Raw genomic sequence first — 277,738 nt, 5'->3', positions numbered from 1 at the left:
CGGGGACCCGCCGCTGCTTGTTGGTGTCGGAGGAGCTCCCCGGGGGGGGCACGGGCACGGCGAAGAGCGTGACGCTGAGCAGCGTCTCCCGCGGCAGCCGGTTCACCTGGACGGGGAAGCAGATCCTGCAAGAGAGCAGTCGGCGGCTCAACCGTGCCGGGGACAGGTGCTGCCAGCGGCCCCCCCCACCTCGGGATGCCAAAAGAGAGCCCAGCAAGCCCCCCCTGCTGCTGGCACCTGGCACCGGGGGTGCCACGTGCCCCCGGCACGGCACCGAGGCCCCACGTCATGGGCAAGCCCCCCCGGTGTCGGGTACAGCCGGCTGCTTCTGCGCCCTGGGAAGGTGACCGCAGGACAGGGAGGGGTCCCCCGCACACTGACCTCGTCCCGGCTTCTCCCTGGGGGTCCCCGGGGTCGAGGCTCTTCTCCGACGTGCCCGGGGAGCCCGGGGCACCAGCTACATCCTGCCCGTGGGGCGGGCGGGAGGCACGGAGGGGTCGGCACGGCCCCACTCGGCACGGCCCCACTCAGCGCGTGTCCTTCGGGGGCACAGGCGCTTTCTAAAATTATCCCCGTCCCGTCCCCACCTCCCGGGGACACGGCGAATGCCAGGCATGGCGAGGGCTCGGCACGGCCTCCCCGCCTGCTCCCGGGGCTATTTTGGGAGCAGATCCCCTTTCCTGGGTGCAAACAAGCAGCTCCGGGGGCGGCGCGGCTGGCGCCGTGGGGCCAGTGCTATTCCCGGGGATGACACAAGAGCTTCCGAAACCCAAAATACAGCGAGAGGCGCAGAGAGGAGGAGGAGGAGGAGGAAGCAGCGTGGCTGGGGACCACCCGTGCCCACCCTGCGGCCAGGGGGCTGCCTTACTGCTGGTCCCATATGATGAGGTGGAAGAGGTACTTGTAGACGTGGGCCTTCCTGGTGTGCAGCGGGCTGCACAGCTCCTTGCCGCCGTGCGTGATGGAGCAGGAGAGGTAGAAATCTTCGTAGCTGCAAGGGGAGCAGAGGGGCCGTGAGCAGGGGGAGCACTGAGGGTGCTTGGGCTTCACCCACGCCAAGGGGCAAACCCCATAGCAGCGGGGTGGGGAGGAGGAAGGTAATGCCTGGGGGTGCAAGAAGGCTCAGAGCTCTCCCCACCGCCGGCCGTGCTCCAACGCGGCCCCTGCACGAGCGGCTCCCCCTCCTCGCCTTCCCCCGGCCGGGCTTTGGGCAGGGGAGGGGGTGTAAAGCCAGCAGCCCCCACCCCTCCCGTCCCCGTCACCATATGCCACCGCGCATACCGTCACACGGGGGGCTGCCGGGGGGGGCCCTGCCATGTGGCAGGTGCCGAGCGACAATCCGGGGAGGGCTGCGGGGCGCCGGAGGTCAGGGGGATGCCGGCATTTCCCAGGCTACCGGCTTTGTTCGGAGCCAGTCACCAGGGGGAATACATTAAGGACGGGACAAAGGCGAGGGGTCCCCGGCGGGGCGGCTGCTGCCGCCGCCGCTGCCTCGCACGCCCTCCCCGCGGTGGGCTCCCGCCGCCCGCCGGGACCACCGCCGTCCCCCCGCATGGGGCCGGGCACCGCGGCACCTAACAAAGGAGCCTGCCGCGGCTCCGGGGCCATCTGTCACATCGGGGGCGATGCTGCAGCCCCGAGGGTTTGTGGGGTTGGGGTGGGAGAGCACCGCGGAGCCCGCCAGCATCAGCGCCCCCGGTGCGCACCCAGGCTCGCCGTCCTGCCCTTTGGGGAGGTTTGGGGTGGGTTAGCTCTTATGCGGGGTATTTGGGACGTGCTTTTTACAGCAGCCTAGGGGAGGAATGCCCTGCTGATGGGTAACCAACAGGGTGCTGAGCCCCAGGACCCGCAGGCAGGTTTATCTTATCCCCTACCTGGCAGCCCAGGTGATGGGGATGCGGTGGGTGGCGTAGACGGTGAAGGAGAGCGGGCAGGAGAGCAGGCAGGCCTCCTGCACCACGCCGTGCTCCCGGCTCCCCTGCACGGCCGTCTGGAAGTCGGCGTTGAAGGTGTTGCAGTAGAGCCCCACCAGGTCGAGGATGGCGGCCGTCAGGCTCTCCACGATCCTCTCTGCAGGGGAGGCAGCAGGGGGGTGACACGGGGCTGCCCCGCACCGCCGGTCCCTCGGGGATGCTGGGGGGACCCCGGGCACGTCCCCTCCTCTGAGGCACAGCGGGCCAGGGGAGGGATTTCAGGCTTCCCACTTTGCTGGGTTCACGGGGAGGAACAACGGGCACGGCCTCCAGAAACCCTCGTTTCTTAAAAAACGGTTTCAAACGCATTTTTTGGCCGTAATAATCGAGGAGGAGGGGTTTGAGGATTAAAAGCACCAGGAACTTAAGCCCAGAAGGGGAGGAGGAGAATTGAAATACCTCGATTTTCCCTCTTGGCCAGGACATTTGGATCCTGTTGAGGAAAAAAAAAAAAAAAAAAAAAAGAAGAAAGAAACCACGAGAGCAATGTCAGGAGGAGCCCCGCGCGTCGCCGCGGCTGGGAGCAGCTCGCCGAGCCAGCGGCTTTACGTAAGCGGCCGGGGGGAGCTCCGTGGTCCCGGCTCCTCGGCTGCTGCCACGGGCAGGGCAAGCAGCTGCCTGCTCCCAGCTATTGAGGAATTTTCCACGTGGTGCAGTGGGAAGGAGGAAGGAAGGATGATTTTTTTTCCCTTTACGCCCCCCCCGGCCGAGCAGCTCCGCTCCCCCTGCCCTTACCTTCTGGATTTTGGGCTGCATGCGGGAGGGGCAGGGGGGCATCTGGTTGAGGGCGGCCGTGATCTCCTGGGACTCGACGGCGGCCAGGGCGTTGCAGATGGCCATGACCGACTGGATCACCCGCTCCGCCTTCAGCGGGAAGTCTCCCTGCGGGCAGGGGGAGGCTGAGCGGAGCCCCGGGCTCAGAGCCAGGGCAAAGCAGAGCCTCTGCCCTCGGGGAGCCGGCAGCAAGCAGGGAAGGGGATGGGGAGCGGCGCCTGCACCCTCTTGTGCCCAAGAAAAGACCAAGGAGAGGAATAAATGCTGTCCTCAGCCTTCATGGCAGCTCCCCAACCCACCACGCAGCTGCCACCTGCAGGCTTTCCCTCCTTTCCCCTCCTCTGATGCAGACTTTGAGCCCCATCGTGATAATAAAAAAGTCTGCAGCAAATGTCTGCTGCGCTCCCTGGGAATATGGGAGCCCCTTCTTTTGGGGCGATGCTGTCCCCTCGGATATAGGCAGCCCCTTGGGGCACAGGAACGGGATGGGACAGGGTGGATCTGTGCAGGAACAAGTGGCGATGCTCGGAGGAATGGAGAGGTCGGGGCTCCCCGGGGAGGAGAGGCTGCTTGGAGCCTCTACCAGGAAAATCCGGCACCTTGGGCACGTGGGCAAGGGCGCCGGAGCCAGGCTGTGCCAAAGCCAGCCTCCTTCCAGGGAGGGGACGAGAAGGGCAGGGCTGTCTCGGTGCCACCCGGCGCTTCCCCAAGGCACCGCAGCCCCTGAACGCTCACCTCAGCTGCCAGGAAAGCATCCACCTCGTTGTGGAAGGTGTCGAAGAGGAGACTCAGCGCCTGCCTACGGACGCAGAGAGCGGAGCTCAGCCCCAGCGGGGAGGGCACCCGGCGCAGGGCCCGTGCTCGCCCCGTGCCCCCTACCTGCTGATGGTCTGCTTGATGGGCCTCTCCTGCAGGTGGATGTAGTGGTTGAGGGTGGACGGGCTCTGGTCGTCGTTGGCCTGGAGGAGGAGAGAGGCTGAGCGCGGGCTGCGGGTGGGTGCTGCCCCTGCACCGGCACGGGGCCGTGCCGCGAGCCGTGCCACCCCTGCGAGCCCTCCTGCCCCTCTCCCCACCATGGGTCCCCTCTAAGAAGCTTGATACGGGGCTGGGGGCTCGATCCCTGCAGGTTACACCCAGCAGGGAGCTGGCAGGGAGGGGTTTGCCAAACCCTAACCCAGCTGAAGCATCTCCCCGGGGCAGGGTCCCGGTGCAGGCGGGGAGGGCACTCCCCCCCGCGGGCACCCACCGTGCGGGCCAGGTCGCTGCGCACAGCCTTCCTCCTCATCAGCTGCAGGCGGATGTCGATGTCGAACTTCCTGCAGTGCTGGATGTACTCGTGGCTCCCCAGCGCGTGCTTGCTGCAGGGGCACAGACAACGGGCTCAGCACGCGGCCCCGCTCCACCCGCCAGGACCAGGCTGGGGGGAAAAATCCCCCAAAAGCAGCCCCGTGCTAAATCCCTGCGGCCGGGCATGGCTGTGGCTGGGGTTTGGCCGTGCTCTGCTCGCCTGCAAAACGCTTCAATGGGATGCTCGTGCTTAAAAAGCCCGAAGAATAAGTTATTGTTTTTCCTCCTTCCCCTGCATCCTTCAAAAAAGCCGCGGCCGGCCCCGCTGGTGCCAAAAGGAGCGGGCACGGAGGAGCCCGGCAGCAGCAGGGGGAAAGGCTGGCACCGGGGGCTCCTGCAGCATGGCAAAGCCCCCGACCAGAGCCCGCGGGGCTCGCCACACTGCCCCGCTTTCCTTGCCAGCTTCGGAAGAGAATGAGAAGAGAATGAGCCAATTCAGCCCTCGGCGGTGCCGCGGCCAGCCGGGCACGGTGCCGCGATGGGGGCGGCACATCTGCAGGCTCAATGGCAGGATGGAGCCGCAATGGCAGGATGCGGGGGGGGGGGCGCCAGGGGCACCCCCAGGGCTGCTGGGGACGGGGACGCGGAGCCTGATCAGTGCGCGGCTGCTGGTGCTGGGTCCTGCCCTGCTGCAGGAGGGGCGCTGCATGCAGGAAGCCTGGCCCTTGGGCAGCGCCGTGCCCTTATCGCCGCGGGGCCGGCATCCTGCGCACCCCGCCTCGGGCTGCAAACGTCCCCTGGGATGCTCTGCTTTGTCCCCTGGGGTGCTCTGCTCCGTCCCCTGGGGTGCCCTGCCCCGTCCAGCCTTCCCCCCGTGCCTCGCGCATGCCAAGCGGTGGAAAGCAACGGCAGCTCAGGCTGGTTTGGAGAGCTCGAGCGCCCGACCGGCTCCTCACGGAGGGTTTTGGCACTTCCAGCATCTCCTCCGCTGGGGGAAGACGTGGAAAGAAAAGACGGGCGACAAAAGGGCTTTATTTCCCAGGGCTTTCTCAAAGGTCCTTTGAGGGCCCCGGGAGACACGGGAGCTGCTCGCTGGGGACAGGCTGTCCTGCTGCGAGCCCAGGATGCCTCCAGCTGGGTTAACGGGCAGGACAACGCTGCTGCGACCCTTTTCCAAACGGAGAAGTTAGGCAGAAATGAGGGGATTTGCCCCAAATGGCGCAGGAATCCTGCACAGAACCCAGGACGGGCTTGCAGCCCTGACTGGCGGCCTGAGCCAGCTTCCATCCTCGAAAGCCCTGGCTCCCTCTCCAAAAAGCGACGCCGAGGAGCGGGCTGCACAGCGGCGTGGCAAAGCACCGCTCTCTCGGCTGGTGCAAATCCCGTTTTTCCAACGGGGGCTGTTTCTAGTTAAGGCTCATTACGGCAAACAGAAAACAGCTTTTTGCTGACAACGGCAGCATTTGCAGAAGGAAAGAAACCAACGGCTGAAGCCCAGCGGGTACCATGGGGAAAGGGGGGCTCCCTGCAGCCCCCCCAGCAGAGGGACAGACGGACGGACCTGCTGCTGTGCCCAGGGCTGGGTGGCAGCATGCGAGCAACCCCGCTGCATCCATGCAAACACGCGCGCACACGCGTCCTGGGCTCTGCACCCCCCGTGCCGGTGCTGTGCAGGCTTATCCCGTGCCGAGCAATTCCCAGCTGCCCCTTTAGGGCCTGAAACTGGAGCGAGCGGCGGCTGTGGCAAAGCTCCCGCGATTTCGAGCGGCAGGGCCAGGCCGTGGGGCCGCTCTCCAGGCAGGGCTGGAGCTGGCTGGCGGCAGGCAGCCGCCGGGAGGGACGGCGTGTGCCCCTGCGTGCGTGGCTGCCGCTGCCTCCACGCTGCACCTCGCTCAGGACGGAGCTTTGCCCCGGCTATCGGAGCCAGAAACGCAGCCTCGGTGGGAGCAGCAAGCCCCCAGGCAGCCCCGTGCCTGGGCTCCGTGCAGTCCCGGCTTCATTAAGGAAGGGAAACCTGTCCCCTTTCTCCCCGCTTCGCAGAGCGGGACATTTCTGAGGCTTTGAACCGCCCCCAGTCGCCGCTACCCCCCCTGGAAATGGCTTTTTCCAGCTCCTGCAATTTAAAAAACAGGCTGGGGGAAGCTGGGCTGCTGCTGGAGCAGGGCTCTGCCGCCCGGCTCAGTGACACGGCCGTTATTAATGCTCTCCCAAAGAGCTTTTTTGGCAGCTCCCAGACTCGTATCCTGCCCTGGGGAGGGAAGGATGCTCCCAACACGCTGCTTTTGGCGAGAGCACCGCGGTGGCTCGGGAGGCAGGGACGGACCCGGGCCATCCATCACGCCTGTGCCGAGCGAGCGCGGCCGGGCGCGTGAGCGGTGCAGTGCCTGTGTCCCCACCCCCCCCAGCACTCACTTTTGCAAGAATTCCTCCAAGCCGCAGAGCTTGAGCACGAAATCCTCGACGTCGACGGCGTGCAGCTCATCGTGCGTGTAGCACAGCGTCTGGTAGATGAGCAGGTCCACGGTGGACGAGCCTGCGGGGACAGCGAGCAGCGGTGAGCCCCGGCGTCCCCAGGCTGGTGTGACCCCACGTGCGATGGGAGAACCCCCCAAAAATCCCCCCCAGGCATTGCTCGGGGCTGATCCTGCCTCCCAGCCCCCCCGAGGGACACTCACAGTCGCAGGTGAAGGTGAGGGGCTCCCGAAGGCTGTCGCACACCACCGTCACCTTCAGGCTGACGCCGTGCCCCAGGTGCTCGGGGCTGAGGCTGACGGCGCTCCACACGAAGCCGGTCAGGGAATAATCCTTGGTGCTGGGGCCGGACCGCAGCCTGCGGGCAGGGGCAGGCTCAGAGCCGGTGCCTGCCTTCGTGTCCTCCCCCCCCCCCTCAAAACGCCTCCGTCTGGGGGCATTTCGCTGCCTGCCCTCGCCGGAGCACGGAGCCCGACACCCCCAAGCGAGGGCTCGGGGCGCGCCGAGGGGCGCAGGGACGGCTCGGGCACGGCCGCGGTACTCACACGTCCAGCATGTGGCAGAAAGCAGCCACCTCCTCGTCCCGCTCCTCCGACACCTCGAAGAGCTCGTAGCCATTGGCTAAGGAGTGCGGCCGGGGGGCAACCTGCGGGCAGGGCACGAGCCCGTCAGCGGCACCCCGGGGGCTCCCCGCGTTCCCCCTGCACCCCGCCTCGCTCCTCCGGGACCGAGGAGATCAATTGCCTCGTCCTGCCCAGCCAGGGCAGGCCGATCTGAGGATGCTGAGGGATGGGGGGACCGTCCCCGGGCCACCAGGGTGCCGCAGCAGAGCCCTGCCCGCGCCCGGTGCCAGGCTCCCCCTGCGCACGGGGGTCCCCGAGCCTCCGCCGCTCTTCTGCGGCGAACAATGGCCCCACTGTCAGAGCAATTAACCCAGCCAGCAGCTAACGGGAGACAGAGAAAGGCAGAGAACACGGCAGCCACTAAAGACAATTTTAATGCTCTTTTATAATTGGTTTCTGGCAGCGAGAAAGCCGAGGGCGACTTACACCGCCCCCGCCAGCGGTGCCTGGCTGCAGCGCTCGCCCACCGAGGGGGGGGACCAGGAGAGGCTGTGAGAGCAGGACAGGAGCCCGCTGAAGCCCACCTGCAGCCCCCAAACGTTCACGTGCCGGGCTGCTGGGGGCACGGCAGGGCTGGGAGCAAGGCGAGGAGGTTGGGCACAGCAAAGCCACAGGGCACCCACAGCCCCCTCTGCACCCTGCCTTCACCTCCCCATTTCCAGCTCTCCCCAGCGCTTTGCCTCCATCCCTCCCGACCTCAAAAGTGGGGAGCCAAAATCCTCTTACCGGATCGACGGAGATCCTGCGGTTCTTGTTCGGGGCCAGATTCTTCCTGTTGCCGAAGCGGGAGACGTAGGTCCGCGGGGGCACCTGGGGGGGCATGGTCTTGCTCCGCGCCACCGGCTTGCCGCTCGACTCCTTCTCGAAGATGCTCCTGCCTTCCTTCCAGCCCCGGGAGGCTTCCCGCAGCACCTGCGACTCGTAGGTGGACTTGAGGTTGAGGCAGGTGATGGCGTCGTTGATGCCCTCGTAGTCGGCGAGGCCATAGGGGTCCTCCTCGGAGATGCGCCGGGCGAGCAGCTTGCCGTGCGCCCGCTCGTGCGAGAACATGTTGATGTCCCTGGGCTGGGGCGCTTTGGAGGACGGGGGGGACCCCTTCCCCGGGCGCTGGCTGCCCTCGGGGGGGCTCCAGATGGAGTGCCGGGGGGGCAGGGGGGGCGGCGAGAGCTTTTTGGGGGAGCTGCCCCCGCCGTCGGGGGGCGAGGTGCCGTTGAGGGGCTCCCCGAGGAAGTCCCCCTCCGAGCCGTCGAAGATGTACAGGTAGTCCCCGGCCAGCGGAGCCTTCAGCCAGGGCTGGCTGTCCGGCCGGGGGGGCGGCCCGGGAGGGGGCCGGGGTGCCGGGGACCCCTCTGGCACCGCCGGGGGGTCGTAGCTGAGCGTGGGGTCGGAGCCGGAGAGGCCCCGTGCCGCTTTGATGCCGGCGCAGCCGTTGGGCTCGGCGGGGTCGTCCCAGGAGATGAGGGGCCGCTCGCCCCGCTGCTTGGCGCGGCTCTCCTCCTTGTCCTTGTCCTGCCGCAGGCGCGACAGCGCGTCGTACTCCATCTGCAGGGCCTCGGCCAGCGCCAGCTCCTTGCGGCTGATGCCCACCGACTCGAGGGATTTCCAGTGCTCCCCATCGCCACGCGTGGCGGACATCTCTCCGCGCACTGGGACCTCTCCTTCCTCCCGCGCTCAGAGGGCTCAGGAGAAGGGCATGCTGCACCGCCGGCCACCTGGGCGGAGGGGAAAGGCGAGGGTTAACGGCTCTGCAAGCTCATCAAGGGCTGGCCCTAATGAGCCTCAGAGCTTCGTGCACCCAGGGGTCATTCGGAGCCCTACGGAGGGTTGGGGCTGGCAGCGCCCGAGGTCCGGCCCTTCCTCTCCGCGATGAAATAAAGGAAACGTTCACGAGCTCGGCAGAGCGATGGCTTAAAGAAAGCTTTCGCAGCCTCCAGGCAGGCGCGCGGGGCTGCTCGGCCCCCAGCAGCAGCTGCTGGGGCTATTGCTGGATTTCCCCGAGGACAAAATAAGACACCGAGGGAGGGCGGCGGGGCCAGCGCCAGCATCTGGGGCTGACTCAACCTGCAACCCCAGTGCCCTGCGCCGGCATCGCGGGGCCCGGCAAGCTGCCGTCGCGTGCCTCGGGCACGGCTTCGAGCCCCCCCGGTAGTCTCGGGGGCATTGCTGCGTGGAGAAAACCACGGCCCCCGCCAGCAGCACTCTGCAATCAGAAAGGAAAAGTGGAGGGAGAAAAGCAAGGGAGGAAGGAAGGGCGTCTGCGGCCCCTCCTGCCTTGCCTCCCCTGGGGGAGAGGATATTCGAGGGAGAGGATATTCGGTTTGCATCAGCGCAGGCAGCGAGGCAGAGCCCCCCCAGCCTGCCCTCAGGGGGTTACCCAATGCAGAGCCCCCCCAGCCTGCCCCCAGGGGTTACCCAGCTGCTCTCTGCTCACCCCAAAGCCTGCACGGGGCCCTGGACAGCCCGGAGCAGCCACTGCCCACCAGCTCCCATTGCTATTCTCCAGCTCCCACCAGCCCAGGATGCTTCAGAGAATAAATCAGAGCTGAAAGCCTCCCCAGGGGACCCGACAAGTCCCTCCGAGCCCCTCCAAGCCCCCTCTGCCCCAGGGAAGGGCTCAGAGCCGGCTGCTGTCCCTGAGCAGGGATGCTGCGAGCCCCCGGCGTCGCACAGCTTCCAAACCCAGCGATTTTACAGAACTGAGCCGCAAGCAGAGAGGAGGAAAAGCCTGACTCGAAACCACCTTCCTGGCCCCTGACCAAGGCACACAAACCGCGGTGACCGCGGAGCCGCAGAGCCGCCGCTCCCTCCCCGCCGTCCGCGCGCCCGGGACCGCTGCCGGGGCTCGCTCAGCGCCGCCAGGCCAGCCCGGCGCTCTCCAAGGAAGGCTATTTCCCCTCCTCTTCCCTTCCTAGCAAAATAAATACCCAAGTGGATGTTAAACAGAAAAGTGGAGCGAGCCCAAAGCCTCCGGAGACGTTCGGCACTTGAAATCTCTGGAGCTGAGAGTTGGCCGAGTGTTTTCTCGCTCCGGCCAGGGCTCACGAGCATCCACGAGGGGAGGACGCGGGGTGTGAGCTGCGAGCCAGAGCCCTCCTCACCCCGACACCACGCACCCTGCAAGGCTGGGGACAACCCGGTGCCCTGCTTCAAGGTGCGACCACCTCCAGCACCCAGCAGAGCATCCCCGTGGGATGCAGCCCAGGCTGCCGATTGCCCCCACAGCAGCCCCGGAGACCCAACCAGCCCCCCCCGAGCCACGTGGCCCCGAACCAGATGGCTGCTAATCAGCCCAGCCCTGGCTTTGCCTGCTGCAGGCACGCTTTCTCCCCAAAATTACAGTTTTGAAGGAAAGGGCTCGACCCTCTCCGTGCGCGGGTGTCGGTGCCGCAGCCCTGGGTGCCACCGTGCAAGCAAAGGGGGGGCGTTGCCGGCAGCCACGGGCTTTTCCCGGAAAAACAGAAATCCCAAAAGCTGGCAATCCTGGGCTGCTGGAAGCCGAACAAAGCAAACGTGCTTTTAACCCAAAAGCAACAAAATAGACCTGAGTTTTTGTGGCTGACAAAGCTACAAATCCATTCTTGTCTCCAGGAACAGCATCTGCTGGAGTTTGAAGCAGAGAAAGCGGCCCTGAAGCGGCCGGCCCCATCCTGCCTCCGCCACGAGCCGGGCAGCAGGACCGAGGCGATGCAAACCCACACGAAAAACCCCAAAGAGCACCTGCGCCAGGGCCGAGCCTGGCTCCTCTGTGGGGTTTGGTAAGGGGACGTCTGCATTCCCACCGAACGCCCCCTCTGCCCTCCAGCCCGTTATAAAAAGGGCACGGGGCTGAGAGCTGCGGGTTAGGCGCCGTCTGGCAGCTCCAGGGGCAGGCACCGAATTCCGGAGGCGCAGACGAGCGGATTTTTTTTCCCCCTCTTTAAAATATCCCTGCTGCTCATATAGGGGCGATTTTCTGACTTTAAATTTCCTGGCACGTGCGCCGGTCACGTCAGCCTCGGGAGACGCGTTCAGCGAGCGCTCGGCGTCCCACCTTGCACAGAAATGCTTCGAGACACGGAGCGGCTCCTGCTGCCTCAGCACGGCGCTCGGCTGGGGCAGCCCAGCAGGGAAAAGCACTTGTCCACTGCAAACCCGCCGCCCTAAGCCCCGGCTTGTGGCTTAACGTCGTTTTCTTCCTAGTTTCCACCAGCAAAGCCCCAAAAAGGGAGGTTGCAGCCTTGTGGGGAGCCGCACGCGGACACCACATCCCTCGTGCTCCAGCAGGAACCGCGGCGCTGCCACATCAGCGGCTGCCAGCAGCAAATCGGGGGGACACCTCCCCGGCCACGCACGCCCCACGCGCACAAAACCACCCCACCCTCCCGTCTGGGACAGTCCTCGGGTGCTGAGGACCAAGGAGAAAGAAAACCAAGGCGAAACGTTTGCTTTGCCTTGCTCTCATCCACCGGACGGCCCCACGCAGGAAGGATGCGCCCACCCTGTGCCTCCCCACGCACCCTCGGGGCCCCCTCGGGGAGGTGCAGAGAGGTCGGGGGGCTGTTTTCACACCTGCACACCCGGAGACCCCGCAGAGTTTATTTTTCCACCACCAAAAGAACCCGACCCACCCACGGCCGCCCAGCCGGCCAGCAGCGGGTGGAGAAATAGGAACAAACCCTCCCGAAACGCCCGGGGTTTTTCCCCACCGCCTTTTCATTTCTGAGCCGGTTTGCATGGCGCGGCCGGCCGGACCTGCTCAAGTCTGGTGCTGCCGGATGCTTTCACGGAAATACGGGGTCCCCGAGGGCCCCCAGCCCGGCACAACCTCCCCAACCCTCCAGCCAGCTGTGCCCGAGGGTCCCCCCCCACCTCCAAGAGCTGCAGCCCCCAGCCCAAGCCCTGGGGGATGCTTTGGGGTGGCCTTTGGGGTGCACGGCCCCCCGCAGGGCTCTCCTTGCCCCCGCAGCCAGCAGTAGCAGGACAGGGAGGGACAAGGCGCAAAGAGCCGAGCATCAGGGTGGGAAGAGGGTGAGGGGGGACCGGGGTGGGCTGGGGGCGCAGGGGGCACCCGAGGGGTTTGGGGGGAGCTCAGTGTCCCCACGCAGCCGCCCCCCAGCAGCTGAGCAGCACCTGCTTGGCGTGGGGAGGGACGGGGGAAGCCGAGCAGAAAATCGCGCGGCCGGATCCCACGCACGGGGCCGGGAGCCCAGGGCACAGCAGGGGCTCGGTGCTCGCCCCCCGGCTCTGCCCATCCCCTCCTCCCTTCCCCCTCGCAGGCAGCTGCGCTGGGAGCAGATAGAGAGGCCTGGAGCATCTGGGAAGACATCAAACATCTGAGGGCGAGGAAGGAAAGCGACGAGCCCCGGAGGGGCACCCCCCCGGCGGTGGGAGCCGGGGGAAGGAGGTTATGCCTATCAGGGGGAGACAATTCCCACCCATTTATAACCCGGCGGAGGGAGGAGCGGCCGCGAGGAGGATAAAGCCCCCGCGAGGAGGATAAAGCCCCCGGCTTCACCTCGGGGGCTGCGGGTCCATCCATCCTGCCTCTCCTGCTGGACGGGGCCCGGCGGCCGCGTTCCCAGCCACCGGAGCCGGGATGCTCGGGGGTGCCTTGGGGACACGGCTCCTGGCGGCCTCCCCGGCCCCGTGGCACGTCCCCGCTGTGCGCCACAGCACGTCGTGGGGTGACAAAGCTCCCCAAATGTCCTGGAGCCTGCAGCAGCAGGGATGCTCCTATGTCCACAGGCGCAGTGCCCAGCACAGCCTCACAGAGCCCCCCACCAGCTCCAGCACTCCCAGAGCGCGCAGGATTCAGCCCTCCCTGTTCTGGAAGAGACTCTGCTCTCAGTCCTCCTGCTTGCCCCCAAAACAGGGGGAACTGGGGCCTTTGGGGGCCTTGGCACTGGTCTCCCAGCAGTGCAGTGACCGAGGGAGGCTCGTTGGGTCCATCCCCAGGTTGTGTTTTGATAGGGCCAAAGCTCAGGGTTTTCTTCCTGGTTTGGAGCCGGAGCTCCAGAAAGGGAATCTGGTTTTAAAGGTCATTTCAAACCGAAACCGAAACCTCGAGCGTTTCGCTCCTGGAGCCCCACTCAGCACCACCAAAACACCACACCTTAACCCGAAACCCAGCAAAACGAGCACTTGGACTTCTTCACTTGCAGCAAAATCAACACGATTCCCCCCAAACTGATCCCCACAGACACTTTCAAGCACCTCCAATTTTTTACCCCAGGAGCGATCGGTACTGCGGGAGCCGCGGGGCAGGGAGGCGACCGCTGCCCTTCCACCAAACCCCAACAAATCACCAGCAGAGCTATCACCAGCAGAGCTTTCGAGGAAGAAGTCGTCGTCCCTCCGAGACGGAGCCAGCCCCCATCCCACCATCCCACACGCCCCGATGGGGAGCCCCCCACATTCCCCCCGGCATCGAGCATTTTGTGACAGGCAGCGAAGCAGCCCCGTGCCCCGCACGCGGAGCCCAGCAAATGCCTTGCAAACGCCCAGCACCGTTTGCTCCCAACCTGTTCCTCGCAGCTCGAGGAGCTCCTTCCTCCCGAGGCCACTACGCCTCCTATTAATAGGAACCCAGCCCGGTCCAAGCCCTCTGGAGGAGGCAGGATGTGAAGCTGTCCGATGCCAAATGCTCTTCGAGCATTTTTCTACGCATTTCCACCCTCGGGAGGAAATCCTGCCTGGGGAAGATGGGTCAGGCTCGGGACGGGAAAGCCCCCCGACACGGGGCAGCCGAAGGAGGGAGCTGTGCCAAGGAACCCCCCAAAGCCCCTCATGGCACGCGCTGGGGCCAGCGGAGGGGACGCGCAGCAAGGTGTGAGAGCCACACAGGATGCGCGGGAGGTGCTGCACCTCACCCAGCATCTGCAGGGCCAGGAGCAAAGCGAGGGGGACGCGGGGAGGGGCGAGGGTGGGACCTTTCTGCAAAGCCACCCGGCGCCGCTTCCTCTCCGGCGCTCGGTGGCTCCGGCAGCGAGCCGAAACGCCCGCGTCTCGCCCGGCCCCGGGTCACACCTGAGCTCGGGGTTTCTGTCTTACTCAGCCCCGGCTCCTCCGGCGCCCCGTGCCCGAAGCCAGGGCTGGGTTTTCTCAGTGCTCGGCGTCCCCGGGGGATGCTTGTGGTCGGGCTCCCCTGGCGCGGCGGCCGGGGCGCTCGGTTCCTATGCAAATCTCAGCTTCCTCCGCTGCGAGCGCTCAGCACCGCGGGGCTGCCCGCAAGGGGGGTGCGCAGCCCGCACGGGGGGGGCTCGCTGCCCTCCGGCACGGGCCGCTATAACCCCATAGAGCCCAGCGGTGTGAAGCACGGCACCGCAACGCCGCTCCTGCTTCGGCCAGCCCGGCTGCACCAGGGGGGTCCCGCTGGGGTGTGCTGGCAAGCAGCGGCTGCCCCCCGATCCAGGGGCCCGATCCTGCTGCGGGATCACTGCTGCGTGCTCCGTACGGCTGCTCCTGCTGCCCATCCATATGGATCCTGCTGCTACCCCCATCCGTATGGCCGTTCCCACTGCCACCGGGCTCACCCCCATCCAGGAGCTGGGTGCGCGGAGGACACGCAGCAGTTGGGGTGCGCCCCACTCTCTCCGGTCCCCCCCCATCGGGGTGCAGAGGGCACGGCCACCCCCAGCCCAGCCCGCGATGGGAACCGGCTCCTCGTGCGGCTCGGCGAGGCGGATTTGCATCTCGTGGGAGTCAGACAAGACGCAGCCACGCACGCGGGCCGGGCGTGCACGGCTCCTTCCCGGCACCCAAAACGCTCGGGACGGGCGGCGGCTGCTGCAGCTTCTCCCACGCCGTGCAAATTCACGGGGCGCATCCAAGCAACGCGCGCACGCACAGCAGCGGCGCCGCACGCCGCAGCGGGCGGGCAGGGCTGCCTCGTGGCTCGCCCTCCTGCCCGCCTGCCTGTCTCCTGCCCTCGTTTTTTTTAAGGCCGTGCTCCCGAGGCGAGGTGGGGCAGCACCTTGCCGGGGCGGTTAGCCCGGGAGAACCCGAGCACCCCATTTCGGTGCAGATTTCCCTCGCCCCGTGGCGCTCCCCGCTGCGCTTTCCCTCTCGGTGGAGGAGGAAATGATCGATTATTTTTTTTTTTCCGGCTCACACTTGTGCTGGTTTCACCCCGGCCCAGACCCTGCGAACAATCGCGTTCGTGCCTGGCTTTGCAGCCACGAATAGCTGCGGTTGAGTCGACGCATCTCCCTTGCTCAGGGGTAACAGCTCACATATCTGGGGAGTTCACAGCTAAACACGCGCGGGAGCGTTTCCGCAGGGATCCGCGGGGCTGCTGGAGGAGCAGGGAGCCTGCAGCGAGCCCGGCACCCCGAGGAGCAGCACACGGAGCCCACGGCTGCACCGTGCCCTCGGTGGGATGAGCTGACCCTTCCCGGCCGCACACAAGTGCAGGATTGTCCCCACCCCTGTCCCCATCCCTGTCCCCATCCCTGTCCCCGTCCCCGTCCCCATCCCTGTCCCCATCCCCGTCCCCATCCCTGTCCCCATCCCTGTCCCCATCCCTGTCCCCATCCCTGTCCCCATCCCTGTCCCCGGCCCCGTCCCCGTCCCGGTGGGGGGACACTTTGACATCACGGAAAGCCTGGCGCTGGCTCCCCCCCCCCCCAACACTTCTCTCGCTGGCAACTTTGCAACGCTTTGGGGGCTCTTTCACCTCTCCGCAAACGCCCCCCCCTTCCCCTACGACCCCCCCCAAGCACATTTTAAGGCCAGGGCCCCCCCTCCAGCCCCCCCCCCAGCTCGGCTGCGACTCCCCGGGCTGCCAAAATCCCCAGGCTGGGGGCTTTGGGGCAGCACCCGGAGGGGGGGGGGGGGGGGCGCCCTACGGCACCCCGACACCCCCACAGCGCGGGGGGGGGCGAAAATAAACCTAAAAAAAGGGGGGAAAACCCGGAACGAGCCGCAAATCGCACCCAACCGGCCTCCTCCCGCGGACCCCCCCCCCGGTTTCCCTGCCACCTCCCGGTGCTCCCCGTCCCCCAGCTCCCCCCGTTACCTGCTCCGGGCGGTGGCGGCGGCGGGGGGGGGGGTGGGGGGGGGTCCCGGCAGGTGGGGGGGGGGGGGTCCCGGCGGGGGTTGGGGGGGGGGGTCCCGGCTGGCGGCGGCTGCGGGAGGAGGGAGCGCGGCGGCGGCTGCGGACAATGGAGGGGGCGCAGCGCGGTGCGGAGCCATCTCCCGGCCACCCGCAGCATTGCACGGGGCTGCCCCCCCCCCCCCTTAAAAAAAAAAAATAATAATTAATAAAAAATGCAGCCCCGCCAGCCCCAGCAGCGCGCCCGGCTGCTGAGGGTTCCCCCAGGGGGTGTCACCGTGCCAGGGAGCTGGAGAAGGATGCTGCCCCCCCCAAAAAAAAAACAAAATCCACCCCCAAAATGCAGCCCCGCCAGCCCATGGGAGTGTCAGAGATCCAGGGAGCTGGGGAAGGAAGCTGCCCCCTCCAAAAAAAATCCCCCCCGAAATTCAACCCCACCAGCCCCACCAGCGCACCCGGCTGCTGATGGTTCCCCCGGGGCTGTCGGAGCTCCAGGGAGCTGGGGGAGGATGCGGGACACCCTACAGCCCCTAATGGGGTGGGGGATCCTCGGCAAGGTGGGGGGGGGGCTGCTCGCCCCACAGCCACGCTGCAGCTGGTGCTTCGGGTTTGGTGCTGACGTGGGATGGCTCCGGCCTGCGCTTCTTGGGGGTACCCTGGCTAAGGGGGTGGTTTTGGGGTTCACGCAATTCCCAGTGAACCCCACGGCTCCGTCTCCCACCAGGCCCTGGGGGGGAAATCCGACCCTACAGCCCCCCACGGGCTGCAGCCACCCTCCGACAGAAAACGTCCCCACCTCGGGGACAAGCCGGGCTGCCGGAAGAGCGCCGTGCCCTGCTGCTCCCCGTCCCGGCACGGATTGTTCCCCGCTCTCCTGTTTTAGTCTCCTAACCCCTGTGAGGCAGCAGAGGCTTCCCCGGCGCTGCCCCCGCACCGCAGCAGCACCCACGGCCTGTGCGGGGAAAAGGGCGAAGGAGTTTTGGGGGGAGCCGCCGAGCATCGCCCCGTGCCCGATTCCACCCGTGCAGGAGCCGCAGGAAGGACGAGGAGCAGGCCCGAGCCTGGTTTGGGTTATTTCACGTGTTTAATGACCGAGGCGTTAAGCAGCGGTGTGCGGGGGGAGCCCCAGCACCCCGATTCCAGGCAGGTTTTGGTGCTGACGGCACCCACGGGTGGGTGCGAGGGGGCTGCGGGGGTGCTGGGGAGCCTCGCTGCTGGGTCCTGCTCCCAGGGCACGCTTTGTCCTGCCGGGCTCTGCTCGGGCTCCCTGCAGGGGGTCTCAAATGGCGGCAGGATGGGGGTAAAGGGGTGCAGGTAGGGGAGAGGGGGGGCAGCTCCCTTCGGTGCCTGCAGCGGAGCCATCTAGGGGCGGAGGGGGCTGATCGCACAGAGCCCGGATAGCTCAGTCGGTAGAGCATCAGACTTTTAATCTGAGGGTCCAGGGTTCAAGTCCCTGTTCGGGCGGATGCTTCCTTTTTCCCTCTTTCATTAGTTTCTATTTTTCCCTTTTTCTCCTTCCCTCCCTAATATTTTATCTCAAGTTTTTTTCCTCCCCCTCCTGCCTGTTATCCCCCTCCAAAGCCTTCATAAGCCGGTGACGGATGCTGCGTCTCCCCTTCCCGGCAACCCGTCTGAGCCCCTTGGCAGCAAAGAAAAAATTAAAAAATTAGAGAAAAGCGGTGAATGAGGGAGGGAGACGCAGGCGGGGCTGGGGAGGACAAAAAGCTGCACCGCCCGAACAGGGACTTGAACCCTGGACCCTCAGATTAAAAGTCTGATGCTCTACCGACTGAGCTATCCGGGCTCTGAGTTCGCAGGGCCGGCGCCGTCATTATCACCGTGCTGCTCCGCTCCGTGGCTGCACGCAGAGTGCCGGGGGGGCCTGCAGGGGGCTGGGGGGGTCCGTGGGGGGCTCGGAGCGGCCGGGGAGGGGCAAGGCCCGGCGGCGAGCCGGGGAGGGGAGGCTCCGAGTCCCCTCGTGGCGCCTCGCGGGCCTCGCCGTGCTCGCCTCAGCGCGGTCCTCCACGGCGGGAGCGGGGAGGGGGCGCGGCGGGGGTCCCCTCTAGGACACACTTCCGGCGCGCTCTATGGTGCGCCCCCGGCGGGCCGGAAGCGGCCGCGCCGCCATGTTGGCTGCGAGGGGAAGCGGCGGGCGGCCGCGGCGCTAAGATGGAGGCGAGGAGCCCGCGGGGGGTGTAGGGGGAAACCCCCCCCCCCCTCCCTCGCCTGTCCCCCCGCCACCGAGCCGGGCGTCCTGGGGCACATGGGGCTGCTCTAGGGTGAGATGAGCCGCCGGGGGATTGGGATTAAGGTTGGGATTAGGGTTGGGATTGGGACTGGGGGGTCCGGGCCCGGTTCGGGGGCCGCGGCCTCCCTCCGGGCTCCGGCTGCGGGCAGCGGATCCGTGGCCGTGCGGCACCCGCCGGGCGCTGCGCCTCGGGAGGGGGGCGGGGGGTAAATCTCGGGGTTTGTGGGGGAAAATCAGGTTTCTGACCCCAAATCAGAGCTGCCCCTTTGAAGTCTTGTTTCTGTAGCAGCGTTCGTGTCGCTGTGGCGGTGTACAACGTTTGGTGGGTTGCGCTGAGGGCTCTGGATTCACGAGGTGGCCCCGAGCGCTGTGTCGGTGCCACTCAGAAACATCCAGACTTTAAGGATTCTTCCAATTATGCCTTGTGCTGGGCGCTTGGAGTCTGCTGGTGTCTGAGCCCGTGGTTTGCAGTAGCTGATGCTTAAACCACGCGCTCCAGCAGCAAAAGGAGACGTGACAAGTGTTTCTACGCTGGGGCATGTTTGCTGCAGCACCCTTCCTCCTCGCTGGGCTCTCGCAGACCTCGTGGGTGCCTGCAGCCTTGGTTGCTCTGCTGCCAAATTTAACGTTTCAGAGCAGCGTGATGCAGCCCGACCACAAAGTGAAGCTGGCTGGAACTGCCTGTGCCATGTGTCATCTCTCGCGCCACGATTTAACCTTAAACGCTGCCTGCTTTTCCAGGGCGAAACGCCGCCAGGGGCTGTGCGGTGTAACTGTCATGGCAGTGGTGCTGCTAAGAGCCGTGTTAACAAGGAAGTAATTTCAGAGAGGCATTAATAACTCAAAGATCAGGTGTGTAAAGCTTAGCAGTTATTGCACAAGAGGGACTGTAAAAGGAGATCCCTGTTTTCTGGGATGGTCAGTTCCATATGCTGTCTGTGGGTAGCGCAGAGTTGTTGAGGGTTGCAGTGCTCCTAACAGAGGTGAAGAATTTAACCGAGTCCTGGATAGGATCGGGTTGAGGGAAGAACTGTTTTGGAGAATGAACAGCAACTCTCATATTAGAGGTGAAGAATTTGGGTCCTGGATAGGATTGGGTTGAAAGAAGAACTATTTTGGAGAATGAACAGCAAGCAGGATTGAAAGGGCTGTTGAAACCCAGACTGCTGTTCCAGGCTGGATTTACACCTGCCCTGGTATTTGTTCGTGTCATGTCTCCAGCAGCTCCACGTTACCGCGCTGCAAGCACGGCTGGCGCAGCTCCAGCAGGTTGTGCGCGCGCTGCTCCTGCCAGGTGGGTCAGGCCCAAGCGCTGCACCGCTCACAGGGAGGCTGCGTGGTAAACGTGCCGACTGAAAGAGGTCAGAATTTAGGTACTGAGCGCCCGGGCCTTCAGGGACACGCTCTGGGCTTTGTGTGGCAGACAGGCTGGCAGGCGGGCTTCCAAGAGAACACTTACGTGTTTAGCAACTCTTCCAGGAGCGCAGCAAAAACCCCCAGATACTCAGCTTAAGTCAAATGTCAGGCGGCTGGTTCTGCTGAAAATGTGATTAAAATAAGGACTTCTCTCGTTTTTCACTACTGCCAAGGTTACTAGCTTCAGTTTCACTCTTTCTGAAGTGCCTGGCTTAAAAATTAATCTGAGCTTTGTGACAGGGACAGTTAGCACGCTCTGGTTAGCCCTTACCTGGTGAAGAAGCAGCTTTTTTTAATACTCTGACTTGCTTCATCTCTGTGTTTAAGTAGTGATATTGATTTGACGTCCACTTAAGGAAGTAGCCCAGAGAAAAGCCCGATTTAAGATATTAAAATAGAAATAAATGGAAGCAACAGCATGGGCGGCGGGGTGGAACTGCTGCAGGATTCCAGACATCACCAGCAACAACTACTGTCAGCAGCAGCTGATTTAGGGAGCTTCACGCAGCCGCTGGCCAGCATTCCTTTTTAATTGAAACAATCAGTTTTGTTTTCCTCCTACTTAACTGGTTTTGCAATGAAAGAGCATTGCATAACATTTGTACTCGATAAGTGCTAGCATTTATCAAAGGTTGGCTTGTTTTGGCGCCTTACTGGCAGAGCTGGAGGTAGCAGCACACAGCGCGCGACAGATGCAGCATGTCAGCAACAAAGCTCAGGTCAGGAGAAATTCAGAGTTATTACATCTGCTTTATGAGGTCTGGATTTTATTCCAGAACAGTTTCCAAAAAGGAGTTCTTTAAAATTAGCGTTTCAGCTAGATGTTAAAAGTCGCAGCTCTGCCTTTGGTTGCCATAAGTAATGCGTTACAGGGCTTCTCCGTGGTGAAATTGGGTTTTTCTCAGGATACTTTTCCTAGTTAAATGCCAAGTCAACATCCAAACAACGAATCGGAGCACTCAACTAAGAGCAGGACAGCAAAAACTGAAGTCAAGCAGGCTGTAAAGCAAGAAGCCTGTTTAAATCACGTAATCCATGCCCCAGCTCTCGCTCCTCCTGCTGCCACCTCCCAGCCAGCAGCCCCCAGGTAGCCCCCAGCACTGGGACCAGCTCACGGAGGCAAATCCCTCCAAGGTGGCACTGGAGGGGCAGCTCTGATGTTTCCTTGGCTGGCATCTTGCAGCTCTCCCATATGAATGGTGATGCAGTCAGGTGAGAATTACGGCCCGGAGAAAGGCAGAAGCAGCTGGAGCAGAGACAGGCTGAAGATGCGAGCGAGGCCTGGCTTACAGGGAGGAGTTGTGGTGTTCCCTTAGCGAGCCAGCTGAGATAGGTGAGCAGAACTGGCAGACACGAAAGCTCCCAGGGACTCACACTGATAGGGACAAACGTAATTAACTGTGACTCAATTGTCAGATTAGTGCTTGTTTAAAGCCTCCCCTTTGGGGCTTCTCTCTACACGATACCGTACATGAGACTGCAAGTTTGTTTTCCGGAGGAATTTTACAGTGTTTGAAAGCAGGAAGGATGGGGCTGACTGGGGACAGGGCTTTGGAGCAGACTGTAAGAAGTAAGGCGTTAGCGAGACTGCAGGTACACCGAGCAGAACAACGCCTGGTTTATGCTCCTTGCTGCTGCCTCCACTTTGCACAGAAGCTGCAGAGTGCATCAGTCTGGCAGAAAAGACAAAAAAGTGAACCGAATTAGAAACGTGGCTTCAACTGTACAGACACTGAGCGCCAAGAAATGTCCACGCATGCAGAGCTTGCAGCCGCTTCTGGGTCCGTTAGCTACGATCTTTTCTCTCAACCCTGCCTTCTACAAGCACCAAATGTGCCGTGGTTTTATGGAGTTTTGGTCTCTTTCAGGAACTTTTACTCACAAAATAGGCAGGCTGTGCTCATCCCTGTAGTGTGCATGACCATATAAAGCATTTGAATGGAAAAATCGTTGCTTCATGACTACTTTGTGATTCATGGGTTCTTCCAAGTCATCAGGCTGGTCCACAGTGGTTTTGTTACACAGCTCCAAAGCTGCAGAGGGGAGCAACCCTAAGTTCTCTGGTGCTTCATTCAGTTGGCTGCAAATTAATGTGAACTTCCAGCATTGTAGGGTAAGCATTTGGCAAGAAATATGTGGGGGAATACAGTTACTGGGGAAGTTATGTAGGACTGGAGCAAGGGGCTTTGCAGTTCTCTAGGAATTGGCACCATTTCTCTTTCTGGCTAGCCTGAGCACAACATCAGTGAGGTTTTCTGTCCTGGCAGCGCTGGGCAAGGCAACCAGGGGCTGCCTTTGTAAATCTTGTGTGCGTTCGCAGCCTGGACATGTCTCAGGACTTGCATGATAGTTAGCCTAATTAAGAGGAATCTGATGTTACAAGTCAGTGCTGAGAATCTAACCTACTAAAAAATACCCTTTGTAAGGGCTGGAGGCGAGGCGCTAGCTCACCTGCCTCTGAAATAAAAGGAGCACTGAAAAAGTTCAAGTGTTTTTTCTGTCTTAGCTCGCTGCCTTACCCCGGGGTAGCAGAGTCCCCTTCCAGGAAGGCAGGGTGGGGGGAACTCCGCTCTTCTTTGCCTGTCCTTCACACCTCCTGCAGCTGCCCCAGGAGCTGATGCATTTAGCAGCCAGCTGTGGCCAGGAGGGGGGCGAGGGCAGGCTCTGCAGTTGCTCCTAGCACAAGGACTTGCAGGAGCAAAGGCACAGAGGGGACGCGGAGCAGAGAAGTTCAAGGACGGTAAGTTCAGCTGTGGATCCCACAGAGTGCAGCTCAGCTGGTACAGCATAGAGAGGATCCCCTGGGTGGTTTGTGGGGCAGCGTGCGTGGCATTGGTAAGTAGACAGCTTGGAAGAAACTTAAGACAGCAGCGATTTTAGCTTTAAGTCAGTTATTTCTAGTTATACCTAGGTCTGGTTGCTATCAGTGAGATTTACCAAGCTTGAATTTGATACACATTTATCGGGCTTTAAGTATTTAGAGATGCTTGATCTTCAGGAAGGATTTTATCCCCAGTAGTGCTTATTTCAGGAAAAGGTAATGGTATAAGAAATACCAGAAGCCTCTTACAAAGTTAGTATCTGTTTCTTAATTAACGGGGCAGTGGGAGGGATAGGGGTGAACGTTTAACGCCGGCTGTCAGCTCGAATGTGTTTTAAAACCAACTTTTGTCAACTGAAGTATTTCCACTGCCTGCTAGATAAACGTCCAGCTTATTTTGTCTAAATCGAGGATGTTGTTACATTCCTAAGGCATAAGCCTGGTTATTTTGCTAGTGTTCACTTCTGAATGTAGCTGAGCATCCGACTCAGTCTTCCCGAAGCAATGTAGTAAGACTCATTTCCTGTCTCTCAGGAATCCCGTGGCAGCAAACTTAGATATTTCTTTGAAATACATGAAAAATTTTGGCTTCAGATTTTTAAATTAAACTATTACAAGGGTTAAAAGCTGACACCTCTCCCAGACTCCACACAGTAAGCTTTCCCAAGGTTGCAGCTGTGTGGGCAAGCTCAGGAGCCAGGCTTTGCTTTGTAGTTCATCTCCCACTTTACCAGTGTGAGCAAGAGTCAGTTGCAGGACTTCCTTCAGTAGTGCCCGCAAGAAATGCGACTAGATTAATGTCAAAAGGAAGAATTTATTGTAACTTGTTCCAGGGAAACAGAACAGCTTTGCTTTAGCGATAAATCGGTGTGCTGTAGAGCTGAGGCGATGCTGTGTGACAATAAGAGGTCAGGACTTGAGTTCCTTCTCCAGCAGGTTCAGTTTACTCTTTCCCCGTGTGCAGCTAATTAACACTGTCCTTTCTCTTTAAGGATAAAGAAGGTTTTGAACCTACTTTGTGTGGGGCAGATCGTGCTGGATTGTGTTGAGACCATGAGTCATTACAGATCATTCTGCATATGAAGCTGTGCTCTTTGGGTGGATGCTGAAACTGATAGGGCTCGACAAATTCAAATAGCTGCAGGACTTCCCCTTTTGTTCCTTTCCAGGAAAGGATCATTTCACCTGCTCAGCCAGCAGTGCTGTTAAAATTGTTAACTTGTGGCCTGCATCTAGTCATTCTGGATGAAGGCTGCAGCAGCTTTAGCAGGTTTTCATCTCTTAAAAAGCAGGTGGGGAATGTGCTAATCATTGCCATCAGCCCTGGCTGCTCAGGGCTTTGCTCTTCTGTGAAGATTTCCCTTGGGGTTATTGTGACTCAGCTTCTGTTCTCTCCCCCTCTGACTCAAAGATTTCAACATACTAAGCTCGCTAACAGCGTGGCAGAGGCTGGCACTTCCCTTGAGCTGGCAGGTTGAGGTTCCTCACCCAGCCATGCCACTCCTCGAGTGGGACAGAACAGAAGCATCCTCAGTGCTGCAGCAGCCCCAGTCCCTGCAGCTCTGTCCCAGTTCTTGTGCAGCTGTTTTTCACTGAGCAGCTGGATGCAGCCAGGACAGAGCAAAACAGGTCTGTGGTAAGAGCAGGTGAGGGGGTACAGCGACATCAGCTCCATCAGTCGTTTAGGATATGCATGCAGGGCTATTTTTAAAACGCTGATTTCCTGAAACTTCTAAGAAGTGGAAGTGATTAAACTCAAGAGCAGGTTTCTCAGCTTAACTGGTACATGAAACTTCTCGTTTGTAGGTCTGTGCCACAAACAGCTAATCACTGCCACAATGACATCTTCAAGCTCTGCCCAGCATCCAGCAGCTGAGAATGCCTGCAGAATCACTCTTGGACAAGCTAACCAGGTAATTATCTCCCCTACTTATCTTCATTGCTTTCCCCTCACTAAAGCTCCCACTTTTTCCATCAAATTAAAGCTCTTTAATGCCATTTAAGTAAGAAGAATTTAGCCTGATGGAGTAGGGCTTTTATCCTGAAGATTTGTTGCTTTCACTACCAGATCAGGGATTTATGAGTGTTCTAAAGGGAAGAAAAATAGAGAAAGCAGTTAACATGGGCTGTAGAAGAAAGGGCATGATGCATGCTTTCATGCTGGACCTGTACTTAAGAAATTCTCCATCGAGCATTTCTCCTAGTGCTGGACTATGTGACAGTTGTACTGGAGCACCATGATGTGCTATGTTGCCCTTTATTCAGGCAGTAACGCATCCCCACGCCTTTTTTGGAGTTGCTTAGGTAAGTGGCAAACACAGCACTGGTCGTTATTGCCTATTCTTAGAGCAGCCCTGGAACAAAAAGGTAGCTGTAGCTTCAAGCCAAGGCCAACATGCAAGTGCATGGTTTGGGGCTATGGTAGTCTGGCTCTGACCCGGTATGTTGTCAGCCCAAAGAAATATTTGTAGTGTAAACAGTGGCTGGAGAAAGCTGGTCTAAAGCAAGATGTTTCTCCAAGACTGGCATCCCACCTGCTGGAGCCATTTCATTGGAAAAAAGCATCTCTGCAATATGAAAGGAGGGGGCAGGAGCGAAAACGAGCTGAGAGGAAGTTAGAAGATCCTCCCATTTGAGGCTTAATTTAGAAGTTTTGAAACATAGCCAAGTCCTGGGCGGAATTTGTATGTATGAATATTTATTCCAATCACTGCTCAGAAAAGTACATAAATAGGCTCTGATATTATTACCAAAATATTGTCAACACTCAGTTTCCAGACTAACGCTTTCATTTTGGCTGGATTGTAATAAATAAGGACCCCTTTTAAATGGATCAAGCTAACTAGGTTATTTCTTTAATAAGAAAGATATGAAGAGTTATTTCAAAATCTATTTGAGACTGGTCATTAGAGAAATGAATGAATGCAAATACATAATTTCATCTTATTGAAAACTAAGTGCTGATACATGGAATTACTTGTGTGGTGCTCAGCTTTTTCCTAGGGAAGAAGCTGTCTTAGAAAGACTTGTGGCTGGACATGAGTTGCTCTGAGTTTGAAAATGCATCTAACAGTTACAGTAATGAGAAAACAGATAGACCAGATACACTCACAGCAGAAATGAAGCTGTACAATGTTTAAACAGTGGAACAAATGCTTTGCCAATATAACCTCAGATAGCTGAGTGACAAATTACATTTGTGACAAGCAACCAAACCCCTCCTCTCCTTACCTTATGCAGGAAAATGGTACTGCAGCTAAAGCTGGCTGTTGAGGAAATGCAGGGCTGTAAGCAGACTGCTCTCATTAGGCAGGAAAGGTCTTACAGTTGCATTTATAAAGGTAGAAAGGAGGGGTGTGTATGAGGTGCAGGTGAGCCCACCTCACACTGATTGCTGAAGTCCTTTACTAGCAGAAATTACATGCCCCTGAGAGCTTAGGTCTTGTCAAAGTGTAGGGGAAACAGCAACGAACATCATGTGCTGAGGATTGGACTTCCTGTCCAGTGACAGATTGAAATATCTTGCTGTATTAGCGTCTGGGTGACAAAGGAGAACAGAGGAAGAGGTTCAGTGTGGGAAATGTACACATTAGCATACAATATTGTACACAATTACGTAGCATTCGGCTTCCAGGCAGAACAGTGAGGGCTTTCTGACATTTTTTAGGAACACAAGACGTGGATCCAGGGGGTGACACTCTCCTAAGAACTGCTAAAATTCTTGTGGAGTAGATGAAGTAGTGGTGCGGGGGAAGTAGCTATTTAAAACTTGCTGCTGTTTTGCATAGCATCATCTGTCTCCTCTGCTACTCAAAGTTGCTTGGGTGTGTGGGTGAAACCTAAAGAGGTTGTGGTGCAGTTGCATTGTTCCTAGGATTCTTTACATTTCATATAGTAAAGATTTTGGTTGGTGATTGAGGTCCACAGAAAATACACGTTCTGATCCTTGGTGTTAATTAACCATCCTTGCTCCTGAATATATGACTCAGTACGTTTGGTTAGTCACTGCCTAGGCCTCCATACCATGGCTCTGAGTTTCCGATCTTTCCTCACATGATGAATGACATCAAAGTTAATTGGACAATGTGAGCGATTAAAGCCTTTGGAGCAGTCTGCCCAAATTCCTTAGCTTTTTTTTGTCTTGCACTTGAGTCAGAGTGATTGTGCTAATTTTCAGTCCTTCTAACTTCTTTTTTTAAGCATTTGTCCATGCAGATGACTTGCAAAAGAGTACCAGCCCTCAGCAGATTAGCCTAAGGCAAGGGGTGTTTCCCATGACCTCCAATTCATCCCACAGTTGTTATCTCTGTGCTTGGTGTGACAGCCTTAAGCAGGTCTAGCAACTTGGGCTTGTGAGCTGTGGTAGGCATGCATGCCAGGGTGACATGCCTTCTCTCAGGACACTTCTTGTCATTCTAACAAAAATCCCTGCTTTGTGTTTTAGGTGCGACCCAAACTGCCACTTCTGAAGATTCTGCAGGCTGCAGGTGCCCAAGGAGAAACCTTCACGCTGAAAGAGGTGGGCTCAGTTTCTCGGCACTGAAATTGTGCCTGTCCCTGGTCGCTGGGCAGATGGCTCGCTGTGGGGAAAGGCTGGGGCTGGCTCTTGATTCTTCTGTGTTTGGAAGCCCTACCTGCAAAACAGGGATACCATACCCATAGGGCTGCTGTGATTTGATTGATCGTTAATTGTCCTGAGAGCCTTTGAAGGAATTGGGAATGGAGTGTGAAATAAAATCAGAAACCTCTTTAAAGAGAGGAAAGATGGAATAGATAGTCACATATCTGAGAGGGTGTAGGATTCAATTGTCTTTCTGTCTGCTCAGTACATGAAAGCCTTAAAAATTGGATTCTAGTTGATATTTTTCTTTTAAGGTTTCTTTGAAATGGCTTGTCAGCTAAACCTGAGAGACCCTGTGAATTCATTTATTTTAAGATTAAAATGCAATATATGTACAAGATTAAAAAACTGACACCGACTGTGATTTACAAGAGTAGCCTGTCTGCAAAGAATTAAATGCAGTGGTTTTTCATTATGAATGTGTCAAATATTCCTGCGGAGCCCTGTGACTTATTTTAAACACTTATGCATTTAAATAACTTATTTAGCTTCTAAAAAAGTTTTGCAAAAACAAATTGAATGGTTTAAATGGGGGGAGTTGAGTATTAAATGCAGGTTGCTCATATGGATTAACATTTCAACTCCACTAAGTCAGTTTTTCTGCAGTGAATGGCATCCTGTTAGCATAATTTTGGTGACATTTGCTATCATTCAGGTCACTTTGCTGGGTAATGGGGGATGGATCCTTGCCTATATTGTGCTTAACTTTTTTCACTTTTTTTCCCTCTTGTACTGTGGATTCCTCACTGTAACTGGTAGTGTCTGGTAGCTCTCACAGGATGTTTTCTCTCCATGCTTTGTGATACTGATGCTCACATTTTTGCATCTTGCAAGCTGTCTCCTCAGGAATGACACTGTAATAGTGGTCATCCTTTAGTAATGGCTTATACAGCTTTTAGCTGGTGATACCTTCTGCTTCCTCCCCATGCCATTTCATTCTCTTTACTCTGAGCTGTTATATTGTTCCCTCTCCCATTTCAAAGAGTGGACCTTGAATGACTTGCTACCATTCTTTCAGGGTTTTCTGCTCCGTCTGTGTCTTGGCCCTGTCTCTGCAGGGACAGTTCTTTGTAAGGTTGATGTGAACAGCAGCAGGCTCCATCCAGAGCTCTCACTGAGGGAGATGTCCCAGATAAGTGTTATCACCCATGGTGTGGTTTTTTTTTTAGTGTGGGGTAGCGGAATGACTCCTGTTTATCCATCTTCAGCTCAGTTTTCCCTCCTGTCAAGGGTTAATAGTTACAAACCTTATATCAGTGTGGTAAAGCATACCTCTTCCTTAGTTGTGAGGCACTGACGGATGCCAGAAATGCAGAATTAGCAGGTACTGTTTGACTGACACTATGTAAGGAGGCGAGTAGCATAAACTAAAGCAAATTTCCAGGGCCTTTGGTGGTTTGGTTTCAGCTGCAGATGTGGTTAATGGTATGTTCCGTGTCCACAGGTTATGCATCACCTAGGACAGTATATAATGGTGAAGCAGCTGTATGACAAAAGACAGCAACACATGGTGTATTGTGGAGGAGATCAGCTGGGAGAACTGCTGGGACTGGAGAGCTTCTCTGTAAAAGATCCAAGGTAAGAAAAAGCAACTAACATACGTTGTCTGATAGCGATTGCTGAGGCAGGAGACCCTTGATGTCACTGTTCCTGTTTACAGTCACATAAGCCTCCATGAATGTGGAGTGCCCTGCTCAGTGACTTTTGGCTAATTCATTTGGCAAGTTCAAGTTCAGCTCCTTTGTTTTGAAGAGCCAGTTCTGAAAGGGCATAAAGACAGTGAGCTGCTTGAGGTAACATCTTTTCCCCCCTTTTATTTCTGTGTCTTCTCAGACTGTTGGTTTCAGACTCATGCTAAAGGCTGCACCCCTCAGCTAGATTCTGAGCTAGACTTCTCTGTAGCAAGCATTTAGCTAAAGAGTGGCATAAATTGCCCTGCAGATTCCAGCATTTCTTTGCATAATAAACTATCTCGTTCTTTCCTACAGCCCAGTCTATGAAATGTTGAAACGGAACCTGACTTCTGCTGCAATGACAGGTAGGTTTGTCACAGTATGGACAGGTATATTCAATATAGTGTTGATGTAACTTGGGTAAGTAATGATATTCAGAAAAGAGACATGTTTCTGAAGTTGGAACAAACTGCTAATGAAGGCTTTGACAAGACAATCTCTTTGAGTATGTGTCTTTTTTTGTGTGTGCACCATCAGTAGCTGTGGTATGAAATCAGTTAGCTGGTTGAGTAATACAGCTGCCTGTAACCAGTGGACAAACTTCAGAATGGCAGACAGACTAAATATTGCAGATGTACAAATCAACGTGGCTGAAGTATCTCATCCAAATGGTTATTGATTTCTCAGTCTTTTTGCAGTTTCATAGCATTCTGTGACTTCTCTCTTACCTCATTTTATGCTTTCATAGTCTTGAGAGTGAATGTAAAGAGTGCCGGAAACCTAACCTAGTTCTGCAATCCAAAGAGGTCTGGACTTTAATCAAACCCTTGAACCTTTACAGGTTGCTATTAGTTTTTCAGCTCATGAGAGAAATAAATCTATCTACATCAAAAGTCCTTCAGTCATAAGTTAAAATTTGTACTTAACTTAGTGTCAGCTGATGGCTCCCTTGCAGCCAGTTCCCATTGTACAGCTGGTCATCTTCATGTGAAAATAAACATCTCTTGAAACCACAAATGTGCAAATCATGAGTGAACTATACCAGGGAATTTGTGCAGTCTCGTGTCATTTGTCCTGGGGTCTCCAAGCAGATAATATGGGCTTAGTTCTTCCTGAGTGCTTAGTCTGTTTTTGCAGACGGACATAAATACTAGTTCAAATTTAGAAACTGAGAAAACATGGCCCTAAACTGTTCAGTTGTCTGCTTTAAGCCATATATTAGTGCCTCTAAGGTTCCCCTCCTTTCCCTGTTTATACAAAAGAACCTTCCTAAGCAGACTGTTGTCTAAACACTTAGCTACAGATTAACTGTGTGAGTGCAGTTTCCCTTGCTGGTGGTACCCTGGCCTTTTACCTATAGGCAGTGTATGTGGAGAGCAAAGGATCTCAGCAAAACGCTCTCCTCTGCTGCCCTGTTCCCTTCCACTTGGTGTGTGCATGTGGCTGTGCACGTGTGGCTGGGTGTGCATGTGTGGTCCGGTCATGGCGTAACTATTTCTAATTGTGCCAAAGGAAGTACTGTTCCTTTAGTGAGATGGTCATTGAGTCTTACTACCATGTGTGCCTGTGTGTATGTGACTACGAAGCGAAACAGGTTTGGCAGACCAGGCCTTTGACAAATATGTAGGAAGGATGACTCTTGGTATTGGTTTTCCTTTGTTGAAACATCAATCCTTTGTTTTGTATCAATAATTGAAGGTGCTGTAGGGAGTAAAGAGGCCATTCTGTTTCATGTTGTGTAATAGCCACTTGTATTCATTAGCCAAACCAGTGCTTATCAGAACATCACTTTGCAGATTATCCTGCCCACTTCAAGTACGCTTGTAGAAAGAAAAGTGACTGCAGTACATCTTGATAATAAAGATTAAGCTCTTACATAATGCTTTTTATCAGATGGTGTCCTTACATGGCTAACTTTCACTCTTAGTATGAATCACATGAGGAGGTTTTAGGAATACCTACTTCTCTTTAAGGGCATTTTACGGTCAGTTCCTGATATATGTGGGCTTCAAAGAAAGCCTTCCAGTAAGTGGAGTGTATTTTCTTAGTGTTTAAGACTAGTACGTGTCGCTTGTGAATTGTTAGAAGGGCAATTCTTCAGCTCTTCTAATGCCACTGCAGAGACAAAGCAGTGATGGATGAGCCAATTGGCTTCTGCTTTCCTTCAGGTATCAAATAATTAGTGACTACAGAAGCTGTATGTTGAGGGAAGGGAACAAAAGAAAGCTGAACTAATGCATGGAAGGCAAAAAATGTGGGATAGAGCCGTGTCATTTTGTGGTCCTGTGTTTTATCACTTTAAGGTCCACTTTTCTGCGTACGGGGTAGTTTTTCAGTGCTTTCATATCAGTGCCATGATTCGTGATGTGAATCAGATCCTTCATGTCTCCTTGGCACTCTGCAGAGAAATTCTAAACTGAAATGGGAGAAAGCAGGAGCCATCCTTGCATCTTTTGTTTTCTAGCAAATCATCCTATTCAGAGAGTGAATTCCTAAATACAGCTCTTCTAGTACATACAGAGATTCTGTTGATTGTTCTTGCTGTTTAGGTTGGCCTTTTAATTAACTCGTGGGGCCAGCATAGTTGTCTGGATTAAATTGTAGTATGGCTATATATTCAGTTACCCAGGAAAGAGCCTGCTGTGTGTGGGATTCTTAGTCTAGTTATTGTTCTTGATGCCCACACCCTTAAGAAGGATGCCTCTCTAAGCAAGTACTGAAAGCAGTAGTGTTCTCAGGTATTTGTAAGAACCTTACTTTTGCTGTTCACCTTCTTCAGTGTAGATCTGGTCCAGCCTTGAAGTTGAAGTTCCCACCCTCTGTTGCTCTGGGTTTCTGCTTCCATGCAGGCCTTGTGTGTAAAGGACCTAGAGCTCACAACTTGAGGACAGGCCGTAGGAGACAGAATAGTTTTTCACATTGGGAAGAAGGTTCTTACATGCTGTATGGTTCCATCAAGCTGCATTTCTGGGGAGGCGCAGCTGCCGTATTCCATAGGGTATTGCCTCCATATGTGTCTAGCAAACCCTAAGGAATACTAGAGTGATGCCTCTTTAGGAAACGGTCAGCTCTCTAAGAAATAAAGGGCTCTGTTTCCTTAAAGGGTTGCTTAGAGGTCTGCCAAGCCTGGCTCGTTGGTTGCTTGCTGAAGACCCTCTGTGTTGTGAGAATGGTTATTACCAGGGAAGGTTTTTTCTTTTGTTTTACCTGCTATCTAGATGCTGCACAGAATCTCGCAAAGGAACAGAGCGTCGATAAGCCAAGCCAAGACCAGCTGAAGGTAAACCCACTGCCTGGTGGTTTCTTTTGTTGTACAGAGTGCCCCTTCTCTGTACCTGTGCATGGTGGACTGCCAGAACTTTGTGCTGCTTGGCTGCCAGGTCCTCACCTTCCTGAAAGTTCTTGGAGTCCACAGAGCAGGGACAGAGTGACCCTTCTCTGTTCTCATCATAACAGAGTACCAGTCTCTGAGCGCGTTTCTCTGGGGTGTAGCACTTCTAGTCCTCAGTTCCTCCAGCGTGCTCTGTCTTTTCACATCTTTCCCCCTCTCTCTCATCCCCTCTCTGAGTAGGAATTGCCAAATAATTAAAGTTTCTAAAAAGTGTGAATAGGTTTTGTGTTTAATAGGATTGTTTTTGAAGCTTTCAGGCAGAATCTGAAACCTAGGAAAAATCTTTGCGTATTCTAACTTGTCTCAGGTGTATTTTGGGGTTAAGGTAATTGACCTGGGAGGTGTCTGTTCACGTTGAAGGGGGCCAGAGAGTCACGAAGATCGTAGTCTTTCTTCATTTAAGATGGCAGCTTTTGGATTTTTGCCAGTCTTAAGATTTTTCCTGGGTTGCAAATATATTGTTTGTGCTGATTACAGATGCATTAGCCTTCCTAAAGAGTTAACAGTGTGTATAGCTTTTGTTCAGAAACTCCTGTTTCTCTTCATGCCTTTTTGGTGTTGTACTGCAGCTGGTGACTCGGAATGGAAGTGCTACATCCCCTTGTCCCTATAAGCTCTGGTGGACTAACATCTGTTTTTTCCTTCCTTCATGCAGTTTAGCCCCCAAGAAGGTTCTGACACTGTCATCAGAGAAGGTGAAAGCAATACATCTGCTGTGTCTACCTCAGAGCACAAATGTGAGAATTATGGAGGTGAGTGCCAGCTTTTCTGTGGTGACAGTGTGTACAAGCACTTCTCCTTCCCCAGTGTGACACATTGAGCTTTGCATCAGGCAGCTGCTGGAGGAGGGTGTTGGGAGACTAATAAGAACTTGTGAAATGCAATCTTTAAAACTCATCATTTTATGGCAAAGATTGAGAGAACTGCAAACGTCTGTTGAAGGTATTTTATGATAGACTTGTTTTCTAGCTTGGATGTTTGGTCTCATAAACAAACAAACACTGAATAAAATGGCAGGTTAAGCCCCAAAAGCACATCTATCATTAAACAATGCCATCAAAAATCTTACAGACCTTGCTGAAGGGTATTTTAAATGCTGAAATTATACTCGTACCTATTTATCTTCCCAAGGGACTCTCTCCTCTGATTACGTAGAACACAGCCTGAGCTGTCTGCAGTCATTACCTGCAAACCAATCAGGAATCTGAATAACAATGGGATTTTTTTTTCCTACCCTCTTTAAGTATCATACAGCTCCTTCATATTTAGACATTTCCTTTGTTTTAATGTCAGGGGATTTCTTGCTGGTTCACTCAAGGATTTCTGATGTTACAGAAGCAATTTTCCAGTTTTTCCACCTTCTACTCTCAGATTATTCTCATATCAAGGAAACTAATTTGTAAACCTAAATCATCTTTGCAAGTGTGCGTATTTCTGGATAAAATGAGAGCAGTAAATATTTTCTTCGCTGCATGTACAGAGGAGGCAGAAACAGTCCTTATCGGTGTCTTTGAAGCTCTCAGAACTGAGGAGAGATGGATTCAAGGTTATCTTGAAGTTCAGACCTCTGAGTTGAGGATCATAGACTAAACTGCGCAGGCTAAAAAGAAGCAGGGGCTGAAGCAGGGGGCTATGGAGAATAGATTTTTACCTTTCTGCTTCCTATTTTGAACCTGGTTTGGGAATTCAGGAGCTCCCATCATTTGAAATCTGAACCAAATTCAAACCAGTCCTTTCTACATATTAAGCATTCAGGAATTTCCTCTGTGTTGACTTGGATAGAGTTCTGAAAGAAGAGTTCATGTTTGTGTATTAAGCCTTAAAATTAAGGTAATGCTAAAGAGAAACGTGTACAGTTGTAGAGACACTGGGAGCTCTGGGATGCTTCTTTGACCTCTGATGGCTGTGTGGTGACTATTTTGGCAAGTTAGCTTGGATAGATAAACTGGAACAGACGTGCAGCAGATCTGACATCTCAGTACGCTTACACAAACCTCAAAGCTCTTAGCAGTATCTCTGGCTTTCAGATAGAGCAAGGAAGATTTCTCAAATCAGATGGGGCCAAATTTTTCTCTGCTAGTCTCTTAAATGATGTAGGTGTGGCATGACTTAGATTCTACTTGGCTCTTACAGACAAAGACTTAATAGAAAACCTCTCTAAAAGCAAGAAGCCTAAACTGGACCTAGTGTTTGAGGAATGGGATGTAGCTGGTCTTCCATGGTGGTTTTTAGGCAACCTCAGAAGCAATTACAAGTCCAGAAGTAATGGATCAACAGATATTCAGACTAACCAGGTGTGTAGACATTTTAAAGAGGTGAACTGTACTCTCTTCCTCTCCTCTTCTGTTTTCCAAGTAAATAATAAATTCTTGTTCTTTCTCTTCCCTTCCCACATCCCTTCAGGATTTTCAGCCTCTCCTTTCTGTGTTCCTGTCCCAGCCTTTCACATCAGGTGGTTGGTTACCTTTAGCGTTGTTAAATAAACTAGGCAATCTGTTATCCACTGGAGGACCTTCTGAACTCCAGAGCACTGGTTGTATTGCAGGAGCTGCCCCTCTTCTGGGTTCCAAGTTGTTACGCAGTGCAGATGGTGGTAGCATGGTGGCCAGCTGCTGTATGGCCAGCTAGCAAGGGGAACGAGCACAGTGCTGCTGCCAAAAAAGGGGTGGCTTTTTTTGAGAGTAGTGATCTGTCCCTTTTTCTCCTAGGGGTGACTGGAGAAGCTGACCAGGGCTGAGAAGGCTTAGTGAGGAAAAAGGGCGAGGTGTTCACTGGCCGTGGCTGCAGTGCTGGTACTCCTGCTGCTGATACCCTGAGCTCTAAGTGGTCTCTCTCGTTTCTTCTCCACCAGGACATAGACACTGCCATTGTTTCAGATACTACTGATGACTTGTGGTTCCTCAATGAAAGTCCGGCGGATCAGACCAGTGCTGCAGTCAAAGTGGAAACAGCTGACTGCGAGGAAGTGAAAGAAGGTGACACAAAGGTACCTTTCCAAACAGCCACAGTATACATGTTCCACTGGTTGGCCTCGTTTAAGCGATTGCATGGAAAAAAAAATCCTTTTTCACATGAAAATCCTTTGCTTTTCATCTGTCTTCTGGTGTTACATTGACTTGAAAGGAGCTAGATTTGTAATCATCCAGAGTTTAAATTGTGTTTAGGAAAAGCTGTCACCATTCTGTATGTGGTGTGTTAGGTTTCCTTTGTAGTTAGTCTGGGTTTTGGTTTAAATGTGCATTTTCAAGGCACAAAATTAATTTAAAATTTAATTTAAAATTTCTTAAAATTGTAGCACCAACTCTACTAAATTTCTGGCCAGTATCTGAAATCTAATAATTTTAAAAAAGGGGGGGAGGGAGGGGGAGAAAATCTCAGCTTACATTGCGCTAATGTTTCGTATAAGATAGGCCTGTCTGAATCTGCTAGCTGCAGTGGTAGTAACATTAGTCCCAAGAAAAAATTTATCAGATTTATGTTTAAGTGATTGAATTCATGTTTTCTTCCATGGAATTTAGTAGGAACACCCAGGTGTATATGCTTGCATTTGTATGATTATCTGTGTACATCAGAGAGATGAATCGATCACAGGAAAATACAACTGTAAAGCAGTTCAGCAACAGTTATCAACAACGTTTTGGAATAGATACAGTACATAAAATGGTTTTTCATTCACTTCTCTAAATGGATTAATTCTCATGGTGATTATATCGTTATTTTAGTTTTGCTGTACCGTGCCAGGCACATCATAAACACAGATTCTTGCATTAATTCTGACTGCATATCTACTTTTCCCAGGTGACCGAGGATGCATGTTTGCATGACTTTGAGGATTCTCAGTGCTTAAGCGATGACACGGACACAGAAGCTGCCTCTGAGGTAGGCATCCTTTAGGTCAGCATTCCTTGCTTGGAGTATGCTGCAGTCCTAGCTGTAGTTAGAAAAACTCACAGCTCCTGGTCGGGGTAGGAGAAGCTGGTTCTTGTATGGGTTTCAAAGGCCAAGAAAGGCACAAAATCGAACAGAAAGTATTTCTGTAACCTCTGGGAAGGAATGTAGAGAAGTTGGCTTGACCTTATCTGGTTTGCTTTGGACAGGGCTGAGTTAAGTTCTAAATTGGATGGGCATTAAACAGTGGCAGCCCAGGAATGCACACCTGGTCCAAAGACAAAATGCCTCCGCTGGCCACAGAGCAGTCCTGGAACTTAGGTGGTTTTGGTGCTTTTTGGGGCAATGTGAGAGGATTTATATGGATTCTAGCTAGGAGTGTTTTATCACCGAAGTGGCCAAATACAAAGTGATCATACTTGAAAAACTTGTCGGTGCAAATACCTGTGTCAGAATCAGCATTCCACTGAGTGGACATCCAGGTGGCTAGGAAGCTGTCAGTTGCTTCATTGTGGTCTCTGCCATGAGAGAATCCACACCCCACCTCACCCCTTTTTTCTTTCAGACAATTTGTATGGCCAAATCAGGAGGAGAGTCTTTTGAGTCTTTGTTGCAAGTCAGCAAAGGTGTATCATGATACTCTTTGCAGCTGGTGACACCAGCATTTTTTAGCATTATTTTCTGGACTGCGTATGCTCGATGAATTAGGATGTCCCTAGCATTGGGCAGCTGAAATGTAGCTCTGATCTTGGGTAGCTCTTGCACTTGCTTTGTGGGATAATGAAGTACACCAGTATTAGTTGTGCAGATTCATCAGGTGCTAAATGATTAATGAGTCTGGCAGATACATTCCTAACTGATTGCAGGAGCTCTACCCTTGAATTTAGGGTGAGATACTGAAGATTCAATAAGCTGCACAGCTTGAGAACATTGTATTCTTGCAGAGTGGTGGAGGCTGGGAGAAGGGCAGGACAGTGTCAGTGGTTAAGGAGGGGTCTGCATCTATCGAATGCACATGGGCAGTAAAATATTCCTTAGGCTTTCTGAAGTGCTGATAATCAAAGTAGCAGCCATGCGTCTGCAAGCCTCAGTTATAATGACCTCTTTTGTTGAAGCTCCTTTTCTGCTTTTCCTATGCTGAGCAAAAGAATTGTATGCAATAATACATTAACTTGCTGCTGTTTTTGTCTGCCTCAATCGTTCTTCAGGACTGCTGGCAATGCACCAAATGCAAGAAATTTAACTCTCCAGGCAAACGGTACTGTTACCGCTGCTGGGCCTTACGGAAGGACTGGTACTCAGATTGTCCCAAACTGGCTCATTCTCTTTCTCTGTCCAACATCGATGCTATGCAAAACAAAAACGATGATGAAGGGATAGATGTCCCGGACTGCCGAAGGACTATTTCTGCTCCAGTTGGCCAACCTAAAGATGTGTACGTGGTAGAAAACAAATTACGCGTAGATCCCTGCAGCTCTATTGAGTCTTTGGATTTGGCACGAGAATGTGAAAGCAGGGAGGCTCTGTTGCATTTCACTGAACATAAAAAGGAGGAGGAAATACAGTCTTTAGAGAGTATAAAAAAATTACTGAATCCTTGCTTCTTATGCCATCACAGACCACGGGATGGGAATATTGTCCATGGAAGGACTGCTCACCTTGTGGCCTGTTTCAGGTGTGCAAAGATGTTGAAGAAAAAGAGATCACCTTGTCCAGTGTGCAGGAAAGAGATTGAGATGGTGATCAGAATCTTTATGGGATAGTTGTACCAGTTCAGGCATTCTCTACAGAAAGGTAGCACACAGATTTTCTTGCACTCTACACAAACCCTAACTTCAGAGCTCATCAGGCAAACACCAAAGAGAATTAAGATTCCAAACTGACCGCGAACACCAAGGAATCAATCCTCTGCATCAAATGAAGTAGCATCCATTTTTTTTGTCTATTTAAATGAAAACCTGTAGGGAGCAGGCTGTAACCAGCATGTTGGTATCAATGCCCTAGCTTTGAAATTGTCTAAGTCATTTACTATGATTCTCGTTCTGACAACTGGTCCTTGCAGAAAGCTAGTTTTGGAGAGAGTTATGATTTTGGCTGTTGGAGTGTTCTCCAGTCAGTCAAACCCTGTGCAATGTTTTTTAAGGGAGGAGTCTGGAGCTGAGAAATAATATATGCAGAGTGGGTGGGGTGGGAAGGATGGGAGGGAAGGGTAGGTGAAGAGGGTTGTAATTTAGAGAAGCCATTTCTCCAAGGATCAGTTCTCTTGAAGGCGATGAAAAGTGAATATCCATGTGTCTGATAAGATGTTTTTTGTGTTTGTTTTATGTGTGTTTGTTAACTAAGGTCCTTTTGCTTCCAGACTTGAAACGAGCACTCTCAAACACTCAATCTATAGCTATCTCAGGTTACATACCAGTTGGGAGACAAGGAAGATGTTATACTGTGCTGTGTTGTTGGATTATTTTTTTTTCATTTGTATTGATTCTTGTTTCATTTCAGTACAGTTCTATGTCAGCTGTTGTTGCTTTGTTGAAGCCTGTCCAGTGTTAGCTCAGAATCTGGCGTGCCAGCTGGGTTAAATTACAACAGCTCTTTATCACAGCACCATTGCAACTTCCACAGCTGCAGCTTCCGCCATTGCTGCATTTCATCAGGCCAGTCTAGATTAGTCTGGTTTAAATGTGCATTTTCAAGGCACAAAATTAATTTAAAAAATTTAAAATTACTTAAAATTGTAACACCAACTCTGAACCAGGGCCTTTGTGGGGGGGGGGGGGAAGTCCTGCAACACACTGTCTATGGACTGTGCTTGGTGTTAATTTTTTGAATGCTCTCCAATGATTTCCTTTCCCAGTGATTTAATGCTTCAGATCCGTTTCAGCATTTATGTTGTTCTCCGAAGTTATCTATGGTTAGTCTACTGGTTGTTAAAACTCAACTAGAACTTCAAAAAGGGTTACACATTTTTGAGCTATGAGATCATACACTAGAGTGTACTCAGATCCTCCTCAGCCTACTGGCTTCGTGAGGATTTGTGCTCAGAGAATATTCCCCCAAGGAGAGGAGCTGTGTTCTTCGTGTGTGTAGAAGGCAGGTGGATGTAGTCCTGAATCAGGGGTGAATTGTAGGAGTGTAAAGCCTTGGGGCTCCCAGAGAATTTCCTGCAGCCACCTTGGATGTCCTGAGATCCCTGGCTAACCGGGCATCCCTCCTCCATGCTTCTTCCAGCTTTCCCCTCTGTGGATTCTGGACAGGCAGAGGAGTCTGCGGAGTCAGTGGGAGAAGACAGCGCTGGGGGAGTATGCATTAAGCATTATTTCTTTTAGTTTTCTAGGTCATTATTTATTTTAAACATAAGGTTAGCGAATAGTCTTGCCATCCATTTAGTCTGGAGTTCACGATTGTGGGCCAGAGAGGTGAGGGAAGACAGTTCTTGATGTGTTCTCCAGGGCTTTGGAGAGCCTGTATGCGGTAGCAATAGTGCCTTCACCTCTCGCTTACAGTATACCGGTGTTTGAATTCAGTACAGTGTGTAGGATATAGCCCGTTTTGTCATCTTCTGTACAATTCCCTTTCTGATCTAGGGAGTGCTCCACTCCTGCCTCAAGATAAGAAAAAAAAAAAATGGGGGAAAAAAAAAAAAAGATAGTGCTTAGACCTTGGTGCTTCTTTTGGCTCTTTCCCCCTCGTTTTCTACACTCCTTTTGCTGGTCTAGCCCTCGCAGGTCAGGTGTGCACTGAAAGCCCCTGAAACCTGCCTAGCAGAAAGTCCCAGCAATCTCCCATGTCCTAGTTGTTGTTTCTGTGCAAAGATACTGGAGTAGGTGCTATATGCAGTCACTGCCTTATCACTGCCAAAAGTAAGATCGCTTGTATATTTTACATAGTGTTGTGATTATTTCTATACCAGCTATTATTTAGATTGTTATTGTTGGCTGTTATTTACAGTTGTATTGTAAAAGTTGGGGGATAACCTTCTGTTTTGCTGCACTATCTGTACGTACATGCGAGTAGATCCATGTGGGAAAAAATGACTTTTTGCTTCCCTAACTGAAGGGCTCTTAAATTGCAGGTGATGCACTTTAATCATGCTAAGCTCAGTGGTGTTATCTCCTCGAATCACAGAAGGGAGTTCCTGCCAGGTAGTTGCTTCCACTTTCAGGTAGTTGCTTCCCTTTCAGGAGCGTGGGCTCAGGCAGCGTGCATTGTGGCACTTCTGGATACTGTGAATCTCCCCTCACCCCAATTGCTTCTAAAAACAAAACATTTTGCTCAAGGCAGTCTTACTGAATTGGTCAGGTGTGGCTGCACTGAAAAGCATGTAATTTGTGTTGACCAAAAAAATGTAAGGAGAGTTTAGGTTTCTGTAAGGGGTTGAATATCCTTACCAAAACCCTACTGAGATCTGTATGCAGCTTCCATTGTTAAATGAAAATTGCTGTTGCTGTTGTGATAAAATCCAAATCAGCAGGATACGTTTTGGGGTAACGACCTTCTTATCTGTGACTTCTTGTTGAGTATAACCACGGTGTTTACAACATGCATTTGACAAGTTCTTATACTTTTGAACTGAAATAGCAGTCGTAATGTCTCACAATGTTACAGTTGATCTTCCTTTTATAGAAGAATAAGCTATTGCAGCACAAGCACGTTGTGATGAGATGTAACTGTCCACCTTGTGGCTATGCTTTGGGGCGGGGGGGGGGTGGTGAGGGAAAAGGAGGGAAGAAGAACATTTTATTGCTTTAAGTATAAGGCTAAAAAGGTCGTAATTCAGCAAGAGCTGCTCTCTTTATTTTTTTTCTGACACTTTTGAGGAAGTGCAGGCTTGAGGTATGAGTTGAAGAACTAGCTCAAAGCACTTGGTCGTAATATTTACGCCGCAATGCCATGAGATGTCGGCCCGGCAGTGCTGTTGGTTTCCCTTTCTACAGATGTGACAGCTAATGTGGACTCCTGTTCAGAACTGCCTTTTGTTGGAGGAGCTGAGCATCTACCTGAGATGGGTGTGAACGCAAGGTCTCTGACTACAGCATTGCTGTCACATCACTCACCACTCATGGCAGTTTTTCTCTCTCAGTGAGGTTTTACTATGAAGTGCAATACGGCAGAAGTGGTCCTCGGGCGAGCATTAGCAGGCATTGCTGCGTGTCTGTTCGAAGTGTGGAGCACAGCTGTCTTTTGACTGTCAGATTAGGAAGGTCTCTGTTTCACTGCTCCTTTCTCCAGTGACATTGGTTGCTGTTCCTCAGGAACCTGCTGAAGTCTCCCCAGCGTGAGTGTGCCCATAGGCTGGGCTTCATCCACAGATACCTCTGCTTTTCACTCCGAACTTCTGGCACCGTTTAACCCTAGAACCACCAAACTTCTTACTTGGACCTACGTTGAAACAGCATGGGAACCATAAGCCTCACAGCTGTATACTGCCGCTCAGTACGTTATAGTGCTCTTTGTTGCAAAACACTGTACATCATTTGCCTTCATTCTGTTTTGGCAGCCAGAGGTACCCACACCGCATTCACTGCATTCGCTCCTGCAAGTCTTTCCAGTTTAAGTGCCTCTTCGCAGTTCCCAGTGACTATTATTTACTGATGCAGCCGGCATATCAGCCTTTGCTTCATCTGTCTGTTCAAAAATCCGTGTCCATCCTCTGCTGAGATGTATCACGGAGCCAAATTTAGCCTCACCAAAGCTGCTACGTGAATTACAGAGAGCCTTTGGAGCAGCCCCGAGTGCTTGTTTCTTCTGAATGCTGGGTGTTTCATTGAAGACTGTTGCGAACTTTCTGCCTCTGTGCGTAACTTATTTATTACGGTGCATGACTGTGATGGAACCCGTGGTGCTAGCCAGGGTCCTCCCCATCGTTCTGCATCCAGCAGTGATTGTGTGTGCTACTGAGAAGCTGTCCTTAAAAAAAAAAAAAAGTGGCTGTTGACAAATGGAAGTGGCCTGGAAACTGAGCTTCAAAACCCACTGGGGTAGCTTGCAGTTGCCTGCTCACTCTTTGCCTGTTCTGAGCTTCATCTTCCTCTCCTGGAAGAAGAGAAATGTTCTCATTAGAGGCCTTCAGTGGAGGCTGACTGTTTCGGAAGACAGCATGATTAAGTGGTTGAAGAAAGGATGCAGAGCCAGGGCACCGGTCTCCATTCTGGCTTTACTCTTGCCATGGTGCATGAGGTGAGGAAGAAACTCCCTGAATCCTGTGCGTGCTTGCAGGAGGCGCTGCGAGGCTGATATTTCAAGGTCAAGAAGGACATCCACAGGTGATGTGAGGCTGATAAACATTGTGTGCTTGGAACATCTCCAACATCTCCAGAAACAGGTTGCCTCCAGGCAGCAGCTTTCCTGCTCTGGAAATCCTTTGGTTATCTGTCCGAAGTGGCTGGAATTTTCCTTGCTGCTTAGAAAATCAGTGAGACCATGCCTGTAACCGCCTGGTGTTGGCTGGCCAGCAAAATCAGAATGGTCAGCAGCCCCAAGCTGTGTTACACACCTCAGCAACTTGCTTGCACTTGTTTATGATGCATACAGGCAGCTGTTATGATTGCAGTTCTGTGTTTTTGTGCTATTACCCTGGTAATGTGCGTTTGCTGCCCACACACGCACGGACACCCCATGCCTGCCACTCTGAGCAGGTGTTGTAGGAATCCGTAGCTGCTGAACTCTGCAATTAGCTTCAGTCCCTTACTCCTAGAAGACAACTGCCTTTGACGGTCAGTCCACGAAGATACACAAGGTATGAACAAACATGTTTTACCTCTGGCAAAGATAACAAAGACTTGCTCTTCTGGAAGGAATGCTTTCCTGCCCCGTCTCACTAGCACCCTTCCCCTGCGGCCCGCTGTTTCGAGTCTGAACCTGGATCTGAACACCCACCCGCACAGCGACCCAATAACCAGCCTCTGTGTGTTTGCACTATTTAAAAAAAGGCACGTGTCATGGACCTGATTTTGTGTCCACAGCATAAATCTAATTAAATCGATCGCATTCTATGGCAATGTAGGTTTATTTTTTCATTTGTACTGTGTTTCGGGGAAAACTTTAAGTAAAGGCCTGTTACCAGTTACGTAGCCTGTGGTCTTTGTGTGCTTGCCTTCCCTGAGACCTTCCCTCCCTCAGGATGTGTCTGCCTCGCAGCTGAGAGGGGAAGTTACAGTGCAAGTATTTGCATCCGCAGAAGTCAGCGGCAGTGGCAGCATGAGAACAGCCCAGGTTTCGTCTGTGCCAGCCTGAACACCTACTTGCTGTTTTTAACCGGAGCAGTTCCCCAGTCCCATTGCCACCAACACTTGTAGCTGCTCCAGCTTCCCGGAGGGGTGACCACCCCGTCACTTGCTTGTGTTAGTGCCGGGAGGTTGTTCAGCACCTCTCTGACAGTTTTTAAGCTGTTCGCTTTGAGGGTGGGATGGAAGCAGCCCTGGTGAAGGCAGCACGCCCCTGCTGCTCCCCAGCCAGCCAGCTCGCTAGAGGGCACCCGCTGGCTGCTGATGGGGGGAGCAGGCTGCTGCCAGCCTCCTCGCAGCTCTCGCTTCCTCGCCTCTGGGCTGTACGTACCGAACCTTTAAGGCTGGCATAAATAGGTTGCGCTGGGGTTCGGCTTTCCTTGTTCTCCTCTTGGTTTATGGTGCTGGTCGGAGAGCAGCAGGCTGCGCATAATCAGGAGGAAGACAGATGAGCGCGCTCTGCGCTCTGTTGGAAACCAGCACCGTGTACGATGGATCACTAGTTGCTTGCCAAGGAGGAGATGCTGCTGCTGCTCCGTAACAAGCAGCGTCTTGATCGCATTGTGGGAAAACAATAAAAGCCCACCTGTGGCAGCAGGAGAACCGGGGCTGGTTCCCCCATCCCTGACACGAGGCAGAAGGCAGCGCTGGCCGTGTTTGTGCCCCTGCTTGCTCCCTGGCTGCGTTTCTCCGAGCAGCTTCAGGCAGGGCTGGTGTCCAGGTTCACCTGCGAGCAGGCAGCTGGTTTGCACCCAGCAGCCATTTCCAGTTCTGTCCTGCAGAAGCCATAAGAGCAGTAATTAGACTCGCTGGTAACCTCTGCCTACGTTCCAGCCTGCGGGGAAGTTTCTGGCTCTGCCTCTGCAGTGTTTTGTCAGCGTAACCTTTCCTTGCACCCTGCCAACGCAACCACCCGGTCTCGTTGTGCTCCAAAGAGCAGGAGCCGCATGAAGCAGGTCGCAGGGAGCAGAAGGTTAAAACGCTCATCTGCTGAAGCAATTCCCTTCCTGCTGCAGGGTCCCAAACGAAAAAGGTGACGTGGTGCTGCCTTGGGCACTTGGGGCAGCAGAAGCCCCCCCTTGAGAAGGAGCAATCGCTGCTCTGCTTTCTCGTCCTTACAGCACTGGATCCAACTCCCAGCCCACTCCCAGTTTGTGCCAGTAGAGCCGTTAGGACAGGCAGGAGCCCAGCTGGGGAAGCTCAGGGCAGGTACAAGGTGCTGTGCTTAACCAGAATGTGATCCTCGCCTGTGTAGGAGCTGTTTATGGATAAACGCGACAGATTGCTCTGGGTGCCTTTCCCCACGGTGTTTTACTTGTTTGTTTTTCAGCTTCCCCTGACTTCCCACTCCTCCAGCTGTCCCTGCAGTCTCCTTTGGGTTTTTGGTGGAACGCTGAGCACGCCTTGGCATTCCTCTCCACCGCAGCTTTCGGTGAGGAGCTGGGCTCTGCTGGGATCTCCCTCTATATCTGCAGCCAGCCAGATGTTTTCACCGGCCTGCCGTGAGGAAGGAGGCTGCTCCAGAGCATCTGTGTCCATCCTGCTTGCCAGGGGCTCTTCTGTGCTGCTGAGAGCCCCCAGCCTTGCTCTGCCTGTGGGGTGAGCAGCAGCACTGTCACCGCAGAACGCAGCAGGCAAAGCAAATCCTCCCACTTCTAACAGAAAACATTGGAGCAAGGTGGAATTGCTCACCTCCAAATTCAATTTAACAGGGAGGGCTGGGCAGGTGCATGCTGGAAGGAACTGGCCATTCATCTCACGTGGGAAACAGCAGGACTGGCATTTCCTCCTCCTGGCCACCACAAAGTGCAAGGCGGGTCTATGGGGAAGAGATACCATTCTGTATCTTAACAGGAAATAAAAGACCTATTTTTGCTGCAGCGTGCCGAGTAGCCAGGGCTCGGTACTCCAGTCCTGCTCAGCTGCTTGCCTCTGAAATCCCTCTGCTTCACCAGGCCGCTTTATTTCTTATATTTTGTAGGAAAGGGATTATTTGGGGCAGTGGCTGTGACACGGGCTGGTGCAATGGCACTCCCAAACCACCGTAACCGGTTGCAGGGCCATGCTCTTGAGGCTGCTGCTAGGAGCTGGTGGCGCTTATAAAAAAGTGATCCAAACCCCAATGTTTCTGGCATGAGCTGCACCGTCGCCGTCCCAACCACAAGCACAGGCTTGGAGAGCACCTCAAGGTCTATTTGGGGGTCTCCTGCTGGAGTCACTGAAAACTCAGGCAGGGAGGCAGGAGGCGCAAAACCTCACCAGCAAACAGGCTCAGGAGCACAGGTGAGTGCTGGTAGCGCACAGAATCCAGGCTGGTTTTAAAAAGAAAAGCAGCTCTTTCCTTTCTGCTTTCCTTTCCTTTCTCCTTTTCTTTCTTTTCCCCTTTCTGGGGGAGTGTGGTCACGGGGGTCGACAAGCCCCGTGGCTGGTGATACCATCGGAGTGGTGACGATGAGGCCATGAGGAATGGGAACGAGTTAGAGGGAACACAGAAGGGTGATTCAGGAGGAGCCTTGCGGTCTCAAACTGCTTGTTCTCCAGCCGTTAAGACATGGAAGTGGCTAAATATTTGCTGTTACCGGGCAAAGTTGTTAACCGATGAACAGTTAGGGGAAAAGTACTGCTGTAGAGCGAATGGTGTAAGGAGGGAGCCTGTCCTCAGTAAGGCTGTTGAAGTTATTGATCCTTAAAAAAGCCCTGGTGTCCGTGCGGTCATTTTGCCACACCTTTCCTGTCCTTTCCCCTTCCCACAGCTAAAGCCCCGTGAATGTGATGGCTGAAATGGCCACACAACCAGAACCAGCACCACAGTCCCGGCGGGGATTAAAGGAAGCAGCGTGAGCCTGCGAGCTGGGGGGCATGGGGAGAGCCGTGGCTTCGCTGCGCTCTGTCCCCGCTCACCGTGGGGCTCTGCGGGCACCCAGCCGTTCCCTGGGCTCTTCGATCCCCACGTACCTCTTGTTTCTGCAAAGCCAGAGCGGCCTCGCTGTGATTTTCCTTAGTAGCTCCCTTTAACGAGACCACAGTACGTTAGAGAAGAGCAGAGTCTGGCTCTGGGTGGCGTAAAGCTGGGGTGAGATGCGTTTTGGGGTGTTCCCCATGCTCACTGCAGACAGACGTGCCCAAGACGCAGACGTAGAATCCAGCCCAGCCGCCCAGTGTCACATCCCAGTGTCACATCCCAGTGTCACATCGGGGCAGAGCCGGAGGTCCGTGCCCGAGGGCAGATCCCTGATGCCCACCAAGGACTCGCACTTCCCCCGTGCAGCACTGGAGCTGTCCCCATACCGCAGCATCCCCCCGGCGGACCGGCAGTAAATCAGCACAGACGTTTACCGGGGTGATTTAGTGGGATGCTGCAAACGGCACATAAACGTTTGCATATAGCTGTGAGCTTAGGAACAGCTTTACAAGTACCAGGCACTGTTACTGTGTTTGGAAACCGTGTTCCCTTTAAAATCAATAGCACAAAGAAGGATGCAGGAGCAGGCTGGTTTACCTGCTCCAGTCCTCCTCGTATTGCCGTTAGCAGAGGATTGTAACCCGCACTGACACAGCCCTTCCAGCTCCAGCCGTTATTCTCACTCGGTATAAAGCAACGCTTACTTCATCGTGACAGAGCACTTTTACCTCCGACCCTTGCTTGGAGAATTGCATTTTCTGCTCATACCTGGGAATAAAAGACGCCACAGTCAGGCCTTTAGACCATAAACAAGCAAATGAACAACAAAACCACTGCCACAAAAACGGAATTCAGAGAGAACACATTGCTTTGGCTTAAAACACAAACCCATGGACATCGTGCCATCAATCAGCCACGCTACGGAAGGGGACAAGGGGCACGGCCCCTTCATTTTGTAGGCAGCGCAGGCTTTGTGTCCCGGGCTGTTCCTGTTCATCCCGTGCTGCTGTGCTCTGCGCATGGAGTCGGCGACTACATTGCCACCCAGAGTGAGCTTAATGGTGGAAATATTCAGGAAATATTCGCCCATGCCTGGATTCTGCAGGTGCTTGGGAGTCCCCTAGCCCCCAGCAGGTTCTCTGGGTTCTGTCCAGCAGCCGCAAACCCCCCGGTTTGGGTTTGAGCCCCCTCCGGTGCTCCCCACCGAGCGCAGCCCCGCATGGTCCCGGAGGAGGCAGCTCCACCCTGCCTTTGCTGGCAGGGGGATATTTTATTTATCTCCTTGTGATTTTATCTGGATTTAAGGTTCTGTAGGTGCCACTTTTATCTCTCTTCTCCCACCCTTTCCCTTAACCTTGTTTGCGCAATGCTGTGCCCAGATTAAATATTTACTGTTTTCTCCGTACTGGTGAGCCTCCCAGTTCCCTTCCACTCTCAATTAAAGATTTACAAGGTGGGCATCGGCACTTCTGCAGGGCCAACAAGCAGCCCCCCTCGGTAGGTTTTTAAGTGCTTCGTTAGCCGTAGTCCAGCAGAGCTCACATAAATTAGGTCCAAAACACCAGCACGTGCAAACCTGCCCGGCACAGCCCGGGCGGTGGGAGCCGCGTGCTTGCAACCCCCCCCGGGACATCCACGCTTGCAATCTACACACACACCCCCAGCTCCCCAGGTTTGCAGCTTCCCACCTTCCCAGGACCCCCCGGGGGTGGCAGAGCTGCTCTTTTTAAGAAAATTTACGAGACAGAGGACACCAGGCACCAGGGCAGAGCCGGTCCTGGCACGGAGCCCTCCTGCAGCCACGCTTGGACAGGGCAGCGCACCGCAAGGCTGGCAGGAGGGGGGGGTCACTTTCTCCCCACTCTGCTCTAATATTTATAATTAGCCACCTTTTTTAGATCAATATTTTTTGGGAAGGTTGCTGGGGTAATTCACGCTTCGAGCATCTTCCCTCCACGCGAGCAAAGCCTGGACTATTAGGAATAATTAACTTTTTGCTACTTACCTTTAGCGGAGCAATAAATCTTTAATGTTAGCTGGGAAATTTAATAATGGAAATCTAGGCAGTGACCTCAAAACTTACAGACAAGGTTGGCAGGGGGGTGGCAGACGGGGCTGGGCCGTAGGAGCAAAAGTGACAGGAGCACAGCGAGGAGACGCAGGCGCCCGCAGGGACGCGGCGATGCCCGGGATGGGGGCGCAGGATCCACGCCCCTCTGAGCCTGGCACCAGCACCACCAGCACCAGGCACCCGCTTTGCAGAGGAGGAGAAACCACCAGGATTTCCAGGCGAGCTGCTGACACAATCAGCTCCTGGCTCTCCCTCGGCTGCCGATGAGCTCTGAATTTTATTTCCAAGCAGGGAAGGAAGAAGGAGAGCGCTACCCCCCACGCTTCCCCCCGCCACCCTGGGGTTTTTGGGAGGCATCCACGGCTCGGCGCCGCCAGCCTCTCCCCCCAAAGCAGATGTTTCCCCCGCTTGTCAGCAGCCGAGTGGTTGTCAGAGCCCTGCATTATTTATCCGCTCGGTAACATTTGCTGGGATTTAGTGTTTAATAACTGTCACTCCAATATATCTTTTCTTAATCCCCTCAGATCTGTCGCTGTGGCAATTTTAAATATTTATCAGCGCAGTTTGTGTGTTCACTGTTAAGGTTGCAATTTTCTTGTAATTAAAGATTTACAAGACACTGCTCAAGATGTAGAAAGGATTGGTAAAGATCAAAGCCGTTTGGCATTCACGCTGGAAACCAGCGGCTCCCTGAGGTTTTCCATGGGACCCCGATGCCTGAGCGATGGGGCGGCCCCCCCCCAGGCACCCCCGGGCCGTTTTTGCTGTTGTTTTTCCCCATTGCTGCTTGCAAGAGGAGCCCTTTTATTGCAAAACCAAGGGCTTTCACCACGTTTCATCGTGGCTTCCCCCTTCCAAACCCTTTTATTCCTCGATGCCTCATCCAGCGGGGGCAGATGGAGCTGTGGGCACGCGGTGCAGATGCTCCATGAAATCTCCGTGCCCCCCAGGGACTCCCACCCTCCCACTGCCCCTGCTCGCCCCCCAGCATCCCCGCTGGTGCCTGCGTTGGTGCCTGCTCCCCCCGAGCTGGGCTCCGGCTCCTTGGTTCCCATTAATATTCAATTCTCATCAGCGCCAGCCCTGCCTGCCTCGCCCTCCCATTTACCCACACGCAAATCCAAATCGATTTCCCCCTCTCCCCCACCTCGTGAGGGTTTGATGTGGTTCCAGGATGACTCCGCAGCAGTGAGGCACCGGCCGTGCCCTCTCTCCCTGCACGAGCAGGACGCGGGCGGAGGATTGGGCTGCGCTGCCCACGAGGGGTTTTTTGGACACCCACAGCCCACACACAGCTCATGCCAGCAGAGCCCTGCCTCACCAGCACCCGCAGCATCCGTGGTCTGTTGGCATCGTGTGACAAAGCCCTCGTGTCCCCGTCCCCATGTCCCCAAGCCCTTGCTCCTCCAGGGACATCCTGCAGCAGGGGATGAATTCAAGCCACGGCCCCAAGCACCCTGGTGCTGGGAGGGAGCCAAGCTCCCCAAAACGCTGAGCACACGCAGGCTGGGGACAGCTCGCCAAGGCTGCAGGGACCTGAAATTAGGCAAAGCAGCTAATTGCAATGCAGCCCCCCGAGGAGGTCAGCGCTTTTCTGCCCTCAGACTGCTCAAAGCTGACTTCGTGCTGCCTCCGCTGCCCTGCTGCTCTCCATCAGCCTGATTTCCACCTCGATTGCCCACTTGAACGCAGCTGAACCCGTTTACTCAGTGGGCGGCTTGGGCAGAGAGGCTGCAAAAGGCCAAGGGAAAGGATCGAGCTGCAAAATTTCTCCTCCGTGACGGTTGCCTTGGCTGCTTCTGCCTTCCTTTGGTTACTCCTGTGAGTAAAGGCCAGGGAAGTGCTTGTCCCCTGCCACACGTGTGTGCTTGGAAGAAGGGGACCAGGAACCTGTGTGCCACCACAAGTCACCGAGTGGCTCCGTGCCTCTGTTTCCCCACCTGCAGAGCAGCGACGAAGCAGGGAGGGGGAGAAGTGCTGGAGCATTCGGTAGGGAGAGCTGCCTGCCGTGGAGATTGACAGGGAGATTTTCCTGCAGGTTTTTAAAGCAGCACCTGCTTCATCCTAATGGCATCATGCATATGGATAACGCCGCTGACATTTCCCAGGGAGGTTGGGTGTTTTAATTTAAATCATTCTTGAGGAAGTGCTGGAGGAGAGGCCTGCTTTGATTCTCTAACGAACTAATAACGACGTGCCCTTGGTGCTCCTCGGGAGCCTGAAAAGCTGTGGTGTGGGCAGGGATGAGGGCAGGGATAAGGGCAGGGAGGATGCCCAGCAATGGGTACGAAGAGTGGGACAATCCGCAGGTACCAGGGCTGTGCAAAAGAAGGACACAATAATGGAGCCACTCCAAAAACGGGTTTTATTAGGTGCTTAAAATAGAGTCTGGCACGCAATGTTCTCGGTTGGCTTTGTCAGGAGAAGCTCGGTTGCATATGAGAGGCACGATGTTGTTTGCACGGAGAAAGAGGAGGAGGAGGAGGAGGCACGGAGGGCAAAAGAAGCAGAAATGAGGACTTTTACTGCTATCCTCAAAGTGAAGGTAACAGAAGAGGAAAAAAAAAAAAAGAGAGAAATTAAACCTGATGAGCAGCTAAGGCAGAGTGATTTATGGGGAAAAAAATCAGTGCCCAGAGGGAGACCTGACGGGCCAGGCTGGGGAAGCATTTCCCAACCAAGCCTTTCCCATCCCAGATGGAGAGAGGAGAAGGAGGACCAGGAGGTGGTGGAGGCCATCCCCATTTGCCTCTCCCTGCCCCATCAGCCCCCCAGCAGCAGCCAGGAGGGACACTGGGTGCTGGCGGCACTCTCCTGGGCTGGAGACATTTGGGATTCTCTTCACTAGAACATCTCTTCGAGAGCTGCATTTCTGCGTGATGCTTGGAAATGGAGGCCGCTGCCCCCCACTGCTGGTAAAGCTGCTCCAGCAGTTAATTACTTCTATGGTTAAAATAAAAGAAGACGTCTTGTTCTTAATTTGAATTTCTCCGTCTTCCAGCCCTGGACCTTGCCATGACTTTGGGTGGTAGATTAAAGAGCCCTCGAGCTGAGAGCCCCCTGGCTCGTATGCTGCTTTCCACTTGCAAGACTCAGCCTCCAAGCAGAGAAGGATCTCTGAGTCCCAATTATGACCTCTATAAAATTTTGCAAAGCCACAATTCACCTGGAGAAGTTCATTTCTGGCCCGATGCCCCCAGTCAAGAGCTGGAAATTGCAAGAAAAGATGTGGAGGGGGAAATGTGTTGTGGGGCTGGTACCAGAGGCTCGTGTCTCCCTGGAGTCCTCCAGCAGCGGTGAGGTGCTGCCCCAATCTGCTCCAGCTCTGCAGGCCCCACAGGGGCTTTGGCACAGGGGACAAAGGTTTCTGAAGCATCTCATCCAGCACAGCACCCAGGAAAAGCTGCTTGGTGCTTTAATAATAAATATTAGCAACACCGAATAGTGCATGAGGCACCTGTGGTGCTCTCCAGCTGATGTCCAAAATGCCAATCGTAGAGGGAATACAAATGCTTCGAGGGCAGCTCCTGTTTGGGGGGGAGGGATTTTGGTGCCCCCCCTGGGCTGGGGGTGCAGTGGGGTGTCCCAGCTTGACCACACCACGCAGTGCTCCTGGGGTCACTCCGGTTTCAAAGGAAATAAAATCAATTGCACGTATCTTGCGTTTTAATCTCTGGTTTGCAGGCATCGCATTGAGATTGGAGCAGCCGATCCCGGCAGCAGCTGAACCTTCACCCCCGTCCCAGCGTGGCAGCAGCAGCCACGATAACCATGATCAAAGAGGCTTTTTCTCTACACCTACAAAATTACAGCTTGTGAGGGCTCGGTGCTGGCTTTGTTTGGGAGCCGGCGATGTTTCTGCAGGGACTGCGAACAAGATCGTTGTGTGCGGCAGAGGGGCAGACAAGCAGGATTAAATCAGAGATGTGCTTACACCGGGGAAATTTCTCAGGAACCCTTTCCATGGGCTGTAGCTCCAATTTAGCTGAACTGTAGGGAATATATTCTGTTTTAGTCCCCCCACTGTAGAGAAGGCCGAGGAGAGAGGCTATTTCAGGCCCTGAGCCTGCAAGCACCGAGCGCTGCGCACCGGAGCAGCTCCGCTGGCAGGGCTGGGGCTCAGCAGCCGAGCGTTCAAAGCAGACGATGCCTCTAATTCAGCAAAGTATTTAAGCATGCACTTAAGTTTCAGCGTGTGCTTGGGGCCCCTGGAGATCTCGCTGGGCCCTAAACACATGCTGAAGTGCTTTGGTGAATGCCGAACGGGGGCCGGGGAGAGCCGTTACCCTCCGAAATAATTACCCAGCGAAGGCGCCGAAGCCGCATCGTGTGCCTGGCTGAGCGCGGAGCTCATGCAGCGGGGAACCATCTCGCCTTGGCTGGGAGATGAATGAGGACTTCACGCAGCTTTTTCCTCCATCAGGATCTTCTGGTGCCTTCAGAGCCCCCTGCACGCAGCGATCGCACCAGCTGTGCCCAAGGGTGCACCACGTCCGTGCCAAGACGTAACCTCTCGGGGCACCCGCACCCTATGGCCCCCCTTGGCCCCCCAGCTCTCTCTGGGTTGTTTTTTCTTGGGCTTTCCCATGGAAGGACCCACAGGTGAGGTGTTGGCTGGGCTCTGGGTTCACCCCTGCCTCCTGGGCTGCACCAGGGTCTCTCGGGGCTGTGTGTGTTGGCAAAGGCACGTTTTGTGTGGGATTGCAGTTAAACCGACCCCAAATCCTCACTACTAATGTACAGGGACTAGGAGTAAGCCCAAGCAAGAGAACGGCTCGTGGTCTTAACCCACAACAGGAACATCGCTGGCAGGACTGGTGCCCATCGAGTGGGAGGGAAGGGCCCCTGTGAGCCTTGCTGGTTTGCAGTCGCCCCATCCCTCGGTTTGGCACAGGCTGGGGGCTGGAGCTGCCCATTGATCCGTTCCATTTGTAATTTTAATCACTTACCAGAGAAAGAAGCAGCAACAGCATGGGCGAGCAGATCCCACATCCTCACCTCCCACAGGGGTGCTCTCAGACGGGGGCTGGCCTGGCCTGCCCGGGGCCCCCCCCACTTCTGCATCTGAAGCAAAGTTTGCTACTCTGAAGCCTTTCAGATGCACACCAGTGTGCAAAGGATTAATTTTTTTTTTTTTTTAAACAAAAGTAGAAAAGCAAGGACTTCCTCCCCCCTCTTTTTTTTTTTTTTTTTTGGTAATATTATCCACATAAATTTACCAAATAGCCATGAGATTACACTTGCTGGAAATGGGGCTGATTCCTGGCAGAAACCAGCCAGCCCCACAGGGATGCCAGTTAAGCCATACATCACCACTGTCACGCCTGTTTCTTTTGCCCGAGTCACCTCCTTCTCCTCCGTTTTCCTCTGATCAATGGCAGCAAACAAACGACAGGGCTGCAGGAAGGAGCTTGGGATGGGTTTGTGGCTGATTATCTGAGTGCCCCCCCAAAAAAAACCAAGAAACAAACAAAAAAGAACGTATCCCAAAGGGAAAGGCCTTTTTTTTTTTTTTTTTTTTTTTTTTTTGTATTTCCAAAACAGGGACTGTCCAGCGAAGGAGCTGACCCCGCTGGGGTGCCACGGGGTGCCGGGGTGCATGGGGAAGGGGTGATCTGCTGCTCACCCCTATGGCTCTTCAACCACTTGGGGCATTGTCCCCTCGGGGCCGGACCCTGCCGAGAACATCCCAGCTGTCCCAGGATGGGATGTCTGCTGGATCCAGACCCTACACATGGATCCAGACCCTGCAGGAGCTCTGCAAGCCCCGTGGCCAGCTCAGCTCCCGTCCATCTACCACGCTGCTTTGTCTCTTGGTCAAGTCCATGAAATCCCTCCTTGTCTTGTTTACTTTGTTCTGTTTCATGGGTTTTTGTTGTTTTTTTTGGTAAAAAATAGTTTCTCCCTCCCCACCCCAAATCACCCCACGGTCAGCCCCAGCAGCGCGGGGCCTTCAGGAGTCCAGGGGTGCCGCTTGCACCTCCACGGCCAGGAGCTGCCCGCCACGAGGCCCCCGAGCCCAGTGCGGGGCGAGGTGGGGATAAACCACGCGCACGGCCACCGCGTCCCGCGGGAGCTCCCCGGCCCTCCTGGGCTCGTCCCCGAGGCCGCAGCGAGCCACCAGGCCGGCGGCGAGCAGCAGGACGCAGAGCACCAGCAGGGTAAGGAGGCTCTGCCTGTCCCCCAGGGGCCCGTAGCGGCGGGTGGCCTCTTTAGTCCTGGCGTTCACGCAAGCCACCTTGGCCTGCAAGTCTACAAAGGCCACGTGGAGGCAAGCCCAGTACTCCGTGTCCTGGTGGAGCCGCGTGATGTTGTAGGCGTGGGTCCCTGTCGGGATGCGGGCCACGTTGGTCGTGTCCGAGTTGGAGCTGAGCGAGAAGCTGGACCAGGTGAGGTTGGAGGAGACGGTGTTGAGATGCGGCTTCCAGGCTACCAGGATGTGGTAGGCTTGGACGTCCACCACCGCCAGCTCCAGGCTGGCCTCGCTGAGCGGGAAGGAGCTGTTGACCGTCACGCTGACACTCCTGGTGTCCGCCCCGAGCAGGTTGTGAGCCACGCAGGTGTACAGCCCGGCCTCCCGAGCCGAGATCCCGGCAATCTCCAGCGTCCCTTCGGGGTGCACCTTGTAGCGCCCGTCTTCCACGTAGGGGACCAGCTTAACCCCCGAGGGGGTGACCCAGTAGATCTCTGGGTCTGGCTCCGCCAGGGCACGGCAGTGCAAGGAGATGTCATCCCCGTCCGCCGCTTCCAGGCGCGAGGGCAGGCTCCGGGCAGAGATGAGGGGCAGGCAGCGGTCCGTCATCTCCCGGAAGGGGACATCCCGAATGTGCCTCCTCTTGAGGTCGGGGGGCTCGGCGCACAGCGTGGACTGGGGCTCGATGAAGCGGATGCGGTTCTCGGTGCTGTTGACCCAGCGGATGACGCAGTCGCAGCGGATGGGGTTGCCGTGGATGCTGATCTCCTGCAGGTTGGGCAGGGACTCGACCGTCTGCTTATGCAAGGCACTTAGGGCGTTGTTGTTGAGCATGAGGGTTTCCATCTGGGGCAGGTGGTGGAAGGCGCTGGGGTGGATGAAGGACAGCTTGGGGTTGTTGGTCATGTCCAGCTTGGTCAGCTCGGGGAGGTTGATCAAGGCAAACTTGTCTACGGACACCAGCTCCTCCATGTTGTTGAGCCCCAGCTCCTTGAGGTGCAGCATGTTGGTGAAGTCACTTTGCCTGACCCTCTGCAAGGGGTTTTTGTTCAGGTCCAGGAACTTGAGACCAGGAACTTGCTGCAGGGCCTGCTTAGGGACGTTCACGAGCTTGTTGTCATAGAAAGAGAGGCTCTCCAGGCTTCGCAGCCCCTCTAGCGCGTAGTCTGAGATCTCCCTCAGGTTCATCCCGGCCAAAACCAAGCTCCGCAGGTTTGACAAGGGCCTGAAATTCATATCCAAGATAGCATCCACCCTGTTGCCTCCGATCATGAGGATCTCCAGGCTGGGCAGCATCTGGAACCAGCGGCTGTCGACCGTCCTCAGCTGGTTGGAGTTGAGGTGGAGGCGCAGGAGGCTGCCGAGGCCTGCGAAGGCGTGGGGAGCGATCCTGCGGAGCTGGTTGTGGTTCAGGTAGAGCTCCTGCAGGTTGCCCAGCCCGGGGAAGCTGCCGTCGGGCAGCTCAGCCAGCTGGTTCTCCTCCAGATGCAGGCTGAGCAGCTGCGGCATGCTCTTCAGGCCAAAGTCCCAGACATCGGAGAAGCTGTTCTGCGACAGGTCCAACTCGGAGAGGTTTCTGAGATAGCCCACGTCACTCTGCTCCAGCCTGGCGATGTTGTTGCTCTGCAAGAGCAGGGTCTGGGTCCCCTCCGGCAGGTCTTCAGGCACGGCGGAGATGAACAAGTCATTGCAGTCCACGGTGGCGGCCTCCCGGTAGACGGAGCGGGGGGTGTACCAGGGCCGGATCTGGCAGACGCACTGCGGCGGGCATTTCACCTTCCAGGGCACAATGGGGATGGCGGCGGCGGCCACCACGCAGAGCAGGAGCGAGCTGGTTCGGAAGGGTCTCATTTTCGGCTGGTGGGACTGGCTTCTTCCCAGGCAGGAAAGGCTCACGGGGAGCATCCGGAGCAGGGCATGGGGCGACTGCGTGTGGGCACGGCGTCCGCAGGAGAAGGTGCCCCCGGGGGAAGCCCTCGCACCGATCAGCCCCCGCTGCCGGCTGCCCTGCCTGCCTCCCCCCGCCGAGAGCACATAACCCCCCGCTCAGGGCTGGTCTTCTAATCAGAGCTTCGCCTCTTCTTCCTCCCCAAATGGCTCATTTCGGGGCTCTGCTGCGTCTTCCAGGCTGCTCCTCGAGGTCATTCCTGAAAGAGGCCAGACAAGAAGCTGTGTTAGGGGAGACCCTGCACAAGCAGCAATCACTGGAGAGGCAAAGTGCTGTGCGCAGGAGCTCCAGCACCCTCCCCAAGACAGACCAACCTGTCCATTTAATCTTTTACATCCGTAGCGTTGCCTGTCCCCCCCAGCACAAGAGATTCAGGTGTTGGCCCCTGGCTGCTCTGCCCAGGGCTACCAGCAGCCCCCTGGACGTCTCAGCCCCATCTCACCCTATGCTAGCACAGCAGTCAGCACCCCTACCTCTGTGCAAATTTGGACCTTAAGCTTTAAAGAAGCTGATATTGAGGACGCTGGGGGCACAGGGGGCTGATGCTGAGTGGGAAGCCAGGCTTGCCAGAAGGAGCAGTAAGTGAGCACAACAGGGTTGTGGCATCCAGAGCACCACAGCAAAACAAAACATCTCCAGGGACCTTTCTGTGGCCCCTTCTTCCTCTATTGCTTCTTCGTTAGCAGAATTGCTAGGTCATTAGCAGGCAAGGAGCAGCTGGTGGGCTGCGCTGCCAGCAGTGGCCAGCAGCAGAGGGGACAGCGGGATGTCCTGGCACGGGGAAGCCCACCCCGATGCAGCTGCTCTCTGGGCAAGGCTGCCTGGCCCCTGCCTCCCTCCAACCTGCTCTCACCTCTGGACGTCTTCAGCAGAGGAAACCAGAGGGGCAGAAGGAGGGAGAAGCCCCTCAGCAAGCAGCCTCATGCCCTGGAGCAGCCTCTCCTCCAGGAAAAATCACCCCAGCCCTTTGGCTCCTCTTAAAGCCCTAGTGAGACCCAATTTCCCGGGAGCAGGAATCCCGGATCAGGCTCATTAGAGGCTCCTGGCGGAATAGAGAAGCTCCCTAACCCCGTCCACGCTGGGCGCGATCCTGGCATCTCCTGCCGGAGCAGGAGCAGGAGCTGGAGCCGGCCTCATCCCCACCTTTGATTTTCCGATCTGCTGCCGCACTCCTGACCCATGCTGACACAAATCAAACCGAGCCCCAAAGCTTTTCCCTGTCTTAAAAGACTCTCGCACAGCAGGAAAAACATTAAAAAGAAGCCAGAGTGGGAAAAGAAAGTTTCTCTCCCAGCAGCTGTATTTTATCACCCCCCTGTCCTCCCTTAAAGGGCTTCCAAGCAAAGTTTATTCAGCATCGACTCCTCCAAGCCCTGTGCCAGAATTGATCCCGCACACTTCCCTTCTTGCCTGCTGTGAGGGCATTGGCTTTTAAACCATCTCCTGGAGAAACAGCATTAAAGAAGAGGAAGGCCGTATTGATTTCTGCATCCTTCTGATGGACCCTCATCTTTCTTTTTAAGTGCAGAGGCATTTCTGTGGCTGTAAATCTCTCCGGCCATTAAAATATTATAGAATCTTTTCTCCCTAAAAAAAATAATAATATGGAGGAATACTTTTTTATTTCCTTATGGCTGTGAAGAAGAGCCCAGAAAAAAAGCACTTGTTTCAACCTCCATTTCACAGGAAGATTCCCCAGCTCTGCTCTCCGGTGATTTCTGCACAGGCTTCGCCTCCACCGCTGGGTTTTTCACTCGTGCCCAGCATGGATGGGGCTGCAGCACTGCTGGCCGTGGAAAGTCGTGCATGCAGGATGATGCTCCAACAGCCCAAGTGTTTCCGTAAGCAAAAGGATCAGAATTTGCAGAAAAAAATGTAATTTTCTGCTTGGTTCTCCTGGCTCCATCAGAGATGCCACCTGAGCTCTCAAAGGGACCAGCCGTGTGCTCCTGCTCACACACGCCCCAAGGTCCCAACTGCAGCTCTTCATCAGGAAAAAACCCACAACTACAACAGCTAAACTTCTTGGTTTCACTCAAAACACCCAGGGCGCTGAAACACACCGAAAATCTGAGGGAAACCGGAATTTGAGGGTAGCGAATTGACAGTTCAGGTTCGGGATGCGGCTGACGTTGCTGCTTGGACGGAGCTTATTTTTTCCCAGAGGTGTAGAGCCAGGAGTTGAGCACTTGCTGCAGTGCCCCGGTACACTGGGAAAGGGAAAATGTCCCCAGTTTTCTTATTTCCCCCACAGGATCCCAGCCCTCTCCCCACACGGAGGATGCTGCTTGCTTCTGGCCACAGTTTGCCAGCATTTACCCAGTTCCTTGGCCTCCCTAAGACATTTCTGTGCCTGCTGCCTTCAAGGCTCCCCACGAAGGGGGAGAAATGCCCAGGTGCATGGGCTGGGGGGGCAGGAGAGAGCGCTGCTCCACCGGCATGTTAAGCACCAGCAATGCGGTGGTGCTGGGGTACCTCAGCAGCTCAGGAGGTATTTCTGCTCCTCTGCAAGTGAGGAGATGCAATGCAAAGTGCCAGGGCCAGCCAGGCAGTGCCCCAGATGGTACCAAGCACCCTTGGCTCTTCCCTGTAGCCCTCAGAAGCTGCTTTCCATCACGGGCAGAAAGGCTGCGCAGCCGTTTCCAGAAGGCTCACTCTGTCTGTGCAGTCACCTTCTCCTGCTCAGCTCCTCCGTGCAGACAGAGACCCAGATTTTCCTGGCAGTTCTCACAAGAGAAGGTTCAGACCGGGGATCGGCAGCGGGTTCAGTAGCAGAGGCATAATTTCTGCCCAAAATGCTGCCATGGGGTGGTCACAGCACCGTGCTCTCAGCCCCAAGTTTCCCGTCCTGAATTTGTCACAAGCCCATGAGATTGTTTGCAGAGCCACCTGAGAGCCCAAGGAGGCCGTTTCCACCCCAGCCAGATGTGCCCAGGGACAGAGAGGAGGATGCAGAGGAGAAATACGGGTGGAGGGGATGAGAAGGAATGGGGGGAGTGAAAGCAACACATGGATATAAAGAAAAAGAGGGAGGACCAGAGATGAAAAGGAGAAAGCAAGGGACAAGGAGAAAATCAGAGAATGGGAGATGAGGTGGAGAGAGCAGGGGAGAGGGTGCACGGGGCCGGGGATGGGGAGCGCGGCTGCATGAAAAGGCAGCAGAAGCCCAGAGGGGAAAAAAAAAATAGAAAAGCAATGAGAATGAGAATTGATGAGGCACAGTGAAGGGAAGAGTCTTTTCATCAGCAAGTTTGCTGGATGAAGCCAGGAGATAAATCACCAAGTGGAAGGAGCCTTGGTCTCAGTGCTTGCACTGGCTGCCTCTCTCCCTCTGTCATCTGTCTAATAGCCCGGCTTCGGGAGATAAATGGCTGCAGCTGAGCCCGCGCTCGCCTGCCCTTCCCTCTCCCTTAGCAGCAGCAGCGAGAGGGGCCGACGCTTCCCTGGTGTGGCAGTGCTGTGGGGCAGGAGGTGATGGAGAACCACCCCGCCACCCCGAGGGGGCTTCCCCGCCTGCTTCTGGTCTGGGGAAAGCCTGACTGTGTGGCCCAGGCATCTCTCTGCAAGCAGCAGCCGTCCCCTGACGATGTCCCCAAGGGGCAGCAGCTGCCCCCATCCAACCCGTTCCACGCCCTGGCAAGCCGAGATCTCCTGCGGAGCCCTTGTCATTTGGGGGTGACAGTTTTAAGTAAGAGGTGCAGGCGGCAGCTGGACACGGCTCTCGCTCCCGAAGCTTTCCCGCGCCGCTGCGCTCGGGCGGCCGCCGGGTCCCCGCCGGTGGCCCTGCCAGCTCCTGTGCAGGCAGATGAGAAGTGGCAGCCAGATGCTGGGGGGAATCCCCATGTCCCCCCCCCACCCCGCTGCCTTTTGCTCTTTTCAATGGCGTGCTTCCAGTCTGCAGCCAGCCCCTGGGAGGAGATGCCACGGCGGGGAGCCCGAGTGGGATCCGGAGCGATGGGGACACGCTGGGGCATGGCTCCGTTCGGCTTTTGGGGTCTGCAGCCTGAGATGCACCCACCATGGCCTGGGTAGGACCCTCTCTGCACGCTGAGACATCAATAACAGACCAGATGTGCACCCCTCCTGCACGCACGGCCCCGCTGTTCCCCCAGAAAAACGAATCTGGGGGCAGTTTCTCAGCCCCAGCTGCTTGGGGTCAGCATTCCCCTGGTGGCACCCAGCGCAGTTTGTCCCCATGGGCTAAGGGCACGTCTCCCCTGTTTAAATCTTTATATAAAAGCTTCACGGGGTTTATCAGTGATTAAAACCAACAAGAAGTTACAGGGTTCTGTACCAATTACTTATAAAACTTTGAAATAAGGTACCCTGCTGTTATCTGAAACATCCTATATCACTTTTTTATCAGGAAGGAGAAGCTGTATTAAATTCTGCTGGGCTTTGCTGCAACGGCTGGCATTAAGAGGCTGGCTCTGGGGCCACGCTGCCTTCAGAGCTGTCACATCCCCTGCCCAGGGAGCAAGGATTTTGGCACTGCCACACGCACACCACGAGCTGGAGGTGTTCGGGTGCTGTTCATGCATTGAAACCCAGCAGGGAGAAGGGAAGGAGGAGCAGCCAGCAGCTCCATGTCAGCACGATGCAGCTGGGGACCAGGCAGGGGACGTGCACGGCGTTCCCACGTCCAGCACCACTTCGGGGTTTGGGGGATTAAAAAGCATTTTTAAATGCATTTTGAAAAGTGCTGGAGCTGGATCCCCACTGGGGTTGTGTGGCTGTGCAGAGTGCAGGATCAGGCCAGCCTGAGGGTGGATCTAAAAGCACGGGTACAGTATGGTAAATACATCCCAGGGGATCACTAAATCCCACGCATCCTGGATTAGCCACTTCTATAACTCTGATACTAATGGTATCTATTAGATAGCTGTTAATCTTGAATAAATGTTTTTAATGATCCACTGTTTAACATACAATAACTGACATATTAAATCTCAATTAAGCTGCAGAGATCAACTCATTATCTGGGGCTAATGGTGGCATGGATGGTGCAGAGACATAACTCTTTGGGCGTGGGGAAAAGGAAATAAATCCTTCAGGTGTCTCCGAGGCTCTGGAAAGTTTTCCTCGTGCAGGAGCTGCTCGGTGGCACCGAACACCACAGGGGATGGAGCAGGAACGGGGCGATTTGGGGCTGGTGACACCCAGCCGGGCAGTCGGAGGGATGCCCCTGCTGGCATCTCGAGTTGGCTGCAGCTGATACGGGCGCAGAAAAGGGCAAGAATTCCTCTGTGAAATACCTGATGCTTGAGTGAGGAAGCCTGGTGGCCAAATCCACCCAAATCTTCACTTTGTCACGGGAAGCAGCAGTTCCTCCAAATCAGCTATGGCCACGAAGCCCCAGCCAGGGCCATTTCCTTCCCAGACCCCAAGGGCGATGGAGAGCGGTGGCACAGGAGAGACACACGGCACGAGAAGAAAAACTGCACCAAGGGAGAACAGAGCATGGGAGGGCTCAGCACCCTGCCTGGCTGGAGACCTGGCAGAGGACCTGGCTCCCCGGGGGCTCCGATCTGCCCCCGCTGCCCATGGAGAGCTCCCAGGGACGTGGGTGGCTCAACCTGGTGCCGGGGGTAAGGGTTTCTCCGTCCCTATCTCAGCCCTATGCTGGGGCTGTAGCAAAGCACTTCAGGCTTGTTCTCGCCAGGCGCTGAGTCCTTACAAACCTGTTATGCTAGGCAATATCTCCGGAAACCAAACGCCTCCCGTTTCTGCCCTGCCCAATGGGGCCAGGACCGCTCGCATCTCCGAACAAGCGGCTTCAGGCTCTTGGGATGGAAAAGCCGCTGCTCCGTTCAGAGCAAAGATCCCGCCACAGACCTTGGCGAGGAGTTTGCCGCCGCGTCAGAAAATAACCTGATAAATAAATAACCACAATCCGCCGAATCCCCCCCGGTACCGTGGCAACCGAGCCTCCCGCACCGGCCCCAGCATCCCTCATCTGTATGCTTTGTCACGGCCCCGCACCATCCGCCGGGTTAGTGCCATGGCAACGCTGTGGTCTTTAAACACAGGAGTTTGTGCTGCGATCGCAAACAGCATTAGGCAATTTAATTAAGCAGCTGGCAAAGGAAAAACTTTGCCTGTTTGAGGCGTTTTATTAAATTCTGTCGTATTATGCAGCTCCGCATCCTCGCTGTCTGGTTCGAGGGATGGGAGGATGCTCCCGCCCCGTCCTTTCTGCAGCCTCAGCCCCGGCAAAGCAAACAAACAAAATGGGGGGGTGTGGGGTGGTGGCATGGGGGGACGGGTGGGAAAACCCTCGTGGGTCCCTGGAGCCGCTGCCCTCCCCGGCATCAGCAGCAAAGGCACCTGCCGGAGGGGCAAAGCCACGCTCCAGCCCCGAGCTGCAATTTGGGGTTTTCATCCCCCAAAAAAGCATTTACGCAAGGCAGGGAACAGACTCTGAAGCTAGCAATTTGGGGCTGCTGCTCTGCCGACTTTTCTGGGTGTTTCTTTCCTCGGTTAAGCCGTGTTTTGTGCAGGGAGATGCAGGGATGCTGTTTCTGGGCCTTCTCCCACATCTCTCCTGGCAGGGAGGATGATAGCGTTATTTCTGCTTGTCTAGGAGGAAGCCGGGAGATAAAAAAGCTGCTGGGGAGTGTGCAAAGCAAACAGCTCCGCTGGCTGCACCTCGCTATCGCTCTGATCCACCCGGAGCCGGTGGGCAGGAGCAGTGCCCGCTCCTTATCTGGATGCTTCTCCCCCTCGGCTTTGGATGTTTTTTAATGAGGAGGGCTGGGAAATAAGCCTGGGAAATAAGCCTGTTGTTCCTATTCTCTGCTTCCAGGCTCTGGAAGGGTTACAGCAGCTCTGCCCGCCTCCGAAAAGGACTCACAAGTGCCCAAGGCTTCTCTGTCAGCCCCCGAGTGTCCCGCGGGGCCGTGCACAGAGGCACCCACATCTTCCCTCATCTGCGGGAAGCCCCAGGCCCGTTACAGGGGGTAAGCAGCCCACAGCTCTCTCCTTTTGGCTGGGGAGCCCTGGAGCCACCTGGTTTTATCCCTGAGAATCGCTGGGCTGGTCTCCAGGTCTCAGGGTTAACCCGGGCATTTGTAAACGGCCAGCGAAAGCAAAGTGGCAAAGCTGGCTGGTCACTGCTCTGGCCGGCCAGAATAAATTAGAGGCTGGGAAAATGGATTCTCAGCCTAAGATCGTAGCTGGGCTGTACGTTGTTCTGTAAATTTTGAGTCCCTAACAAAAATCCGTGCTGCATTGGACAGCATCTCAGTGCATTTTGGGATGCTTCTCAGATGACTGGCACCATCCCCGGGCTGCAGCAGGCGCTGAACACCGGCTGTGCGCGGCCTCTGCAGTGCAAACCCCTTCCTCCTCCTCGTGTTCACCTTTCAAAAAGTCCAAATCCAGCCCACCCCTGGCAGAGAGGGGATGATAAAGGGAGAGGCAGGGTGGGGAAGGACTGACAGTAGCCCCTTCCACCCCGGCAGGGGAGGCTGCAGCTGACCGCAGGCACCTCCCCTGGCTCTGCTCTGCTGCTTTATTTCTTCCCAGTAATCCCCGCCTGCCATTTGCCCTTTCCAGCTGTTGCTGCACCGTCACTGTTTCCAGCGAGCTATCTCCTGGATCTTCCTCCTGAGTGGCAACAGTTAATTTAGAGCCCTTCACCCTGCAAAAGCCATCGCTGAGCCTCTGAGAGCCTCCCGCAGGGTTTCAAATGCCATTTGGCTTCTTAATCACCCGGAGGCTTAAGAAAATGTTATCTACGATCAACAAAGCTGAGAGCAGAGCGGCGCCCAGCACCTCCCTGCGGGCAGGATGAGGACCCTGGGCTCCCACCCATGGGCCCCGTGGGTCCGGAGCCCGCGTGGGACCCTCACCCTTGGGGAAATGCTCTGGGGAGCCGCTGCTGTGCCCACCCCGTGCCCTTTTTCCACTGCATTTTCACACCAGGACCTTGCTTGCAAGGCTTTACCTCCAGCCTGCCAGGGTTGGAGGACAAAACAATGGTTTTCTTCCCCAACCCGGTGTGCGCAGCAGCGGTGAGCGCCGCGCGGCAGCAGGGAGCTGTGCCGCAGGCAGAGCCTGTGCCTGGCACCGCCGTGCTGCGGCCGGCAGACAAACAGCCCCGGCGCTGTAATGAGCTCCCCCGTTCCTCCTCCCCGCCGTGCTGTTCAATTATTCAAGCGAGCTCCTGAACTGCCTGGAAAACACCTCCAGGTCTTTCCTAATGAGCTCGCCACGGACCCGAAGTCCGAGGCTTGGGAGCAGGGAGAGCCAGGTCCTGCTCCGACACGCAGGCACCGAACAGGAACACGGAGAAGGGGGGATGTGATGGGTCACCGCTGTGCCCCCAAAAGCTGCAGAGTGGCTGGCAGGTCCCTACGGCCCCGGGCTGCCCGCATGGCCCCACAGACATCCCACTCCAGGAGGAGGTGGCTGCTCCGTGCCCTGCTGTGCAGAGCAGTCGGAGCTGCAGCAGTGCAGGCAGCAAAGCCACGAAGCACAGGAGCAGTAACGCCTTTCTCCGTGTGCCCTTCATTTCCCCCTCCAGCCCCTTTCCCTCCTGCCAAGCCCCACGGTGCCCTGGGCAGAGCCTGGCCATGTTTTTAGCCTGGCGTGGGGCAGGAGTGGGGCACAGCGGAGGCAGCCTCTCATCCTGCACGGTGATGTCCCTGTGCCATTAGCAGGGCACCTTTTCTGCTATTTCCTGGCATTTTCTGGTGGCAGGCTCCCGTGACTGACACCACAGCTGCCACACAACTCCCCGGGGCCATGGGAGCACCAGGATGGGAGGAGAGGAAGCAGTTGAGGGGACAGCAGCCGAGGCGTGCATCTTCCTGGGAGGGGGGGACTTGGCCTCGGCCAGGCTGGCCACGAAGCCAAAGCTTTAACGTTTGCTTGGCAGCCCCCGCAAGGGGCTTAAGTCTGCAGTCTGCTGCCTGTCAGTGGCCTTTTGTGCTGGTGCTTTCGGGCTATGGGGGGATGAAAATGAGCATAGAGAGAAAGTGGTGGGGGAGGAGGGAAAAGAAAGGAGACCGAGACATCCCCCGTGGGCTGAGGCACTGCGCGGGCTGCTCCCACTACTCAAATTCCCACCCAGCTTTCATCTTGGGAGGGATTTCCCACACTGCCGAGCTCCTCTACAGCCTGGGAAAAGCCCCAGGAGTCTGAGGGGACACAGGAAAAACAGATAAATCCCTAAAGCAGAAAATCCAGGAGCACTCCAGCTCTTTGCCCCAGCACTGAAGGCAGGGGCAAATGCTCCAGCAGACCCCTCTGCCTCGCTGCTCTCGTTTGGGAGATGTCTTCTGCAGGACCTCAAGGGAGAGCACCCATGGGTGACACCATGGCTTGTCCTAGTCCTGGTTTCAGGGAGGAGGAGAGATGCCTGAGAGTTGACACCACCAAAAACCGAGCAAGACAACCCCAGGCTGGTTTGCAGAGTCCTGGCCTTGAAAGCGGAGCAGACGCGAGTCCCAGACGGCCCGGTCAATTCCAGCTAATAAAAAGGATATTTCACACATCAGGCACTTCGCAGACACGTTAATGAGAGCAAACAAAGGCTCTGCGATGCAGATTAGGGGATGCAGAAGAGCAGCTCCCAGGATGGGCACTGCTGGTCGCAGCCCACCCGGCTGGTTGCCGTGGCCAGCCCGGTCCCGGGGGGTACCCATGGGAGCACCCAAGGGCCCACAGCCAGACCCTGCCCCATGGCAGCTCCGTGAGGCTGAAACAGCAGCGGGGAGGGGCAGGGTTCCCAAACCAGCCCCAAATGGTGGCACTGGAAGCACAGTGCCCTGCAGCGAGGGTGGGAGAAGGGTGCTGTGACCCCAAAAAGCTGCACTGCACAGGACCTATCTTGGCCCTAATTCATCCAGACTCATCCCTTGTCGGTCCATGGGATGGGAAAGGAAAGCAAACCCAGCGCCGTGTAACCCCAGCACGTAACGCAGCAGAGCAGAGGTGAAGCGCAGGATAAGGAGGGAAAATTCCTCCCTGATCCAGCCTGGGATCAGCGAGCGCTCCTCCTGCCCCGCACGGCTGCAGGAATAACCGCGCGGTGCCCAGCAGGGAGCAGAGGGGGCCGGAGCTGGGCAGTCCCAGGTTCAGGGGGATTTGGGGTTTGCATCCAACACGCTCCTCCCTGTCTCAGCCCAGGCACTGGGAAGCAGCAACCCACGAGGCAAAGAGGGCTCAGCATAAAAAAAGATTGGCAAACTACAGCACAAGTGGACTCTGAGCCAGGATCCTGCCTTTGCTTCAGCTCCAGAGACATCCAGAGCTTCAAACTCTGCTAATGCCAGGTAAAAACTGAATCCTGCTACTTCCCCCATGGACTATCCAGAAAGGGAACCATCGCTAGAAGGGTTAATTTCTTTTTTTCCCTTCTTTCCTAAAGGAGAGATTTCATGCCATGCTGAATAAATAAAATAATGTGATATTACAAAAGACTGCAGCACAGTGTATTAGATAGCACAGCACCGTTGCAGGGCGTCTGTCAGCACCAATCACCATGACTGATGACTTATCAAGAATGGACCTGACATTTCCAAATGAGCTGTTTTGATAGAGTTGTCATTCAAAGGGGATCCGAAATAAAATAATAATAATAATAAAAGCACCGGATAGGAACAGGAAGGAAAAATGGGAAACATTTGGTGCCTTCGTCCCACCTATTTAAGGGCTCCCAGCTTGGCAGCGAGACGGGTTGGTGTACAGCACAGGCAGTTCAGCAGGGATGCACGCAGAGTCCATATGGTTGGGGAGAAACCGGCCGCATCCTGCCTCCAGAAGCAAAGCTTTGCTGAAGCACAGCCACAGCCTGAGCTTCTCTTCCAGATCCAGCACACAGCCAGGCTGCGGAGAGACAGGGCGACCCGGCGGGGCAGGGCTGGCATGCTAATTGACGCAGGGGTCGCGCAGCCCTGTCCTTCCCCTCAAAGGGCTTTTAAACCCCTCGGAATTTAGAGATAATTACATATCTACATGTTTTGTGAAAATAGCCAGCTGGGAAAGGCTTCGGCAAGTGTTTATCCCCCTGCCAGGGACTGAAGATGTTGACAGAGCAGCCCAGCCTGACCGCAGCGTGCTCCTCCAGGGCTGCTGCAGCTGCTCGGCATCAATCGGCACACCCGCGGCACGTTGTTACGCCCCCGTTGTGCTTGGGCTGCTCCCAGGGCAGGGGCAGCAGCAAGGGGCAACGCATGGGCAGAGCCTTGCAAAGCAGCCGAGCCCTTGGGATGGAGGGAAACGCACAGCTGCGTCCCCTCCGGGCACTCCAGCAGAGCCTCGCTGCTCGGGGAGCCTTCCCTCTCCTGCAGGATGGGGGGCTTGGAAATGCAGCCCCCCCAGGGCCAGAGGCAGCTGAGCACAGGGCAGGGCTGCGATCATGCTCCCAGCGAGCCCCTTTGCCCTACAGCGAGCAGGAGCAGGGCTGTGGGTGCAACCCCCCCAGCGTGGGAGCATCCCCAAGGTGGGCACATCTGCAGCCAGAGCCCCCCCTGTTCTTGCATGGCTGGGAGATCCATGGGGGAAGAAACAGCCCGAGATCAAATCATCACCATCGTCAGGACTGAGAAAATACTGTTTTCCAAAAAAAGAGCCACAGAAAATCCCCCTCGCCTGACTGACTCCGGAGATATTCATCCATTCGAGACACGGAAGCACAGAGAGGGGCTGTTTTTGGAGGAACTTTCAGATGGGCCATTACGGGTTTAAAAGGACTGTAAAACAAATAAGCCTGCTGCTGGATACAGGCATGTGTGTGCATCCGTACGTGTGGTAAGGGAAGAGAGAAATTCAAAAGCAATTTTCAAGGAAAAACCTACTTGGGAATGACACGCCGAGTTCTTCCTCATACTGCAGAGCAAATAAAAGGACTTTGCCTTTCCAGTGCCCTCCTCTGGGGCAGGGAGGAGAGGGACGAGCTCCCCCTCACACCACCCAGGTGTTGGGGCCAGGCTCCCCCAAGGCTGCACACGCAGATTTACAGCCCGAGGCTCTCAGAAATGAAACCACCGCAGGGAAACGCTCCCAGAACTGCACAGGACAGGCTCACCGCTCCCCACAGCCACTCTGCCACCGAGATCCTCCCACCAGCTGCGAAATATCTGCCACGAGCCCCTCAGGGCTGGGAGTTAATGAGCTCAGAGCCCGACTTTCACATCTCCGACTTCGCAGCAAAGCGTCACCGCTCAGCACCCCCCACCGCCACCCAGCACCTGCCCAATTAAGCTCTTGGCTCCTGGGTGGCTCTGACGGGGTCTTCCTGGCCCCGATGAGCCCCCGTCATTAGCTGATTACCGCCCACAGCAGTGGTGTCACCTCTCCCCAAGCTGCCACTCATCACCTCGGTGGCAGCGGGAGCTCTGCCGATGACCCCGAGATGCGCAATGCCGATTCGGTCAAATTTGGGAAGGTTTTTGTGACCCTCCGTGGCTGAGCAGGGCTGGGCTGCTCCGGCTGGGGGCACGCTCACGGGAACAATGGGGTCGGATACCGGGGTCTGAGGGGGTGAGGGGGCAGCCTGCGGGTTGCAGACCCTGCGGTGCGTGCAAACACGGGGCGGGTGGTGGGTGGTGGGGGGCAGAGGGGATGCACGGTGCCGGGGATGCAGGAGGGAAAAGCAGGGAAAGTGGTGTCAAGGATACAGCCGGTGCCAGGCTTTGGGCCTTCCAGGAGAGATTTTAATTGTTTTTGGCTTCGGACAAGTCGGACTTTGACCTCAATTATGCAGGCAGCTAACTGAATCAGTGACTGAGCCCAAGGTGTCTGCAAGGCACGGTGCTTCTGACCCCAGGCGACGGCCATGGAGCGCGCTGGGGGCAGCGTCGCTGCTGGCTTTTCCCGAAAGAGCCTGAAGAAATGGGAAAGCATAAATCTGGTGGCAGGAGAGGCAGGGTCAGCAGGCCACTGCACGGAGCTGGCAGCTTGGCAAGGGTGCTCGTGGTTTAAGCCCCAGCATGACGCTGCTGGCAGCACGCTGGGTGCTGCAGGAGGCTGACGAGCAGGACGTGATTTCACTTGAAGCGGCCCAGAGAGCCATCGCGTGCTTGCCGCAAGTTCCTCGCCACCCCTCCACCCCAAACTGGAGATGGCGTTTTTCCCTGAGACATTTGGTTACGTAGCTGTCACTTAATCTTCATCTCACTAACACGATCTATTTCTCCTCTTCCCCTCCCTCCTGCCCCCAGCTCGCTGCTGCGGGTTTTAATAGGGAAAGGCTCCGGGGCTGCAGCATGCCGCAGGGGAGCCAAGGCCCGGCATAGGGCTCGAGGGCACGCTGAGCCTCAACCTCTCAGCCTTTTTATGAGCTTTGAAACCAGCTTTCTGTTTCATACAGAGGGCACAGGAAGTCTGTTTTCCCTTTAAAGCAAAGCCAGTAAAACTGATGCTCAGGCCGTATTCAGGTTTGGGCGATTACTTCTTGCAGGCAGCTCCTTCCCCCTGCAGCCCCAGCTGGTGCTATTAAAGAGCTGCCCCCAGAAGAGGCTCAGCCTCCGTCAGGATGAAGGAGCCCTCTCCTCGGTGCTTGAGCTAAAATTTGCAGCCCCTTGGGGCCGGGAGCGGGGCAAGCTGCGTGTGGCAGAGCCGCCGCCAGCTTGGGAGCGCTTTGCCCTGCGCTGATCAGGAGATGCACAGAAGATGCAGAGCGGGAGGGGGCCGGGTTTCTCGGAGCTGAGCGATGCGACACGCAAACAGACACAGCTCCCGAGGCTGCTGCAGCCTGGAGACAATTTGGGTGCCTGCTTTGCATCGAGGATGGAGGTGAGGGGAGCGCGGCTGCGTGCGCAGGTCAGCAGAAAGTAGCGGGGGAGTTTTGCAAAGTTCACCAAACTCGGTGATATTTCTCATCCAGACCCCACCGGGCATCACGCGACTTCCAGCCGAAGCTACACCACAAGCTCACTTGGTATTCAAGACCCAGCCACCTCCTTCTTCAATCTAAATTAAGTATTAAAGTGAAAGGCAATTCAGTGAGACGCCGAATTCATTAGGAAGCATGGCTAGATCTGAAAGGTGCTGTGGATGATAACACGGCGGGGATGTGGGGACAGGAGGGGGGGCCCAGACAGAGATGTACAAGCAGCAGTGAGTTAAAATCAGAAGGGGGAAAAATCAGTGCGTTATTTCAAATGAAGATTAAACGACAGCCCCCCGCTTCAAAGGGCAAGCGGGAGAGGCTAACAGGCTGTGACAAACCAGAATGCACGGACACAGGCAGCCAATTCCCTTTAAATAAAACTTTTATTGGCCATGATGTCTGAAAACAAGCAGCACACAATAAAAATTAATGTTTTCCCCTGCCTCCCCGGCACTCCCCAGCCCGGGAGGGCCTCGGCGGCTGGGCCCCCCTCGCCGTGTCCCCGCTGCAGTGGGGGGAGCGGTGGGGCCGTGGGAGGAGGAGCGAGACGGAATCACTTAGCCTTCATTAGGCCAAATTAAAATCAGAACTGAGATGACAATTACAATTTGTGACCGGCTAATTGTTCGCCTCAGAAGCTGATCATTGTGCAGATTGGGGAAATTAATTGTTGGCGATCCCAGGTGGGCCGGCGTCGAACCCTGCCGAAGACGCGGTGCCGCTGCAGGCGCTGCCGCCTGCTCGCCAGCCAGGAGCCACATCCTGCCCCAACGGGGGTCTCAAACCAGGCTGTGGACCCCCAGGGGTCTGCAGACCCCCAAAACCGTCTCTGTATTCTGACAGCCCACCCTGAGCAGCTGCAGGATTGCTCACTCCTGGTTTCAGCGCATGGTGTGGAGCGGAGCACCCATGGGACCTGCCACCTCTGCAGTGGGAGCACCCAAGCACCCACTGTCCTTGCCCCCCCAGGTGGCACGGTGGCTTTGCCCACAGATGTCCCTTCCAGCCACCAGGTGCCTTCCAATAGGACTGGGAGCGCTGTAGCTGGGGCCGAGCGCCGTGTCAGCCCAGCTCCCATCCGTCAAGCCCGCCCCTTCAGAGCATCCTGCTCGAATTTATTTTCTCTCTTCTTTATCCCCAGGGTGCTTGGGTGCAGGGTGCTGCGAACGCTCGCGTATAATTATAGCTCCAATGGGGCTGCCAGAGAGGGGGAAGGTGCCAGATTTCAGCGGAAACGGAGACCTCCAGCTTCTGCCTTCTTCCACCCTCGGGCTTGCTGGCAGGCTCCCCGGGCACTGCGCTGCCTGCGTGGGCGCCGGCTCCCCGCGGAGCCCGGGCTGGCATCGGCCCCGCAGCCTGGGGAGCTCGGGCTGGGCACAGAGAGGGCTCTCCCACTGGCAAGCCCCCCTTGCAATCTGCAGCGGGGTCCTTTGCAACCTGCTGCAGGCACCACGCTGGCAGAGGGGCTGCTTTTCCCTCTCCTCCTCCGTTTCCTTCTCCTCCTTTTCCCTCTCCTCCTCCTTCTCCCTCTCCTCCTCCTTCTCCTTCTCCTCTCTTGCAATACTTAAAGCATCCCTCATGGACCGCAGCTCCTCTCCATGGACACAGGGTCCCAGCCCAGCCCGGGGGGCCGTTTGCCCACGTATATCTGAGGCTCAAGCAGCTCCCGAAGCCCCGGCAGCCTGGGGGAGCTGGCGGCACGGAGCGGGGAGCGCTGCGGCAGCGGCTGCCAGCGCCTGCCAGCAGCCGGGCACGGGGCTGCGCTAGCTCCTGGGGCTGTACACGCCTGTTGAGCTGCGACAACATGACAGCAAGAGTAGCTCATAATACACACAAGTGTGTGTTTGTGCCTTGCAGCGGTGTGCGCGCCGGAGAGACAGGTGCATGCCAGGAAATTATGATATACATTTCCGTGACACACCGTTTCCCTCTGTTGTAAGCCGCAGATACAGAAGACCCCACAGATTGTTAGGGATGGAGGAAACAAGGGCTGCCCGCCGGGAGGAACGGGCTCGTTAACAATTTGGGACAAGATTTTCAAAGGGCTCATCTCCCGTGAGCCCGGCTGACTGATACAGACAGCTCTGAAGCTCTGGACAGTGAGTCTTTGTGAAAAATCAAGCCAGTTCTGCACAGGAGCTGGGAGTGAAGAGGGATGCTCACATCTCTTCCATTTATTTCTGCATCCCTCTAATCAAATAAACAAGTGGCATGCCTAGAGCTGCAGCATGCAGGGAAAGGCTGCCTGAGCCTTCCTCTCCAAAGGCATTGAAGTCCCAAGAAAGTGCCCATCGCTCCGTGGCGCTCCCGGCTACTCGGACACCCCGGGGTCCCCAACACACCGGGCACCTGCACCAGGGCTTTGCCCCCATCCAGCAGGCATCTTGTCCCTAAAACCTAGAGGCAGCTGCCCAGGGTGACCCTGTCCTGGTGAGCAGGGCTGCAGATGCTGCCTGTGGTGCATCAGCCCCAGTGACTTTCCCCAGCTGACTGGCATGGAACCAGAAGGAGCACGAGGGGCACGGACAGTGGGGCTGGCACGTATGCAGAGCACCTCACCCCATAAACCTCCCCCCTTCCTACCTGCACCAAGGCCAAGGGCAGCATGCTGCAGAGAGGGGATGCTCGGGGCAATGTCAAGGGCTTTTGAGCTCTGCCCCCCAAGTGGCACGAAGCAAACTGGTGGGGAAGCAAACCCAAGCTTTGGGCTCTGACGGGGACAGAGAGGAGGGCAGCCTCCTGGGGAGGACACATCCCTGTCTTTGTGTTGGCCAAAAAATAACAGGTCCCTGGAATAAGGTGTCACCTCCCAGTTAAAGCACTGGGAAAGCAGCTCTCGGCAGCTGGGGCGCCGGGGCCAAGCGCTGCCCGCCGCCCCATCTCCCACCTGGGCTTGCTTTGGGCAGAAATGCTCTCACTGCAGTGTTTTGATGCCAGTCCCTTCAGAGGGATGAATCGAGGCTCTTTAAATTTTCTTCAGAAGGGATGGGTGGGTGGGGAGGAACAGGTTATTAAACAAAGCTTAAAAAAAAAAAAATAAATAAAAGGAAAGAATTCCTGAGTGTAATTAAAATCTAAACCGTGATGGGATGTCTGCTGTTATTTCTCTAGAGATGCCTGTTGTTGGAAACAATATTTCTTCAGCTAAGCAGCATTGCTGCAGGCAGGGAGTGCTGCCCAGGCAGTGCTGAGAGCAGAGGCAGGGACGGGAGGCCAGGGACCTGGCTCTGTCCCTGTGGTACCAGCCCCCCCCCAGCAAGGCTCACAGGGCTAGCAGAGCCCCCAGCAGCATGGGCTCCCCGGGACACTTGTTTTTGGGGTCTTCCAGCCTCCTCCCAGTGCTGGATCTGCAATGGGGCTGCTCAAACCCCCAGACAGGAGGTGGTCGTGGATGCACGGCGAGCAGCATCACTGTCCCATAAGTACTCGGGCATCTCAGCCGACACTGAACTGCCCCCTGCGAGCTTGCTCCTTGTTGTTTCCATCTTATTTGTGCCTCTGCTGGTGGATTAAGCTGCTCTTGCAGGAGGGAAGGGAGCCTGGAGGTCCCCAAGGGGCAGCCCCAAGGGCTTGTAGGGGCACAGACAGGGTTTAGTGCCCACAAGCAGGCTGCCTGGTGGGGAGGTGGCAACCCCTTGGGGTCACATCACACATGCACCATGGGGCCAGAGCAGCTGGGGTTGGAGCCCAGCCCTGCTCCGCTCGGTTTTCAGCAGGAGAAAGGTCAGGATGGCAACGCGACTGCTTATAAGTGCCGTGAAATCAGGTTAATTTCTAATTACGGGAAAGTCTCTCCCTGGTATCAAGCTGCCATGTCCTGGCCTCTATGGCCGTGGGGCTGTGGAAATGCTGGGGTTCTGCAGCAGCTCCTGGGGGCCCCCGGACCCCGCAGAGTAGCCCTGGAGGTGCTCTAAGGACACGAGGCCCTCCCCAGCCCACCCCCGCAGGCTGGCAGAGGCTCCCCTGAGAAAAACAAAGCAAAAGCTGCTATGGGCTGGGGGCAACCCGGAAAACGATGGGAGCAACCCCCTGCCTCGGTGCTGCAGTAGCTTTTCACCGACCCTAGAAGCCTACGAGTATCCCTGGGATTTTATCTGCACACACAGATTTCTGCGCAGGGTGAACCATTTTGGCTAGTAATTGCAAAGCTGACGTTTTGGCAGCATTTTAGGACATGGCAGCCACAAAGAGCACGCTGGTGGCGTTACAGGTGGGACGTGAAGCTGCTCCCAGCCCTGCCGGCAGCTTTGTGCCCAGCCTCTGCTCACCCTCCAGATCCCACACGCAACACAGGCAGCAGCACCCCTCCAGGAAAGGGAGCCGAGCAGGGCTGTGGCTCTGAAGGAATTACGCAGAGCTGTTTAGAGCCACACTCTCACCAGCCCAAAAACCGCCTGAAAGCCCTGCATTGATCTCAGGACCCAGGTACGGATTCAGCTGCCAGAAATTGGCCCCAGGTGAGGGCAAGAAGACTTTCCGAATCTCCAAAAAAGCCTCCAAGCGTTTGTCAAGGCAAACGCTGGCCAGCCCCGGGTCCAAGACGTGCTTTCAGGCAGACAGGGCCGGGCAGCCCTGCTGGAGGCGTTGCTGCTCCCTCTCCATCCCAACAAACTGCTCAGAGATGTCATGAGCAGCTAGGAAGTGCCTAAGCCACCCCAACAGACCCGAGTGAAGGATTGCTTTCGGTATTAAATAGGGATTAAAAAAAAAGAGAGCATCGATTTTTTCTCTCTGGGCTGAGTTTCACCAAGGGAAACCTTGGATGTCCTGCCAGCACGGCTGGAAATCCTAAGCAGGAGTCACACCCCAGAGCCCCAACAAACCCCATGTGCATGGGCCCCCTCTTGTTTCCCTGCTTTCTGCTGCCTCTGGCTCCTGCAAGAGCCGCTCCTCTCCAAGCCCCATGTGCCCGTACCCTCCTGGCCTCCTCTCAGCCTCCCCAGGGATAAAGGAAGCTGGGATTTGGGCCCCTGCCTCGTACAAAGGGTGGGCAGGGGGCTCCTGTCCCTGCTGCTCCCCACGAAGCAGTGCCCAAGTGGGGCAGCACCGGGGCAGCCCCCCCAGCCCGACCCCGGCTGCGGCACCGCACGGGATGCGCCCGCTCTTCGGGGCCGAGGGGAGGGAAGCCAACCTCCGACAGCCCCCCCAAAAAAAAGCTGTAGATTACTGCAAATGCCAATAAGTCATTAGGAATCCCAAGAAAAATGTGTGGTTGCCATAGCAACTGCCATGCACGGCGTTCGGGGGATGCTTCGCCCCTTCCGAGGGCACAGAGCAGCGCGGGGTGGGGTGGAGGCAAAGCCCCGCACGGTGCCTGGAGAAGCCACGGGAAGGGTTTGGGGAGGTGGTGGCGTCCCTCTGGGATTTGGGGGTGCTGAGCCCCGCCTGGGGAGCCACCAGCAGAGACCACAGGGACACTTTCTAAGGGATGGGGACCAATGAGTCCCCCACGAACCACAGGACTCATTCTGCTACCGGAGGGGACACAGGAGGGAAGAGCACGGGGATCCGAGGAGCATCCCAGTGGTTCCTTCCCTCATGTCCCCATGCTGACTGCAAAGACCCCGATTTCCAGGGCTGCCCCACACCCCCATGCTTGGGCAGGCACTGGGTGACCGCGGGGACAGGCCGTGCCCTGGTGGTGATGCTCTCCCACCCGTGCAGAGCTGCTGGACCATTCATCCAGCCTGGCGCAGCATGGTGCCCAGCGGTGCCCAGCCTCCCGCACTGCTCCTTTTCCATTGCTCATTTTGACAAATGCTTTAGAAAAACTAATTCCCCGTTCTGCTTCTCCCCCCCCCTTTGTCTTTCCTGCCCCCTCCCTCACCCACAGCAACCCACCAGGTGCCCAGAACCACCCCTGTCCCCCTGGGTGCCGCCGGTGCGCCCACAGCAGCCAAACCCCGCTCCCGTCCCCCCCACGCCACACGTGCCGTGACAGCAAGCTGTCACCCAGCACTACAAGGCTCCCTGCCATCTCCATGCCACCGTATCAAGCCGTGAGATTGAGCTGAAGTGTTGGCTGTTGGCAGAGCAGGGGAAGTTGCTGCTCTCAAAATCCTCCCTAGGAAATGCAGCCCTCGGTGGCCCCACGCTGGGTCCCCCCCAACGCCGGCGGCGTGCCGCAGCTGCACATGGCTGGCGGAAATGTCACCCACTTTATCTTTAATTCACAAACACCGCCTCCCCCCTGGGATCTTGCTTCTTTTCCTTTTCCTTTTTTTTTTTTTTCCCCTTTTGGTTTATTCACAGGATCAGACCTCTTCCGAGCGTGCATTAGTGGCTCATCGCCTCTTCGTCATCCCTGCCTGCTGCGGAGGTGGGGGAGCCGCACCGAGGGGCAACCCTGGGGCAGCCGGGGGATTTTTAGGGGGATCAGTGCCTGGCTGAAGCAGGAGGGGGCTGAGGGGCTGCCTGGCCCCCAGCACAGCAGGGTGACACCCTGTCACCCCTCTGTCACCTGCTGTCACCCCTTTGCAGGGGGTGCAGGACTCAGCCCGGGGAAGGCAGGAGCTGCTTGGAGCCTCTCCGTTGCCTCCGGCTGCAAACTTCTCCCCGCTCCCCGCTGGGGTTTTTAAAACTCATTTAGCTCCCTAATTCCATTATTTACAGGCACTGCCCGAGGAGACCGTCTGCACCAAGGACACCGGGAAAAATGAAGATGGCCCCGAGCCCCGGGCAGGGTGGCTGGAGCGGCACCAGCCCCGCGCTGCGTCAGCCCCTGGTGGGGTGGGAGAGGGACACGGCTCCGTGGGGAGCAGCAGAGCCGCTCCGTGATGCCGAGCATCCGCCCCCCTTTTCCCTTCCATGCACACCAGCAATTTTCCTGGAGGGAAACGACTCTGTCTGCACGCTGCTCCCGCTCTCCGTCTCCATTCAGCACCCATAAAAATGGAAAATCAAGCGAAATGCGATCTCAGGCTCCCCTGCAGCTTGGCGCGAGCTGAGCGAACAGCACTGCGGAGCCCCTGGGCTCTCCCCGGCCCCCCCGGCCCCCCGTGCTGCAGAGCGGCAGCAGTCGTGCTGCTGCCAGCCCTGAGCAGAGATTTGGGCACGACAAGCGATGGCTCTCGGATGTAAACAGCCCCGCTTGTGTGGCTTCCATTGAAACCCGAGCACAGCAGTGAGAACACAGCGTGGCCAAGCCGGGGACGGGCGAAGCAGCAAGGAGGGAGCCAACAAAATGCTAAAAAGCCCTAAAGATATCTGGAGTGTGGCTGGCCCTGCTTGACAGCTTGATGGAAAGGCAAGAAAAGAGAGGGGAATTCAGCAGGACACGGGGCAGCCCAGGGACAGGCACCAGGACAGCTTGGTGGGACAGCTCTCACATCCCACAGCATCCTGATGGAGCCAGCCCTGCTCATCAGCCCTTCGAATGCTCGACAAAGGGTCGGATCCTGCACGGTAATGCACGCGCGCCGCACAAACCCAGCCCTTCCAGAGCCCGACTGCCCAGCCTGGAGCAGCGGCAGCACGTAGGAGGAAGGAAAAGTGACTCAGAAATAGGAGCCGGTGAAAATTTTCCATGTCTCTAAAAGCACTTGCTGAAAAATGCAGCTTCGGATCAACTGCAGCGATTTGCAAATTCGGATCAGACGCTGCAAAGCCTCCCAGAGCAATGTGTCTGAAGGCCGAGCGGACTTCTGAAGTCAAGTCAGCGGCTTTGATTAGGCATTTCCAAACTATGTTTTGAACAGCTGAACCATTGAATTAAATTTAATTATCATGCTATGAAAGAGTGACGGACACCTAATTAAAATGCTTATTCCAGCATGAAACGAAGCGGTTCATTTTTTGGTAACATTTCACCACTAGAAAAACAAACAAGGCAACAAACAAACATTTCTTGTTCTATTTTCAGGTGACTAGATGTTAGCTTTTTTTTCCCCCAGTTTTTCCAGCCCGTTGCTCTCTGGCCACGCAGGCCAGCTGGGACACGGGGAGAGGAGGTTCCCTGCGTTTTCTTCCCCCAAAACCAGAGGTGGAGTTAGCTCCGTCTGCCTCGGGGAAAGGCTGGTTGAAATGCAAAACCCCCTTTATGCTGATTACAAACTCCTGGCTGATGAAGGCTTTTAAATTCAAAGCAAGCATTAGGAAGTCTGGAAGAGGCACAGCGGCTTGTCTTCGTGCAAAGCAATTTTCCCAGCTTGAACCTGCAAACGGGCTCAGCTCCGCTTTGGTCACCAGGACGGACAAAGGGAGGCAGGCTCCGACCTCACACGCCAGGTTTGGTCCCAGAGCGGTTGTTTTATGGCTGGTTGTAAACGCCACAAAATACGGTTTTCTAATAGAGCCTGGGATAGGCTTTTAAATCCAACGGGTGGCTCTGGAGCCTGGAGGGGTCAGAAGATATCAGAGCATTTATAAGCTGCTGGAGGGGGAGGCTGGCATTAATTCTGAGTGGAGCTGGTGAATAATTTATCACAAGTAATTTATTGACTAAGTTTGTCTCTTTTGCCTGTCTGGGTGAAAAGCACCCTGGTGCAGAGAGCCAGCACAAGACTTAGGCACCACTTAAGTCCCAATTAAGCCCTTTGTGAATTGTCTGGGAACGGATCCCAATTTTCCCATATTTATTTGTTATTCAGAATTACACGCCAAGCAGAGCCGACACATAATTCCTGCTCTGCCTCGTGTTTGCAAACAGCTCGCGGGGAGCCCCCGCCATGCGGACGTGAGCCATTTCGGGGGGCACTGGGGGCACTCGGGCCCCAACCCTCCCCGCCTGGGGCAGGGGCATTGGTGGGACCCCATACCCCATGCCAAGGGGACCCCATGCCCCCCCCTGCCAGGCAGTAAATGGGGATAGGTCTGGGGGCTGCCACCCCCTGCCAAGTCCCTGCTGCTCCCAGGGCGATTTCTGGCATTTTCTGCCTTCCTAAACCCACCCCTAGGAACAGCCTTTTACAAACCCACTTTAAATGTATTTATCACAAAATCTCTGCCGTCAACCGCTGCCAAACCTGCGCATTTATTTCACCGTCTGTGAGCTGGCTGCTGTCCTGGGATGGGGTCAGTCGAGAATGAGGGGAAGGGCCTGGAAAGGACATGCTTGGGGACATGTACAAGAGCCCCACAGGATGCAGAAGGTGGCCAGGGCATGGCCAGGGGTCACCTGGAAAAGCTCTGCTTGCAAAGCTGAGTGCATCAACAAACGAAGCCTAAACTCAACCCCAAACCCAAAAAGGCCATCTCCCTTTTTAAGAGCAAGTTCTAAACTCATCTAATTTTAATGTTTTTCCATTCCCAATGCATTCCCAGCAAGCAGGAGGGAGCACTCCTGCTGCAATCCTCCTCCTCGAGGCTCTGGCAGCCAGGGCTGGGCTGAGAGCTGCAGCTCGCGCTGCAGAGCACAGGCGAAGGCATTTCCCCGGGAACAAACATCCCATTTCCAGGAGGAGAAGCCGAGGCTCGGGTGCTTCCCCATCGTGCTGAGCTGAGGAAGAGAAGCCACCGGGTGCCTCACACCTCTCCATGCCTCCTGGCAAAAAGGGGTGGTGGTGAGCTCCTGCTTGCAAGGACCCCGCGGGGACCCTGGTCCATCCTTTCTGCCCTTTAGGAAATCTGCCTTGTGTAGATGGGAATTTTGTCTTTTAGGACAAGCTCCCCAGAAGAGAAGAGGCATTAGTGAGCAGGGTCAGCCCCGAAGGTGTTTTAGGAGTTGCGTTCAGATGCTGGGAATAAAGAATGGGAGAGAGCCCTGTGCTGGCCCTCCCTGCACTAGGAGAGGTTCTGATGGTGACAGCTCACCTTCCAGGTGCCCACCTGCACTCAGCTCGGGACCTTCCCAGCCCAGCCCAGCCCTGAACAGAGCCAGAAATTCAGCATCCCATCCCCAAACAGCGGCGATGCCTGCGGCGAGGAGCGAGGACGAACCATCTGCTGCTGGGAGCCAGCACGGCTCTGCAAAGCAGACGGGGCCGTGGTGGGATGGAGCTGCCGATGCTCTGCCCCGTGGCGGGCACCGGTGTCTTTGTGGCCCCTGCCGAGGCTCAGGGGGGCTCCCCGGCCCCCCGCCAGGTGATGCTGCAGCCCGACACAGGGCGCTGCTGGGGGGAGATTTCCCAGCCCGAAGGCCTAACGAGGTGGAATGGGTTTGGTGGGATCCTGCCAAACTCCCCCCATTTCCCTGCCCCAAAAGGATTTTGCGTGCTCTTTGATGGGTGTTGCCGCAGCTCTGCCCCAGCTGCTGGTGCTGAGCTCCTTGCTTTACACTGCAGGAGTTAAAAAAGATCCCACACAGCCGAAGGGGTTTAAAACGGCCAAGGAGCAGGGCCTTGTCACTGGATTTGGCCCCGTCCTGCTCTGCATGGCCATTTATGCCAGCACCCAGTGGGTGCCAAGCCCCTGCTTCCCATAGGGGACCTGGTGCAGCAGCACCCAGCTCTGCACCAGGGAAAGGGACTCAGCGGTGCTGGGAAGAGCTGTGTGCACTGCAAAGGGGCTGAATCACAGGGACCAGGGTCCCCTGCCAGGACAGGAGCTGGTGACGGTGTCCCATGTCCCAGACCTGACCACTGGTGACCGATGGGCACCCACGAGAGAAGTCCCACGGCAGGGGCAGGCAGCTTGCCAGGAAACTTGCACCGACCCCGCAGCTACACAGGGCTGGGGCTTTTAGGGGCAGAAATAAAAGAAGAAACGTTCGTTTCCCAGCCTTGCCACGAGCTTTGGCTGCATGCAGGCTGCAGGAACAGGGTTGCTCAGCCACAGAACAACAGCAGGGGCTGGGTCCTGGCTCAGCACCGGGGCAGGATGAGACGGGCAGGGTCAGCGCGCAGCCACGGGGCTGACCACGGTGCAGGGGTCCCGGCACGCAGCCCCGGGGAGCCCTGACCCCCACCGCTCCCCGCGGAGCACAGAGCAGCAGCGGCTGCAGGAAGGGTTAGGAAGGGTTGAGGTAAACATGAAAACAGCACAGGGATCATTAAAATGGCACCATCGGCTTCTCCCGCGCGGCCGAGCTGGCAGAGCAGCCCCAAGCCCTCTCAGCTCCCCCAGGGGCCATCCCCGTGGCTCGGGGGCCGGACGCCCCCCCAAGCCAGCACCCGCTTCCCCTGGGTCAGGGGGCTGCAGCCCCCAGGGTGCGGCCAGCAGCTGATCCCCTGCTCTCCTGCCCCGCCAGCAGCAGGGAGGCGATGGGCAGCGGCTCCGTCTGCTCGGTCCAGGGCTGTGCCCCCCAGCCCCGAGCCCCCCCCCCCGCCCATCGGGCGCAGACCCACTGCCCAGGGGTCACAGCAGCTGCCCCCCCGATTTGCTTTCCCATCACTTTTTGCCTCTCCACCCCTGGGCAAGCTGCCCTGCCCCTTGGGTGGGTTGTGCCGGGCACCGGGGGGGGGGGTGGTAAAACTGGGTTGGGAAGGATGGGGGAGACCAAAGGATGAGGCTGGTTCATTTGGTACGGCCTTTTCTCTGCACCTAAATTTGCTCCTTTAAGGTTTTCTACAGGGCTTGGGCACAGAGGGGTTAATGCGTTGGAAGCGCTGCTCCCGGCTGGATCGCATCCTGCCAGCATCCCCGTGCAGGGCTGGATTTCGGTCTCAGCGGCACCAGCACAGCCCCACTGCATGGCCGCGGGGCTCAGCACGGTCACCCCGCGTCCCCTTCGGTGCCCAGGTGAGGATCAGCCCGATCCCGGGGGAGTTTCCAAGGCAGGACGGGGAATCCAGCTCCCGCCATCGGTGCCGAGGGAAATCTCCTTTCCCTGGCCCTCCTGATGTGCCCCTTGTCCCCCTCCTGACCAGGCACCCGCAAGGCACAGATGCTGCAATCATTCCCTATTTTCACCCGCTTTTCCTTCTTTTATTTTTAAGTGCACCATTCACCATCTATGACAAGGATTAAAGAGAAAGCAAAGCTCTGGAAGGAAGGGAATAAAAAAAAAAACAACAAACAGCAAAGCAGCCAGCACTGGGTGCCAAAGCCCCCATCATAGGAGCCCCCCCAGATCCATGACCACCCGAAAACGCCGGTAACGGGGCCAGAGCCCCACTTACCCTTGGGCTCTCCTCCCGTCCCCCAGCGCCGTGAGCATCCGTCTGCCTGCTCCCCGCTGCGGCCGCCCGCTCATCTGGCTCCCGCGAGCCCCCGCCAGCAGACAAAGGGCTGGAGCCGCGCTGGACCCGTCGAAGCGGGGTCCTTGTCCTCGTCCCGTGGGGACGGGGCCCAGGGCCAGCAGGCCACCCCCTGCCACGCTCGCCCTCAGCTCCCGGCCCGGAGGCAGCGGGGAGAAGCAGCCATCCTCCCCTCGCACGGCTCCGCTGCGGCCGCACGCACACCGCTCCCCGCTGCTGCCTCCTCCTCCTCCTTCTCCTCCTCCTCCCTTCTTCTCCCCTCCCTTTCTCCGTCCTCCTCCTCCTCCTCCTCACTCGAGTCTTGTCTCCACGGCGTGCCACCCACCTGAGCCAGCTTCTGCCAGCCCCGCGCTTAACTCCTGCGGCTCTGGCAGGCACCGCGCCACCGGCCACCACCCGCGGGCACCAAGGTGACGTGGGGACGGCCACCCCTGGCACCCCCCCAGGGTGATGGTCCCCAGGCCCCGCGACATGGGGTCACTGTGGGGTGTTTCACCCACAGAACTGCCTGGCAATGTGCTGGGAAGGGGGTGGACTCGTGGCCCCAATCCCCCCCTGCACCCAAAGGGTTTTTTTCTCCTTCCAGAGCCATCTGGCTGCTGACATCGACCCCGTCCCCAGGCTGCCCACGGTGACACCGCGGATGCCCCGTGGGGTTTGCGGCAGAGGAATAAGGCCCTAGGGGAAGAATGGCAGATTTACCACACCCCAAGGACCCTTATAGGGCAGGATTGCAACCAAGCCAAACTTTCCCCTTCTTTAACCCACTTTAATCCAGTCTTAATTTTGATAGAATTGCGAAGTCATATTTCTGGTGGTAAACAACTGCAGGAGCCTGATGGCCAGGTCCGAGAGACCGACTGCAGTCAGCCAGGGGGAACCGGGCTCCTGCAGATCCAGGCACAGACGCGTGCTCCAACCGAGGGATGGGAACCCACCCGGTGCTGAGACAACCCCAGCTGCTGCTGTTTGCTTGCCAGCAGTCGCTCCCCCCAAAATGTTTTTCCCAACTGATGTCAGAGCCCTGCAGACGCTTCGTGCCCCCAGGGTGACAGTGGCCGTTCGATCTCCTTCTCGTGTGTATATTCGTTCGCCTTCGGCGGTGGGCTGGACCACGGGGCTGGAGAACAGCCGCGCGCACAAGCGCCAGCGCCGGCGAGGGAGAAGAGGCGAGATCGGAGTGACCTGATTTAATTGGCAGGACTTCAATCCCATCAACTGCCTGCCCATGTGCCCAAACCAAATGGGTGATGTTCTGGCATGTTGGCCCCCGTTCAGCAAAGCATTTAAGCTGATAGTTAATGGGAGCACACGCTTAATGTCAGCCGCACTTAAACGCTTCGCAGCATGGGCCGAGAGTCCAAGCTGCAACGTCCCCTCACGGCCTTTTAAATAACGAGGGGTGACACAGGAGGCCGAATCCAAACACGGGGGCAGGCAAGGCCGTGCCTCTTGATTCTGCAAAAACCCCGTAAGCACCCTATGAAGCACTCCAGGTGTTCGTGTCTCCTCTATCAGCGGGGGGAGAGCTCCTCTCCTGCCACGCTGTGTGCCCCTCGGTGCTCAGGGACCCACGGGTCCCACACCGCAGGGACAGCTCCTCGTGCCAGGCCAGTGCAAAGGGTTCGGTGCATCCTCATGGACGTAGGATGCAGATGGGTTGCTGTGAGCAGGAAGGAAGAGCTTACCCTGTCCTTTCCGTGGTGCGGGAGGTGCCCCAAGGCCACGCCGCGCTCCTGCAGGGAGCAGCCGGCCTCTCGGAGGGCTCTCCAGGCGCAGGCTCTCACTCGGTACTTGATGGTGGCTCTTGACCCGTCTGCCCCAGGGCTTAATCTCCTGGCTCGGCCACGTGGCGCTGATGGAGAGGCTCGCTTCAGCTGCAGGGAGAGGGAGACATTTGCTGCCCTATCCCCGTGGCACTGAGTGGAAGCTCCTGCCCTCAGTGGGGTCCCTCCGCAGCACCCCGAGGTCCCCAGGGACAGCAGAGGCCGGTGTCAGCGCACCCCGTGCCCCAAAACATGGGCCTGGGGGAGGTTGGGCAGCAGCAGCTCCCCCCCAGCAGCATCGATCAGAGCAGCTGATGCTGCAGAGACCTTGCTCGGGGCTGGACTGACGAGCGAATGCCATAGAAACAGCTGAACCCAAATGAACCGCGCAGGGCTTTAATCCAAGGCTGTGTGGAAGCCTGCACAGCACCGTGAGGCCCAGGTTATTTAATCACCTCTCGTCACAACTCCGGGGGGGGGCGGTCCAAGGGCTGCCTGGCCTTAGCAGTAATTGAGTTTCTCCTCCTCTGCTGCAGGTTCCCTGCACGGCCCCAGGCAGGTCACTTAATTATGACCCCCTCCCCATTTGCGGGATTGGGACACCAATGCCACCTCGCTCCCGGTGACGTGGGGCACTCACTGCCTCGCAGAGGGCAGCGATGCTGACCCACCGCGGCAGCACGCCCCATACGCTTTGGGTGCAGGAGAAGCATTTTTAGGACTAGGTTTCCAGGTGAGCTGCCTGCACTGCCAGCGAGGCAAGGGGATGGAAGCAGGCGCCTGCCCTGCTCCAGACGCAGCCGGGGAGGGAGAAGCCGCCCCGGGTGGCCTCGAGCCCTCTCTGTCTAACACCTTGCTGCTAAACACGCTCTTCCCGTGCGCCGAGGCAGCCTGCTGCGGAAGATGACTAATGCGTGTCACTCTCGAGATGCTATCTTCAGGCGGATGAGTACAGCCTGATCCAGGTTTTAATTGTGTGGGATTTTAGCCGAGATGGCACTAATTTATTTTCTCTGCTGCTTCAGCAGTTCTCCTGCCTCTCCTGCACTTGAAGTCACCTGGAACGTATTCCCCCGGTGCAAGGGGTTAAAACTTTTCATGCTGGAGCAGCAGCCTGCAGTCTCGATGATTTTTTAAAAACCTGTAGCCAGTTACACGTGCAGGGTTGTAAGGAGCCGCACGTCCCCTTCTTATCCCTTAAGACACAACATTAGCTCCTTGGGGAGGAGCACTAAGGCGATCTTGCAGAGCAGCAGCGGATTTGGAGGGCTAAGCTTGAGCAAGCCATCCTCAAGCACGCCTTAGCAGCAACAGATCTGGAAAAGAGAGGACGCCACTGCCTCTGCCTCCCCTCCCGATCAGCTCGGGCTTGCCAAGCCTCATCCATGGAGGACGCTCCTTGCAAAGGCTCTGTGCAGGTGCTCGGCACGGCTCCTTGCTGAGGGATCTGGGGCTCAAAGCACAGAGCAATGTTTACCCACACCTCCCGTTCCAGCAAGGGGTAATGATGACCCCGAAACCCCATGAAACCTTTGCACCAGGCACATTTCTGCTCCACCCACACCTTCAGCAGCTAACATCAGGCCCCCAGGCTTTAATTTTACATCCAGAGGGCACGGAAAGCACATGAGGCTGGCCTCACAGCATGAAGAACAGCCAAAAGAAAGCAAGACGCACCACGACTGCTCTGGGGCCGCAGCTGCCAGCGCCACCCTGGACAGTGGCAGCCAGCATGAAGCTCCTGGGAGGTTTCCTCCATCCTCAGGTCCCAGCCTGCTCCTGCAAGCCCATGGCAGTTGGCTACAGACAGGATCAGCCCCCAGCAGTGGTTTCTCCCCTTTCTTCCTCCCAGGTATCTCCAAGCCAAGCCTGACTTCGCTGCATCCCATCAGGGACGGAGCTGCTGGGCAAGAAATGCCAACAGCCCCCGGAGCATGGCCTCAGGGTTACTCGTGCGTGGCAGCAGGTGGTGGTGTCACGGTTATTGCTGCTCTTTAATGATTTAAGGGCATAGCAGCAGCTCCCTCGGGCAGCAGGATGGACTCATAAACCCTGCAGGTGCTTAGAGGAGCTGCCCGTGGCCCTGTCTCTGGAGCCAAAGGACCTACACCCCTTCCCTCCCGCATCTCCCCTGTGCAGAATAAACCAACTCACCTCCCTGCAGCAGGGTGAGTTACGGCAGGGCTATCGCTGGTGCAGGACTGAGCCGTAACTCACACAGGCTCTGCTGCTCCTGAGTTACAGCATCGCTGGTGCCCGTGGCAGGGCGGCTGTACGTTACCCTTGGCACCCAGGGTGCTCCCGTGAGGGACCAGCGACCCTCCTTCCCTTGGCAGCAACGCCCAGAAAAGCAGCTGGGTAAAACACAAACTGGTTAGCACAGCCCAAACCAGAGGCAGGTGTCCTGGGGAGGCTTTGTATCGTCTGAAGTGGCCACAAACTGATACCAGGCATTTTCAGGGTTATCAGCAAATCCTCACTTCCAGGCACTATTAAAATGCTATTGTTATATTCATATTTTTTGCACATTTTTATTCTGTCTTCCAGCACTCTTTTGGGGGATAATTTCCAAATCCCTCAAGATCAGCCGAGGCTCGGCGAGGCTAAGGGCTGGATCGATAAAGACTGAGCATCCACCTCTGAGCCCCCATTGATTTCAGTTTCAAAAAACATTCGGAGCTCTGGGTCTATAGAGCCCAGCCAAGGTCACGGCAGAAGTCTGTAACGGCGAAGGGAATTCTACTCGGGACTCCTTCCCGAGTCAGAGGTGAGCATCCCGAATTGTGGGGCTCTCCTTCTCCCTGCCTGAGCAGCTCATAAAGGGTGCTCAGGCCCAGCACCACCTCCAGGGATGAATCCCAAGCCCCGTCTCACCGTGCAGCAGCAGGCAGGGACGCGCCGTGCCCGGCCAGCCGTGCAGGGACCCCGCTCGCACCATTTGGGACCAAAGCCACGGCCCCAGTGTGCCACCTCTGAGCTCTTGCTGTGCTGCCACGGCTCCTGGCAGGGAGGCGAGCGGGGTGGGGAGGGAAAATGTTCTTCTGGTTACTTTATTTCTCTGCTTTGGGGCTGGTTTACAGCTGCTATTAAAGCTGCCGATAAATCAAGGGCGCTGCTATAAAGCGCAGGAACAACCGGAGTTAGAGCCCAGAGGAGAGCGGCTCCCTCTGCCAGCCCCAGAAACGCAGGAGGAGCAGCTCGGTTTATCTTCCCCCCTCCCAGCCGTCTTTATCGCCGCCCTGGGAAGCGAGTTACAGGGGTGAGGCGAACCTGATGGAGTCCCCCATTATATGAACACGCTGGCAAGGTGTGCTGAATAATGTGGCCGTCTTTTACGGAACGAGCTTTGCATTGCAGAAATTTTATATCACTCTCTCTTCCTCTCCTCCTTGCTGTCTTCGCCCCCACCCGCTCTCAAATTTACAGGCAGGAGATTGGTCTGGGGGGAAATAAACTTCCTAAAGAGCACAGCGTTTGCTGATAAAGAAAGGGAAAAAAACGGTGAAGAAAATGATTATGATGCCTCATGTGTTACGCGCTGCTTTAAGAGTCAAATTTGTTTCTTTTACTGCCAGACAAAAATGTAATTAAAAGGCTGCAGCGTCAGCCAGTTGCAAGGGAACTTGTTGCATTTGTTAGCGCTGACTATTAACACCTTTTGTGTCTGGGTCTTCCAGTCTCTGAGGACCAGTTAGCTCCTCCACCGACTCCTTGCAGACACATAAGCAGCCTTGCGAGGCAGCAGGGATGCGCCCGGGCGAAAGGCACTGCCTGGGCTTCGGCACTGCCTTCCCTCCTGCCTTCTGGGCTGAAAAATAAGCTGCGTGGTTGCATTTTGCTTTCTCGACATTGCACGGGGGTATAAAGGGGGTTTCCGTGGGGGGGCTGCCTGCCCCTTCCCCACCCCCGAGCTCCCACCCCACGCGCGCTGGGGCTGTGAACCCCTTGGGGAGCTGCAGGGGCATCAGCCAAACCCCACGCAGATTGAAGCTCGGCGCTGAGCACGAGGGGCGAGAAATGCACACGGGCACCCCAGGATCCTGCTGGGACCCCCCGCCCCGGGTGCGTTTTGATGCTCTGCCGCTCGAGGAAAATCTCAGCGCGAGCAGCGAGTGGCGTTCGCTGGCATATTTGTATTTGTCAGCGTTTCCATGACGATGCGAGCCACCTTCTCTCCCTTGTGCGCTGCAGGCACACACGCGAGCTCACACGTGTGCACACACAGCCGGGCAGCGCACACACGCGTGCGCTCACCTACGTGCTCAAGTGCACTCACGCTCACACGTGCATGCTCAGAGTTTCCTCCCTTTGCCTCCCCTTTCCATTCGAAGGCAGGTTTCCAGGCCTGCAGGCTGTGCTTGCTTCTCCCAAACAACAACAACAGGCGGGCTGCTCTTAGTGCCTGCCCCAACGGCAGAACACCGATCGGAATAAAACCACAGAGCCGAGAGCTGCGGTTACGAGATGTTGCTTTTATTTGGTTCTCTGTTGTCACACCGGGAGCACACGCGCTCTCTGTCGCTGTTTTTCTGCTCAACACGGGGGCTGTGACCGTCTCAGGTCACCAGAGAATGGCTCAAATATTTAAAAAAAAATAAATCCCTTTTTCTCCAGTGCAGTTTCCTGCAAAGGAATGTATTTTTGGGGGATGGTTCTGTCCAATGTTGGCAGCCAGGACTGCAGCCCTGTGGGGGCAGGCAGTGCGCAGTGGGACGTGGATATTTAACTCCTGGGATTTGCTGCTGTAAGAGCTACGGGAGGAGAGCGCAGCGGGGCAGAGGGATGCGGGAGGTTTGGGGCGAGCTGAGGGCACAGACGCACAGTCCAGTGCATCCACGGGCTTGATATGGATTCAAATCTCCTGCACATCACGGCTCCTTGGGTACCATCACCATGCCATCTGGGTTGGGCAGCCCGGCTCTCGCTTTGCTCTGGAGCTCAGCCCCAAGCAGAATGGGACCAGCTTTCCTCCTCGCTTTGCTGGGCACCACGTGCCTGGAGCAGTCTGGTGGCACTGACACGGGTCCCTCAGCAGCATTCCCAGCTGGTTCCCAGCCCCCTGACCCCCCCCCCCCCCCCAGCCAGCTCCTGCAGGGCTTCGTGCCGGGGGTGGCCGAGAGCCCCACGCAGGATGTGTCCCCCCCACCCCGCCTGGTCTGCGGCAGAGCCACGAGCCGCGCACGGGGCTTGTTTCCCTTCTTATTTTTTTTAATTGGAATCTCTGCTGAATCTGCTAATTAAGTTCTTTGCCTGCAACTAATATTGTGCTGCTAATTCCTCCCCAGAACGATTCCTCCAGCAGTCGCAGAGGTTATGTTCACTGGCATTCTTCCACGGCTCCTCTAGAAAAAAAGAAGAGCCCTTTCCAATCACCGCGGATGAATCATCTGCCAGCAGGGCGAGGGAGAAGTGGGCAGGTGGGAGCCCTGCCTGCCCCGGTGCTGAGCCCTCGCAGGATGAGGCCACCCTCTCCTGCCACTGCAAGCAGCCAAAAGCCACCCCTTTGCCCCCCATCCGCAGTGCAGCAGACAGCACAGACCTTTTCCCCCAGCTCGAGGACTGCAGCAGTGCATGTGGGGACTCCAAGCCAAGTTTAAGCCTCATCTGCTTTGCAACAGTGCACCGGGTCCCTGTTGGAGAGGCAGGATTTGGCCCCCGGGCCCCCGTCATCGCGGTGCAGCTGGGGCTCGGCTCCCTGCACCGGCGGCCGCCCGCTCTCCTCCCCGAGGCACCGGGCTGTGATCCGATCCAAAAGGCTGCTTGCTCAAACGCAGCATGAAAATTCAAGAGCCCTTTGATATTTTTCCTCTCTCCCTGTTTCTTCTGCTTTCTATTTTTATAAATAATACCTGGTCTCGCACTGAACAGAATACCAAGCGTGCAATTAAATCCCCAAGTGCCAGCGCTGCCTTTGAGGAGGGCTTTGAGGCGGCTGTACCTGGGGGCTGTGATGCTTTGGCAAAGCCACAACCAGAGCCCTCAGGGGGACGTGACCACGCTTTGGTGCCTCCAGAGCCTGAGCACAGCCCCCGACAGCCTCGCTGGAGACAGGATTGGACCCACGCTCCACCTCCGAGCTGCATCCTGGCTCTCCCGGGACCGGGGCTCCCCCCAGCTCTTTGATCTCAAGTGCCATTACTGCGGGCTGTGCGGCGTGGGAGCAGCAGCTCTCCCTGCCTGCCGTGCTCTGGCTTGACGCCGCGCTGCTGGAAGGCGAAACCCATCAGAATTAACCGGAGCGAGCAGGGAGAATAATGCATGTCCTGCATGTACAAAGAGGGGGGAGAGAAACGCAGCCTCCCTTTTTGGTGCTGTAAAACGTATCGATGCTGCTTCGATGTGTCTGAAGGTGCTGGTACCTGCCCACGTCGAGCAGAACGAGCCCTTTGCCCCTGCTCTCCTCCCAGCTCCTGACGACGGAGGCAGCTGGAAGGAGCACGGGGCGCTGGTGATGGTCTCAGGAGCCTCAGAGCCAGCCCAGGCTGCCCCAGTGCCATCAGGGCCGGCACGGCAGGGAACACAGAGCCCGGTGTGACCCAGGACAGCGGCGTACGACGGTGAATCGGGTGGCACTGCAGCCCTGCGAAGCAGCTGGCAGCTGGGGGAGATGCTACCTGCTGGGTCTCCAGCCAAAGACGCGCTCGCAGGCGGCTCAGGAGGAGGAGGGCTGCGGGGTTGCCATGGCAATCAAGCGTCTACAAATTCACTGATTATTTATCTTCGGTTTTGTTTTGGTTGAGTGAAAGCAAGTCCTGCTTCTGGGCGAAGGGCTGCCGGTGGGCTGAGGGCGCAAACAGAGTGCTTGTGGGAGCCCAGCCCATTGCCCAGTAATGCAGTGCACATCATGGAAAAGACACAAACCCAAGGACAGCTCTATAAATCACCTGCTCAGCCCCCGAAAGGAGGCCTTTATCAATGAGAAGAGCTCACAAGCACGGACACTAACAAAAAAGACTGAGTCTTGGTAGTTATGCTTGCTGTTTGCCTCTCAGATACTGTGCAGCTCCAAATCTCCCACAGATCTGCAAATATCAGGCACCACGAGGCCACGCGGTTAAATTTGGCACGTGCAATGCAGGTGGGAGCCTCTTTAATTAGTTGCCTAATTTTGTTGTCTGGATAGACTTGGATCGGGCCCTAGATTTGCCTATGGGGACTGAATTGCTGCTGGATGGCTGTCTGCTAGGAACGCCTTCCAAAGCAATTCCCAAAATTTGAGGGAGTTTATCGAATAACGCTCGGATTTATGGCATTTCCTGATGCCTTCCCCGCTCCCTTGCTGGAGCACCAGGGCACCCCACAGCCCCGGAGCTGTACCCAGCTGCACGTGCCCAGCTCCCAGGGCTTGCAGAAAGCAAAGACGCCTGATGGGGAGCCCGAGCTATTTCCAGATGCCTTTCTACAAATCTTCTATCACTCAGGCTACGGAAAACAAGGGGACCACGGGGAGGTTTGTAGCTGGTTGGAGCTGGGAACTTCTCCGCAAGGTGTAGAGCAGGACAAATGGCACATGGAGCGGGGAGGGACCCGAGCGTTTAGCAGCCTCTGTAACCCGCTGCCAGCTCCCAGCCTGCTCCCCTTCAGAAGAGACGTCTCAGTAATTGCTCCTAAATCTAATAACCGATTCTTTTTGATGCCTTCAGTGTCACCGTTATGTAAATCCCCCTGTGACGATGCTGTATATTTTATGGATGGTGTGTTTGCCGATGTTCCTGAATGTGTGTGCAGCTAAAGAAATGCCTTTGATTGCTGGATCAAAAAAAAATCACAAGATACGTAAGGACAATACAAGCAAAGAAAAACTCAAGGAAATCAGGAGCCTGCGGTTAGATTGATTTGATTTGATCTTGCCAATAGAGGTCAGTATGAAGTATTAAGGTTCCTGAAAGTGTACAAAGAGATCCCATTACTCAAGGAGCAGACGGACTATTTTCGGGCACGAGAGGAAATGACGGGAAGGAGCGAGCCAGGAGAGGTGGCAGAGCCCCGGGTGCTCAGCAGGAGCTGTCGTACTCCCACGTGGCAATGTCCTGGGCACAAACTCCGGGCTGGGCAGTGCAGGATGCTGAGCAGGGCTGTGCTCCCAGCAGCTCTGCAGCTCCTGCAAGGCTCCCCAACCCCCTCATCAGCCCCAAAGCACCTGGGGGCAAGAGGGAGAGGGGAGCTGGGGTTTGGATGTGGCTGGCTACTGGGAAAAGAGGAGAAGAGACTGGATGCAACCCCCTTCTGCTTATCTCCAAAGGGCTTCGCTGCCCTTCTGCTATTGCTTTGAGCAGCTTTTTGCTTTCCTGGGTATTCCTGCTCCAGATGGTGACCTGCTCAGCTATTTCAGGCCTTGACCACCCTTTCCCTGCTCCCGGCTAGCAGCCTCTGCTCCAATCCAAGCAGCTGCGCGGGGAGCCTGCGTGCACGAGGCGCTGGGGCGGGGGGAGGCAGCCGGAGGGGCACCTTGGTTTATTTTCCGCTGGTGCGGCTCTGACAGTGAAGCCTCTGTATAAGTGCAATGCAGAGGAATAAATTAGGCTGACACAGCTTCCCCCAGAGCAGCAACCCCGTCCCTTCTCCACGCATGCCCTGAGATGGCCAAGAAGCATCTGCAGGCTCGGGGTGAGCTCTGGAGCAGAGGGTCCCAGCTGGAGCTTCCTCTGGCACCACTGCAGAGGGCATCTGGGGCGCCCCTCTGGGTCACCCACAGGTGGGGGGACGAACAGGGACCTTCCCACACTAGTTACAGCCATGAGATGCTGCTGGAGGAGCCTTAGAGGAAGCACACCTTGTCTGAGAGCTGGGTCTCCCTTTTCCTTCCAGCCATGGGGTCTGTGTTTCGCACAAAGCGCAGCTCCCCAAGCCGCCACGCAGCAGCGCCAGGGCTCCCCCGGCTTAAAAGATGCAGGGGGAGTGTGGGGTCTGGCTAAGCAAGTGGAAGATGGGAAGAAGCTTTAGGAAGGACTCCTTGGGAGGGAAGAGATGTTTTCCAAGAAATGCCACCCCCGTGCGGGGAGGACAATGACAAATGAGGTGAATTTGGAGGCTGCAGAGAAAATTGGCAGAGCACTGAAGATTTGCTGCCAGGTTTGGGGGAGCTTTAAATGGCATTTAATTAGCTGCATTCAGGTGGTCACAATACTGTTGAGGCACAGTGGCAGCAACAAGACAGTACTGCGGTTCCTGGCATTTGTTAATTAAAGCCACTCCTGACAGAGACTAACGACTTTTTAATGAATCTGTTGTCTTAATGTCTTATTAAGTTTTGACTTTCCCTTTCTATCCCCTCCGAGATCCTCTGCCAATCTCCCCACGCTGGCATCCACGTGAAGGCACCGAGGCTTTGCCGGGAGGCGAGGACTGCTGCCTCCTTTCTGCGCAGGGCCAGATTCTGCCGAAGGAACAGAGAGATGGCACGGCTCCTGCCTGCAGCCCCGGCCTCCTGGAGCAGGGATGCGCCGGGATCACAGCAGAAAAACGCTGGCTGAGAGGGGATGGAGCTACCGCAGCCCCTGCCCAGTGAGGTGCTGCTGCCCTGCAGGGTGAAGGTGAGGGGTAATGCTGGAGCAAAGCATCTTCTCCCAGCACCTGGGAGCAAGAAGGAGTCAGAGCAGGGGAAGCACAACCAAAAGAATCCATTTTTCCATGGGATAAAAAGCAGAAGATGTCCCCCTACAATGGGTGGCTGCCCTTCGGAGCTGCACTGTAAGAGCACATGTGCTGCTACAGCCCCGCTGCAGGGTGCCCTGGGGATATTACATTTGGGGGGAGAGGTTGGTCTTACTTGTGTGGTTTGGACTCATGCACAGCCTTGGACAGAGGACTGGGGGGGACAAAGGTGGCCCCAGGGTCCCAGAGATCTGTGCTGTAGACAGGAGCCACCTCTCCTCGTTATACCGGTCCTGCTCTCCAAGAGATCGGTAGGTAATTAAGCCCCTAATTCTCCTTAACTTGCTCCACACGTATACACAAAGACATGGCCCTGCAGAGGGGGATCCACAGGGATATTTAGCATAAGTTTGAGTGCCAGGGTCACAGCCCAGCCGGATCACACCACACGCAGCAGTGTGCACAAACACATTTGTACAGCTCCGGCTGCAAGTGCAACAGGCGTGCAGGAGCACACCTCCACACCGATGCCCTCTGCCACGGTGCGTGCATGTGCACACACATCATCCCTGCAGACTCAGGCCTGGGACGCAATCCAGTTCAGTGCAGCAGAATTTTTAGCTCTGACACACTGTGCAAGTGTTGCCAGCGAGCAGAAAAGCCACTAAGCCCAGGTATCTGTCAGCCAGCCAGCAGGTTCAATACATCAGGCTTTAGCCCTCAGCAGAGCACCGCAGAGCACTTGGCATTTAATCCTCCTCTTCCGAGCCTCTGCTAAAGGACATGCTCACCTGGCCATGCCCAGACACCCCCACACAGCTTCATGTCCAAGCAGACACCCCTGCCCACCAGCACGCACGTTGGGGGACGAGGTGCACGCATCCCCTGCCCACAGCTGCGCCTCAGTGCCACCCAGCTCGTGCCACCCGCTGTGACATGCACACGGCATTGATCACGCGTGTTTTGCAACCTGGATGGATGCAGATGCTGCCTGGGATGTGTCTGGGTGCTCAGGGACACGCGTGGGCTCCCCCAGCCAGCCTGGGTACAAGGATCTGCACAAAGGAGCACCCTCGCCCTGCACAAAGATGGGCACGTCCCTTAGGTCCCACGCTGTCCCGCAGAAATGCAGGCAGTGCTCTGTCCTCAGTCCCAGCTCTCTATCCCCAAACTTGGCCAAGAGCTGAAGCAAAAGCACCGATGGGAGCACGACGGCATGGGAAGGGTGATGCTGCCATCCCTATGGCAATGGGGCGCAGGGAACCTGTTACTGGCCACCCATGCCAGCCACGGGAAAACTCATTAACGGGGTCTTTATCTCTTGGAGCCACCTTGGCCGCACTACCAGCATTGCCAAGGGGTTTGGATCACAGCACGGGGCACCCCCGGGCTGGAGCAATGCATCCTGCTCTGCCTGCCTGCAGCTCCTCTGTCCACGAAGACCTTGGGGACACCACAGTGTCCCCCACCCCAGTGCCCCCTCTCCCCCTCCATCCCTCACCCCTTCTCTGACATCCCCCCCGTGCAGGGCATTTCCAGCACTGTGGAGCCCCCCCAGAAAGAAGGAGCTAACCTTAACAGCTACTTGCTGGATTACTGCTCTGCATGTCCCAAGACCTCGCTGCTTCACGGCCAGCAGCTCTCCATGGATGCCACTGTCCCAGTTAGGAGGGAAATGTTTAAAGGAGTGGACTGGGGGGAGACAGAAAATGCACAGAGGACATGGACCAAAGCTATGCTTAGGGAATAAAAAGTGCTCTGAAAATAGGGTGTGTGCATGGGGAGCAAGGGCTTCTACTAATCCAAGTTCCAGGACATAGGTGGAAATGTTTCCTTAGGTAAAGGAAAAACAAATATCTCAGTTAAGGCATTCGGCTGGATTCAGCAGATCTTGACTCAGCTTCTGGCTCTGCCACCAATTTCGTGACGTGCCTTTGGACAAGGCTCTGCTGGAACCAGGTATTGAACAGGTTTCCCCAAAAGCCGAGTGCAAAATATAGCAGGATCCTAATTGTGATCATTTGTCAGGCATCACTCTAGCTAAACAGAATCCCAGATGCTCTGGGTAGGAGCCCACGTCCTGCCGAACGCGAGACTGACGCTCCTCTGACAGTTCCCCGGTGTTGACATCCGTAAGAATAGCAGCAGGCAGAACCCGCTTCAAAGGGAGCACAAAACCACAAAAATAGATCCCATTTCTCCATCTATATTTAACACTGTGTTCTCCTTGGAATGGACTCAGGCTACGGCAATTAACTAATGATGAGGATGATTAAGGATTGCTCTCGCGCTTTACATTTATAGCATCTCTCCCACTTCTTTTCTGAATAATAATTCCTTTCCTTTGCAACTGCAGCAGAGCATTCCCAGGAAACCAAGAGGTAAAAGGCAAGGTGAATTAGAAAGGTGACCCAGTAAATGGATCGGGGAAAGGAATAAATCTGATGTTTACCTGTCCCCAAAGCAGGACGAGGACATCCGTCCCTTCCAGGATTTTCTCTCAGGTGAGGGCGAACGGCTCCAGCACCGGCTGTGCAAGCACAGAAGTGACTCCAGCTCAAATATGAGACCACTGGGGCTGCTGCAGGGATGCAGGCAGGCCCTGTCCTTAGGAAAAGCCAGGACCTATTGGCTTTACACAATCTCTTTTTAGGTACTGGGAGAAAGTGCTGGTTTACCATGCAAAAATGCCATTTTATTGCAGTAAGGGTGGCATGGAAGAAAAAAGGGGTAAAATAAAAAGGAGAAAAATAAAATACAGCAAAAATAAATGTAGATGTGAGATAAATAAGAGGAAGAAATCAGTCTAGATATCAGAGACACGCTTCTGTGACCCTGTTTGAGGGCAGGGGGTGAGCAGCCACGGCCCACGGAGCAGCTGGGAGCACGCGAGTGCCCGCCACGTGCGGGACCTGCTGTTCTGCTGCCACCCCAGCCTCTTCAGCATCGCTTCAGCACTGAGAAATATTGTTCCTCTTCCTGAGAGTGAAAACAAACACAGCATGGAGAAAAAAAAAAATCAACTGAAATAATTACAGGTTGCAACGAATCAATCGGAGCTGTGTAAATAGCCTGCAGGCAGGCGTAGGACACGATGTTCGGCGCTGAACGCGCTCGGTGCTCGCTCTCCTCCCCGGACACCTCGGCAGCTGCCACAGCTCCGACCGAGGGCTGAGCTCCGGCGAGATGAGCACTGCAAACTCTCCCCGAAAGCAAACATTGACACCTGCCGTCGCTGGAAGCTGAGGCCCTCGGTTTAGGTTTTATCCCGGAGGAGCCGGGGAGGGCTGGAGGGAGAGGTTCGATGTTTGCTGCTGTGCAAAGCTGGGAGCAGATGGGGGGCTCTGGGCGCAGGTTTGGAGCTGCCTGAGGGAGCCCGGGGCACTGAAGGATGTCCTGCCATGCGTTCATAAGGCTCTCGTAGCACAGACTGCCTTTAGGTATTCAGGCAGCTAATTCTTGGAGACGCGCTGCTGGAAATGAGAGGGCAAAACCATCGTAGTAGTGAAAATTTTATGGCTTGCAAGCCTCATAACAAAGCATTTGGAAGTAACAAGACAGGAACAATTTTCTAGGATGTTTCTCCTGCATCCAGATACCCTGATGAAAATCAGTGCTGTGCTTCAGCCTGCTTTCAGCCACTGCTGCACGGAGAGGAGCCTCACCACGGGTCATCCATGGCCTGGTCCCTGCTAAACATCCTGCCAGGTGCCCCTGAAGCACGTAGGGCTTACCCATTCCATCTCACCCTGCCTTTCACAGGACCCTGCCACCTCCTGCAGCTCCTGGCCTGGCTGGAGAGCCAACCCCAAAGGTTGTGGGGTCGCAGCTCCTCCCTGAGCACTGTGCCACTGGCAGGACCGAGGTGCCCCTCTGGGAAATTTGGGCACGTGCCTGCCCAGCACCTATGAGGTCCCGTGGGCATTGGGACCCCCCTGTCATGGCCCTGCAGGTCCCCTGCATGCATGCCCCATTTGCAGCAATGGGACCTCCGAGCATCACGCCGTGTCCCCAACACTCTGCAGCTGATCTATGGCCACCAGAGGCTCATTCCTGCTGATTGATCTCCATGGCTCCTGTGCATGCTTAACTAGATGCTAATTTAATGCTGTGGTCAACGGGCAGTGCATGAGGATTAATGCCAGCTAATTCCACGGAGCACTGCTTGCGAGGAGACAGCCCCGCATGTGCCATGTTGCTCTGGGCTGAGCTGGAAACCATGCCATACCCTTCTGCTCCTCCCCATGCTGCAGTTCCAGGGAGATGTTCCAGCTCCACCGTGAACCAAAAGTGCAGGAATTTCATGGCTGGTTGTGCTGGAGCACGGCTTGGGTGGCTGCCGTGTCCTCTTAGGGCTTGGAAGTCCTGGGCACCATAAAGCATTTGTTAGGGCAGCACTAGAACTGAGCTAATGCCTTGCAGAAAATATTTTTTTCTGGACAAATCTTGGCTTGAATCTTGCTTGTGAACAGCTTCTGTGTTCCCTAGCCAGATCTTTTAGAAATCAATCGTGGGATAACTCCTGCACCAGCTGCTCAGGCGGTGGCTAATGCAGGAGCAGCAGACGGTGGATTTTCAGTGTGCATTGCTTGGGTGAGCCTTGGGCCACTTGTCTCCCCCATGACTCTGCTCCCCAGGGGGATGGTTCTCTGAACGCTTGTGGTACTGAGCTCTGAAGGAACTTTCTGGAAAATTTCTCCAAAAGTTGCATTGAGTTTGGCTGTTTGCTTGAACGCACGTGCCAAGAAATTCATTAGTAAACTATTAATGGAAAAGAACACAACGTCTGAGTGCCCGTCAACGAGCTCACAAAGGAGATGCTTGGCAGCTGGCTGCTTTCATCAAGACTGGCGTCTTTTGTTACACCTGAGAAGCGTTGGAAATTCAAAACACCCAGCACCTGCGTGAGAGCAGCTCTGCAATAAAAGCTCCGAAAGGAGGGGCTGCTCCCCCTTCATGCCCCTGGTGCTGGTGGTGTGTCAGGGTGGCACATCCATCCTGAGTGTGCCCTGGGTGCTGGGAAAGCCTCAGTGCCCGTGGTTTTTAGGATATGTGGTTGTAGCTGGAGCACCTTTGGGCTCCTTGCTCTCACCCTGGCTTCCAGCATCTGCAGGAGGCTGAGGGCAGGAGGTGCACCGGTGGTCCTGATGACCCTGCGCTGTTCTCTGGGTGTCTGTGGTAAGGTAAGGAGCTAAACCCTTTGGGTGGGAGGTGCAGGAGCAGTGCCCTTGCCCACGTGTAGGCAGGAGCGTGTGTTTTGGGGAGGAGCAGCTCCCCCAGCTCATCTGGCTGGAGGTTGGCTCATGGGGGCTTTCTAGGGAGGGGGCACCAGCCACCTGTGGCTTAACCTGGTGAACCTCCCCAGATGGAAGGAGCTGGCTGGTAGCCTTCAGTGTCTGACTTTAAAAGACACCTCTGGAAAAAGCAAGCAGCAGGTTGCCATCTTGGTGGCTAAAAATGGCCAGTAAATCTCTGCCTGGCTGGCAAGGCGTTAGCACAGCGGGGCTTTGTTGTGCTCGCAGCAGGTAGCCCTGACCCCCTTAGCTCTCTGATAACCTGGTTAGAGCTGCTGGCTGGGTGGGATGCCCTTGGTGGGAAGAACGGGTGATGGACAAAGCCCCTTGGTGCCTGGAGGTGCAAGCAGCCCTGCAGGGAGCACCGCAGAGTGCCAGGGGGCCCGCGAGTGTTACTGAAGGCTTTAGAGATGATATTCCACGCTTGGATCCCTTTGCAGTGTGAGGTGTCAGCTGCGTTGTCTGAGTTCATGCTATATAAATATCTATGGCTCCTAATGTAGAGGTTTGTCACGCATAATGACGTGACGCTAACGTGATGTGGCCTATAGGTGAGGTGCTGCGCTGAAGAAAAGCGGCTAATGTCCTGCTCCGCTCCTGTGGGAAGTGCATTAGGGATGCTTCGTGTGTAGCTGGAGGGATGGGGGACTTGGGGTGGAAGAGTGATTTCTTCCCCACCGTACTTGAAGATATGGGAAGGGAAGCTCACGATGTTGGGTTGGCCTTTCTGATGGCTCTGAGAGGGGACTTGGGGTGAAATCCCCCCCCGGGAGCACCCTTGCTGTAGACCAGGGTGGAAGCAGGGGTGAGCACCCCAATCCTGGCAGTGGGGGCAACCTCCTGGTGCTGCCTGGGGGCTTCTAGGCTCCCATCCCCACAGCAGCTCTGGGCCACCACCGCATTGGGATGGGTGCGCATGGAGGGGTCTCCTGGACAGAGCTGTTCCCCTTTGAGCATATGGAGCTCTGGGGGGCAGGATGAACCACCAGCCCCTCTGGGACATCCCCAGCTCTCCTCCTTCATACAGCACATCCCCCAGCATCAGCACTCACAAGCCTGACCCAGACTTTGGGGTGACCTCTGGGCAGTGATGTCCCCCATGGGAACGCAGCAGGATGAGCCCCGGCGCACGCTGACACGCCAGCACCGAGGGGCGTCACCGTCACCCTGCCGGGGGGTGCAGTCCCTCTCCCACGCAGCCCCCCTTGCACACCGCTTGTAACCTGCTAATAATATCCCCGTGCCTACTTGTCAACCACACAACTTTTTTTCGCCCTCCTCTATTGTTCCGCATATTTCAGCTGCTCGAGGCTTTGAAGCAGTCTCCCAGCCTCGCTGATAATATCACCATTGTTCTCCTCACCTACTGCCGCTCCTCTGAGTCATTCTGCTGTCTTGCAGGGCAAGCACAAAGGTCTCGGAGATATCAGATGCAGCTCAGCCAATATCTGGCTGTTTGGTTGGGTTTTGCATCTGCGATTCATCTTCGGGGAAGTTTAAGGGGCTGGGGGAAGGGAGGAAGACTAATAGGATTAATCCTCTGAATTCATTATGCAAAAACTTGGCGCCCTGCCAGCCTTTCTCCCGAACAAATGGTCAATGCTTTTCTTTAATAGCATTAAGCAAAATTACAAATCACAACGTTGGTTAATCAATCTCAATAGGCTGCTCTGCATGAAGTTTTTTTTAACTCTCTCGTGGAAAAGGCTGTAGCGGCTGATGCTCCTCTCTCTCTTCCCCAGTTTCTGGCAGGAGCTGTTGCTTGCTAGAAATCCTGGTTATTTTTGTCTTCTAAAGTCCTGGCCCAGATGGACACAGGCCTGCTTGCAAACAATAAATAAATAAAAGGAGCTCTGTGCTCATCTTAGCACTAAACCTTGTGCAAGCAGTGACCTGGGCTCGGTCCAGCCCTGTTTGAGTCCTTGGGTGGGAGCTGAAGTCCCTGGTGCCACCCAAGACTGATGTGCACTAGCAGACCTACTGCCCAAATAAATAAAAAATTACTTGAGAGATGTAGAATACCCATTCACTGGATGGGCCAGGTTCTTCCCTTGATTATTGCTCATGGTTTGGGTACCTGGAGCTGGGCTTGGCTTGCTGCTATGCCTGGTGCTGTAGAAGAGCAGCCCCCTACAGCAGGCACGAGTAGGGGCAGATGTATTCCTGTTACACTTGAAAACAGTTTGGAGCCAAAGCAAGGCACGTTTTGGTCTTGTTTTTATTTCATTATTGCTTAAGTGAGCATATGTATATATGTATTAATAGACAGCGATGGTTTGCATACAGTGTATGGGTATATAACAAAAATGCTAACACTTGATTATATACATCATATGTATAGCTATATATTGCGCACTCCTGGTTTGCAGAGCGGATACTCAATGGGTTTGCTCACCTGTGGGTTTGCAGTGTGCCCTTCAAGGTGGTTTGCTTTAAGCCAGGCTGTGGAGTGGGTGCTGCTGAGCACCCAGCAAGCACCCATGTGCATGGGTAGGTGAGCACAGTGTGCTGTTGTGCTGGGGCTGAGCACAGCCTGGTGCCTGCAGTAGCTGCCCTTCCTTCAAGTTACATGGAAAAGGTGGTTAAGCTCCAGCTGGGGTAAAATAGCAGAAAAGATGACAAGCACAAGCTGGCAGAGAGAAGAAATGGCTTTGCAACAAGGCACCAGCGCCGAGTGGATGCTCTTGGGTGGCACGGTCTGGGTGAGTGCAGGGAGCCAGAAATGTCACAGGAACAGGCAGTGAAGAGGGCAGAAACCCCAAAAGATCGGGGGTGCTAACCTAGCCCTGAGGAAGCTTTTTAGGGTGAGCCTTGGCTGGACTGAAAGCCTTGAGGGAAGGAGCTCTGAAGCAGCCTTGCATTGCTGGCTGCCTGCAGGAGGCACTTAGTAAGAGGCAGGCTTGCTTCAAAGAAATGCCCATTTACCACCTACTTCATGTTCTCATAAGAACAACTGAAATACGCCTCTTAGGTCCAAAGTGCTAATTATGCTTAAGGTCACTTTTAGCTTATTTATGGTATTTCTGGCCCTGGTATGAATATTCACATCAATATACATAGATGAGCGTACCGAGCTGGCATATAACCATCCCCAGGCCTGGGGTTTTAAGGACATTTCTGACACCTTTATAATGCACAGAAGAAACAATTTCAGTAATGTATGTGGTGCTGGAGCAGCAAGGGCAAGCCAGCCCACCTGGGTTAGACCTACCCGGGATGCAAGAAGCCATGCCATCTGCTTTGCTGCACTGAGTGTGCGTGAGGCTGCTGGAGAAGCTGCCTCCAGCCTGGAGAGGGGCATACCCCCAGCAGAGCTGGGGCTTGGAGGGCTTGCAGATGGCTAGGAACTTGTGTGGGGTCGGTCTGGTGCAGCGAAGCCCAAAGCCTGGCACACAGCGGGGAAGTGCTGGGGATGCTGCGAGGGTCCAGCCACCGGTGCAGAGCTGGCAGGCTGAGCGGTTCCCGTTAGCAAAGGAGAAGAGAAATCCAGCACTGAGCTCCCCTTGGTGCACCAGCCTCCTCCTCACCTAATCTAAAATTAACTTCACTCTTCAGCTGCATTTAAGCAAAACCAGTTGCCATGGCCACGCTGGGGCTCCTAGATATAGCAAACGAGGTAATCAGTTAAAATGAATAGCCACAGAGCTGATGCTTGCTGTAGGTTACATGTGAAGTTCATTCACTTGTTAAACCTAATGGACTGTATTGCCTATGAATTGGAAATGTAAATTCTCTCTCTTTCGGTGGCTGGAGTTTGAATCAGGCTGGGAAAGCTGAAGGAAAATGTCAAATTAAAAGAGCTAGTGCTGTGGATAATGTGAGCCCGTAGTGGATCAGAGGGGATTTCTGTGTAGGTTCAAGCCTTAGGTTTGCTGCAAGGCATATAACTGAAAGCTGAGCCCCCCTTGCTGCTTCTGAGAGGGACACTGATATTTATAGCACCTTATTAATGCTTGCTTTGCTGGTGCTTATTAGCTCTGCTATCCTGTTCTGAATAAAATCAGCTAGCCGGCCCTGACGAAGGTTTGCACAGCTTCAGAGGAGGCAGGAAAATAGCTCTGTTTCTATAGCACAGCCTGCAAACCCCCAGGAATCTCGAGGCTCGAGGCACAAGGCGATGCAATAAATCATCTCTAACAGGCAGCTGTCTGCTCGTCACCTCTCTGCAGCCAAACCTGGGTGAGCTGTGTTGGGGGGCAGAGCTGTGTCAGAGGGCAAAGGGGGGTGACAAGGCTGCTGGCAAAGAAACTGGATGGTTGCTATATTCGTAAGCCATAGGAAGATCAGTGCTTGGGAGTGGTCCAGAGCTCCATTTCATGTCTCATACGAAATTTGGCGAGAGTTCTGCTCCAGAAGCCGTGGGGAAGGCTCTGCCTCTAAGGATGCGGGGAGCTGGGACCCTTGGCACAGCCCTCGGGGGTCACAGCCCCTTGCTGAGTCTAGGGCAAGGGCTGGGGTGGCCTCTGTGGTCACCCTGCTCGTGCTGCTGCCCAGGGCTGTTGGGGACTTGGTGCTGTAACCAGGGGGATTTGGCTGAAGCAAGCAGTGCTTGCGATCAAACCTCCTGCAGTGCGAGTCTCAGTGCTCAAAGCCAGTGCTGCTCGGCTCCCCTGATGGTGGGGGGGCTGCAGGATCAGATGAGGATAACCAGGTCTCAGCACCTTGCAAAGCCCTGAGAGCAGCAAGGGTGGATGGGCAGCACCACTGCTGGATTCAGTGGGATCCATCTCCCCGAGTAGCTCAAGCTCAGCACAGCTCCTCTGCTCACTCTTCTACATGAAAGAGAAGCGCCCCATATCTATCTTGCAGTCTGTGCTTAATGTACCATAAACCAGCCTTGACCCTGCTCCACACAGGCTGATCCCGGGGATTTTTGGAGCTTCCCCCTGGAATCACCGCGTGCGCAGGGGGTTCCCTCCGGGGAGGCTGCGAGCCCGCAGGCAGGCACAACATCCTCCAACAGCTCCCACCGCGTCTCCTCCGTCACGGGGGTGGCTGACTCATCTCCTGCCTCCCTCGCCTTGCCGGGTGCCTCTCGGTGCTTTGTGGCTTGTGGCGGTGGAGGAAACCACCCAGGGGCAGCCTGGCTTTGGGGAGGTCTGGAGCTGCGCTGTGCGGTGTCACCCCGAGCCAAGGTGTCCACCCTCACGTCAGTGGTGGCATTTCCAGTGCTGGTGTCGTACTTACAAAGTTAATCTCTCACTAATTCAGCCTCAACCAAAGGGAATGGGTATTTTTGTCTGCTTAGGGCCTGTAACAATTGGCAAATTTTGCTCTCCTGCCAGCCTGGGACTTGTGATGGGCACATAACATAACATTAGCCCTTTTTTATTACCTTGAATCATAACTGTAACAGACCCGGCAGTGGTTTTGTGCAGGATGTCCATATCTGCGTCCATATGGATAATTACAGACCCATATGGACATCATGGACTGGTTCATCACCTGACATAAATCAGAGCAGCCCCGTTCTCTTACAGTTAGGCTGATTTACATCAAGCCAGAATTCACCCCTAAATAAGCCTGTGACGTTGAGTAATAGGCCTCATTGCAAATCTAAGAGAAATTAGCTTTGCTGTGACATATGGCACAACCTTCAGGTCCTAATTGTGCTGGCTCATGCATTCATAATACTACCAATTATTTATACGACGAGGCAGGATAGTGTGTTTATCAGTAATTTTCCTTTGCCGACAGTTTACGATCAGCCAAGTGGCACCCATTGGAATACTCCAGGCAATTAGACACTCTGATGTGCGCGGTGTCATCAGACGTGTCGCTTAATAAACAAAGAAAAGATTTTTATGTGTTCGAAGGGGGCCCTGCTAGAGCTGCCAGGTCAAAAATACATCCTCCATGTTGTGACCGTAATTGCAGGAGGGTGTGCGGTTTGTCACTTCTATGCCTTTGTCTGCACACAGATAGGGAGGCACATTAACCACGGCCACAAAGCTCTCGGCTGCCTGGAAGCCTCCGATTTGTCTTGTGGTCCGCAGGTCAGGATTTGCAGTGGCAGCTGAAGCTGTTGATCAGTCGAGCTCTGTTTCCCCTGCCGAGGAAATGAATCCGGTGTCAGGCACCGAGCCTTGCCCACAGCCGGTGCTGAAGTCCTGTGCTGCGTGTACCAGGTCCGCCCTGCACAAACGGAGGTGCCCCTGGCCTCTCGGAGGTGCCTGCTGTCCTCATCAAGGAAAATCCAGTTGTTCTTTCCCTGTGCTGAGATTCTGACCATCCGGGCAGCCGGGGGTTTCCCTGTGTGCCTCCGAGTTTAGGGTAATGGTCTCTGATGCAGCCGGGGTCTCACCTGGTGCCTCGCAGGGAGATAAAGGGGTTTTATTTATAGACTTCCCTGTCTCCTGCGATCTGGGGAGAAGAAAGCACTGCTGACTGCCATCGCTTCTTCTGCTGAATCTCATGCATTCATCTGTCAGGGTAAATGTGCATCTCCTGGTTCGGGTGAGCTGGCTGGCGTCCCCGCACGGGGGTGTTCGTGCTCACCTCCCTGCCACCTAGGCAGAACGAGCGCGGTGAAACACCAGCCCGTGTTATCTTGGTGTACTCGGGGTCCTCGCTTATCTCTCGTTCCCTGTAATTTCCCTGGTGAGGTGTCAGCTCCCTCCTGTTAGTGCTAATCAGCTGTTTCCGGCTGTCCCAGCAAATTTATCAGATAACGAGGGCTGATAGGGGAAGGCGGGGTGGGAAATGAGCACATGTGGGGCTGGGGAAGATGTTGTAATCCTGAGCCAAGGAGAGCCCCGGCTTCTGCCATGTGGACACTGTGTGACCTCTGTGTTCTCAGTCCTCTGGTGACAAAGGTGACTTTGTGCTAAAGTGCCACCGACTGCCATGGGAAAGCACTGCTCCGAGCACGGCCGGAGGGTGCCGGGGACCAGCTCTGCAGCAGCCAGCTGTTAGATGAGTCCCTGCTGCTGTCCCTGCACCAGCACCCACCCTCTGGGTCCTTCTTGTCTTGAGGGCTGGGCTCGGACCCCTCTCGAGTCCTCCTGCCTCGTGCAGCCGCCTTTCCAGCTGGTGCTGGGAGTGCTGGAGGTCTTCAGCCTGGTGACAGAGGGAGTCTTAGGACTGGGAGAGGGGAGTCTAACTGGGCTCAGGGTGCCTGTGCCAACTGGTAGCACCTGGTTTCAGCCTGAATAATGCAAGATGTGCTGTTTGACACCACCTCTTGAAACCACTGGTTGCCACTGCAGTGCCAGTTTCAAGGAGAGAGGCGCTGCCTGGTTCAGGCAGGACTCGTCCTGGCAGCTCGTGTGCTCACAGGGGAGGTCAAACGCCCCTCTTCAGCCCCACGTGTGCTTTGGCAAACGTCCCCTTGGACGGTCGCACTGCTTCGGCAAGTGGAAGTGACAGCAGTAAAATGATGGCTGCGTGCAGCTGGGCCACACTTCGCTGCTCAGATGTCTGCGCCCATCAGAGCTCTCCCCAGTGCTTAAACGCCGAAGTGATGCTGGGTGGCAAAACCCAAACGCTTTGCACAGAGGAGTTCAATGGTTGTCTTCTGTTCAGCATAACGTTTGGAGGGCAAGGCAGGCTCCTTTTTGTACTGGAGAAGTATGTTTGAATTTTAAGGGAGAAACAGCAAAAATAAACAGTTTCAGCTCTGTTTTTATGTAAGTGATTGGGATCCAAAATCATTAATACAAGGCTGAAAGGAAGTTTTGTTTGTCTTCAGCACTGTGGCCCTGGGTGAATTGGGTCACAAGGGGTTTCCAGTGAAGCCCCTCGTTGTGCTGGGTTGTGTCTGGCGTGGGTTGGTGCTGAGTGCTGGGTTTGGTCCCTCCGACCCAGCCTTCGCTGCCTCCTCCTCCTCGCTCCTGGCACTGCGGGGAGTCGGTGCTGTCTCTCGAGGAGTCCCAGCTCCTGTCCTCTCCCACACAAGGCTTCTGTGAGAATTAATTACTGCCTGCGAGACATTTCAGAGGCAGGGTAAAGCCTTCAGTATTTCCATCCTTCTGAGTAGGACTGGGACCAGCCCGGGTTCCTGTCGATGCGCTGCACCCACCACAGGCTTCCTCTGCACCCATCTCGCTCCCGAGGACTCTGCCTTCCCTGGGCACAGCTCCTGCCTGTGCAGGGCTGATCCATTCCCAAGCCAGAACCTGCCGGTGGAAATTGAATGGTTCCTGACCTCGTTCTAGGGAGCTCCTCCAGCCTGGAGCGGGGTCAGGCAGCTCCGGTGTTCAGCTTCCCAGGTGTGCCAGGCCGGGGGGGGGATTAAACCCATGACCTGGGCAGCAGGTAAAAAACAGGTAAAAGCAGGTAAAAAAGCAGTGTCCTCCACCATCCTGCAACAGCAAGAACTCATCCAGCTTCTATAAAGCCAGTCTACAGTTTGAACTTCCAGGCTGTGTTAATAAAGAAAAAATTTCAAATATTTTTCTACTATTTTAGTGTAGGGTTTTATGGCTGTGGCACTGAAGCTTAGCAGCTCGCTCAGATCAGCTTCCCCTTCTCCGAGGGGCTTTGTGCTCGCAGGCGTTTGTAACCCAGGGCAGATGCTCGACCTCGTTGTGGCTCAGCCCCTGTAAGTGCTTCTGGCAGTGCTGTGCATCCCCCTGCGGACTGGCCTTGACAGAACAGTTCTCAATTTGCTGTCGTTACTCTGCTCTCCTTTTGTAGCCCACTCTGTGTCTATGCATGCTATATATGTATTTTTTTTCCTGTGAAAAAACTCATTGCAAAGTTTGTAGGGAGCGGATGGGTTACTGAGAGGGGATCAGAGCTGTGCCCGTGTATCATGGTGAGCCAGAACAAGGAGCCAGCAGACACAGCAGGAGCGAGTGCCGTTTCCCCAGGCTCCTCTCCTCCATCAGCAGCCCCTCGGCTAATCAATGGGGCTGGGCACTGAAAAGAATTTTAATTAAAGAACGGATTTACTGAAAAGAGGGGCCGGGAGGGATGTGTGGAAGCTGTTTGTTACACGAGGGGCCTCTTTTCCTGCGCAGGATAGATAACATTTAAAACATCAGCACCAGGTTCAGCGGGGTGGCACTGGCAATAGGCAGCTCTGAGCCCTTTCTGCGTGTGCTAATGGTGAAATAGCCGGGGGACAGCTTTCATCAATGGGCTGGGGAGAGAGGGCAGAGCCCCCTGCGTGCAGCCGGAGCCTGGCTGTGCTGCTGTCACAGCCCTGGGGCTGGCTGACCCTGCAGGGAGTTGGTCACAAACCCCCCGCCCCACAGCCAGCCCTGGGAAGGGGCTGGGGGCTTCAGCTCTGCCTCTGCCCCAGGCTGCTGGGGGCTGTCGGCTCTTCCCAACAGATTTAGGTGCAAGATTAATTTCAGCTTAGCCTAAAACCTTGAGGTGCTGGCGGTTGGTTAGCTCTGGCCAAGGCAAAGGGGTGCCAACAGGAGCATCCTGCCCCCGTCCCAGCCTGTGGCAGCTCCCTGGCTCCTGCCTCCCTTTCCCTGCTTTGTCGAGGCTCACGGGGACGAGCGCCTTGTTTCAAAATATCGATGCTGCAGGTCATTAGGGTCACTTGTAATTAAAGGGCGGCCTGCTAACTGGCTGCCTGAGGGGCACTGAGAGCAGATCTCCTAAATCCAGCCTCAGCTCCCTGCTGCCTTTAAGCCCCATCAAATGCTGCCTATCAGGGGACACTTAAGGAAACCTTTTAGTCAATATTGCCTTGGGAAATTGGCTAGTTGAGAGCCTTAATGCCTTATCATCCACAGTGTGTGGCACAGGCCAGCGCGGACCGGGAGGCAGAGAAATCCTCAAACTTTCATCTTCTGGATGAGCAGTGGGGAGGATGAAAACCCCAAGCTGTGCTGCTGGGTGGAGAAGTAAGTGACTTCTCCCTGGGGGAGAGCAGCACGGTTCTGAGGGCTGCTGCTCTCCACAACGTGCTCTGCTCTCCGGGTGAGAAGTGGATTGGCGATAGTGAGGAGCTTTGTGGCTGAAGTTAGGATGGAAAGGAGGTGTTTGGGGGTGAAGGACAGCCCTGCGGGTCAGCACCTCCATGCTGCATGCTTGTGTATCGTGAGGTTTACTGCGTGCTTGATGTCCGTGGGCACGCGTTCCTGCTGAGTGGCTGGGACTTGATGTATGGAGCACTGCCTCAAACCCAAATCGTCAAGAGCTGATGGGCTGCTGTGCTCTGTCTAGCACATCAGTCTTCCTTATGGTATTTTTAGTCCTTGTTTGCTTTCAGAATCTCCTCCCTCCAGCCTCCCCATGAGCAGGTCTGCTCTCCAGCCTGCATTCAGCCAAACTGGTGCTTGGCCAAAAATATGGGGCCAAAAAAGCCCCCAGCTGGCAGGATCAGTGCTCAGAGGGACCATCCAGGGGATGCACTGCTCTTCTGGGGAAGGAGGGAGGCAATGGATATTCCCCTGGAGGCTGCCTCAGCCCTTGGTGGGATTCCTGTCCTTAGCTGTTGATATTCAGAGCCATGCCGTGCACAAACAAGGGAGAACAAGTCAGCTCCTAATTTTCTATAGGGCTTTTATCTGCCTGTCGTTCTCAACTGCCTTGGTCTTCTGTATTCTTGTTTTTCCCTATCCCTCCCCCTTTGGTCTCTTTTCTCTTTTCTGTGTCTCTCCTTCTCTTTTCTTCACTTTGCTGCATCACACTAATTAATTCTACTAATTAGCTTGTGTTTGCTCTAACAGCAGATGAATATGCAATGCTAGGAGTGTTAAATATTAGACACTGTGCTGTCATTTAAATCTCAAAGACACCAGAAGTTGCCAATGTCGATAGGTGTGTGTGTGCGTGCAAAATAAGCAAAGGTGTGTGTCAGTGCTGGGTGTGCAGCTGTGCGAGAAAACACTTTCAGTGGCATTGCAGGACCTGCAGCGATGGTGTGATCTGTGTCAGGGTTGGCAGCGTGTTGTGGGTGCCCTCTGGGCAGTACAAGTGAGCTCACCGCACGTGGGAGCCCGTAAAGTGCGTGTGTTTTATAAATACCACTGGGTACGTGCCCAAGGCTTGTGCGAGTTACCTGTCCATGGGCTTGGCTGTGTGCGCGTGGTCACCAAAGGTCCTGAGGGATGTGAAGGGTGTATGGGTGGTTGCTACATCTAAAAACCAGAAACATGGCAAAAGTCAGCGTGGGCATCTCTACAATTTGATCAAAATACCTAGGCTGGATGCATGTACTTAGGAACAAAAGGTCCTTTAAACCACAGGGTTTGTTTCCTGATTCAGTGCAAGAATTCAGCCTTAATTTTCATTAAAAACTGCCTCAAATCGTTTTATATATGGGATTGAGCATAAACTAACTGCATTATTATAAATAATGAGGCAGCTAGTTATGTATGTGTGTTCTGTACAACTTGCTCAGCATCTTTGCCGTTGACATGGGAATAAAGTCTGCGCTCCTGCATGAATAGTGATGCCTGCTCACCGGGTCTGTGTCCCCCAGCCCCATGCAGCTCCTGCACCAGCTGCTGAGGCAGACATGAACACCCTGTGCAGGACCACTGGTTGTGAGGGCTGAACAATTTATCAGCAGGCAGGAGCTGGTGCGAATCAGCATCCCCCATCAGCTGCAGTCTGGCACGGATCTGGCCCTGGTTGTCCCCAGCCTGAGATGTGCCCACGGGTGCTCCCCTGACCCGTGCAATGCCCGCGGCGTTTGCTCCGTGCTCAGCACCTTCTTCATGCTGCAGGAGCATGAACTGCTTTGATATTTCCTTCTGCTGTTTGCTCTGTGTAACATTTTTCTTCCTTTCGGTAAAGAAACCTGTGCAAACAGGCCCCGTGCCCCCTAAGCAAAGTGAGAACTGCCACCATGTAAACCTCGTAGCAGTGTCCCAGCCACGGGGCCGATTCCTTTACCTGTAGTGTGCTCACTGAGGGCTGCCACTGCACGCAGGTGTCCATGGGGACATTTCTCTGCACCCAGGGCAAGCTGTCCTCGGCATCCTCGTTGGTCCTAAACCCAATTATTTCTCTAACTGTGGAAACCCAATTATCTGCCTGGCTGCTGGGGTCAGGAGAAGAGGCAGTTAGGGCGATGAAACTTCCATTACCACATCCCCCAGGATGAGCTGTATTTTCCCCCATTATGTCACACTGTCAGAACCCATTGCCTGGGTAGGCATGTGGCCTGATCGTCCCAAATGATCCCTGCAGGATCGGGGCTGATTAACGCTTGGTGAACCGGAGGGCAAGGGTAGAGTGTGCTTGGGGTAAGTTCCTCAGTGGGGCCATCCACCTGAGAGCATCCCTCCTAGGGCTGTGGTACCCAGGGGAGGGGGAACCAGCACAGCTTTCCCTGCTGATGGCGAGGGCAAGGAGCAGGCTTTTGGGGAGCAGCCTGGGCAAAACCTTTCGCCAGCTGCTGCTCAGGGATGCTGCAGCATGCGTGGCTGGGGCAGTGGGGAGCTGTGCGCTGAAATTCTTGCTGATCTGTGGTTTATACACTGGATAAATGCCTGGAAATGTCCTCCTAAATCACCTCCCTGCACAAACCATCTGAGCAGCCCTATGTCATCCGCGGCACTGGGTCCCCCAGGGGCCTCACTTCTGGCTGGTGCAAAGTGGCACCAGTGCGATGAAGGCAAAGCAGGGGTGGGGAGAATCAGTCCCACCTCGTCCCTGCCTTATGTGTAGAGAGCAAACAGTGAAATTCAGCAAAGAGAATTAATTTAAGCTTAGCAGAGGGAGGTTATTTACATTCACCCGCCTGCTGTCTGCTACCCACTGTCCTGATCAAAACTAAGCGTGGAGCGGCCTCTTGGGGAGCGTGTTCAAGACAAGATCACATCTGTCCCCTACATTTCTTCCCAGTCTCTCGCCAGACTTTCTCCAGATGGCTTCCCCGGAGGGAGGGGGAGCCCATCTTTCCAATTAAGGACCAGATGACTTTGCAGCACTGCTGGAAATTGCTGGGGCTTCCTTGCCTCTGAGAAGCGAGCCCTGAAGCCGTCCTGCAGATGCGGAGTCTGCCCTGAACCCCGGGTGCTTTGCAGGGGTCTTGTATGGCCGTGCTCACCGGTAATGGATGCAGGGAGAAGGGAGAGATGGTGTGGTGTTTTCAGCAGAGATTTGGAGAGGTTAGGGGTGCAGGAAAGGATTTCTGCACCACCAGGTGAAGAGCAGGGTAAAGCAGAGCGCAAAGGAAGACCTGGGGCAGGCCGAATGTATAAAATCCCTGGGGTGACTGCAAGGTTTGGGGCTTGTTTTTTTTCACCTCCCACACTGCTTTCATCAACAGCCTGAAGAATGAAAAGCCAGAACTGATTGACACCTGAAAAATGAAATGTTTTATCTGGAAATTCAAACTTTATTATTTTGTTTGTTGTTGTGATGAAGAACAAATTATATTTTTCCCAAGGAGGGAAAATTCCCTGAAAATTTTCCTTGAGTTTAAAGCAGAGATGGAAGGTTTTAGACAAGCCTTATGGGGGAGTCTCCAGTGAGGTTTCAAGGGAAGCAAGGCAATTTAAAATTAAATCCGAACTGAGACAGCAGAGAGAACTGAGTGCGAGTGATGCGCCCAGCTTCTTGTGTCTGCACGGGGACGTGAGGGAAGAGGAGGCTGCACGCAGGGTGCTGCCTTCTCGGCTCTCTATCCTCTCGGTGCAGCTGGCTGAGAGGAGCTGTGTCACATCCAGGTCCTGTTACCTTCCCCCTCCTGCTCAGGCTGCGAGCTTCCCTCTAGGAAAAACGCTTGTGCCACCTGACATGCGAAATGTGAAAGCTTTCGGAGACATTTGTGAGCGTGGGGAGAAATGTGCTTGGTGGCAAAGAGCATCCTTGGCCCCAGGTGGGTTAGTCTCTTTCCCCTGAAGTCGCTGGGCTGGCTGTGATTTACCCAAGCCAGGATGTGCCCAAGTTCATCACTTCCCAGCTTTGATGGCTACTGGAAAACAAACAGAGCTGTTAACTGCAAATGCTGCTTGGCTCTCGCAGCCATCTCAGCATGGCTGGGGGGTCCTTGGTCCCAGCAGCTGAACGCCTCATCTCTGGTTAGACCAGGATTTATCCAGATCCCGCTTTTCTGAGCTGCAATCTCTGGTCAAAAGCCATCAAAAATAATCAGAAAGCTGGAGATTAGCACGGAGGGGGAAGAGGAGCGAGCCAACAGAACGACCCCAGAGCATCACATCAGCTGCCAGGGACGGCTCCTGCGGCACTGACATGGGGCTGTCAGGTGCTGTCAGTGTAATTATGGAAAATTGCTGCAGGATAAACATCACTGTGTTTGGAAGAGTAATTGTGCGGCAGCCTCGGGTTCCTTTCGGCATGTCAGGTAGGCACCAATTTTAGCTCCTCACACCTTGACAAGCTGAGCGAGCACGTTCTGCCCTGCCATCTCCGCCTCGTCTCCCGTGACAGCGAGCGAGTGCTTCCTTCTGGCTCATCCTCCCCCTGGGTGACCATAAGGCACCATCCCAGGCAGCATGAACATCCTGAAGGGAGACGAGCTTTCCTTTTCCTGCAGGAAAAGAGCACATTGCTGTGCACGGGACGAGAAGCCCGGAGTGTGAGCCAGAGCTGCCTTGGCTTTGGCAGGAAAATGAAATCCAGCCACGTTTTCATAATTTTCACTTTCATTTCTATCCGTTATTGGTGGTAATTGTGATAAATAAAGAGCCTATTTATACGATTGTAAACAACTCGCTGCTGCTTTGAGGAAAAATCTGGCTAAGGCGCTGGCCTGGGCTGCTGTAGACCATGGCTCAATGTATTGAGATGTTCCTCGTGCAACCAGGACAGCTCTAACATCCAATCCTCCCCATCTGACAGTGCCATCTGTAAAGAAGAAACAAATAGGACTGGAGGAAATGCCACATAAAATGAGAATGGGGTGAGAATAAAAACCACCAAGTGTAAATCAAAAGCAAAACCATAAATAGAGTGTCACTGGCAGGCTCCGCGCACTGCTGGGTGAGGACCTGGACCAATTTCTGATGAAGAATGGGAGAAACCCAGTTAATTCGTCACTGTAGGTGGTGCAGGTGCCTGTGTCGCTGCTGGGGTTTGCTTTGCAGTGCAGCCAGGTGTGGGGTAGGTGTGAGCCTTTGTTCCTGAGCCACCACAAATACGGGCGTGCCTGTGTGCACAGTCCTGGTGTTCGTGTCCATAAATCCTTGTGTGAGTACACATGAAGATCTCCGGTTTGGGCACGTTCTCATGCCTAGCCTCACGGATGGCCCTGTGAATGCCTGTGGCTATTTGGCTGCAGCGTGGGCTCTTTGCATGGACTTTGGGGTGTGGATCCGAATGATTTTGGGTGGGCTCTTGTGACCAGCCTGGGAGGAATCGCAGCTCGGGGGGGTGCCCTCTGCCCCGTGCCTGCAGGGGAATGGGCACAGGGAAGACTTGAAAGAGCAATTATCCTGAGCTGATGGGTATTTGTGTTGGTGTGCAGGAAGATGGATGGGGAGCCAAGCCATCCGGTACCATAGGTAGATAATTACACGGTAGATAGATGTGCCACAGAAGTGTGATTGATAGCTGGCTAGAGAGATGTGGAAATGGAGAAATGGGTACGAGGAGACAGAAGGAGACTTCCTTTGAACAGAGCACTCTCATCTCTGTAACTCATGAAAAGAAAAACACTGAAGTCAACACACACCCACATGTGTACGTAGTTGGCAAATTTTGTAAAAGCCTGCAAAAGCACCTGAATAACTTTACAAGTAACAACTTTGTTTGCCTTGGTGTTTAGCACTGAGGAAGAAAACAGGAACTGTGAAGCCTGCATCCTTGTGCAGCAGTTCACAAGGCAATGGGGCCAAGCCTGAGGCTTTGGCTTAAAGCAGCATGGTTTGGGGGTTGGATATTTGTTGTTCTTACTGAGGTTCATCCAGGGAAAAGCTCTGGATCCTTCCGTGAGCACCAGCCCCATCTCGGCACACATCCTGCTGGAGGAACCGTCTGGGAGAGCAGGGAGGCTCATCCCGGGGACCCGTCTGTCAGGGAAGCCCTGTTATGTGCGCTATCGACAGAGATTAATTTGTTGTTAAAGAGGTCTCTGGTTCCATTAAGGAAAACACTAAGTTTCCTAACAGATTTGCTGACCTGGCTCAGGCTGTTTTCCTGTCAGTCAAACTAATGCACCCTGGCACTTCCCAAGTTAATTTGCTGCTTAGGTTAGCCAGCCCTACAGCTCTGACACCGTATAAATCATGTATGCAAACATTGGTTTATAAGAAACATGTATTAGTAACACCACAAGATACCTGCACGCTCTCTTCAGTCCAGAGATCCCAAATGTGATGAGAAGCTCAGCAAAAAGCAGGTTGAGAAATCCCGTGTCAGATCTGCCCCCCTCTGCATCACTTTCCAGGTAAACGTTTACACTCCCTGTGCACCTTTAGGGTCCTCTTGATAAATTCTTTTATTCCTTCATCTGCCTCTTATAAGGTTGTCTAAACATCTAGACCCTGAGCTATAGCAGAAAAAGGAGGTGCCCACAGAATATCTGTTGGGAGCAATTAGTACAGATGAGTTTAGGCTCAATTTTTGGCAGAACAATAAAAAAAAAAGATCAAAAGGAAATTTTTCCTCTGCTGCAGAAAAAGCAGATATAACGTCTGTAAACTGGGGAGGGAGAGTTATTTTGGTATTCGGATAACTCAGCTTTTTATGGAGCTGTAATTGGTGGAGCCGTGGGCTGGCAGGGCAGGGGGCTGGCGTGGCCGTGCAGGAGCCGAGCTGCTGCCTGGGTTTGCACGTTGCCTGTAGCAGAGTTTTACAGCTGGTCCGGTGGCTGTATGGCCATGCCATCATTTCTGCAGGGAGAAAAATCTTACTTCTGTGTGCGCTTCTTGCTATCAAAAAAGAAATCTCTGGAGCGTTGTAAGAGAACTTCAGCAAAACTCTTTGCTCCCTCCTTCACGCTGCTTTCACACGCGATCTACATCAGAGCCTCCCAGAACTATTTGGAGCTCCACTGACCTAAGAACTGTTCCCAGCCCAAGCAGGGATCTCCAGAGACCTGCTGCTCCTTCCTGAAAGCCAGACAAATCCGCCTCTGAGGGCAGCGTGGGGAAGGCCCCTTGTGAGCAGAGACCGGGGTGCCCCTGCTGGGCACCAAGGGGTCCCAGCTCAGTCCCCATGCCCCTCCAGGGGACAGGGGGCACGTCCAGGAGCAGAAAGCTCCTCGCCGTCCCCAGCAGCTCCACTGCTGGCCCTGAACCCTGCGGTCCGGGTGCTGGTCTTGTACCTGAGCTGTGGGCCGAGCCCTTCCCAGGGCAGCCTCAATGTAAAAGGTTCAGTAAATGTATGTACGTGGGCACGTGTAATGTGATTGAGATTTAAAATGAATAATAGCCTCCAAAACACAGAATATATATTAGTTGCTATTAAGGGTGAGCATGTATATATATGTTATGTTGGAAGAGGAAAAATAAAATTGTATGCTACCTTGTGAAGGACCTCGTGGCTTCCCTCCCAGCCGGCCCTTTCTGTGCTCAGCCCAGGTCACCGCGGTGCATCCCTGGGAGTGGGACCCCTGCGGGAGGTGAAGCCTGGGCACGGGAATGGGGCAAAAACGGAGACAGCACAAATTCCTTCCCTGTGGCTCCACCTGAGCACCACCACCTCCTGCTGCGGGTCAGAGAAGGTGGGCAGGGAGCAGGACGAGCTCTCCCCACAGACAGCAGCGGGGGTCACAGGGGAAGGTGGCACTTGGTGACCCCAGCACCGTGCCCAAACCTTTCTCCCTGGGGTGTGAGTCTCTGGGCTGGCTGAGCCGTCTGCCCTCCCACCCCATCCATTACGCCCCCACGGCGATGCCGTGCAGACACCGGCACCAATTTACTTGATAAATTCTGCTGCTTGTTATTTGAGGGATCGGACAGGCCTCGCACTTTCGGGAGATTAATTTTTGATTTATTGTTGGCTACAATGATTTATTCTGATCCTTCCCCAGGGAAAGGACAGGGCTGTAAATATTTTAAATGCCGCTAGCTGGTGACAAGAAGCATTGCTGGATGGTAACAGGGTGGATGGGGGATTGAAATCATAGCAGCCTTTCTACTAAATTACTTAGAGGAAACTCCAAACGTCTGCTTTGAACGGAGGCAGAGGAAGAGGGAAAGAAGCCCACCACATGCTAAATTGTTATCTTATTAACTGAGACAACGTTCTCGGCTTTCTCCATTTGCCCTCAGAGCTGCCGCTGCTGATTGGGATGAATTGAATGTCAAAGCGTGCCCCGGCCTTGCTGAGAGCACGCGGTGCTCCCTGGTGAGGCGGGGAGGCAAGGACTAGGAACTGCATTTCAAAACACCGCACAACCAAACGGCAAAGCCCGGGGCAAGGGCCTGGTGGAGGCATTTTGCTTCCATCTGGGCTCTCAAGGTGCTTCTCAGCAGGGTGAGCATCACACCCGTCTCACAGAGGGTGATGGGAGGCTGAAAAGGGCAATTTGGGAGGGCCCTCGGTGCACCAGCAGCAGAACTTGGAGTGCTCCTTGGGCCTCCTCAGGTAGGGGCCAGGCCCATCGCTCCTCAGGAGTCCCCAAGGGGCTTGTTTTTTATTTCTACCACCAGGGCAGTTGTCTGGAGCCAAGGAAATGCCCCAAAACTTACTTGTCTGACCTGAGCTGGACTTCTCTCTGACTCCAGCTGGTGTGGTAGGAGCATGAGTGAGCCCAGGGTGGTCTCATGGGAAGGTGAGAGCCTGTGGTGGTCCCAGCTCCATCCCTCGGTGGTGCTTTCCTGGTGCTGTGTCAGCAATGTGAGGAACTGGACCAAAGAGAAGGTAAATGTAGGTCTTGTGGGAGAGGAAGACCACAGGGTGTCTCCTTCTAGGTTATGCAAAATATGCAATTTGGTTTCTTTTTTCAAAGATAGGTTTCGTTATGCCCTTCTCCAAAAGTCTGAGAGAAGTTACGTGTTGCGCTCTCAGCATCACACAAACCCTCCCGCAACCTGCAGAGGTGTGTGGCCCAAACAGGGAGCAGCTGGGGGCATCTGGAAGTGGGACAGCACCCCTTGCAGTGCCCGATGGACTTCCCCTGGGCTAGCCCTTCTCTGCCCAAATCACCGAAGCTGCGTGCTCAGATCCAGCAGCCCTGTCTGTTTGCAGAGTGCTAATCAGGCGCCGCTGCTCGGAGCCCAGCTGTGCTCTGTGCCTTCCCCATAAACCTAACGGCGCGTGAAGAGGAAGCGTGCACGGCGCGAGCAGGGCTTGGGGGTAACCTTCTGTTCCCATGCCCTCGGTTCACTCCGCTGCTGCTTCCTTTGCTTGCTTTCCATCCGTGCTTTGAGCCCCTCAGCCCTCGAGCAGCACAGGAGGCTTTGCCCGAGCACCTTTTCCCCTGGTGTATTTGCTCTGTGCTGCCGTTGGCTGGATGAGCAGCACCAGGACGTGCCTTCTGCTCCCAGGCTTCGGGAGCAAAAACCACCCCACGCCTCCAGCCGGGTTGTTCCCAGGTTCCCTTTGCTGCTACCTGCCAGCAGGAGGCTGCTGGCGACTGCTGTGCAATGCTTGCACCTATCCAGGTGACAACCGGTGACACCCACGCTGCACCTTGCCTGCTCACACATCTCCCCTGAGCAGCCAGCGTGGTGCTTGGGGTGGGCAGGGACCCTATAACGCCTACAACGCATCCTCCGAGTGAGAGGGATGTGGTGCCCAGCACCCTGCTCCCCTCCCAAGGAGCCTGGGGAGGGAAAGGGTGCTGAGCCCCCCGGTCCTGGTGGCAGAGCAGCCATGCAGGGGGCAGCTCGAAGCAGGGCTCTGTGCCAGGAGCCCTAGCACTCCCGCCCTCCCTCCCTCCCCTGCTCTTTTCTGCTGGAACAGCAAATAAAATCCTTTCCTCCTGCTGCTAAATTGGAAAGAAAGAGAGGAGGGGGGAAAAAACACAACAAAACACACACCCCCAACTTAACAATAAATATCTTGGAGGAAAAAAAATAACTGGAGCATTGAAGATAAAAGAACGGCTGTTAAATGAAAATGTTGAGGCAGAAAGGCATTAGACAGCACTAGTAATTGTTAATTTGTACTCGGATTTAGTACGAAAGGGCTTTTATTACTTCAAATATGCATTTATTCTGGTTTTCCATTTGGAGCAGTAACACACAGATGAGCTTTCAAACCCCCAAGGTATTGGGTAAAATAAAAAATAAAAAATAAATCCTTTAATGGGTTTTCAAGTCTCTAGTCCCAGCAACCATTTTTTTTTCCCCTGCTCCTGTTTAGAGCAATACAATGTGCAATTGCAGAAGCACAATGGGTGCGCCGTTAATTGGCTGCACTCACCAGGGGAGAGAAGGCATCGCCGCCAGGCGTGGGGAGCACCCCAGGACATCGCTGGGTGATGGGGCAGGGTCCCATCTGATGCTCCCAGGCTTCCTATGGGGACAGCAGGGACATGGGAGAGCCGAGCTCGGTGGTTGCAGTGGCCACAAATTAGGGGAAAGCCTCTGCCCCGTGAGCTCATGCTATAAATACCAAAATCATCCAAAAGCACAGGTTATTTCTGCTATATCACAAGTGGGGATTGTGGGTGTGAGGACAAGCAGCAATTCATGCCCCTGGTGGATCCCAAACCCCACATCCCTGCCGGTGTGACCTCAGGACCCTTGTTCCCCATCCACCAGGTTATTTGGGGTTCCTACCACCCGGCGGGTCACCCAGCCCCAGGCAGCCCCTGCTGCAGCCAAGGCATCTGGAGCGCGAGGAGAGGCGGCATTAGGAAAGTTTCCTGTGACACATAGTTGGCTTTGTGTCTTTTCTTTTTTTTTCCCGAAGAGAAATATTCTGGTTTAAATGGGAATCGATTCAGGGAAGTCTGACAGACGAATACTATAAACAAGATCAAATGAATTTATGACTGTTGTCCCTTGTAGCTTGATAATCAATGAACTGTCGCATGAAAGATGCTGGAGTAGCAAAGCGCTGGGACTGTATTGTCATCCGAGCCCCAGGGCTGAAATCTTCAGACCTAATCCAGCACCGACGTGCTCCTTAGCAAGGCTCTGGGAGCTGGGTCGGCTCAGAGCTGGGCTGGAGCCACGCAGATGATCTCCCATCAGAAATACCCAATGTGGCCCCAGGGCTGACGCCCCGAGGGGCACACAGGGCATTAAGTTGCAGCCCCAAGCTGGAAAATCATTTAGTTTACTGCCATCACCTGAAGCTGGCTAAAGAGTGGCACGATCTGCCCTTTCGCTCCTATCCAAAATCAGTGAGATTTATGCTCATACTGGAAAGTGGATGCTGGAATCTATGAGCAGCTATTTTGCTGTGATACCTGTTTACACGTTGCATCTTTTGCCAGCTACCGGTGTTGTTTAACACAGGCGTTCTCCACCTCCGGGGCTGGGTAGCAGCTCCCCTCAGGACCCTCGTGCTGGGGCATCATTGACCTGCCCTGGTTTGGTGCCTGCTGTCCGCGTGGCTCGGCCACCCGAGGTGCCTGCGTGCCACGGCCACCCGAGGTGCCTGCGTGCCACCTCGGTAATGACCTGTGTGTGTCCTGCAGCTTTACGATGTTATTGTCTCTCAGAAACTCAGTTTTCTTGAAAGTGTGTGGCAGAGGCTCCCAGCGGGGGGGTTTTACTGCCTGAATCGCCGTGTTGGGACAGCCTCATCTCGCTGCACTCTCTGCTCCATTAACAAGTAATCACTCTCTCTCCAGCCCAGTTTCAGGTTGCCTTTGCTTCACATCTTGTTTTCTTCAGCTCAGAGTGAGCTTTGCACTGTGCCGTGCGGTGCCAGAAATCATGAAGAAAGGGAATAAAAACCAACCCAAAGCCCTCCAGACGAGGTGGAAAAGCAGCCCTTGGCCTGAAGCGCTCAGGCTGGGCTGGTGCAGGATGCGGTCACACGTGGGCACCGCCGTCACCGTGCTGGGACAGCCCAGACCTGCAGGACCCCTGGTTTGTGCAGCATCCCTGCCCCACAGAGGTGGCACATGCTGCAGAGCCTGGCTTTGGTGGGGTTTTACCTTTTCATTCCCATTCATGACCACAGTGCTCGATATCCACAGACTGGGTACCAGCTAATACCTGCCCAGGTGCTCAGGCAGCCAGACCCTTGCCTCCGGGCCTTGCAAACCCAGCAGTTAAGCCCAACCTTGGGTGCTCTGCACCTCAGATGAGGGAGACCAGGAGCAGCAGGGCTGCAGAAGCCCCCAGGTTGGACCACCCCTCCTGGACCCTCTGGGCTAGCACGAGCATCCTTCCCTGTGCGAGCATCCTTTCCCGTGTGCAGCCACAATAAACATGTCAGATGCACTAAGCCTGCAAGGATCGATTCCCTTCATAGGATCAACAAAGCAATTTGCTGTCTCGGTCTTGTTCTGTTGTGAATAATAAGCAGACATAGAAGCCTGGCCTGTGTAACACCTTGTGCACTTGAAATTTGGAAACCATCAGGGACTGCATAAGTCATTAAAGGCAGGGAGCGGAAAAACACAGAGGGGGAAGGGAGGGAGGGGAATTTCAGCCACTGATCGTCAGCATTGTCTTGTCATGCCTAATCCTTTAAGGGCTCTTCAGGTTCTCAAGTGCTGCAGACAAACAGAGGTGTGAAAGTGCCTCTTAGGAGGAGAAAGAGGGCAGCGCTGGCTGTGCCCCGCCGGGGCACTGAGGAGGTTTGGGCTGCTCCAACGTTCATTCATCCCCTTGGGATATGTGGAGCCTCTCTCCTTAGAGGCTTCCTATTTTAATTTGTCCTCCTGTTGCCCCTCAGGAGGAACAGGCTGATATTTTCTGAGCTTTGAGGAGTGACGTGCAGTGGCACAGAGCTGCAGTCAGCGTACATGCAGCCTCACAGCGCAGGGGGTGCTGAGCAGCTGGGCCACACGGGGAAGGACTTCTCCCTCCCCATAGCTTTGTGGGACAAGGACCAGCTCCCCCAGCATGGCTTGTGCCAGATGGATCCTGCCCTGAGGCAGCAGGACAGGTCTTTTGGGGCCCCCTCCATAACCATCGTGCTCCATCCCATCTGTGGCAGCACGGTGCTTAGCCCTGGCCATCTCCCCACGCTTTCTCTCCATGCACAACCTGCCTCCTGGCTGCTGAGAAGTGTGTTATTCCCCTCCGGACCTACCATCGTCCTGCTGGACCCACTAGCACAGCTCATGCTGGTGAGCCCAGTGACGAAAATGCAACAGCTTCAGCAGCAAGGCACGCAGCAGGCACTGGTGCGCCCACACCCAGGCATGAAGAAGACACACGGCTCATGCCTGGGGGAGCTGATCAGATGCAAAACCAGTCACTGTCACCGCAAGATCCCACGATTAACCCCAAACTCAGAGAAGGGATACAAGGAAGGACTTGCGCACTTATCAAAACACGCACGTTCCCAGGGCCAGCCCTGTGAGTCCTGCCTGAAAGCCACACGCGACGCACTCAGCTCTCTTTGACAGAGGTATTTTGTCCCTTTTGCTCCCTAGAGTGTTCTCAGCATACCAACATCAGTCCATTAACATTGAACCCAACCCTCCTTCCCCTTAGCAACAGCATCAATATTTATGATGTGTAGCTAATGCAGTCTACTTATATGATTTCTAGGATTTCAGGTGGGAATTCTTTGTACAAAAGACCTCTATTACCTCTCAGTATAGGATGCTGCTGTTCACCTGCAAAACAAGCATTATGGATCTGTGACCTTCCTTTTACAAGCTATTCCATGCTAAAGAGACCTAGCCTGCAGCTGCTTCTCCATCACTGATAATCTAATTGGGAATATAGGTACGAGAAACCCACCCAACACTAATTGCTCTGCTTAGGCAAGTTTCTGTAAGTGTCTGAAAAGGATCAAGCCTATTGATTAATTAACCAATAACCTATATACGGGCTTTGGTGCAAGCTCTGCAGCTGTGTGCTCATGTCACTCTGCTGCCTCCAGCCACACAAAATGGTGAGCAGGTTGAGTGCTCCGTTGGTTTGTGAGCCTCTTGCCTGGAGGGCTGAAGATGCTGCTTGAAAGAGAGTGATGCGCCTGTAACAGGGCATGGTGAGGAGCTCAGGGGTAGACCAGTAGGGAAGGAGAGAGACTGATGTTGTGGATAAAAGTCTGTTCTTCAGCTATTGAGTAGGGCAAATGTTATAGGGCTGATGACTTGAAGGTGTTAACAAATTCACCAGGCTCTCAAACACTGTGAATAGCCCATGAAGCACCCAAGAGGAGAGTGGTGTCACCCATGCTTGGTGAGAGCAGTTCTCAAGCGTGGGGTGCAGGACACACCGATGTGGAGGGATGAACTGGATCACAAGGGTGTAAGCACACGTGGAGAGACCCAATATACATCCCGGGCTCTTCTCTCCACCCCCCAAGCTGACCCCGAGGCATGGGGTACAGCTGTGGTTTCATGTGCTCTGCTGCTCTTCAGCGAGGACTTCAATTTTTAAAGAGGGTGACCCTGAAAGGGCATTCGTGCTTTTGGCAGCAAAGCCTTTCTGCAGCGGAATCTGTTTCAGCTCACTGCCTGGTTAGGGAGGGCTGCAGAAATTTTGTGGGTTTTTGGTTGTTTGTTTTCATATAAAAAGGATATTCAGCAGGAGGGGTGTTTTCAAGTCAAGCAGAAACACTGCTGAGTGTTGATCGAGTCCCATGAGCAATAGTTTTGTTTAGATATGGCCATATAAAGAAGGAAGCCAAATACTTTGTGTGAGCCTGAATAATTACCATGCCTCCCTCGCTCTTCCCTTCCTTGTTTTTCCTGGCATTAAGTCCCTGAGCAACTTCAATGTGGGCCTTACCCTATTGTCCGTTGCTTCTGCTGTCTTCTCTGTACCTTTTAATCCATCTGTGGTTTATGCAGAGTTTCCCACTAATCCCAGAACAAGGTTGCTTTACGACCGCCGTGTGCCAAACAGTATATCCAGCTGGACACTTCTCCTCTAAAGGCACATCTACTGGAAGGCGCTGGGGACAAGGCAGTGGTTATCTGAGTGATGGCCTAAATGATGAGAAATCCTTTAAGGCTCCCCCCCAGGACTTGATGTTTCCACCAGGGCACATCCTTCAGGCTTGAAACTTCTCACTGCTCCAGCAGAACTGCTGCCCTTTTCTATCTAGGGCATCTAGCAGCCAAAGCCCAGGCTGCTCGTTGTTAAAAAACAGTTGACTGATGATTATGCTGCCTCTCTTTTAATTAAAAGCATGGCATTTATAAATCAAAAATATCCACACCGGGATTTTTCCTGCCCTGGTATTTTAAATAATAATTGTTAATTATTAATTATTCATGATTAATGAATGTTTTGCACATCTAAATGTCTTCCTTCCAGACAACACTGTAAAATAGTTTCTTGTAATCACGAGAAATCTGCTGGGCTGGTGATAGCAGTAAAAGTTCTGGGCCGTCTGGGGCTGTGGTGGAAATGCAGGAGATCTTGATTAATATATAGCCAAACTTGCCCCTAGGAAGTGTTCCTTTGGTTACAGAATCACAGAATTGTAGGGGTTGGAAGGGACCTCGAGAGATTATCGGGTCCAACCCCCCTGCCAAAGCAGGTTCCTTACAGCAGGTTTTTTTTTTATTATTTTTTTTTGGTTGTGGGTTTGCTCTTTGAATGTGCTGGGTTATGCAAAGGAAACTGCAGAAGAGTGGTCTGGGGACAGGCACTGATGCCTGATGGTCCCCCTGGCTCTAGGACCACGCTGTCTTTGTCAGCTCATCAGTTCCTCCCAGGTCACCTCTTCCTTGAAGGATTCACAGCCAAGTTTCAACTTTGCCAAATGTTTGTGCAAGCTCAGTATAAAACCGTGGCCTGGTTTCACTAGGACTGGCTCGGGACATTTACCTCTGTGTCACCGCAGTGCCTGGGACAAACTGGCTGAGATGGGGCACGGTGCTGCCTGCTGCAGCGATGGGATGTGCTTCCAGCCCAAGAGTGGGCGAGGGAGAGATTGTTGGGGGTTATGGGCATCCTAAAGGCAGTGATTTCCTTCCCCGTGGCTTGCTTTCTGCAGGATTTCTCACCTACGTTTTTGCTTGAGTGACTGCAAGATGTTTCAGCTGCTCTGTTTGCTCCTTGCTCCCATCCAGCAGGCGTGCTGGCAGCAGAAATTGGTGTTTTGCTGCAATCTAGTGGCGTAGTGCATTGAACATGTTCATGGGATTCAGTTCTGGCTGAGGAGAGGTTCCCACGCAGGTTTTCCCAGGCTCTGACAGGTACAGCCTGACTTCTGCAGGAGTAAAGAGATATTTGTGTACGTGTGCTCTGGGCCAACAATTCCTACATCAGATGAGAGAAAACAAAAGCAATTATATTATTCTTCATGCTAAGCAATGGAGAACATGGATACGGCATGAAATAGTTGTAGAAAGGTGTTTCAGGAAGTATGATCTTTTAAATTTGCCATCGGGAGAGTGCTGGAAATCATCTTAGGCTTTATGGCAGAGCAACATGACTGACCTCTTGCCTAAAGAGCAGTGGGCTCATATTGGAAATCAAGGAGATGTAAGCTCAGGCAAGCAGGCCTAGACTTTTCCAGCTGAGCAAACTCCTAACCTGCTGGCAATAAATGAGTAAAGGGAAGAATTCAGTGCTCCTCAAGTCTGTAAACTGCTTATGGGGTGTGACGCTACTGAGCTGGGGGCAATGCCACCCTGCCTGGCCCCAGAAGGTCAAGTTCTAGGGGCAAGAGAGGGAAGGATGCTGGGCTCTTGTGTCTGTGATCTTGAAATCTGTCTGGAAAGAGCAGGATCAGAGCAAAGCTTTGTTCACATAGAGCTGCTTAATATTTCATAGCGAGCCGGTGTTAGACACAGAAGTCCCTGGGAACGCCTGGAGCTGTGCACCAGAGACAACTCAGTGGCCTGGTGGCTGCCTACCTGCCTGTCTGCAGCAGGCTTTGCTCTCAGCGGTGCCGGCAGTAGTGTGATCCTCGCCAGGCTGTGAGCACCCCTGGGTGCCCCAGCAGGCTCCCTGCAGCCAGCGTCCCACCGAGTGGCTCCCCGTCAGGTCAGGAGCTGCGAGCCCGGGGCTGCAAACTCTGCAGATCCTTATGTGCACAGTCGTAAGGACCTTTTGTTGTGGAACTAAAGGTAGAATGAAACCTTTTCCTGGAAATAAGGCTAGAGCACGCCTGGCTGACACCACGTAAATCCCTCCATGGGGTGCAGAGCACTTCCCCAGCTGGCACCCAGTTTAGCCCAGAAGCCTCCTTTCCCTGCTCCAGGGCTTCCTGCATGTAAAGTCTTGGAAATTAAATCGTCCTTCCCAACAGGCAGCTGTGGTTCTTTGTTATCAGTTTGAGTACTGGAGGCCCTACAGGAGAGAATTAAAGATTGACCACAGAAGTACACCTGCTCAGTGCATGAGGTGTTGGAGAGCACCAGCGAGGCGCTGGAGGCTGCCTGAGCGAGGAGGACGGGCACAGGTGGAGGCTGCTCCTGCAGAGCCCAGAAAACAGCAAAAACCAAACCCAGCCGGTCCCTGCACCGCTCCAAGGAGAGCAATCGGCTGAAATGCTCCGGGGGATCGGGGTGACACGGGGGCCTAGCAAAGGGGGAAGATTGCTTGGCCACAGCTCCCTGCAGCAACAGGCCTAGCTCGGGTTTGCTGGTTCTCCCCTTTACTGGGGCCATAAAACTTGCCCTGCTTTCTTTTCCATAAAACTTGTCCTGCTTTCTCTTCCGTCTCTTCTGTGCCTGCCTTGTGCACACAGAAAGCTTCAATCCAGCACCAAGAAACTCATCTTTTCTGACGAGTAGGGAATTCTGCAGGGAATGGGGGAGCTCCTGTCCCAGTTTGCTGCGGACCCTTCCCAGTGCGCCCACAACAGGGGATCTGCAAGAGGCTCTGGGGCAGGACTTAGGGCTGCCCTACACCCCTGTGTTCTGCTGCGGGGCTTTGTGTATGCTGAATGCAACCGTCCTGGAGAGGAAAGAAAACGCCGGTCTGCCGGCAGCAGCAGATGGCAGCAGCGCACAGCGAACCGCAGAGCCGGGCTGGGCTCAGCACCGCCCGGGGGCAGGCGCTGAGCATCGCCCACCAGCACCAGGGGGGTTGGAAGCAACAGGTTGGGGGGTTGCATCCTGCTGCAGTTGCAGAGGTTTGGCGTTGCTGGAAGGTGAGGGCTGAGGTCTCTGAAACCGGGTGCTCGGAGCAGAAGGATCCCTTCCCCTCTTAAACGGTCGAGTCCAAAGTCTGTGCTGCATTGAAAGGGCCCGCATGTTTGCTCTGGCTTAGCAAATAAAAGGAATGGGAGTATTGAAATTGTAGCCTAGATTTTAAATCCTCTGCGCCAATGCTGGAAAAAAAAAAATTGCAGGTGCATTAACGAGGCAAGGCACCACTGCCAGTGCTGGTGTAGCTACTGACAGGAAGGGCTTTGTGTCCTGTGCTTGCAACTGGGGAAGCACAGGCTGGCTGCAACCATGATTTATGTCCTAGGGGCAAGAGGGGCTGCTGTTCCATTAAAACAAAGTGCCTGGGACATGCATCCATCACCAGCCTTTCCTGAAGGGCTTGGGTGTCACAGTAGGGCACACACAAATCCATCTTTCCAAGTGCAAATGCTTTAAGGCTGATCAATATTCTCTTCAGAGAGATTGGTTGGAGGAGAGGAACTCATCTAATTTCTCTACATTCCCCTTTCCCTGGTTAACCCTGTTAATTTGATTGCAGTGGATCTCCAGGGAGAAGGCAAAGAGAGGAACCCACCAGGAGCTCCAGAGCGAAGGCAAATACCCAGAGTGGATCTGGCAAGGATCAGAGCCAAGGAGGGAGCACACCACTGCTGCGTCAGAGCCTGCCACGGCTGGGATCTGCCCTGCAGGAAGATCTGGCTCAATAACTGCTGTACATATGTCTCTCTCTGTTGGTAAGGGATGTCCTCCTAGTTCAACCAAATGCTTGCTGGGAAACACCAAGAACCTGGGCCTAGGGTCGTGCTAATTTTAATTGTTAGCTGTCACAAATGTCTTGTGTGTGCAGGATGCAATCTCTTTACATCAGGAAAAAAAAGCTTTTCATCAGAGCTCAGCTCACCTTTTCTTCCAGTGCACCTCCCTGAGGTAGCTACAAAGAGTGAACAAACTTTGGTTCGTACCCCAAAGAATTATTTGCATGATGGAGGCAGGCAGTGCTTTCCTCCTGCTAGGATTCTTCACAAATTCTCTGCAAAGAGACTTCCAAAACCAAGGAGGAATACCTCAGTCCCTTCACAGCAGGCTGCTTTGCAACCAACACCATTAACGGGATGGGACACTTGTAAGAACAAGGCAAAGAGGTAAATTTTGGATGGCTCGGAGCAGCTCCTATGAAGCCCAGCATGCCCTCGAACCCCTCTGGAGCTAGCAGCAATCAGCGTCTTGGAGAAGCACTCAACACAGCTTAAAAGGCAACTCCTGAAGAATGACTTCACAAATTCCTGCCCTAAATATAGCTGTACAATGGGATCCTGGCAGAAATGGCAAAGTGTGGTGATATCTAATGTTTCCAGCGGTGCTCAGCAGCTCCTAAGGGAGGTAAGCCTGCATCTAAGTGACCTTAATAGTGAAAGGGCCTTAAAAGCCCACTTGTGTTGCACTTTGCTGCTGATCCCTCCTTCCTTTGCCGTGTGGTTTGGCTTTGCCTCTGTTTCCTGGCAGCTGGGGCTGGGTGCTTGGAGCTCTGCTCTGCACTGGCTTAGTTATTTTTAATTAATTTATCTTCCTTAATTTATATCAGCTGGGCCGCTGCTCTCCTGCAGCACCTGCTCTCTGGGTCTGGTTTTGTATGATTGTGTCCACTACCCGATAGTAAAACTGCAGCCTGCAGCTCGTTGCCCAGCCCCCAGAGGAAGGCCCTTTCCTCTGGAGGTCCTGTAGGACGCACACACAACTTAGCAGGTGATTTCTTCACTGATGTTCATGGGATAGCAACGTGTGTAAACGCAAGTGTGTCTTTTGGGCAAAGCTTTTCATGACAAACCCCATAAAGGGCTCAAAGACATGATGCGCGGCAGCATGTTCAAGGCATGTTGTCTAGAAGACAAGCTAAATCAGCGAGGAGGAGAGTGGTGCTCTGGACTGAAGCTCCCCAACCTCATCAGGACATTTGTAATGAAATCCCGTAATGGGGATGGCGAGGGAAGTGGCAGGTCCCACTGTGAGCCTTTCCTAGACGGGGGGAGGTTTTAATTAAGCTGACGTTTCTGATGAGCAGCTCACCGAAGAGATGGCAGGGCTGCGATGCTGACAGCAGCCTGGCACCCGGCGGGGGCACGCCGCCTTGCAGGCAGCCCCCAGCTGCAGCCGTGCCCCCAGCCAAGCTGCGGGACTTCTGCACCCGCCGTGGGGCAGGGAGGGAGCCGCGCACCTGGGTAACCCCCCGCTCTCGGAAGGACTCGATTTTTCTCCCGAAAAGGCTCCGGAGCCCGGCACCCCCCTTTCCAGTCCCCCCATGCGCTTGGGGTGCCCGGGAGGGCAGAGCCGGAGCCGGGGAGGTGCAGGTGCTAATTAACGGCGCCGCTAAGAAATCCCTCCCCTTCTCCTCCCTCTCTCCCTGCCTCCTCCTCCTCCTCCTCCTCCTCCTCGGGGGCGCGCTCGGCCGCCCGGGAGCGCGCAGTGCGGCGCGGCCGCGCCCGGGAGCGCGCAGTGCGGCGCGGCGAGCCCCGGCTGCGGCGAGCCCCGGCGCTCCCGGAGCAGGTAAGGGGGGCCCCGGGGGGGTGCTGGGCACGGGCACCCCCAGGGCACGGCCAGGGCTGGGGGGGGGGGGGATCCTCTGCCCCACACCCACATCACAGGTTTGGGTCCCCCCATTTTTTTTCCCCGTTTCCCAGAAATGGGCCAGAGCCGCATGCGGGGGGAGCTGGGTGCTGGGCTCGGGTGTGTGATGGGATTTTTGCTTTTGGGTCATGATATGGTGTATGTGTGTGCTAAAACCCTGATGGGTCGGCCCGGGGAGACAGGATGCCGGCAGGGGAATGCAGCTGGGGTATGGACCTTGGTGTGACGGGGCAAGTTTCGGCCCCAAAATCTCCTGGGGGATGCTGCGCCCTGCTCCTTCCCGCTGCGTTTGGGGCCGCATTCGTGTCCTCCTTCTGAAACCCCCCTGTGCTGGTAAAACGCATCCCCGGCCTCACCATGAGGCCTCCGTGGCAGCACCTGGGCTGCGCTGCTGCTGCTGCATGAGATGGAGCCGGCCCCGCGGGGCGCAGCGCTGGGGATGCTCCGGGGCCGCATGCTCGGGCTGCGCCTGCAGAAGGGCTCGCTGCTATCGATCAGGCTCCTGGAGGTGGGGAAAGTGCTGAATCATTTGTACTCCGGCTGTGCTGGCGGTTCAGCTGCTCCCAGTCCTCGGGAAATGCTCAGAGACGACCTGCAGAGGCCGAAGAAAAGTCTGCCGGGAGTGTGTGGCTGAGGTGGGAGCACCCTGGGCCCGAAGGAGGCACCGGCCGGTGGGGTGGCATCTCCTAAGGTGGCCTCGGCTGCTCCTCGGATGATGGGGCACGGGGAGGATGCACGCCTGCACCTCGCTGAGGCCTCTGCTTGCGGTCGGGGCGTGCGCTACGTGGGCTATGGGGGGATCGAGGGAGGGTTTCTCCAGAAAATCCCCTTCCTCCTAAAGCTGGGCAAGGCCACGTGAGGCTCGCCGCTTGGGTCGGTTTTTCTTTTTCCTTTCGAATGCTGTCTTTGAGATTGTTTTCAAGGTCGGAGCTCTGGAATCGCATGTGGGTTACCGGGCATTTCTGCAATTCAGCCAGAGATGTTTCTGGCTGCTTTTTGGGAGGCCATATAAAAGGCCAGGGGGATGCACATATTGCAGAAAACCTGGAATATTGAAACCCAGCCCCGATGCCTGACTGTCTTAAGATGGATGCTGTGGCAATTTCAGTGTTTCTGGGGTGCCCCTGTCAGATGCTCAGGACAAAAGCAAGAATCCAGTGACTTTTATTGAGATGCCGACTCCTTTATTGTTGACCATGTTTCTGTAAAATGTCCACCCTTTGGCAGGCAGCTACACTGATTGTCAGCGTGAGTGCTTTGTTTCCAGAAAAGTTCTTTGCGTGGCCTACCCTGAAAGATAACTGCCCAAATTCAGCATCACATTCTTTCTATTTAGGCCAGGCCATTGCTGACTTTCCTTTTTTTTTGTGTAGCTGTAATATGAGTGCAACATAAATAATGCATGGAGGTCTCGTCAGCTGACGAAGATGGGCTCAAGTTGTGAAATTTGAAAATGGACTTTGTTTGCAGGGGTTGAGGTCTAGGGACTGGCTTTGTCTCACTTGAGCTCAAGCCGTGTGATAGTGCTGGTTATCGGGACAACAGAGCTCCAAAATCACCCCTCGAGTCCCATCGGAGATTACCGGAGGCTGCGATGTTCCCTCGGTTTTGTTGCCTTGGCTGTGGCTAGGGATCTGATTTAAACCAAGTCAGTCAATCCAATCATTTCGTCTCACAGCTAATGATTAAATGGAAAATATCCCAGGCTCTCAAATGGTATTAATTCATAATGAATTATTTGCCTAGCTGTGATCTAATTGTCTTCGTGTTTGTGGGTCTTGTGTATAATCGATGCTCCCGCTGGCAAAGTGCCACTGCTGAGGCTTTCTGCAGTGCACAGGCATCAGGAATGGTCGGGTAGCTTTAACTAGAATAGCAAGAAATGAGGCCTAATCCTTCGTATCTGTGCTCCTGACAGCTGTCTGTGGGGATGCTACTCCACGGAGCCCCTGCGTGCAGGTCTTGGTGTGGTTGTACCCCCTAAATGAAGGAGGGCTGGGAATCCTGTGGGTGAGCCTCCAGGCGCAGCCCGTGCAGGATGGCTGGGGAAGGTGCTGAGCCCAGGTGTGAGCAGTAACGTGCTGGGGACTGAGCCTGACTGTAAACCAAGAGCTGCACGTGGAGGGGATTGGGAGAGAAGGAAGAATGCACGTAGACAAGAAGCAAAAAGGCCTTTGCTGCTGCAGAGCTCGTATGCTGATGGGGAATGGTAAAGAGATGATAAAAAGGAGCTGAAATTTCCACTGAAGCAATCCTTGCTTCCAGTGCTCTGGTTTTGGCCTGGCCAGGTGACCTTGTGTCCTTGGGACAAGGCTTGCTGAGTGAATTATTCATGTCCGCCAAGTACCTTGAATCCTTTCCTGCCATCTCTTTAACCCCACTTAGCGGAAATGTGATGATTATGGGGTGTCCCTAACAAGAGATTGAGACTTGTAGGCAGAGCGAAGGCTTGCACGAGTTCTGCAGAGCTGCAGAGGGCTGTGGCTCCATCTCCTTTTGGTGTGCTCTGGCAAGCAGGAGCCCACAAGTGCAGGGTTCGCACTTCGGGTTGTTAGAGGTGCCTGGGGAAATTAAGCAGCCGGATCCCCGGGACACTTCTGCGGTTCTGATGTGAAGCTGTGAGACTCCAGCAGGAGCTGCTGAAGCTTCCCTCTCGGCACAGTTAGTGTGTGTGTGTTGACTTTTATGGGGTTTTAATGTAGTTGTCTCTGCAGCGTCAGGCTATCAAATCTCATCAGCACTTAACCTCGTACGTAGATAAACCTGAACGGCGAGGCAGAGCTCCTCCAGCTGTACTGTTATGGGGCTTCAGAGAGATGGGAAATTGCCTGGTTTCTGTGTGGATGCAGAGGGCGGCTTGTGCAAGTGAAATACGAATGCAGCTACATCACGAGGATTTAAATCCATTACAGTTGTTTACAATTAATTTATCTGAGTCATATATAGAAAATTGGTTTTCATTTGAATAGAAGCAGAACCTGGAAGGCGGCTTCTAAAAATTCAAGAGGGAAACTTTAACTCTGGTGCTTCCCCTTAGAATCTTTTTACTTCCTTGGGTTTAGTTTGCCCTTATCAAAACATTCCCTTGTGTCTTAAAACTGAACAGGCAGCCCCAACCCAGCGCTGTATCCAGGTACAGTTTCTGAAAGGCTTTAGCAAAGCTTGTCAGAGAGGTCTAGCTTGTCTCCCTGCCCCATGGGTAGCTCCTTTCAGAACCCATTTTCTTTATTTCAAATGTTGTTGGATGACTTCTGCTCTCTTTATGACCTGCTTCAGCAGAGGGAAAAACTTCTATTTATTTATTTGTTTTGCCTTTGCTATCCAGGATAGTTGTTACATAATTCTAAAGACCCAGCTCAGAATGAACATGCTTGAAGTTGTTGTTATGCTAAATAATCCCCCCCCCCCCCCCCCCTTTTTTTTAAAGCCAGAACTGAAAGAAACCTTGCTGTGTTGTTATGGATTAAAACAGAGGAGGATTTAGACCTCAGCCCTGCTTATGAGGATCACAATTCCTAGTCAATGAGATAGGAGACGAAGGATTAACAACCGAACAAATAGAGATGGTTTTGCATGGCTAAACCAGGTACAAGTTCCCAAGGATGAAATGCAGGGACAAGTCTTTGCCTTGCCTCTTTTCCTCTCCTCAGTTTGCAGTCCTGGGGACCTCGTCCCATCCTCTTGCAGCAGCTGCTAAGGGGGTCCTTTTGTCCTCACTGCTCCCTAGAAATGCAGCTTACAGAGCCCAGCCCAAGGGCACAGGAGAGCAAAGCACCGTGCCCTGACTGCAGGCAAAGCAGGACAAGGAGCAGGACCTAGGCCTCAGGGAGGGATCGGAGGCTTTGCTACAAAAAGCAGCACCTGGAGGACCTTTGATAGCATTGCTCTGCCTCTGCTACTCACTTAAGTCTAATCTGAGGGCTGCCTACTTCTAGGGCTGCCAGAGAAGTATCCATGATGTAAAGAGGTTGCTTTGTAAAGTCGACGTTCAGTCTAGTGTGGCACCAAGCACCTTAAGTCTCGGTGACTCCAGCAGCACCTGGGAGGCTTTGCCAGGTTCATACGTGAAGGCCCATGCGGGCTGGGATGGACTCGCCTCCTGCAGCACTGCTCTTCTTTGTCACAGGCAACAAATAATCTCGTGTTCAAAGCCTGACGTAGGTATAGTTGATATTTACCTAGCATCAGCTGTCCTAGATGCTGCTCTGCCACCTTTGGAAGCAGCACTGATCCTTACAGAGAGCATAACCCAGAGCCTCGATGCAAGCTGCTCCATCCTGGAGGTTCATTTGAATTCCTGGCAGGTTTTCTCCCGCTTCATGCCTCCTTGACAGGAGATTTTGCAGGCTTCCAGCATGGGGAGTGATGGGTTCCTACAGACTTTCTAAGTCACAGCAAGCGTGATACTGTCTCCCTGTCAGCCTGCATATTCTGTTCCTCCTGAAATGCCCTGGCATGGATGGGCAGGGCTGGCAGTTGCAGTGTGAGCTGTGAGGTGGATAGGATTCTCCTTCAATCTGACATAAAATGCAGCAAAGCCCCCTTCCTGCTATGAAATATTTACTTTTCCTAATTATTCCAATGATCTTGAGTATCTCTAAGTTAAAAACAGAATGCAGGGCCTCAAAAAATGGGGAAACTACCAAACAAAGGGTTAGCGCCTTAATGTTTTTCCTCCGTATTTTATAGTTTGTCCTTACGGAGGAAAAGCAGCTTTGGCATTGTGGGCATTACTAAGAGCAGTGCTCTTGACCAAGCATCCAAGCCCTCCTTTTAATTTGCTTGGTGTCCTGATGCTGTCTGTGTTCACTGGGTGCACAAGTAGGATGCACACTCTCTGCTCTTAAAGATTTTTAAGAAAAGATGTTAAGATGTAAGTATTTCCACTTCCCATGTAAATATTTGTTGGACATGCACAAACCCACACATGATGGTATGAGCCTGAGAGAGTATCCCAGCCCCTCATTTCAACAAGGAACGATGTTTAAAGAATGATTTACTCAGGGAATTAGTGAGAAGTGAACGCAAAAGACCTGACCGGAGCTTTTCCCAGAGGAAACAATTCAAGACAACAAATCACTTGATGATAAGTGAATAAATGTTCTGTTATAAGAAATTCAAGTTAAGTCAGCAAAGCAACCTCTGGACAAGAATCCCATGAATGTGGCTACAAGACAACTTTCCCAGCTGAACCACGGGGGTTTGATTTCACGGCGTCACCCGGTCGAGCATTTAGTCCAAGGTCCCAAAGAGCCCTTAGTGCCCGGAACTCAGTCCCACCTGGAGGGAGGGTGCTGGGATTGCAGGCAGGGGGCTCGGGGTGGTTTCGGACCCCTTTGAGTGCTGGGGGTCTGAAGGCTCAGAGCCTCAGGACCTCCGGACTGGCCGCAGCAGTGCGGGGCCGCCGCTCTCCAGGGTGCTGAGCTCTGTGCTGGGAGCTCGCTGCTGCTCCGTCTGCACCCTCCGTGAGAGGGAGGGAGAGGGGATAACAGGCATGGGTTGAAACAAGTGCTGGTAAATGGGTGTAGGGGTGGGGGGAATGCCCCCTCCCTCTCAAGCATGCTGTTGCAGAAGAGGTTAGCTGGAGAGGCCGGGTGCCTCCCCTCTTGTTGGATGGGTGTTTTCAAGACCTGTATAGAAATGTTAAGGTTGGAGAAGCCCTCCAAGATCAGCTGGTCCAACCATCCCCTACCACCACTGTCACCCACTAACCCATGTCCCCAAGCACCACGTCCAACCTTTCCTTGAACACCCCCAGGGGCGGTGACTCCACCACCTCCCTGGGCAACCCCTTCCAGTGCCTGACTGCTCTTTCTGAGAAGAAATGTCTCCTCATTTCCAACCTGAACCTCCCCTGGTACAACTCAAGGCCATTCCCTTTAGTCCTATCACTAGTATGGGCAAAGAGCTGAGCAGCCTGGCCTGACCTTATAGCTGGTCCTGCTCTCAGCAGATGGTTGGGCTAGATGACCTGCTGTGGTCCCTTCCAAACAGAATTGTGTTGTGATCCTGCTGCCTTAAGGGTTTCCACCAGCAGGAACCAAACCAAAGGCCTCCCTTTCTGAGTCACTTTGAGCGTGAGCACCTTTTCTCATGTACATAGATGTACAGTTATGAGCATGGCAGTCAAGTAGCTTTTATTGGATATTCATACAGCCTGGGGGTGGGATGGGTGAAGGGTGGGAAATAAATTACATTGCTCCCTTTTCACCCAACAAGCTGAAAAAGTGAAGACCAGCCCTGACTCTTGAGTTGCCCCTGGAAGCTTTGTGTAGTCTGCTCGATGAATGAGGAGCTGCCCGTGCTCTGGTATGTGAGTGGTGAAAAATGTCATTCTTCATAAAGAAATTTGGCTGATTACTACTTGGAGACAGCCTGCATCTTGTTCCACAGGCTCTTAACAGTTCCTCAGTAGGGTATGGTACCACGAGCCGCCTTGCATTTAATTACACAGCCCTGTTTGTGATAGCTGGGAGAGTTACTAACAGGCCGAACAGCACGGCGTGGCTCTGCAGTTGATAAAGACACATCTGTATGCTGAGCTGTGCCCTTATTGAGTTAAGGGCACAGAAAAAGCTCTCTTTCTTGCTGTCACTTAAATGGTGTCAGGATTCGTGAAATCTTGCTTTCAGATTCCCAGCAGACCCAGCAACAAAGCCTGCTTGTTGCAAGCTCATTGGCTTCTGTGCGAGTCCCTGTGACGTGCTCACAGATGTGTGCAAGCCAGTGGGAGGGAGGGGGATGAGAGAACCGAGGCTTTGTAGCCGTGCACGTGTGGCAGCATGCACGGGACCCCTGAAGCTCCTCTCAGGCCAGCCCTGCCTTCATGATGCTTCTGGCATGCCCCAGACCGTGTTTGGGCACTGTCCTTTGGAGCAGTCTTCCGTAGTCGAATTGCAAGTCCTGCAGCATGTCTGGGGACTGAAGTCGTGGCTTGTTCTCACTTCTCCCACTGCAAATTCATGATGGTGTGGCCAGGTGGGATTTGATGCCCTCTGCAGTGAAGCTATTCAGATGAACATGCACTGAGAACAACATCCGGAAATATGTGTCAAATCAACCTACTTAATAAACTGATAATCTTATTTTCTCCTTCCGCTGCATCTAGTGAATATGGATTTTATATTAAAATATCTAAGGCTGAACTTTCTGTCAAAACTAAGTGGTTCCTTCCATGTGCTCAGGAAAACTAAACTTAGTTAATTCACGCATGAACTGATATAAAAATACAGGGGCTGCTCTTATTATGAGACAACATCTGTGCGGTAAAAGAGCCCTTCAAAGTCCTGTTGCACGTCACAGTCTGACATCTCCCATTGGCAGGTCTGGTGTCCAGATGCCAAGGCCCACAGAGTTTTGTTCCCCAGCTATATCAGCAGCTGCGTCCGCGGCTATGTGTTTTGGCTGACCTCTTCTGAATTCTGACCACGGTGGCAGCTGTGAGGCTAATCTGGCAGGAGCTCAGTACAGCAGGCTTCTCTCTAATGTCACATTTCGGGTACCGCTGTTTCCTCATCTGCCTCACCACTCTATACTTTCTCTCCAAGACCAAACTTCCTACACAGCTTTGGTTTTTGAACGGAGGTGGGACTAGTTCCCGTGAGTGCTAGAGGAGCTGGGGAGCCTTTGCTTTCTTTCTGGCAGATTTTTACTCAGGAGATCTCTACGTTTGCTCAGCTGGCATGTTTTTTTTTCTTCCTCCTAGCTTGGCTTGCAAGACAAACAAATGTGAATTACATTTATGTCCATAAAATGGCCATGATCGCACTAATATGGTTAAAAGACATCTTTATCACAATTAGGAGAGGAGTTAGGGACCTGTGTAATAACAAATAATTCTCTGATTGCGGAACTTAGATCAAGTGGCTGCAGGAAGAGTTTATTTGAATTCAGCACAGGGACTGGGCTCATTGCTTCTGGGGAGGGCTGGCACCTCTCTGGGAATGTGTAAGTGGGGAATTAATGTAGTCTCAGCTCTCTCCTTGGCATCCAGTTGTTCCCAAGCACCTCCTACCTTGGGAATTAACTCGCTGCCATAGACGCTTCTCCAAAATCATGTTTGTAATGGCAGTTACATAACACACAATAGCACGGTCCTTTTGTGGGAATCAAGCTTGCTGTAACCCACGAGGTAGGGTTTGGGTGGGGAGGGAGAAGGACGGGAGTCCTCGGTTGAAGGGACCAGTCAAAGCAGGAGAGCCTGAGAGTGAATTTTAAATAAATGTATTGCCTCTTAGACTGAGCAAACATATAATTAACAATAAGATAACAGGGCGGTTCTACAAGGCAGCTAATTGCATTTTCAAATGTCAGCTTGTCAGCTCTTATTTAGTCTTCATTCAATCTGGCCTTTGCCAGAGCGGTGTCTGGTTTTAAATGGCATTTCCCTCTCCTCGCGCTGCTGAAGGACCTTCTTCCTCGTTCTCAGGAGCCTCTAGTAGGCCAGCTCCTGCTTTGCTACACCTTAGACGTGATTTTGTTTGCTGGAATTTGATATTAACGTGTTGAGTTATGTTACAAAATAATCTTTGTGGGGTCGGAAAAACCACCACCGCAACCAACAGGAGAGTCCTGCATGGTATCTGGGCTCTTGGGAATATTGTGGTCGTCTGTTGTACATGCACCGCTGTTGTCCCCAGGATGGAGCAGGGGGCTGGTGGCCTTCCTCCTGCTGCAGGTGACGTGCTGCCACGGCGAGGCTGTCCTGCAGCAGGAGGAAGGAGCCACCGCCGAGCAGAATTGCTAGCCTGGGGGGGAGCGAATGGAGCGAGCTCCAGCCTGGGGAGCGGGGTGGTGCTGAGCTGCGAGCACCACTTACGGCCCCTTCTCAGCGCTGTGCTGGAGCTCGCTGGGCCCAGGAAGGCAGCGAGGGAGCCGCTGAGGCCTGCGCTTTGTGAGGTCGGCTTCTGTCCGCTGATGTCAAGGTGGGTGTCAGGGATGCCTTGGGGGGGAAAGAAATTCATGGGGCTTCCTCCGCTTGCTGAAAGCACTGCTGATGTGTGGCTGTGTTCCCCCACCAGTCCTCCGAGTGACAGCGTGGCCTCCTAAAAATACATCTGGTTAAGGTAAAAGGAGGGTAACGATGTGTGACCCTGCAGAAAGGGGATGTTCCACGGAACAACAAAGAGGGGGTGACAGCCTTCTCTCTTCTCAGCCCTTTTGTTTTCCTGAAACTGCCCCTTAAGTGATGTGCTGTGAGCTGAGGAGGTGAGGTGGGAGTCCAGCCCCTGTGCTGGCACCTTACAGGCCTCGGTGCAGCTTTCACAGCAGGGGCTTTGTGCAGGATCCGCTCTGGGCTGGTGGGCAAGGAACTGAAGATATTTTTGTAGTTACTGCGGCCTAGCGGCCGTGGTGCAGAGAATGGCCTGTCACCAGCTGCTTGGTGCAGTCCCGAGGACAAATCTCGGGGCGACTGACACGCGGCGTGCTCTGCTGCAGTCAGCTGCTCCCTGCCGCAGGTCCCTGCGGGCCTGGAGGTGCCGTGCCACAAGTGGGCCACGTCTGCGTGCTGGCGTGCTCGTGTGGGACAGGGCAGACCAGGGGGTACACGGGGTGGGCTTCTAGGGCCTTCCCACTGCACGGTGCCCCTTGGCTGTGCAGAGGTCGCTGCCTTTTAATGGAGACGTATTTTGAGCCACTTTGCCGAAGCATTGCTGTGTACTGGGGTTGAAGCAGCCAGGCAGGAGCCCTATGGAGAAAACGTCCTCAAACAGGAGGAGTTAATGAGGGGGAAAAGAGAAACTCCTGGTTTATCCTTTGTCGAAGCATTGCTGTGTACTGGGGTGAACTGGCCAGGCAGGAGCCCTATGGAGAAAACGTCCTCAAACAGGAGGAGTTAATGAGGAGGAAAAGAGAAACTCCCAGTTTTCCCCATACAACTTTATCCTGTGGTTGCAGGGTCTATTGTGGGTGTGAGGGTTTGCGGGCAGCCAGACCCAGCAAATGGGGAGAAGTCTGAAGTGTGCCTGTGGGCAAGGAGCAGGGGGGTGTCCAAGCTCCACGCTGCCCCCAGGGAGGGCGAGGAGCTGGCTCCCACTCCCTCAGCAGCCCCCCTGTGCCACTGGGAGCTTTGCTGCATCCTGTTGACGGAGGGAAGACACAAACGCTCAATATGAGTGTTAAGTATGCTTCAGCTTTAATGGATAGCTCAATTGTCTTTTATCGTGTACAGAATAATTAGCTCATACATATTGCAAAAGCCAAGCTCCTTATTGGTAAGCGTCATCTACTGCCCTATCTGTTAGTTCCGCATTCTTCTATCCGCTAGTTCCCATTTCTAATCTAACTATAACTCCCAGGGCAGTATGCCCTCTACTATCATTGTTTCTAATTGCCTGGGATTTCTCACAAGAGTTCCCAGACAAGCCTTGCGTACGTGTCTTTGCTCTTGTTTCTCTAGACCAGCTGGGTGCGGTAATCCGCCATTTCCTTATCTTGCAGCTGCATGATATCAATGTGATTACGCGCAGCGAGCCAGTCCCCAACAATTCCCCCGTTTTTATTTTGAACCAAAAGCTTTCTATAGATTTTTCTATCAATCACCGCACACACTGCAATAAGCAAGGTACAATAAGCAACAGGGTCAAAAATCTCATGCAGAACTACGATTGTAAAGTAGTGTGCCTACTAGAATCTACATCAGTCAACAAGCCACTAAGCGCTAGGAATGTTGCTTCGCAGCGATACTGCTTCTTACTCGCACAGCACAATCACACAATCACACAATCATGCAGAGAGGCCTCTTGCACTTCTCATTCATACCACAAGACAATATCACTTAAAATAATTTGTGTGCAGCTTCAGGAGGTCCTTGTCTGCTCCCGTGGTGAGCGGCTGAGAGTGGAGACCCCTCCGAGGAAAAATGCTCGGGGTGCACCTAGGGGCGTCCGTTCCACAGTCGATCCCACAGCCGAGCAGAGCGGCTCCTGGCGCAAGGAAGGATGCTATTATAGTTTGTATAATGACAGCAAAGAGATGCATTGCAATAAGGAGCACGTGTGGCATTGACCCCTTTGTTTTTTTTTTTTTTTTTATAAAGTCTGATGCTCTACCGACTGAGCTATCCGGGCAATTACACCTTACACATGCTATTACTGTTGCTAGAAAAACCCTACTAGTTAACTGCTCGAGCCTTTTTATTAGGCAACTAAATACTACTCGCGCCGCTACTATAATTAGGACAATTATTAGCAGTAAGCGTAGCCCTTCTTTTATCAGACCCAATATCCAACCCCCCATATTCCCAAACCAATTTGCAAACAGTTCATCAAGCCAATTATCTTGGACCACTATCTTCTTGGTGTGGTCTCTCAGCCATTTCAGTTGCTCGTGGATTGACTCGCCATGGTCCGAGAGATTAAAACAGCACATTCCTTCGAGCTCTTCACACCCGTGGCCCTGTGCCAGCAGTAGAAAATCAATCGCCGCTCTGTTCTGTAATACAGCGTGTCGCAGGCTGTCCAGGTCCTGGGCCATTTCTGTGAGTATCTGCGTAGTCACATTTAATGTTTTCACCACTGTACTTCAAATCTACATTTTACAAAGTGACCAGCAAGTGTGCCACATTAACTGACCAACCTCTGAGATTTTACCTTTCATACCAGTGTCTTCTTGGGCTCTTTTAATTAAACACGTTTCTCATTCAAGTGAATTGAAATGCTTCAGTTGGTTTTATTCTCAGGAGCCTCATAAAAACAAAGATATTGCACCCTCTTTGTTCAGTTATTCAATGTTTGTCTCTTTCACAGCAAATAATTACTTCATTGAAGTTAAAACTTCCAAACATAACCTACTAATAGTCTCCAATTTCAGCTCAGATCACTCGTTGAAAATACTCTGCTAAATACAGATAACTTACAATAACTTTAACAGTTAATTGTCCATAACAAACACCATGGTTTTTCTCCAGACCAATGCTCAAATTTTAAGACCACCCTTTAATATTTCTTTGTACAGGTGAAAAACAGTCTTCAATTTTCTAGTCTTGTTTTAAATATAAAAGTTGGAAGGGACATTCAAGTTTCAAGTCTCCACCCTTTTTTTTTTTTTTCTCTCAACTGTCCAGTGCAGGAAAAAATTCTCACAAAATTTCACAGACCTAAAATGTGCAAGCTAGTTTCTCTCCCCTCCTTTTTTTTTTTCAAATGTCACATTTGCTTGTTTTACAGCCCAACAAGCTAGTTTCCCTAGACTAGCCATAGCATGAGCCACAGCCACTCCAGGCACAAGTGCCGCTGAAAAGAACCTTTCAGCAGGACCCCAGAGTTCGACCTGGTCATCGCAGTCACTCCCCAAAGTTTTTGAGACTGCGTCTCGTCCGTCGTTTCCATTGTTGAGTAATGTTTCGCAATTCTTGACTGTGTAGGTCAGGGGCAAACAAAGTCAAGCGTCCCAAATAGCATGGCCCACCGTGTGCATTTGCTGGAATCCCCTGCCAGGCTCGATCTCCACAGATCAGGAATATACCAGGTGGTAAGGCCTTAGCAGTTTGCCTTGGCCATGTGCTTGACTCGTTCCCGTATGCCCCCATGGTGGTGTTGGTGGTGTCGTTGTACCCGCAATAGCTGCTATTAGCTTCGAACCCCCTTGTGTGAGAGGTCACATTCTGTCTCAATCCCATTGTCAACATCGCCATTCCTCCCGTCGATCCAAACGCTCTCGATCCTCGTGATTGATTATGTAGTGGGGGAACATTTTCAGTCAAGTGTGGCAAAGGCACCAATTGAGCCAATCGAGTTCCCTTCGGTATATGTAGCGGAGGGAACATGGCTGATACCATGATTTGTATCTCCCCAGTAAAGTCCTTATCAATAAGTCCTGTTAACACTAAAGCCCCATTTAATGTCGCCGATGACCTTCCAATCAGAAGTGCTCCAACAGGCTCATTATTAATTTTTACAGGTCCCATAACGCCTGTTTTCACCCCAACAGGCTTATTGTCCATCAAAGTCACATTTACTGCGGTTGCCAAGTCCAATCCCCAGGCTCCCTCTGGTGGCTGGTTGGAGGTGAAAGGATTCGTCTCGGTTGGAGTCTCCGCAGCTGCCGCCGCTGTTGAGGGAAAAGCCGCTTGGCGGTTCCCGCTGGTCTTCCCGTTTCCCTGGGTCTTCCGCCGGCAAGCGGTTTCATTATGCGTATTAGATCGGCAAGAGGGACACCACACATTAGCCGTCCCACATTGCCTCTTCATATGACCCGCGATGTCACACCGATAGCAGCGTAGTGCAGGTCTTCTCGACGAGTGAGGTCCTTTTCCACTTTGCAGGGGGGCAAGGGCGGCGAATACCTGCGACTGACTAGCCTGCAGTCCCTGAGTAATCCTTTCCCCTACCCCCAAAAGCTCATGCAGCGTGACCCCGTATAATGGATCTCCGGGCTGACGTTGCACCGCAACTTCCTCCTGACAAGCTGATTGCCAATGGGCATTAAACAGCAGGATCTGATGCTGCGTCAGTATTAGTTTCATGATATTACGAATGTCGCCGGGGAGCAACACGTTAGTGGACCACAGATAGTCTAACATCTGTTTCGTTGGCTCCCCACGTATTCCTGACTCATTTACCGTGGCACGCAATTGGGTCAGTATTTTCCAGTCCAGATTTGTCATAGTAACAGTTATCTGGCCCTGGGCGTCTGGTGGAGAATACACCACGGGGAAGGCGCCTACAAGCTCTGTCGCTGCCCCCACATCACCTTCACGTAACGCCTCCCCTGCTATTTTCGCCCAGAGTCCTGCTCTCTCCGACCCCCCTGATTCAAGTCGCATATCTTTCAAAAATGGATTCTTATGTCTCCCCTCGCCTGCCGCCTCTCCCTCGGGAGTTTCCAGGGGTAGAGGAGGCGCACTGGGTTGTGCTCCCTCCTCCCCTCCCCCGGGGGCCGGGGGTAGAGGAGGCGCACTGGGTTGTGCTCCCTCCTCCCCTCCCCCGGGGGCTTTCATAGTGAATTGCCGGACTGATGGAGGGAGGGGGTACGGATTGGTCTCTTCATCTGCCCTCATCGTTTTGCGCAGCCGTTGTGTCGCAGCGGCTGCCACTTTCTGCTCTACCCGATATATCGTTAAAGCGTTCGTAACAGCCCGCCATGGTTTTGCCAGCTTCTTAGCCGTCTTATTCTCATTAATCATTTCCTCAAACAATATATCACCAAACTTACGCCACTCATCCTCCTCAAACAATGTGTCAGGGTTAACAAAGCAGCCCTTCGCCACCCCATAGGCCACTAACCCCTGTAATTCTTTATGACAATCTATATCTGGCGTCTTACGCTTTTCTAAAAAGCACTTAAGTAAATCAGTTGCCGCCTGTTTCTCCATGCTTACTCACGGTGCCGTTGCCCCCGTGCAAAGCGTGTCTTACGCTTTTCTAAAAAGCACTTAAGTAAATTAATTGCCGCTTGTTTCTCCATGCTTACTCACGGTGCCATTGCCCCCGTGCAAAGCTTCCAGTCGCGGCGTTCCGGCGGGACCCGCTATGGGTTCGTCCCGGGCGCTCTTCCCAAGTCGCCTTCTGCTCGCCCCAATCTTATGTTCCGCGGATTCCAGGTTACGTAGTCAGAACCGGCTTTCCCCTTATACTCCGTCGCCTAATTCCAGCTTACTCGTTCAGGGTTCTCGTCCAGCAAGGCCTGTTCGGGCGCCATTTGTTGACGGAGGGAAGACACAAACGCTCAATATGAGTGTTAAGTATGCTTCAGCTTTAATGGATAGCTCAATTGTCTTTTATCGTGTACAGAATAATTAGCTCATACATATTGCAAAAGCCAAGCTCCTTATTGGTAAGCGTCATCTACTGCCCTATCTGTTAGTTCCGCATTCTTCTATCCGCTAGTTCCCATTTCTAATCTAACTATAACTCCCAGGGCAGTATGCCCTCTACTATCATTGTTTCTAATTGCCTGGGATTTCTCACAAGAGTTCCCAGACAAGCCTTGCGTACGTGTCTTTGCTCTTGTTTCTCTAGACCAGCTGGGTGCGGTAATCCGCCATTTCCTTATCTTGCAGCTGCATGATATCAATGTGATTACGCGCAGCGAGCCAGTCCCCAACAGCATCCCACAGGGGAAGCGCTCCGGGCAGCCACGCAGCAGGTTGCTGTCGCAGGAGGGTGTTTAACCCGCGCTGACCAGCGGGCGCGTATCATGGGCAGGGATTAGCGTCATCCCCGTGTTTGAGACAGACAGCACATACACAGCGTCAGCTCCAGCCACCCGCGGCCGCCACACAGGGCGAGCAGCAGCGTGTCACTTCCACTTAGCGCAGCCTGGGACAGCGTCCTCGCAGCTGACCAGCCCTTCGTGCCCACGCCGCCCCCCCCTCCCCGTGCTGGGCTCAGCCTGTGATAAGCAGGGAAATGGCACTAATGAACTTTTCAGTGTCTAATCCCTGACATGCTTAGGCAGGGGTGGCGTGACTTGACTTAAGGGAGGCTTTGGACTGCTCGTGGTGGCAGAGAGCATCAGTGGAGCTAATGCTACCTAGCGGAGGCTTGGAGGCTGAGAAGTGCTTGTCGTAGCTGTGTGCAGTCACGTCGGGTGTATGCGCCGCGCTCCCTCTGCTGCAACAGGCAGAGGTGCTTGACAGAGGGAATTCCCAGGAGAAAATCAAGCTGGTCTCTGGTGTGCTGGAAACCCTCAGAGCTGCCAGTCCCCAAAACCAGGGCACAGCGTCACTGGGTGGTTGTGCCCCTTTGCAACCTCCTGGCCATCCCCAGCAGCGATGCCCCACACTAGGTGCAGGGGGAGGCTTTGCCTTCATGCTGCCTGCTGCTGGAGCAATGGGGTATCTGGGTGAGCAGCCCAGGGCAGTGCACTTGTAGCCATCTGGGGACGCGAGGTCCCAAATTGCCCCATTCCCCAGCCCTGGCAGGCTAAGGTCATCTTTTCCATTCTGGCATGGTGGGGATGAGCTGGGTGCCAATTCCCAGCCACTATCCATGTTGCAGAGACTGGCCTATGTTTCTCCTCATGTCAAGAAACGTGGCGGCTCTCTAAAAGTACTAGATTAGCACAAAACATTTAGTTTGTGGCTGCTGAGTACATTAAAATACTGCCCTTGCCCGGCTCAAGCCAACGTATGTCAACTGATTTACAGCAAATCCTGGTTCTCAATCAGAATCTCTTGCAAAATGAAGCAGCACGGGGAAGCAGCAGGGATGTGGTGCGTGCACAGCCACGGGAGCTGCGTGCCAGGGAGCAGAGAAGTGCAGTGAGAGCACGGCCTGACGCTGCCTATTGTCCCGCAGAGCGGGGTCCGCAGAGCTGCGCTGGCGATGCTCCCTGCTATTGATTCCGAGCAGATGTTGAGATGTGGGAAGGCAGATGGAGCCCCACGGCGCAATTACCTCCCACAATGGGGTGGGCAGCGTTGGCCAGATGTCATATGGGGACGGGGTGGCGGTTCGGGGCCGGCCGGGCTGGCTCTGGCCACGGGATGCTGTGAGCCTTTGCTCGCGAGCTTGCTGCAGAGGGGGATTTGTCTTTAGAATAAACACAGTTCAGGTCTCAGGCAAACTGAATCTGACACCTGAGTAAAATCCTAATTGTCCCGGTGCCGAGGGACCCAGCGCAGCTCAGAGCAATGTGTGCCGTCGTCTTTCTATTTCTGAATCGCAATCTGTGACAAATCCAGAGTCATCTTCAACATCGGGCTCTAGAGGGCAAAAGAAAGGCTTTTGGAGTTTGGCTGCCATCAGCATGTGCTCGTGCCTAATTATAGCCTGGCGCTGGCAGCTGTGGCTCCATCCCACCACTGCTGGCTGCAGCAGCGCAGCCCCGAGTCCACCCGGTACGAGAGCACGGGCCCTGTCCTGCTGCTCAGCCCACGTCCTCAGCACCCCAACGCAGATCTGGGCTGTGGCCAAAGCCCCGTTCTCAAGCGCCTTTTGGGTGCAAAGCACCCGCTGGTCCTGCCTTGTAGCTGGGAGTGCTGCACGGAGCCAGGGGTGCAGGCAGGATGCGGCCAGAGCTGGCACGTGAGGAGTTTCTAAGCTAGAAAAGATCACTGAAATGAGAGCATAGCTGCCTCCGGGACCCCAGGAGCTGAGTAGCCATGGCTCACAAGCAGGCTGAAGATGTGTTAAACTGTTAATTGGGACTTTTGGAGGGTTTTTAGAATATAGCCTGAAGTATTAATGAGGCAGATGAAAGGCGTTTTCTTCCTGGAGAGGAGCTGGGGCAGGAGAGGAGACGATTTGCCTTCGGTTATGGGTAAGATGAGATTCCTGGGTTTCCTTCTGTGCTCCCACCCCTTCCTCGTGCCTCCTGCTCTCTCTGTATCATGGCACTCTGTGAGGAGCCCCATAAGGAGGGACAGCAGGCAGGAAAGCATTACCGAGAAACTGCACCAAGTACAAGTACTAGAAAATAACAACCGCTTTGTCTTTGCGGTTTCCTTCACAACAAAGACAGGAGAGATATCTGGTTAATTTATTCTGGTCAGAAACTTTGCAGGATCCCCACACTTGACCTGTGTGACTGCGGGAGGTTTGCACGGCTAAGCAAGCAGAAGGCAGTGCTCTGTTAGCTCCTGTGTGCTGCCATTTCAGGGAACAAGAAACGCATCTTGTTTGATAAACAGCTTTATGCTAAGCTAGAATCGTTTCCCAGCTGCCATCCTGGGCATGTTCAGTGCCTGATAAAGCACCAAGTGAGGTCTGTGCAAGGAGTTGAGGATTTTCCCTGCCCTCGCTGCTGACTTGTGGGCATTCACCCCATGAATGCAAACCGCCAGCCCCTCTCCGGCAGCTAATTATCCCTGAAAGGTGACGGCTTCTAAAAGCCTCTTTGGGCTCCTCTGGGGGGAAGGAGGAACCAGCTACAGTGGACTCTCCTTGCTCAGAACAAGCCTGTAAGCAATCAATGGGATTTCATGGATCCTGAAAAGAGAGCATGGCTCGTCTTCCCTGGGGAGCCTCTGTTTGTCCTCATTATTCCCTATCTCCCAGGCCTGCAGCTAGCGCTGGCCGCAACTTAAAGAAATAGAGATATTGGGCCGAGCTAATCCCCAGTGGCTTCAGTCATCAAGCAGGGATGAATTTTTGCTGGCAACGCGCCCTGCTTCTGACCACCCACCACTATATGCTGAGGCCATCGCCTCCTGCCAGGCTCGGTGTCCCTTCCAGGGCGCCTCCTGACGTGCTTCTTGCGTGCCCATCGCCAGCAACAGCCTCTGCTGTGATGGGAAACCTTCAGCAATTTGTCTCGTGTGAGTGTGCTGCTGTAAAGGTCAGGATCAGGGATTATCAGCCAAGATTTGGGGTCAGGGAAGTGTCCTGGGAGCATCGCTAGGCAATGCCACATGGACACTGCAGCCTGCGGCAGCCGCAGCCCCATCAGGAGGAGCAGACGGAGCCAACCCTGCTCCCAAACGAGGTGGGCACACTGGCAAGGCCAGACCTCGTAATTCTCGGTACTGGGCAGGCACGGGGACTGAGTGTGCCTGAACAACCACAGCAGCCATGGAAATGTTGCTGATGTCCTCAGCAGGCTGCTCTGGTCACCGTTTCTGCAGCGTAGCCCCACGCCGTGTTCATTTTCTTTGGTATCCTGATGGGTCAGCTCGGGACCTGCCTCAGGCATCTTTGCAGATTAAAAGAAATTCAGCTCTTAAACTCGGATTTTACTTATGCCTCTTCAGTGTTTACCCCACGAGAGGCTGGATCATGTTTTAATTTCACCAGACAGCAGGAAAGCATTGCCTGGGTACTGAGGAAAGCAGAGACAGAAGTACTAATCGGATGGCAGGAATGGAGTTTAGGGTTTCAAATCCAGAGGCCCCGTCCCGCTCTCATTGTTCCATTGCACTTCCCCCTTATCCTTCTCGTTTCCAGCCCCCCTCTAATTTTCTCGTGGTTTGAAAGCTGTTTGGGATCGCCGGCTTCCCCTTGGGCATTGCCCGATCTGAATAATCCGGATCAGCAGGGCTGGCCGTGTAATTAACCCGGCAGCGACTCTGGCTTAATGAGAACCGCAGGCAGCGGAGTCGGACCGAGATCGGTTTCGTGGTGCCTACGATGCCCTTTGATGGGGGAGGAAGGATTCGGGGGTTTATTTGGGCTGAACTTCATTGGGTTTGTGATTAAATTAGCTGTCACAAGTAACACTGATCAGCTGCCTGAGGCTTACAGTTATCGGAACTGTAACTGTCTCTAAAGGGGAAGTTTTAGAGCACTGTTTTTTTTTTGGGGGGGGGAGGATTGTGCCCTCTTGTTTGCGGAGATAAGAACGCACCCCTTGGCATATGGCATCCAGCGAGCAGTAATAACAAGTGCTGGGAGAGGGGAGCCGGAAAGCTGTGGAGATATTGCTGTGTTTGCTCCAAAATATCAGGTTCTTGGTACATCCGAGCTGGGAGGAAGATTCAGGTTCTTGGTACATCCGAGCTGGGAGGAAGATGCGCCCTTGGAGGGCACCTTCGGGCTCCGGGAAGCAAAACCAAAGCGTTTTCTTAAAAAATGTCACCCGAGCTCCCCCGGGGCTTTGACCCCTTAGCACCGCCGCCTCTGGAGGACGGCCAGCACCGCAAAGACTTTTCTGCTCGCACCCGTTTAATCAGGAAAATGGAAATAGTGTTTTAATAAGATGGTAATGAAGTTGTGGATCAGATTGGTCAATTCCTCATCTGAAGCTACAAAGGGGAGCTTTGTTGTTGTTGTTTTTTTTCCTGGGGTTTATCGCTTCTGTTCTTGCCTGATTAGTCGTAATCTTCTGCTGCCCTTCATGGGGAAACCCCCTTTTTTATTCCCTGCAAAAGTCTATACTTAAGTTTGTGTGCAGTCCCCCAGGGAAATCAGGCCACCTATATTTCATTTAGTGACTTCAAACAATTAACCTAACAAAGATTCCTCTCCCCCCCCTCTCCTTCCCCCATCTGTTTCCTAATTACCAGAGGAACTGGGATGCATATGCGGGCTGTGCTCATTTTTTAATTAAATCACCTCTCTTCGACGTTTTGTGGCCGGCTCTTTAAAAGCTGTGACTTGCTACTGGGAAAACAGCGAAACGCAGGATGCGCCGCGAGGGCGAAGGAGCCTGAAAAGGATCTGAGGTGCAGATTTGGGGGATTTTTTCATGTCAGGGCTGGATTGAAGAACTTCAGCCCTTCTCTTGTCTCGGACCGGAGAAATGGATGGGAATTTTGACCTGACGGCTCAAAGCGAGTTTTCAGTGTTTTCCACCCACAGCTGGTGGAAGCGTGGGCCCGGGAAGCGTTTCTGGGGAGGGGGGAGCGATCTGCCAGCTCTCCATTCAGAAAGGAAAATCCCACGTGTCCCCGTGTCCTGGTACAGGCTGTCCTGCGGAGTCAAAGGCCCCTCTCGGTGACGGTGCATCTGCGCTGGTGTTACTGGGGGGAGCACAACGGTGCTGCAGTGGGGGTCTCACGGGGGTTGATGCCCCCCCGGTGCAGGGTCTTGCTCCCTGCCCTCCTCCCTGCCTGCCTACCCCATGCCTTTTTGCTTGCCCTCTGTTTTACCTTGGCTTGCCCCCCACCATGTCCTGAGTCCCTCTGTGCCGTGGGGAATGTGATGAGGAAAAACCATTCATGTCTGGCTGCTCAGCACCCGCTGCTGGTGCTTGGGGTGCACGGAGCTGAGCTTGGCCCCTTCCCCGAGTCGCCCCCCTCGCAGCCCGGGTACCGCTGCGCCCCAGCTGACCCCATCCTGGGGGAAAAAGCTTCTCCCTTGGCAGCCAGAGTCTGGCTGGCAGCAAAGCATTTAACCGCGAGAGGTGCCATTAATTATACGCAGGGCAAGGCTGGTGCGGGCTGCGCCGAATCCTGCTGGGAGGTAATTACCAGCTCCCGGGCTCCGAATGCCTTTGGTGCGCGATGCTGCACGAGTTAAGCACGCAGCTGCTGCGGCTGCACACCGGGTCTCGGGCTTGAGCCTCGCAAGGCTCAGAGAAATTCCTCGCCAGCAGTGCCAGCGGCGCAGTAAGTGATTCAGCAGGGAGCGAAGCGGGTCTGCTCCGTTTGCTTATGCTCGCGGGGCGTTGTGCCGTGGTCTTGTGGTGTGCAGAACGGGTCTGGCACGGCCACTGGGGTGGGTGTAATGGGGCACTGAGGTGGGACACCTAGCACCGGGCGCACAGACTCAAGGGTACTTCGTGTTCGGGGGCAGGAAGGATTCGCAAGAGCTGTTTGGAGCCTGGCTCTGCAGCGCGCTTTGCGCTTTCTGCACTGCGAGGGTTTCAGAGCTCCAAGTGAGTTTTTGTTGTTTGTAGCCGCAGCTGGGAGAAGGCCAGAAAAGCCGGTGCTGTCCATGGGTTGGGATGGAGTGTGTGTGCTCCGAATGTGCGCCAGCTCCTCCTCGGCTCTTCGTTTGACCTGGACCAGTTTGAGCTTTTGAGCCTTCATCTTGTGCTTTGCAGCAAAGAACATTCTTGGCAGCACCTGTGAGGTCTGCGTTTCGGGGATGTCAGCACTGTGGCTGCAGGGCAGGGGGGGCTTCACCGAAATCGCTCTCTGGCACTTCAAGGTGGGTAGCAGCGGAGCTGGGGCTGAGCATCCCGGGAGCTGGCCAAATGAGCACGTTGGATGCTGAGGCTCCCCGGGACTCTCCTCGCCCTTCCGTACCTTTACTGGCGCCATTTGCACGCCTGTAAAATGAGAAGCTGCCGCTGGTAAGGGGGGCAAAAAAGCTGAAATGCTGGTGAAATGCTTTAAAATCTCTGGCTTGGAAGTCTCCGTCCGTGGGCTCTCCGGCACCCGCGGGAGCTCTGCTCTCTGCCTTGCCGGCCGTGCAATGCGTGAGGCTGTCACATCGCTCCCAGCGGGGCTGGAACAAAAGGAAGCTGCATCTGGGAACAAACCCCCCCCGTCCCGGCGGTGCTGGCGCCCAGGACACGGGGACAGGCCCTGGCTGGCACTCGAGCCCCCTCCCTGCTGGCGTGGGGGTGACAGGGGACAGAGTGGGCAGTGTCCTGCGCCGCAGCTCCTGCGTTATTCATGAGGGAAATCCAGCAAGAGCAGGGAGGAGAGAGTCGGGGTTATTAATAACTGCTATTGTGCCTTCTGCTGCTCGCCAGCCGGCGGGGCTGGGGATAACACAGCCCTGTGTCAGGCAGGGGCACGGGGGGGACAAGGGGAGGATGCTCTGCAGCAGTGCAGGAGGTGCTGGCACCCTGGCACATGGCTGTGAGGGCTGGAGGAGCCTGAGCACCCTCACCTGAGCTCTGGAGGGGAAAACCAGGTCTTAAATGGGAGAGGCACCGGTAGGCAGCTCCCTCCCTGCCCTCGGAGCCGCTTGTAAGGAGGTGGGGTGGAGATGGCACCCTGGCAAATCCTCAGGCACCGAGACAAAAGGCGTTTGCAGTAGGACGGGCAGGAAAGTCTGCTCATGCCTCCTGCTTGAGGGCCCCCCCGGGGCACGAGGCGAGTCACCAGGGCTGGGCATCTGCAGGGCTGGGCGTCTGCAGCTCCGTGGTGCACCCGTCCTGCTGCAGCACCCGACTCCCGCGTGCAGCCCCTGCTCCTCCGACCGCCTTTCGCCCTGTTGGGATGCTGCAGGGGTGAGCTAACTGGGTTTTCACCTGTCATCACAGTGTGTCCTCTGACCTTCTGGCTTTCCCTTCCTTTCCAAGCCACGCAGGGCTGATGTGTGCGTCGAACGCCTTCGCTCCTGCTCTCGGCGCCGCTCGTCACCGGGGCGCTGACGCTGGGCCTGGATGGAGACAGCCCGATCCTCTGCGGGGGGAGGCTGTGCAGAGAGCAGCGCTCATTGGAAGTGCGCGTTGGATTTGATTAGGATGTTTCTCTTTTAATCCAGAGAGCTACAGAGCAAGGTATAAAAGCGTTACCCTGGCTGCTTGGGTCATTAACAAGCTTTTTTTTTTTTTTTTTGCAAAAGGAGGTGGTGGAGCTGCAGCAGCCCAGGTGTAAGCTTAGTGCAGTCAGGTCCGTCCCGCTCCTTCGCACGCTGCTGTGGTTTCGTTTGGGTCCCGCTGTGCAGACGTGGGAAGGGGTCGTTCCACAGGACCCGTGGGTGCCCCCCACCCACCCAGGGTGCGGGCGCTGAGCCGTGGGAGCAGAGCACTGCATCCCGAGGCGATGGTAGGAGGCGTTGAGGCACCCTGCAGCCTCCGGGGGTGAGTCAGGAGAGAACTCCTCGGGGAGGTGATTAGCGTCCTCCCCACTAACTGTGCTGGGCCTTTTCATTATCTTTTAATGGCAGGCTTTGTCGGCTCGGCTGTGCCCAACCCCTCCTTGCAGAGGGACGTTCAGGCTCTAGCAGCCCTCAGAAAGCTCCGTGCACCTCACAGAGTGTCTTTGGAGGAATGCAGGAGGCGTGCACTCGCTGGTGACCTGGAAATCTGCCTCTCTGCTCTCTTCCCCCCTGCCAGGTGATCTTGGGAGCTGGGGTGTCCAAGGAGGATGCAGTTGCATCTTGCTTGTCCCTTCCTGGCATGCAGATGCATCCTTTCCTCCTCCCTGAGCTGCTCCAGGTCTCCACGCAGCCCCCAGGTGAGACGGTTTGGGTGCAGCTGCAGCCGGGTTGCTCAGGAGGAGCCGTGTTGAGTTACATGCATCAGACTTAGCTGCCTGTGGCTGTAACTTGGTCTGATTAAAACGGGAAACCTCTTGAACGATTCACAGGGAAACCCATCCAAATACCCCAGTAACAGCAGCCGCGTTGGTTGCTGGCTTGTTTTCGGAGCAAATTCCATGGAAATCTGTTGGGGGGAGCGTCCTTCCTGGTCCCAGAAGTGGCTGCAGGTCGGTCTGCCCAGCATGTAGCCCAGGTGTGGGACAAACCCACCTCCCTCCCGCCTGCGAGGCGTCTGATATAGGGAACGCAGAAAAGGAAAGCTCTGGGTAAGCTCAATTTGGCTGCGTCTTGGGTTTCCTCTCCCCTTGCCCTGGCATCTTTCTTTCCATACCACGACCGCACAGCCCCAGAGCGGAAAGGCAGCTCCCAGTTATAACCCCAGGCTCACGCAGAGCCGCGGCAATGGAGAGGCAGGAGCCACTGGCCACCATGGGCTATCTAGTGGCCGACTGGAGAGGAATGGGCGAGAAGGGCAGAACACACGGTGACCTCCCCAGGCCCCAGCAGCACCCAGCAGCGCGCTGTTGGCAGCCCAAATGGGAGGGGAGCAGGGGTGAACAGAGGGTGGTGGGAGATGCTTGCACCGCTGCGACTCGGAGGGTGGCAAATACGTTTCCCCGTATCTCTCGCTGTAGGGAGAATTTGCATGAAAGTGCATAGAAAAGAATTAGTATAAAATGGCTGAACTGTGGCTGTGGGGTGTGTGCTGGGTTCCCAGGAGGTGCGGTGGGACCTGTGGGGGGGGCTGGCTCGAAGCAAACCCTCTGCCTGCTCCAGAGGGATGGGGGGAAGAGGTGCAAACTTGCACTTGAGAACCGACATCCCAAGAAAAGGCTCCTTTCCTTTTTTAATTTGAAATTAACAGCTTTTTGCCAAATGGAGCAGAGAAGAAGGTCCTCTGCCCGGCTGCTCCCCAGCAGGGCTGGGGGGAAAGGACCGTGGGGGGGGGCTGCTGTAGCTCTCACTAATTTCTCATGAATAATTTTTGAGGTGGGGACCAAATTCCCCCCCTTTTTTGCTCCCGCAGGCGGCTGTGCGCATGAGCGCGGGTTGCCATGGGCACGCACAAGTGCTGCGCTCCCGCAGGGTGCTGGCGAGCGGCTGGGGGGCTCAGAGTGCTGCTGGGGGGGCTGGTGGTGACCCCGGCCCCCTGCCCCGAACCATCCCGCTCCGATCCCGCTGCACGACGGAGTGCGGAGCCCCGAGTGTGTTTAGGGCTGCCTGGGCGCGTTTGGGCAGGGTTTGTTCCTCCTGCATGGGAACCCTCGTTTGTTAAAGAATCAGAGCTCACACCTCTCTCGTGTTTCGCAAGGCGTGAAGCTTCCGATGGTGGAAATGTGTTAGTTGGGGTGGCTGCCTTGATTTAATGCCACGGAGACGTGCTGCTGCCTGTGTGCTCACGGAGATGCTCGCAGCACAGCCCTGGTGCCAACCCCGGGGTGTCTTTGTGCCCCTGGTTCCTCCACCCCGGGTTCGTTTTTCTGCTTGAACTGACCGTGGTGGCAGTCTTTGCGTTTGGTCCCACCTGCTGCATGGTGGAGGGGACAAAGCGTGTGCTAATCTCGCAGAAAACGCTGCGGGCAGGAGAGGCGAGAGCCCCCCACTGCCCCTTGGAGCCCCCAATTCCTGCCCTCGCAGCAGGCTGCGGCGTTCAGCCGGCTCGTTCGCAGCTTTCCCAACAAAAAGATGCGAAGAAAAGCAAGGGTTACAGCTGCCTGCAGGTTTGCCCAGCTCTGAGCGCAGGCTGGGAGGCAGACATTATGGGAATTGTATGCATGCCTGAGCGGGAGGGAGGCTCTGACTGCTCGGCATCCACTTGTCACATGGTGCCTGTTTGGATGCCAGATGACGGATCCTGAGCTTGCTACCCAGAATAGATGCTTGTTCTTAAGCTAATTGCCCCCTTTCAGCGATTCTCAAAGAACCGAGTGCCAAACTTTCTCTGCTCTGAAAATTCCTGGAAAATGCCTGACACTTTCCATTATGCGTCGGAAAGAATGCTTTTAAAAAAGCTCACTGGCAAAATAAACAGCTGTTTGTGATCGTAAGATCATAAAAAGGAGTGTTTTATGAGCAGTGGAAAAAATATTCTGGCTCTGCTGAGCTGCCTCAGTGGGCTCGGTTCTGGCAGATTTGGGTGATTTACGGAGTTCCTTTGGATGTGCTGGCCAAGTGAGCAAGGATTGGGATCGGCCACCTCCTCCTGCAGCCAGGTGAGCAATGCTCCAAGTGGGACGAGAGCACCTGGAAAACCCCGTTGCTGCCCTCATGGATCCAGGCAAAAATCCCATCTGGTCCCGCATGGGACCGAGCTGAAGCTCGTTAACAGAAGCCCCTTGGCGCTGTCTGGTGGGGATGGTGTTGCTTCACCACTTTGTAGTACCAAGCACGGGCTTGTCTGCAAATGACCGTGAAAATCCCATCCTTAAATTAAAGCGTAGCTCTGGAGCTAGCAGTCTGGTTGAATTGGATACGAAGATGCAGCCGGGGAATACAGGATCAGCCCAGGAGTGATCCGACTTGTGGCTAGCTCTCCCTTTGTTCGTGCTGGTTTTAAAATCAAGCTGCTCATGCAATAACTGCATTGCCTTGAAGTTCGGCTTGTTAGGAGTGAAACTAGCAGCAAGACCAGAAGGCAAAAATGAACTCTCGTATCCCTTGTTACAGCTTGAAAACAATCGAAGCTGGCTTTCCCCCTCCGTTCTTTGAGGGGGTTTAATAAATGAGCTGTGAAAATATCTCTGGGGAGAGATGATTTTTTAATGTGGCTATCTTTTAAGCATATGCTTGCCTTATCAAGGTCTGTAACAAAGTCTTAGAGCGGGGAAATGCCTGAACGGGCTGAGCTCTTCAGTGCCCTTAATTCCCAGGGGAGCTGAGCACGGTGGCATGGAGAAACCAGCTTCAGCCTTGGGGTCCCACGGGCGGCTGGATGGGCGCACACTCTGCTGCTGGCTTGGCAGGGCAAGCAGGAGCTGCAGACCAGGGAAAGCTGTGGGCTGCACAAGACAGAAAAATGGGAAACTTGGAATCAGTGATTTGTGGTTTTCCCTCTTTTATGGTGATCCAGGTCCACGTGGTTCTCTGCGCGCATTTTTGGTCAAGAAGCTCTTTTTTTTTTTCTACTTTTAAAATCAAATGTTTAGTGTGCAGCTTTCCTTTGGATTCGTGGCTCCTTCAGCGTGAGGATAACCTCACCTGGAAAACTTCAGCAGGGTTTGTGCTGGAAGAAAAGAGCACGACTCCTTCCAAAGCCACGTGAAAAACGTCTACTATTTTCCGTATTGCTTCAGCCAGCACAGGACATGCTCTGCATTTCTAGATGAACTTCTGTCCAAGAGAAGTCAAGGAAGGAGCCTGGGAATGGCTTTAGAAAAGCCCTGGCCGAGCGCGGGCTCCCCCCGAGCCGTGTCGGGGCTGGGGCGTGCGGCAGCCGCCAGCTGGAGCCCGACCAGGGCCACGCACGGGGACGGCGGCGCCGGGACGCAGCCGCGGCTCCAGGCTGCCCCGAGCTGCCCCGTGCTGGTGGTCTCGGGTGCTCCCCGATGGCTTCTCCGTCCCTGGGTGCTGCCAGGGGGGAAAGAGGAATGGGGAATTACTAGAAAACCAGAGCCACGCTTCAGTTCATGCTTTGGCTTGCAGAACTCAAGAAAACTGCTGATTTAGCCCTTGGTTCCCAATCCCTCCTAATTAGTCCTTGTTTCTTGTCAGCTGCGGTGTTTTAATGGCTTTTAGGGCGATATTTCACACTTAACACTTGCAGCAGTTCATCTCCACAGTGCAGAGCTTGGCAGGATGAATTTGAGATGAGACAGTGGAAGAACTGAATATTCAAGCCGTCCTTTCCTTTGTTTTCCGTTTGTCTTTAAATTCCACTGTTTATCCAGCGAACTTTTCCCCCCGCTTACGCTTCTTGTCAGGGAGAGGTTCGCGTTTGCCAGGGTCCGTAGGACATGTGTTTCCTATCTCCCAGCCTGTGGGATGTCGGAAATGTTTTGCAGCCCAGAGGAGGAAGATAAGGCTCCTTGGCTCGTGCGTCCCCTGGTTGAAGCCGACCTCCCGGCTAAGTGCTGCTTGCAGTCTCGGGAGTGAGCTTGCACAGATCGCAAAGCAATGGTCAGCCTTGCAGCTGTGTTGATGGTTTTTTCTCTTCTGTTACTTATCCATCACTTATTGCTGGCACCTACGCTGTCTGGGTGCCCATCCACACCTTCCCAGGGCACAAACCAGTTGCTTTTGCTTCTCATTCCCAGGTGCCAGCAGTGGCACTGTCTGGGTGCAGGCGTCACCCGGCCACTGGTGACAGCAGGGTGGCGTGGGAGGGCAGCGCGCCCTGCGCAGCCTGGGCAGAGGCTCCCAGGAAGGGTGCTGAGCACGGTGCTGGCTGTGCCCCGCTGCCTCTGCACTCATTTGGCCTCTTAAAATAACCAGCAAGCGCCGGCCCTGTCCCTCAGTGTGCATAACCAACCCTTTTATTTTTTTTTTTTCCAGCACAGGGAACAAATAATCTGCATCCTGTACTCAGTCCTGAAGGTTAAAAGCTGTTTTTGTGCCAACTTCATTATGTGGAAGCCAGATGCTTCTACCAATTAACTTATTGCCATGTTGGAGGGGGCTCCAAAGGCAGATGGAGCGGCTGTGCTGGCAATATTAATGACCGCCTTGCGAAGGGTGAGAATTTCAGACGGAGTAATGTAAAAATGTGCTAGGGAACGTGCAAAGGCAAGTTCCCCGCGGCGCTGCTGCGGAATACCAGGGGATGGTGTTTCCCTGCTAGCTCTGAGCACAGGCTGCTGCTCGGGGTAATAAATAAAGCCCGATTTCACAGCATCGGTGCTGCACAGCACTGTCTGTCGCTCAGGGCTGTCGGGGTTGCAGGTGCGCGGGCAGGCGGTGGGGATGAGGCCAAGGCAATGGTACGGGAGGGTGGGAGACACGTCGACCACTGGCTTTGCACTGCCAGCTGCTGCGGCTGGGGAAAAAATGGTTAAAAATATTGTCGTGGGGGAGCGGGAGGGAAGAGGAGTCAAGGAACTTGTAAGAAACGAGCATCTCTGGCAAAGATGTCCCATGTGGGATTCGAAGTGGGCCAAAAGGGTTTATTAGAAGCGCCCAGATGGGGCGGTGAGGTGGTGTTCCTCGGATAGTTGGCTGACACTGGGGGTTTGTGATATTTGGCTTGTAATTCTTGGAAAATCTCTACAAGACACACTTTATGCCAAGAGAATAGTCCAATAAAAGGTATTTTTTTTGTTGGATTTCACAACTGTGAGCTCGACTACAATGCAGAGTGACTGGTTAAGGGAGCGCAGATGAGAGCTGATGACTCCCTTCCTCTGACTCCCCACCTGTAATTAGGATCTCGGTGTGCACAGGGCAAGGAAAACGGGTTACCCAGCATTTCGAAAGGAAACTCCAGTGCCACCGAGAGAGGCAGGCTCGGTCCTTCAAGCAAGCTTCCAGATAACTGTATTTACATTTTTATGTAAGGTTTTGAAGAACTGCTGTATCTTTCTGGGTCCCCTCCCATTTCCCTGAACTGCTCCGTGTCGTTGTGCTGTCTGAAGTCTGTGTGTCAGAGCTCAGGGATGAAATGCCAGATTTGCTGCTGCTTTGCTCCGTCACCGCCGTTTAAATGCCTGGGGTTTGAAATGAAATGTCAAAGGCATTTTGCATGACACGGAAACCAGACGTGCTCCACGGCTGTGTCTGGGAAGGGCAGAGCAGCTCCGTTACCTACACGGGCTCTTATGGGGAGCTGGGATCTGGGCTGAGACCCAGCACGGATGGCTCGTGGCCACAGCCGGGTCTCCAGCCCTCCTGGGGGATGGATGGGGGACGCGGTGCCTGCACACCACAGCTGGCTGTAAGGTGATGCCACGGCTCCAGGGCCCTCAGCCGGGCTTGGGGAAAGAGCCGGTGTCTGTAAATACAGCTCACTTACAGGATTAATCGCCGGCAGGTGTGTTCCCGTCTTGTCGGTGACACCTGCGTGCGATCCGGTTACGGGGCTCGGAGATGGAGGCAGGGGATGGCGTGGAGGTGGGTCGGGGCGGGTGGGAGGTCTGCTTGCGGGTCTGGTGATTTCCAGGCTGACCCTCCCGAACCCCGAGAAGCATGGGCTCTGTGTCCTGCAGGCTTGGAACAAAATCATCCCACGTTTCCTGAACTGTGACTGCCCTGGTTCCTGAATCGTGCCCAAGCGACTGCCCTGGTGATGCTCTGGGGACAGCAAAAGGGATCGTCTTGGGGTCAGAAAGCAGGGAAAGGAGAGCACAGGAATTTTCTGTTTGGAATAGGATAATCCAGAAGGGTGGGGGAGTCTCTAAAGGAGGAATAATGCTGGAGTTGCCCAGGAAATTCAGATCTTTAGTAGCAGAAGAACAGCCACTAAGAAAAATTAATAATAAGTCATAGACTCACAAGCTTTTTTAAGGACAGAGATAAATAAAGTGCTTACTCAAGAAATGCCTTGACTAAAATTAAAGCTTTGGTACTTGAGTCCTTCCTCACCCTTGAGTACTGTAATTTCCAGCAGGAAACGTGCAGCGCTTGACAAACGCCCCCTCGGAGCGCATCCTGCAGCCACCATCACGAACGGGTCCAAAAGCCCCATTCCCAGCCTGGCCCCACTGCTTGCAGGGCCTCAGGGCTGAATGCGAATTCTGCTGTGGTGTAGGGCCAGAAAGCTTAGAGACCCCTAGGGTGGGTACGTCTGCCTTTCACCTCCGAAATCCAGATTTGCTTCCCTTCTGCTTGTGCTGCTCGGGACTCAGCCAGGCACTGGGGTCCCTGGGCTGGGACTGGAGGATGGTGGAAGGGCCGATGGCTTCTTCCCAGGCTCTTCAGTGATGACAAGTGGCCAGGGCTTCGGTAACGTGAGATGTAAACACCGATTCTCCAATTCATTTAGCTACCAAAGGGGTTTCCTGGTGCAGGAGCCTTTTAACCCCTAAGGCATCCACATGATGCCAATCAGGCCATTTTGCTTCATTAACCTTTTTCCTCTGTGTAAAGAGAAAACCCTTCTTGGGGTGTCGGGGCGTGCGTGTTTGTGACAAGTTGCATCACGTCACTTACACCATGTGCTGGGGCACACGGGCAGCTCCTGTGGCACATCCCGATGTGGCTTTGGGGACATGAGTCATCATTTATTTATGCCTTGGGGGATGCTGTGGGCTCTGGGATACCCTTTGACATGGGCAGGGCAGCTCTCCGAGCTTGTGGGAGCCTGCAGGACCCCTCTCCACCCAGGATCTCGATGTGACTAAATGCACCTTTGGGTGTCTGGAGCAAAGCCCCAGGTCCCTGTGCGCCTCCTTGGGGCCAGACCCTGCAGAGGGAAGCCAGGCATCATCATGGGAGAGCCAGCAGGGGAAAGGCAGCTTTTCCCAAGCACTTGCTATTTATAGCTCTTGCTCTGCGTGATTAGCAGTTGGCTAATCACTAGGGGACAGATGCTGCAGTCCCTCGGATGGGTGGCCGAGGGACACAGCAGGGCAAGCATTAACCGCGTGCCCCCCGATGCTCCGCCACACCGAGCAGCGTGGGATGGACGGCCGTGGAAAGGAGCTTTGCTGTGCGGGGGGGATTGGTGCCTGCTGCTCTCAGGCCCCTCCTTGGGCTGCTGGGGGATTTGGCAGGGCCATCGCTGGGGCTGGGTTTGCACAGGGTGCTGCTCCGTTTGGACGAGGTGCCCCAGGTTCACTCCCCCAGGCACAACCCCACAGCCAGGCTGGGGCTTGGTGGCCGTGGGTCCTGCTTTGGGTCAGCAGCAGTGACCGAGGAGCTCCTGGACCAGCCTCTGGACAGCAGGGACAGCAGGCTCTGTGCAGCATGGAAATGGGCTACCTGCATGAGTGTCATAGGTGTCATGTGCCCTAAAGCTGCTCCTGGTGAAACTTGCCTGCCTGAATATTTTTTCCTTTTCCGTTCACATTTTTCATGCTAACTCACTTCCTTGTCCCTCTCCTTAAACAAAGCAATATCAAAGTTAAGCAAACCATGCATATTTCCTAGTAAATTGTAATAGGATGACTCATAAATATACCTCCCTTCCACCCCCCGAAGTAACAATAATTGCTATTTCATCTTAGCTGTGCCCTGCCCCACCTGCCTGAAGTGTCGCATCGCACCCCGCAGGCTGGCAGCCCGAGATGCAGCCCATGCAGAAATGAGCTCTGGAGCCCATTTGCTTCCTGCCCAGGATAACTTCCAGGACTTGGTTTTCTCCTTTTGCTAGCGAAAGGATCAGCTGCTGCCCTGCACAGTGCTTGTGAGTGCTGGGCAGGCTGCTGAAGGCCACGTTGTCCTCCTCAGAGAGTTTCAGGCTTCCACTTCTCTTTTTCCAAACTCTCAGTGACCGTTCTGCAAAGGTAGAACACTATTTTCTGATTAAACTTAGTACTCTGGTGATCTTGGCTCATTTCCCACTCGTGCCATAGCTCTTGTGTGACCTTGGGGTAACACTTAACCTCTCTGGACGAGAGTGCCTCTGTGTAATAGGACTGCAGTATTTCCTTACGGTACCAGAAGGACAGGATGATAAATTAGTTCACATTATGTAGTGCTGAGATACAACTGTGATAGATCCTCTCCCTGGCGTTATCTGCGCTTTCAGCAGCACTACACGGCTCTACCAGGGAGTGAATTACCTCCTGAAAGCATAACCGTGGTCCTCACCCAAAAGCTGCAAGACACAGCCCCAGCTCTGAATAGCAGCAAGTGCAATTATTCCTTTTCTCCTGTGATTTTAAAATGTTTCTAATTATTTCTGAAATGGGAGCCTGGGTGCGGCTGGTCCTGACTCCGGAGGGCTGCAGGAGGAAGGTGGGGTGAGCGCTGGCTGCCTGGTAGGAACTGAGCCGAGCCGAGTACAAATCCCCTTACCGCCAGCATTGGCTTTAAAGTTCAGGGGATTGACGGATTTGTTCCCACTTCCCACGTCCTGCCCTATGCAGAGCCGGAGGGATGCTGCCGCGTCTCCTGCTGGCATTTGCTGGTGGGTGACTTTCGGAAGCCGTCGTCGTTTCTGGTGCTATCACTACGCTTTCTGTCAATGCCTGTTTGTTTGCTCGATTCCTTGAAAATGCATACTGCCTGCGGGGCACGAGACGGAGAAGTCACCCACGTGTGGTGCAGGAGAGTTACAGGGAGTGGAAGGAAAATGCAGCACGTGGCAAAAATCCCACGGAGCAGTGAGACAAGAAGCCAGTAGTTGAAAGAAATGGCCTGTGGACGTGTTCCTTAAAGATGTGGCAGGAAAGTCATAGGAGAAGGATGCGGACGGTTATCCCAAACCACTCGGGCTGGAGCATTCAGGGAGGATTGGCGGCGATGCTGCAGGAGGCGCCTGCCTCGTGCACCAAAACCCTGTAGCCCCAGGTCTTGTGCTGAAAAATTTCCTTTTTTTTTTTTTTTCCAGGGAATGGGAGCAAAGATCTGCATGGGGACTCCTTTGGGGCTGCGGTGGGCACAGAGTGTCAATAATCTTAGACCAGAACCCCTCTCCCGTGACAAACCTGACTTCCCACCTTGCCTGTGAGCAGAGGGCACCAGGGTCTGAAGCATGGGGCAGGTGGTTACGGGGATTTTTGGACAGGGAGAAGACGCTTCACAGTTAGGGAATCAAATGTGTGTATTCCCTCTAAATCAGTGTTTTTCATTATCTGAAACTAAAAGGGTTTTCTCTTTGTGGAAACATTGCGCTATTCAATCAGTTTTAATTAAGCGACTGCAATGCATTAAATGGTGCTGTAGGAATCTTCTTGGGACCACTAGCTGCTCGAGTTTTACTGCTCCTCTTACAACCGTAAATAAGGATAAATGCCTAATTGCTACTGAGAGTGTCCTGCTGGACCTAATGAGCTGATTACAAACAATCCTTCATTGAGGAATTATTTAATTGTATCTGACTCCAGCCAGAGACTCCCCCTGCCACCGCCAGCCATGCCCGTGTCTGCTCGGTCTGCCTGTGAGAGGCCAGGTTTGGGGTCGAGTTGCAGGATTGGGGCCAAGGAGGAGGAATTTGTTTCAATGGCCACTCCGAGAGGCCTCATTTCATTACTCCAGCCCTTTCCCGGGGTTATTTGTACCCAGGGGAAGTCCATGAGCTCTGCCCTCCAGACGAGGGCAAAGGCCAGTGCCGAAGCAGAGCTGGGGCTCCCCAAGCGGTGCTGGGCGTCGGGTGCACTGCAGCCAGCAGGGACGTGGTCCTGGGAATTCTTCGAAGAGCCAGGTTTTGGCCAGAGTGGGATCGGAGCCCTCAAGTCAAAGGGAGAGGCAGCATGTGCTGGTGTCCAGGGGGAAATTGTTCCCTGGGGGATCATCCATAGTTCTGCTGCTGGAGCAGAGCTCTTAAAAGATGGAGAAGGACCTAAAAGTGTTTTAACAGCTGATTTTTTTCCCCCTTTCACTGCGGATTTTGAGTGGCTTACAAACAAAGTGCTTGGAAATGTTTTGTATTTTAATTATGGGTATGTGAGCGTTGTCTTTGCATCAGGAGACACTTGAGAGCATGAAGCTCACAGCCGAATACGCGCAGGGCAATGACGTGCTTGGATATGTTTTGTATTTTAATTATGGATACGTGAGCATTGTCTTTGCATCAGGAGAAACTCGAGAGTGTGAAACCTGCAGCCGAACACATCAGGGCAATGACCTGTAACGTGGGCCAGGCAGTGTTTCAGCACCATCCAATTCACCAGCACGGCCGCTGGGATGAGCACGGCGCTTCCTCCTGGGGGGTGCTGTGGCCATCAGCACCTCTCTGCTCAGGGTGTCCCAGGGGCTTGTCCCTGCTGGTGGGGACGTTGGGTTGGGTTTTGCCAAGAGGAGCAGGCTTCAGTTTAAAGGTCCTGTCCTGGGGTCAGTTATGCTTTTGTGCAGTGAAAGCTGATGTACTTACACAGGCGTCTGGTTTGTCTGGGAAGAGGTCTGGAGCAATACTGGGGATGTATTTCTCAACCCAGTCTAACAGCTTGTGAGAACCGGCGTTGCAGCAAGTCATCAGGGAAATGGAAAGCACCAGGCCAGAATGCTTCTGAACTCTGGAGGAGTATTTGGGGGAAAAGGCATCCAAGTTTGTCTCGCTGCTGCCTGGCGCTAGAGGAAAGTGGAACAGGGACCTGGCTTTTGTTGGTGCTCGGCTACAGCCTCAGTGCTGGATGAGAGCTGCGTTTAAGAAGCTAAATTCCTGTCTGATGGAATGACAGTCTTACAATGGTCTGTGTGAAATTTCAGGCTGAACACCACAGGTCCAGATTTCGGATGGGTTTTGGGTCCAGCCAGCTCAAAGCCTTTTGGAGCAGCCCCAGCCCCAACCCACCCAGTTCTGGGGCTGCGGCCACCCCCAGAGACAGCAGTAGGCACAAGGCTGAGGAGCTTGCAGAGCTCCTCTGGCAGGAATCAATTCTTTCCTACACTGTGCAACGGGGCCAGGAGCAGCTAGTACTGAACACCATGTCTGGAAGAAGAGATGTTCATCTTCCTTCCCCCTTTGCATGGGAGCCAGAGCCTCACACTCCACGAACTTCCAGCCTGGGCTCCCATGTTGATGTCTCCCAGCACCAGATGCTCCCAGCACCACCAGTACCCCCAGAAGCACACTGGTTCATGCCCCGTCCCGCTGTGCTGGGGCGGTCCCATCACGTCCCATCCCGTTGCGGAGCAGCCCCGACAATGGGGGCTGTGTTCGGCAGCACCGCCCGGCCCCGGCAGCCCACCTACACGCGCAAGCACGGCAGCAAATTTCGTGCTGCGTGGCGAGTCGCACCCACAGCTGCCCCGGAACAAAGGGGAGCCCAGCTCTCGCTGCTCCAAAGGCGGGGATGCGCTTTGTGCGTGCCTCGTTGTGGGTTTTATTATTTGTTCGTGTTCCTTCGGGTAGCGGCACCCCGGCGGTGCTGCTCAGCGTGGACACACGGTCGCTTGTGCCGTACAGCCTGTCCTCCCTGGAGGTGTCCGGGCCCTTCCCACGTTGTCCTGCCCACGTCCTTCGGTCCTGAGCAGCTGGGTCCCTGCTGTTCCCATCCACTCAAACTGCAGCACTGCGAATTTCTCTTCTGATACGCACAGAGCTTGTATTTCCAGTCCTAGTGCAGTGATGATGGGTAGGATGTGTGGTTTTGTACCAGCTGGGTGCACAGATCCCTGCTTTGTGTCCTCTATAGGATCGGGGTTGGACCTCAGTCCTTTCTGCATTGCCATTTAATGCAAAATCACCCCCCCACACACGTATGGAGATATCTCCTAAGCCTCTGTGCCAGGACCCCTGTCCTTCATCTCACAGACATTTCCTTCATGTTGGCCAATGCACAGTGTCAAAGCAGGTACTGAAATGCCTGCTGCCTTGCACCTTCCCTCCCGTGCTGTATCTGTGAATGAAGCAGGTTTTAAAGCATTTTGTGATCTTGTGAAGCACCACTATGCGAGCAGAGTAGGGACACGAGGAATCTCAGTCTTGCTAAATCTCTGTTTGCAGTATTGGCTGGGTTAGTTTATAAGTCAAACTTTCGCTTAGTAACAGAAAGGCATAAAACCAGCTTATCCATTACTCAGTTTAAGCTGTAACTGGAGAAATGAACCGCTCTAAATAATGAAGACTACAGATCAAAATGATGTCTTCCCTTAGACAGAAAGCTAAAGAAGTAATTTGAAAAGCTTTGTTCAGCATGACCTGGTCCCTGAGGACTGTGAAAGTCCTGGACATGACTTTAATTACTGGCCCAGTCCTATAATTATTTTGTCCTTCAACTACTTTTATTGCAACAGCTGGATTGGAAAATCCTTTGAATGAGCAAAAAAGATCAAAGCAACACTCCCCCTCCCGGCCCCTTCGCAACCTGTGGTCTGTAATCTGGTGTAACTGGGACGCAGCGGGCTGGCGACTTCGTTTGGGCTTCAGCCCAGGAGCAGGGACACAGATGGCCCGGGCCCATCTGAGCAGGGCAGCGAGGAGGCTCTGCCTCAGACCCATCCTTGAAACGCAGGCGTCTCTGCAGGGTCAGGAACGCCGCATGGGAAACCTTGGAAGCTGAGCAGCTTGCTGTCTTAATGCTTTGAAAATCCTGGCCTGTGTGTGTGGCCTGCAGAGGGGTAGGAAGGATGCTCACAGTTCTCCCCCATCCCTTCCAATCCAATAAATGTGATGGCTTTCAGACGCTCGCTGTGGTTACAGGGCGCGACGCAGGAACAGCATCTCCCTTAGGGAGAGCGAAACCCAGGGTGAATGGAGAAACAACACAGCACTGCCAGTCCCCCGTAAGGGTAACAGGGAAAGTGGCCTTAAAAGTTGTCTCGCACTGGGTTTGATGCTGTCTGGGGTTCAGGAGAGCTGCGAGAGCCATGTGTCGGGGCCCTTTATTTGCCGTGACATCTGCTCCTCGCCGGCTCCCCCAGCAGCTTTCCCTGCGGTACCCAGAGCCCGGCGCTCACCAGGTTTTGTCTGTCGTGCTGGGCCCCCCTCCCCTCTGCTCCTGCTCCGGTCGGGGCTCGGGAACAGCTGAAGGGGCAGCAGCATCCCGAGCTGTGTCGGGTTATTTATATTGCATGAAGACGGGCTCCTCGTGCTTGCCAAATGGCCTCTGCACACCGCTCCGCTGCCTGGTGACACGGCGCAAGGCTGCGCGCGGAGACGGGGAGGAGCAGCGAGGAGCCAGGCTGGGGATTTTCCACTGCTTGCTGCCCTGGCACTATTTCTGTCCTTAGCCGAGAGAGCTGTCTGCACGTCTGCTGCCCGGCATTTATAGCTCTATTACGGACAGGGCTGTAACTCAGCCGCGATGCAAGCTCTGTGCTACGGTAGCCTTTCTAAGGGGATTTTTATTGTACGGATAGGGTGATTTATCCTCCTTTCCGCTGTCTTTTAATCTGCAGTGACTCTATGGGTTTATCAACAGCGAAATAAAAATGAATGGGCGCGAAGACCCCAAGTGATGTGCTGCCCATCCCCAGGAGTTGGGATGGCTGCTTCGGGGAGTCCTTGGAGCACAGGGGCTAGAATGAGAACCCAGGGAGAGGAGTGGACGGAGTGTGGCTCAAAACGGGTTTATTTTGGTCAGGGGAGGTCCTGCCGTGCCCCAAACCTGCAGGCACTGGGCCAGCTGTGGGATGCTACACGCGAGGGTGAAGGCATCATCTCAGTGCCCGACCCCAGGCAGCCTCCTGCCCCTTAGTGCCGCCGCCAGCCCAGCTGGAAAACTGAGCAAAAGCAGCAGGCTCGCTCACAAAGAGAGGCTGCATCTGGGCTCTGCTCTCCTTGGCCCAAAAATATCCCCGTAGCGTTGCAGTGCGCGGCGTTGTATCGGGAAGGGGAACAGCAGGGCTGTGGTTGTTCGCTGTCAGCCGTGCAGGAGCACGTTTCAGGCCCTCGTTGGTGCTGGGTCTGTGTGGCATTGCTTTCTTCAGCAAAATCCAACTCGTCATTTTAACCCAGAATAAAAGCTGGGTTTTGCTCTTTGCTGGGTGTTTCTTGTGCGTAAAATACAGTTACAAAATACAATACAATGAATTTTTTAATCCGCAAATCATCCTTTTTCTTTTCTTCTGTGGGAACTGGTCGGTGGTTTTTTCCCTTGCTCTGGGGAACTTCCCTTCAGTCCCTGGGGAGAGCTAAAAGGCTAAAAAGGGTGAGCCGCATAAGTCTGACTTCGTCCATGGAACAAAGCAGGGCTTGGGAGGACAGGGACCACGGGCTGGTACCTGAGTCACCAGAGCCTGGGAAGTATTCCTGGCACCATTAGCAGCCCCGTCCCTCTGCACAAATGCGTTTGGATCACAAGCACTCTCTCCCCGCAGCTGCCAAAGGGAGGAAGGCAGGAAATGGGGCCGTAAAAGCGCGGTGACCTCTGCTCTGTGTGTTTTGCAGCTGAGGACCCGAGCAGCCCTCCTGCACGTGCCAGCGGCCAGCTCGCCTTGGGGGACGCAGCTGAGGTCGTGGCCTTGTCCCGACGTCCAAGATGGTCTTGCACAGACCCCACCTCACCTGCGCAGGGATAGCCTTCGCCCTGTACCTCCACCACCTCGTCAGCGCCATCGAAGTCCCTCTGGATTGTAAGTTACATTTTACCCCTCTAATAACTTCTGCTTGAATGGGAGACGAGGCAGAGCCGAGAAGTGCATGGAGCAGGCAGCTTTTTTGCTCCAGCCTAAGGTTTTTTTTCTGTTGTTTGTTTTGGGGTGTTTTTCCTTTTAAACCACGTGCCCTGCAGAAAGTCACCCTGGTCACTGTCAGCTGCAGTCAGTCTGTCTCAACAGCTGAGCAAAGGACCTGCAGCCACCCACCGAAATGGGACGGAGCAGCAGGGCCACGCTGGGGAGCAAACCAGGCCCTGGCAAGCCTTTAGCCCCTTGGCTTAAATGGAGCATCCCAGGATTTTTCTCTCTCTCTGTTGGGACTTTTTGGTTAATTATGCAAGAGGAGTTATGTTTTATTCAGAAGCACAAGAGTTGGGGGATATGGAGCGAAGAGGAAGGGGGTCAAGGGATGCTGTTTCTGCTGAATGAGCATCTTCAGGCCAGCACACGGGAAATGGATGACTTGTTTGGATGCGCCTGGGACAAGCGTCTGTACTGAGAGTGTGTTGCTAAGTCATGGCTCAGAGGCTCCGGTCCAGCTACTCTTCTGGAAACCAGTTTCATAATTTCTTTGTGTCCCAGCTTCCTCCTGTAGAGGCAGTTAATAATAATCAGGCTGTAGCTGCGGGGAATCTATTCTGACAGCGCAATGTACAGAAATCCTCCAGCGAGCAGTGCATTAGTAGAAAAAGCACAGCTTTCTGCTGAAGTGCCGGGGTTGTTCTTGATGGCAGAAATTTCTCCCGTGTGGGTTGCTGCCTGCAGAGCCCTGAGGGTGCCGGCCGTACCCGGGGTACCTCCGCTGGGCAGCAAAAGGCGAAGAAAAATCTTCAGGCAGTGGCTTTTGGCTGAAATTTGGAAATAAGTGAAGAGAAGGAATAGGAAAGCTCAGGTTTGCAGAGGGGAATTGATACTTGCGGAACTTAAAAGCGTGAGGTGGGAGTCACAGTGCAATTACTTGTCTGTGCACGACTTGAGTCCGAGTTCCTGCTCTGCTCCGTTCCAGATGGTTGTGGAAGAACAAATCTGGTCCTGGGGTCACTGGGACAGAAACACGGCACTCTTGTTCCCAGCAATGGGAATTTATGTGGTGCACACAGCCCGGCGGTTCCTTCCAGGCCTGGCTTTGTTCACATCTATAACATTTCAGAAGTGAAGGCAGCCGGCGTGGAAGTAGGGGCCAGTGCCATTGGCCAAAACTGAAGGCATTTGCAAACAGCACTATTCTGATGTTTCTTGTGCTTCCTATCAGAAATGGAGTAATTTTGATATTTGCTTGTAATGTGACCTTAGAAAAGTAAGAAAAATGCTGACAGCTGGTGGAGAACTGCTCAAGGCAGCCTTGCTCTCCAGCTCACCATTTCCCTGGCCACCTCCTCCCTGCTGCCCAGCACCCTCGCCTCCAGCACTTAATGAGCCTCCTCCTGCCATCCCTTGCATGGCAGATACTGGTAAATACACAGCCCAAAAACTGCAGAGACTCTGTGGAGCTCCATGGAGATGGCTGTCTTTTTAAGCTTCCCTAGGTGCTTTTCCCCTGCCCCACCCCTAACAAGGTTTATTCTTAGGATAAATAAAACCTTGCCTGCTGCTGTCCCAGATATATATACGTGCCTATTTTACTGGACTTTACAGGCACCTTCTCCAAGTTCGACCATCACCTAAAAAGCCAGCTCAGGGTTTATCAGCTTCTGATTTGGGGGGGTGAAATGGGGAAATCGGGGTCAGCCTGGCCATAGGGTAGGGGGTGACATATCCAACTCCTGCGGCTGACCCGCTGGACCATGGGGACACCAATTCCCCAGGTGAGCCCACCCAGTGCCTTGTGCCCTCTGCTCAACCCTGCGAAAAAAACAGAGGCTACCCAGGCAGTTAGCAGCTAACAGGATGCTCGGCAGCAGCTTCTCCCATATAACACTAAGTAGGTAGATCAGAACATGCTGGAACTGTAAAGTGAATTGCGCATAATACTTGCAGAGCCTCCAATAACAGTATTCTGTTTATGTGTGTGCATAATATGTCTATACAGGTTTGTTCTTCAATTAACCTTTTTTCTTCTTTTTCATTACGCTTGCACTTTGGAAATAACAGCAAATATTCAGAGTGAATGTAAGTGCTGCCCTCGCCTTCTGTCTGTGCATTTTAGTCTCCTCTGCATGTCTGGAATGGCACGAGGGGTCGGGGCTGGTGACGGCTGTGGCTTGGTGCGAGGTGTGCCTGGGGCATTGCCTGCTCCTGTGCGGGGCTGGTGACAGTGCGGAGGGCAGAGGGGACAAGTAGCACGCACCCCACACGTGCTCCTGGTGGCTTCTTCAGGTGTTGGAGGGCTCTGAACCACAAATTTCATATCTGGCCTGGGGAAGACACCCAGATCTGCTGCAGGACAGCAGGAAGAGGCTTCTCCCTCTCTGCACGACCTTCCTCACCGCTGTCATTTGCTTTGCAGTGCCTCAGCCCCCCACGATCACCAAGCAGTCCGTGAAGGACTACATCGTGGACCCACGGGACAACATCTTCATTGAATGTGAAGCCAAAGGGAACCCCGTTCCCACGTAAGTGCCTCTGTGCTGGGGCCCTGAAGTTTGTTAGCACTGGCCCTGGAGCAGCTGAGGCTCCCGGCAGGTCCACGTTGGCCACGTTGTCCCCAAAGCCAGCAGAGCTGTGCCACTGGCACCGGTTGGCACAGGTAAAGCTCTCAGCAGCCATGTACCAACCTCTCCCCTCTCCTCCCAGCTTTTCCTGGACGCGGAACGGGAAGTTCTTCAACGTGGCCAAGGACCCCAAAGTGTCCATGCGGCGGCGGTCGGGGACGTTGGTCATCGATTTCCACAGCGGGGGGCGGCCGGAGGACTACGAGGGCGAGTACCAGTGCTTCGCCCGCAATGACTTCGGCACCGCGCTCTCCAGCAAAATCCACCTCCAGGTGTCCAGTGAGTAGGGGGGCATGGGGCTGGTCAGAGGAAAGCAAGGGCTGCTTTGTAGGGGATACGTGGACAACACCTGGTGCTCAAACATCTCAGCCTGCTGCATCCGTTACCTGCATCGGGATGCATCCAGCCACAGGGCAGAGATAAAACCCAAGGGATTAGGGCTGTAGCCAACAGCAAATGCTTGGTATAGGTTTAAGGGAAGCTTGCAGGCACAGAAATGAAGTTTGCATCGAGGTTGTTCAATTGAAACCAGGCCAGGCCCGGCGGGATGGAGGAGGGAAGGGATCTGCAAGGCGGCCGCCCTGCCCTCCTCACGTGGTGTCTGTGCTTCCCGTGGCAGAGTCTCCCCTGTGGCCCAAGGAGAAGGTGGATGTGATCGAGGTCGATGAAGGTGCTCCGCTGAGCCTGCAGTGCAACCCGCCGCCCGGCCTGCCCTCTCCCGTCATCTTCTGGATGAGCAGCTGTGAGTCGGGGAAGCCCCTGCCCAGCCCGACCCTCCGCTCCCCTCTATCACCCACCTGCAGGGTTCATTTACCCTAATTATATTTAGAGTCATTATTGCTAGCTCAGACCTTGGTGGCACCCACACGTGGCTTGGGTCGGGGGTTTGCTTTTTGCCTTCACGGGGTCACTCACCCACAGGAGGCTCTGACTTGTCCGAACTCCCCCCGTGCAGCCATGGAGCCCATCCACCAGGACAAGCGCGTCTCCCAGGGCCAGAACGGCGACCTCTACTTCTCCAACGTCATGCTGCAGGACGCCCAGACCGACTACAGCTGCAACGCCCGCTTCCACTTCACCCACACCATCCAGCAGAAAAACCCCTACACCCTCAAGGTGAAAACCAGTAAGTGTCACGGTGATCGCTGCGGGTGGGTCTTCCCCAGCCTCCCTCGGGAAGGGTTCTCCTTTCAGGCACCCTGCTTCAGTCCTTGACATCCCGGAGACCTACCAGGCAGAAGAGTGGCATCCTTCCCTTTTGTTCAGGATGGTAGAAGTTGGGATGAGGACTGGCAGGACCCGGGCTGCTGCCCTGTGGTGAGGGGGAGCTGGTTTCCTCCCAGTGCCCCGGGGAGATGCTCGGTGCAGGTCCACGCAACTGTGATGAACTGGAAAGCACTGCAGTGCAGATGGGGCATTCCCCCATCCTTAGGGAGAAGTACAATGCCAAGTGATCTTTCCCTAGTTTGAAACGTTTGAAGCACAAACCATAGCCTTTGTTTGCTCCAGGTTTAGATTTATGGGGAACCCCCAGCTGTGCTGGTGCTGCACGGGGGGGCCAAGTGTGTGTCCATTGCCTGACCAACGAGCCTCACACAAGGCTCAGGACTTAGCGGCTGTCCAGGAGCTGATGCTCAGCTCTGGGACATTGCAACAGGAGGGCTGGAGCCTTTGGGCCTGAGTGGGTACACACGGGATGTGCTCAGGATGGCCAGAAATGCTCAGGATGTGCTCAGGATGGCCAGCGATGCTCAGTGAGGAGTATCTCTGGGGGGCAGGTGGAGCAGGCACAAGGCTCCCCCTGACCCCTCCATGGGCAGGGGGCCCTGGTAGCCTCCCCTCCAGCAGGGAGGCTGCTCGGGAGGAGGCCGGTTCCTGATGCCAGGGCATTTTCCACCAGGCAGGGGGCCACCAGCTGAGCGCTGCAGGGCACAAAGCTCTTGCAATGGTGCTTCCATGGCGTGCACGGCACCGGCACAACCTCGGCTGTGAGCGGTGTGAGAGCTGGCTCTGGTGTGGGGATCACTCCTGAGCCCCAGCTCTAAGAGCTCAACCAGATCTCACAGCAGCTGAGGCTGGAGGTAACGCTGTTAAAGCCTCCTGAGAGCAGGGAGCGAAGCACGACGTGAGACACAGACAGGGCCGGGAGCGTTTGGCACTTCTGTCGTAACACCCTGCCCTCTGTGCAAAGCACAAGTGGAGAATCAGCAATATAAACGCTGTAAGCAGGCACTTTGCTGGTGGCGAGGAGTGTGCGCATGTAATTCACTCTGAATATTATTTGTCTGTTTGCAGAGCTGGCCAAATAATGCCAACGTTTACCTCCTGCTGAAGGACTGAGTCCTGAGTTAGCAGGAGCTGCAGAAATTCTGGCAAACAGAGATCCGTGCTCACTGGGGCCTCCAAGGCTTTTAGCCTGGCGTATTGGTTTAGCTCTAGAAAAATATAAGGGAGAAATGCTGGGGGATTTCTGTGCAGGCAGCTACAAGCAGCTACACCCTGATGCCTCCACAGCATCTGCTCCCAGGCTGGGTGGCACTGGGCCCTCTCTGTAAGCTTTCCTTTGGAAATTTCTGTTGCATTATCAGATGCAGATGCTACGTCAGTCCCCCTTGTAAGCTAAAGAACCGAGGCTCCAATTTTTTGTCTATTATAATATAAAAAATCTTTATATGCCCAGCGTTCAGAGGCAACGCGTTTGTCTCAAGCTGTTCGGTGGTCTCTGCTTTAAGCCATGAGCATCAGCTGTCTTAGAAAAGTCACAGGCTGCTGGAAAACGATTGCATGTGCTTGCTATCTATCTTCTTGATGCAAGGAGAGATAAGCACAAGGACTGGGGCGAGTGACACGTCTGTGCCTATTTTCCTGTGGAGCATTTTTCTGGTGGCTCGGAGCTTGGGTGGCTGCTGGGCTCCTTCGCTCTCCCATGCAGGAGCCTGCAGGTCGGGTGGGCTGGCAGTGGCTGGCAGTAAATGAGAGCAGCGTGCTATTGAGGGCTGATGGTTTCACATGGAACACAATCTACTGTAATTGTCTGGTAATTAAAAGGGATTTTGTAGTAGATTATGTTTTTAAAGCCTAATTGTTATTTTTTTTTCTATTTGTTCATCTTCTCCGTGCCTTTCTGCACCATTACGCTGCTGCCTAGCTGTGTCCAGTCTGCTCTGTGCTGGAATAAAGTAGCAGGAATACACTTACCTCCCTGAGAGAAAAATCATTTTCTTCTCAAAATTGAACTGTTTTTTTTTCGAAGACACAGATGTTGTTATACCAAGAGAAAAACACTTTGAGGAAATGTTTGTGATACGATTAGGTGGTGTTTTTCATGTATTTAACTGTCTCTCCGTTTCTTAGGAGGAAAACAATCTTCTTTTCCTCTCCCGTGTCGCTGTGTTATGTTGCTGTTTGTCTCCTAAGGCAGCCGTGCTCCGAGTGCCTCTCTATTGCTTCTGCTGCTGCCTGCCCTGTCCCCAGGGCCATGGCCCTGGTCCCCGTGTCACCTTGCCCCGTGCCCCTGCGCACCGCCGCACGCTCCGTGCCACTCGGTATGCTCACGCTCTTTTGTTTATTGCAGAGAAACCCCATAACGAAACGTCCTTACGAAATCACACTGACATGTACAGTGGTGAGTCTACACCGGCTTCTGGAGCCCCTCACGTGTTAACCCCCCTGTGCCTAACCCGACTCACCCCGTGCTAACCGAGCGTTGGGCTGGCTGCGAGCAGCATCCCCGTGCCTCCCGTGTGCGCGCCCCCGCTGGATGCGTGTGGTCCCTTCTGTCGTCCGTCACCCAAACTTTGCAAAAACCAACGCGAGGAAGCGAGCCGAACAACCCAACGGTGACCAAATCCCCTCCAAGTTTTGGCATCTTGAAATGATCGAGGTTTAAGCTAATTAACTGGATACGCAGAGCTCAGCTCGGGAGGTATTTGGGTTAATTTGGATCTGGCACAAGTGGAAATGTCTGGGGGTGAGCGAGTCCAGCGGCTCGGCCTCAGGAAAGGCTCCTGAATTAAAGATAAGACCCACGATCCCTCTTTTCGCTGTGTTCAGAACAAGCATCTATTGCACTTGTAGCCAAACACGGGCACTGGCTGGGAGTTAAAAAAAGCAGTAGTTGGCTTTCTCAGTGCTTTGTGTCTTTGCGGTGTGGTTACACGTGTTGAGCAGGGAGGTTCCCTTTGGAGACTGCTTTTGTGTGGCTCCCTGGGGCATGATCCTGTCCCTGAAGATAGATGGGAAGTGATGGGACAACCCAGGCGAGGTGGGCAAGCAGCCCGGGCTGGTTTCACTGCCCGGGGAAGCAGAATGGGGAGATGGGGCTGAGCATGATGCTGGGAGCGCAGCCACCACTAGGCACTGCTGGGGATCCCGCTATGCCCCCGTCTCGTCCCCTTCCTTCTGTTTTCCGCCCCGGAGCCCCAGGTTTCTTCATGCCCCTGCTCTGTGCCAGGCCGGAGAGCCGGGCTGGGGGGGCTTCGGTGCCGTGGGAGCGTAACTATGAGTTCAAGCGGTGCTGAGCAGCGATTTGCCTCCTGGCTTTTGTCTCTGCTAGAAACACATGCTTGGTTTGGGAACAGGGACCAGGATCTTGCTGCCTACCAAAGGCTGGGGCGAGGGGGATCTGACCCTGAGCCAGATCTGAGGTTCTCCTGCGCGTGTTGCCAAGTGACGCAGCCACGGGGGATTTCTCTCCCCCCACAAATACTCCTCTGAGAGGCAGAGATGGCTGAAAGGCAACAAAGGGAAAACGTTTCTGGCTGGAAATGGGGCTTGGGTCTGAGTGGGAGGCTTATCTGAGGGGTCTGAGCATGCTGGGGACCCAGGGACAGCTTGCAGCAGCACCTGGACGAGGTGGGGGCGGCGAACGGGCTGGGCATGGGCTGAAAGAGTTCGCAGAAACGGCTGCGAAAGGGGCTTGCAGGCAAAACAAGCTTCAATGGGAAGTGCACAAATTGAATCACGTTTAATAGAGGCCCATGGGAGGAGACGTCTCCCTGGTAGGCGCACGGTGGCGAGAGCCGTAAATACAGCTTGCGCCTCCCCGAGCGACGGGAGCAGCGCGGGCGGTGTTTGTGCTTCGAAGGGAACGCACGACTCCGTGTCTGCAGCCCTCGTGGGCTCGTGCTGGTCGGGGTCCCTCAGTCTCCCGCTGCACGTGTGTGCTCAGGGAAAAGGGAAGGTGGCAGTCAGGTGGCCAGGTATGAAATACAGACCTTATCTGCACAGGCTCATAGATTTCTACTGATTTCTCTTTGTAGCCGCCTGGAATAAACTGCCTGCTCCTGGCGCTGGCTGGGCTGTTTGCACTTAACGTCCCCTGGAATGTTTTATGGGTCTGGTGGATTCAAATCCCCAACCCAAGCCCTCTCAATGACCTGTGCAAAAGTGAGCTGCAAACCAGAAACGTCTTAATAATTCATGAACTGGTGAAAAAATTGTGATCCTCGGCCCTTTTTCTTGTTGATAACTCCATGTTTCTGCCTGCAACGATCCCTCTGGGTGCTGAAACCCACCGCAGCATGGCAAGGAACCTTAGGGGGAAGGGCAGCGGGGGACAGAAACCTCTGTCCCCCCGGTATTTAGGAATCTGGGAGGTTTTGGGGTAGCTGAAGGCTTTGCAGAGCGGGATGCAGGCAAGCTGGGAGGCATCGTCCCCTCCCCTGGAACCTGCCCCAGAGCTGTCATGCCCCTCAGGGACATGGGTGGGTGAGTGCAGGGGGTGGGTGATGTCCTGGACAGCACCCATGGGACCAGGCTGATGGTGGGGACGTGGCTGAGCCCCCTCACCCCACAGCTCAGAGTGGGAGCAGTTGTTTCTCCCCTGCAAAGAGGAATTACCCCGGCAAACTGTCTGCAGCTCTGAAAGAAAGAAAAAAGGATCTCCGAGGATTAATTGAGAATTTTATTAGCAGGAGTTCATCACCTTTTTAAATAATGGAAGTGAAAGTCTTTTGTTCTTCCTTTTGGCAAACCCATGGGATGTTTGCAAGCTGGCTGGCTGTGCAGGAGGCGAGCAGATGGGATGTGTCTGGGTGCGCACATTCCTGTTATCGCCTCTAAGTGGGAACGATCTGCAAGTTGATGTGCAATTTTTAAGTGCTGTCAGGTCGGGACTTTGGGGAGGGGCACTTGGTTCCTCGGGGCGAGATGCGGCTGGTTTTGAGATGTTTTGTTTGCAGCTGAACGGGTCCAGTTTCATAGAGGTGGGGGCAACAGCAGCAATCTATCGGGAGCAGAGCCTGTTTTTGAGCACAAATAAACAGCCGTGGGATTTATTCTTCTGTTCCATCCAAGCAGAGGAGTGAGACGTTGCTATTTGTCTGACAGCTTCCAGCTGTAGCTGCTGTGAGCTCAGAGCTGGTACCTCTGCCCGAGATAATTTCTGGCCATGTCCTATTAGAAATAGCAAAACCTTTATCTGTAGTCCTCTGCTAAGGCAAAAGCTTCTCAGCTACGCAGTGTTGCTGTTAGGTTTATTAAACAAGTGGATAGCATACTAATTTATCTCCCTTATTTATAATGTTCATCATTAATATATGGCTCGTAAAATTTGGCTTGCACTGCTGCTTATCTCTTCCAGTTATGCCCTGGGCTCCCGAGCAAACAGGTTCATCGCAGTGAGGTACCCAGCCTGTCCAAACAGGCTGCAGATTGCTGGCGAATAAAAGCCAATATTGACTTATAAAATGGTACATCCCCTCTCCTGATCACATAGAAGAGAGAAGTTCACGGGTCTGGTCAGAGCTGTTGATAAATGCTGATTAGAAATCTCGCCCCTGCCTCTGCCACCGATCCGCAGGGCTCTGGCGGGGGCAAGCGGCTCTTAGCCGGGGAAATGAACACCTCCAGAAGCAGGCGAGCACAGAGCAGCACGCCTGCCCGGTGACCTGTCCCTTAGAGACGTGCCTGTCCTGGTAATCCAGTAACCAAATAATTAATTAACCCTCTGATGAGCCCATCCCGGCCACTAACTGTCGGTGTGTGGGAGCGACGTGATGCGTGAGTGTGGCCATGCCCCGGTGGGTGCGGAGCCATTTCAAAGGCATGGTTTGATTCCTGCTTGGTTTGTTTCTTCCATTTCCTTCGAGGGGCCTGGCCACAAACTTTTCCCGATTGAACTCCATAAATCGTCTCTGCCCTCTCTCTCCTTTTTCTTCCCAGCCCTTTCCCTGTGCCAGAGCCCAGGCAGAGACTTCCCAAATAGCTGGGGGCTTCCCGGTGCGGGTGAGGGAACAGCCAGGCTGCCACCGGCTCATTTGGCTAATGAAGCTTTTGGGGCCAGCAGAAAAGGGCTAGGTCTGTGCCCCAAGAGCTTGCTCCTACCCCAGGGTGGGCTTTCCCCCTGAATTGCTTCACTATTTGCAGTGGTCCCGTGCCAAACCTGCCTGTCCTGCCCCATTTCCTAATCTCATAACTTCTGTCTCCGCTACTGCTGCTTTCAAACCCATCTCATCCTGTGTTGCCCTCACTGATCTAGTTTAATAATTCCAATTATTAATGGGATTTATTCCATTAATATATTTTTCTCTCTCTCACAAAGAGACCCCCACGGTGTGTATCTGTAGGGAGTTGTCTCGTCTCTTCCCCCGGTTGTCTCCTGTTAAACTTTCCTGTCCAGTCCTCAAATTTGTCCTTCTGGTCTTCTGCCATCCTCCAGCTCCATTTCCAGACGGCTCGGTCCTTCCACCCAGCAGCTCCCAGTACCAGTGGGAACCTGGGGGTGCTGCCAGAGCCCCCGGCACTGCTGGGATCCTCCGTGTTGGGGACATCTCTGTGGCAAAGTGGCGCAGCTGCCCAATACACCCTTCTCGTGCCCATTTCTCATCGCTGTCCTCCACTGAGTGTTCTGTCCATCGGCATTTCCACCTCTCATCCGACTCCAGCCCACGTCTCTGTGCTGGAGGCAGGGGCGGGCAGGATGGGTGCTGCCCCACGCGGACCAGGCTCTCCTGGTGCACCATCCCCGCTCCCTCTGCCCATCCTCTCCTTCCTCTTTCACCTCTCTGTCTGCCCAGCATCCTCTCTACACCCAGTCTTTTTCCTTTAGAAATGACTTTAAGCTCTTCTCTAGTTTCCAGGTATGTTTTGGGGTGAGGTCTGTGTGCCAGGCTTGGCCAGGAACTTGCCAGCTTCCCCAAAAAGCGCCGTGTATCGCTGGCCCTGTCTTATTGCTGCAGAGAAGGAGAATTTAAAAGCACCGTGGTTTTGTTTTTTTGTTTTTCTTTCCTGCTGATTTCAGCCCGAGGGGTTACGGAAACGACGCCCAGCTTCATGTACCCGTACGGGACCTCGAGCAGCCAGATGGTGCTCAGGGGGGTGGACCTCCTGCTGGAGTGCATCGCTTCAGGAGTGTACGTACCGGGCACGGGAGCGGGCGGGCGCCAGCAGCCCCAGTGCTCTTACAGCTCAAATGCTGAGTCGCTGGTGGAAACACCTTTGGCTACGAGAAGGGAGCATTCCCTTCCGTTTCTGTTAACTGCTGTTAGCGACGCTCCCATAACCTACAGAAGGGATAAGAGCATGCAAGGAGACAGCTGAGTTTTGCAGTACTGTTCGGAGAAGGAAGTATCTCTGGATACTTGCTGTGCAAGGATAGTTTCCCACCGATTTGTCCTGACAGCTATTTGCAGATCTCTTAGGTGCTCCTTACCTTGCTGTATAAACTGCAGGTGAGGACACTGGGGGTCCATGGGCCTGCAGAAGTGTCCTGGGCACGGAGTGGGACTTTGGCCATGCTCCCATGGTGTGCTGCACCATGCTGCTGCGCACCTTCCAGCGTCCCCAGGCACGAGGGGGGACACGAACCCTGCTCCTCACCAGCTCAGGTCGAGTTTTAGGGGCTGTAGTAGGAAGGAGGGTGGCCCAGCAGTCCTCCCTGGGTTTGAGAGGTTCCACGTGCAGGATCATCTCTTGCTTTCTTAGGAAGGTTTTTCTCATCTTGCAAGTGCATTTATCTCCTTCCCTCTCCTTAGACCAGCACCAGACATCATGTGGTACAAGAAAGGAGGTGAGCTCCCCGCAGGCAAGACCAAGCTGGAGAACTTCAACAAGGCTCTTCGGATCTCCAACGTCTCGGAGGAAGACTCCGGGGAGTATTTCTGCTTGGCCTCGAACAAGATGGGAAGCATCCGCCACACGATCTCGGTGAGAGTGAAGGGTACGTCGCCTTTACCTTGCCATCTTCTTCACTTTCACGGCCAGAAATTGAGGGGGGAAAGTGTGGTCTGGGGGCTTCCCATGTGGGCTGTGCTGCATCCAGCCCGATCAGCATCTCCAACCCGCCCTACGGGCAGTGGGAGCTGTGGGCTCTGCTCCCCAGTTGCATTTGTTTATAGAAGACGGAATGGTTTGGGTTGGAACCTCTGATGGACATCTGGTCCAATTTACTACGTGTGTAACCGGTACGTTTTTGTGTTTTAAAGCTGCTCCATACTGGCTGGACGAGCCCCAAAACCTCATTTTGGCCCCTGGCGAGGATGGCAGGCTGGTTTGCCGAGCCAACGGGAACCCCAAGCCCGCGATACAGTGGTTGGTGAACGGGGAGCCCATAGAAGGTGAGCCGGGGGGGGGGGGGGGGGTCTGCACCTCCTCTGCAGAAATGGAGCTGAGCATGAGCCAGAGCTGCCATCAGGGTGCCAGGCACCCGCCGGGTGCTGTGCGGGGTCCAGGCATTGCAGCACACAAGCCACCTGCTTGGCTGGGGCAGGGCCAGCCGAACCCCGTCTGGAGGCTGGGAACACCGTGTGCCACCATCTCCCTTTATCTGGGCTGAGAGGGAAAGACACATCATAAAACACAGGGTCTTGTGAATTTTAATTTGAGCTTTGATTTAATGTGTCCTCTCCGTCTCTCCCGTTTTGAAGCTTCTCCGCCCAACCCAAGCCGTGAGGTGGCTGGAGACACCATCGTATTTCGAGACACCCAGATCGGCAGCAGCGCCGTGTACCAGTGCAACGCTTCCAACGAGCACGGCTACCTCCTGGCCAACGCCTTCGTCAGCGTCCTGGGTAGGTGCCCGCGGGGACAGGGCAGCCCCGTGCAGCTGCTCCGCGCCTGGCTGGGGAAGGAAAACCCCAGAACTGGCCATCAGGACCCTGCAGGGTGTCAGGGCATGAAATGCTCCCCTGCAGAACGGTGGCTCCTGCTTCTGTTAGTAAGGAAGATAACACCCCGTACTCAAGTTTTCCTTGGATGTTTTCCCTGTTTGCTTTCCTTTCTTGTTAGCTGCTCTGAGATTAATGTACACTTACACACGACCTCTGCAGCTGGGTTTGGGATTGAAAGTCCACTGCCATATACCCGCAAAGCCAGGCAAAGGGTGAGCAAGCGCTGCTGGAGCTGAGGTGTAAGCTGTTCTGTGGGTGAAGCTGGAAAGGGGAAGAGAAATAGGAGCGAATGGAGCAGCTCTGTTGAGTCTTGAAAGCCTCAATAAGGACCAGTGAACAAAAAAATAGAGATGGGTGACAGGACTGGGAAGCGCAGGGCCTGGTTTGTGCTCTCGTTCAGTAGCTGGGTCTCTGGTGCTTGCAGACGTGCCACCACGGATACTGGCCCCTCGCAACCAGCTGATCAAAGTCATCCAGTACAACAGGACCCGGCTGGACTGCCCCTTCTTCGGCTCCCCCATCCCCACCCTGCGCTGGTAAGCACGGCAGCGCTTCCCCTGCCGGCTGGGAGGGCTGGCCGGGGCGGTGTCCTGCTCTTTCTTCCCTTACGAGAGTTCTTTGTACGGCTGTGAGGTTTAAGAATGGCCAGGGGAACACGCTGGACGGAGGGAACTACAAAGCGCACGAGAACGGGAGCCTGGAGATGAACATGGCTCGGAAGGAGGACCAGGGCATCTACACCTGCGTCGCCACCAACATCCTGGGCAAAGCGGAGGCTCAGGTTCGCCTGGAAGTCAAAGGTGGGAGCTCAGGAGCAAAATGCGCTCTTGGATCCTCTGAAACTTGCTGCAGAAATGAACGTTTAAGTAAAGGGAGGTTGACGGTGCGCTCCGACAGTCTGCACTACGACATTTGGAGCTGGGATACAGAAATGGGTAGAGATCCCTTCTTTATGGGGAAAACAAAGTTATGGGTACACTGAAGCTCTAGAAGGGCTTGGTGTGGATATCAAACTGTGAGATGCCATGAGCATTGCAAAAAGAAACACAAAGAGTGCATCAAGAATAACTGCTGGCAATAAACCATTTTCAGAATCAGGTTTCTGTTGGGTTTTCCCTGTTCAGCAAAGCTGTTTGCTGAGTCAGAAAAGTGGGTATTTGTTAAAGGGTCAGCATGAATTAATGGTTTGTTAAATGAGTTTATTTGCAAGCATTTGTAGCAGAGATGGTTTAGCGAGCTGACGTGCACGTTTGTCTTTTCCAAGAGACACCGCTGTCAAGCTTTGATCGAGCTCCTGAGCTGAGACCCCGCAGCTCAGCCCCTGACATTTCCTCTGTGACTTTTTGCAGACCCCACCAGGATTGTGCGAGGCCCCGAGGACCAGGTGGTGAAGAGGGGCTCCATGCCTCGCCTCCACTGCCGCGTCAAGCACGACCCGACGCTGAAGCTCACGGTCACCTGGCTGAAAGACGATGCACCCCTCTACATTGGAAACAGGTTTGTGTTTACCATTTCTGTGTTGTCTCTCCAAAATCGCTGGGATTTTTACTCCCCGCTGCAAACTGCTTCAGGAGTCACCGGGGATAATAAGGAGAAACGTTGAGTTCCACCTAGGCAACATCTGCTGCTCTTGATGCTTTCAGCGTTATTAGCTCCTTCCAACAGAGGCTGCCTAGCAGTTAAAATTGACTTGCCAGTAAATCAAGGCATTGATCTGAGGTTTTATTTACAGATATTTTAGAACACCTTGATAAAATGTATGGGTTAATAACGAGCTACTTCAAAATGAATGTTTATCAGCTGTGAGAGGTACGGTTGTAATTTCCTTTCCATAGCCTGATCTGCTTCTCATGGAATGAGATCTGATCACGGGACACAGGCCTGGCTTCCTAAAGGTGTGATTCTCCCAGATATATACCCAGAGCAGATTCACTGATTCCTTAGGAAATGAGGTTTCCAAGAATAACTCAATGCATCCTTAGCTGATAAAATCTTCAGACTAGCGAGGTGCTCCTGTTCTCTTTGGGCTGTTTTGTGTGTTTTATCGGAGAACAGTTAGGCTTCAATCCTGCTGCCTAAAGCTCTTAGGAACCGTTGTGTTATTGCTTTCAACCCTTTAAGGATGAAGAAAGAAGACGACGGTCTGACAATATATGGCGTGGCGGAAAAGGACCAAGGCGATTACACCTGCGTAGCCAGCACGGAGCTGGACAAGGATTCAGCTAAAGCCTACCTCACTGTCCTAGGTAAAGGTGTTCTGGCAGCGTGCTGACACACAGCTAGGTGCTGTACTTGCCCTGCAATAGATTGACTTCAAGGTCAGGCTGAAAGGGGGATCTGTGGGCGCAGAGCTGTCCTCTAACGCAGGGGTGGTGCTCAGGGAGCTGCTGGCAGAGCAGTTGTTCACTTGCTGCAGGACTCAGCAAGGACACGCAACCTGACCTCAGACTCACTCAAACAATGCCACCGGATTTGAACGGAAGGGAACTTGCATTTGAGAGAGGAAAAAAAAAACCAAACTTATTATGTGCAGCTAAAAATACCCAGGTGGTAGTGGAAGCTCTGAGAGAGCAGCCCTACATTTGGGAGCGAACGTAACCGAGTCTGAGCGTGCTGAGAACCGTGTGACACCCAGCAGGTGAGTGAAGCAGCATAAGGAGCAACAAACTGAAACCCATTCCCATACTCATTTACGACAGATCTTCTCCAAAAACCACCCAGATTTATCAGCTCCTGCTCTTGGCCACCTCCACTCTTGTGCAGGGTCTCCATTCATCTCAGCACCCCACCCCACCAGCAATACTGGCATAGACCCACCGTGCCCTACAAAGGCAGGAGTGTGACATAAATCCCATATGCCTAATAATTTGACTGGGCTTATTTCCCTTCCTCACCCCCTAATAGCTAATTAACTCTGTACCGGGCTGATGCTTCCCCTTTGCAGTGTACTAGAAATATGGAGAAAGGTGTGCAGAGTGCTGGGGGTCTCTGGGGGCAGGATTTGCTTACTCTGGTCCCCAGGGAGGTTTGGATCCTCCTGAAGTCTGACTGTGTGTGTGACTTTGTATTTATCAGGTGCTCCTTTCACCACCCAAGCTTAATGACTAAACTAACCCTGTTAACAACCAATGTCTTACCTTGCAGCAGTCCCTGCTAACCGCTTGAGAGACTTACCTAAAGGTAATCGTCACTAATTCATTTGGTTTATTTTATTTCATAAGTTGATTTTTGTTTTGCCTTGTCAATAACTCCAGCAGAAAAGCTAGGCGTAGCAGGTGACCAAGCTGTGAGCTGATGCTTCCAAGTCCTGCCCAAGTTGTCCTTGAAATCCCATCCAGATGGGCACGGGTAGGAAGGACACATCCCTTCGTGTCCCACAGTGCCAATTCTTGAGTGCACAAATCACCTTACCCATAGCTGGAAACGGTGAGCCCTGAGGGTAGAGAAAAGAAATCATGTTGAATTTCCTAACTTTTACCTGGAAAAGGTGTTGCTGTTATTGCATCAGCTGGATCTGTAGGAGCACTGGTTTGTGACAGGATAAAGACACCAGAATTGTGCCCAGGGCATTTTCTAACCAAGTATGTATTTTCAGTTAGGTTTGGTGTCCTTTCCACTCTGTTTGTTTGCAATTATTTTCAGAACAGTGGCATGTAGCTTGTTGTAAGATATCCCCTTGCTAAGCCACCCTCGTGCTTGCAGCATCAGACAATGTCAGTGCCTACGGGTCGGGTTTCAAGATGAGGTGCAATCAGGACGTGAGCACGTTTGTATTAAAAAAATAAAAATAAAAGTGCACTAGCTTACCAAAAGCAGAAGGACGTGAAACATGTCCTCCTGCGGGTCTGGGCTAGCACGGCCAGGGCTTCCCTGCCCCAAAGGAGCAATAGGAACGGGGGCTCCCGGGACCACCCAGCCTCACCCATCTCCTCGCTGGGCCCGCAGAGCGCCCCGACCGGCCGCGGGACCTGGAGCTGACGGACCTGGCCGAGAGGAGCGTGCGGCTGACGTGGATTCCCGGCGATGACAACAACAGCCCCATCACAGGTCAGCGGCCGTGCTCTCCCGTCTCTTGGGAGAGGGGTGGATGGAGGGAGGCGTCCTTGTGAGCCGCGCGGGGCACCCCGCCGCCGGGCTGACCCCTCCGTCCTCTCCCCCAGACTACATCGTGCAGTTCGAGGAGGACCGCTTCCAGCCCGGCACCTGGCACAACCACTCCAGGTACCCCGGCAGCGTCAACTCGGCCGTCCTGAGCCTCTCCCCGTACGTCAACTACCAGTTTCGGGTGATTGCCGTGAACGACGTGGGCAGCAGCCTGCCCAGCGTGCCCTCTGAGCGATACCAGACCAACGGGGCGCGTGAGTACCAGCCACCCCATCCCAGCAGCTGGCCACCAGCATCCCCACCTAGGGTGTGCTGGAGATGGTTTATTGTGATTTGGACAATGCCAGACTTGGCCCTCGTGGGGTGGGAACCCAGCTCCTCGAACATGAAGGGCTGACAAAGGGAATGAGCTGCGCCATGCAGCCGTGTGCCGGGCTGTGATTTTTTAAACCACATCCCCGAACCTCGGAGTGGTGCTGTGCAAAGCAGCAGAGCCTGAACAGAAAGATTCCTGCGGTGGTTGTTCCGGGAGAACCTGTTGAAGGCAGGCCATTTGTAAAGAAATCTTTCTAAAGAAAATCTTTCTTCCTTTCTGGCCACAGGAAGCTCAGAAGTCTCTTGGAAAATTAGACTTCCAAGTGTAAAGTGGCCCCAAGCAAGAGATTTTGTTCCAAAGCTGCTAATTCACTGTCCACTGCTAGAGCTGGGCAGGGGCCCAGATCAATGCTCAAGTAAAGTGTGCTCCGGTCCACGACGAGACTCGGCTCTGCAGTGTGTGCCCGGTGCCCTGTGCTTTGTAGAAAACTTGGGAAAATTCAGGGGAGGAATTCACGGGAAGCTCAGGAGTTTTGCTGCATTTCTTGGCCATTGCAGACACGCTTCTGCAACATCTACTGGCACCTAGTGTTGGGCTGTGACATTGCTCTGCTTGTCTCATTTCAAAAGTGTCAGGCTCGGCTCCCAGGGATGCTTCACAATGGGTCTTTTTTAAAGATTTAGGGCAACATTTTTTTTGGGAAAAAAAAAAGGGTTCCTAAATAAATGGCCTGGTTTTCAAGAGTGCAGAGAATCTCATGTTCCATTAACCTGAATGGGAAGTTAAAACTCCTTGAAAAAGCAGGCCATTAGCTGCTGTTCCAGAAGTAATTTGGGCTTGCGCAGTAACTGGGTTTTAACCACACAAACGGTCATTTTTCAGCATTATAAACTGATATTTTTTCTCCCTAATGTGAATATCAGGTCCTGAAATTAACCCAACAGGAGTTCAAGGAGCAGGGACCCAAAAAAACAACATGGAGATAACCTGGACGGTGAGTTTTTCTTTGACTGCAATCCAGATGCTCACATGTAGGGGACTCAGGATTTCTAGCACGTGCGATGTACCGCACAGAATACCCTAACCCTAATGATCATAAAGGAAATAAAAAGCAGAAGATACGCCTATGAGAGAGGCTATTGCTAGTGCCTGCAAGAAGACTTGTGATAAAAAAATAATTTGCAACAATGGAAGACAAAGGAAAGATGCGGGACCACAGATAGAAGTTGGGGAGGATGCTCAGGAGCCTGATATACATGGGGCTTACAGAGCAGCTCCTGCTTTTCTCCATCGACCAGCAGGTGTCATCCAGGAATAAGCCAAAGTGTGCAGGGAGGCTACGAACTGCAGTGGGAGCATGGGCTGGGAAATAACGCATGGGGGTATGGTTTGGGGTTCTGCCTAGGGTCTGCAGGCAAGGAGTTGGTCCGACTCTCTTTGGGAACAAAATATAGACCCTCCTCGAGGCTTGCTGGTGGAGCATGAACTAAGAAGCAGCTGCTGAGCACAACCTTTTGGAGCTCCATAGCAGAGAAATGCAGTTGCTCTTTCCCCCCCTCACTTTCTCTTTCTGTTTTGCTCCGTTAAGCCCCTGAACGCAACCCAGGCGTACGGGCCCAACCTCAGGTACATCGTGAGATGGAGGCGCAGGGACCCGCGCGGGAGCTGGTACAACGAGACAGTGAAGACCCCGAGGCACGTGGTCTGGAACACCCCCATCTACGTCCCCTACGAGATCAAAGTGCAGGCAGAGAACGACTTCGGCAGAGCACCAGAGCCTGACACCGTCATCGGCTACTCGGGGGAAGATTGTGAGTATTTTCTCAGCCGCAGCCCGTAAGTGTTTCCAAAGAGCAGGATCCCATCCAAGGGCAGGGGTGGGCACCCACGCCCCAGCTGTGTTCACAGCACTGCTTGATTTGGCACAAAAATCCAGCCCCAGGCATTGGGAGAAAGAGGTTTGGGTCTGTTCCGGGCTGTCTGCAGGTACCTGCAGGACCCAAACCACTCAGCCTCTCCCTCTGTAAGACCCAGATAATACCTCCAGTCTAGAAGGTGGTAAAATTTCCTTAAGAACAACTCTGTCTGTCTTCCAATGAACTGCATTAAATTTCTTGTCCCCGCCATCTGCAAAGCACCAAGTCCATCTTGGATGAGAGGTGCTACCACTGGCTGAGATGGTGTTGGTTCATCCTGGACTGGCTTTTTGTGCCTCTGACGAAGCCCCAGCTAAGCCACAGCTTGGGCTCCTGTTTGCAGCACACCACTGGCTCAGCTTGTCTTCCTTTAAAACTCTCCACGTGGTCGTGCACAACAGTGGCTGGCTTGTTTAATTCTCTTTCCCTTTCTTTTTGGACTGCTGTTGTCACCCTCTGCCTGTAGCATCCAGCACTCCGACCTATGATCCTTATCCCGCCAGGAACATGTGGTTTGCTGCCAACAACCTCATTTTTAAAGAGATATAAATGAGTTCCTCTCAGTGCCACAAATCAGCAGGGGTCCCTGGCCAAGTGACTTTGGGATTACCAAGAAGTAAGGCAGATAAGCCAGCAAGCCATCCGTGACTCTAGGCTTGAAGTCAAGGGGACGCAAAAAGAGTGCAGCACTTGTAAGAAACTCTGTGTTCCTGGTGCTGAGATAGCACCCAGCACGTCCTCACGCTGGGCATCTCCTCGAGGAGATGGGGAAAGTGGAAGAAAGGATGGGCAGAAAGGGTGGGAGACAGGGCAGGAGCCTGGGGCTGAGTGCCTGGGGCTGAGCACCAGGGGCTGAGCACCAAAACTGAGTGGTGCCCAGCTGAGAGCTCGCTATTGGAGAAGCTCCACCATGACCTGACTGCACGGCTGTCCCCGCGTTGCTCCTTGTGCACTACAAGGTGGTTTTTTTGTGGTTTCAGATGAAACCTTGTGCAATGAGCTTGAGGTTTGGGGGAGGACCTGTAAGAGCCTGTACATGTGTGCTTTATGTAGAGGCAAACCAGGGAGACCGAACTCACATCTCCCACCCAGAAGTGCACAGGTGTGCTCCTGCCCATGTCCCAAAGGGTGGGACGTGTAGAAAAAAAACAGCAGAAGTAGCTCTATCATGTCTGAATTGCTTCACAAATAATGGCAGATTTCTACATGCAAGCAGGTGATCTGAAAAGGAGGTTAAAAAAAAAAAAAAAAGCTTATGTCAGATAAAAGTGTGGGGCCGGAGGTGAGTGGTGGTGTGCTGCGGGCATGTGCGCGGTCATGGGGCTGCTCAGCCTAAAGGAGGGCAGCCAAGAAGCCCAGAGTTGGCCTGCCTTTGCTGCTTCAGGAAATCCTCCAAAACCGAATGTAAGGAGGGAGAAAACGGCCACGATTTCTCCCGGCGATGAAATGCCTGGAGCAGACGAGGGGTGCCAGCAGATGGCAGAGGCGGCGTGCGCGGGCGCTGCTCACCGGGTTGGCAGCGGGGCGCGGGGAGCGCCGTGTGCTGACCGCGCTCTGCTTTGTCCCCGACCGCCCAGATCCCAAGGCTGCGCCTACGGATGTTAGGATAAGAGTTTTAAACAGCACTGCCATTGCCCTGACGTGGACCCGCGTGCACCTGGACACCATCCAGGGACAGCTTAAGGAGTACAGAGTGAGCAAAAGCAAATCTCTCCGGCGCGGACTATTAACACGGCTAACCTGCTCACCGGCCCAGGTGGCCCCCTTGGTGGAGCCGTCTGCAGTGGGGATGACAGAAAACTTTGCTCTGGCCACCCTGACCCTTTTTGGGGTGCAGGCCAGGCGCTGAGCCCCCTCTGGGGTGGCACCAGAGACGAAGAGCCTTGGGATGCTCTGTGCTGTGTCTAGGTGGGGTGGGGACATCTTCCTTGGCTCCCCAAGACCCTGGGGTGCCTTTGAGCACCAAGGGGCCGACTCTGCGGTGGCTCTGCCCGTGCAGAGAGGCATCCCCTGGCCCCACAGCTGCTCAGAAGCGCAGGCTGCCTGGCTCTGGGGGGAAATGACCTTGGAGAGGTACAGACGGGCTGCATTTTGTGTCATCCCCAAAGTCCCTACATCATCTTCTAATGGACGCCAAGCCCTGCAAAGTCTAAACCCAGTACTCCGCACTAACTGGCAACTAAAGGCAGCATGGATCCTGGTTTTTTACTTCTAATGTTGAGATTTACTGATCCTGGTTTTTTACTTCTAATGTTGAGATTTACTGCTAAGGTAAATTACGGAGGATAGACCCTGTTCAAAACAAGCAAAAGTCTGGACCGAGCCCTTCTAGCAGGGTTTATAACTCCACCAAAGGCGTGTGTCCCGCAGGCATTTATAACATTTCAAATCCAATCATTCACTGAGCGTAAAGGAAGCTCTCTGGGTGCCGCTTTCATTTTTTTCTGCCTCTGCTCTGTTATCCTGGTCGATTTTCCGAACGAATCTTATTTCTGCGTGAAATAAAGATTTACAGTCGGGGCTCCGCATCGGAGGCTCTCCGAGTTCAGACTTTCCATTGTGGCCGGACGTGTCGCACCTCGCCTAACCCACAGCCACTAATCCGGGTAGGAAGGGGGAGCACTCGGTGCCCAGCACTGAGAGCTGGATGCCAGGGGCAGCTCTTGGCAGTTTGAGCTTTGCTGCGTTCACCTTGCACCCCTCACCAAGCTCCTACCCCTGGTGCCTCAGCCTCCTCCTCGGGTACCTGCCTGAGGGGCGAGGAGCTTCTTTAATCGCTTCTCATTGAAAAGACAAAGTTTTGCTGTGCTTTGTTAATGAAAAAGAACTTAAAACGGGAAAAGCTTCACTTGCCATGCATGTTTCTTGAAGGCCTATTTCTGGAGAGACAGTAGTTTGCTGAAGAACCTGTGGGTCTCCAAAAAACGGCAGTATGTGAGTTTTCCTGGAGACCGAAACCGGGGCATAGTGTCCCGGCTGTTTCCTTACAGCAACTACAAGCTTGAGATGGTTGTAACCAACGGCAGAGGAGATGGGCCTCGCAGCGAAGTTAAGGAGTTCCCCACCCCAGAAGGAGGTACGTCCTCGCCGCCTCGCTGCGGCTCCCGGCACCTCGTGCAGGGGCTGGGACGGCTTCGGGCAGCTCAGCCCAGCTCTGCAGGGTTGACCAGGAGCCGTGCAGGGCCGTGATGCTGCTGGGGAGAAGCTCCAGGGGTGGATTTTAGCTGAAGGTGGGCAGCAGCAGCAGGACAGCAGCACTGTCACAGCGCACTGCTGCGTGCCCTCGTCCCCGCGGGGCAGGTGACATCTCTGCGGCTACCCCTGGAGCCAACTCCCGGCACCGTCCCATTGATCGTCCCCCACTTCGGATACTTTTAGCACACCAGGGACCAGGCTGAACAAGAGAAGGGCTTGCACAGGCCCCGCAGAGGCACAGCACTGCGCCCTTGGCTGGCTGCGTCACCTCCAAGTGTCCCCGCAGCTCTGTGAAATGGGAACGGAGGAGTTCCTCTTGCTCAGTAAAAGGCGGAGAAATCTTTGCAAGACCTCCGTGGTTTTGTTCTGGAAGTCTGTCCCTAGTGCTCCTATCAGGCTTTTAAAGCAGGAACACCTCCTTCTTCTGTTTGAAGAGCCTGTGTCAAGGATGAATTTGAGATTTTAATTTTCTTGCTGTCACAGGAGCTATTTATAGACACGCCGATAACTTTTTGTCAGAGCTGCACTTTCAGTGGCTGCCAATGAATCTTTCTTTAGCACAGATGTTTTTGGCACAGCACAGTACAAAAGTGCAGCAGGAGGAAACAGGAGAGGCTGGAAGCAAATCCTGTCTCAACTAACACAAATACTGCGGGGTCGTCTTTCTCTTCCTCCTCTTCCTGATGCACCAGAACAGCATCTCTCTCAGCCCTCTCTCTTTCTTCCGTAATGTTTTCTTGGATGCTGTCACCATTTTTGGGTGATTTTCCTTGACCAGATACAATTCAGCTTGTTAAAAAGCAAGGCCTCTGTTCCAGCCCAGCAGTTTGGTGATCGGGTGCGTCTTGGTTTAGCTCCCCTCCTGCGTGCTAGAGGTGTGTGGCACCATGGGGTGGCACTGAACAATCACAGCAGGTTATACTCTGGTCATAAACTATTGGTTTTCTTTTTCCTACACCACTAAGCTATTTTATTGGCTATATACTGATGCTTAGGGGATTGATATCCTGCAAAATTTGCATTAAAAAATAATCATTGATGTCTTAGATCAGTAAGCCAAGTTCTTCCCCCAGTTAGACGCTGCAGTTAGGGGTAAACCAGGAGAATCCTTTAATTTCAGAAGGTATAATGCTTCCCTGCCTTTACTAGCTTTGAATAAGCAGCCATAAAAGCAGACGTTCCTCAGGGTAAGGACCACTGTATACACCAGATCCCTGTTGCAGGTCCCCAGACACTAATAACACAAAGATGCCCTGCAGTAAGAGAAGTTTTTGTACCATTCCAACAGAGAATTAGAGGGGAGGTAAACGCGGTGCATGCCGAGCTGCTCAGGTCCCTGCACACGCTGCTGAACCCCCTGGCTGGTGCATGGTTCCTGGCACAGGTTCTTGTTCAATGGGTATCTGATCTTTGGTGCGTGTGTTTTTGAGTGTCTTGGGTGTTATCAGTCAGCCTGCGATGTGTACAGTATTGTAAGGTATGTTATCTTGTGTTTTTTTCTTCTTTCCCTCTCCTCCCTGGTCTCGTCCTCCTCCCAAGTGCCCAGCTCCCCCAGGTATTTAAGAATCCGACAGCCAAATCTGGAAAGCATCAATCTGGAGTGGGATCACCCAGAGCATCCCAATGGAGTCCTCACAGGATACAACCTTAGATATCAAGCCTGTACGTGCCACATCTTATCTTCTTAGTGATAACAGCTAAGTCATTCAGTGTTTTCCTTGCTGCTGGGTTACCTCCGTGCCTAACACAGAAAGCTCTCTGTAAGGAGACTTCCATCACCAAACGACACCACTGGTGTTGGAGGGGGTCCTGGAGCAGTGCTGCGCATCTGCAGCTTGCAGCTGACCCCAAAGAGCTGTGGGCGCTCGGCACTTCTCGAGCCTCAGGCACAGAAGGAGGGAAATCAGTCTGAGCTCAGGTTTAGAAAGCCCTATGAGCACCGTCCGAGTGTTTTGTGCTCAAACCCAAGCTCCTGGCTCCATAAGCGATGCTGCCCGGAGCACAGCGCGTTCTGCGCCATGCTGGGGGGAGGACAGCTTTCTGTCTGAGACCTTGGCACTCGTGCTAGGGCTTTCCTTGGCCACGCACACCACCCTGAGTGTCAGCGGCAGCAGGTCCCCCAGCCCCATGCCCAGACAAGGCGTACCCAGCACCAGATCCAGGTCTCGGAGCCCTTGTGGCCCCGGGCTCCCTGCAGGTCCTGCCCTGGGGGCCAGGTGACATAGCACAGCGTACCTCCGAACCCAAGCTGAAGCCGCCACCACCTGCCTTTCCTCCCCAGTTAACGGATCCAAAACGGGCAGGACCCTGGTAGAGAACTTCTCTCCCAATCAGACAAGGTTCACCCTGCAGAGGACGGACCCCATCTCGCGCTACCGATTCTTCCTGCGCGCCCGGACCCAGGTGGGGGACGGAGAAACCATCGTGGAGGAGTCGCCAGCCCTGCTGAACGAAGGTATGTGCAGAGCCCCAGCTGCTGGCCTCGCTGCGGGGCTGGGGGTGTGACGTGCACGTGTCAGCCAAAATGGGCAGGTCGGGGAATCGGGAGGTCCCCAGAGCGAGCAGTGCGAGATAACGATGGGTGCACATCTGCTACCTCCTGCAGAGGTGGGCAGATGACTGGCCATGTGCACTCTTGCTAAATCACCCTAAGGCTGTCCCTTCAGAGCTCTGCAGGAGCAGTACGGACAGCCAGGCACCACCTCTGCAGCCTCAGTAAGAGCCGGACATGGGGCAGATGATTTCTTTGGTGCTGCAACTGCATCCTCCGGGCTGCCCCGTCACCCCGCAGCCAGCAAATGACCTGACCCAAAGCAGAGCCCCAGCTCCCTAATGAGATAAAATGCCCGTTGTGAGGCATTCATCAAACTAAGTGAAAGTTCAGGAGCCCTGAGGGAACTCGGGGAGACAAAAGCTGGCTCTTTCCTTTCTTTAGCATTTGCTAAAAGACCTATGATTTAGTTAGCGCAATGATTTAATGGGGTTTTTGTCTCCTTTCCTCCATCTCCCCCGCCCCAACTAATGGCTCTGAGTAGGAAAAGTAATTCCTACTGATGGCCCAGAGGAAATGAAATGCTTCCTGGCATGTCTTAGGTGGGTTCCAGCAGCACTAATTGCTGTGACGGGATCGGAGATGGGGCTGCACAAAGAAAACATCAGCTAGGTTGCACCTTGGCAAACACAAGAGGGGGAATATCAGTGCTTAAAAAAAGGGGCTTTGCTGAATGAACTGCTCGGAGCACAGGGATGGGACTGAAGCCGTCAGTGCCGACAGCGGTTCTGGTTATTTCACATGTGTTTTTACTGGGTTTGCTTTTACATGCGGGTAACGGTGCCTGTTAGGGCACTGCTGACAAACAGCCATAACCACCAGCTATTGTGTATTGCTTAACTGGTTTGTATCAGCAAACAGCAGGTGAGGACAACGTCCACGTACCAAGGTAAGGGGCTCTGCCCGCCGGGCTCTGCAGCGGCCCCAGGCACCGCTGGGGCGCAGCAGAAGGATGAAGCGCTGGCGCTTACGCAGAGCGAAAAGTGGATATGTCAAATCCCCAAGCAAAGTTACAGAAATACAGCATTTGACCTCAAAACATTGCAGCCCTGAGGTACAACACAGCATAGGCGAGTTGTGTTAATGACAGGTCATACAAGCACAATTAGCAGCTCTAAATGAGTTCGATATGGAGGTACCCGCTGCAAAGCTACGCGAAAGGGGAATCTGGAATTGGAAAAAAAAAAAAAGGAGATTAGGAAAATTAAACCCATTAACATTCAGGGGTTATTTTCTGCTTGCCAGACTCATTCACCTAAGAAGTCTGAATAAAACCCAGCTCTCTGCTGCCCTGTGTCAAGGGCTCACACCCACACAACGCAGGCTAAGACCTGATGTTAGAGTCCCACCAGAAAACCGAAGGCAAAATTCGGTGTCAAAACCGGTCCTTGCTGGGATTAGGTGTAAGCACCTGCTTAAGTGCTTTGCTTAATCAACACCGCTGGCATCTCTGCAGCTGAGCCAGTGTGTGGTTAACCTCCAGCTCCAAGGGATCGTCCCTGCTCTCTGCCCCGTGCAAGCAGGAGGGCGATGGGTTGGAGCTAATGCATTTATATCCTCTCTCTCTCGAGTCTCTGGTGACTGTGTGCAAGTGGTCCCCAGTCTCCCGTTGGTGTGTGCTGGTTGTTTTATATATTCCTTTGTTTTCTCTTCCCTTCTCTTCTATGCTGTCCTCGTATTCCCCTCTCTATCCTTGGCACTGCACCCTGAAGCCACGCCAACCCCAGGTACCGTACCAGCGGAGGAGGTAACAGGCATGGGGCAAGGCTCACTCCACGCTCGCTCGCGTGTGCTGGCAATTAAGCATGCACTCCGTTAACCCTTTCAATGGGAAGGTGAAGCACCAGGGGCCTGAACTGGGCATGTGGAATGCGGGCAGGTGAAATGGAGCACGGCAGGAAGAGGGGACCAGCGGCAGGCTGCAGGGCTGGGTCTGCAGGGATCAAAATATCTCTGAGCAGCCTTAACAGCCTCCGAGATGCCTAATGACAGCCAAACAGCACAGCTGCCACGGGCTGTGCAAGCAGAAATGAGAGTCAAGTTGCACTGTTAATGAGGATTTTCGCTCCAGGTCTACACCAGCCCTCTCCCTTTGTAAGCCTCAGCATCACCGCCCTGTGAAACACCCAAAAACCTTTCCCAGCGGTGCCCAGTGAAACACCCCAAAGCCTTTCCAAACCTCTCCCTTTTAGGGCTGCCAGGGCTCTAACACAGGACAATCCTTTTGCTTCCAAGCCCATTGAAAGGGTTAAGGACAACGTTTGTGCCCCAGCTGTGCATGTCTGCATGCGAGGCTATTGCTGGCTTTGCCCTCTATATTGCACATTTCTCCAGCAGCACTGAAGCACACAGAAACCTTCTCATGACGGGGGGGCAGGGTATCCACCTGCTTCAAGGAAACCTGAATCCCCAATTAATCCAGCCTCCAATTATCCAGGTCAACAGTGCAAAGCCTTAGCATAACTTGGTGCCCAGAGGACGCCCACCTCCTCCAAGAGCTGCAGCCACGACTTTCCCCCCCCCCCCGATGCGGCGTTCCCACAGGGGTTACAGCCCTGTAACCCAGAGCTCGAGGGGCAGCAGCAGCGCTAGGGGATGTGTCCAGCCACAGCTCACCCCTAGTGCTGCAGAAAAGCTTTTGGTCTCTCTTTCTGGACCCTCTGCCCTGCACCAAGGGTGCTGGAAGAGGTCGTGCTTTGCCCTTGCTGGCTGCAGCCCCAGGGCACGAGGACCAGCCCAGAGCAGGCACTGCCGAGGTGCAGGACCTGCTCTGTGCACCTCTAGGTTGTGCTTCCCTACCTCCTAGACGTTTCTCCTCCTTTTATTTTGTTGCAGTGACATCTCTACTCAACGTTATTTTGCTTTTTATTTTCCCTTTCTGAACAGCTGCCAACCTTTTCCTTACTGTATTTCTCTTCCTTAAACTATAAATATTAGGGGGTAACAGATTGGTCTGCTTTGGCTGTCGGGAAACCGAAAACAAGCGAAACCTTTGGGAACCCCTGAGGGCTGGTTTACTGCTGCAGCCATACCTCAGCCAGGGTTTAGCCCATCCACAAGAATCCAGATTTTCTTTGTGGATCAGGATCAGCTTCTGAAGTCGTTTTCTACTTTCGGCAGATATTGCTGAACTTTGAAAGCACGGCGTGATCTCTTTATCCTTCCAGCATCGTATCGATTCAGGAGTAAGTTCTTAACCTACTGGAAGCTTGATGGATGAGTTGCCATTCAAAGGATAAGTTCATTAAATTCTGTAAGAATAGGGGCTATTCCTCTATTTTTCCTTTCTGCTAGGAGAAATGGCAAAGAGCAAAGAGACGCAAGCACTGGAAGGAGGCTGAAAAGCAGTAAGCGGAGCAGTAGGTCTTTACGCACTAACTCTCAGCATTCACAGCCTTCTGGCTGCGATACACTTCTTCGAGAGGAATCGAGGCAGTGTAAGCTGCAGCAAGACACAGAACAAATCCTCATCCTGATACCGAGCCGATGTCGTTTCGGGTTAGGGCACATCCTGGGCAGCCAGCGCAGGCAGGTTGCGGGAGCTGCTTCCGCGATTGAAGCGGTGTTTGTCCTGGGAGGCTGTTCCTCTTCCAAACCAGTACGGGTTTCGAGTGAAATGCCGTTTGACCTTTCTCTAAAGATTCATCTCCGCTCAGTGACCTAGATTTTGTAGATTTTACACATTCACAGTGAAAGTTGTCTTAAACTGCAGTAAAGCGCTATTTGCCATCGGCTGTTGGCACTGAAAAATGGCCTTTTTTTTTTTTTCCAGGGGAAACCTTACATACGTGGGGTCGTAGCTGTTCTGTAGGCATGTGAGAAACTGGAGCAACTTGATGAAATCAAAGTGAAGGGCAGAGGCTTTACCTTAGGAAGCCTTTACATTTCCTAAGCTAGAGCTGGATGGAGGGAAAGTTGCTTTGGGGAACAGGTGACGTGCAAAGGGCTCTCATTCACACAACGAATGAAACAAACAAAAACTGGATCCCAAACTACCCTTGTGTATGTCCTTTTGTCAGGGTCGTAAACAGCATTGGTCTTAGACTTTCAAAACATTGATTTGTTTGTTCCCTTCTTGTCGCTCCACAGCTAGGAAGCGGAGGAGAAAGGCTCAATTGTTCATTTTGGAAATGGGCAGCAGCAGCGATACAGAGAACTGCTGACCCCTCTCTTTTAGATGTCATTCAATCGCTTCTTTCTGTTCTTGAATTTCTTATAGCTGTCAGATTTGGAGCGTTTTTTTTTTCTTTTTGATAAAGACTTTAACAATCTCCTTCTGTTGCTAGAAACTGGGAGAGGGAGAAGGGAAAAAAAAAGTCCAAAAATGTGTTTGGCTAATCATCTAAATTCATGAAAAATTAATCAAATTTCTCCAAGCCTAATTATTTTGTAGACACACCCAAGGGAAAGCTGTTACTGCAGCCTAACAACACATTAAAAGCATCTTTAAATAATTAAAGAGCAGTATGGCTGTGCGTTGGTTTTTGTATTTTGCAAAAACACGCGACTGCTCAGTGATACCCCGCACCACTTGGAGCAGGGCTCAAGCCCCTCTCAGAGCATGCTCCCTCCCTCTCCCATGCCTCAAATTTTCGCTTTTACAATTCTTATTCGCAGATTTCTTCAATCTGAGCATCCCCCAGTTTTTGCACAGGGCTCGGGCTCCTTTTTACCAGCCCGTTCCCAACCCGAGGAGCCAGGGCACAGCAAGGAGAAGGAGCCTCTCGAGCAGCCCTCCTGCTGCAAGCATCTCCCTCATTACTCAGCCTATTAATTGCTACAGCCAGACTGCTGCATCCCGTGCCCATTACGAGAGCGTCTCCTCCCCACCGTGCCCCTCGGTCTCCTCCACCAGAGAGGCTAATGTATCTTGCAGACAGAAAAAGCAATCTGCGCCTTGCAAAGCCGCGGCCGATTTATGAGCTAAGCGGTGGTTTGTGTGTTCCAGGAAGAGGGGCTCAGCTGTTGCGGGAGCCAGAGAACGGACGTTGCTCCTGCTGGCTTTTTCTCTGGCTTTTCTGGGCGTGCTGGGGCTGTTTGAAGCCTCCTTCCTTAGACGCTCCAGTTTTCAGGGTGCTGCTCTGCCCTGCAATTTGAAAAGTGGCCGCCCCTCGTCTGCAGCACCTCCTGCTTTCAAGCAGCGGGGAGATTTTCTTCCCCCAGCCCTCGGGTGAAGGCCGGGTGCGTGGTCCTGCATCTACACACGAGGCAAACGCTGCCAAAGTCCCCGAGCGAACCCGCGAGTGGGGAATGCAGAGAGAGAAATTCGGCTGCTCTGCAAAGCTCAGAACTGCTGCAGCCAGTGAAGTGTTACAGCTGCGTTTTTAGGAGGCTGTGCGTGGTTTCGGGATGGGGATGATCTTCTAACACCGAGCACTTGGTTCGAGCAGGTCTGGAGCTGCCAGCCAGAAGCATCCTTAATGAGCCCTGCCCTGGTCGCAGCGCTGGGGCCCCTGCCCCTCGCTGTCTGGGGGGAGCTCTGATCTTCTGTCGGAGACCGGCTTTGCCTTCCCCCAGACCGAACTGAGCTCTCATTAGGGGATGGATTTCAAAGGCCAGTAAATGCCCCTTATCTTCTCTCCCCCAAATCTACCAGCTGAGCTTTTTCTTCCGCATACATTTTGTATTCAAACACAAATGAGGCTGCAGCTGTGGTTCCCGGGGCAGATGAGGACCAAATCTCCCAGCCCAGCGGGAGCCCCGCTGCCCAGGCTGGCCTCATCCTGCCCGGTGCTGTCCACAGGCAGGCTCTCCTCCTGCCCCTCGCTGACCTCCTGCTTTCTGGAGTCAAAGCTCCCACCTTGTACCCGTTCCCGGTCCTGCCAGGCTCATTCCTATCCCGGTGCCGACGCACGCAGCCGATCTCACGGGGACTTGCTGGGGGTGAGCCCGCGTTACCCTGATGCGATGCGATAGCCCCGCTCATGGGCAGTGTTTCCAGGAGAGCTCGTGCTCTGCTGGAGCAGCGTGGGCAAATCCCTCCTGGCACCACCATTGGCCAGGGTTGGGATGCCCGGATCAGGCAATCACAGGAGGGCTGCTGGCACTGTGGCACCCAGGAGAGCTCCGTGCAGCGGGATACATCCCGCAGGCAGCGTGGCTCTGCTCAAAAGGCAGGATGATGCGCCCCTCTGCAAGGGATATCTTACCCCAGATCATCTCTGCCCGTCTAGGGGAGCGTTAACAAGGGCTCTCGCCTTCTGCTAAAGCCTCTGCGGCAGCGCCAGGCGATGCCCGCAGTCTGCTGGGGTGCTGCACGGGAGCGGCGTGGCGCAGTGACGTGCACCAGGGCTGGGAGCTGGCTTTTGGAGCAGCTTTTCCTGCAGCTCCTGCCCTTCAGCAAGTTGCTCGGTGCCTTCGTGGGTCGTCTTCTCCTTAGCTGTGAATTGAGGATTCACAGAGGAGCTGCATTAGCTAATAAGGTTGTGGTACTATTAGCTAATAATACCACAGCCCCACTGTGCAGGGTTATCGTGGGCATTGCAAGCCCAAGCTGAGGACGTGCAGCGCGATCGCGCTCACGGTAACCCCACTAATCACTTAACCTCCTGAAAAATGCCATGAATCAGCAGACGGCTGGTCCTGCCTCTCAGCCCAAGAACGGCATTTGCAATGTAAGCCTCAGGACACAGGAAAGCGAAGGCTTGGTAAAAACTGGGTGAGCGAAAGCAATGCAGACCAGTACCCCCCCATCCTCCCCCCACTGCCACGGCTCAGCCAGGTCAGGGCCGGCTTTGTGACGCCACGTGCACCCCTGAGGACAAAGTCGTGCAATTCTCCCACCCAGCCTGGCTCCCATCACCGTCCCTGCCGTCTGTCGCGGGTGGGTCGGCTCCGTCGCACAAGGCCGGGGTGGGAGGGAGGTGGCTGCTCCATCCCGCTGCTGCTCCATCGGGCGCTGTGCTGCTGCATGAGGCTCTGCGAGGCGCCGTCGGTCGGTCCCTGTGGCGGCGAGGTGCTGGGCACGCCGCGGGGTCGTGCTGGCCATGCCCTGGGGACGTGCCGGTAACCGTGGTTTTATTGCAGCTGCGCGCAGTAGGGAGCTGGACGGCCTCAACTGCTGCGCTCCTCTGCCCTGGGACTGCTGGAAGGGCTCAGATTTTGAGGGGGACCACCCTGGGGCCTTAGCTCTGGCCTTTCTGAACGGTCTCTGGTGTATTTGTAGCCTTGAAGGGATGCTCGCTCCCATGCAAGCTGAGCTGGGACTGGCTTGGTGATAAAGCAAGCCCAGGCTTTGCTCTGGGACACTTTTTAAAGCACTTTCCTAGAGCTATTCTCATTTGGGTGATATTTGCAATAGCCATTTTCATTTGCCTGATGGGGATTTGTAATCCCTTGATCTACAGAAGAGTAAGTAAATACAATTTAATGCAAGCACCACAGGATTTCATTTACCTTCGGCAGTTTAAGCAGCTCTCCAGATGCATTTTCTGCTGGCAGCTTTTCAGGCAGTAGGGCAAATAGTCTTTACAGAGCAATGCCCTTTCATATCTGAGGGCATTCAGCAATAGTTTCCAGTGCCCCTTCCACCAGCCATGAGACCAGTGCTGTTGCTAGCTCCTGTTTCCCATTCGTGACAGCCAGCTACAGCCCCTGCATCAGCCACGGGCTCTGATCCTGCTCACAGCAAGAATTGCAGCCCTGAGCCAAGCCGAAGCCGCAAAGCCGAACAGGCACCTTATGGCCTCCTCCAGCCGGCTCAAGCCCGTGCACCCTCCTTTGGTGGCGCTCAGGACCCTGCGCAACCACGCCAAGAGGTGTGCGCGATGTGCACCTTTACCCTTTTGCTCACCCATGTGGGTGGGGGCCAACAAGGGCTATTTAGAAACCAAATTGTGGAGACTTTTCCCCTGGAAATCTTAGGGCGTGCCAAGCCCTTTGTCCTAATTTAAATGTAAATGGTGAGGGGCGGTGATGGCACAGTAGCATCCAGCACCCACCGAAGAGCTAAGGCCCCAGCAGTGCTAAGGCTGCTTCATCACCAGGCTGCAGGACCAGCGCAGAGACCAGCAGGGAAGGACGCAGCTAAGCCGCAGGCCAAATTGGCAGCTCAAAAATGCTGGAGGCGTCGTCCAGCTGAATTAGTGTATTAGTGAATTAATTCGTCGCTGAATTAGTGTAATCGCGGCTTGCCTGCTCCACGACAAATTGGACGGTGGTGTTTTAAGAGTTCGGTCCCGTTCCTTATTTCGGAGAGCCTGGAGAGCTCTCAGCTGAAGGGGGTGATGGGTTTGAGCAGCCCACCCTGTTCATCCCCCCAACAAACCCCGCTCAGTGTTGCCCTTCGGTGCCCGCAGCACCGTGCAGCCCAGGAGGGGCTGGCAGAGGGGTGGGAGGCAGAGCGCAGGCGGCGGAGCTGCTGGGTGGCTGGCGCACGCCGGGCGGGCACAGGAGCAGGGGCTGGGTGCCGCTCACCCCTCGCCTGCTCCCTGCTCGCCCCGGTTATGGAAGGGGAAAGACCTCCAGGTCTGCATGGTGCCGTGCTCGGCGTTGGGAATGGCGAGGGCGAGCCCGAGGAGACGTAACCGCTTCTCCACAGCCAGTGTCTGCGTTTCCCTCTGCCAGCCGCAACCTGGTTGCCTCCAACTGCAATCGATCTAACCAGCCCTACGGCAACCCCAACCACTACAACTACCACAACTGCCACCACCACCGACACCACCACCACCGACACCACCACCACCACCGACACCACCACCACCACTACAGCCGCCACCACTCTGCCCGCCACCACCGTCGCAAGCACCACAACAACTACAGAGAGGGCTCCGGCAGCCACCACAAAGCAGGAGCTGGGTACTGCGCTTTCCTTTTCCTCTCCCCCCCTTGAAACCTACCGGGGCCTTGCCCCCTTCTTGCTCAGAGCCAGGATTGATAACGGGCACGGGCGAAGCCTCACCCATGTGGTGAAAGGCACCCCGTGCTCCGGCAATGGCTTTGCAAGCCGGAGGTGGCACAGACTTGGGGATTAAGGCTCGGGGAGGCTGCGCCACCCTCCTGGTCCCAGTCCCAACAAGGGGATAACACGGCTCTCCCTGTGGTGTCATGCTTCTGAATTAGTGTGAGGGTCAGGAAAGAGGGAAGACCCTACAAAGTACTATTTTTGCCGTTACAAAGGGGTTCTGTTACTACTATAGATGTCACTTCAAATTTAGCCCATCGTCTGTTAGCTAAGAGACCTGTCAGGGCTCATAGGAGCCGTTCGGGTCGTGGTACTGCTGCTCTCTGCAACGCGACCCAGTCAGAGCCCCCAGGGAAGCTGGGGAGGTGGCGGAAGCCACAGCCCCCAGCCGGGCTCCTGGGATGTACCAGGTGCAGAGAAAGCATGCAGCCAGCTGGAGCAGGGGATCCAGCGGTTCTGGTGGAGGCACGGTCTCTGCTCTGTGTGTTTTACTGATGGCTACGGAGAGAGGCAGCCCTCGGAGCCCTGCTCTTAAAAGCACTGCAGTAACAGGACCTGCGGTTGATAAACTACGGAGTTGTAGCCAGGTTATTCAAAAAGGAACCAAGCTCATAGCAAAAGGGAACGCAATCAAAGGAATTCAGTTACGTAGTAGTAGGATGCACTCAAAGACGCAAGTGCTGCCCTAACAAAATCAGTTTAAAAACTGGTGCAAGGGAGCGAGATGCAGCCTCGGCGCTACGTACGAGGGCTCAGTAATGAAGCAGTTTCATGAGATCGTTACCACAACGCAGTCACAGCTCAGCGAGCACATGGGAAGCGCTGCTAATTGCAAACGGGCAATTATCTGCACACGCTGCAGCCAGGGGGAACGGGAGGGAAAGAGGCAGAGAAGCAAAAAGCAGTCGGGGAGCGGCACGAGGAACAGCGCGGGTCCCAAACAGCCCTGGGGACACGAGCCCAGAGCCCGAGCCGTAATGCAGGCAGACAGGGGGCCTGCGTGGCAGCGCAGGTTGGGGCTGCAGGGGGGGGCTCTGGGCCTCCCCCCCCCCCCCCGGCATTAGGGGCTCTGCTGCCCTTTCCCAAAAGTCGCATAGCTGCCCTCCTTCCAGGGATGGAAGTTACTCCTTGGTGTTTTGTCAAACCAAAGCCTGAGCTACGTCCCAAAGTAAATAATAACACTAAAATTGAGGTGCAATTTCTCTGAAAGCTCTTAAAGCACACTGAGCTAGTGGCTTAGCTCCACCTCGCCAGAAATAGAAGTTCATCCACTCTCCAAAGCAATGTCGACAATCCTCAACTTCAAAATCAGAAACGAGTGACTTCATTGCCCCACTGGCTGTCTCTAGACCCAGTAACATAAAAATATTCTCTCCCAGCTGTGGTAGCGAGTCCGTGCCTACTCATGCGTGCATCTTGCGTTCGTTTAGGCACGGGTGTAGCCAGATTTCCCTGCAGACTGAGGTCTTCAGAGAAGCGCCACGGAGGTCTTCAGACTTCCAAGCTAAACTGAGTGCAGTTGGACTTCAATGCCAACATGCAATGAGCTACCGCTAGCAGACACCCCCCCCCCCAAAAAAAAAGTTTGGCCTTAAGGCTCTTGTAAGAAACAAATGTGGCCTCAGACATGCTTGTAGGTATCGAAGCATTAACTTTAGGAATGGTTTTGTAAGATTTTACCGGTACCGGATGCTAGGTGAGCTCTCATTTCTGTCTAATCCAAAATACTAATTCCTCTTCTAACCTGTCCACCAGACACCAATGGATCGTCCATATGGGACATAAGAGCTTTGGCTAATAGTAACTGGGCAAACATCACCTGGAGCCACAATTACTCTGCAGGAACTGACTTTGTGGTTAAGTATATCACCAGTAAGCATCAGATCGCATGGGGACTCTATAGGGTTGTGATGCCATTAGAGATCCTGCCAGCTCTCAAGGCTGCAATCCGTAATGCAGTCTTAATTACTGTGTGTTCAACGATGCTCTGTGGCCACGTGGAGGGGAGAGGAGGTGGCAGGATGTGGTCGTAGCCATTTAGAGAGCACCAGAAGTAGTCCTGGTGACTCACAGGAGATTCCCCCTCCTTGTGCTGATGGTCACGAGATGCTCGTATGCACGAACCGTGAATGTGTTTAGTTCATTGAGCTGGGCTCCATGTGGGCTCAGTGTAAAGAGAGCCTTTGAAAATATAAATATGTATATATGAACGGGGACAAAACTTGTACAGAAAACAAACCGACATAAATTGGAGGGGCTTTATATACCTTTGAAGGGCTTGCTGAGCCTGGAGCTGGCAGAATCACCTCTGATCCCAAACCTCCTGGCGTATCGGATGTCATTGTCTCTTGCAATTGTAAGGCTGTACGTAGTCAGGAAACCCCAAGTCAGTATCTCAGCTTTAGTACTTGTTTGGAAAAGACAGTTACATGTTATTGGTTGTATTTTATTTTATTTTTTAATAGATAGGCAGCAATGAATGCTGCTTATCTCTGACTTTATTTCCCAGCCATTTCAGTCTTATTGTCTGGTATGCTGGTTTTAAATTGGCATTTAAAGTGAGCCAACTACACCTAGCCATCAACAGTGAGCCACTTGTGGCCGTTCACAGCGCTAAGAGATGACCTTGCTGACAACTTAAAGCAGTTCTGAAGGCACAGCCAGTGCCTGGTCTCGCGCTGCAGACAGAGCAGGATGTGCTGGGGAAGGAGACCCTTTTCCCCCTCCTGAACTATTTTCCATGATTCAGGCTCCAAAGCCTGAAGGCCGAGGCCCCGAGCCCCCAAGGCTCCCCTTGCAGCCCCGTGGGATGCCGGCGATGCCCCCGGGAGCAGCCACATCCCAGCTGGGGTGAGGGGGCTCGTGTGCTCGCTGCAGCGTCCAGCTGCCCACCAACCTCAACCCACAGGCAAAACCCTTCGATCAGCTGAAAGGCACCAGGCAAATTCCAGACCGATTGCTTTAAAAAAACAAGTATCCAGACCTGAAGCTGGGCAGATAAAGGATCTGTCAGGACTTCAAAGCAGGGAGCGATCTCCTCAATAGCTCCTGGTGGTTTTTTCAGTATGGCAAGCAGGGATGCAGCAAAGCCCCCACCCTCTTTCTGCACTGCTGTTTTTATCCTATTCCCAGTGAGTACTAATCACGGCGCCGTTAATTGCTCCTTGACCATCGAGCCGTGTTATTTCTGCTCGGTGCCTGGGGCTAGCACAATGCATCACCTGCGGTGCCAACGAGGTAATCTCGCCGAGCCTCCCGCGGCTGGGTTTGATGTGCGGTTTCTGTTTCTCAGGTAACAAGACAGAGAAATCCATCCCCGTTAAAGCTCAGACCCCCTCCTCTGTGCAGCTGGCGAATCTGACGCCGGGGATGGTGTACAAGCTGTGGGTGTTCCCCATATGGTCTAGCCCCAGCGAGCACTCGTACATAACCTTTACCACCAGCTCAGGTGAGAGGGGCTCCAGCCCCGGGGCGCGTCCGCGGCATGTCACTGCGTGTCCACGGGGGCACTGGCGTGGTGGCGGGAGGGGATCGAGCACGGCGCAGCCCTCGCCCACCAGCCCGTCCCTGCCCTTGTTAAGGAGCTGCCCGAGCAGCCAAAAAGCCCCGGCAGGGTGCAAGGAAGGGTTTGGAAGGAGGGCAGGGACCACGCTGGGGTCGGCAGGTCGCTGCGCTCGAAGCCCTGTGGCCGCACGTGCGCATCGCATCTCTCGGTGCCTCGGCGCACGGCCGGACCCCGGGGTTGTGGCAGACAGAAGTGAGGGGCAGCCTCGGGGTGCTGCGTTTGTAGGCAGCCTCGTTTAGAGCCATGCACGGCACATGCACAGGGCTTTTCAGCGAGATGACAAGCAGGTCTGCTTCCCCCAGCAACTTTGCATTTAATTGCGCAAGCAATTTGCCAGGCTTATCACCTCGGTGATTTTTAGAGCTCCCTAATTATGGGCTTCCTACACTGCCCACTGGATGCCACAGAAGTGCCCTTACCGCCTTGCACAGGCGCTGAATCAGGCTTTCTGCATTTATAAAGCTTCTGTGTTCACACTCGACTTTCAGTAAATCACAACAACCAAAACTTCCTTCGTGCCACCGGCAGGTTTTGCCGTAGGAATCTGTGCGCGATGCTGTCAGAGTGGGGGGGTCTGAACGCTGAAACGCCAAGGAGCAAGCAGCACCGCAGCAGCCCACGCTGACAAATGCAGTAGGTAGAGGCTGCAATTTGCAAAGAACTGGAGTTGTTTTGCTAAGACCCAGCCGCATGGTGATGGAAAGCTCCAGCACTCCCCGGGCTCTTTGCTCAGAAGCAAAACGTCCGTCCTGGGCAAGGGGGGGGCTGCAGCAGGACCAGCAGCTCTCCCCACCCCACCCCACGCATTCGGAGTCCAAAACGCTGGCGAGCCGTGACTCCAGCAATCATTCTCTGATACGCTGGGTTGACACAGGGACAGGTGCCAGCTGCGAGTCCTCCTCCCTGCCTCCCGCTGCCCAGCACTGATAAAAAACCAGCGCCCGCTGACCTTGGGCACGGCACTCAGCCTCTCCGGGGAGATGTGTTGCATTTCGTGTCTGCTTCCAGCCCCCCACCTGACTCTGAAATCACCACCAGCCCCCTCACCCACAGAGTGCGGCATCTTTCGGGATTGCCGCTCCCCGGTTCGGACCCATCTCTCTCTTTTCTTGCTTTTCCCCACGTTGGGAGCGGGGGTAGAGGAGGCAGCCCCCTGCGCCACAGGCACCAAGGGGCAGGGAATCATTAGGAAGAAAAAAAAGAAGCAATATCCTTGGCTGATTGATGCTGGCAGTCTCGGCGTGTCTATTTTCTGTAATTTAGGGGTTCCTACTGCTACTACTGAAACTAGAGGCTTGGCTGCCTTTGTCCCCGTGATGGAGGCTGAGCGGTGACCTGAGCCCCGGCACCGTGGGAGCCGCAGAGCTCTCGCCGTCCTTGCACGCACAAACGCTGCAGATCCATTTCTTCGCTGGCTGGATTCTGCTGACACGAGCGCTCAGCCCCCGCTGACAATCATATGCTGTCAGGAATGCTGTCGATAAAAAAGCCCTGTTCATTTCGCTTTTTGTTTTTAATGTTTTGCAAATAGCTCTTCTAATGGTTTCTTCAGCGTGAACACAGATAAATACGCAGTCCGTGTGCACCAGCGCTTCTCTTCTGCTTAACTTGACAGCTCCGTATCCCAACAGGGCTCTTCCCAACAGTAAATGACACTTCAAAACTACAAATATAGCTTATAGAGCTTAATGTAAAGATACTTTCTTAAAAAAAAAAAAGGTAAAACACTGGAAGGGGGATCCGTGTGGGACTGGAGCTAGTGAGACTTCACGCACCAACAGTCTGCCGTACAAGTAATGCCTAAATGTCGCTGATCTGCTGCTGTTATACAGGCAGCTTTGCAATTGGCATATAAACTGTGACTGTTAGGTAACCCTTTTTTCTGCCACAAGATTATAATTACTTTTAAAAAAGTCACCGTAGCTGCATTTCAAATCAATCGCTGTTCAATTACACAGCTGCTTTCCACTGCTTACCTTCGGCGCTGGCCTTACGTTAGAGCAAATCCAAACGGCCTCTCTGACAGCCACGTACTTAATCCTCCCTTTCTGAATGCTGCAATGACAGTCACTCGTTTACTCTAAATACAAGATTGCTGTGCCTATAATTTTGTCGGCATGTGTTGCTTTTTTGGGAAGGATGGCAATTACACCTCTACCCTACCGGTGCCCCAATCCTGCTGCAGGAGCCCCCGGGCACTCGGTACCGAGAAGCCTCCCCCCCTGTGCACAACTCAGCCCCGACCCGGTGGCATGAAGCGCACCTCTCAGGATGCTTTGGCTCTTCAGACTCTGCAGGCCCCCTTAATTCTCCCTTAGCACTGCTTTGTGCAGAAATCCCATCCCACCAGGACTGCTAACCCGACCTCCTCCCATTTCCAAGCTCTCCATTAGAGCTTCATTCCCCCTTCCTCCCTGGGCACTCAGCTAATTGAATCCAGATCCCGGCTCCTTTCTGTTCTAATCTCATTCTCTCCGTTATAAAGTGCATCTTCCTGCACCACACAGCTCAGGTTGGTTTAAAGGTAAATATCGAGCGGGGCAGCATTAAAGGGAAAAGCAGCACAAGAGAGCCGGGGTACCTCCAGGCAGCCCACCCCCACCAAAAAAGCAACACCAGCACAGAGCGTTCTGCATCCGACACCATTTCTTTAGCAAACGGCCCTTGCTTGTCCTTCTCCTTTACCTGGGGATGTCCCTGGGCCATGTTTTGGCTGCAATTCCCTCCTGGCAGCATACCTTAGATTTCGCCTTCAGGAAAGCCCCTGGTACCTGGGGGCAGTTTGGAGGACTAAGCGGCTTGCAGCCCTGAACTGCTGTGGTTTGGGAAGTTTACCGATTCGACCCTTTTTTAACGTCGTCGTCTCTGCTACAAGAGCCTTCCCTTCCCAGCACATCACCGGAGGGCTGCCTTTCCTGCTCCCTGTGTGAGCAGCTCCTTGCCCTCTGGGGCTGTTACTGAACCTGCCCAGGAGGTGCTGGGCACCCTCCGGGGGTGACTCCGGGGTTTTCGGCACCGTCCTGGGTTTGGCGATGGGAACCAGCTGCAAAAGCTCACCTCTGGTTGTAGCTGTCCTAACCACTGCCCTACCTCTCCAGCCTCTTTACAAGCTGTATCTGTGCCTAATCAGCCAAGCACGGGCACAGCCTTGTCTGCCAGGGCCGCATCTCCGCTATCCATAGGAGGTGGTGGGTTTAAAATCGGATTATTTCAAGACAGGTACATGAGATGGTTGCTTGTGCTGCCTCAGCTCTGCCTAGGCAGTCCTGTTGGCTGGCCTTGACTTATTTAATTAAACAAGGCAAAGCATCCAGGACAGCAGCACAGCCCTTCTCAGCACTCTGCAGCGCCAAAGCAGCCAATTCAGGTAGCAGCAGCAATCTCATTTCAAGTTGTTTTTTGTCCCATGGACGCCAACGAAGGATGCTCGCTGCGCTGTCCTTCCCGTTCTGGACAAACCCCGCTAAGTCCCAGCTCGATCCCGTCCAGCTCTGACCTCCCCTGCTCGTGCCAGGACGACCTCGCTCCGTTTGCTGCATGGTCTGGTTAAATTTAGCCCCCCGCCGCGCTGAAGGTTATTTTCTCCTCTGCTCTGTCTTGCTGAATACCAAGCGCATGTCAATGAGAGCCAGAAAATGGCAGCTTGGTGCTATTTATAGGACACAGATTTGTCTGGCTGACCGTGCACGGGAGCTGCACGCAACAAGGCAGAGCACGTTTGGGGACAGGACACCTCTCCTTGCTTGGCGTCAGCCCCGCGGACGCTCGGCAGCCTCGCAGGGCGATGGAGCGGTGCTGTAAAGGCTTTCACGCGCTACCAGACCACGGCGCAGCAAGCTGGGACGTCCCTCGAGGACCTGGGGCCAGGGCTCTGTGCCCACCCCATGTCCCCGCTCGTGTCTGGCCACGTCCCGGTGGCCTCCACGTCTCCTTGCCCAGCTTCCCGTGGCTGCTGGGACCCCGTGCCCACGGCAGGTCACGGTGCCCATGCCCTCTGCAGCTCTCCTTGCTGCGGCAATGCAGGCTTCTCCAGCTCCAGGCTGCTGCTGAGCTCCTCAGGGCTGCTCAGCACCACTCCACACCAGGGACCTCATCCTGAGCTACGGTCCGGGCGCTTTTCTTTCAGACCTTTTTGCAGAAGCTGCCTCCGAGGCGGCTTTCAGGCACAGGAACGCAAGATCAAATCTGTTACCCAGCTTCTTTTGCCATTATTTTCAATGCCCTTTTCTCACTGGTCTGTGCTAGGTTTTACTTTATGCCGTGACCCTTTGCTGTTTGCAGCTCCTGCTAAAACATTGAGTTGACCTACCATTAAAAAAAGCCCCAGATCCCCGTGCTACGGTCTCAGATAACCCAGTCAGCACACACACAAACACACGCAGTGCTAAAGCCAGGTCCTTTTTAAACCCGTGGACTGAATCCTTCTAGTCGTTTATTTCTCTCCGTTGTCCCGGTCTTCCCTTATAGCTTTTTTTTTTCCCCTTCAATTTTCTTCCCAGCTTATACCAAGAACCACGTGGACATCGCGACCCAGGGCTGGTTCATCGGGCTGATGTGTGCCATAGCTCTCCTGGTCCTCATTCTGCTGATAGTTTGCTTCATTAAGAGGAGCAGAGGAGGGAAGTACCCAGGTAAGAGCGCCGCGCGGCAGCTTTTGTGCCCGTGGATTCAATATCCGCAGGTTTCCGGGGGCTAATCCAATTGTGCTGGTCTCAGATACACGCCCGTGATTACGAGCACTTTCCTCCCTCCGTAGTGGGAACATTATTATTAGTGGGAAGCGTTTTAGTTAATTAAAGGTCAGCGAGGGCTCTGGGCTGTGCAGGAGGCACGTCGCGGAGCTGGACACCCCTGCACTGTGTGACCTGACCTCTATTCTGCAAATTTGCTCGTCCTCATCTAGAAAGAGCCTTTTTCAGACAAAAGCCTCGTTCCATTTTTGCAAAGCACAGCCAAGACCTAAGAAAAGTCACCAGTTTTACACACCCTCTCTGGCCACCTTCAGTGCCTGTGCCCCGGTGCCACCGCGGCAGTGGTTTTTGGGGACAAGCCCGCAAGCCCTCCAGCTGCGGGGTTTTAGCGGGTCCCTGAGCCCTTCGCCCTGCAGGCGTTTCACAAAGCCTCTGCTGCTCCTCTGTGAAGCTTTCACCCTCCCTGCTGCTTTTTAACGCCCGTGTTGGGGCTGTGCTTGCTTCCAGTGCGAGACAATAAAGACGAGCACCTAAACCCCGAAGACAAGAACGTGGAAGACGGCTCGTTCGACTACAGGTATGCTCCCACGCGGCATGCGGACCCCGCCACCACGTCCCCCCATCAGCCCCGCTCCCCAGCCATCACAGACCTCACCGTGCTACCCCTCCGCAGCCCCCCGGGGCCACGCAGCCTCCCCGGTTGTTTCTCCCACCTTCCTCCTCCTGCCTCCTTCTCTCCGCAAGTCCTGTGCCGAAGGGACCGGCTCCTGCCCGAAGCCCCGGGGCAGTCAGCAAGCCGAGGGCCTGCTGCAAGGTGTCCTCCTGCCCCATCCCTCAGCCTGGCAGCATCGGCCCAGGCAGAGAGCTGGGACTTTGGGACCTGGGACATGGCTCTTAGTAAGTGCAGATCAACCCTCGTGGCACCCCCCCAGCACACGGAAAAAAAAACAAAAACAAAAATGAAAAAACCACAAAAGTCAGCTCCCGAAGCAGCCTGAGGATATCTCGGGGGCATCACCCCGCAGCTCAGCCACTTTCCTACTTGTAAGGCAGAATCCAGGGGAAAAATGCCCAAAGTTGTGTTCAGATCAGCTCTGAAAGCATGCGAGTTCGCTTACTTGGGGTCTGCCTGACTTCAAAGTGAGGTTTTTTTTGTAAGGTCCCTGGGGAAACCCTTCAGAAGCAGAGCTTGGAGATTAGCCGTGCTCCTGCCCAAAGTGCTCTGATTTCCCCTGACCAGCCACTTTCAGACCAAATGGCATCCTCCGAAGGGCACCAGCCACTTTTCCTCCAGAAAAAAAAAACCTCCTGGGAGGTTTCAGAGGGGCACCAGCATTCCTTCTCCCAGCCCTTGCAGTGTCACGCCGCGCTCGTGCCTCCGCTGCTGGGGGCGGCTGCCTGCAGGAGCAGGCGCAGGTAGCGCCGGCAGCTCGCAGAGCGTTGCCCACACCCGCCAGACGGCAGGGATGCTCCGCAGCCTCTGAGCACCTCCAGCGTGCCGTGCTTCTCCTCCAGGAATTAAAACGAACCTTTCCACGTGAGCTGGATCCAAAGCCCAACTAGGCTGGTGGGAGTTCTCCCTCCTGACTTCCAGCAGGGGTTAATTAAGCGCCGCGTCGTTACCCTAGCCCTACAAGTTGATGCAGCCAGGATAGGAAGAAGTTACTTACGGTTCAGGAAGGGATGTAACGGGGCACGTGTTCCACCAGGCTTTGGGGGAAGCAAAATGAATGGAGCTGCCTGCCCACGGTGCACGAAGGGAAATGGGACAACTGCAGGCTTCCCTGCCACCCTGTTTACATGGGCAGCAGTGTGGTAATCAGATTTCAGTAGGGACTGATTTTTTCAGGGGAAGTCATAAGCCCGAAGCTCCGCAGTTTTATGGGATATATTTATATATAAATAAATAAATAAACAAATATGTTGCAGAATAGATATAAACCCTCAGTGGGAACCCAAGTAAGCACGCGGCAGGAAAGGGTCACCTTTCTTTATTGCCTTCCACAGTATGGGGTCAAAACCTTCAAGCCATGAACACAACGGCTTTCCTTAATACAGAAAATAATAATTTAATACAGAAAATGCACTGCTATTGCCCATACTTTGACCAAAGCAGCTCCCCTTAACTCCCTGAGTCAGGACAGGGATCCTCTTGGCTCCCCGGTTTGTGGGATGGGCTGACACCTGCAGCACAACAGCGCAGGCAATGGGAAGGAGTGGGGTAAATCCTTCATCCTAAAACGCAGCAGCTCCTGCTGGGCTGTGTCTCAGGCTCTTCTTGGCAGCCCCACTGCCAGGAGCGTGCCGGCAGCGGAAGGGCACCAGCAGGGAACTTGGGCACGGTTCCCACAGGAATGACCGAAGTGCAGGAGGCTGAAGGGTTTGGCTTTGGGTTTTGGGGGTCAATACCCACAGGTGTGAGTTTTTGCCACGTTACTGGCAGTGGACGTAACTTTGGGAGAAGGCCTGTCTAGTCGCAGAATATCACACCAGCAACGTGCCGTGGGAGGCTGGGATCTGCTAAAGCAGGGCAAGATCCCCCCTGCCAGAGGGGGGGTCCCGCTGGGAAGGGGGCAGCGTGCAGTGCGCAGCTTTTGGGGCAGACCCTCCAAGATGCTCCAGCATTATTCATCACTATTCCACGGACAAGAGGGGGGAGAAAAAAGCAGCCAAAGGTAAACCACCACCACGATGTCCGTGAGCTTTGCCCCCCCATCAGGACCACCAGGTTTCCTGGGAGAACGCCGGGAGGCTCCCACCCAGGAGGCAGAAAGGAAGGTGAACTTGAAGGATTGATAGGAAACGCTGTTGGCTGATTAAGATTCAAAATGATTGCAACGCTAGGCTCAAGGAGGGTAGCAATTAGTATTTCAAGCAAGGACAGGATCTGAGCTGACGTGAGTTCTTCCTTGGTTCCCCTCCCCACCTCCACATGGCATGTCTGAGACGCTCTCATCATATCTCACGTCCTTAATGCCCCGTGCATGCGACTTGCAAATCTCTGCAGCCTATAATTAAGAGATACTGTCACATCTTTCTGTTCCACTAACAGAATAATGGTTTTCCTGGGCAGAGGCTAAGCTGAGAAGCTTATTTTCAAAGCAGGAGACCATTATCCTTGGACAATGCTCTGTGCCCATGACTGTGCCTCATTATACCAAATGCTCAAAAGCTGCACGTGGGGGAGCCGGCTGGAAACCTGGGCTGCCAGGAAGGGAAAGTTTTGTGGGTTTTTTTACCTTCTGGGCTCCAGTTCAGCTCTGGCTCAGGACAGGATCCTGTGGCACAGTCCCATGCCCCGCAGGCAGCTCAGCACCCGGCGCAGCAGCGACCAGGACCGGCGGACACGGCGCTGTCGCCAGCCCCGTGAGGGGCACCAACATCACCGCGGTGCGGGAACCAGCAGAGGGATGGAGGGGACACCGAGAGGTCCCTTTGGCGCAGCCCGACCCAAAGGGCTCGTCTGCCACCTCTGCCATCCGCTGCTGCTCCGGATCGGCTTCCTCGGTGCAGCCGGAGGGGCTCACCCAGCTCGGACCCATCACCCGGCTCCATTTGGTATAACGAGGCAATCGGCTCCATGAGGAATGCAGTGACTTTTTGTTTGGGTTTTTAGCACTGCCCCTGTGAATGCATACCTCATCATATCTCTCTCTGATCAGGCTCTTTCTGCTTCTCTCTGTTTTATTCCCATTCTTTCTTCTCCTTTTCACCTGGTCTATCCACATGGACCATGAAGGTCTCTTGAAAGGTAGGACCACGTGCTGCCAGAAGTCCGGCACATTTAGCTTTTTTTTTGTTTGTTTTTCCTTACTCCTTTTTGCAATTTGTTTCTTTCACAGCTGAAACTCTCCCTTCCCCTCCCTACCCCCATATACCCGCCTCCACCTAACACATTAAACACGAACCCCCCCCACCTCCTGCTGGGCTCGGGGGTACCCCCGTGCCCCACCAGCTGCATTTTGCTCCGAGATGCTCCAGGGCACCCCCGAGCACCAGCCAGGCCCCCCCTCGGGCCGGTCCCTCCACGTGCAGCGGGACCTGGGGATGGTGGCAAGGGACACGAGCGAAAATGCTGGATCCTAACCGCCCGGCACGCTCTGCCTCAGCCCTGAAAATCCTCCCCCTGGCTCCAGCCTCCCATCCCAATGATTTATGGCGCTCAGGACGACGTTTCCCAAATGGCCACGAGCTGGGTGCTCTGGTCCTCTAATGCGCCCATCAGCAAACCCCACAGAAATCCATTTTAACAGGGTTATGTCGCATCATTGTGCTGATGAGGATCTGCTTCACCCTCCTAATGCACTAACAGGATGAACGGTGCTGGAGAGAGGTAAAACCAGGGGCAGGTTCGGGAAATGTCGTGCCGGGCTGTCTGGCACTGCAGAGCCCACATTAGGGAAAAACCTGGTTCTAGATCCAGTTTCGACTGAACCCACCCCAAATCTTGGGAAAGGATGTTTTAAATAAAGGGGTCTGGGTTTTGCCACTCTCTGCTTGACATTAATTGGACTTTCTAACCACCAGTCCTGCTTGCAGACTGAATTCTCCCCCCTCCCGCCCTCCAGAAGGAGCCGCTTACAAAGCTAACAAGTTATTATTTATTGTGATGCCAAGTTAACACGAGGTCGCCAATATTGGGTTTGTATTCCTGCTTCATTTGCAAAGTGCTGATGTAAGGAAACGCGGTACAAAGCCGCAAGCTGTGCTGTGGGACACCAAATTCCTCTCCCACTGTAGAGCTGCTGCCATTAGGGGAATGGCAAGGGAGAGATGTAACGCCTTCCCCGGGCTGCTCCCGTGGCTGAAGAGCATTTTGCTCCTTGGCCCCGGCTGCGTGTTAGCCGTGCCTCCATCAGACATACCTTGGTGTGGGCACTGGCGATCCAAAGGGCGAGTCCTGAGACGCTATTTTAATGAAAAATGGCCCCAAACTCAAGAGGCTACAGGAGACTTTTTTTTTTTCTTTTTTCAAAAAGCAAACAAACAGGAGGCTGAATTACTTTTTTGATTGATGACTCTGCAAATACAGCGCTGAAATTCAATTTTTTGACCACTTCTGAGAAAAGCAAAGAGCAGGGTAGAGCGCCACACCGGGAGGCGAGCCTGCCGAGGCCAGGACTAAAACAAAACGAAATACACAAAGAGACAGGAACGGTGGGGAGGAAAAACATTTAAGATACTTAAGCGATCTCTTTAGGTGTATTACACAATTTGCATGCTGAACAAGCTCAAACATGAACTAATGACTAATTGATATGAAAATTAATTTTTATACAAAGCAACCCACTCATCCTCGATGCAATACAATCTTTATTTATGAGGTACCAGTCCTTGCCCTCCGGAGAGAAAACAGCTTTTCCCCGATTTTTTGTTAAAAGGTTTCTTTAAAAGGTTGCTTTTTCCTGTGGGTCAGACTATTTATTTTTCAGTGACCTGGCTTAATCTTTCTAAGTGAAAAAGAGAAAAGGATAGAGAATTGAGCAAACAAGCTCAGATACTCAGAAATAAGCCTGGAAAGGTAAATTCCCACGAGTTTTGGACGCTGCACAGAACTTGGCATCCCGTACGTGCCCCTCGCAGTGCTTTGAGAGTTCTCCTCGTTGCATGGAGCTACCTAAACTACAGAGCGGGGTTTTTGCAGGGAAAGCTGGGGGCGAAGCTCACTAAACTAAGGTTACACCAAGGCCGGCTAAAATGCTAGGAGAAAGAAAGAAAATCAGCGATGACAAGGGAAGGATATTTACAACGTACATCCAGTTGGGCTGATCTGAGCAACCGATGTCATACGGGCATAAAAAATGGCTTTTTAGAAAGAAAAAGCGCGAAGGCTGGGCTCGCAGAAGCACCAGGCACGGCACCAAAAGGCAGCTGCGGGGCTCGGTCACCGAGGTGGCTGTGTCCTGTCCCCACCGCTCGGGGCGGTCGGAGGCACCCACCTTCCTCCTGCCGCGGCCGCCCCCGCTCAGCACAGCCGCCCGCTGGGTTTAGGTGTGAATATCCAGCCCTTGGTTTGTAGCCGCCTCCCTTGCGAGCCCCGTTCTCAACCCTCGCTGTGTCTGTCTGTCTGTCTGTCTGTCTTGTGCCACCAGCGACGAAGACAACAAGCCCCTGCCCAACAGCCAGACGTCCCTGGACGGCACGATAAAGCAGCAGGAGAGCGACGACAGCTTGGTGGACTACGGCGAGGGGGGCGAGGGGCAGTTCAACGAGGACGGCTCCTTCATCGGGCAGTACACGGTGAAGAAGGACAAGGAGGAGACGGAAGGCAACGAGAGCTCGGAAGCCACGTCCCCAGTCAATGCTATCTACTCGCTGGCATAGCGCAGGACACTGGCACCACGAACAGCCTGAGGGGTTTGTAGTGGGTGGGGGTTCACCAACAGCCGCCGCCGCCACTACCTCCAACACAACCGTGTGAACAACCAAGGACATTTAAAAAAAATAAGAAAAAAAAAACAAGAAAAAAATAGAAAAAAAAATAATCCAAGCAAACAGGCAGACCAGGTGGCTGCCGACGCCATCTTATCCTTCGCAAACAAGCAAATGGCAAGGACTCCCGAGGCGCGGTCGGGCTGGAGCTGGAATCGGAGCTGAAGCGCGGGGCTGGAGGAGGCGCGGGGTGCAGGGAGGCGGAGCACCGCAGCCAGCTCCCCCAGGTCCTTCTTGTTCTTTCAGGAGGGAGCAAAAATTCTGTTTAATATTTATAGGAAGGTTCCAAATAACTGGGGAAAAAAGGAATTTGGGGGAGGGAAGAGGGCTGAGCAGAGCACCGAGAGCATCAGAAACACGTGAAAGAAAAGGAGAGCGGTCAATATTTGGGCACCACCCCCACGGCGCAGTACTACAGTGATGTCCATCCTCACGCAGCACCTTGCCCATAGCCTCTCCCAAGCCTCCCTCCTGAAAGACCAAGCAGCACCTCAGCTGGGAACCCGCTGGGACCGCGCCGTGCCTCGTGTGGGTGCTGAGCCTCCGTGTCCGTGTCCCCTGGGGGCCACCCTCCACCTCCAGGTGGCTCGGGGGAGTCCCTGGAGGATGAGGAACAGCAGATGAGCCAGTGGGGTTTGCTGCAGGACGGCCGGGTGCCGCTCGCCCGCCTCGCCAGGGTAACAGCACCGCTTGCCTGGGGAACCGCAGGCAAACCATTTTCTTTTAGTCTTTGCTTTGTAAGAAGTTGGGGGAAAAGTGCCCCCAGACCATGCCTGCTTTCTTTTAAAGGCAACTCCATAAACCTTATGTAGCAAAGAGGGAGTGGAAGCAGGACCAGTATTAACAAAGGACGAGGGGACCAGAAATTGCTTATTTAAGAAAAAAAAATAAAAAATGACCACAAACACACACGAACAGCCAAGCACTCGGTCAGGCCGAGAAGCACCCGCGGGGACCAGGCAGCAGATCCCTGCCATCGCCCTGCGCTGCAGCTCCGCAGCCCGGCAGGGACACGGCCACGCGTCCCTTGGGGACAGTGCTGGGGATGGCCCTGAGCTCCTTGTCCCCCCCCAGCAGCAGGGGCTGCTCCAGGCCGAGTGCTCCCAGCCCACCCCTCCTCCTACCGTCTTACAGTGGCCTTTCCCCCCCTCGATCAATCAGCCTGAGAGACACTTCCACGCGCGCGGAACGCGCCTCCGCTCCGTTATTTTACATATCAAGAAAACGCAATTTAGGTTAAACCCGTTAGCACGCCGCAACCAAGCGTCTCGGGTAGGAGTGCTCCTTCACATGCCTTACACAGCTTCGAACTTCCCGGGAAGTTTTAACGAACTGATCCTAACCCCCACACCGCTTCCGCGCCCCTAAGGCGGCGGGCGATCCGCCGGCCCCGTAGGAGTAGGACACTGGGAGCTGTCCCAGCGGAGACCGCATGGATCCTTGTAGAGGGTAGAGTTTTCTAACAGACAGTACGTAGTGGCCAACGCCGTGTGTATCCTCCCACTTCCTGCACTTTCGAAACCAAAGGTACCTTCGCGGAGAGAGATCGGATTTCTTCGGACCATTTCACGGACGTCGAATGATGTTAGGATGGATTTTTCTTTCGTTTCTTTCCTACGGAGGAGGGTTTTGTTCAGCTTAATGGATTAAATGCAATAGGATTAAAGCAATTATTCTTTTAGCTTGCAAGCTGGTTTGCTGCGAAGACATATTGCTAACAAGAATAATTCTACTAATATGGATTGCTCACATGTACTTTGCCACCTTCTTGAAGCTGCTAACGGCACAACGACCCTGCGCTTCGGGGAAGGGAGCCTGGGCCGGGTCAGCACCACGCAGAGAGAACGGGAGAGAGCTGGAAGGGAGCGGAGCAGCAGCGTCACCCCCGTGTAGAGGCGTTGATGCGATCCCATTCCCACCGCTGCCGCCGATGCGCTTTAAGGAGAGCATCCCCCAGCCCACCCAGCAGTCGCCTTCAGTTTACAAGCAGACACATTAAGCTCGATGTAACGCGGCTCTCGGTCACGGGAATCGCCAACGTGACAGCCCACAGCTGTCCTTACAGCGGCGCTGAGTTTGCATAACGTGGAGAGCGCAACCTGCAGCCTTCGCCACCCAGCAGCAGGCTCTGGGCACAGAAATTCTCCCTGCTTTGTCTCTCTGCTTGGCAGACCGGCTGCTCACAGGGACCAGGAATCTCTCGGCTACCATACGACATCTCCAACCCTCGAGGAAGCTGGTCAGGCATCCCTGGAAGCAGGGTGGTCAGTGCCGTGTGTCTGTATTACGTGCCATCTGTATTAAAGCCTCTGTTCGTGTCCTGCCGTTAACCGCAGCTTTACTCAGCAAACCTCTCCGGGTCCTGTTGGAAGCAGAGCAGCGCTCACCACGCGGCTTTTCCATGCGTGCCCAGCACACCACGGCCTCGGCGAGCAGGGAGCGAGCTGGGCTCAGCCTGGCCGAGCCCCACAAAGCTCCTACAGAAACACCGACGGGCTCTGAGCATCGCCGTGCTTGTGAGCATGCAGGCAAGGAATGCGATGCCCGTGAATTACTTGTGGGCTCTTATTGGCTGCATGTAAAATTACTAAAAAAGTGTACGATATAATGATTTCTGTTTAACTCTATTTCATTGCAACTTCCCCTAAAGTTTCAGCAGGGATCAGCAGGGAGGTGCAGGAGGGCTCAGTTGCCCCCACGGTGTCCATCGAGGGGTGCCTGTCCCTCGCCAGGACCTGCACAGCCTCTCCGGAGCAGGGCACGCTCTGACCTCTTCTGCAAAAGATGCATCTTCACCAAGGAGCTGAATTAGGAGCAAATACTTAAAAAATTAAAAATATAAATAGAGAGAGGTGAGCCAGACCCAAATCAAAGAGCTCTTAGAAGCTGGAGAAAAGTAATTTGGGTCCAACTCCAACCTAGCAAATTTGAGCCTGTTTCTAGAAGAGCCTGAGCCCAAACCTCAGCCGTGCCGTGGGTTTGGAGACCGGCTCTGCTGGGAGCATCCAGGCACGGCCCCCCCGAAACACAGCACGTGGCTTCGTGACGTCCTTCGTGCGCACGGCCAGCTGGCACCGACCACAGGGGCACGAGCACGGGACAGCAGAGAGCAGTTGCTGCTTTGCTGTGGTCGAGGCTGCTCCTATCCCCTCTGGAGCGACGGTGCAGTGAGACGGAGAAGCTGCGGGAACCACCAAGATTTGGAACGAGCCCCCCAAAACCCTGCTCACGGAAACACCGACAGCCCACCCCGTCTGCAAGCCAGGTCCCAGCATCCCCCTACTCACACCCCCTGTCCAGCATCGCCTTCTTGCAGAGGAAAGCCCCAAGCCCACGCAGAGCGGCCACTTCTGCCCCTGGAGATGGATCCGGCCACGGGGAGCAGCTTTAAGCCACGGGGTGAGAGGCAGCCCCCTGCTATGGGGCCGGGGCAAAGGGACAGCCAGGCAGCAGCACCACCCAGCTGCCCTATCCATCCCTCACTTGCCCCAACCATCCCTTGCCTGTCCCATCCCATCCCTCCCATCCCATTCCTTTCCAGCAGCTGCCTCCCCATGGCGCAGGTCCCCGCGGCGCTGAGAGCCCACCGTGCAGCGTAACGTCGCCGTGCCAGGCTTAGTTGTGTACTAGCAGCAAATGGTTTCAGTTAAGCAATAAAAAAATAAACCAACATTGTAAACGTCACAAATAATAATAAAAAAACCCCACCCATCTTCTATTTCTTGCACTACGACCTGTTTTATTGAGGGAAATAACTGCTTTTCTGGTCCTAACAGAGCACCCGCTGCGTCAGTAGCTCCCCCTGCCCAGCACCACCCGTCCCTCCGTGTCCCACGCCAGTGGGCATCGGGCTCTGGTTGTCCAACGCAGTCTAACCCCGTGTCAGACGCACACCACAAACCTCTTCCTTTGCAGTTCCGAGTTTTCAATGTTTGTTTCTTCTGCTCACACCACAAAGAAAATATTGGGCTGTTTTGTTTTTCTTTCGTTTGTAAATATCTCTCCATCCATCCTCTCTGTAAAACCTCCTGGTTGGTCTCAAGTATTCTATGTATTTATTTGCCTTTTTTTTTTTTTTAAGCAAAAAAGAAAACAAACATCTTTGTGTTAACCCACGCGTCCCAATGAGAAATGTGTATCTGAAGCTGTAAAATTAACACTTTACAGCAAGAAGATTTATGGACTCCAGGAAAAGTGTTTAATATAAGGACTTATAAACTGACTGCATGAGAGGTGAAAGAAGGCCAAAATACTCAGATATCATTTTTTTGAATCACTGTAAAAAGAAAAGACTGGATTTTTTTGTATAGAGAACACTAAACATATAATAAAACATTGTTCAAAACTCACGCTAAGCCTGCGCTTCGTGTCCAGCAGCTTCCAGCCCCAGGCAGCTGGTGACACCGCCCCGTCCCCTGGTGTCACCACCCGGTTTGGCCCCATCCGCGCCCCCAGCCCTTCTCCAGAAGCCCAACCAGAGCCCAGAAATTGTGGTGGGACTCTGTAGGCTGAAAGTTGGACTCGATGACCGTGAAGGTCTTTTCCAACCTAAATGTTTTTATGATTGTCCAAGAGGGGAGGTGGTGGCACCACGGGACTGTGCCCCAGCCCAAAGCGCCCCACGTCCTTCCCACGGCTCGGTGGCCCAGCTGGGGAAAATGTGACCGAGCAGTTTAAAAAACCTCAGCTTACCCCTTGTGACCCTGGGCAGCCAGCCCTTGCGGTACCTCGGCAAAGCCCTGCGCCAAGACTCACGCCCTGCGCGCTTTGCTTTGGGAAGCATCGCCCCCAGCCAGGCGCAGGGGCTGAGCACAGCTCAGGACCGTGCCGAGAGCAGCAGCCAGGGTGCTGGGACTGGAGCTCCTGCGTGGCTCCTCGGCCCAGCACGGTGTTTCTGCGGGGGACAGGTTGCAAAGCCCGCGCTAACTCAGCGCAGCAGCTCCTGCACCCCAAGGCACCGGGACGAGGCGCTGCCCCTGCTCCTGCTGCGCCCGCATCTCGCTGCACAGCGCCCTGCGAGCAGCCTGGGCGGGCAGCCGGGTGAGCGAGGTGCGAGCCGGCCAGCTTCGCTTCTGCTCCACCCATCGGCAGGCTGCAAACACCTGCAGCCCGCTGCAAGAAGCGGCTCTGCTCCCAGGAGGGGAACCGCCCCAAGAGCAGCAGTGACCGCTCTCGGTGGGCTGCACGGGAGCACAAAGCCCTCACCAACCACTCGGAGGCCGATGAGGCCATGGCGCAGCCAACAGCAGCCTTTCCAGGCAGGGAAACTGAGGCACAGAGGTGTAAGGCTTGCAACCCAGCCCAGCAGCCACATCCAGTCCCCGGCTCCCTGGGTGCATGTGGTGCTGGCGGGCGGCTCAGCCACGCTGCAAACCGCAGCTCTGCCTCCCTCCCAGTGCTGACCACAGCACGAATACCCTCAAGCAGTCCGGAGAAGCTGCAGCAGGGAGCCCCCATGGCCCAGCAAACATATGTGGGAGCACCAGGGTTTAACTCAAGCCCTCCCCCGACCCGGCAGCTCCTGGCAGAGGAGCTCTGCCCCTCCCCGGGGCCATTCCTGCACTTCCCGGCCTTCCCCGCCTGCCCCCGAGGCTCCGGAGTGCTCTTAGCAGCAGCTCCCTCGTGCAAAGCCTTGCCGAGAATGGGCTGAAGGAAGGGGGGAAAACACAAGGCTATTTCGCTAATGAAGATGTAATTGCTGCGGTCCTCGCTAATAGGATGAGAGTATTAATGCTTCCTGCTCCAGAGCTGCGGTGCAGGCTTTATCCCCCCCTGCCCACCCCCTGAGGAAGAAAAGCACCTCTGCAGGTCCAGGAGAGCTCCCCAGCACTTACCGGGGCAGTGGAGGGACCAGCCACCCTCGGTCCCCACCCTAAAGCCCTTTGGGATGTGGAAGGACGAAGCAGGAATCGCACTTAGCCTTGATGCAGAAGTTCACACTAGCTGGATCCCAGGGATCCCTTAAAACCTTTGGGGGTCCCCAAAATCCCATAAAACCTTTGTCCTGTGTCCAAAGCAATAGGAACCGAGGGCTCAGCCTCCAAGTCCTGTGCAGGTGGAGGAGCTGTGGGGCCTCAGAGGAGGGTGTCGGGTGGTGACACAGCCACATGGGGCTTTAAAAAGCATCCCCGAGCGACACCAGGACTCAGCCCAACGCAGCCCCCTCGGCGACCTGGATTAGCAGCTGCCAAAAAATAACCAAACTGATTTTGATTTCACCTCCAGCCATCCTGAAGCATCCACGCCTCGGCGACTCCTGTCCCAGCAGAGGCACCGACCTTGTGGCCACCATCTCTGCTGCCCCATCAACTCACAACAAAACCCCTCTGAACCAGGCAGGCTCAGCCAGGAGGACCCTAAAGAAGACCAAAAACCCCTCGTTTCCCCACCCTGCCCGCTCCCTGATAGATGCTGCCCCGCTCCCACCACTCATGCTGGAAAAAGCAATTTTATTGCCCCGAAGCGAGCAACACGGGACCCATCCTCATGATCGATGCAGGGAGAGACACGCACGCATTAGTGCTCGGCCCTTTTTATGGCATGCTAACGACACCCACTTCTCCCCTGACCTCTGCCTGCCCGGTGGGGCAGCAGGGCCTGGATCGATGCTGTCAGACCGCCCCGATGGCCCTCGGAGGGGACAGCTCCAGCTCCACCCGTCCCCATTACTGTAGCTAAGAGCCGTCCTCCATCAGCTCTGGAAATATTCAAGGGAGCCCTTACGGAGCTGTTTCCCCCCCCAGCTGCCGTCAGCGTGGTCTCGGTGCACGTCTGCATCAGGACAAACACCCGAGGGGCAGCGATGCCCTCGTAAGAAGCAGAGAAACCCCCGGGGAGCCGCGAGAGCAGGGAAGGAGGAGAGGGGCAGAGGAGAGCAGCAGGACCCCCCCCTCTCCTCTGCCCTCCATCCACAGGCACTTCACCTCCCTTGGGTCCCCTCTGCTCGGTGCCTCCACCAGTCCTGCCGGGCAGGCAGCAGGGTGCAGGATCTCGCCCCGTTCTTCCTTTCCATCCACCAAAAGTGAGTGGAAAAACGACGCGTGACGGCAGGGAGGAGTGGAAGCCCGCTGGCACGTTCACGCACGCACCTCCGCGAGGCGGTGGTGCCCATCACGGAGCACCGGCCGCCCCAGCAAGGGCTGCAGGAGGGGCCGTGCCCCATTTCTGCTGGTCTCACCCCAAAACAGCAGCTGAGAGCAGAGGAGGGAGGGCAGGGATAGGGAAGGGAAGGACAGGGAGGACCGGGCGGCGTCCTCCCCGCCGTGCGCCCCGGCGCGCTCCCGCCTGTGCCCGTCTGGCTGGAGGAGTCTGGACCGCTGGAGCTTTGCCAATCAATAGGGATACTAATGCCTTAATTACTCCTCTGTAATTGCAGGCCATTAACCTGTGGACAGCCCGGTGCCCATTGATCTCTCCCCGTCATTAGCAGGCCTGTGCCGGAGCTGAGAGGGAGGGAAGGCTCGGGGCGGCCGTGCCACCTCCCCACCGCCCTGCTCCCGCTTCGCCCCGACGCGATCGGAACCGGCTCCTTCTCCCAGACCTCAGTGCCCGCAGGGTGTCACAGAGGGGGTCCCGGAGTGTCCCTGTCACATCTCATAGCATCACCCCCCCCGGACCTACCCCCCTTGCAGCTGAGCTCCGCAGAGCCCCCGGCCCACAGATCGGGTCCCACCTCTGACGGCGGCGCTTGGCTCAGCGGAGCTGCCCCAAATTTTGCTAGAAAGCAACTTCCACGGCACGCACATAAACCTGGCTATGTTCATCTATAGCTACACACATCTCTTTCAGCACGGGGGTGTGCACATATAAGCCTGGTGCCGTTCACATATAGCTACACACATCTATTTAAGCAGGGGGTGCGCACACACAAGCCCGGCTGTGTACATACATAATTACACACATCCATTTAGCCCCGGGGGCGCGCATATCTATAGGAACATGCTCACGCCGCACAGGGCTGGGCATCCCCGTTGAGACTCCCCCAGCTGAGAAAGGTCCCTTTTTCCTGCTCCCACCCCCCAGACATGGGGCTGCTCAGCCCCGAGGCCCCACACCTGCTCCGGCCCCAGGGACGGGGCGAGCCAGAGGCGATGGGCGCAGGCGAGGGGTTTCTGCCGGAGCCAGGAGCAGCAGCCACGGCTGCTGAGGCTGGCCATGAATTATGCATGATGCTGCGAGTCGCTCTGCCTCTCTGACTGGTCCTTGGACTGTGGCAAGTGAGGTAAAGGCAGAGGAAAAAAAAAAATAAAAAAATACCCTCTCCAGGGACCGGCGTGGTGGTTGGCAGCGAGCGAGGGAGCGCGCACGCAAGGAGGGAGGAGAGGGAGGAGCACATCCTAATGCAGAGATGCTGCAGTGGCTTTGGGCGCACACAGCCACGCTCGGGCAGGCAGCGCCAAGCTCTGCCTCGCAGCACAGGCTCCGGCGGCAGCGGGGCCCCGCGCTCCCCTGGCTCATGCACGACCGGAGGACCCGCACGAGGTAAGCGCGTCTCCATCCTTTCCTCCAGCCGCCCCGGGAGGAAGGAGGCTGCGGATTTCTGGGCACCACCTCCGGCACGGCCAACTCTCCTCCGGCGTGCGCGGTCGGGAGAAGCGGCCGCATCCTGCTGGGTCCCACGCGGGGCCGGGGGAGGCGAGAGCACGGGGTGGGCTCGGGCGTTTCTCGACATGCGACGGTTCTGCAGGCGCGACGCAGGCTCTGCTTGAGCTGGAGAGGAGCCGGGGGTGGAGTTGGGAGGAAGGGGGGGCTACGGCGGTGTCACTTGTGGCAAGGGCTGAGCCGAGCGAGACTGGCACAGAAATAGCTGTTCTGGAGCAAGCCAGGGACTGTTAGTTATTAATTATTGCAGTTACGCCTTCCCTGATGCGCTCTTCTGGCCGGTGGCACTTCGGAGAGCCCGGCTCGCGCGCTCAGGCTGCTGCGTCTGGGGGGGTCCGAGGGGGGCTGCAAAGCTCCGGCTGCACAAAACTCCTTCAGCACCTCCAGCACGGGCTGGCGGAGCCGAGAGCGGCGCAGCCCAAGGAGCCGAGCTTCCTCTTCAGGCAGGGAGGAGGAGGATGAGCGTGGTGTCCCAAGCCCCCCCCCCCCCACCGCCTCCCACGAGGGCTGCAGATCTCGGGTGGGGTGGGAGCTCTGCTCTGGGCACAGGGGATGTTGCTGTGACCGAGGCTGGCTGGGGATTTGCAGCTGGGAGCCGGGGGGGGGCTCGGTGCAAAGTCACGGACAGAAGCTCGCCCACGGCTGGGAGCACCCGGGAGGGTTTGGCGCGGCTCTTCCCCACTCGGGGCTGGCCGGATGCTCGGCTGGGGCAGCAGCAGTGGGCTGGGGGGGCTCCCGGTCCCAGTCTTAAACTTCCCGAGCTTCCCCTCCCTCTGCACCCCATCCACGCCGATCCCCCGTTCCCCCAAGGCTTGCACCACTCCCACGAGCCTCGGCGCTGTTGTTCTGGCTGGGCTGGGGAGCATTCCTGAGCCTGTAACCTCCCTAAAGAAACACTGGTTGCTTTGAGGGGGGAGGCAGCAGCTTCTATCCCAGGGCTGGCAACAAACACGAGCCTTCCCCGGCAGCAGGCTTTGGCCAGACCCACGGCTCCTGCTCCTCCCAGGCCACCTCCAGGCACGTCCACAAGGAGCTCCCGGGGCACAAAGCTGAAGCACGAGATTTAGGAGCAGGTTTGCATCCCCAGGGGAACCTCCCGAGGCCATGTATCCAGCAGCAAACCGTGGAAAGCCATCTTCTCGTGCAAGGTCCCTGACCTCTGGGCACCGTGGCAGAGGTAGAAGTGTGCCTGCCACCCCCTAGGGCAGCTCAGGATCCCGGGGTAAGGGGGAAATCAGAGCAGGGCACCGCACACAGCCCAGAGCTGGGGCAGACCATGCCAAGTGCCCTGTTTGGGGCAGCGAGGGAAGGCAGGGGCTGGCTCTGCCCTTGAGGTCCGAGCGTGCCTGACAGGAGCACCTGGACAACCACAACCCCAAAAGCTGCCTGCTTTGCTAGCACAGCTCCCAAACTTTCTAGAAATAACCGCACTTCCCAGGGAGAGGCGAGGAGGGTCCATGCCCGAGGGAAGATGCCAAGGTTGCGCTCAGCCCAGCCGCGTGCCCTCCCCGGAGCACGACTCCAACAGACTGAGACAAAGGAACCGTAGGGCTCCTCTCCCTCACCTGATCCATTCCTGCCCAACAGAGCAACCACGACTTCAGTCACCGAAAATCATTCTGCAGAGCATTTAATAGCCTGTGCTATTATTGCCTCTGCAGAGTTATCACAGGCAAATCGTGGAAAGCAGAGCCCAGCCGTGTCAGTCAGGGGGCATCCCAAGCTTTATGAGAAGTGCTCTGAGAGTTTCCCTTGAAGGTGCCGGGCACAAAGCGAGCCCCCGCCGCCACCCGCCGAGGGGAGAAGTGGCTTAGATGACCCTGCCTGTCACCTCCCGCACAGCTGCGGGCACTTCTCTCCTTCCTGACCATGTTGGGCTTCCCAGGGATGAGGAACCAAAGACGAACCCCGTGTTGATCAGGGGCACCCAGAGACGGCACTAAAGCGCAGACGCACAGGAGGAGGTAACAGGCTTCCTTTGAGTTCTCTAGGAGTCAAACAGTGCGGGTGGAAGGGAAGAAACGTTACAAAAACCTGCCCTAACGAGCTCTCTCAGGCTCTTTCTAGATCAGCGAACCAAATCTAACTCATTTTTGGGTTTCCAGACACTACACGGCTTTGGGTACCTGGTGAGCTGTAGACAAAGACCAGGTGTCTTGGCAGGCAAGGAAACAAGGTCAAACCTCAAGCTATAAAAAGCTGTTTCCTTGAACCCAAAACGTGTCATCCTTCCCCCCCTCCTTCCCCTCTGACACACACCCTTAGTCCCATTGCCACAACACAGCTGTAGGGTCCGGGACCTTACCAGGGGGGCCTTCAACACGACCCCAGCGTAGATGCCCCAAGAGCTCAATGAACATGGGAGTTATTCCTGCTCAGCAGCCTACATCCTAAATTATCCCGTGTCATTTACCGCACACCCAGCGGAGCTGTCAGTCCCGCGGCAGAGCTGTAAAGCAGGGAGCCCCTGCTCGGGAAGTGGGACATGTGTTCCGTGCGGGTTCTTGCTTGTTTTTATAAGGCGGAGAGCAGCTTGGCACTAGCTGGAGACGCTGAATGTTAAGAAACACTTTAACAGAGACAGATGAGAAGGTTGAACATACGGATGACGCTTTCAGAGGAGCAGGATGAATGCGCCATCGTTACAGGGGGGATCCCGAGCGTTTCCCAGGAGCTCAGAGGGAGAGGATCCTGGCAGCATTTCACCACGTCCCCCAGCATCCCCATCACCCCGGCACAAACACTCAGCAGTGCAGCGGGGCCGAGGAGCTCCGCGGGGCTGGGACGGGTGCACGGTGCCTTGCAGGGACCTTGTTTTCCCTTGCGCCAGCCTCTCCTGGGGGCCAGCTCTCGCCAAATGATTTACCAGACAGCGAGGGGGTAGGCTCGGGCGCAGGTAGGGAGCTATTTATATCGGTGCCACATCAAAGAGCTGCTGCTGGTGATGCCACAGCAGCACCGACAGCACAAAGCGGGTGAGTTTGCGAGGCTGACAGGGCTGAGGATGTCCTGGGGCTGTGCGTGCTCAGTGGGTGGTGCCGTGCTCTGATATAGGAAAGGAAAACCTGAGATCCGAAGCTTTATTTTGGAGAAGTTTTAGTTTGGGGAGATGGTGGCAGCAGGTGCAGGGCACAGCCGCATCCTGACTCCGCTCCCATCCCCTCTGCCAGGACAATCAGGCCTCTCAGCTTCTCCTCCGCCGTAACCCCAGCCCAGTATCTGCATTTCCTACACAAAGAGGCTGCAGGGTTGCGCCCTGCTGTGCTTACGCCGTGGTTTGCCACACCACGGATTTGCAGGGGATCCTCTATAAGGAGCACCAAATACGTTGAACTTGAGTGACCGCAATCAGCATACTAACAAGGATTTCAGGCAGACATCATCTCTCCAACACCCACGTGCTGAACTGGAGTCACTCGTGGCCTTGTTTTCAAAGACTTTGAGCATCCTTCCAGCTGCTATCGACTCGGGCTATCGATTGAAATACAAGTCTTCGGGGAGAGCTTAGGAGCCGCATGCTGGCGGCCTCGGTCGAACACCACGCTCGCATCCAGCTCGAGGGGAAATCCAGCAAGATTTCCTCCTCCCCGCCCTCGGCTGGTGTCTGGAGCCGGTGCAGGGAGCTCTGCCGGCTGTTTGCACGGGGCTGCTTCGCTTCCCCACGCACTGAGCTTGCCCCTGTGGCAGCTCAGGGCTGAGCCGCCGCAGCTCCAGCCCCCAGGATTTACCCTGGGCTGATTGCAGCAAACCAGAGGCTCAGAGAAACAACTCACTGTGAAGCTCAGGTTTTGAATTCCAGCTGCCCGACACACCAGAAGAGCAGCAAAAAGCATTTGTTTGGCCCCACTCATAGCACTGGCTGTTTTATGGCAATTAGATTTTACCGTGCCAGCGACTCCGGTCCCAAAGCCATTACCCTTCAGCCGTGTGCCTGCACGCGGCCGCGCCTCCACATGCTCTCAATCACCGCCTCCTGACCAAAAGCAGATCCCTGCTTTGTCCTCTGCACACAGAGACGACGAGCCGTGCACGAGCACCAGGCTTTGCCTGCTGGACGGGGGCTGAACTAAAGAAAACTCCCACTGAGACCCTCTTACACTGGGGTGCCGTGACCCGTGGTGCACACAAACGCACTGCCCAATTATTCAGGAAAAAAGTACTTAAACACAGAGAAAACAGCGCTTGAACGCCGCGCCTTAATGCGGCTGTCCTGCTGGGATCCCATCAGAAAGCCCTGCCTGTTCCCTGCCCCAGGGAACTAGATGAGTCTATCCCATCCCCAGGTGAAAAGCAACCTTCCCCCGATGTTCGATGTTCGCAGGAGCTTCACAAAGCCATCGAGACAGCCCAGCCTGCGGCACGCCGGGCCTTGCTTTCACGTCCCGCCGTATAACCCACTCACCTGCATGCACTCGCCTGCAGTGGCCCCTGCACGGGGCTCCCAGCCCCCTGGGCTGCTCAGCACGGGGCCATCTCACAAAAAAAAGCGATGCCAAAGGCAGGAGGTGCTCAGAGCCCTGCCCGCAGCTCAGGGCTGTGCCTGCTGCACGCCGGGCAGCCCTGTGCCGGAGCAGCTCCCGCATCCCACAGCGGCGCCTTCCCTTCTCAGGCTTTTCTCCCGATTTTTTCAGGGTGTTTGACACCTAGCTGAGCTTCGGCTCCGAGCTCCTCAAGAGCAGGAGGTGCTGATCAAGCATTGATCCTGATCGGTTCATTATAATTCAATTAATCAACGATAATAAAGCACTGCAGTGTAGCCCGAGGGCAGGCACAGGGCGAGAGCACCCATCCTGTGTCCCCCCCAGCTCGTCTCGCAGCCCCGCAGAGCAGATGCCCAAAGCCTTTCCTCCCTGAGCAGGCAGCACGCAGCCTCCTGTGAGCCATGTCACCGAGGTTATTGGATGAAACCAGAGCACTGGTGCTGTTATCGATCCTTCTCCGTGGCACGTTACCCCCCTGCACACACCCGTACAAACCCAGGTACCCCACAGGTGCACACACCTACAGCAGCCATCTGATTTACCGTGTAGGTTGCACAGCTGTGGGCTGTTTCAGGTACCCCCACACACACCTGAGGCTCTTTCCTCCACCCATTTCTCAGACCAGATCCTACAGCCAGCTGCAGCACCCCAAGAATCGCCTTCGGGCTTTCCCCCACGCCTCGGAGCTCCAGCCCTGCGAGGGGAGCCGGAGCAGCACCTATCCGGGTGCGGGTGTCAGGGGGAGACGCGCGGCAGTCTCCATGGATAGGGTGATTCAAAGGGCTCCAGATGTAAATCGGCTCACAGCGCGCCGCTCCGAGCCCTGCGGCGCTGCTGCACGAGGGGGGAACCACAGCTCCCAGCCCACCGAGCAAAAAGCAACAGGAACCAAGACCCCAGCAAACCCAAACCCCATCCCCAAGTCTCAGAGATGCCCAGTTTTGGGGCCCAGCAAACACAACTAACTTCTCCTCCAGCCCCAAGCCAAGCTGTTAGCAGGCTACACTACCCTGGGATAGGTTTTTGCTGCTCGCCTTCATTTCTAAAAGCATAACATGGCCCCCCACCCCCCACCAGGGAGCTGCCACCCTACAGCACCCACTCCCCTCCTCCAGAGCCTCAAACACCCCAACACGACTTTCTTTTATCTGCTTTTCTCCCCTACCTCCTTCCAGCATGCTCTCCAGCCTCTGAGCTGAGCCAGGAGGGCAGAGCTCAGCCCTCGGTGCAATTATACTAACGAGGGCTGCTGGCAATCGCTCACACCTGGGGGCACGGGGCCGGCCAGGCCCCCCTGAGCTCCGGGGGCTCAGGATCAGCCTCCAAGACCCCCCTGCTCCCCGCACGGCAGCTCTCGGCTCCGTGGGGAGCTCCAGAGGGAGAGGGGCTGAGCTCGGGGCCCCTCTCCCTCTGCCACCAGCCGTTTCCCTCATCCCCAGGCCGGGCCGTTGAACATCTCAGCCGTGCACCTCGCTTCCCCTGCCCGCAGCACGGGCAGGGAGCTTGGCTGAGGCCCGACTGAAAGCACAATTCACCCCACCCGGGTGCGAGTTCCCCGTCCGCAGGTGCCACCTGCACTGCCCCCAGGCAGAAGGAACCAGGCTGGGCTCTGCAGAGCACACGCTGACCCCAAACCTTCGCCCTTTGTGCTAACACCACAGCCCCCGGGGCAATAACAAACGCATCCAGCAGCACAGCCCCTGAAATCCCCCACGGGGCTGCAAACCCCTCTGGGGGTGCTTTGGCCACTGGGTGTCGGGGACTTCACTGCTTAGGACTGCTGTGGGATGGCGTCTGGATTTCTGCTGCCGCATGTCCTGGGGCCACCAGCAGACTGTCCGCCCCGAGAAGCTGAGGAAAGGCTGAATCCGGAGCTGGCATCGAAATCTGCCTCTCCTGAGCACAGGCAGTTGTACAGGAGGACAGATACATCCCGATAAAACCACTTCCAGCTTGCTGAAACACACTGTTCTGGAGGCGGACAAAATGTGCCTAACACTGAGCGGGTTTTGCAGCTGAAACTGCAGCCAGGATGAGAAGCGTGCCTTTTCTAGCCTCAGCGATGCTCCTTAGTGAAAGGGACGTTCACATCACAGGCCGAACTGCGTCGCTGACCCTCTGGAGCTCTCCTTCACCGGGAGATGCTGCAGCAGAAGGAGCAGCCCCGCTTACACCCGACTGCTCATCTCGTACCCGTGGGGGATTAAACTGCGCTCGTTTCTCCCGGTAACACCTTGCACTGAGGCTGTGCTGGCCACGCCAGCTCTTGCTGAAGGCCAGCTCCCAGCGAGAGCGGGGAGGTGGCGGTGCCAGCGCTGTGCAGGGCTGCCCCACGCCAGGGCTCGGAGCTCACCGTCCCCTCCTGGTCCCCCGAGGCCTCCCAGGGTCACCTCCTCCCAGCGATGCCGCTCCACAGCCAGAAGCGGTGCTGAGCGTGCCCGGGACGAGGCAGCACCTCCTCTCCCAGAGGCTCAGGGGGGTTCGAACTCTCCCTGTAGCCCTTTGCCGATAGCTCTGCCTCCGTGATAATGGATCGCACGCGGCTCCCAGGGGCTCGAGCGGAGAGTGCTAATGCAGCCCGTGCACATGTTTCCGAGTGTGCCCATGCCTCCCTTGCTGCTGGAGGTATTAATGACAGCATCCATTAGCGGGGCTGGCAGATCCCCTTTCAGTACAACAGCAGGCTCTCAAGTGGCTGTCAAAATACCCTGCGAAGAGGGGAAAGAACAGGTCCCCGTGGGCCCTCTCCTAATTAAGGCCAGAGAGCAGACCGAAGGGTCAGATGCAAAGCGCGCGGCCGCGCTCGGCAGAAGTTCGGAGTCAGGTGCAGAAAACAAGGCTGGGGGTCAGTGCCCGAGGATGCCCCGGGGCGTGCAGCACGACTCAGCGCCGCAGCCCCAGACGTGCTCCTGCAGCGCCAGGCCCCCCGGCGGCGTTCGATCGCGGCACGCGGGCGATACGACAACCAGGAGCACGCAAAGCAGTGCCTGGGAGGATTGTTTGATCCAGCTGAACTGCGAACAGACACAACCTCAGCACTCGCAGAAGTTACTCCGTTCTCTCTTACTCTCCTCTGATGCGGACCGCGCCCCGAGCTCTCCCTGGGTACCACTTTCCTAATTTTTATAAAGGATTTAAAGGCCCGGCCATGCTGTGGCTGGGTTCAAAGAGCCCAAAAGCCACGACTCTTCTTGTCACCTCTTACAGAGCCCTGCCCAGCGTCCCACCGGTCTGCAGAGCAGCAGCACGGCACGCCTGCCCGGACCGGCCCCTTCCGAAAGGTCCCCACGTGTGTCAGGTCCTCACAGCAACCATGTCTGCGTGTGCAAGAGCCTGGCGAAGCAGAGGCGGTGGACACGAGGAAGCGAGGGAAGAAAACGATGTGCAAATCGGGAATCGGAGTAGACGGGGAGGTCTGGGCTGAAAGAGGCGAGCTGCAAAGCCAGCTGCTGAAGTGGGGAACAAAGCTGTAGTTTACCCAATAAATAATTAATCTAGAACTAATTAAATAATTCAAATCAGCTTAATTCTTACAAGTAACAGCTTTGCTCAGCCGCAGGGAAGGAAGCCGCGGGGGGAGGCTGTCACAGCTCGCCCTCCTCTCCCTGTCCCGGGACGGGGCTCCTCAAGGAGCTGACACCTGGGATGCAACTTGCTCCCACTCAAACGCAGCCCCCATATTCAGACAGCACCCTTCCCCTCCTCCTTTCGGATTTGTTTTAAAAGAGAGAGGAAAAAAGAACGTAGGAGCAGCACCAGGCAGCGCCTCGGTGCAGCGCCCGGCCCCAAAGAGGGGCCGGCAGCGACGCTGCGGGTGTTTGACTTTAATTCCCTGCTGCAGGGTGCGGGGGCAGCTCGGGAGCTTGCTGCCTTCCAGGAAGCCTTGCAACGTGCTGCTGAAGGAACCAAAGCGAGGAGACCCGGGGAAGTTAACTGGTCAAAGAGCACAGTGCTGGTGTTGCCTGCGAGCCCCCGTCGCAGCTGTACGGCGCCGCAAACCAGACCGAGCAGGAGGCTGCTCCTTGTCCCAGGGCGCTTACGATGGACGCACAAACACACGAGAGGGAAGCAGCCAGGGGGTGGACGCAAGGAAACAATGAGGCAGTGTTAGCTGAAAGGCCGCGGGTTCAGGACACCGTTTGGGGCATGATTCTCAGTGACATCGAGTGATTTCATAGGGCTGACTCACTCCGGGGCAGCTGGCACAGACCACGCTCCATCCCCAAACCGTCCCCTCTGCCACCCTGCGACTGCCCCTGCTGCGGGGCAGGGTTTTCCTTCCCCGGCTGCGGCGTGTGCCAGCCACCGGCCCTATCCAGGGCTCTGTGCTGTAGGAGGTGTTTGACCGGAGCGTGAGCCGGCGGGGGCAGGCTGGGCTCTGCTCTCAGTGCCGGCCAGGTCCAGCCCAAGCAAGAGAAAATCGAGGAGGATCTGGGATGCTGTCTCTTCCCTTTAAAGCGTGGGTAGCAAAATCTTATTCAGGCGAGGATTCAGAGGCCAGGTGGCTTCCCCAGCCCCAGCCCCACGAAGCAAACGCAGACCCGTCCCCGTCTTTGCTCAGGTGCGCTTCGAGGGCCGCCAGCAGCGAGCGGGGCGCTGGATTTCCGCAAGCAGCGACGCTCGCCGCGTCCCACGGGACAGAAAGGCAGCCCTTGCCGCGGGGGGCGAGGAGCAGCCCTGCCTGCTTCGGGCAGGCAGATGGGCAGGGAGCGAGGGGAAGCGGCAGCAGCTGGAGCGGGGGGAAGGCGCGCTCACAGCCCGGCTCCTGGCAGCGCCGCCGGCTGACGGGGCTGCGCTGGGAGAGCACCAGGGAACGCGGGGCTCCTTGATGCCTTACTTCAGATGTCATTGTCAACAGAGAGGGGGGAAATAAGATGCAAAACCACCGCTGCGTCTTTGCCAGATTTGCAAGGAAAGGGGCGCGCGTGCTGAAGCTGCTCCCGCGGTGTTTTTAGCCAGGAGGGCGCACGCAGCCCAGCTGGGTCTGCCCAGGCTGGCTGCAGGGAGCAGGGGCTGCGCAAACGGCTCTGGTTTGGTTTTGTTTGCTTTTGAGAGATCCTGGAAATCAGGAGGCCGCGGAGGGGGCCGGAAAACGCCCCTCCACCTACTGATGTGCCCTGCGGCACCAGAAATGCCTCGGTGCTCTTTTATCTCGTCTTAGCTATTCAAATGCTTTTTACTTTGAAGAAAGGCAGGAAATGCCCCAGCAGGCGGGGACCTCGCTGTGCACCCCCCTGCTCCCCCAGCACCCCCGGGAGCAGCAGCAGCGTTGCAGCGGGCGCAGCCTGCGGTGAGCCGGGTCCCCCCCGAGCTCTCCAGAGCAGGGGAGCGGATCGGGGCAGGCAGGACACCCGCAGGCAGCCACAGCCTGCCTGGAGAGAGTCAATTCGAGATGACTTTTTGACAAAATAATAAGAGGAAACTTCCTCCCTTCTCCCCCCAAGTATCCTGTATGATTCTGGCTTTTTTTCAATTGAAAAATATGCTACGAAAGCATTACTTTTGGAGGAGGGAGGAAGAAGAGCGGATGGTAAGGGGAGGAGGAGGAATAATTTCCCAAGGAAAAGAGCTCCTCCAGACCTCTGCATTCCTCACCAGGAAAAGACACCCTCGTGCTGGGCCCGTGGGGACGTGCAGCTGGACAGGGGGTCCTTAGAGAGCCACAGAAGCCCGCAGACAGTCGCTGTGTTTCTCTTGCAGGGCCACTGTCCCCGCTTGCCCGTAGAGACGAGGCCACAGGGGCCATAACCCGGCCGGAGGCGCAGGATGGGAGGCGCCGCGGGATTTGTCTGCACGTCCCTGGCTGTCGTCACCTGCGTGGGTAAGAGCAGCCCCTGGCCCCTCTGGGCTGGAGCTGTCGTGGGGTGGCCGAGAGGGACTCGGCGGGGTGCTTGGTCCCCGTCGGAGGTGCCAAGCAGGGCACAACCCGCTGCACACGATGCAGTGGTGCTCTGCTCATGGGGCACGAACCTCTCCGTGCTCAGCTTTCGTGGCTGTGGCATTGCCTGCTTCTCCCAGGTGGTTTTTGTAGCCAGGGAACGTTCCCGCGTTCACCCAACTTTGTTGCTTCGCTCTGGCCTCTGCACCGGGAGGAATTCTTTCTGCCAGCAGGGCTCGCTCGCAGTGAAGCTGCTTCCCCTCCTGGTTCTTCCAGGGATGTCTCTTCTGCCGTGCCCCGGCTGCAAAGCTTCTCCCATTTGGCATCCGCTGGGGATCGTTCCTGGATCTTGGGGAGTCTCAGGCTACATTTTGAAGGTCCCTTTTCAGCAGGGAGATGTTTCAGTTTAGACAGCTGAGAATTAGATAATGTCTTCAAGCTAATTCATCATCCCAGGAAGAGACTGCTTGGCTCTCCTTATAAATATCTAATTACCTTTTAATGTTCTGTGGGTCCCAGAGGAGGAAAAGGGAGGGGTGGCTGCCCTAGATTGGGAGGCAATTAGCCTGTTTGGAAATCAGTCTGACCCAAATCTGGTAGAGGCCGCAAGACGGAGTTGGGCTCTCCCATTAACCAGCTGAGTTCGTACAACTTGCTCCCCGTCCAAGCTGAGCCCATAAAAAATGACTCGCTGCAAAACCCTGCGAGGGTTGTTTTCTCTTGACCTTTGGCTGATGATGCCATGGATCTCGGGAACCAGCTGGGACAGAGAAATCCCCACTGGAAACATGAGTGAGGCACCAGGGACCGAATAATGGCAGCTCTAGATAAGGCTCAAGGAAACACTCTGGAGTGGGTGGAGATGGGACCCAAAAGCTCCAGGCTGGGTTGGTAACAGCACCCGTGCCTCTGCTTATCACCAAAACAATGACTTCCCAAGGATACGAAGAGGTTTAAAGCTTATAGTGAACAGAAAGGTGCCTCTAATGAATGAGGCTGTTAGGAAAGTCTAAATATCTCTCTGGCCTTTCTTCGCTGATTAAAGGCCACAAAAAAACCTCGAAGCCTAAGGCTACCCAAAGCGCTGTCCCTTTGTTCCTCAGAAGGCTTCTTTAAAAATAACCACTTTGATTTTGTGCACGTGTGTGTGTGTGTGTTCAGACTTCCCATAAAACCAGCTAATTGCCCGGCTCCCTCGCGTGCCAGGCTTCAGGCTGTGGTCAGTGCGCCGGAGCTAAGAATGCGCTGCCTGGGCTCGGTAAAAGGATTGCTGCACTCAGAAACTGGAATACATCTTGGAAAACGTTCAGCTGAGACATTTCTCATTTCCTGGGCTCCAAAGCCAGCGTGGGGCTCGGCACACGGTGTTCAGCCTCCTGGACACCCGGGCTTTCCAGCTCTGGCTATCAGCATATCCCAGACGCTAACAATAAAAACGCAGAGCCACGCGGCCAGAAACCTGCAGCTGATCAGCCTCGGAGGCGCTCAGATCTCCGCGATGATATCAATTCTCAACTCTTACCTATGTCCTGAACCTGTAACTGCTCAGTTACTACTTTAGCCTGCCGGTTGTTCCGCTTAATGAGGGACACCCAGGCACTTCACCTCCAGCACCAGCCGGGCACCTTGGAGCCGTACGCACAAAATCGTCCGGCCCTGTGGCATTGAGTACATGTGAGAAAATCAATGCCCGGCTGCTGGAGTCCACAGCCTTGGCAGGCAGAGAGGGACAGCAGAGGACAGCAGCGGGGTGCAGGCTCTGGGTGGAATCAGAAGGGGCGGTGAGCTAAGGTGGCCTGATTGGGAAAGAGCATCCCCCGAGATGAGGCATGCATGGGAGTGTCAGTAATATACAGAGTGTTTGAACAAGTAGAAATTATTTATTATATGCTACCAATTAATCTCAGAATGCAAAGCTGTTAATCCTTAATCCGTTCTCCACCACCCAACAGGACACAACGAACACACCACGTTCTTATTAATTCTCCATTAACTCACGATTATTTTAAGCGCCGGTCAGCAGAGAGCTATTTCCAGCTGAGACCTGCTCGGCACAGCCTCTGCCGAACCAACTGAGAGACCATTTCCAGCTTAGACAAGCTTCTCCTTTGTGAATATAGCTGTTTGAGAAGGAAAATGGCACCTACGCGGATCTGGAGGGAATACGACCCTCACAGAACCGCTTCTCTTCCCCCAAAGAATGAGACGCAGGCTGCAGCCCCCCTCCCTGGGTGACAGCAGGGACCAGCAGGCTGCTGCCTGCGAGGGGCTCCCTTGCAGCGGCTCATCCACGCTGGCAGGAGCAGAGGGCCCCGGTAATTGGGCGCTGCTCGGACACGAGGAGCAGACGCAGGCAGCAAACAGCTGCTCCGAACCCACCGAGCCAATTAGCCGGGCCCCTCTCCCGTCTCCGCACGCAGGAGCAGCCGGGACACGAGGCGAACCCCGGGAGCTACAGGTACGGGGCTGCTTCCCCCGAGCCCGGGAGAGCTGAGCTGGCCGCTCCCTGCTGGAAGTTCCTCTTGCATAAAACATCACACTTAGCGGAGTCGCTTAATTTAACCGCTGAGCATGCTGCGTACGGTAGGGAAGGAAACAGCTTGCTGGTTGGCATGGCGGTTTGAAGGCAGTTATTAATTCAATTACAGAGCACGGAAGGATCCTGGGGGCAGCTGAGCATCTCCTAGCTTATCGCTGCAGACCGAGGGGACTGTGCTGGGAAGCACGGAGCCTTGAGGCGGCTCCATCCCTGCGAGGGGACAGGCGTTCCTCCAGGTGCCGGGAACAGAACATCCTGGCAGCGATTACCTCGCCGGCTGTTTTTGCAGTCAAAGATTTCCAGGCGGCTTCTGCTTTGTTCTCGCCTCTCTGCATTGTCACTTCCACGAAGCCTGCGTGGAAGGGAGCCTGCTAGGGTTTGCCTTTTATCTGAGACGCAGAAGCAGTCGCTGCGGACAGCCGGCACCTCCCAGGGAAACATCGTGCCAAAGGGTGGCCTGGGCACGGCACCCCAGAAAGCAGGCAGGTGCTTGGGTTCCTCTCGTGCCTCTGCCCGAGCCAGGCTCCAGATCAGAACCAACCCCATGCCTGAACGTGAAAGCGGCAGGTTGGAGTTGAACTGAGAGCTGCTGATGCTGCCGAGGCAGGGACGGAGGGGGTCAGACTCCTGTGCAGGGAGTCAGCGGCAGAGCCGAGAGCTTACTGCGAAGATCCGGACTTCCCTCTCCCCTCCCTCGTCCTGGAGGACAAAGGAGGAACCAGGCAGCCAAGGTCTGTGCCGAGCAGAGAGCAGCACGTCCTCGCTGCCAGGACCAACGAGGGCACCCAGGCATCCCCAGCTCCAGCCCCGTCTGTGCAGGGCTGTACGAGAGGCGTGTGCCAGCGCTCCTCCGTGTGCTCAGCTTCCAGCGCGTCCGCTCCCCGCGGCACAGCAGAGACAGTGTGAGATGCTCGGTGGGAAGCGCACGCGGTCTGCCCGAGCCCTGCTTGGGGCTGGGCCGCAGCGACAGATGGGCTGTGACTTGCACGTTGCTCCCTCTTTTATTCTACATTTAGTTCTGATGCTGCCAGGGCCACCCTACAGAACCAAACATGAGGATTTGTAGAGAAAGCTCGGTTTTGCTCAGCTGGTTTCCGCTCCCTTGCAGTTTGGTGCCAAGCCCAGAGCAGCACCAGGACCTACGGGCCCGTGTTCGAGGAGCAGCCTGCCCACACCCTCTTTCCTGAAGGCTCAGCGGAAGAGAAAGTGACGATGGCTTGTCGAGCAAGAGCCAGTCCTCCTGCGACCTACAGGTGAGCTCAGCTGCTCTCAGACACCAAGCCTGAACCTCTCTGTGACTAAACACTGCGAGAATGGGTGTTTATAAGCTCCTGAGGAGACGTGCTGGAGAAGTGACCGTGGCTCTGGCAGGTTGGCACTAAACCAGAAAAAGAGCAGGGCGTGTCGAAACCAAAAACTGTCCCATGAGGAGTCCCGGAGGTTTGGTTCACAGGGCAGAGCTTGGAAACGCTCCCATCTGAATCCAGCCCTAGGTGGCAACATCCCAGCAGAGCCCCTCGGGTAATGCCGAGACATGAGGCGCTGGCACTGGGAGAGTTTTGCCCATCAGAGGGCTCCAGCCGGGTGGTCCCAGCAGAGATGGGGCTCCTCCCTGCTGAGGAATGACCAAGCCAAGGCCAAAGCCTCTCCCCTCTCTGTACCAGGACTAGGACACAACCATCAAGAGCTCTGCTTTCTATTCTCCACTTTCATATAAAGAAGATCACTACGTAGGAGCCAGTCTCCTTATCTCCACACGGTGTGCCATGCCCCCGGGGTCCCAGACATAAATCTAACTCAAATCCCAACACCACAGCTGGAAGAACAAACGAGCACAGCTCCTAACGAGGCACACGTGAGCACGCAGTTGCTATGCTTATTTTCCCCTCTCCATGCATGCTCCTGGCAGGTGGAAGATGAACGGCACGGAGCTGAAGATGGAGCCAGATTCCCGTTACCGGCTGGTTGCAGGCGACCTGGTGATAAGCAACCCAGTAAAAGCCAAGGACGCTGGCTCCTACCAGTGCGTGGCGTCGAACTCCAGGGGCACGGTGGTGAGCAGGGAAGCCTCCCTCCGCTTTGGCTGTAAGTCCCATGTTTGTCCCCACGAGGTAAAGGAAATGCAGCCACGGTGACGCTGGGGGTGAACTGAGCCCCCCGTACATACCCCGATAATAAAGGCTGGAGAGGAGCTCTCCTGTACGCGGAACCAGCATCGGCACTTGGAGAGGTCCCCGGGCGCTTCCCATTGCTGAGGAGGTGCCGCAGGAATTCGACGGGCTAGAGTCAGGAATATTTTCAGATCTCCCTCTGCAAGGCCACTGAAAAGATCGGCCTGCGGAGGGGGAGATAAAATAATGGCCCGGTTTCACTTTGCATGTTTAGTTTTGCAGGAGTTCTCTGCCGAAGAGCGAGACCCCGTAAAGATTACGGAAGGCTGGGGAGTGATGTTCGCCTGCAGCCCCCCTCCCCATTACCCAGGTAAGGGCTGCGGGTCCGGGGCCAGGGGAAGAGACGGGACAGAGCAAGCAGCTCCCAGACATGGGAATCGCTCCTTGGTTTCCATGGGAATTTCAGGGAAGCAATTTTTTTTCAATTCAGACTCCGTAAAGCAACAAAGCAGAGATAGGACTAAGCACGGGGAGAAAATAAGTACCATCCAAGGAGCAACTTCTGGGCTAGGAAATGGCCTGCTTGGCTTAATCCCATCCGAGAGGACGCTGGCAACGCGTGCAGTTTGTTCCTTTCTCTGCTCCCCACAGGCTTGTCCTACCGATGGCTTCTGAACGAGTTTCCCAACTTCATCCCAGCCGATGGAAGGCGTTTCGTCTCTCAGACCACAGGAAACCTTTACATCGCCAAGACGGAGGCTTCCGACCTGGGGAACTACTCGTGCTTTGCCACCAGCCACATCGACTTCATCACCAAGAGCGTTTTCAGCAAGTTCTCCCGGCTCAGCCTGGCTGCAGAGGGTCAGAGCTCCTGGATTATCCTGAGAGGGCTGGGGGAAATGCAAAATTAACAAACCGCCTCAAAGCACACGGGCTCCACGGGGCCCTAAGCACTCACCCACCAGGTTTCCAGGGGAGCTTAAGAGCTTATAAAAACATTAATTGGCTGGAGCCTGGGGGAAGCAGCCCTCTCTTACGGCTCTGCTGCTAGCGCTGCCATCAGGGGGGTTGCTCTGTTTGTCTATAAAGTAGAAATGGCACCGGGAACAGCCTGGGCAGGCTCGCGTACCCCTGAAACCGCAGGTGACTTTCTGCCTTCGGTGACCTTGCAGAGGTGCAGCTAAAGAGGCCTCTCGGTCAGAGTGAAGGGAGTTGAGTAGGTAGGAAATCAAGGAGAAATAGTCTTGAGGTGCTGTAAATGGAGGTTTTTAGAGACCTTAGTAGAAGCTGTTTTAAAAGGAAAACGAAACTTAGCCTCAGCCCACCCATGAGTTACCCGTAGCCATGAAGGTTTTTCAAAGCAGTGAAACCTTGGAGGTATCTTTGCCCTCTAAGACCTCACGCGTGCGATTTTGAAGTCATCCAGAACTCCTCAACAGTGCCTTCCTTTTAACAGACGCCAGGCAGTATGCACCCAGCATAAAGGCCAGGTTTCCTGCAGACACCTACGCTCTGGCCGGGCAGATGGTGACTTTGGAGTGCTTCGCCTTTGGAAAGTGAGTGCAGCGTCCGCGTCGCTCGGGCTCGGGGAGGGGAGGGCCTCACAGACCCCGCAACTGTCGCAGCCCCTCTCTGAGGGATGTAGACCAGGAGGGGGAATAGCAGGAGGGATGGAGGGGTGAAACCAAGCTGTTCTGCTGGCTGAGGCCCAGCTGGGCTGGGAGCTGGCCGAACAGGGATGGAGTCACACCCCGCTGCACAGCACGGGCAGCCTGCTGCACCAGACCCCAGGGCTGGGCTTCACCGGGTTTGCTTTCCCGTAGCCCCGTTCCTCGGATAAAGTGGAGGAAGCTGGACGGTTCGCAGGCCTCCAAGTGGATCTCCAGCGAGCCCCTCCTGCAGATCCAGGACGTTGGCTTTGAGGATGAAGGCACTTATGAGTGTGAGGCTGAAAACATCAAAGGGAGGGACACCTACCAGGGCCGCATCATCATTCAAGGTAACGCAGTCAAACCCCACGCCTTTCCAGGGCACGGCGAGATGGCCCAGGCAGCAGAGTGAACCTCTGGGAGAGGAACACCCACCCTTGACCCTGCCTCGTATCAGCCCCAACTAAACCCATCGCAAAGCCCTGACAAAGGCTATTGCAAGCATAGGGAGACCTCATAACTTGGCCTAAAATAATTGTAGCAAAAATGAGGTAACCAGGGATGGGAGCGCAGAGTTAGAAAAAGCAGACTTGGCTCTCACCCAAAGTCTTCTCCACGCCTGGGCTCTTTGCACAAGGGTTAGTGCTTGGAGCTATTCATCAGACCTAGACAAGCTGCAAACTTAACGTGGTTCTCCTCCCAGTCCGAATCCAGTCTTTCCTGAAGGCCAGGAACGGCTGCGTTTACTCTTAGGAAGAGAAATCACTATTCTTCCTCAGATCTGGATTCTGCCATAATTCTGTGCAGCCCACATGCACAGCCGCAGCCAGACCCATGGAGGACTCAGCCTTGCATCGCTGCACAAAAGGCAAAGGCTGTTCCTATGGTGAAACGCGCCGCGATAAATAAATCTGCCAGCAGAGATGACACAATGAGCATCCTTCTGCCTGCCTGGCACGGCGCGCCTCTCATCTGATCCTCTTGGCTCTGCCACCCTCTCTTGCTCCTTTGCAGCTCAGCCGGAGTGGCTGAAGGTGATCACGGACACGGAAGCCGACATCGGGTCCGACCTGCGCTGGAGCTGCGCGGCAGCCGGCAAACCCCGGCCGGCGGTGCGCTGGCTGCGGGACGGGCAGCCGCTCACCTCCCAGGTACCGCCACGGGCAGCGGCGGCCCTGTGCGCCCCACGCCTCGCAGTACTGAACCTGCTGCTCCACACTTAGAGCCCCTTCCGCCTCGCTGCAAATCCATCTCGACCCCGGTTTGTCACCCCTCTTCCATGCGCCCCCATGAGGCTGCAAAGCGGTGGCATGGTCCTTACCCACAGCAAGTTCCTCCTCCCGTCACTGCCATCCCAGCCATTGTTTCATGCAGCTGCAGGAGCTGGCGGCCGGTTCTCAGGGCGGATAAGTATCACCTTGGACTTGCCGTTGTATGACCTGCAAGTTGCTGCTCAGGCACTCAGAAGTCTCAGCAGACAGCACGGTGATGCGTGGTGCTGGCTGGACGCAAAACACGGCCCACGTTTTCTCCCACAGAAAACCAGGCTGGCTCCAAACTGCCACACGAGGCTGTAATGAAACTCAACCCTGAACACACGAGGCTTGAGTTCCATTTCTGTTCTTCTCATCTAATGGGTTCGTCCTCTTGTTTGCACAGAACCGCATCGAAGTGAGCGGTGGAGAGCTGAAATTTTCCAAGCTAGTCCTGGAGGACTCTGGCATGTATCAGTGTGTGGCTGAGAACAAGCATGGCACAGTATATGCAAGTGCTGAATTAACAGTGCAAGGTAATTTCTCATTCCCCAGTGCTCTGGCTTTCAATGGGACACTGAAGCATTTTAGATCTCTTCCTGATATACTCTGCTGGCAATCTCAGAGTAAGATGAGAGCAGACAGATACTGCTTCACTCACCATTGAAATATAGCTGCTGGCTCAGCAAGAGGCTCTACAACCCTTTAAAATTTGAATCTCGTGTAAGCTCAGTAATGCTGAAAGAGCACAAGGACATCTGTTTAGCTACAGAAAGTGTACAGGACAGACAGCAGCACGACCAGCTCCCTTCCATTACACAACCTTCCTCTTTTGGGGAGGAAACATGTCAAGGAAAAGAGCTTGGTATCCACCCAGCCTGCTTAGCTGGGTGGTGACCGGAACCGGGCTGAGGCCAAACTTGCTCCACGTGAGTCTAACAGCTTAATTCCTTATGGGCAGTAATGCCAGAGATAAACTAAAGGCCCTAAGCTGCAATTATTTAAAGTTAATGCACGGCAATGCACCAAATTAAGGCCAATTCCAGGAGGAGTTTCAGGCAAGCTGGGTGTCTGCACTTACACCAGCTGATTTTGGTCGGGATACTGAAGGGAATATCCTCTACATTTTCAAAAGCAGCTGTTCTTGTGCCTCTCAAAGACCTTGCACTTGTTAGGGTCATACTGCCATCGCTCAGTACGACGCGTGCCACCTAACACCTGCCTTGGCAGGCGTTTGACAGCAGCCGGCAGCAGAGGAATCGCGCCTTCATCCCGCTCTCCAGATACTGCCATGCTTTGTTACCAGGCCATCTAACAACGAACCAATACCTAGCTACACGGCAGTTAAAATACTTACATAGCAGGGTTTTCTAATCGTTCCTTAATCCTCTTTTTTTCCCCCCATAGCCTTAGCACCAGATTTTAGACTAAACCCGGTGAAACGACTGATACCTGCAGCCCGAAGCGGGAAGGTCATCATCCCATGCCAGCCAAGAGCAGCACCAAAAGCCACTGTGCTCTGGACCAAAGGGACTGAACTTCTGATCAACAGTAGCAGGTAGCAGCACAGAGTACCCAGAAACCATAGCTAAAATCACTTCTTTTTTCTTGCCAGAAGACTGGACTCGATGATCCAAGCGTGCTGCTACATCCCTAACCACACACACTTTGTTATTCCTCTAGTTCCTGCTTTAAAAAACCTCTTACGTAGTATTTGTGGTCCTGTCTCTATCATCAGTTTGTCTAAAACCAACAAGAGCTGGAAAGTGTTTGGCAGGGGTGCAGAGTGAACAGACATTTTAACCTTCTTTCCTGTTATGGCTCTTCTTCATTTCCAGGGTGACTATTACCACAGATGGCACCTTGATCCTCCAGAACATAAGCAAATCTGATGAGGGGAAATATACCTGCTTTGCTGAGAATTTCATGGGCAAAGCCAACAGCACAGGAATCCTCTCCGTTCGAGGTAGAGATGTTTGGCTTGACTTGGGGTCAATCAAGCAGGAAAGGGCTAAGAATGTCACAGTGTGAACTGAAACTTAATTCTCCTCTCTTTACACCCCCAAAAGCAGTACAGTACTCAGGGAATCAGAGACATTTCAGCCTGTACAGCAGCAAACCTTCTGCCCGACCCACCCAAGCACACCTACCGACAACTGGCCCTTGGGAAAAGCACTTCTATTTTCTATCCGCCCTAATCCCTCATCTTCCTCTTACAAAACTACAGCTAGCTCCCGTTAGAGAGGGACGACAACAATTTAGGAAGTGTTAGGTCATTTGGATGCTCCACCCCAGTAACGTAACTCTGGCACACGGAGGCCATTTGCAGCTAACAGCCCTCCCTCCTCTTTCCCTGCAGACGCCACCAAAATCACGTTGGCACCATCTAGTGCCGACATCAACGTCGGTGAGAACCTTACCCTGCAATGTCACGCGTCCCACGATCCAACCATGGACCTGACGTTCACCTGGTCGCTGGATGATTTTCCCATCGACTTTGACAAGTCGGAGGGGCACTACCGGCGTGCCAGTGTGGTGAGTAGAAAGGGGAATTGTGTGCCACCAACAAGGTCATAAAAATAACACCAGCATCTTCGTTTGCGTGCCAGATGCTGGGTTGAGATGAGGCACGTTCAAACGCTTTCCCCACCGTGTCTCCTCTTCCCCACGCAGAAGGAAGCCGTCGGGGACCTCACCATCCTCAACACCCAGCTGAAGCACTCGGGGCGGTACACGTGTACAGCCCAGACAGTCGTGGACAGCGCTTCGGAGTCAGCCACGCTGACTGTCAGAGGTAATTTCCCCGCTCCTTGCAAGCCTGAAGTACCAGCACGGTGCTTGCAGGGATCGGCTTGCTCCTCCCTTGCAGTCACGTCATGATCTCACTTTTGAATTAGACGGGAGAGTCTTGGCAATTTTAAAAGAACCAAAATTTGAGGTGACGATTCCTAGGCTAAAGAAAATAAAAGGAAAGAAGGGCTTGATTTTAATTCATGACGTGCAGAATACAAAGAGCAGTAAGCCGCCAAATCTCTGACATCTTAGTAACACGGACATCTGTCTCCACCATCCCAGGACCTCCAGGCCCCCCCGGGGGCGTGGTGGTGAGAGACATCGGTGACACCAGCGTCCAGCTGAGCTGGAGCCGCGGCTTTGACAACCACAGCCCCATCGCCAGGTACCTGGTTGAGGCCCGGACCCTGCTCTCCAACAAGTGGAAGCAGATGCGCACCAGTAAGTGTCCTGGGGCAGCGGCTGCAGCGTGGCCCTGCTGGCCCGGCTCAGGGACAGCTCCTTGGTGAGTCCTTGCTCTGCGCTCGCACGCTGCCTACTCGCTCTATTCGCTCTCCTCTCGTTATTGGATTATATAGATCCTGTAAATATTGAAGGCAACGCCGAGACAGCCCAGGTGGTGAACCTCATCCCTTGGATGGATTACGAGTTTCGGGTCTTAGCAAGCAACATTCTTGGAGTCGGGGAGCCAAGCTTACCCTCCAGCAAAATCCGTACCAAAGAAGCAGGTACGTGCAGATATGCTCAGAGGAGAAAAGGGGAATCAGAGGCACCTACCCTACACGCCAGAAGGGGAAGGCTGGCTTGCAACAAGCCTCGGGCCCCGGCAATTAGTCTTCTCCTTGAGTGCTCCTAGAGGTGAACCCACCATGAAATTTTCTGCCTTTCTGCCCGTTTACACATCAAAGACAAAGCAGTGCCAGAACTGGCAGCCAGCCGCACCAGCGTTAGTTACAATATATTAAACCGTTATAAATCCTAGCTTCAAATACTGTACGGTCTGGGCAGTAAAGCTTAGAAGAGGAAAAGAGCCCTACTATATATATCACAGAGCACAACTGTGCAAACACGAGATAAATTTCCCAGCTGTGCATGTTGATTCTATCTTCTGTAGCTCGAACACATACGCAGAAGGGATGTAAGACCAGCAGGAGAAATGCTCTCAACATAATGAATGCGTATTAGCTCCATTCTAATTTAAGCTCTCCCACATACTCCTGCTTTGAGCTTGATTCTCACCCCCTCTTAGAAATGCTGCCCACAAATAAGCACGCCAGGGACTAGCCAGTGTTCGAGACCTCATTGCCACAGACATCTGAAATCCTTACAGCTAAAAACGGAGACCAGCACTTTTCTAATGAGCTGTCAAAGCCTGGCTGCTCCCTGTCTTTGTGCTCCTCTTCCCCACTCTCCTTTCTTTACCCAACCTGCGCTGTCTGCTTTTGTTTGGGGCCGTGACAGCACCCACTGTGGCACCATCTGGGCTCGGCGGCGGCGGAGGGGCTCCCAACGAGCTTATCATCAACTGGACGGTAAGCCAGCACCGCTCCAGCCTCGGAGGCTGGGACAGGGCCAGGGGGAGGAGCACGAGCCATTTCTCTGGGGAAGTCAGTGCTGCAACACAACCGCCACGTGCGGTCGTGCCAAACACTGTGTGTAGTGGCAGTCCCAAAGTCTTGCCCGTTTGAATGGGATGCGCACAGCCACCGGAGCGGCTTTGCTCACGGTGGGTGTAAGCGAGTGCCCAGCCCCTTTCCATGCTCCTTTCTCTTTCCGACCCCTCGCAGCCCACGCTACGGGACTACCAGAACGGGGACGGCTTCGGCTACATCTTGTCATTTCGCAAGAAGGGCACCCAGGGGTGGCTCACCGCACGGGTGCCTCACGCGGAGTCTCTGCACTACGTGTACCGCAACGAGAGCATCGGGCCCTACACCCCCTTCGAAGTGAAGATCAAAGCATACAACAGGAAAGGAGAGGGCCCAGAGAGCCTCACTGCCATCGTGTACTCCGCAGAAGAAGGTAAGGAGGGCTGCGGAGGCTCTGAACTCACGGTGCTTCGCCCGATCAGCCACGGTGTCGGAGCTCACCGGTGGGAGAGGCTTCTTTTGCTCAAAGAGCAGCCGGTAGCAAAGCGTAGACTTTATCTTGTGCTTCAAGTACCCAGATAGCTGTTTCCCTCAGCACACCCCTGACTGTACACCGAGAGCAGACAGAGATCTTCACAGCCTGCAGCTGTGGGTCTCCTTGACCTACTAAGTCCCTAAATCCCTTCCCTGTTCTTTGCTCCGCACACATAGTGCCAGCTGTCAGGCTGCGAGTTATCGGTGCTGCAGGCGAATCCCTCCGTTCAAGTACAGTGAATACGCTGCCCTGAGGTGGAAGGAGGATTTTATTCCCTTTTCGTGTCTTTTCCAGAACCGAAAGTGGCTCCGTTCAGAGTTACGGCCAAGGCTGTTCTGTCCTCGGAAATGGACGTGTCCTGGGAGCCCGTGGAGCAGGGAGACATGACCGGCGTGCTTTTGGGCTACGAGGTGCGAGACGTGGGAACAAGGGATGCTGAAATGCACAGGGAGAGCCCAGCAAGGGAAATTCCCCTAGGCTAAGCAAGATGAAAGGAAACAGCATTTTGTTTCCAAAGATGGGGGATAACGACAGCATGAGGCTCTTACGGGGCCACTGCTAGTACTCCTAAGAGTACCTGCCTCTGCTCACAGGCTGTAACCTTATTGCTGGGCACACGCTAGGTGAAACGCTCAGAAACAAATACCATTTGCAGATGCCTCTTCCCTTCCTGAACACTCTTCTATTTAGATCCGGTACTGGAAGGATGGCGACAAGGAGGAGGCAGCTGACAGAGTGCGAACAGCCGGGCTGGTCACATCAGCTCACGTAACTGGCCTAAACCCCAACACGAAATACCACGTCTCGGTCAGAGCTTACAACCGCGCTGGGACCGGGCCCCCCAGCCCCTCTACCAACGTCACGACCACGAAGCCACGTGAGTGAGCCCCGACCACCTCCGGCCCGAGCATCCTACTCCCCCGGGCAGCCGTTTCCTCCAGTGGACCCCCAGTGATCAGCAAATCGATTAGCTTTTACCTCTCGGTGCCCTAAAGCCATTTCAGCTAGTCAATAAAACAGTTCCCTGAATGTCCTCGGATCTGCCTTGTGGTCTGCGCACCGCTTATTTGAAAAAACCCGTGCTCAGAGTCACAGTCATAAAGAAATACCTTGAGCCCTGCAGGGAGAAAACATCATTTGTTACCAATAGCACCTGGAAAAAAATATATACCGTGTTTTTCCTTCTCTTCTGAAAGAACATTGTGCTGTTTGCTAGGATACTTCCCATTACACCAACCAGGGTGGTGCCACCAGCCTTACCAATTAGAGTCCCAGGAGATTCACACGGGCAGCACAACCTCCTCCACACCCCCTGTCTTGCTGAAACTGTCTCGTTTTGTCTCTCTTAGCACCGAGGAGGCCACCTGGCAACATCTCCTGGACTTTTTCGGGGTCTACGGTCAGCATCAAGTGGGACCCCGTGGTGGCACACGCGGACGAGTCTGCAGTTACGGGGTACAAGGTACTGCAGCACGCAGCTGGCCTCTTACACGTGGCCCCGAGGGAATCGCGGTGAACACAAACTCAGACTCGCTTCTCCCAACAGATGCTCTACCGGCAGGATTCCCACTCCGCTCCCACGCTGTACCTGGCCAGCAAGAGCCGGATCGACATCCCGGTCCCTGAAGACTTCACTCACGCCTTTGTGCAGATCCGGGTGACGGGGCCCGGGGGAGACGGGGTCCCCGCCGAAGTTCACATCCTCCGGAACAGTGGTACGTACGCTTCTCTGACCACACGCACCCCGTGCACAAATGCTGCTTACAGGGCGCGTCACAGACCACCAAAAAACAAGCCCAGTTCGCCTGCAGGACTACCTGCCTGTAGACGATAATCCCCTGCCACGGCTCTTTGACAGGCGATGACTTTGTCACCGCTCCTGCCCTCCACGGCCAACGCAGCGCAGTAGCACAATAATGTTTTTAAATCCCCCTTTCCCTTCCAGGAGCCCAGGGAACACCTTGCCCTGGTGTTTTATGTCAAATCTCTGGAACCGGTCTGCGGTTCCCTTTTGTTTGATTAAAGGAACTTCTGAAGTACCCCTCCCCAGCACTGCACCAAGTAACCTCCCTCCAGACTCTGAGCAACCTTTTAGTCTGGCCTGACCCCACGTTCATTATTTGCAGCTAAAGCCCTCAGGTCCCCCACTCCCACCCAAATCACACTGCCTAAGAGTGAACTCCTCACTCCGCTTCTGGGCCCCCGTCTCAGCCCAGCCCCAGCTTTGGGGCAGTGCAACCACACGGTTGCTCCTTCCCTGCTCCCTTCCTTTCAGGGACGAGTATGATGGTGGAGGACTCCGTGACGAGGCCGGTGCCGCACGCTGTCATCGTCGCCAACTCGCTCGTAATGCTGGCCCTGATCGGCTACCTGGAGCTCTGATGGTGGCCAGCGCAGCCGAGGACTCCCGGACACGCTTCCTCCCAAGGCAGCGGGGAACTGCTCAATATTTGGCTGCTGCAACTTCGTCTGTGTCACAGCAGCTTCACAGAGAAAGGATTTGACAACGATGTTTTAAGGGAGGAAGAAACGAAACGGCTTTTTTTTTTCTTTGGAAGAACACAAGATTTCATACAAGACATGGGTCTTTAACCAAGCAAAGTTTTTTTAAAGAACTGAGTAAAATAAGGAATTCTACGTGAATTCTGACAGCCAACTGCCCCATACACTGTATCGAGTAGGTTTTCTGCCTTATGAAGCCATGTACTAAAATACTCAGACTGCTAAACTAGACTTTTTTTTTTTTTAATACGTACAGTGTATTTGTGGGAGGGGAAGGGGAGGACGGGGACTGAGGATTTCAAAGTGAATTTCAGGATTTCAGCATGTTCCACACCAATCCCAATCACAGCCATTTCTAATGAATTCGGGGATGGGATTATTTCCCCTGTAATAGGAGCCAAATTCTGCAGCAACCAGCCCAAGGAGATAAAGCCACAAGAGAAATCGATCTCTGCCCCATCCTGAGGAGATGGGTGAACACAGAGGTTAGATTGTGAAAATCTTTTTTTATGCCACTGGTGTTAACTTGCAGCCCCAGCTTACTGTTTGTACCAACTGCCATGCTGTGAGGTGCAATGCTCAATGTTATCCATATCCCACGTGGTTTTGGGGGTGTTTTTGTTCTGTTGTTTGCTTCTTTCCTTTTTGTTTGGGGAGGAGAAGGGGTAAGTCAAAGACACACTTTTCCAGCATCCAACAGTTTGGAGAGACAGATCTGCCCAGTACAGAAGATTTCAACGTATTTAATTTCAATACAGAGAGGATCTTAAAGAAGGAAGAGGAAAGAATATCGCATAATGTAACCGGGAGCTGGAGACTCAAGCCATCGCTGAGGCAACACAGAAAATCTGGAGCTCCAGCCTGGATAAGTCACCTGGCTGCCAGGTCCAAGCTCGCACAGTGAACGTACGTGGGGGGACTGGCACCCCCAAGCTGTACAGGGTTGTTGGGGTGCCCCGCTAACTGAAATGGCTGGAAATTGTTGTTGCCTGTTAAAATCCCACACTACGGGGAGGGCCTGACATGCAGCTCCTACACTAGCTGCCAATTCCTTGCTCCAGCTGATCATTTCAAACCTAACGTGTCCTAGGCTTTAGGGAGCACTTAAGAGATTACACGCGTAAATCCCTGGCCTCCCGGAGGAGCTAGCCCTACTGCATATACCCCCAGCATCCCATTACAGTTTTGTCGTGTCTGGCCTACCCTGGAAGTGAGAAGGTAAACGCTCCGGGAGGGTCGGGGTGTGCAGCGCCAACAGCAAGGTGCGAGGAGGAAGGTAGGTCCCTAGGTGCTTAGGGAGAAATGTTTTAAGAAACAAGCAAGGAAAAACTAAACTTAAGTAGAATAAACATTTAGAGGACAGCTACAGCAAAAAGAAAGGGCGCTTCAGTTTCCCATATAGACGATGCCTTGAATAACGCCCAAAAACCCAAAAACCGTGATGGGCTGAGGCAGGCAGTGAAGGCAGGGACCCTCCACCCCCCGAGCCTGCCCACAGCTTCCACCTTGCTCTGCAGCTCTCCATCAGGAACCCCCTCGCTCCCTCTGGCCAGTTCAAACACTTCTTTAAGGACAACTGCTAAATATAAATTATATTTTTGTATGATCTAAGTTCTTGAAGACTTTAAAATATTTCTATTGACGTTTGGAAGCTTTTATTTGTTGGCAAAGTATTTTATGTTGTTAATTCCGCATTTTTGTTACCACCTCCGTCCATCCTGCTGGGCTTTCAACCTTTCTTCCACAAAAGATGGGACGAAAGGAGAATTAGGAATCCAGTGTTAGCTCAAAAGCAAAGCAAATTAGGGCTTGATTGATATGCAGTACTAGTGGTAGCCACGAGGAAAATATTTAGGAGGCATAATCTAACTGGACCTACGGAGCTCCAAAGCACTGCAGAATGATTCCCCCAGCAGCCCTGCAGAGGACAGGCCCGGTTTGGGAGAACAGCAAATGAAAGAAGAAAAATGAAGTGATGTGCCCAAAGGGTCTTCACCGCACCGAGACGCAGAGGCTGGAGGCACTCCGGGTGGATCCTGCGGAGCGCCCAGCACTGCCGGCTGGGACCAGAATCAAAGCCCTCATCCCAAAGACATCTGCTGTGCTCCTCGGGAGGAATCGCCGAGCTGGAGGAGCTGCTTTGGTGCACGGCCGCAGCCAGAAGGTCCACGCCGGTTTCGGGCACAGACTCTGCGAGAGCAGCTGTGACGCCCCACCGCGCCGCCTGCTTACCCACGGGCACGGCTGGGCGCCCTCAGGGGGCGCACGCTTGGCACCTGCAGGGCAAACGAACGTGCCCGGACGGACAAACTCACGCGAGTCAGCAAAGCAAAGCTAAATACTGCCATGAAATTCAAGGACGGAGGTTCAGCATCAGCCTAGGTGTAACCGCACGGGCTGTGCGATGTCTCTTACACGGACCTGGTCTCACCAGGTGTTTCCGGCAATACTGGTGACTGTGCCTGGTATATTCAACTTTACGGTGTTGGAAAACAAGATGATTTATAGCGTGGTGAAAACAGTATCGAAATGCCGCAGTGCCACGGGGTTTGAAATAGCAGCTACCTGCGCCATTTCCCTGGGAAGGTGAATACATCTTCCATAGGTTTATTTGTTAAATTAGAACACAGGCACATTATATAAGTGAAAAGCTTCATGAGTTGGATTTCAAATGTTGCAGTTAGCACCGCCCTACGTTGCAAATGTGCTGATTATATTCTAGGGTGTAAATTCATGGAACAGTATTACCTGAAGCCTTTAAGTGACACGTAGGTCCCCTTCAAAGTTAAAGGTTCTCAAATTGGATTCAACTACGCCTCTTTTTTGAAAAGGTAAGTACAGGCTGCTTCCTCAGTACGCATTTGAAACCAAAATGCTGATTAGTTTTTGCAGTGTTTTAAGGATCACACACAGAAGCAAAAAGGTATGACCTAGAGACAGCCACAAGCGCATTCCAACCACCTGCTCTAACACCAGCTCTGACGCTCTGTTCTCCGTCCATTGCTCCAAGCAGTTCTCTCACCACTTGCTGCCTCAGTTTCCCCTTCCCGAAGAGCAAGGCAGGAGCAGGTCACCGCGCATCTGCAAGTTCTTTGCAGTTTGCACGTTTCTGTGTATTCACGCCCCTGCCACAGGTGCGATCGGAGCTCACGGAGGGTGTCAGAGCTGATTTAAACCGCCCAGCTCGGGCACCAGGAACATTTCAGCAAGGTGGGACAGCCGCTGCCAAGTCCCTGGGGCAAACGTGCCCTTGTCTCTGCGCTGGCCATAGCTGGCCACTGCCTAACCCGGCCAGCCACTGCCCAGCTGACACCAGTGCTTCCCGTGCATTATCACAAAGAAACTCTGAAAAAAATGTGCGTGGTCACAGGGCAGTCTCTGCCCCACGGACGCTGGAGGGATTTGCTGATACTCCAAAGACAAGACAGCAGCATGCCACAAAGCGCTGCAGGTGAGCACAGGGGCACACGCTGGCTGAAGGACAGGGGCGGCAGGGGACAGTGAAGGTTTTCCACCTGCAGGGAGAGGCCAAATTCAGGCCAGGGCAGTTGCAGGCTAACCGCCCCCCCCTCCAGACCAGACAGCGCAGTTTTTGTACATAGACACAACCACGTTCTGACAAAATGTTTTTCTGGTTTACTTATCAGGGGTTAGGCGACATTCAGAGAAGGATCCGCGCGCACACCTAGCCATTTAGCAAGGCACAGCCAAGGCAGCGTCTGTACCTAGTTAAACTTATAGAATATAACCTTATCCAGGCTGTAAAAAAAACCCTAAATGTAAAGCCTAACCAAAGCCATCAAGAGGAGAAAAAGATGCGAAAAACTTCCCGTGACACCAGTTAGAGCTTCCTAAAATGCAGCACAGGGGTTAAAAGGAGAGAAAGGAAAGGTGTTCAGAGCCAGGGGAGAAAACTTAGATTTCAACATCTTAACTGAGTTCATTGGGTTTACACCGTCGCATTAGGCTGCAAATCAATTTCCTGTCTCATTAAGAATCCCCCACATGTAATTGCTCTGAGCATTTACTTTAGGGATTAACTTACAGGGATGAGTTAAGTGCCTGCTTTCTGCTCTCAGCACTGTGATGGCTCACTAAGGGAAGTCATCTCATTTCACAGGGTCCGCCTTACTTCTTGGCAGCAAAACCAACCTCACGAGGATGCTGCGAGGAGTAAGCAACACGGGTGAAGCGTTCTGAGACTCCCAAACGAGCGGAGCTAAACGGTTCTGATTTATTTGTATTTAACACACAATAACCTACCTGATGCTACTGAAGTCACAGACTGAGCGTTGCATTCATGGCTTTAGGTTGTCTGGGCTAAATTCAGCACTGGGCTATGTGGGTTTGAATCAGGAACAGCTCAGATGTAGATCAGGATAGACTTAAATGTTGTGCCGGGAACGGGAGATGCTCCACGCCTTTCATGCCTTCACCCACGTCAGTTAATGCCTGGGGGTTCGCAACCTGACCTGCTCTGAACATGCAAAGCTCTCCCCCATCCGCACGAGCCCTCTGCTGGGAATATTTTAATCCAACGCCACTAAACACGGACAGGGCAGTTTTCTTCTCTGTAACTTTGTTGTACGCTATTTTTTTAAGAAAAAACAAAGGGGGAACACTGTAAGCATACTGTATTTACTGTAATTATGGTTATTTATTGGCTACGGTAGCACGCAGTTCATAAATAAAGACCTTCAGAGACTTTAGACAACTCCTGGAGTCTGGAGTGCTTGTGTCCAGCTGTAAATGCGTCGGGTACCTCGCTTGCTCAGGAGTCCCCCCGGCCCTGGAGTATTTTCCTGACTGCCCATTGCACGCACTCACACAAACAAGGAGCCCAGCGAGACCCCATCCACGTGGAGCTGAACTCCTCAGCAAAAGTTAATTCAATTAAGATACAGTAAACTCTAACTCTATCCCGTGACAACGATAACTAATGGAAAGAGGAGAGACTGTCCTTGGGGCAAGGAACTGAGGTTACTGAGGGTCTGGTTAAATACATCAACGTAACGTGCTTTACCTGGCTGTATTCCAACGGCTAGAAAGCCACGCTGGAAAACTCTAGTCAGAAATCCCATGCAGCTTATTAGCAAAAAGGGTAATTGATTTTCGAAATAACTTGCCAAAAGAGCTTCATCATCAATAGCAGCCTTTACACCAAGACTGGAGATCTTCCAGGAAAGATATCCACGAGATCAGCCACGAGCTAGCAGGCTCACAAAGGTTCACTTACATTACCGAAAATAATTTCCATCATTGCAGGAGGCACTGCATGAAATCACCTGGTCTACGTTATGTCAGATTAACTCATCACAGTCATCCCTTCTGGCCTTAAAAAAATCCATTAGCTTCCTTCCACCTTCAGGAAGGGTGCCAAGAGATCAACCGGAGCAGCCGTGCGAGGTGCAGGCCTGCGGTCCCCGCTGGAGTTGTGCTGAGGAGTGGACAGGGGAGAAGGGGGCTCAGCAGCACCAGCCGTAGGAGATGTCACCCAAACCCCTTCCCTCAGCCCATCCGGGACGCATTTGCTTTTATGCAGCCTGTAAAGCAATTACCACATTTAACCATTTCCATTTACAGGCTATAACCCTATAAAACAGCTCACAAAAAAAGACAAGGAATACACTTTAGAGTAAAGCGCCGCAGATCCAAGTCTCATCTTTGGAACAAAGGCAGAAGGGCCCCCTTCAGCAAAAACACCGTAAATAACCCCAACTGCTCCCCCGAAGCTGGCTTGTAGGCTGCCAGCTCCAAGGATTTCCGAGGCTGTCGAGAGAGCACCGTTACTGCCCAGCCCCAGGCAGACCCAGAGCCCCCTCCAGCACCAGCTCTCCCCACAGCACCCCCGGGCGCACGACGGCTGCAGCAGGATGGGCGGCCGGGAGCCACCGCGAGCCCCAAGGGATGGCGAGGAGGAAGAAGGGGAAGACGGTAGGGAGTACGGCGAGGAGGATGGTGCAGAGCAGCCCCTTCTTTTCCAAGGAGCCCCAGCTGCCCCAGGGGGAGGTGCCACATAACAAGGCGATCGCAGGGAGGGCAGGATGAGGCCCCAGGAGGCCGGGCTCAGCTGCGCTCTGGCCCCTCGCAGGCTCCTGCCCCTCTGCCCCATGCTGCGCGGAGCCGCGGGCGAGCCGCTCGGCGCTGGAGCCCCGTAATTAGCTCTGGGAGTTCGGCAGCAAAGGGGCTTTGTAAAGGGCAGGGAAGCGTCATTAAAGCACCCAGCAGGGAGCGGCCGGGACGGAGATGAATCGCTCCCCGCTCCGTCCTCTGCGAGGGCACTTCTGCTTTCTCAAGAGCCATCATTAAATGCCACCGCGCGTCACGCGGCTGAGCAGAAATGTGTCCGCCCTGACCAGCAGGAGGGTCCCGAACAGGAGGGTCCTTCGGCAACGCGAGCACGCCGTGCCGCACCGATGCTGGCTGAAGGGTGCTGTGAGCACCACTTACACCCACCCCTCCCAGCTCTTCCCACGGAGCCAGACCGAGCTGCACGCTGTAACCCCACCACCAGCTGCATTTAAGAACCACCCTGGTTTTTCTAGGAGCACCTGTGTGTTTGCAGAAAGGCTCCCCGCACGGCTCGCAGGCATTACGGCTGCAGCCGCTGCGAGGACAGCCCTTGCTACGGGATTTGGGCAGGCCCGGGCCCAGCAGAGGGGTTTTTGTAGGCAGAAATACCGAGGGGAAATAGTTCGCTGCCTTTCTGTGACACCTGAAGTCTGAGAGCTGCATCCCAGCAGATCACTGAACTGCTGCAGGCAACTGCAGGACCACACAGGACAAGTACCAGAGATCAGCGTGCAGAGAACGGGAGCCCAGACGTTGCCTTGGTGTAAAAGCAGCATATGGGGGTTGTTTTTCTCTTTGCTGCCATTCAAATTCCAGCAGTTAGGGCAATCTAGTTATTCAATTTAGATAAGCTTCAGTAGCTAACAGCAATTTAAACAGCTGCCTATGCCTCACCATTCTGTTATTACCTCGTTCTTTCCAAGTGCTAATTCCATTAGCAAATTGACTTCCTCCCTCACACAATCTGTCTGGCTTTAGTATGTACAATACTAATTGCTTCCTAATACCTAGGACCATCAGCAGGCAGCAGAAGTCTGTACCACAAAAAAATCTCTGGCTGGGAACTGGCAGCAAGCAGGGTTTGGTTCGCATGCAGCCTCTGCAGCCCTCTCCTCCAGGTGAGGCAGACAAGCAATTGCTGAAATGGTGGAGGAAGAAGTTCGGGCACTGTATTACAAAGTCAGGGCAGGGAAAGACATTTTTCTACAATTCAGACAGTTTGGGAAGAACAGATTTGGTGACTCAGAAAACGTGCAGAGCATGGGAGAAGACAGAAAGACACGTAGGGAGGAGGAGAGAGTGTTGTTTCAAAGGGCCCTTGCTTCAGCTGCTTCCTCCCTGTCCATCTGAGCTCCCCTTTCCCCCTCTGTAACCCCTTACCCCCACAGCACAGCCTGCTCTCCCTTCCTTCCTCTCCATCCCCCAGCAGACCTGCTAAAGCAAACATTAGGAAAACCACTTCAGATTGTAAAATGCAAACACATAACAAAGTACCATTTCAAACAGCAGCCACATCAGGAAAAGGCCTCATTCCACCCTTCCTGATGCTGGAGCCGCACTCTCCATCACTGCCTTCCATCTTTAAATCAACTTAAAAAAATACATTCATCTTCCCTGCTCCCCTGGGCCAAAAAAAAAAAAAAAGGAAGGATGCAATAAAAAGATGAAGGACCCTTTGGGCTCCCACTCTGACCTCCTCAGCTAAGCAGTGAGAAAATGGATTGTCCTGGACCTTTCATGTAATCTCTCTGCATTTCTAAAACACAGCTGCCCACAGGACGCAAGCCCCGCATTTACATTACAAAGCGCAAGGAGACCCTTCCAGAGGGGTCAGCTTCTCTTTGTTGGCTTTAACCATTAGCTCCCGAACCGAGCACAAGCCTGTTCCTGCTACACGGGGCTCTTCCGCACCGAGGGGACCCCACAGCCTCCTCTCTCCTACCACGAGCATCCCCAGCTTACAAAGTTGTTACCCATTTCTTCCTATTTAGTAAGCAAAAAGAGCTCTCTAAATCATGTTTAGAGAAGGTGCCCGCTTCAGTTTTTATTAACTGTTTGTATTCTTGCCCAGATATATTTAAAAGGTGCAAGGGTCCCTTTGCAGGGATATCCAGGGATGCGAGCCATGGGCCCCCGCCACCAAGAAAGCCATCGACAGGAGAGATCCGGACTGGATGAATGCAGCCAGGCTCCCCAGGGCGTCTGAAGCATGAGTGTACAGCGGGCAGGTTGCTGCTGCTGCTGCTTTTTACAGGTTTGGGAAAGAGAATTCCTCGGGGGTGAGAAGACGGCACAACGAGAAGAGCCAAAATCCAGGTCTCGCTTGTACACAGAGCCAGCTCAAACGGTGGTGTTAAATCTGAGTCAACGCATTTCACCCTGCTTGGAAGCGGCTCGCCATATTTTTATTTCAGCTGACAAGAAATACATTTCAAGATAAAAGAAACCGGTTAACCTACAGCAGGTATCAACAGGGAAGTTTAACGGTAGATCAGTGCAAATCGTGGAGTTGCTGTAATAATTTTTTCACGTTGACCTTATGAGCACACTTGAGATGCAAAGATATGATTTCATCTCTTATCTCTGCAGCACAATGAGGAAGCGAGTAAAAGCCCAACTACCTCGATCTGTTCCCCGAATTAGGGAGATGTTGCTGAGCAGGAGAGCCACCAGCTTCAGGGATGGGGGAGCTCCGCCAGGGAGGAGGAATTCTGCATTGAAAACCATAAATCAGTGAGTATCGAACGGACTCGTTGCAATCTGCTGCCCTTCTAACCAGGTCACTGGGAAAGATGCCTCCAGAGCCAGCTTACAGGAGGTCCTAGAGAGAGTCCAGAGCGCTGGAGACCACGCTACAGTGGAAATGCACAAAGAGAAGCCTGCCCACAAGCTTCCCCCAAACATCTCATGCCGCAACCCAGACGGACTTTGGAGCAGGGGATGAGCGATGCCACATGGAACAAAACTGCAGCAAATCACGTTTAGATCTCTGCCTGGACTGGTATGTACGTGTTACTGGAGATAGAGAGACATCCCCTAAAAAGCAGCAGTGCCATAGCATGCAAAGCACATCATCAACCCACACTTCTCCAAACTGGATTTCCAATAGCAGCAGCTACTGACCTTAAAGCAGCCTGAGCTAGCTGCTGCCTAGGTCCTGGTTCTGTGCTTTGGCCATTCAGTTAAAAAATACGTGTACAGGTAACCCTCAGCATGCCCAGCACAGCCCCAGCCCCTCTCACTGGCTGGGGAGGAACCTGTGTATCTGTTTGGTTTCCCTGCAGGGCTTTCTTTGATGACTTGCTGCCGCAGGACTGCAACAGCGATGAGGAATCCAGTTACGTGCCCAGTGAGAACCAAGGAGCAGAACCAGCCAGAGGTGTGTGCCCACCACCAAGCATCCCTGATGGCCCCAAAGAGCTTAAAACTCCTCGTCAGGCGCATCGCTCCAGGAGCCCCATCAGCTTGCTGCAGGACACGGCTGCTGCAGAGCGCCTCGGCGACCCGGCCGGAGCGTCAGCAAATGCAGAGAGCTGCAGAGAAAGCCCAGAGGGCAAAGCAGGGCTAACGGGAACAGACGGAGGCTGCCGAAGGGAGCGAGCGGTCCTCGCAGAAGCAACGCAAGAACGGCTGCTAAAGGACAGGGCCTGGAGAGGCACAGAAGAAGGCAGCGGGCTGACCACAGATGAGGACACCCCCAGCGAGCTCGGGACTCGGAAATCCTGGAGGAAGGCTCAGAGAGAGCAGCGCGTGCTTCTGGCCAGGGAACAGAAACAGAAGAAAGAGTTGCAGAGCCAGAAGGAACAGCGGAGCGAGGACAAAGCCAGCGCCGAGCACAGAAGAAACTTCAGTATTGCAGGGCTGAGTCGGAGGAAACTGATGAGGAACAGAAGCAAGAAAATCTTGGACAACTGGATCACCATCCAGGAGCTTCTGAGCCTTAGGAACAGGTTGCTAGATGTTCTGCTGTATGTTTTCATACAGCCCCTTGCTGTCTGTCCCAGCGGTGTAGCAACCCACCCGTGCCTTCCCCGAGGGTCACCCCAGATGGCAAGAGGGGACCAGGCATCTTCCCAAGGGCTCCCACGTGCCCCCCAGAGCCAAGCTACTAAAAAGAGAGGCACCTTCTGTCCCTGCTGAATGGCTCCCTTCATGTTTACAGACTTCTGCAGCGGTTGTGCCCACTGAAGTCCTCCCACAGAAGCAGGGAGCTTGGCAGAGCTACAAACTGAGAACTCAAGCCGGATCGTGGGCTTGCTTCTCCACTCAGACACGGCCAGGCAGCCCCGTGCTCCACAGCTCATTGTCTCGATAAACTTATTAGCTACTTAATCATACCTGAAGATTTGGCTCACTGCATTTCAGTTTGATTTTTTTTCCTTACACAGGAGGCTCTGCAAACGAGGTATTTCCTTGTATACCCAACTCTTTTGACATTAAAGCATTTTTTTGTTCTGGCAGAAAGAAAAAAAAGTAGTACGCTTTGATCTTAAATAGTAGAGCTGTATCATTATTTTCCACAGAATTGGATGTGCTATGCATTCCTGTACTTTAGTTCATAGAAAAAAGGAAATGGACTTAGTAAATATAGTTGTTTACTCTAAAATTGAGGCAGGAACTAGAAAGAGAATGCACTTAATAGGTCCCTCAGTGGATTCTGCGACCAAGAGGGAAACAGTACTCCCTACTGAGTTGCTGCATGTTTTATCCTTATTAGTCACCAGGAAAAATGAAAGATCCACAAGCCCACTGAACTCTTCCCTCTCCTCCCCCTTTAAAGATTTTTAGGAGTGAGCTCAGCTCGGAGCTGTGATTAAAAACACCCCGTTATGTTCCCAAGCAGCCGTGCTCAAACTGAAGATTTGCTTGTGCTACCTACTGCTCCCTGCCTTGCTGTTCTAAACTACAAAGGAGAGTGGAAGCTCCCAGCTCTCACTTGATACTCGTTTCCTGAGCTCCAGCGGCAAGAGACAAACATCCGTAGAGACAGCAGGCAGCGGTGGCTCACCTCGTCCCTGCACACCCAGCTCCCGAGGGTGGACTGCTTGGGTTTGATGGGGACAGCAGGCAGTCTGGAAACCACGTTTCCGGGCCCAGCTGCTGCATCCTCGCTTCTTTGCGCCTCTTGCTGGAGAACACCACCTACCAAAGCCAGCCACCTGGGTCAGCCCGCATCGCCGCAGTTCTGGGCAAGGCAGAAGAAATAACAAGGCAGAAGCAGGATGCCAAGTTATCAGCTACAAAACAAACAAAGCAACTAGAGGTAAAAATAAAGCCTAGTCAGAGGAGTATCGGGCAGTTTTCTGTGGCTCAGTGTCCTCTTAACTTCTGTCTGGACCATTCCAGGGGTAGAGCACATCAGGCATCCTTTCACACCACGTAGGGAACAAGAGCCTTGCCCCACCTGGGGACACTGCCTGCGCTACACCACTAAGACCCACGCTTCGGTGCTAACTTACCAATTGTTTTGTTAAGCTTCAGTCTGGTAACAGACAAACTGCCAAATTAACAAACCTCACCATGAAAAGCTGCGTCGACACTAATATTGCTGTATTTGTTACCACAAACAAGACAGAGAACAGCAATTGCATTAAAACTCAGGTTATGTCTCTGCATCATTTCTTCTCAAAGTCTTCTGCAAAGAGCGGAGAGCTGCTCTCAGTAAGAGAACTCCTATCACTCCGCTTCCAATTCCTATCAGGGATTTATAAAATGATTTTCTTTGCCAGAAGTGTTGCTGCTGCTGCACTTCTGTGTGGGTGTCGTTTCCTTTGATTCCTTCCTCCTCGTTTGCTGCTAGCTTCTGCTCGTGAGTCAAGGACTTCTGAAAGTTCAGATCCACTAAGTCATTTCGGATCACTCTGACCCCGAAGTAGACCCTCTTGATGACCCTGAACGTCTTCAGCATCCGCACATCACAGCGGTAAGTCCCCGCGTCCGACTCCCTGGTGGGGGAAAACCGGACAACATAACCGGGGTTTCTGAAAGGTCCGAACAGGACGTCGTTCATGGTGATGAGGCCTGGGGCGAGCCTCCACGTGTAGGTATAGGCTCGGCTAACGAAGTCGACCGTGTCCGAGCTCAGGCAGCTGAACGCGAACGGTTTGCCCACCGGGACGGTGAAGTGGAGCAACCCACAGCCCCAGGTGGTGAGGCAGGGAGACCTGCGCAGGGTGCAGCTCCTCCTCTCTCCGGCCGGAGTGATCTCGCACATCTCCTCCAGCTTGAAGCCCAGCCCGCAGGTGACGCTGCAGGACGTGGCGTTCACAGCGACTTTAGCTACCACTGACTTCAGCTCTGCCGGGATGGTGACTTTTTGAAAGGAGACTGCCAGTGGAAGGTAGAAAGCACAAGACAGCATCCCAAGGATGCATCCGTTCCCTAAGGTCTTCATGTCAAGTTATCAATCAGATGTGCTACTCTCTAAAGCCGTATAAATTCAGCAGTAAAAAAATAATAAGAATAAAATAAATCACTCTTTGTAAGCCTTCATACTTAGTATTTCTGAAATGCCACCAGCATCATCTTTAAGACCTAACCCTTCCATTAGGAAATATCCTCTAACGAGACAGGCTTGAAGTGTAACACTGCTAAAGAAGATGCAGCACATCGCTGTGTCGGTCAGAATGAATCCCGAGTTCTGGGTCTCGGAGCAGAATGTTTAAGTTCGCCTTATCCGGCAACTGGGATCTATCTGACTAGTTAAAAAAGATGAAGTCCTCCCTCCATCTCCATAAGATTTTACATGCTCTTTTAATGAATTTCCACTGTATTGTTCCATTTTAATTTTCTCATAAGGCTATAAAACAATATAAGTAATAATTATTGGAACTTTTAAAATAGCACTGTTCAGTGCGAGGAAATCATCATGACTTAGGTAGCACCTGCGGTTTTATCACATGTGCACATCCCAAAAATCCAAGGCAATGCCCAAGTGACCAAGACCATGAAAACGAGATTTTGACTTCAGTGCCATCACACTACCCAGGGATCAAAGGCCAGGTGAACAGGGTTGTATCCCTGATGCCATCCATCTCTACACAGGGCTCAGCAAAGCTGCTCTGTGAGCTCACGTTCCCAGGTGACGATGTCACAGACGGGCTCTGCCTGGGATTCAACAGCGCTGACCTCAGGGCATCTCCTGAGCCCCATCCGCTGCGTCACGTACAGCCACTGACTCCAAAGAGCGATCTCAGAGCCAAAATCTCCACGTTCAGTTTATGAATTTGTAAAACCAAAATCCCCTGTACGCTGTCATGGCTGGAGGGCGCATAAAGAGGAAACATCCCAACGTAATTCACCAAGTATTCAAGCGTCCCAAAAGAAAAATGTGCTACTAAAGAAGTTCTCCTTGAAAAAAGTCAAAGTTGTATCTTTTGATGCAGTAATTGAACTACAGTCAAGCCAGTTCAATAATAATTGTCTCCCTGCCAGCAATTGAATTACGGATTGCAGAAAGGGTTAGATTGCCATGTTCTCCAACAGCTTTGCTAACAAATATCCTTGCTTCTAAACACCCCTTAATTTATTAAAATGATAACTCTGGAAGATCTAATACAGTTATGTTTCACATCCAGTTACGCCGGCTACCCGCGGTACGCTTTGTGCTCAGCTCCCCTTTCAGCACAGCTGTCCCAGAGGTGCACTCAGGTATACAGCGCTTTTTATTACACTAGAGATTTACTACTGCAACCAAATGCCACATTAAAGAAAAAAAGAAAAAAAAAAACAAAATCTAAACAAAAGGAACACAACACACCAGCTGTGGTAAAGGTACAACACATTTGCATTTGCACCAGAGCTGTGTTGTGGGATTCCTAGCCACTGTCACAATAAAAACGATCAGGAAACATGGAAAAGCCAAGACTTAACCATTGACTTTAGGAAATAAAACATACATCTTTATTTACAGACACAAAAACTAACATCACTGCTTTGTGCTACCAGCAAGCCAGTATCTGACAAATACTGTACAAAACTACACATACCAAAAAAAAATAAAATAAAAGATGGAAGAAAATAAACCAAGGACATATACACTGTACAAGGAAGTTTTAACAGAAATGAAGGCTGGAGTCTGTGGCAAATAATATGCTTGAAAATAATCTAGAGAACCATTGCCTGTGCATCTTTGAAAGCTTGTGAGCTCAGCCACGCCACATTTGGGTGGATTTGACATGACAGCGTTCTAGAAAAGACGTAAATTGTCCTATAAGCAGAAAGAACAAAGAAAACTAATACTGTACACGTGGGAACAGATTTCATTAAGCAGACCACTGTACCAAAGCCGGAAATGAAAATACCAGTTTTAAAAAATCCTTCCGATTTAAAATGTCTCCTCTCTTCTCGTGCTTCTATCTCATGCTACTCCTGCACACTTCCGACTGTAAATTAACACATCTCGTTATGACTCCTCTTCTTGGCTTTTAATGTCTGCAGTATACTTTGAAAATTTAAATACATAGAGATATCTCAATAATTACAACTAGGGAAAAAAATGAAGTAATTGCATAGGAACCATAAAAGTCACTACAAAACAAGGGGCATTAGGAATGAAAGCTTTCTTTTAACAAGCTGTTGGTCTAGTGCAGAAGGATCAGGCTGTAGGTACTGGATAGAGAAAGCGTCTCTTGCCATTCCCACAAAAAAAACATTACAAATGTCATTAAGAAATAAAAGGTTGAAGTACAGCTGGGAAGAAGCTGCGAGCATTCATCGTTCTTCTATTCTTGATCCAGAAGTGGAAAAGAAATAAAACAAAAGATCGTTTAAAAAATTCGAGTTCCATATGTTTTGTTTTTTTACACGATCACATTGTTACTCATTTCATCTTTAAGTCTTGGAAAGATTACTGAAAAAATACAGTTTCAGTTAGGATAAATATTGGTTCTGCTTCTTCTGTAACTGCTAGCATACACCAGCAAAGGAGGAAACCAATTGTTTCTGGTAGTACATCTTAAAGGAAAGAAACAGAATAAAAACACTTGCAAGGACGGAAAGAAACTGCCAACACAGCTTTTCATATTACAGTCTAGATGAAAGCATATAAACCGAGTATTTTATCTACAGCTACTTTCCTTTGTTCCTTTTCCCACAAGCAGAGTTATCCTTCATGTCTAAAATATCCACTCTATGAAGATTCATTTTTTGTGGACTTGAGAGGGTGTCTTGATTCTTCACGTTACGTCTCTATCCACTTGAGATGAAATCGAACCTGGCACATAATCAGTAGCAGTGTTTCACTAGGCATGTCAGCATAGAAGACATCGCACTGAACTAACGGAAAAGCTGAGAAGGTAATGCAGCTAGCAGAGAAGGACCTGCAACTCGCTGAAAGGAAAGTGAACAGCAAAGAAAGGGAAGTCTGTAGGATACAAAGCCATATGGTATCAGGAATAAACACCATACACTTTAGGTACTCTTCAATCCAGGAACAAAAAAAATTACTTTAAAAAAAGGTTGACAAGCTCTGGAGTGGCAATGTGTTGGGTACCAGCTCAGTTGAGAAATAGTGATATATGACAACACAAAGGCAGTCCAATTAAGTCTCTTTGCAAATTGCATGACCTGAGAGTCAGCATCTTACACTGTTCGATGAAGAGGCAATTAAGGAAGAATGAAGGCCATTTCCTCTTCAATATTCATTTCTTATAAAAGTCACTCCCTGAATCCATGAACAATCAGGCTGCTGTATTATAGTCAGTCCATTCTGACTGAGCATTTCATCTGTTTTCCATATTATGGTGCCAATATAGGAAAGAACAGGGGAAGATAAGGAAGAATGTCTTCATAACAATTCTGAGATTGCACCACCTGCTAAAGAGATCAAAGACAGGTGAAAAATAAATCATCAGGCTCAAACAGGTGTTACCAGAAACCAGAGACCACCAAATGTTGCAAACATTTCCAGAAAAAAAAAAAAGACCAAGATTTTCTAGATAAAGCTATTCTTTCCAGAACGAGATATAACCAACAAGATAGTACCTATGACAAATTGAGATCTTCAGTATTTCTGTATTTGCATTTGAGATCACGTGCATAGGCATGGACAAGGTGGCTAAGAACCTCTGAGCTTTTATTCCACAGAGGAACAAGCAAACTTACCTGGTGGAAAATTTTTGGATTCATCAACCCCAAAATCTCAGAGCAGAAACACAACTGAAAAGAACGTGTTTCACTTCATTTGGGGTTAAATCAGAATGCTGCATGATTTTGTTCTAAGACCATAAAATAGATCAAGCTTCCCAGTTTGTCTTTACTGAAATCTGATTTTGACACATCTGCTTTAACACTAGGACATTGACTGCCGGGCTGCACAGCGCAGCCACAGAGACAGCCTGCAGCAGGCTCCAGGTCCCAGCCACACAGCTTGCAGAAGACGCTGTATTACGGCAATTCAGACAACAGCTGCCAGAGAAAAAACGCTCATTGAGAGGCTGGTTTAGGGACTGATCACTCACATCAGAAAGCAACAGCACAAGGAACTAGCAGAACTGACAGCTTCATGCAAGAGACACAGAGAAGCCAGTCTGGCTCCAGCACTGCAAGCAGAAGGCCACTTCAGTTTGAAAACACGCATTTGCGAGTGGTGGAACATTGGCAGACCCAAGAAAAAATTGGCTGCCCAAAACAGAAGTTATAAGCGCAAGCCATAAAGAGAACAAAGGAAGACAGACATGAACTTCGTGAGAAGACGACTGCGAGCTTTGAGAGATCCAAATGATGTTTTTTTTTTTTAGTGGACTGTTACTTTCATCATACGACTCATACAGACGCTTCCAATACTAACTGGTGGGACCTACTGCATGATCTGTTTGGTCAATGGTACTGTATAAGGGAGCACAGTAACAGATGCTACTGAGACAGAAGTCCACCGTAGCAATATTGATTATTTGCTATGATTATTTGCATCCAAAGCTCAGCAGCAGCAGCAAGTAAAAATGCACAGTTGTCTCTTAAAGCAAGTCAGACTGTAAGTATCGCACAGAAAACTATAAGCAAAGCCACACAAAAATCCTCCCAAATATGATTTCCAATTATGTGCAAAAAAAAAAAAAAACAGGTGCCTGTCTAGAATCTTGCTTCATTTGAAATATGTTAGAGGAAATGGGAGTAATGTTTTCCTACAGCTCTATAGAGCAGATTGATGCAACAACGATTTATGCAACGATTACAAGCTGCCAGGAAGAAGACACTGAGATCTGTCTAGAATGATAGACCAAGCAAATTAGTAAAGAGTGATAAGAAAGTTACAGAAACGTACACCTTGGGAAAAAAAAAGGAAAAACATACCTGCTATTTAAACCATTTCTCTGAAAGTGATTACACACGGTTCTCTGAAGTGCTTATACAGCTCCTTAAATATGGATAAGTTAAGATATTCAGCTTTTTTTTTTTGGAAACAATTAACCACTGAAATTTGTTTGGGAAGCCACATTCTTAAGTTTCCAGTGCACGATCCTCTCTTTTTTATGTCCTTTTGCATATGGCCATGTTAATTAGCAGAGTGATAAAAGAAAGCAATCAACAGGCTTGCTGATGAAGGGTTATATTCATCTGGTCTTCAGACTAGACTTGCCCACCCAGCATGGCACAATAGAGAAGTCAGGATGTTTAACAGATGCCAGCAGGCATCTGAGAATCTGTACTGACCCAGGCAATTCCTTCTTACTGTACTTCTAAGCACACTGGATTGCCCCTAATGACCTGAGAAATCGAGAGAGAACTGCCCTGCCTGGTAACCCCGACACTAGAACCTAATCTGTACTGCTCAGGCTACAAACAAGGCCTAATGATATTCTCGGCTATCTGTTTCACTTCTTGATTTTGTAAGGGGCAATGTGAAAAGATTAAATAGAAGCCCAGAAAACATTCACCATGTTTTGCCACTTATAGACAGGTTTCTTTTATCACATCCCTTTTTTCTGCACACAGCAGTTATCAGTACTAGTACAAGCAACGTAACAGGAGCAGAGCAGGAAGGACAATGAGCAAGGTGGGTAACGTAGGACCAGCAGTGAGGGAAGGAAGGAGTTAAAAAACAAAAATCAACTCTGTGCAGTCTAAAATCCACAGCAGCAGCTGCTGAGTTCAAGGAAATGCAAAATTTGATATATCAATTACATCGTATCTTTGAATCCGTTTATGTATCAGCCCTGAGTTCTCTGCGGAGCCCACATCATTTAATCCAAACATGTACTTCCTTTGCTACTCCTGAATGAACTTCTCCCAAATATGCTCAAGTAACAAATGAGACAGATGGGAAACACTGTCACCAGCTGGGCCCTAACGAAGGTGACTGCAAGGCTTGTTCTAGAGTAAGCAACCAACAAAACACCATTTAAAAAAACGTAGAAAGGGCCAACAAAACCTGTCGTCTTTTACAGCATATGTGCTTTCCGGAATTTAACTAAGGCTATTGCATAGCTATGTATGTAAAACTCAGCTCCTGATTTCTATCTTCGGGTCCACTGATCAAACAGGCAATGCTCAATCTTTTACTACACTCCTTTAAGCAACATAACACTTCGCCTAGTGGAAAGTCACAGGTGTGTATTTTGGCAGAGACCATTTATAACAATAATCTAGTTCAGACAGGAAACGGAAAACCCCAGTTACGAGGTCATTTAGCTGAGTCCCAGAGAAGAGGGAAATAAAACCTTTCCTAAGTTAGCAGGCAGTATTTCTAACCCTCAAAACAAAGTTTTTGATATCTGTTTCATTTCCTAGTTCTGCTTACGGAATTTTTTTGTTCATTACACCATTGATAGCACAAAATACCAGTTTAAGCTTCTGAACCCTTCACTATTTACATTTTTGCTGTCAAAATCTACCCAGCCAAACTGAGCACAGTTATTGTGAATGTAAGAATTGACAGAAGTTAACAAAAAGACTGAAGTCATCACAAGATATCTTGCTTTTGAAATAGTGCTCCATCTCTATCAAAAACCCTACATGCTCATTATATCCAACACCACATGCATGGATATCAGTTTTACTAAAAATATCAAAAGCCTTTCCACAAAGAAAGTGTAAAATTTTGCCTGTCCTTGACAGCAGCTAAACATTTAGTGAGCAGGTGCCATTTGGGAAGATAAAATGCTATGACTATATTAAGTCAGGGTCTGTACAAAGCAAGGCCACCAAGCAAGCAACGACGCTCACAGTGTCCTTACCTGTCAAAGGCTGTCCCAGCTCCGCCTGCACTTTACCCTTCGCTGCTCCTTCCAGAGGTAAAGCACCTCTGTCCCCTTTGTAGAGTTTCGGTTTAAATGGAGAATCTTTGTCTTTACCTTTTGATCCTTTAGGCCTGCCTGCTTGCTTCTTCTTGGATTTACCATCTCCCTTCACACCCAGCAGCGGATGGACTTCTGTGGAAAGCAATGTGTTACCAAGATGAGTTACCGTTAGGACACTGAAATCATGTTAAAATACAAACAACATTAAAAACTAGTTTCAGGATGCCTGTTCTCATTTCTAGTTTGCAAAAGGCCAGCAAACTTTGCAGAGTAGGTGGCCATTAATCATTGTTGTGAGAAGTAACTTCACAGAAAAGACAATCAACAAGCGGCCACCTAGTATTCTGACTAGGCAAAGCTAAAAACTATGTCAGATGCAAAATAGGCACTAAAACAACGGCAGCTTCTAATCACCATCATTAGGTACTCCTTGTAGTTCAATGTTGGTGGTTTTGGGCTTCTTCTTTGGTGCCTGAGGTCCATCAGAGGAGGACTGCCTCTTCTTCTCAGAACCTATTCCCTCATCGCTTAAAGAACTCTGAACAGCATCAGGGGGAGGCCCATAGGGGTTTTCTTCTGGATCTTCCACTTCAGGAGCAATGGGTAAGTAAAGCAGAGCCTTGGAGTCCTCCAGTTCTTCATCACTATGAAAGAAAAAAGTAGGCTCTCATTTAAAACTAGTGCCCTTTAACACCTTCACGTTCACAAACCAAGACCTGCCTCTGCAAGGAGCAGTCGTATATCCATCCTGTGTAGTTGATCAAGGCATTTGGCAGCTTGAGAACTCTCTACAAATATCTGATACCTCAACCAAAGACATTAAGGAGGAAAGTGGAAATGCTGTGACGACGAGGCTTGTCATTCTTAGAGGGAGAGCATGCCACATGAGCGTCACAGTCAAATACTGCCAATTGTTTTCCTATGCAAGACTGATGGTAATTAACAGGGGACTCTGGGACAGAGAGAAGAAAAAAAATATGACACTCTTGACTGTTTCTCAGAGATGCACTGAGTATTAAAAGAATGAGAAACAAAGGGACATGGCTCATCTTGGCCTCATTTCTTTCATCTTCCTCACCCAGAGCGATTAACTACTGAAACGTACACCTTGTTTGTGCTGCAACTGCATGAAATGTAGCAATCCATACACAAAGATGCACCTTAGCCCCTGCAAATAGCTCTTCACACAAGTAACTCTTTCTATCCAATACAGGAAAGACATAAAAAATATATGTGGGGAGCGCTGCATATCTTAGTGATACATTTTGTATTCATACTTTAAACAAAATTATTCTTTTACCTGCTACAGAAGGCAGCAATGGGATCCACGCTAGTTACATCCACTTCTTCATCTTCCGCAGCATCAGCACCTAAGAATCAGGGGAAAAAAGAATTAAAGACAACAGTGAAAAGAACAAATTACTTAGAATTTGTTTTAATGCTTTGTTGCCACAAGCCAATATTACACTTTAATATTAGAAAGTGCTAGAGAAAAAGTAATCTAAATGTGTGAAGTACTGCAAAGCCTGGTAGCGAGGAGAGCTCTGTGGTGTGCTGGGAAAAATCCTTACTTCTTTCTATAGTAACGTTAGCCTTTTCCAGTACACAAATTTTTGGCACCACCAAGCGGCCAAGTTGTGCTGCTATTGATTCAAATTCAGCATCGCTTCTGGTCAGAGCAAGCCCAGACAACCACGGGTCAATTTGCTACTGCCTTTGACTGAAAACACAACGGAAAGGGGAGGTTTTGTTAAGCAAATACGGCATGTCAATTAGGAGGAATCACACTGACTGTCGATTTACATATCTTCACTTATCCGCTGCTATTTTGCCATTTACTACCCACGTATACTACTGTGACCACTAATTTTTATTATGATCATATATTTGGACTATGAATGATTTGATAACAGCTGAACTGCTGACCACACCTTTGCTACGCAGGAACACAGTTTAGGAGTTACCTGTCTGTTCTGGTTCACTCTTATCCTCATCTTCAATGTCAAACTCGGACTCTCTCTCTTCATATTCTACATTCTCATCCAGTTCTTTGAAGTCAGGCGCAAAGGCACTCCAGTTTTCCTAAACCACGAATTCAAGATGAATTTTACTTTACGCAAAGTAACAGCAACCACAGCAAGGACTCGTGCAATTACAATCTGATGCTGCCTTAAAGTCCCCCAAGCCATGTGCAAGATCACAAAAGTAATGGCTCAGTCAGATCAAGAATCATATGCCAAATAGGAACTGCATGAATCAGCTCCTATATGACCATACTCCTTAGATATTGCAATGTATGTTGTTACCCCTAAAACCAAACTTGTATGTTAGTATTATCCACTGCAGGTTTGGCACACATGCTCCGATTTCCTATACTTAACACACACAGAAGGACACCATCCCTGCATAAAATGTCCCTGTGACTTAACACAAAGCTTAACTAGTTCAGCAGCTGAAGTGTACGCACCCTCCCCACATTCAACTAGATGGCAAACATCTTTCAAGTCAGGCAGGTGAAGCTAGAGAGCTTGCTGAATTGGGATTCAATAAAGGATTTCAACACACATTCAGTCTGCTAGGATGGTAACCACCATGGAATTCTCTTAAGGAAATAATCTAAAATGCTTACCACTTGATTCTGAGCCCATATTGATACAACACCACTGGAAATGGAAGCTATGATTGGCCGGACAGGGTGCCACTAGGTTTATGTGAAAAGAGAAAAGAGGAGCTTAATTGGTAAACGGAACTAAGAAAGCTTAGTTTGCAAAATAACAAGGAATTCAGCAATAGTGGGCAGTGTTCTTACTGCTACATCCAGGAGCAGCTCTCCTCTGGTCCCATGAAGGATTTTCACTAGGTTTCCAATGCTTTTCTCCCAGATGTATAGAGCATGCTGTCGTGCCGAACCTGCTACTATATATTCGCCATCACCAGAGAAACAACACTTCTTCCATGGGGTCCTGCACGCAAAGGAAAAAATTCAAGAGAGGCAATTAAACAACAGCACAACATGGAGGACGGAGGACTGTTCTCCATACCGAGAACTTATATCCTTCCATCCACAAATAACATTTACATTTCAATCAAATTGTGACTCACAAGTTTCAAATAAAAACACCTGTCCATTACACCAAACAAAATACTGAGTTACCCTTTGTGCAGATGCTCCCATTAGTACAGAACACACAAAACGCAAACTTTTCAAGACAGACTTTCACCCGTTCTGCTGCCTCTTACCTGTTCACTAAATCCTGCAGCTTCTGCATCGGCTCAGGCTCCCCATCTCGGCCACAGGTTAAAATTTCACGGCCATCATACACCCTGATTATCCTGTCAGCTGTGTTTATCAAAAAGCAGCTGTAGGAAAGATTGGACAAAGCATGTATTGCATTAAAAAAAAAAAAAAAAGAAAAGAAAGAGTCAGAATATGTTTCATGAAATAATTGTGGCAGTTCTTAAGACCTTGTATAGTCAGTAGCTTTCAGCTCATCTTTAAAGGTAGCACTTGATAAAGGAAATAACTCACCTTCCTTTCCGGGCAAATTCAATTGATTTAATAGCTGTGGTGTTGCTGGTTCCAGTTGTCACTCTGAAGGAAGCAACAAGATCCTGAGTGTCTGTTTTTAAGACCAAGATCTGAAGATTAAGGAAACAGAAGGCAATCAGTGTCTTCATTATGACTCACTCCACTTTCGGTACCTTTCACACCTGCTACTAACCCTGAAAACAGAAGCCTCAGCAATCTACACAGGAATAGTTGGGGCTCTGCAACTGTAGTTTTTACTACAGTTTCTGCGACACTTCTGCGACATTAACATTGGTTTATTTACACTGGAAAAGGATCCAACAAATACAGTCAAAGACAACAGGAACACAAAAGGCCTAACTCAGACAAAGATTCATATGCTACAGATCTTCAAAGATGAAACAGGAAGGTGAAGATGATCGTGTCAACATCATATCAACTACTCAAGAGACATTGAGGAAGCCTTACTTGTATATTAAAGCAAAGAACGTAGCCTAGAGACATTAAGCATCTCAATAAAGACAGGAAATAATCTAAGATACTGCACCCAGTGCCTCTTACTACAGTCTCACCTTCCCCTTGGCATTGCCTGTATAAATGTATTCCCCTCGCCTGTCAAAGGAGGCCACAACGTTGAGATCAGAATCATCATCCACGGGCAGAACAACGTGCTTGGAGTCTGACAGGGTTAGCATCACCGGCGCAGACTTCATGGGACAAACCAGAACTCTGTTTCTGCAAAGCAGTAAAGGAAGAATTAATAGTTTGTTCTCCAAAAAAGTTCTCTCATTTAGAAATATAAAAAAAAAAATCTCAAGTATATTGTAGTATAACCCTGTGTTTTCTCTAGTGTTACACTGCAAAATGACGTTTAGCTGGTATCTTCTTTCATTTCCTTTCCTTTTCTGGAAGCTTCTCTACGTTTATAAAGTTAACTTATAAACTCAACAAGACATTTCTACGCACAATTCTAAGTACTGTGAATAATTCTCACGTTTACTCTACTCCCTTCTTGATACTTTCATAATAAAAAGAGCCACAACAAATCCAATCACATAAAGAAGACATGCTGAAAGCATCTACTTCACAAAACACGGTAAAGTATTTTGATAATCATTAATTTTACCCAAAGGAGAGCATTCAAACTCTTTTTCGCAGGACTTACTGGTCTCGAGGGTGGTACTGAACTTTCAAGATAGGCGAAGGAAATCGAAATCTCTGGTCGCAGTCTCCAGAGAGCACATCCCACTGTGACACAATGTTGTCGGTTGAAGCACTCACTAATTTGTGACCATCTCGACTCCAGCTACAGTGACAAGAGGGAATTCAAGTAGGAGTTACTCCTTAAATGCATAAAATGTGTCCACCAATAGTCACGTAAAATTATCAGACCTAATTATCAGGTTCAGCTACAGAACTGTTTGCGTGAGAACAAGTTGTGAACTCTTAACAGCCCCAAACTTGTTAGACATACTGTATTTTCAAACTATTTTAAAGGGAAACATCCTAAAATGCAACTCTGTATCCCACAACGTGCTGCATTTCAGAGGCTAACAGGAACAGGTATCCAGAGCAGTCAGGCTATCACAGCACCTGATCCCCAGCAAACACAGACACAGGCAAATTCTAACAAAAAGGAGAGCAGCCTTTCGCACCTGGTAGCTCCTGAGGTGGTGGTTATTAGCTCAGAGAGCAGTAAGCATGCAGTTACAGCCTTCTGAAAAAAAACATAAGCCCTCTCTCACCACAAGGAGCAGACGGGGTGAATGTGGGCGCTGATGATCTTGGCGATGCCCCTGGTCAGGAAGTCCCAGATGACGATGCGCCCATCATTGCAGCCCACGGCGAGCAGCGTGCCCCAGCGGTTGAAGGTGCAGGTCAGGGCCATGCTGATGCAGTCCAGCGTGCCATCAGCCTCCTGCGGGGAAGGAGCAGTCAGGGTCTGGCTGAATGCTGCTGGCAGCAGGATGGGGACAGGGACAAGGGGTGTAGGAGAGGGAGCACTTACCTCGGGGTAGTTCTGCCCGAAGGATTCTGCAATAAAATGCAAAAACAGCACCAGAGTCAGAGAATCATTAGGGTTGGAAAAGCCCTCCAGGATCATCAGGTCCAACTACCCCTACCACCACTGTCACCCCCAAGCACCACGTCCAACCTTCCCTTGAACACCCCCAGGGACGGTGACTCCACCACCTCCCTGGGCAACCCCTCCCAAGGCCTGACCGCTCTTTCTGAGCAGAAACGTCTCCTCACTCCCAACCTGAACCTCCCCTGGCGCAGCTTGAGGCCATTCCCTCTGGTCCTATCCCTGGTTATCTGCGAGAAGAGGCCGACCTCCAGCTCCCCACACCCTCCTCTCAGGCAGTTGCAGAGCGCAGTGAGCTCTGCCCTGAGCCTCCCCTTCCCCAGCCCAACCCTCCCCAGCCGCTCCTCACAGGACTTGCGCCCCCGGCCCTCCACCAGCCCCGCAGCCCTTCTCGGGACGCCCTCCAGGCCCTCCACGTCCTGGTGCTGAGGGGCCCAGAGCCGAGCACGGGGCTCCATCACCCCCCTGCCCCCCTCCCGGTACCGGCCGGGACCCCGTTGGCCTTCCCGGCCCCCTGGGCCCGGGTCTCCGCGGCCCGACCCAGCCCGGCCCTGCCCCCCCCGCCGGCCCCGCCCCCGGCGGCCGCACCGAGCAGCTCCAGGTTCATCGCGGCGCCGTCCCGCTCCCTCCGTCCCCGTCCCCGTAGGACCCCTCCGGGGGCCTCCGCGCCTCGCCTCGCCGCCCCGCCGTTCGCCTGACGGATCGCAGCTCCCTTCCTCCGCCGGATCCCGCGGTTCCCCTCCCTCCCGCTCCGTTCGGCCCGGGGAGGCCTCGACCGGCGGCGGCCGGGTGGCGGTGTCTCCGTTCCGCCCCGTTTTGCGGCGGCGGGGCGGGGGCGGCGCTCAGGCAGCGCGGCGGGCAGCCCGGCGGGGGCGCACCCAGGAAGGTTCCGGGGGGGCGCCGCGGCCGCGGCCCGAAGGTTCCGGGGGGCGCCGCCGGCGGCTCGGGCCGGGCGGGGTGGGGGGGGCGTGAAAGGAGCGGCTTCACCGCGGGTGTAAAGAAATGAAGGGTGACAGGAAATAAAAAAATAGTAAAAACACAACGGTTTCGGTGTCGGTCGTGATGGTTATTGTACTTTTTTTTTTTTTTTTCCACACGCAGCAGGCTCGTTACGTTTTCCTCACGTGTTCCTTTCCCCGTCAGGGCCGGGCCGCACAAACACAAAATAAAACGCGAAATAAAACAAAATAAAACGCGAAATAAAACACGAAATAAAGGCTCGGCCCCACGCTCGCCGCCGTCACGGCCCTGCCAGGAGCAGCCGGACCAGCCCCGGGGAGCTGCGAGCCCCGAGCAGGGCCCTGGGACATGGGGGGAGCTCCGCAGCCCCACGGCGAGCCCTTAGGGGGAGTAATTAACCCTCCTAATTAAGGTGGGTTGGGGCATTCGGCCCTGTTCTGCAGGTGTGGGGGTACAACGGTGCCACAGCTTGCCACAGCCACCTCCACAGGCCACCCAGTGCCCCCAGCTCCCCCTGAAAGCCCCCCAGTGTCCTCTCGGCTGCCCTTTCTTATTTATCAGGGTTTTCTTATTTATCGGGGTTTTCTCCCAGCTCACCTCTCCACAGGTTGTGTCTGCAAGGGAAGGCTGAGAAGTGGGCTAGGGAATCCCAAAATGTAGAGCAAGTTCCAGCACCTTTCCCTCAGTACTTGCACCTGGAGCCTGCCTCCTCACCCACCTGGCGCTGTACGCCTCACAGCGACCTTTGTAAACACAGTGATTTTGTTATATTTTCCCTAAAATCTTTGGCCTGAGCTCCCCTTTAAGCAGGGCAGGCCTAGAGGCAGGGAGTTACTGCTCCCAGCAGTCAGCCCCAGGTGCTGGGAGTTTGCTTTTGTTTAAGTGACAGGAACAGCTCCCATGCACAACAGGAGCCTGCTGAGGCAGGGGCACAATGTACAATGCCTCAGTAACAAGTACCCTTTCACAACCTCATTTTAAAACATATTTTAACAAACATCTTCAGCAGACAAAGCTGTAAAGGTAGCCTTGTCTGAGAGAAGAGGACCTGCTCAGCTCACCACCCAAGGTTAACAGGACTTGGGTTTGGTCCCACTTCCCCATCTCGTCACATAACTGCACACCCATGCCTGTAGTCACAGATT

The 277,738-nt window shown here is 54.0% G+C and overlaps 7 protein-coding genes and 1 long non-coding RNA gene across 47 annotated transcripts in view; 4 read left to right on the top strand and 4 right to left on the bottom strand.

Moving 5' to 3' along the window:
• The window catches only part of PIK3C2B (phosphatidylinositol-4-phosphate 3-kinase catalytic subunit type 2 beta), a 22,764-nt gene extending 6,444 nt beyond the window's left edge, over positions 1-16,320 (bottom strand). The window contains exons 1-13 of one of the 4 annotated variants that reach the window (XR_013942310.1): positions 16,125-16,320; positions 7,856-8,841; positions 7,052-7,152; positions 6,710-6,864; positions 6,447-6,567; positions 3,994-4,105; positions 3,627-3,706; positions 3,483-3,546; positions 2,709-2,855; positions 2,373-2,406; positions 1,875-2,070; positions 869-991; positions 1-125 (exon numbers count right to left, since the gene is read on the bottom strand). The exon at positions 1-125 is cut by the window's left edge and continues 43 nt beyond it. Coding sequence is in view for 3 of the 4 variants with exons in the window: in XM_080568823.1 (XP_080424949.1) it covers positions 1-125; positions 869-991; positions 1,875-2,070; positions 2,373-2,406; positions 2,709-2,855; positions 3,483-3,546; positions 3,627-3,706; positions 3,994-4,105; positions 6,447-6,567; positions 6,710-6,864; positions 7,052-7,152; positions 7,856-8,764 (2,167 nt within the window). In the remaining variant the exon portion in view is untranslated. Of the gene's footprint in view, positions 126-868; positions 992-1,874; positions 2,071-2,372; positions 2,407-2,708; positions 2,856-3,482; positions 3,547-3,626; positions 3,707-3,993; positions 4,106-6,446; positions 6,568-6,709; positions 6,865-7,051; positions 7,153-7,855; positions 13,578-13,629; positions 14,612-16,124 lie in introns of those variants that run through there. The other 3 variants (XM_080568823.1, XM_080568825.1, XM_080568824.1) reach the window with 3 other exon arrangements.
• LOC308183169 lies at positions 132-3,160 on the top strand. The gene is made up of 2 exons (XR_013942320.1): positions 132-975; positions 2,395-3,160. It is a non-coding gene; the product is annotated as an uncharacterized lncRNA (long non-coding RNA).
• Positions 16,321-18,272: 1,952 nt separating the features above from the next.
• Positions 18,273-43,284, top strand: MDM4 (MDM4 regulator of p53). 3 transcript variants are annotated; one of them, XM_080568882.1, is made up of 11 exons: positions 18,273-18,439; positions 24,452-24,558; positions 27,090-27,164; positions 28,711-28,844; positions 29,255-29,304; positions 32,158-32,219; positions 32,986-33,082; positions 34,464-34,624; positions 35,182-35,316; positions 36,129-36,209; positions 37,427-43,284. In XM_080568882.1, exons 2-11 carry the CDS (start codon positions 24,484-24,486, stop codon positions 37,979-37,981), a joined length of 1,425 nt encoding a protein of 474 aa, XP_080425008.1. In that variant the 5' UTR covers positions 18,273-18,439; positions 24,452-24,483; the 3' UTR covers positions 37,982-43,284. The 3 variants fall into 3 exon arrangements, with proteins under 3 accessions (XP_080425008.1, XP_080425009.1, XP_080425007.1); XM_080568883.1 differs by lacking the exon at positions 18,273-18,439 and adding an exon at positions 22,518-22,659; XM_080568881.1 differs by lacking the exon at positions 18,273-18,439 and adding an exon at positions 22,696-24,274.
• A 7,473-nt stretch (positions 43,285-50,757) lies between these two features.
• Positions 50,758-85,301, bottom strand: LRRN2 (leucine rich repeat neuronal 2). Its single transcript, XM_080568875.1, has 2 exons — positions 82,392-85,301; positions 50,758-56,754 (listed from the first exon to the last, which is right to left on the bottom strand). Exon 2 carries the CDS (start codon positions 56,510-56,512, stop codon positions 54,368-54,370), a length of 2,145 nt encoding a protein of 714 aa, XP_080425001.1. The 5' UTR covers positions 56,513-56,754; positions 82,392-85,301; the 3' UTR covers positions 50,758-54,367.
• Positions 85,302-98,794: 13,493 nt separating this feature from the next.
• NFASC (neurofascin) lies at positions 98,795-220,870 on the top strand. 26 transcript variants are annotated; one of them, XM_080568795.1, is made up of 32 exons: positions 98,795-99,012; positions 168,137-168,321; positions 170,437-170,454; positions 170,792-170,897; positions 171,079-171,275; positions 171,616-171,738; positions 171,952-172,122; positions 174,571-174,621; positions 179,239-179,350; positions 179,972-180,156; positions 180,422-180,553; positions 180,863-181,006; positions 181,530-181,641; positions 181,739-181,905; positions 182,455-182,602; positions 183,227-183,351; positions 184,250-184,285; positions 185,051-185,152; positions 185,266-185,463; positions 186,449-186,519; positions 187,114-187,336; positions 189,019-189,134; positions 190,313-190,517; positions 192,176-192,298; positions 192,918-193,091; positions 194,900-194,914; positions 201,753-201,983; positions 203,845-203,961; positions 205,382-205,537; positions 210,154-210,285; positions 210,853-210,922; positions 216,438-220,870. In XM_080568795.1, exons 2-32 carry the CDS (start codon positions 168,228-168,230, stop codon positions 216,667-216,669), a joined length of 4,086 nt encoding a protein of 1,361 aa, XP_080424921.1. In that variant the 5' UTR covers positions 98,795-99,012; positions 168,137-168,227; the 3' UTR covers positions 216,670-220,870. The 26 variants fall into 26 exon arrangements, 25 of the variants coding, with proteins under 25 accessions (XP_080424921.1, XP_080424928.1, XP_080424932.1 ...); XM_080568784.1 differs by lacking the exon at positions 98,795-99,012 and adding an exon at positions 129,542-129,646; XM_080568802.1 differs by lacking the exons at positions 98,795-99,012; positions 170,437-170,454 and adding an exon at positions 129,531-129,646.
• On the bottom strand, positions 184,293-264,436 carry TMEM81 (transmembrane protein 81). 2 transcript variants are annotated; one of them, XR_013942309.1, is made up of 2 exons: positions 248,136-248,480; positions 184,293-184,538 (listed from the first exon to the last, which is right to left on the bottom strand). XR_013942309.1 is itself a non-coding variant. In XM_080568822.1 (2 exons), exon 1 carries the CDS (start codon positions 263,172-263,174, stop codon positions 262,383-262,385), a length of 792 nt encoding a protein of 263 aa, XP_080424948.1. In that variant the 5' UTR covers positions 263,175-264,436; the 3' UTR covers positions 184,293-184,538; positions 261,789-262,382. The 2 variants fall into 2 exon arrangements, 1 of the variants encoding a protein (XP_080424948.1); XM_080568822.1 differs by lacking the exon at positions 248,136-248,480 and adding an exon at positions 261,789-264,436.
• CNTN2 (contactin 2) lies at positions 223,618-250,934 on the top strand. Of its 3 annotated transcripts, XM_080568813.1 has the most exons (24): positions 223,618-225,258; positions 233,067-234,318; positions 235,560-235,680; positions 239,385-239,529; positions 240,186-240,361; positions 240,662-240,757; positions 241,039-241,248; positions 241,844-241,943; positions 242,211-242,386; positions 243,051-243,187; positions 243,696-243,825; positions 244,697-244,847; positions 245,128-245,255; positions 245,649-245,824; positions 245,963-246,083; positions 246,365-246,523; positions 246,661-246,810; positions 247,544-247,614; positions 247,870-248,104; positions 248,501-248,616; positions 248,897-249,083; positions 249,556-249,668; positions 249,753-249,921; positions 250,482-250,934. In XM_080568813.1, exons 3-24 carry the CDS (start codon positions 235,626-235,628, stop codon positions 250,586-250,588), a joined length of 3,108 nt encoding a protein of 1,035 aa, XP_080424939.1. In that variant the 5' UTR covers positions 223,618-225,258; positions 233,067-234,318; positions 235,560-235,625; the 3' UTR covers positions 250,589-250,934. The 3 variants fall into 3 exon arrangements, with proteins under 3 accessions (XP_080424939.1, XP_080424937.1, XP_080424938.1); XM_080568811.1 differs by lacking the exon at positions 233,067-234,318; XM_080568812.1 differs by lacking the exons at positions 223,618-225,258; positions 233,067-234,318 and adding an exon at positions 234,397-234,420.
• A 223-nt stretch (positions 264,437-264,659) lies between the features above and the next one.
• RBBP5 (RB binding protein 5, histone lysine methyltransferase complex subunit) lies at positions 264,660-276,526 on the bottom strand. Of its 7 annotated transcripts, none has more exons than XM_080568816.1 (14): positions 276,222-276,526; positions 275,556-275,581; positions 275,293-275,465; positions 274,713-274,853; positions 274,120-274,282; positions 273,548-273,657; positions 273,259-273,378; positions 272,828-272,981; positions 272,648-272,719; positions 271,983-272,100; positions 271,319-271,388; positions 270,433-270,662; positions 269,956-270,150; positions 264,660-266,593 (listed from the first exon to the last, which is right to left on the bottom strand). In XM_080568816.1, exons 1-14 carry the CDS (start codon positions 276,238-276,240, stop codon positions 266,568-266,570), a joined length of 1,617 nt encoding a protein of 538 aa, XP_080424942.1. In that variant the 5' UTR covers positions 276,241-276,526; the 3' UTR covers positions 264,660-266,567. The 7 variants fall into 7 exon arrangements, with proteins under 7 accessions (XP_080424942.1, XP_080424945.1, XP_080424946.1 ...); XM_080568819.1 differs by having other exon boundaries at positions 264,660-266,596; positions 270,073-270,150; XM_080568820.1 differs by having other exon boundaries at positions 270,073-270,150.
• Positions 276,527-277,738: the final 1,212 nt, after the last annotated feature.

This window comes from Anser brachyrhynchus (assembly GCF_964034855.1).
Source record: "Anser brachyrhynchus genome assembly, chromosome: 27".
Classification (NCBI taxonomy): Eukaryota; Metazoa; Chordata; class Aves; order Anseriformes; family Anatidae; genus Anser; species Anser brachyrhynchus.
This window is presented reverse-complemented; position numbering and strand designations above follow the sequence as displayed.

Coding starts and splice junctions, on each gene's coding strand:
- CNTN2 (XM_080568811.1), top strand. CDS start 235,626: ATGGGAGGCGCCGCGGGATTTGTCTGCACGTCCCTGGCTGTCGTCACC. Junction 245,256..245,648: donor AGGAATCCTCTCCGTTCGAG/GTAGAGATGTTT, acceptor CTTTCCCTGCAG/ACGCCACCAAAATCACGTTG. Junction 246,811..247,543: donor AATCCGTACCAAAGAAGCAG/GTACGTGCAGAT, acceptor GGGCCGTGACAG/CACCCACTGTGGCACCATCT.
- RBBP5 (XM_080568815.1), bottom strand. Junction 272,982..273,258: donor CTGCAGGATTTAGTGAACAG/GTAAGAGGCAGC, acceptor CTTTGCGTGCAG/GACCCCATGGAAGAAGTGTT. Junction 266,597..269,955: donor GCTGGGACAGCCTTTGACAG/GTAAGGACACTG, acceptor TGATCTCTTTAG/CAGGTGGTGCAATCTCAGAA.
- MDM4 (XM_080568881.1), top strand. CDS start 24,250: ATGCAGCCAGGACAGAGCAAAACAG. Junction 29,305..32,157: donor GACTTCTGCTGCAATGACAG/GTAGGTTTGTCA, acceptor CCTGCTATCTAG/ATGCTGCACAGAATCTCGCA. Junction 34,625..35,181: donor CAGATATTCAGACTAACCAG/GTGTGTAGACAT, acceptor CTTCTCCACCAG/GACATAGACACTGCCATTGT.
- LRRN2 (XM_080568875.1), bottom strand. CDS start 56,512: ATGCTCCCCGTGAGCCTTTCCTGCCTGGGAAGAAGCCAGTCCCACCAG.
- NFASC (XM_080568795.1), top strand. CDS start 168,228: ATGGTCTTGCACAGACCCCACCTCACCTGCGCAGGGATAGCCTTCGCC. Junction 171,276..171,615: donor AATCCACCTCCAGGTGTCCA/GTGAGTAGGGGG, acceptor TTCCCGTGGCAG/AGTCTCCCCTGTGGCCCAAG. Junction 185,464..186,448: donor ATACCAGACCAACGGGGCGC/GTGAGTACCAGC, acceptor TGTGAATATCAG/GTCCTGAAATTAACCCAACA.
- TMEM81 (XM_080568822.1), bottom strand. CDS start 263,174: ATGAAGACCTTAGGGAACGGATGCATCCTTGGGATGCTGTCTTGTGCT.